The sequence below is a fragment of the Rissa tridactyla genome, chromosome 4 (genome assembly GCF_028500815.1).
Source record: "Rissa tridactyla isolate bRisTri1 chromosome 4, bRisTri1.patW.cur.20221130, whole genome shotgun sequence".
Taxonomy (NCBI): domain Eukaryota; kingdom Metazoa; phylum Chordata; class Aves; order Charadriiformes; family Laridae; genus Rissa; species Rissa tridactyla.
Genome location: NC_071469.1, coordinates 6788479 through 7076836, shown reverse-complemented (window position 1 = coordinate 7076836; position 288358 = coordinate 6788479). Strand labels below are relative to the sequence as shown.

At 39.9% G+C, this 288358-nt stretch overlaps 3 protein-coding genes across 5 annotated transcripts; 2 read left to right on the top strand and 1 right to left on the bottom strand.

The window, feature by feature from the left end:
• Positions 1-53792: 53792 nt before the first annotated feature.
• SLC5A12 (solute carrier family 5 member 12) lies at positions 53793-72054 on the top strand. Its single transcript, XM_054201365.1, has 15 exons — positions 53793-54414; positions 57255-57320; positions 58372-58423; positions 59717-59784; positions 60850-61004; positions 62102-62242; positions 63664-63793; positions 64558-64646; positions 65861-65973; positions 67185-67252; positions 67799-67885; positions 68449-68627; positions 68830-68933; positions 69631-69752; positions 71194-72054. The coding sequence occupies exons 1-15, from the start codon at positions 54058-54060 to the stop codon at positions 71350-71352; spliced, it is 1890 nt and encodes a 629-aa protein (XP_054057340.1). The 5' UTR covers positions 53793-54057; the 3' UTR covers positions 71353-72054.
• A 3499-nt stretch (positions 72055-75553) lies between these two features.
• Positions 75554-286431, bottom strand: ANO3 (anoctamin 3). 3 transcript variants are annotated; one of them, XM_054200150.1, is made up of 26 exons: positions 285930-286431; positions 166181-166393; positions 165112-165183; positions 152555-152691; positions 140614-140766; positions 138775-138875; positions 128833-128964; positions 127338-127444; positions 125861-125916; positions 123683-123804; positions 123110-123244; positions 117306-117402; positions 112533-112593; positions 96973-97055; positions 95911-96051; positions 95391-95555; positions 93930-93966; positions 91614-91725; positions 90320-90377; positions 89407-89504; positions 87428-87573; positions 87168-87320; positions 86335-86482; positions 83896-83976; positions 82925-83030; positions 75554-82143 (listed from the first exon to the last, which is right to left on the bottom strand). In XM_054200150.1, the coding sequence occupies exons 1-26, from the start codon at positions 286081-286083 to the stop codon at positions 81961-81963; spliced, it is 3051 nt and encodes a 1016-aa protein (XP_054056125.1). In that variant the 5' UTR covers positions 286084-286431; the 3' UTR covers positions 75554-81960. The 3 variants fall into 3 exon arrangements, with proteins under 3 accessions (XP_054056125.1, XP_054056127.1, XP_054056126.1); XM_054200152.1 differs by lacking the exon at positions 285930-286431 and adding an exon at positions 259273-259312; XM_054200151.1 differs by lacking the exon at positions 285930-286431 and adding an exon at positions 216779-216855.
• Positions 106623-109799, top strand: MUC15 (mucin 15, cell surface associated). The gene is made up of 3 exons (XM_054200153.1): positions 106623-107313; positions 108581-108736; positions 109639-109799. Exons 1-3 carry the CDS (start codon positions 106623-106625, stop codon positions 109797-109799), a joined length of 1008 nt encoding a protein of 335 aa, XP_054056128.1.
• Positions 286432-288358: the final 1927 nt, after the last annotated feature.

Here is a 288358-nt window from a genome sequence, read left to right as displayed (position 1 = left end):
CAAATAAGTGCTAGAAAAAGCCTAGAGAACTTAATAGAAAATGTCTCCTTCTGATATCCTCTTCAAGGGATTTCCACGCTCTAAAGTTTTGCTGTATAAATGGTTAAAAACACCTACAGAAAAGATCCCATTGTCTCACAAAACTCAAAGTTTTGGGAATAACTATGTAAATATACACACACGCAATACATACTATATATATATAACATGATATATATTAGAATAGTTTTTATACTAGATATACTATATTCTTTTATATATATATGTACACACACACACACATATATATATAAGAAAAAAATCTATGTTTCATCCTGTTAAACACGTTAACATTTTACCAGATCGGTGAAAGGAGAGAAATTATGCTTTAAGAAAGTATGTTTTTTATTGTAGCATTTAGTGGAAGAGATGTCAAGAAATTATGCACTGTGAGTTCCAGTAATGTGTAGCGTATCATAATCAATAAGAATTAAAGAAATTTCAAAATAAGTTCTAGTATTTAGCAAAGAATGACATCCCTATAAAGTTCTACTATCTATGGGCTTGATCTTAAATAATCTAAAATTGATCTTAAATAATCTTAAATGCGCTCCCATTTATTTCTCTGAGTGTAATCAAGGACTATTTTTAGTTTAAGTTTTATTACATTAAGCATCTATTTGACTTATTTGTAGAAAAAAAGAAACTAAAGTATATAACAGTATACCATAACACCCATAATTTTTAGGCAATGCAGCAGTTAGGATGATCTGTAGCTGCTGTTAAGGTTTATTAAAGACAGCACCCAAAAACCTCAACGGAAGGTGCGTATCATGTGATGTAGCCGTTGCCAAAGTGCATACGTGTTTCGGTGAACAGATGAGTGTTTGTGAACATAAAACCTACAAAATCTGTTGGCAAATTACAGCAAAATTCTCCAAAGCCTGTATAAAAAAACCTTGTGCACCCCCTTTTCTCCATTTTTGGATGTCTGTGCTTTATGAAGTGATAGAACTGGAACATGTCTCCTTTTTTTTTTTTTTTTTGTCTGGCTGACTTTACTGCCTTCTGCTGCTCTCTTTTATTTATTTATATTGTGCGGATGAATGAAGGAGATTGTCCTTAGCTGGGCAAGCAAGCTAATGCATTTCAGAGAATCGCTATTAGTAAAACACGTGGTTGGCAGCTTCTGGTCAAAGGCGTTGGAGCAACGTGCTCGCGGAAAGGCATCAAACCATTTTTACAAAGTCACATCTTTGGTCTGGAGGCAGTGATTTACCGTCAACTTTTGGAGGTGAGATCGCAACTGCATCGTATAGTGGTTCATACCAGGCACCCTGAGATAGCACTTTGCTGCGACGAGATGAATTTCTACACCTATATTAATGAATATAAGAAAATGAAAAAGCAAGACTTTACCCAGAGGTAAGGATCTGATCCGTTTCTCCCCCCGCCTTGAGGATGAAGAAAGATATTTTGCAGACACTGGCTTGTACAAATGAAGGATGTATAAAACAAAGCTTGAGCTCCTTGGATCAAATCCAAACCATCGCGCACATCACCACTGAGCATACAGACAGGAAAGTACAGATCCATCAGTATATATATAAAAAAAAAAGCCTCAGAAAGGTGATTTAGTATGTATAGGGAAAACAGATTAGGGAAAATAAGTTTAGATTAAAAAGATGGTAGATTAACAACCGTATAATGGGCAACCCTCTTGCGTAGCCCAGCTGAGGAAGCGTTTGGGGCTACGAGGACATGTATTTCTCGTGAGCAGCCCAAGTGAGCGTGCAAGGGAGCGATGCCTCCCTGTTAGGACTGCGTTTCCAGGGAAAGAGAAGATGACGCACCTCAAAAGTGCCCTCTGAACTCACACTTCGTACTGACAACGTTTTGATATAAAGCCTGGTGACAGCTTCCCCCCCCGCTCGCCTCTCAAGAGTACTTATAAGCAAGGGACGCGGCGGATCCTTCTAGATCTCATCTACCTCTAGATTTCGCCTGTTACTGCTGTGCCTTCGCTGCAGGCACGCTCCAAAACCGCTAACTTCATTTGCACTCAAAAAGGCATGGGAGCCACCGAGATCTGAATCATCTCAGTCCAGAGCAAACATAAATTTGGAAGGCGTCAGCAAAAAAAAAAAAAATCCCAACCCAAAAAACCCAACCAAAAAAAAAAAAAAAAAACCAACCCCAAATTTTATATTCTTTCAAGTGGAATTCTTTTTTTCTTCCCAAACTTGAACTATTTTTAAATCCTATTTTCCCAGTGTTAAATATACTTTGCCTAAAGCAGGGGAAAAAAAAAAAAACAAACCCAAACCTCCTTCATGCCTAACAAATTCAAGTTGCTTCCTCTGTATTTGCACAGGCCACTGAACCATTCCTATGTTCTGTATGCTGCAAAAGGTACAGCTCGCACAAGGAACTGTTGTATCTGGATTACATCAAGTAATATTCACTCCGGTTTGCAGACGGGAGTTTCCTTGCCAAGTTGTACATTATTAATCCCTTGGTAAACTGAAAGGAAAAATATCTGCTTCTAAACTCTTCATAAAACGAAGAAGGGAAATCCATGCTTGGGGGAGGGGGGGGGGATTAAAAATCTAATCCATGGAATTTTAACCATATTTATGAACACTGACGTTTAAAGTAAAGGGACAGGAAAAGCTGGAGTAAATTTCAGCTACTTATAAACACAATTAATGACAATATTTGATATAAGATGGATGTTTATGACACTAAGATAACTCCAGATTCACACCAGTGTGTCTTAAAAAAAATAATTTGCTCCAGATATTTTAGGTATTACCTTTCACCTACATATTGTAATATTCATTACCTAAACTTCTCTGGCTGAATGAACATAAAACTGACATCGATGTATGTGGAAACAATATGCCTTAGGGGAAGACATTCCTACACCGGCTTGGAAAAACTGCTGAATGCGCAGACTTACACTTTATGACAGGAGGTAACACTTGGCGTGTCCTTTAATTTGCATCTTTAATATAAGAGGTGTTCAGTTTTTTCCCTCCGAAAAACAAAACGCGAACTTTAAGTAGTCCATCCCATCAGGATAAATTGACTACTACCCAAAGGTCATTGCTCCTCGGCAATAGCGGCTGCAAGGCTTTTGGGCTGGTGGGAATCCCCAGTAAAAATTTCGTGGTAGGCTTAGGCGCAGACGTGGGTGTGCGCGCAGTGCGGCTGGAGGCGAGGAGAACGGCATCGTAGGATCACAGAGTGGTTCAGGTTGGAAGGGACCTTGAAGATCACCTAGTTCCAACCCCCTGCCACGGGCAGGGACACCTCCCACCAGACCAGGCTGCTCCAAGCCCCATCCAGCCTGGCCTTGGGCACTTGCATCAACACGGCAAGAACACTGTATTTCCTTATCAAGATAGCACTGAGAAGGTGAAACTAGTTATTACAGGTTAGAAAATAGTAAAAAGGAAAAAAACCCAAACTGCTATAATCTTTTAGGAAAGCAGGCAGCTGCCTCCCACGCGTTGTGTCGTACTCAGGCCAAGCAGCCACCTGCTTGTTTTGGTGGGTTTGGGAACAGCCGGAATAACCCCAGCTGCGGGTTGCTGCACGGGATGATGCACGCCTAGAAACTCTGCAACAAGTTGAAGTGTCACCAAAACCCTCAAATCCATGGACACCCGTTAATACTCCAACTGGACCCCCAGTCTTCCACCAGTAAGAGGACTGGGGAGGCTGGCAGCCCTGCAAGCGCTCCCCGCTGCCTTGGCCCCGCGCAGTGGGGCATCCCCTCCTCTCCTGCGGCCCAGCCCCACCGTGTGATGCTCATCCGTGGCAGCACTAACGCGTGATTAGTCCCTGGGGATCTTAATGAGACAATTATCTAGATGAGAAAATGATTAGTATGGCGAAGTCCATAGCGGAACTCAGAAGCCGAGCAGGGGAAATCCCCTGCCAAGCACACACCATTTGTGACATGGTGTCCTCAGCACCCATTGCCTCGCTCTGCAGACCTGCTCCTCTTCTACCTCAGTAGAAACGTAAATATTTTTAATACACACCGTTTTCAAGCTTGGGTGATCAAATTTGGGTGCCCAATTTGATTTGACATATCTAAATAACAGGCAAGGAAAAAGCATTCACAAAGCTTCCCTATGGACCAGTTGTTTTTCTAGCTTTTAAAATTTCGGAGGTATTGATGCAACTCAGACACTGTTATGCAAGCACATGAACAGGATGAATTATTAATGGTCTAACAACTAATTAAATGACTGCCATACAAGTCTCTGAGCAGTTCTCATGTCATGTATACAAGTAACAGATTCAACCGTAAGATGAACTTCTAGTCATGATAAATATTCTGAATAACGATGCAAGGAGTTGCAATAAAGTGAGTCCAAATGCTAAACTTCGATTAGTAGGAAAAAGGAATAGATGTAGATCTGCTATAGATGTTTTCTATATTATTTCCTGTTACATACTTGATGTGAGCTACACACACAAAAGTAGTAGAGAGCGCCAGTCCATTTTGAAGGGAAAAAGTGCAAAAAATAGGAGGGTTCAACTGATAATCAAATAGGAAGTTTCACTGCATTGTGTGGCTTTGCCTTAGACTCTTAGTACAGCAAATTAATAAGAAATTAATTTGGAAGCAGTGTACTTCTGAGAAAGCAAAGGAGCTACAAAACATGAGCACATCGACACGGAGCTCCACAATACCTGCATGGCCGTGGTAGAGCCTTACAGGACGAAGGAGAACACCTGGCAGTAGAAGACTTCTTGACATCGTAGTTACCAAGTGGACATGGGGGAAAAAAGCAGCGATCCCTCTTTATAAGCTATACAGGAAAGGAAATTTATAATAGAGATGGGAAAAGGGTTCGGGATACTCAGATAGGCCACAAAATGAATGCACCGTGTGTATTGCGCTGAATGAGACATTGAAAGAGACCTGAAGGGAGACTCCAGTAAATACATTAGGAACCAGTAAACTAATTCCTAAACTTTTATATTTTTTTTTATTATTATTTTTATTTTTTCTCCTCTCAGCACCAACTAATTCACTTACTGAGAAAGAAAACTGCTGTTGACTCTGGTCAGCTGATGCAAATGCCATACGAAATGGCTTGGCATCCTTGTGAAAAGGGGTACGTGAGAGCTTATTTTGCTCTGAGAGGCAACACTGGTGACTTATACTTGTATTATGGACTTTAAAGTCACCTTGGCATATGCTGGTACATACTTTGACAGTAATTTGAACCTCTGAAACCCATAGGCAGGCTCATGAAACCATAACAAAGCTTCCAGAAGAAATGACATTATAATGACACTCAGAGAAAGAATCACAATGGGAACAGAAAAAAAAGTGGCCAGAAATGTGAATTCTTAACTTCTGTGTTTCCAAGTAAAGGAGGGCATGCTGAGAAACAGTTTCATGCTTTCTTTTATTTTGTCATCAATATTTGAATCTATAAAAATATTTACACATCTGTATACTTTAAAAGAAAGTCCTGTCATACTTGGTGTGCACTGAACTGTGATGGTTGCATTTGGGTTTTTCAATGCCAGGGCAAGTAGCAGCCTGCAGTCCCCTCGCCGCTGGTCCCTGGGTACAGCATCCTTACAGGGAGGCACACAGGATGTGTGTATTTTCCTCCCTGCATTACTCAAAATGAGAATCTTGTGTAGGTTTTATGTAAATATATATATTTTTTTGAAGTTCTTTATGTGTTGCTTAAACCCTTTTAAAGACATTTGTAAGAATAGTTGGAGTCCACAGAACAAACATGTTCTTGATACTGACTTTAGGAGCATTTTTAGGTAGAAACTAGCAAACAAGTAACACTTCAGTAAAATCACGTTTCCTTACTGCTTACTTCACCAGAATCCAACTTAACCCAAGCTCCCGGAGGTCATTGCTACAGTGGCAAATTGTGCACCGTTGTCCCGGGGCGCCGGTGGGGGCAAATAGTACTTGGCAGAGTCAAAGGCAAAAACTATTTCCCTTGGCATTAACGAGCAGGCTGGCCGGGATGCTCGACCTGCACACCAGCCAAAAGACAAACCACCTATTCAGCTGTCTGGTTAGTTAACTCCAGCGGGCTAAGTGAAAACGCAGGTCTAAACACTGGAATACAGCACCCTGACGTATAGGAATTCAAGAAGAGTTGATTTTTTCCTGGCACTCAGTTTTCTTCCATATTATCCCGCTCCCTTAGGAAATCTCTCAAACGCCCTTTGGTGTGAACTATATGTCTACCAAGAAAACATCTTCGCATAAATGATATACCAGAACATTTAGGATCATCCCTGCAGGGTTTTCTTAGATCATGCTTAGTAGCAATAGTTATGCCAACAATATTGAATATCCCAGACACACAGGGTTGCATTTCATCTGTGTTTCCATTGCTACGATGGTCCTAGCCCCTTGTGTATTTGTATTACAGATCTCTTTTACCATGCTAAGTTGCTTGTATCACGTGCTGGGTTTTTGTTTGATGGTACACACCCAACAGAAAAACAAAAGCAAGCTCGGTCGTTGCCCAGCCAACAAAATCTCGAAGACTGAGCCACGTTATGAAACCTAACGTCACATCTCCCCGCGCACACACAGTATCTTATTTTCATTGTCACACTAGGCTGCTAATGCACACAGTTAAGTGGAGGATGAATTTTCCAGCTTTCAAAAATCTGTGTGAAGCACTCCAGAGACACATGCATATGGTAGCATCCCTACGGGACAGGTGATTAAACCTTCACGCCGAGATGAATGCTCTGCAAACTCAAAATAGCAGATGGGTGTGGTGTAACTTAAGGAGGCCCCCAAGTGCTCTGAATTCCACATTATATCTCCTAAAAATGAACTAAATACAATAAAGTACTGTGTGGATATTAGCAACAGGTTCCTCTTCTGGCAGCTCTTCCACAAAGCACCCATCTTTTCCTTCATTTGAATAGTCTTAATAGAACATGTCCATAACAGTTACTTTTTTAGGGCTTTATCAGATCACATTAATGGAAAAGCTATTTCAGAATCCTGAAGCAAGTAGGATATAACACTTCTAAAAATAAGGTGCAACAATTAGAAAAAAAAAGAGTAAAAGCTAACAAAATTAAATATATCTGTTATGTGGTCTGTTTGAGCTGATCATATATCGTTATTAAAGTAACTTTATTAAGACATATGAGTTAAGCCTATTTTACCCAGATATAAGTAAAAAGGTTTGCATAACTGAAGTAATATTTTGTGCTTGGGGTACTCCTCCTATATCTTCTACTTCTGATCTTCTTTATATTCTGCGTTGGGATGAATTACTCCATAGGAAATGCCTATTTTTCTCCATCGACTAGATCTAAAGCAGAGGTCTTCATGTAGATTTCATTTTATACAACTTTTATATGGCATTATCTTTACTTACGAACTCAAATGCAATATTCTAACGTAGCTCGTTCGTATTTATAGAGCAGGCTGTTACAGAAATGAGGGCAATAGCAACCACAAACACGCTGCACGGCCAAGACGAGAGGTTCTCATGCCTGGTGTCCTTCAGAAAACGCTATTTCTACATGAAAAAAACAAAACCAGAAGAACTTCCTCCAACCCTGAGTAGAAAGATGCTTTGCTTTGCTCACAGCATAAGTGTACCCCTTGGCACAAAGTTAAGAAACACAGTTCTTTACTTCTACCAGGGAGTCTCCCAATAACCGAACCAGCTATCACTTTGTTCGCCTTACAAGTTTAGGTTCCTTAATGAGCACACAACATATAAGATACAAAAAGAATGATGCTGATATGGGCAAATATTCGTGTATTTCAGTACCATCAATTTTTCAACAAAGGAAACTTTTATTTCCAGGCTTCCTTTTCCAGAAGGTAAGCCCTTCCCTGGCTTATCCATAAATAGGTCATTTAGGGTATAAATCAGCCCAAAATCTGAAGCTATGTAAAATGTACCTTTCTCAGTTCCTGATTCATTGGCATTTCTAAGACCGTGTTTATACTCAGATGTGAATTTAAAGCTGTCATTACTGGACCAAAAAAGAAGAAAGTATTAAAGGCGTGCAGAATCCACACACAGGTCTGTGTTAATGGAGCACAGATGCATCCTATACTTAATATATACATCCATACGTACACATGCACAAACAAGTGAGATTGCAGGATGCGTCTGAAAAAGCCACTCGCAGGAGTCCTGCTGTTGAATGACATGAAATCAATAGTGTTGATTACATATTTGCACATAAAGACTGTCATTGCATGGAACAGTATTTATTCAAGCTGGTTTTCAAAAATGTCATTAAATCACTACCTGCTTTACCTCTTTACAGGTATGGAAAGGTGACCTAAGATAAATGTCGCATTCCTCTGACTTCCCCTAAGCCCAAATTACTAAATTCCGCATGTTAGCATAAGTAACGCCTGAGCTTTAGGTCTGAGCACAGAGAAACTGTCTGGGAGCTCAGCCAACTGCTCCTACTCAGCAGCAAGAGTAGAAGCTCTCTGGCCTTTATTCAAGAGCGGTGGTCAGATTTAAATCGGGTGGAATTTATTGCATATCGTAATTTTTGAACTGAAATGAAATACTATCGGATAGGAGATTAACATGGTGATGCGGCAATAAATGGCTTTGTGTCATTTCAAATGTGAGGTATGTTATTTTCAGAAAGTGTCAATGTGCTTGGGTGGTTTCTATTACAAAAACAATCCCGAGCCCAGTAGCTATAACAGCAACATCTTTAATAACCAACTTCATAGAACTTATTGCTATAATAGGTCACTGCTTGTGTTTATGAACTTTGAAGAATTTAACTATACTTGTTTATGTTTGGTGCTGCTTTTTTATTAAATTAGATGTCCAGACAAATAGAAAATATTCCAGGAATATTTTCCTTTTTGTTTACACCACAGGAAAAGTCTAAAGCATCCAAAAGAAAGAAAGAAAAAATAAATGACTGTTGTCAGAAGTCCCCTACTGTGTTTGTGACGTCTTTGAAAAGCAGGATTTTATTACTTCTATTTCTCTTCAATTTTCTTCGCTGTTCTCTTTTACTTGATTTTTGGAAGTGTATAGGCTAAAACTGGCTATTTGAACCTTGACTTATACAAAGTTCTTTTTTTTAATTCCCCTTCTTCTACTTACAAGTAGCACACCTTCTTCCATAGGTGGGAAAATCATGTTTTGGTCAACACTGAAACCCTATCTTGAAAGTGTAAGATCCTTTAAACAAGATGCAAGTTAGGTGGAGAGGGAACACGCATCTCTCAGACAAAACTCAAGGCTGGTTGAGAGTTCCAGCTTCTTAAAAAATGCAAAAATATTCTATTATCTCCGTTATCTAAATGTATTCGCATATACAGTAGGGGTGCCAAAAAAAGCAGAGGTACGTTATCAGAATCATAGACTGTGTCTCACTAAACCACATCTAACTTCAGACGCTTTTCATATCACCTTTTCAGCCAAAAGGGGCTAGTTCAAATCCAAAAACTGTCTTATCAGAAGTAGAGTCTTGTATAAGCACTGTAAACTATTCAAACTTGAAGAAAAAAGTCTAACAACTGGAAAACACCGTAGCAAATATAAATGCTTAGTTTTCAGACTAACTTTGGTGGTTTCTCTTGGAAATGTATATTTGCGAGTATTGCGTACCAACTGCATGCAATGGAATTTCTGTTCTCTTAAAACTCGCTGTTAGGAGAAGTCGAGTCTAATTTCCCCGGCCGCGCTGTGCCCGCTGTGTTTGGATTGCGTACAAACTGTATGCGATAACCTGATGCTGCTGTTATGTGAATTGTGAAATTAATAGGGGAAAATGCTTGATGCTTCACCTTTATATTGCTTTATAGACCTAAGTGTAAATTTATTTTTTTTTTTTTACGTTAATTAAAAACCATTTGGGAAATTTATAAGCACGCCCATCATCAAAGCTAAAACAATGAGTTTTGCGCCCAAGTATTTAAAAAATTAAAATCGTAATGACTTATTGAATTTCTGTTAAGTTTAAAAGATTCTTTGAAAAAATTAAATATGTATAAAAAGCTTATTCTAACTTTATAGTTGGAGCTACAGGCATATAAAATGTAAGTCTGTATGGATTAACTTAAACATAGTTTTAATTTAGGAAGTTAAACTCAGGAAATAGGTTATTAAAAAAAGAAAATGCCAAGGATTTTAAAATTAAAACAATAAAGATAAAATACTGTTTTTTTCTCAACAACAGAGTGCAAATGGGCTGTATATACATTCAACCAACCCTTGAGCTATTTCCAAAACCAGTCTATTACGAAACCGCCCCAATGAACGGTTAACCAGGACAAAGTTAAGAGTCCAGGCAGAGACGAAAAAATGTTTCTCTTCCGTGCGGATGTAGAAATCTCCAACCCGAGTAACCCACGTCCTCCTGCTCCTACTGTTTCGCCAGGAACATCCTGTCCACTGCAGCCCCCAGCCGAGAAAACCAACAGAGAACAGAAGATGCAACCCCAGGCAAACCTCCGCATCCCCGACCGGCCGGTTGCCTCACCAAAATTCCCTTCAACATGTGTCCGTGAGAGGAGATTGCACAGCGCGGCCGGGGAAATTAGACTCGACTTCACCTAGGAGGGAGTTTTCGGAAAACAGAAATTCCAACTGCATAGAGAAACAACAGCAGTTCCTCTGGTGAAATATTGAAACACGTAGAGATTACTGCAGGAGATAAAGCTTGAGTTAACATTTGGTAAGCAGATAATTAATTTGACCATTGTGTCCCCCAGTGCAGCTTTTCTAATAGTTGACAAATACTGGTTTTTGCTCATATAGGAATAAATGAAAATTTCTTATATTTTTTCATTTGTATTCTTACAAAGGTTATTGTTATTACAAAATGCTAATTAGAAGAAAATAAATATCCCTTGTCCAACTTTGTTATGGATCTACACATGAAACGGGACCTGCAGATCACTTAGGGAATGAATACGTTAACATATTGCAGGCAGATCTGACCTCTCACGGGCATTCCCAAAGACAATGGATCGAGACAATCATCATTTATTGATTTTGTTCTGTCATGCTTTTAATTTTCCTGCTCTTTAGTATTTAAAATAGTCAAAATTAATTCTTGGGATATTCTGACTTGTCTTTGATCATCACTTTGCCTGAGGGATGGTAGAAAGAACTTACATAACTAAAATAGCCAGAATCACATACTTGGAACAGCTTCAAAGGGCGTCATTTACCAACATCCTCATTTCCTTCTCTGAGGATGCAATGTGATGCAATCAAGCAGTTACTTAACAGAAATAAAAAATGTTCAGCCCTAGGATCCAGTACAACCCCAAAGAAGCAGGAAAGGGTGGGGAAAGTTCTCATTTGTGGTTTGTTTGTTTTTTGGGGTTGTGTTTTCATTTTTTATTTTAGAGGGATGTTGGGGTTTTTTTAATAAGGTCAGGAATTTCTTCTTTTAGACATGATCTAACTTCACAAAAGAGAGCCTTTCTCTAATTTGAAAGGGAATAAGCCGAAGTTATAGACTGAAGCTGTAAAAAAGAAAGGAGGAGAAATAGTTAAAGACTTGAAAAAGGAAAGAAAATGTTGAATTCTTGTGACACCAGAAAGGCCTCCCTCACATAAAAGATTTCAAGATAAGTGATCCGGCCCAATAAGGATCTTCAGGAGAAGAAAAGTTGGGCAACAGAATATTGTCATCACAGGAACTTCACTGTGACCTGCCACTGCCAGGTCTGGGCAATATACTGCACAGTAGCTGAACTGGACACAAATTTGGAAGGGAAAACCAGTTTTATACCAGTGGCATGAAATCACTGTCAGAACCACATGGAGAACAGGCTGTACGGAAAGTTCACCAAGTAGGCGTTGTGCACTTAACCTCCTTGAGGAAGGACTTAGGAAAGAAAACCAAAAAGAATATTTCGTTTAATCTTGAGTTCTCCTGTAGCGTATTCATATTGAGTCTCTCTGTTGATTTTAGTTTCTGTTTCTTCAGCATGAATTTAGGATAACACGTAGACTTATCAGCACTTGTTAGTCTGTTTACTCTAAAAAAGGTTTTGCTTGTAAAATATTTGACACCGGACGTAGATGCCCTTGGAGGAGAGGCACTTGCATGTCCCACTCGCTCATCCCATTGAGTTCAGGCAACCGAGCTGAATTTGCAGTGAAGGGTACATTTCACACTTATCAGCTAAACAAATAGGAGACAAGAATAGCTTAGCAGAGGAATAGCCAGTAGGTACTTACATGAACCATCTAAGAAACAAATGATTTTTAGCACCCCGAGCCGAGGGCATACACTCCTCGTGATCTGATACATTCAGATTTTTCATAGCTCATCTGATCAGATAGTTAAGTCTAGGCACTTAAAATGATTAGCTCTTGCAAATTATTTGGCTTCCTACAAAAAATATATTTGACAAATAAAATACCAATTCTTATTTCCGTTTCTATCAAATTAATAAAAAAAAATGTCTTCACTTGAGTGCTTTCATCCTAATTCTGTAAGACTACACCCTCCATTAACCCTGCTCACAGCTCACTGGTAATTACTGAAAGCAGGTACTGAACTAAATTTGATCCTATTTCTTATAGGCTTATTCCCCACTTATTTCAAAAGACTTTTCCCCCGAGTTTCAGGGGAGCACGGCTTATCCCAGCTCTTCTGCTTTGCGGCACCCCCTGCTGCTGCACCCAGAGAGTTTCCACCTTCGGGGGGTGGATTCTGCTTCGCGTCACGCAGCGCAAACTTTCAGAGGTGAGGAAAAAGCTTGCGGCCTTTTGCTTTCGTTTTGGAACAGTTCATGCAGGCAGTTGCCAAGACTATTACGGGATTTGCAGATAAAAATCCGTATACAAGTAACTGCAGGCACAACAACAAAATCGCTTATTTACTGAACCCAAACCCACACCTGAGAGTTTTTAACACACAGCCAGCTACGTGTAGCACGCTGGTAGCTGTGTTATTTATAGTCGTCTGTCCAGATGGCTGAGAGAAATAGTTGTTTTCCCATTTGTTTACTTGCTCTTACTCAAATGGCAATTTCTGCAGGAATTTTCTCTTGCCAACTAATTGTCATGAGCATATATTCTTCATGAAGGAAATGTTTTCTATAGGTGCTGTCTCTAACAAGACCAATGACAAATGTAGTTTGATCAGAAAGTCTTCACCATCAGCACAGAAGTGGACATGAAAAGCACAGCTAAATTACAGCTCCAAGAAAACACTGCGAAGCTCAGTCAGGCCTTTGGAAAAACAAAATTTTCAGCTGTTCCTTTACAAAAAACCCAAGATGGTTTCAACTTTTCTTCCTGACTAGGGACAACACCAACATGTCTCAGGAAAGAAAAATGCTGCGCTCTGAACACGATTAACCCATGCTCATGAGAATAAAAAGTTAAAGAGATACTAAGCATTGTTTCCAGCCCAATGAATCTCCTTCGGAGCTGCAGCACAGCAGCAATTGCCAAGTAGATGCGCTTCTCAAAATACTTATCTGAGTATTTCATCTGGGATGGCGGCCATTTATTTTATTTATTAGTCTATGCGGAGCAATTTAAGTTTAATTTATTCCTTTTCAGCTAATCTGTGCTTGAGTGATTTCTGATCTCATGTTGTGAAGAAGGCTGAGGATAACTTCTAGTTTCCTTGCAGTTATAAAACTATCTTTTTTTTTTGGTCTCCTCTCCTCACAAGAAGATGGAGCGCAAAACACATCATACGCTTGAACAGGGCATTGAGCAGCAGACGACCTTCCAAAACAAGTACAAGGAAATTTCTTAGCACAAATGTTTTTATATTTAGAGCTACCCAAGTCTCATATAACTAAAGAGGCTTGGAGTTTCTTTTGTTTTGAGTTTTTTTTTTGGTTGGTTTTTTTTTGTTGTTGTTGTTGTTTCTTTTTTTTTTTTAAAGGAACAACCTACATGCTATTTTAGGGGCAGGAAAGTAGTCTTTTCCACAGATCCTTCAACATGCCCTGTGCTGCTCTTTCCCCAGTAATCCCACCTACACCATAGTTACGTCCCTCACTCTGTGGCAGAGAACATCATGCCAGGACTCGAGCCCGGGCCAGGGGCTGGTTCCCTTCCTGCACCCAGCTCCATGGGCTGGTGCTCCTGAGTGGGTTCCCCTTCGCAGGTCTAATTAAGCACTAATCTCCGTTTCTAAATCAGTAGTGTAATTTCAATCAAAAAAGCAGGGCTTGCTCATGCTACAGCTTGCCTAGTTTTCCTCGAAGTTTCCCCTCTTACTTTTGCCATGGTGCCTTTCTCTGCCATCTCTGCCTTACTTCTGCTTTGGCGTCTCCTTGTTCAATCAAGCCCATTTCATTCAGATTCTGTCTAAAAAATAAGTTTCTCTTGTCCACCAGCCTGCCTTCACCTGTTATTGTATGTGCGTTACTGTGTGCTCTTGTGCCTTCGCTCTCTTCTTAAAAGGGAGAGGAAAACACTGTAGAGAGGATGAATAAGCCACAGAGAAAACATACCAGATCTCTATCCAGGTCACAGCGGAAACCAAACAATATTTTTCATATGATGAGCTCATATCACTTTCCAAACCCTTCAAGACTCTTTAATCTTCCAAATGCGGGAAAGCAAACACACAAAAATTGATCACAAGTAAAACAGAAGTAAATCAAAGTTTTCTTTCACCTTTTTGCCCTGATGGCAGCTTAAATGTATTTATGTTATTTACATCTCTAGTCCTGTTAAGAAATCTATCTACTTCTAGCTTATCAGGCTCCTGCGTAAATAATGGTCCTGCTGGCTTTTCTGTAGCATCCCCCTTTTGACTGTTGGAAGCAATCTGGGAACAGCAGGAAAAGCTGTAAGCTGAGGAAAAAGTCTCAATTACAGGACATATTTTGGCAAGTGTCAATGCAATGAACATCTGGTAAACATTGACTTGGCCAACTGAACCGCTGATGTTGTTGTCAGATAATACTATGGGTAGGAATCACTTGCTGAGGGGGGCCCTTTCAAGACTCAGTAATTTGAAGTTTATCTGAAGCTGAATATGTAGAAAAATAAATGTGTTATACAAATTGCAAGAGTTTTTTAACAGAAACCTGTAATTTTTTCAAGATTGGAAACTCTGGCAAGTTTATATTTCCATTTTCAGTGGATATTACCTCCTTCTGAAGGAGAAAAGATTGATGATTTCCATTTAGGTTTATAATGTGTTTTTAAAAGGGTAATTACATATGCCAAATCTTAATCTTTGTCCTTCAGGGTTTATATAAACTCCCAGCAGGATTCAACGGGACTTGGCATCAAACAGCAAGTGGACAATCATTTGGGCCCTGAGCAATTACTGGAAAAGTGGCAAGGAAATGAACATCAATTGCTAATTTTGACTTTCTTCTGGAGAAAACAGATTCTTTCTTGAACTCTTTGGAAGAATTAGAACAATCAGTACAACAAATTATTACCACATGGAGAAACCCAAGCTAGCTGAACAAGCTTATGACTACAGTGCCATGTGGTGGGACGGACTCAAGTATCAGAAGCAGCAACAGCACCTGGGCTAGAAAGGTTCAAAAGTTGTAAACTCAATGGTTTGGGATATCTAAAAGTCAATAGACTCTTTTCAGAAAGCTTGACAGAGATCTTGTAGTTCCTTTCATTAAGGGAGCCTCCGGGAATTTGTCACAAGCCAGTAAGAAAATGACTGAAGATGCTAAATGCAAGATCACGGTTTTCTGCCAGTTTGAAATGAATCAGCCTGACGGAAACAATTGAGTTCATTAAGCATTATCTTTAAGTGAACTTTGAGTCATGCATTATAATATTTAGTGCCATAGGCTGAGCAAAGAGATTATTGGCATTTCATGAAAAAGATCAGAAATGAACTGAGCACCTTGATGCTACAATGAAGAGACAATGTACTGAAGGTAACGTGGGAGATAACGGAAAGATTGGATTTTTATCAAGCTTATTGTACTCTGTTTTTATTTATTGTAGCATTTGTGATTTCATTTCAGCCTAATACCTAACAGCATTCCATACTGTAATTTATCTTGTCTACAAGATCTTTTACGGTAGCACCCCAGAATCATATCTCTGTTCAGAAGAGAAGACATCGCTGTATTAAATATAAGCCTTGAAGAAATGAGTATTATAAAGATGAAACACAATTCATTCTGTACTTAGAGGTAAATATGCCCCACTCCTCCTTGTAATACTAGCCCCCAGGGCCCTCTGGCAAGCCAAAGGCTGTGGCCAGGTGCCACCGATCCCCAAGCCCTCCCATAGGCAAGGGGCATGCCTTCCACCAGGCTGGAACCTGGCCCCCAGGCAAGGACCCAGATATCCAGGGCTACTTCCCCAGTTTCACTGGAATAGGTAAGAGAAAAGACCTACCCCTGTCTCCATTCTTCTCAGACATTTAGGAGTTTATTAAACTGGGCATTTTAAACTTCAAACCAAACCAGTGTTGGCACCAACACACATTTATTACAAGGGCTGTGATACTCAGGTTGTGTTCTTAAACCCTGGAAACTGGAGCCATTGACGTATTTCCTACCCTCTCCACTGTGGGGAAGGCAACTTAAAGTTGAATTTATTTCTTTTAAACACTTAAATTTCTTAAAAAAAAATAATTTAAAAATGTTTATTTAAAAAAAAAAAATCTTAGGATTTAGGAGCCCAAACTCATGTGTTTAAAACACTAGTAATTCAAATCATAGGATGAGAAACAATAGAAATCATTGTTCATTAAAAAAACCCCACCTCCAGATGAACTTTTTCAAATTGATGTATTCAACAACTGAGATATTATTGCTAGCCCATATATTCACCATCCTAGCATGCAAAAACATATGGATGTAGTTACTAGTAACTTGAAGCTGCTTTTATATTATAGTAAATTAAATATTTTTTGACTGTTGAAATTCCAAGTCTTTCAGACATATAAAACTAGGAGATATTGTTTGAGTGTGTTTTAATAGCATGCACTACTTATGATTTTCAAGCTAGCTTGTAAACTAAAAAACTGCAGGAGTAAATCTGTTACAATAACAGGCAATTCAAAAGAAAAACAGTAATATTAAACATGAGGATTTAAAAACTGCTCCTTGCTCTTTCTTTACATGATTCTTAGAGACTTATTTTACAGCTATCAGTCTGCATTTGCTTGAGCAAAGACCTCTAATTTTATTTATTGATAAAACTAGAATCAAAGTGTAAACTAAAAAAAAATATATAAATATTCACTACTATTTAACTAAGAAAAAAGAAGTTACAACTTGTGTGGAGCACTCAGCTAGACCAAAGCAATTTGATTTAGGCAGAAATAGCAAATGGCCTAAGTCCTGTCCTGCTGTCAGTCAGAAAATCCCCAAAACTCACTCCATCTGAACCGCTGTTCCGGGGGAGAGGCGGAAAGCTCTGGCGAGGCTGAGACAGGCTATGTTCCTCTCTCCAAATTGTTAATCGTCTCCCGAGTCCTAAACTGTCCTTGCTTGGGTCAGCTGGGTAAGAGTTTGCACCAGGCGTCGTCATGAAGATTTGTCATCCCTCTGGGCCTGTGCCAAATCCCACATTAGCCCTGAACGCCAGGCTGCTCCGGGGTTAAATATGGTTTAAACTCAGCAGTGTTACTCCAGCGAGCATCCTAACACACCTGAAAGCCCCGTAGCGTAACTGGCAGCGGCTGGGCTGCCAAATTCGATCACTGTACCAAAAATGGGATTTACGTCCCCAGAAGGGATGTCTCCGCTGCCCCTCCCCAGGTGCAGACACCTTGGTCCACAGCAAGCAGCTATCACCCAGAGGCTGGCACATTCTGCTGGCATTACAACCTCACGCAGCAGCTTTCCCCTAGCTAAGGAATGAATAGCCTCTAGGACATGCTCTGGCACCACTGAAGTAGGCAGCTGTCAGGAACCAGAGAGGTACGGCAAAGGGCTGAGATGCAAAGCTGAGGGACACTCTACAAGCGGGTCCAGATCTGAATGGGGCAGGCATGGTGGCCACACACAGGTCGGGGTAGCTCATCTGCACTTTCCACATGAAGATCAGTAATTATAGACCTTCCCATGCAGAAATTCAGAGTTCAGAAAACCCCTCCTTGGAGGGCCCCATCCCGCCTGAGGTTGAACTGACTTGTCCCATTCTCTCCAACCTTCCCCGTCAGAAGCAGAGATGATGGAGTAAGAAGGGGCCATGTGGGAACCGCTGTCAGGGGCAGCATTTGGTCAAAGCCACTTTCCTGCCAACACCGTGACGGAAGAAGTTTTTTCCATAGGATACTCAAGGCTGTATGTTCCTTCTGAACACATTCCTACGGCTCATCCACGCCGACTGACCATGAACAAGAAACAGAGAACATCTTGGCCTGTGGTGGAGGGAGGGAGAGAGAAACATCTGCAGGTCTAATTTTTTTGCAAATATTTTTTCATGGATGTATTTTTTGAAACTTTTCCTAACAAGATGGCAGTAGCAAACCGAAAGGGTAAGAATTTAGACGTGAAGTAACATCTTATTCTAGCTATGTTTCACTTTCAAAGACTCGGTAGATAGTATGATGTGTAGAAATTCCCCTCCAGTCAGTGTTACCCCTAAACTAAAAACTTCATCTACTTTCTGTTAATGGTCTTCTGTTCAACCCATGCAAGTCTCCCAGCTATGCTAAACTTACAGTCAGCCAAAAATATTTATTTCTGCATTAATACTCTATTTTATTTTAACATAATTGACTTATTTCCTCTCTTTGGTATTAATGAATACTCAAGTCTGGAAAAGCTCAGACTGCTCTAAAATGCCAAGATAAACATGAGCAAAATCACATGCTTCCACTTGCCCCCTCCAGCTGTTTCTTGGCTGCTCTGAACCGGTGTCCAAGCAGCCCTGCTGGGTGAGAGGATGTGTACGTCGCATCGTACAAGCTGAGGAAAGAACGGCTTAACAGAACCTCCTGGATGGATCAGTAGGAAATAAAATTATTCAAGAAATTAGAACTAAAACCGACTACGTAGACCAAAGCATTTCTGAGTTTGCCAGAAAACTGCAAAGTGTGTGTGAGCTGTATGTTTACATACAACACATTTTAGAGGTTACGTACACACAGTTAAATTACAGAAGTTTGAAGATCACAAGAGAAAAATCCGCTGTTCTATACTGGAAACTGCCTAACAAATCTTTCAAAAGGGTTTATGGGCCTTTCACAGATGTGGAAATTAAATGTACACTCACGTTTCTGTGAGCGCAGGGTAGGTGTCACCAACAGTTCATTTCAAATGACTTCGCTGTTAAGGACCTAATATTCCACTCCTTTGCACTAAACCAAAACTAACTTGTGGCCTGATCAATCTGAAAATGGAAAGTCACCTCATAATTTAAACAGGTACATTGGAAAAATGTTAACCTCCACTCCATGGAAGCTGTACACGTGTGCACATGTAGGACCTGGCTTTGACTCAAGATCCAGTTCTGCAAGGTGTGCGCTTCTGCAAGAACTGTGTCATCCATCGAGTTTGGTGGTTTAATACCACCTGGACAAAAATTTAAGATCCTTCATATCAAGATCATAAAGTCTCTTCCTGACCTACTTGCAAACATATACCTGGAGGTACTCGATTTTCTCTCAGATTGGGTTTAATTAACAGGTTGTAGCTTAGGGTGACATAGTGATGAACGTAGCCATGACACAAGCAGAGATTAGCGACTGTCATCAGTCTCGCTAGATCTGGTAGAGTGCTATGTTGGGGCCTGCCTTTAGATACCGACACATAGAATATCAGTGGGGGGGTTCATTTGTTTAAACTTTTATTTACTTGTTTTTATTTAGGACTTATTTACTTGCTTGTCCTCTCTAATGTTGTGTCATATTTACTAATAAAACCATATGTTTGTTTCTAGATAACTGCTCAGAAGCTCCCTGGGGGTAAGGAATGAGATATCTACCGAAACCTAGGTATGGCTGAAACCACCCAGCCAACTGGGGCGTCTCCTGAAGGGCCAGAGACAAGCAAAATCTACTGGCAGACAGCAGGTATTGCAAGAGTGGAAAAATGCCAGAGCAAACAGCGTCCACAAAAACAGCCGCGGTACAGTCAGCCTTAAAACTATTTTGAATTTTTTATTCCAGAAAATTTTTTAATATTTTGACCTCACTGGGAAGAAATTCTGCTTTAAGATCAGCTCCAGTGAACTGTGGGTAATGCTGTTCCCTCCTTCAGAGGACTGCAGCCAGAAGGCTAAGTCTTGAATTCAACCATCAACTCAGTGGTTGCCATTACAGTGTTACAGGCAGGCGCTTAAATAAAAGTACATATTCTATAAAATCCTTTGTACAGCAGAAATGGAGTAAAAGAACACAGAGCATGCTGTCTTTACTTCCCAACGTAGCACTGCAACCAATTTTTGAACCCTAAGAAGCATTTGACAAACCCCTAATGATGTGCCGAACCCGCTGAGCTTCTTATCGTCTTGGGAAAAATCTGTGGCTTTGAAACTAGAAATGAAAAATATTTCTGCAGATCAAATTGTTTATTCCATTTCACAGATGAAAAATAGCGGAGCTGGCTGCTGGTTTGCTAGACTGCGAGAGGAGCATCAGGACAGGGTGCTCTGAGCCAGGAACATCAGACTGAGAGGTTATGAGATTAAAAGACAACAAAAACTCCCACAGTCCAGGACAAATGAGCATCTAAAATATCTACTGTGAGCTGAATAATGAGGGAGGTGGCACTACAAGCATTTCCCTATCACCCCTGCCTGTTCAGGTTCAATATTCGCATTACCCGTCGCTTCTGAAGTGAATAACTATACAAGCAAAACACGCCAGACCTTGGAGCAGCCGTTCCCTGGACTGAGAGCTGTTATACAGTTTATTGAGGCAGCTGGGGGTTTTTTTGGTTAGTTGGGGTTCGGTTTTTTCAAATTTATTTTATTTTTACATTTTTTTCCAAGGAAGTGGAACATACTACAGCACAAGAGACAGCTGCCTATGACAGTTTATCATAAATACATACGCCGACTTGACAGGTGATTAGAAGCCTAATTTATCTAAAGACCAGCACCAAGCAGAGAAATAGACGAGAAACATTCCTTATTTTCTCATGTGTGGGCCCAAATCCTGACTGAAATGACACATCTCCAGGGATGGGAAAGCCACAGAGATCTCTGGATAGGAGGGCATGGAGGCACCTCCTAAAGCAAGGAGCTGGGGCTCGGGGACAGTGCTAGGAAAGGGGGATGCTGCTGCTTTCTCCTCCATGGCCACCCACCGGCCCTCTCCCTCTTCCCCCCCCTCCTCTCCTCCCACGTGTGCTGTGCCCTTCGCATCCCCAGGGGAGCGGGAAGGGTCCAAGTCTAGGGCAGCAGCAACAGCCACAGGTTGTCCTGCTCGGAGGTGGACATCTCCCCGTCTGACAGCACCTGCTGCTCTGACAGCCCATCTGCATCCCTGCCACTGCAGGCATGTACACAGCGCTCCGGCACGGTACATACAGCACACGTGGCTGCTGTCACAGTCTCTTATTTAACTTGACCCGATAGCAAGAAATTCAGATGTCATCTCCAGCACCAAGAATCTTTGAGTCAGCTCTCATGCAGACCATCAGCGCAAAACTACTAAGGCAACCTGCCTCCGTGAACGAGACCCCTCCAGACAAAATCCATCACTAACTTGTGCTAGTTATGATCGTATTTCCAAAAAAATGCTTTAAGAGTGTTCTCAAGACTAATTGCAGAACTCCAGCAAAGTGCCAGAAATCTGTCCAACTGATACGGATTCTCTACCATTAGGCAATTTCTTCAACATTACGAGTATGTTCCTCACTATATTCCTTATTATAAACTCTCTGTATACTTCCAGATTACTTTAGTCATCAACGTCTCATTTGCCTGGAAACCAGACCCCCAGGTTTTTCATTGCCAAAGCAGCTGTCACTGCAGTGGGAAGTGGAAGGGCACAGGGGACATTCCCCCGCAACGCCCCAACTTAATTTTCAAACACCACCATCAATCTAAAAGGTTTCACATCCCAAAATTGGGTTTCTTTTGTTTACTTCGGGGAAATCACTGCTCAGACATGCTGGGAAGAGCTCCATCTGACAACGTTCAAAAGAAATGTCTTCCCATTAGCTCTGTCAAAGGCTGTATGAGTTTGCATCGGAGAAGAGAAAACTAATTGTAATTCCTACAATAAACGCTTAGCTGGGATAAATTGTGCCTCCTCCTTGCTGCCGGCTAACGCTTGCTGCTGTTTTGAGGAATCTGCCAGCTGCATTCAGTTTTAGTTAGTCACTGAAATGAATTCAGTTCTCGTGCTACGACCTGGCAACTGGTTAAGGTGCCCAGGATATAACCTTCAACGTGCTACATGTAAGTATATCTATAGATACAGAGATGAACATTTTGGTATTTGACTTTGCGTACTGTTTTTGACAGAATCACAAGTCAGGATCACCCGCTTTAGTGTTAGATTAAAAATATTTGCCCTTGCTCATTTTCCATTTAAAGCCAAGCGTTTAACGTCAACGATTAGATATTTGCAGTATCAAACCCCAACATTTTTATCGAATTCTTTCTTACACACAGTAAGGTCATTTTAGATCACTTTCTGTTTTTCTTTCTGACATACAGCTTAGCTGGGAGGGGTGGCTGACACAGCAGAAGGCTGTGCTGCCATACAGAGAGACCTGGACAGGCTGGAGAATTGGGCGGGGAGAAACCTTATGAAATTCAAGAAGGGTAAGTGCAGGGTGCTGCACCTGGGGAGGAATAACCCCATGCACCAGGACAGGTTGGGGGCTGACCTGCTGGAGAGCAGCTCAGCTGAGAGAGACCTGGAAGTCCTGGTGGACAACAGGATGACCATGAGCCAGCAATGTGCCCTTGTGGCCAAGAAGGCCAATGGCATCCTGGGCTGCATCAAGAAGAGTGTGGCCAGCAGGTGGAGGGAGGTCATCCTCCCCCTCTACTCTGCCTTGGTGAGGCCGCCCCTGGAGTACCGTGTCCAGTTCTGGACTCCCCGGTTCAAGAAGGACAGGGAACTGCTGGGGAGGGTGCAGCAAAGGGCTACCAAGATGATTAGGGGACTGGAACACCTCTCTGATGAAGAAAGGCTGAGGGATTTGGGTCTCTTCAGTCTGGAAAAAAGACGGCTGAGGGGGGACCTTATCAACACTTATAAATATTTAAGGAGTGGGTGTCAGGAGGATGGGGCCAGGCTCTTTTCAGTGGTGCCCGGGGACAGGACAAGAGGTAACGGGCACAAACTTGAGCATAGGAAGTTCACCTCAACATGAGGAGGAACTTCTTTCCTTTGAGGGTGGCAGAGCCCTGGCACAGGCTGCCCAGAGAGGTGGTGGAGTCTCCATCTCTGGAGACACTCCAAACCCGCCTGGACGCGTTCCTGTGCAACCTGCTCTGGGTGACCCTGCTCTGGCAGGGGCTTGGACTGGATGATCTCCAGAGGGCCCTTCCAACCCTACAATTCTGTGATTCTTTAACATACATAAACATATATATAATTTCTGTAGTTCTTCCCGCTCGATGGAGAACTCAACTCCTCCATTTTCATTATGTGTCTGAATAGATGTTGTATTCTCTTACTTTCAGTTCAGCCAAAGCAGATTACCATTATTATATCTTAACAAGCCCTACAGGCTCCAGCCTTATAATGCTGCACACTGAGCACATAAGTAACGAATAGTGTGTCCCATGTCACATTTCTTACTGTCTAGGAACAAGGCAAGAGGTTAATGCAAGGAATACATGGGAGAACACAAGGCAACAGCCAGAACATTCAGAGGCAACAGCCAGAAAATTCATGATCACAACACACCATCTGCCTGCCCACGGTTAATTTTTTTTTCTTCCTTTTTTTAACTGTCACAAGAGAGATGGCTGCTCATGGACTCTAATGGCCAAAGGTTGCCTTGCAAGTTCCTGTAAGACATTTCAGCCCTATGTAGGAAATAGCATCTTCCTATCCTTTTGGCAAAACAAAGCAGTCAACAACAGAGACACAGGCTGGGCCTGAAGCAGTAGAGACAGGTACTTGGCATAAAATAGCTGATGGCATCCTCTTGGTCTTACCAGCAATGTATCACATCAGTCAGGAAAACAGTCCCTCCAGTAATATTTTGGTAGAAGCATCATTTATCAACAATCCTGGTCTACAGGGCAGGTACCAGATGACTGGAGGGTGGCTAATGTGACGCCCATCTACAAGAAGGGTCGGAAGGAGGATCCGGGGAACTACAGGCCTGTCAGCCTGACCTCGGTACCAGGAAAGGTCATAGAGAAGATCATCTTGAGTGAGCTCTCACGGCAAGTGCAGGGCAGCCAAGGGATCAGGGCCAGCCAGCATGGGTTTAGGAAGGGGAGGTCCTGCTTAACCAACCTGATCTCTTTCTATGACCATGTGACCCACCTTCTGGATGCGGGGAAGGCTGTGGACGTTGTCTATCTGGACTTTGGTAAGGCCTTTGGCACCGTCTCCCATAGCATTCTCCTGGAGAAGCTGGCGAATCATGGCATAGACAAGTGTACTCCTCGCTGGGTTAAAAAGTGGCTGGATGGCCGTGCCCAGAGAGTTGTGATTAATGGGGTGAAATCCTCTTGGTGGCCGGTCACCAGTGGTGTCCCTCAGGGCTCAGTTTTGGGGCCAGTTTTGTTTAATATCTTTATCGATGATCTGGATGAGGGGATTGAGTGCACCCTCAGTAAGTTTGCAGATGACACCAAACTAGGTGGGAGTGTTGATCTGCTTGAGGGTAGGAAGGCTCTACAGAGGGACCTGGACAGGCTGGATCGATGGGCCAAGGCCAACTGTATGAGGTTTAATAAGGCCAAGTGCCAGGTCCTGCATTTCGGTCACAACAACCCCCAGCAACACTACAGGCTTGGGGAAGAGTGGCTGGAAAGCTGCCCAGCAGAAAAGGACCTGGGGGTGCTGGTGGACGGCCAGCTTCACATGAGCCAGCAGTGTGCCCAGGTGGCCAAGAAGGCCAACAGCATTCTGGCTTGTATCAGGAACAGCGTGGCCAGCAGGAGCAGGGAAGTGATGGTGCCTCTGTACTCGGCACTGGTGAGGCCTCACCTCGAGTGCTGTGTCCAGTTCTGGGCCCCTCTGTACAAGAGGGACATTGAGGTGCTGGAGCGTGTCCACAGGAGAGCTACCAGGCTGGTGAGGGGTCTGGAGACCAGGTCATATGAGGAGAGGCTGAGGGAGCTGGGCATGTTTAGCTTGGAGAAGAGGAGGCTGAGGGGAGACCTCATTGCCCTCTACAACTCCCTGAAAGGAGGCTGGAGAGAGGTGGGTGTTGGCCTCTTCTCCCAGGTGAATAATGACAGGACCAAAGGAAATGGTCTGAAGTTGCGGCAGGGGAGGTTTAGGTTAGATATTAGGAAGAATTACTTTACTGAAAGAGTGGTCAGGCACTGGAACAGCCTGCCCAGGGAGGGGGTTGAGTCACCATCCCTAGAGGTGTTTAAGAAACATCTGGATTTGGCACTTCAGGGCATGCTCTGAAGGGCAGAGATTGTAGGTTGTTTGGTTGGACTCGATGATCTCAAAGGTCCTTTCCAACCATGAAGATTCTGTGATTCTGTGATCAAAGACGACTAGACTGCATTTCTGAAGTCCTTAGAGTTCACAAGGAGAGAAGCATACAGGAGCACAGACTGTTTTGTGGATGAAAGATTTTAGAGCCCAAGCTTTGTCATAGTCAATTTAGACCCACTTCTAGGTCCAGGGAAATATCTGATACAAACTGAGATATCAGCCTGAACAGAAGTCAGCTCCAAAACAGAGACGAAGTCTGGTAATGATCAAGAAAGAAACACTGTCTAAAGTCATATTTGTGAATGGCTGTGGTCAGCAAGAAACAGTCAGTGAACAACAACAGCTGAAGGACAGAACAAATTTTAGAAAAAAAAAATCTTGGAAATTGAAAGTGAATCTCCATAAAAAGTTAACTAGAAATATCTTTCCATTTTGAACAAGTTCATCTCGTAGCCAGTGTATTCTGGGTTTTAGCCAGTTTACAATAAAATGAGCCAGTTTGCAATAAGAATACACTATTTCCATGATTCTACAATTTAGATACCTCATGCAACTGCCAGCATGGAATCTCCAAGCAGGGAGATACTCCAAGTAAGCATTTAAATACAGTTTGAATTATTTTCTAATTAGGACCAAATGTTGCCCAAGCCCCAACAGTATTCCCTTGCTCTAGATCCAAGGCACTATACATAGAACTGAAATCTGGACGGGCTGCGAACAAGCTTGTAGGAGTACTACACACATGTTTAGAGTATTGCGCCACGGAGGCTCTATCATCCACGTCTGCTAAGGCAAGAAAAGTGATTTATTAAAATCGTGTTTGGTAATAACTCTGAAAGACCTCGCAGGAGACAAAGGCCCTCTGTAGTTGAGGCCCCACAGAAGGATGGTGAAAACCAGATATCCATGCATCGGCAAAAATGGATAGGAGAGAGAAAAGGTGGACTGGGAAAGGAAAGCAACCACCTCCCCAGCTTCCTTCAGCAGGTCAGCGCTAGTGACACCTAGTGACACTGCTTTGGCCAACCCTCTTTTCTTGTTAGAGCAACAAACATTGCAGGTCCAGCTCTCCCTGCGATACACCAGAACTCTCACAAAAGACAGAGGGGTACAGTATTTCGCAGTCAGTCTCCACAAGTGTCGTGCATTTACTCAGAGGCTGTTTGCGGACCTTCAAGCTGTCATAATTTTCTAAGCCGTGCTGTACTTGTACTTCTGCTGCTGTGGTTTGGAGAGGGATTTGGATAAAGCCGGTGGCATGAGAATATTCACAGCAACTCACAGTTTCTTGATGTATGGCAGGGGCTGTGGGATGATGAAGCAGATGTGTTTCCCATTTAGTTCATGTAATTAGTTTTGATAGCACAAACCACAACTCTTACAATGCTAAACTAGCTACAAGCAAATGTTTGTGTCTACACTTATTCTGTTGTTTAAAAACAAGCTAAAACCAAGCAGAGTATAAGTGTAGAACTTGTTCATATTTAAAATTGAGAGTACAGAACGATCACAGCAGATTCTCATTACAATCTGCTTTCTCATCTGAACTAATACTCACAGCAATCTCGCCGTTAATGACTAAAGGACTAAGAGAGAATGGGGATGTCACCACCTAGGCTGGAACGAGAGACAGCTGTGGTTTAGTTCTATGTCACTCTCTCCCTAATCTGTTGTTCACACTGCAGAAAGTCTCTCATGCTGAAATCTTACTGGGCTCGTTTTGAAACACAATAATAATTACAACACTTTTATATCACAGTGCGCGTACCAATTAAAAAAAACCCAACCAAACAAAAAGAACATCACTAAACTTTTCTTTCTTAAGGAACATTTGTCTTCTGCTACACTATTACTACAACATATGTACTCTTTTGATTTGCCCTAAGTATTATTTCCATGCTTTTTATAAGATACAGATGTTAAATTGATGGTTTGAAGTGTTTCAAACTGGCCCTCCACTCCCCAGCAATTATTGAAATATTAGTACCACATTTTTAGCCATCTCAATGTCCTGAAACCTCATATGAACTGGGAAGGTTTGTTGGTTTTCATTACCTCCAAATTTTTCCTTCTCCATGTCCTTTCAAAGCCCATGATAATCATGCTTGCAAACTTGCTGATTAACCAAGATTTGTCCCTCCCCTGATTTTGTTTTGAGGCTATCCTGTTCTCCAGGCAGACACGGGAGCTGCTGCTAAACAGGAGCATTTCTCATTGGCACGAGATGTTTTTGCAGTGAATGCAACATCCCAAGTTTTAATTAAACTGCCACTGCTCAAATTTATTTACTTATTTAAAATGCTGTGAATTACCACATTCTTCTTTAGGAGACTTCAAACCAGTTTAACTGGTGAAAGTTATTAATTTGAGATTCTGCTGGCCCCGGTGAGCGGGGACAGTGCTTTGTGCTTCCGAGAAGCGTGTGGCTGTGGATGCCCCAGTGTTCCCCAGGGGAAGGCCAGCAAAAATCACTCCTGAAATGAGATCAGGGGCTTGGAAGCCATTAAAAGCACAAAGTCTTATTACGCCTCATAGGCTCTGTTATTATTACTTTGGAGGAGGACAAAAAAAATAAAATAATTCAGTTTATTGCTTCAGATTTAGTAAAACTTGGACCAGAAAGATAAACTAGTTGAGTGATATGGCTACAGGGTAAAATTATCTCCTGGCTGATCCATTTTGACAGCACCAATTTCATAAATATGTTATGAACCTTCTTTATAAACATATTGCTTTTAACCCAGGACAGCATTGCTTCTAAGCTGCAACAGTAATTTAGATTAAACAAATCTGCGTCGCAAAGCACCAGGTGACATTTCCAGCCCCTCTTGAGACAACAGAGCACGTTGGTCCATCTTCTCCTTTAAAAGGAAACAAAGGCTTTACCCAGGCTGCTTTAACGGGGCAGCGGTAAGAAGGGGCCGTTCAACAAGCTTTTGAACAAACAAGAATTCGGACTACTATAACAAAGTTTACGTTTTGTACACAAGGAAACTAAAATAATTCCCGTAGCCATCCTTGCACATGAAGTCCAAACTTCAACCCTTCTTTAAGACCCATATGACAAGTAGGAACCCAAATTTCCCTCCCAACAAGACATCAATAAATCTCCATCAACTTTAATAGGATTTACTTGTCTACTGCAGCAGGAGAATCAAAGCCCCGGTGTGCAGGAACAAACCGCGTTTCCAGCTCTCATCCGCTGGACTTGGACAGATTGAAAACACCAGTAACACAAATGGCTGGAGTGCTGAAAAAGTGAACTGCCTCTAAACCTACGGCACACACACGTATCTGCACCAGCACACACACACAAGGGTTTCACGTAATTGGAAAAACAGGTTATGCGATCCCTTATGCTAAGATCTCCCAGCTCTGTGGTAATATTTTTTACCCTTTTTTTGGTTGGTTTGTTTTTTTTTTTCTTTCCAGATGAGGAGTGGAAGGATGGGAGTTGAAAAAAGTCATTTAACAGACTGCAGAAAAAATTAATGGAGGAGGAAAAATAATTTCTGTAGTCTCCTCTCCTAACTAAATTAACATTAACTTCATTTTTTAAAGTCCCCACCGTTCCTGATTTACTGTTTTTCTTCCTACCTGATTTATTTTCCAGACAGGGGACTGTAAAAGGCAGACAATTTTTCAGCATGGTGTCTTATTTCCTGCTGGGTTATTTTGTCTGCCCCAGGAGTTGTTAGAACAGAGGACAGAAAAATGAATTTATGTTCCTGTACCTGCAGACGACACACGCAGCCAGGACCATCTGGGGCGCGAAGAATGACTCCTGCGCGTTACGGCGCAGCGCTGCAAGGGGCTGAGCATTTTCCTCACAGCACGAGGGAAAGCTCCCGTTTTCTGTGGCATGATTTGTGGGTGTGGGTCAAAGAGAAGGCTTCAGCCTGGTCCCGAGCTCCTCGAGACATTCCATGTATTTGCGAGACTCCTAGTTTCTGGGGCAGAAACTGGAAGGATTGAGGCATAGCTGCATTCAACGTTTGCTAAGATTCGCAAATTCCTTGCTACAGCCATAATAGAAACAGTTTAAATATTGTGAAGAAGAAGATAAATATATAAATAACAGACCATCACAAACAGCTATGACCACCCAGTCAGATTTCCTGTGTGTGAGTGCATCGTGTTTGAGCTGGATGGGATCTTAAGATGACAGCCATTCTCCATACAAAATTTAATGAAATAGATCTGCATGAGCACCTTGGCAGTTGAAGAGCAATGCATTCTTTCTTACGATTTTGAGCCTAACATTTGCAGTATGTTACCTTTCACATGAAATTAGGAAAAAAAAAAAAAATCAAAACAACAAACACGAAGATTAGGTTTGGACTTCTTTCAGTCAAGCAGTTCACATGCAAGAAGTGTTATAGCTAGGACTGCATTTGGAAAAAGCAAGAATTATGAACTGTTTAGACCAGCACGGGAAGACATCTTTTTATATTACGTGTGTCTACATGGAACTAGTAAAAGAGTCAGCTTCTATTTCTTTTAGCCCCATTTTCGTGTTAATAATTAAAATGATGAAACCATTTCAGTAAGCCGGCTGCAAGGGAGGATTCCAATTCTGACATCTAAACGATCAAACTCTAATGGTGAGTTTTAGGTACCTTGGCCAAAGACATTAAAAAATAGCAGATTTCATCATTCATATCTATCAGAGTTTGGCATCTTGCAACTTTTAAAGAGCATGAATCCCGGAGCGACAAATGTCCTGTGGCCTGCAGAATAAAGGATACTCTAGTAAAAGTATGGTATTTTCAAATTTTACATATCTGGCACACCAACAGCTGTCTGATCACTCAGGGAAGACATCAGCCCAGCAAAATTTCTCTTGAAGTGTTTTCTACATCTCATATTTTTCCAGAGCAATAAGACCACAGATCATACTGACGACCTTCAGCAGTAACGTGGGACGTGCCTGTGATTAACTGCTCTGTGTTTTCCGTGTCCCTGCCAGTTGTTAACGAGACAGACCTGTCACGTGGACACATGCTCTTCACTTGAAACTTGACCGACACAATCAGCTCATCCAGGTTGCTTCCCTGGGCAATGACTTTGTATCTGGAATCGGTTTGGAGAGATGCGTATTAACAGAGATCCTGAGGCTTGCTGTACCTCCACACGGACGTTTTTCAAAAGCTTTCCCTGAAGATTTCTCAGGAGACGACATGCTTTACAACTACATCAACACCAGGTATTGTCTGCAGTGGCGTATAACAAAGTATTTCCATTTTGTCCCTCTGCCCTCCCCCCCGCCCCTTTTTTTTTTAATTGTAAACCACCAAGTGCTCACCAAGCAACGTTTTGCAACCTGCCTGCGCATCTTACACATACACACTTTCCAGCTTTAGTTATTTATGATGACCCTGACCACACCGTCTGTAACACTCAGAGTTTGAAAGAAACAGCAGTGATTTAAAATAATGACAGTGAAAGGCACAGCAAGTAGTTTCATAAAGTACAGGTCACAACTGTTCCTTTTATAGTGACATTGCCCTAAAACTTATTAACCTCCCAAAAGAAAAAACACGACCAAGACCCTGTTAATCTTATAAGCACCCAAACAGTCTTTTTTTCCATACTCTACCCTGAATGGGATTTTAAGCACAGCCCCTCAGGGATCTGTTCTTGCCTTGGTCCACCTTCTGTTTTGCCTTACAAAGGGCTTCACGCAAGTGATACGTATTCACAAAAGTGACATATGCACGTTCACCATCGCAAGGGGGCCCGTATGGAAATAGTTTTGGGGGATCAAGGACACTACTGAGTTACTAGAGAAAGAATTTCAAGGGGTTTTGTGTGAAATCTGAGCAATGGACACTGGAGGCCCTAGTTTCCTTCTTCTGAAAATGGCCAATGACACATTCATTTCATTGCTGATATGAAAAGTATAGACTGAACAGTAACACTTGGATTAAATCAGACTTGCAGATTGCTTTAATAATTTAGGATACCGTTTCTTTCTGAGGCATGCTGAGATGGGACCACAGACCTTCTTGTGTCCACATAAAGACTACAATGGATTTCAGTGGGATTTACTGGTTTTTCTTAAAATGAACAGGCAAGAAACAACAATAAGACAGAAGTGATAGATGCAAAGTAGGTAGAACTAGGTGGAGCTCTAACGAATTCAGCATATTGACTCTGCCAGAGCTGGTCATGTTCATAAGCAGTTTTGAACTCATCGGCAGTTTTTAAAGTACTTTTCAGTCTTAAAAACCCTGAATTATACTCACTTCTGAGACCACCTTCACACTTACTCCCTCTCAATTTTGGGGAGGGGCTGTTTTCAAGGGCAGTGTAGACGTTGGGAAGAAGTTCTTTATGATAGGGTGGTGAGACACTAGCCCAGGTTGCCCAGAGAGGTGGTGGAGGCCCCACCCCTGGAGACATTCAAGGCCAGGTTGGATGAGGCTCTGAGCAACCTGACCTAGTTAAAGACGTCTTTGCTTACTGCAGGGGGGTTGGACTAGATGACCTTTAAAGGTCCCTTCCAACCCAACACATTCTATAATTCTACGAATTACTGCATGTCTTCCTTTGTTCTCTGCTGTAGGATCTCCTTACATTTCTACAGGTGCTGGTTTCCTTCCACCCGTTGGCTCTGTGCAGTTGCCAAGTGTTGCGGGAGATAAATGTGGCCATTCTTCTTTACTGGGCATATTTGTTTTCTGCTATTTTCACTAGTGATTGAATGCTTCCATTCCATGCATCAAACTGACCTTTAAGGGTGTTTTGATGGGGTGCGTATTTTGGCTTTTTTGTTGTTGGTTTTGCGGTGGAATTTTTTTTGTTGTTTTTTTTTTCTTCTGTTTAGACCCAGTACTTAAAACTAAGATTGTACTTGAATATAACTGTAAAATTATAGTCAGGACTGAAGCCCTGCCGCTGTGGGAAATAATATGAGTCCTTTTCCCTAGAGAATTTACAACTTTTGCAAAGGCAAAAAAAGATGAGCGGAGACAAGTAGGAGAAAGAGGAGACATGATGAAGCAGTAAGAGAATAAAGACAACATCATAAGTTGTAGGATATTCTTCATATTATGGTTTGATGCATGGATTTTCCTCATCAGAATGAGATTTTATACCAGGAGTTTCATCCACTGAAGGATTAAATCATACTGCAGTAGTCTATGAAAAATACCAAGAATTAATAAATAGCAGATGTGATATGTTTGAGCATGAGAGAAGTGTGCATTCGTATGACTTTATTTCAGCTGCAAAATCATCCCCAAAGCATGGTAACCACCACTGTCAGCTTGCTCCTGTGGTGAATGCCACTGGCTTTTTGGCAATTCATTCAGTAAAAATTGGGAGAAACACTAAATTTATAGTTTCTTATGTATCGAGGACTGTGCAATTAATTAAAATGCCATTGTGTATGAATCAAAATAATGTATCCTGACATTTATTGTGGCACCGAGTAGAATAGTGTGCGCACTAGTCTGTGGAATTAAAAAGCCATTGCATTGTTTTCAAAATGTTTCCTACTGATTTACACAGGACTTAAATGAAAGCAGAGTGTGAACTAGAACTGCGAAGAATTCAGAATTTATGAGATTGGGCAGCACTATCTCATTTTGAGGTATCTTGAGGATGATACGTTCCCAGTTTTCCCAAATTGAGATGTTATAGAAGATAAATATATGTAATTTTTTCCCCCTCAAAACATTTCTTAAGATCGTCTTAGGAAATATTTTTCCTTTTGTTTCACGTCATCACGTGGCAAATCCAGGCAGCTGATTCTCCACAAGGAGAGCAATCTCCTGACAGATTCCGATTTCAGTCCCACCAAGGCAATGAAGAGGTGCAGTGTGGGCCATCGGCTGCCCACTGTCAGGAAACTTCATACAGAACAGAAATAGCCACATAAAATCTTTCACTGAGCATCAAAAGTACGTTTTACCTTAAAGTTGTCTTCGGAATGCCTTTAATATTAGGGCAGCTTCCTACATTCCATTCTTGGACAAAATTCTGATTATTGCTTACCAAAACCTAAATTAATTTTGGCTTCTCTATGTTAAATGTTTTATATTCAAATAACTCCAGACAAAGTCTTGAAAAGTCTTTGACAACTTTATTTGCACGGAACTGATCCTACTGAGATAGTTGGCACACATGTAAAAGCTAGGGGTTAGGGCACTGAGATGCTGGAGAGCAAAAAATGCATTGGGTTGCTGGCGTGCCAGACACCAGTAGAATTATATTAAGTGTCAAGTAGATTGAGAACCTTTAAAAAATAAGAAAGGGCTATTTCCTTAATACTTAATATTAATTTGCTATGCGACATATCCCGGCCCTGAGTTATTCCAAACAACAGAAGAACCGATATCAAAACTTGATATGGTTTTGAGTTTAGTATTTTCTATTAAATTATCATTTTGGAGACCATTCTTGCCTCCTGAGCTATCAGTGAACTAATCTTATGCTGATACAGAGACAGATACCAGACTGGTATGTGTCTGTACAGATCCACTCACCTCTGCCCTTTTTATGGTGCCAGAAGCCCGGTACTCCTACCTACCTCTTATCTCCCTAACCCGGGAATGTCTCTGATATATCGGTGTTTAGGCTGTAATGTTCCTAATATCATAAGTACTAATAAACACGCTCAATGTCATTTACTACCTCATAGGTGGTAAATGTACTGCCCCATAGGTACTTAATTTTAGTGATTACTGTTGTATTTAATCTGTTCTGCTTTCAGAGTTCAGCTGCAGATTCCCAACTCTCTGTTGGTTGCATAAAAAAAAAACGGAATACGTCCCCAGACGACCCTTTTATTTATGAGATAATTGTTAGTACCTGTATATGAAATATGTGGCAATGAAATTATATTTTAACATTTAATGTTGTTCTAAACCTGAATTTATTTCTTTATTTACTTATTCATTAAACGAAGTAAGAAAAATTTAGTAACCCACTGATTAACTTCCAAGTAGAAGGAAATACCTGTTGAATTTTGATGGGTCTTTTCCAACCTAAATGATTCTATGATTCTATGAGCTGAACAACCCATCATCTGTGCCTCCTATGTTTTGCACAAGTTTAAAAAAAGAAATAAAATGCCAGACCTTGATGAACACAGCACCAGAGAATTACGAAACCAGACATGTCATTATCCTTGTGTGTGTGTGTATGCACACATAGGGCTGACCTAAATTTAAGGCTTTTGTGGTAGAAGGGACCCTCCGTCCACCCAAGTCCTCCTTAGCAGCTGAGCTGGGTACATTCAGTCTAACGTAAGTGCAACCCTCTCCTTACTTGCTGTCATTTTTTTTTCTCCATTTCCACTCATGTGGGAGTCGGATAAAACAAGAAATGAAGACTTTTGGAGGCTGAGTCCCTGCCAAAGCATCACTTATAAAATATTGTACCTTGAAGGTAATCTTACTGAAAATAAAGAGAGAGACTGAATGTGCCAGGCAACTATGGGAATGAGTTTTGAGTTTCATCAACAGAAGAAATGGAAGTGAAGACCTGTTATTTTAAGGCAATGATTTTAGTCCTCCATGTCACAGTCTTTGTCACCTTCCATAAAGGTTTATATTTCGCTCAGCTCAGATGAACTGACCCTTCATCTCCACTCCTTTATGTATAACATTCACCCTGTGACTCTGAATTTCTGGAAGGTCCTATCACAATAACACTTTTTGCAGCTAGTTGCACATTTTTCAAGGCTGTCTAAAGCCTGAAGTATTTAAAAGCATCAAGGACTGTACACACTCAGTTTGAAGGAGCAAGTGAGAGAGCCTCCTCTTCCCTAATCCTCCTGATGCAACTGAGTATTGATTCTTAAAAACAACTACTCCTCTTCCCACTCCCCAAAAACCAACCCAAACCCCCAAACCACAGGGTCACCCAGCCGTATGTCAATTAATAGTACAGAAAAATACTTGGGTTGTCCAAAAGAAGAGGAGTCACTTTAATCTATGAAACTAAAAAGTATATTTTTTCCTAGATTTAATGTTGCTATTTAAGTAACAGGCATCTTCAGTGTAGGAAGGGGAAGTCTTGTCTTACATTCAGAGCGAGTGTGGGCTCTGATTTAGGAGGAGGAAGAGAGTCTGACTGTACTGCTATGGAAGAGAAATAAAAGGGGAGCAGATACTAGACAGTAAAATATGAGCTGGAGCGGTTCTCTCATCTAATGAAAACTGGAAGGAATATGGGAATTCAGCCACCACAACCCGCTTACACAGTTTTAAAGAGGTGCACCACAAACCAAGGCTTCTGGTTTCTGGTCTATTCCCTCCACTTTGTCATGAGGCTGTAAGAGCCAAGAGCAAACATTCCTCTGCCCCCCGCCCCAGCTTTCTTCCCAAGATCATGGGTTGGTTCCTCCCAAACTTCACCTTGGAGCAATGACTCTGCAGTGTAATCCTTCAGGATGTCATGGCCTTGTAGCGAAACACTGTGGGATAATTACTAAAATGGCCAAAAATACAGCATTGTTCACACATTAAGGAAAGGTATAAAATCAAGAGGCTTCTGAGGTAGAATACAGCCGCAGCTGGCACGCAAAGAATGCAACATCTGCGGTTCCCTGCACAAGGTTGTTTGCGAAGCTACATGAGGTACGGGACGGAATGTGACCATTCCGTGGCCTTGCCTTATGACGTATAGCAGATACAGGAACGAGATGGTACTATGAAACAGATAAGCTGCCTACTCGCTACCCTGAGCCAATATTTCGTCAGATTTTGATGAAATGCTGTCCTTTGTGCGAACTTTGCTCATTATAATGTCATTATAATACCAAAACACACCTCCATCCCGAAGGCTACCCGCCTCCAAGGTGCAACCACTCCTCCTTCAGTCTGCGCCCTGAATTTTTCGTAAACTATACCTTTAAATATGAAGTGAGAGAATTTTACACCAATCATAATAAAGGTATTTATGACTAAAGTCACCTTGAAGATAAAAAATAGTATAAAAATAGCCCAAGAGAGGGGGGATATTAGGGAAGACACCATCGCGAACAAGTCGAGGAGAACTCCATCACTGACTTCCAGGATCAGTCGACGGGCTGAGCCTTTCTTCCCCCCCATAGGGACGCCTTTGGGTAAGACTTCAATTATACTGAGGTGCTTCCTCGGGAAACTTAGAAATTTCTCTAGAGAATCTCTCTCCTACATATATAGCCAGGCTGTATCGTTTATAACTTTGTTGCACGTTTTGTATACTTAACAATATCTTTATTTGCACGTGCTTTGCAAACAGTGTATTTATCACCTAAGAACCTGTATATCTGTTGTTTAAATAAACTGCACTGTTTAAGTAGCTAGTCATTTCGGTTTCTCACTGAACGCGACCAAAGACTCGAGAGTGGCCGTGCTAGTTCAGGAGCACGACTAGACTGAAGGTGCCGGCCACTATTGGTGTATCCAAATCATAATAATTTAATACATATTAAACGTGACTGGACTGATAGTGGTGAATTGGGCATCACTCAGAATTTAAACCTAGCTGCCCCTAGCCTCCCACCTCGGTGAGGAGTGTTAGAACGCAAGGGGGTTTATCTTCTGCCAAAACCGCTTTGCTCCTTTCACGCAACAAACACGAAGAAGAAAAAAAACCCTAAGCAAGACAAAAGAAATCTCGTGTGTACAACAGCAGCTACCGAGCACTACGGGTCCACTGCAGGCTATATACATAAGCTGACTTATGTGGCGTACCAACACAGTAAATATTACCAACACGTACCAGATAAATTTATGCAGGCTGCTCACCTAGCATGCAGGCACACACACACAGAGTAGCCCCTTCCTAAGGCTCTAATATTCCTTACACGCTTTGTTCCTGTACTGCAAAACTGCTGTTGTAGCCCATAAATGCTAAAGATGACAGATATTTTTCCTTAAGGTTTAACTGCAGCTGAGATTCCATGTAAGTCTTTGGATAAAGCAAAACAAAAATCAAGCCGTGTTTAGGAGAAAAGTGACCGGGAGAGGGAAAAACTCAAACCACAACGGTGCAAGTTGCAAGAGGTTAAGTATTTGGAATACATTTTCCAACGGCTACACATCTAAATGCCGTTAACATTCACATAAATTAAGCACAAATGAAGAACAAAAGATATGCATGCACTTGAGCGGGTACCAACTCATTCGTTACATCAAGACTGTTAAAATGGGCTTCTCATTTCCACGCAACTGGCAATTACTTGCCTCGATCTGGGAAACAGATTAATTAAAACTTCTAATTCATGCCACCAAATGATTGCTAACGTAGGACGTTCACCTTCAGAATCAAACCATGCCGTTACACCAAAAATGCAGCTCGACACATGAACCATGGCTCGCCTTTCACAGATGCTGCTCAGCGGCACGGTGTCTTTTCGTACTCTGGGTTGCTTTTGAGCTGCAGCCACGCAACGCCCAGAAGCAATCGTCACTGGAACACAAACAGCAAAATGGCGTCGATATAGATGTTTTAGCCCAATTATAAAGGTCTGTACGCAATAAATTATATACAGTCCTTATGTCCGTTCTTCTAAATTAGCCAACTGCTGAGAAAGTCGGGAGGTAAATATGAACGCAAAGTGCAAGAGTGATAGTCTTTCTTACTGCCACTCAGTTGTAAGCAAGATGCTTAATCGCACCGCCTAAGTCTCCATCGGGTCAATATAAAAGGAGATCAAACCCTGTCTTAGAAATTTCACTCATAGTCCCGAAGTGAAAACACTGATTCATTCCAGCCGCTTCTTTAAAACCAGTATTAGCCCAAGCCTTTCAATACAGCTATGTTCCAATTTCTGTATTATCATTTCCAGACTATTCCTATCTCGTTTCTCCCCCAGAGACGTCAGTTATCAGCTGTTTTCTGTCTTCTGGAGCTGTGCCTGGTCCCCAGGCCTTCTGGAGAAAAATGATAAGGAACTATGGACATTGCAAAATGAATTCAGAAATGTTTAACACGCGCTGCGGTCGTTGAGAGGAACAGCGCTTCCGCGAGTGCTCACTTGTATTAGCATAATTAAATTACCAGATTAGATAACACTTCGAGAACAAAGTGTCCTACAGCTTGTCCTACAGTTAAAAAAATCAAAGATTTACAGCCGGTAAAGAGTATTTAGGTTGTAACTCCAAACGCCTGTCGAAATCCACTGATGGAGCTGAGAAAAGGAGTAGGGATACGGCGACACAGGTATTTTTGCATTGAGAGTAAGATCTGGACCCATCGGAAAGTGTCTCCCCCTGCAGCACCACTAGATGCAGTAACCTTTGGCTACCTGCTAAAAGGCTGACTAGTCATGCCTTTTCCTACATCTCAAGTTTAGCATCTGGTCTTTTTTATTTTCCCGTGGAAAAGGAAGATAAAAGCCCGAATTAATAATCCAGAGCCACGCAGCCAGTCGGCAGGAGTGAGGCATCGGATCGGAAATCCTGTTTCCAAGACTTCGCCCGCAGACAAACCCGACTCGAAAAATAAAACCAAAAAAGACAGCTGCCTCTCTTCTGTTTTTCCCTTCACTCTTCCAAACAGAAAGCAATAGAGAGTTACTGTTCCACAGATGTTACAGGGCAAAACAGCACCAAAAATAAAACATGTTAATAAAAAAAACAAAGCAAAAAATCCCCAAACAACCAGACTATGAAACAAGCAGGGAAAAACCCAAACGACAGGATTAAACAGATTATCCAAAAAAATTCTGCGTACTGCTACTTTGTACTGGGTGCGATATGTACAAGAGGGAGAAGCCGCGAGATGAGCTGCAAAAACCAGAAGGCTGAAAAAACAATTCCTGTCATCCCTACATCCAAAATTCTTTGGCTGTGAAGTTATCAGACTCCTGACAGCAAGCCACTTACCCTGAATTTTTCAGCTACCCTGTCACAGATTGAAGAGGAACATAAAATAGAAGCAAAGCAATTGATCTGTTCTCAAGCCCGCAGTTGACAGGCAAGATTTATTTCACTTCTAATTTTTCAGTGGCTTGTCCATCAAAGCACCATAGAGCAAAGACGCAACAGAGAGATGTCCTGGTTTTGTTTACATAAAATAAAGGAGAAGTTTTTCTTCTTAATGGGTGTGTTTAAAATGCTCCGTGTGTCACGTGAAGAAAAAAAACTCATCTCTCCTGAACAATATATTCGGCATTTAAAACCGCAGCTTTTCCACTGTGGGCATTCTTATATAGCAAACATCTAGATCCTGAATTTATTGCTGAACTTAAGTTTATTTCCAATGTCCTTAATTTCAATGTCTAATTTACTACCATTCCTAAACCGCATTCTACTATCATAATATTTTTCTTTTCCCTGCTTAACTTCAGGGGTTAGCTTTCCAAAACCGTTCAACATGTGTACTCGGAGTCAAGTTTTCAAATGAACAAATGACTCCGACTGAATAAAAATAACATTCAACTCCCCGCAGCTTACACTGAGAACCACCCCAAGGTATTTCGCGATACGAGAGAAAAAAATAATATCCAAAATAAAACTAACATGATGAATGGGAGAAGAAACACCCACCAAAGCTCCGCGGCCCCTCTAATTCACAAACATACATATATAGTTTTTATACATATATATGTGCCCACAGGGAGGCACAAGACGGGAGGAGAACCAGGTAGCCAGTTACATTTTATATAATAAGACACAGACCCAGTCACACGCAATATGATATTTGGGATGTTTGCCAGCATACAAGAAATTTATTGCCAATAAATGGTGAAGCAAAACCTCTGTGATTTAAGCTGCCACCGAGGCATCAACACGATTTATCTCCTTTTTCCATTCCCCGTGAGAGAAAAGCTTCAGCAGGCATCAAGAAGGGAAGGGAGCAGCAGCTCAGCCAATCCAGAATGCAGCCCTAATTTTTGCTGTAACTGGCTCTAATTTAAATCAGGATTTTTCATGTAGCATGTGATCCCAGCCCAAACCCCCACTGCTGGGATTTGGGAATCCCAGCCCAAACCACGCACCGGTGCCCACAGGCTGGGCGAGCGCCGACCCTGCAAACGCTTCTCTTGAGCATCAGGAAGATGCTCACTTCTGTTATTATTCTGGAGCTGTTCTTTATATACTTTTAAAGGAAATAAAAAGGGACACTGATGTATGCCTCTAGCTGAGGTTTTGTTTCCTCCACTGTGGTTCATGATAGTTGGGGCAACCCCAAGATATTGCTCTGGCTCATCCTGCCCAGACTCTCTACTACTCTCTCTACAGCTACCTGAAAGGAGGCGGTAGCAAGGCGGGGGTCGGTCTCTTCTCCCAAGTAACAGGCGACAAGACAAGAGGAAACGGCCTCAAGTTGCACTAGGGGAGGTTTAGGCTGGATATTTGGAAAAATTTTTACACTGAAAGGGTTACTAAGCATTGGAACAGGCTGCCCAGGGAAGCGGTTGAGGCACCATCCCTGGAGGTATTTAAAAGACAGGCAGACACAGTGCTTAGAGATATGGTTTAGTGGTGGGTTGTGTCAGAGTTAGGATGATGACTAGACGATCTGAATGGTCCCTTCCAACCTGGGCGATTCTATGATTATATGACCACCCGGTCCTGCTGCGAGCTGGGCTCCTCGTGAGACCTGTCTAGAGACTCTCCCTTGAACTTGCTGCCAAAATGCAATCTGCTTCCCCCCTCTGCACCCTCTGCCCCCAGATAAGCAGGGCACGCGTTTCCTTAAGTTATCCCCGAGTTACAGCTCTCGTTTGCCAAACCAAGTAAAATAAAAGCGTCCCTGCTATACTAGAGTCAACAGCACACAAAAAGCAATTTATCAAAAAGAACAAACAGATGTAGGAGTAATTGTTCACATAAGCAAATTCCAGAGACTTTTTTACAGCTATTCATGCTGTTATGACGTCCCTTTGCCTGATTTCAAGCAATTACTGTGGCAGCACATCACACGTCCGGCTTCACATGAGGAGCGGAGCTCACCCTCGGCTCTTACAAAAACAGGCTAACGTGGCACCGCACATGAACTCCCCTACTATCCACTGTCGAGGGGCAAAGTCTGTTTTCCATTAAGCCAAATACATTTCCTCCAATTCCCAATGCTCGCTTTTTGTCATATTATTTCTTGGTACCCTCCGGAAGTTTTCCCCCCCTCTCTCTGCCTTCTGCCCCTTCAGGGAAGGTTACGAAGAGAAGCTTTCTACAGCCTTAAAGATAGCCCAAGTAAAGGTCTGTACAAAAGCTCATGCACCTGAATTTAAATTAAATAAGAGATTTCAGCAAAGCAGTAAGAGCTTTAGGTGCTCAAATGCAAGACAGGAAAGAAGGTCCATCAGGGCAAAGAACTACAAAAAAGCCACGGCCTGGATCCTTTCCTTCTTACCCCGTGCCCCACCACAAACATGAGAGGCAAGAGTAGGGCAGACCAGCTCTTCCACCCGATTCTTTCAAGAGAAATAAATGTATGGTATAGTCACAGAATCATAGAATGGTTCGGGTTGGAAGGGACCTTAAAGATCATCCAGTTCCAACCCCCCTGCCCTGGGCAGGGACACCTCCCACCAGACCAGGTCACTCAAGGCCCCATCCAGCCTGGCCTTGAACCCCTCCAGGGATGGGGCAGCCACAGCTTCTCTGGGCAACCTGGGCCAGGGGCTCACCACCCTCACAGGAAAGAATTTCTTCCTAATGTCTAATCTAGATCTCCCCTCTTTCAGTTTAAAACCGTTACCCCGTCGCAAGCAATTACGTTGCAACATCACAAGCAATTATATATGTATTTATTTATTTATTTAGCTGGATTATTTTAACTATGACCAGCTCTTAATATTTTATTATTTTAATTTTTTAAATTTATTTTAAGCTAAGAAACAAAAAAAAAGGAAGTAAAAAGAAGAATGACTTGTAATTTGGGGAGTACAATGACAATATGCAGTATTCGGGTAGTTACACCGTTCAAGAGAAGCTATTCCCTTTGCAGAAAAATACACAAAAGCTTTTTGCAGTGAGGTAATATTGCACTGTAATCTACATTGAGATAAGGATTTGAATACATAAGTGTGAAATTATACAAGCAAAATAGGATGGAGAGATCCCTTTGAAGTATATTAAGAAAGAAAAGTGAAAGTGATACACCAAATAAATAAAAAAGAATTTTTAAAGACGATTGACCCGCAAGTGCTACTAGAAAAAGGTCTTCCTTTTATTTGGGTTTTCTATGATGTGGGAAAAGGTACTTTTTATAAGACGAATTCATTGGAGTGCGTGAAAATCTGGGGAAAGACGCCAGGCCAAATTAGCGTTAAACAGCTTCGTTCCCCAGGGCGTGCCCGAGTTTCCCCTTCCCCTTTAGTAGGGTAACAAGCGGGTAAGCGAAGGGTTGCGATCCTCAGCTTTATTGTAAGCAGGGATGCTCATTAAAGCAGCCCAGGAACAGCGCAGGCCTCCCGCATGGACCATTAAGTTAACATCCCGTTAAGTACACATCATCTTTCTATCCCTGCGCTTGCTGGGAAACTGTTTTCAAATGCTTCGTGCAGGGTGGAGGCAGTATTTCTACTACTTATTAACAACTGAAGACCAACACGGATGACTTTGATTTCTGGAGCGTTTAATGGCACAGAAATATTGAAGCACACATTACTTCTCCATCCTTTGTAAAGTGCGCTCTGTGCTTCTTTATCCTTAAATCACCTGCAGGGAGATCTCAGCTCCCTCTTTCCTTCCCAGCTGCTACGTTCTTCCTGAAGTGCTTTTTGATCAGCATATAAGGTGCCTTACTTGTGCCGTACCTTATCCTCATTTTAAAGCAAGCTGGAACGTAACGCTGCTATTTCGTTCGGTCCTTGACTGCTGTCTGCTGATGAGATATTCTGGGATCACGGCTCATCCTTCTGTCAGCCTGCAAGTTTTACTAACTTGTTCAGTTAATGAAATGAAAACCCAACTTAACAGCCTTAGTTGGCAAAGCTAGTTCTACCTGTAAGCCAAATACGTTATGTTTCCTAATATTGTTAATACTCTGCTCTTCCCTGCAAGAATCTGAAATAGCCAATGCAGGAGGAATCTCCCCAGCACAGCCTTGCCCTGCTTTCCCTCGCTCCATCTCCTTCCCTTCTCTTGGCCATGCTCACCCTCCTGTATGCTCCCTTTCTCACACACAAACACTTCCATTGGCAAAACCAGGGGGGGCGGAGGGGAAGGGGGAAAAAAAGGGAGTCTGATTCTGGAAGTGTTCTCCAAAACACAGAGGCTTGCAGCAGCAGTCGGACATCAGAATGGAGCAAGTACGAGACGTGTCACAGGTAAAAGCATCCCAATGTGATAACTGGGGAGCGCTCTAAAACTGGATGGGAAGTTCCCCAGTCCCACCTTTCAAGGAGTATTTGCCACAGTGTCTAAGTGGAAAATAGAGATAATCTAAAGGACAGTCTTATCTCCTTGGTGACCACACCAAGAGTCCACACCAGCAGCCTTTCTGACTCATTCTCCTTTGCAACCAGGTCAGCACCAGCCGTCTCAACACCTCCACCCAGCTCCTACCGTGGACCTATTGCATGGGCCACCAAGCTTATGGTCTTGACGGCAATATCTGATCATTTATTTTCACTGATATTTGGATAAAACTTTCTACACGATATCCATGCCATTCCTGGAAAATGAATCATCGCCCTGCGTAGAGAATCATAGAATCATAGGGTTGGAAGGGACCTCTGGAGATCATCCAGTCCAACCCCCTGCCAGAGCAGGATCACCCAGAGCAGGTGGCACAGGAACGTGTCCAGGTGGGGTTTGAATGTCTCCAGAGACGGAGACTCCACCACCTCTCTGGGCAGCCTGTGCCAGGGCTCTGCCACCCTCAAAGGAAAGAAGTTCCTCCTCATGTTGAGGTGGAACTTCCTATGCTCAAGTTTTGCCCGTTACCTCTTGTCCTGTCCCCGGGCACCACTGAAAAGAGCCTGGCCCCATCCTCCTGACACCCACCCTTTAAGTATTTATAAGTATTGATAAGATCCCCCCTCAGCCGTCTTTTTTCCAGACTGAAGAGACCCAAATCCCTCAGCCTTTCTTCATCAGAGAGGTGTTCCAGTCCCCTAATCATCTTGGTAGCCCTTTGCTGCACCCTCCCCAGCAGTTCCCTGTCCCTCTTGAACCAGGGAGCCCAGAACTGGACACAGTACTCCAGGGGCGGCCTCACCAAGGCAGAGTAGAGGGGGAAGATGACCTCCCTCCACCTGCTGGCCACACTCTTCTTGATGCAGCCCAGGATGCCATTGGCCTTCTTGGACACAAGGGCACATTGCTGGCTCATGGTCATCCTGTTGTCCACCAGGACTTCCAGGTCTCTCTCAGCTGAGCTGCTCTCCAGCAGGTCAGTCCCCAACCTGTCCTGGTGCATGGGGTTACTCCTCCCCAGGTGCAGCACCCTACACTTGCCCTTCTTGAATTTCATAAGGTTTCTCCCTGCCCAATTCTCCAGCCTGTCCAGGTCAGAAGTAGCAAATGACTTTCCTATATGCTATTTTTCCCTCTACAAAATAAAACGGAGTTGAAGGAGCAAAGCCAGGCTGCTGCCCCGCATGCCGGGTGGCTGGCGTGGCCCTGTGGAGGAGCTGCGAGGATGACTTTGGTCCCTGGGAAACTGCAGCCACACAGTAGAGAGGGACCATCTTCCACTGCACTACAGGTTAGAAGGGGTAAATGATAACCGACATAGGATCACAGGATTTCAAGCTTTTTTTTTTTTTTTTTTTTTAGAATATGATTGTTCCAAATCCATTATTTTGGATCAGCACTTTCTGCTCATGCAGCTCCTCAGCTCACTCTCTTTGTAGAAGAGAATCCAATTCTCTGTGCTAACCAGGTATTTTTTTCCCTTGAGCAGGTAGGCAATAAAAATCCACCTCTGTACAGCCCAAACGGCCACGCTCACAAAGCATGCAACTGGGTACGCAACTAGTCGGCGAAGCGTGCAACAAGGTTTGTAAGTACTCTGCAAACTTTGCATCCCAAGCTGCGAAATAAAGTAGATGGGTGGGCCTGCAAGAAAGCTGGAAAGGGACTTTTTACAAGGGCTGGTAGTGATAGGATGAGGGGCAATGGCTTCAAACTAGAAGAGTGTAGACTTAGATTAGATATTAGGAAGAAATTCTTTCCTGTGAGGGTGGTGAGCCCCTGGCCCAGGTTGCCCAGAGAAGCTGTGGCTGCCCCATCCCTGGAGGTGTCCAAGGCCAGGCTGGATGGGGCTTGGAGCAGCCTGGTCTGGTGGGAGGTGTCCCTGCCCAGGGCAGGGGGGTTGGAACTAGATGATTTTCAAGGTCCCTTCCAACCCAAACCATTCTATGGTTCTATGATTCACCACCGGCCGCAGTCCCTGCCGGGTACCCTGATGTGACCTGGCGCTGCCGGGGAAGAGCAATCCTGCAGGAAGGACTCCGTGTCCCTGAGGAATGATCTATTTTGAAACTATAAGCAATACCTGCAGTTCCCCGCATTACCGGGTTATAATGATCTTTGTATAGACAACTGAGCACGTCTTTCTGAGGGAAGAGTAATCATTAAAGAGGAGTCTCTTAAGAAAAGACAAAGTCCACCGTCAAGGAAAGATAATGACCTGTAAGTTTAACAGAGCCTTCTGAATGGTACACCTTTGATTTTCAGTGTATTTTGTGCTCCAGAAATACACTTTTTGTAAATAGACTAGTTACTATTTTTTTTTTCAGCCACCTAGTTAAAGGTGTCTTAAATTTTCCAGTGCTTATTTCTGTGAATTTTTCACAACACAATATTGAAAAATATTGAGAAGAAAGCTGAAAAATAATTCAATATCACTGTAGAGTAAAACACATGGCTACTACATAGCAAAACAGTTTATTCTCAGGCTTGATTCTGTTATCTGCATTATCAGGAGAGAAAAATATTTTTCAAATACTTCAGTACTGCAAAGGTATTTACCTGACAGCTGTAGTTTTAACGCTTTTTAGTGGAAACCAATGTGTACTAAATACAGGAACTTTCTGATCTAGGTGTTAGAAAGGATTTCCTTAGAGAAATAGATGCAATATATATATATATATATATTTTATGATGCTATTAAGAGAGGCAGTTGCTCTTTACGGATACTATACAAAGTATGCACCCACAAGGAGACCTTAATTTTGTCGGTTAAATCAGGTGCATTTTATATATGTAGATCTGATCTAAGCATTTGGAGCAGCACCAACAAATCAATATCCCATTTTACATGTGATTTGATATTATCTTCCAGAATGACTCTTGTGTTTGTAATAATGGATAAATCTCAGACTCAAATGTTAAACTCAAGCACCAAAGTGAGCACAGAAGCCACAAAGTTTTTAAGCCATTTAGGAAATCAAAATCCATTTTTGCTTCTTGTCAGCACTAACGATCAGTCTGTGATCAAGGGTCAGGTCCTGGGTCTGTCACTCATGACAAAAATGTTTGAAAGATTAACTCAGCTGAAGCCAGTGAAAATATTCATGGTCTGATCATCACAGAATCACAGAATTTCAGAGTTGGAAGGGACCTCTAGAGATCGTCTAGTCCAACTCCCCTGCTAGAGCAGGATTGCCCAGAGCACATCACTCAGGGCTGCATCCAGGCGGGTCTTGAAAGTCTCCGGAGAAGGGGACTCCACAACCTCCCTGGGCAGCCTGTTCCAGTGCTCTGTCACCCTCACTGTAAAGAAGTTTTTCCGTGTATTTGAATGGAACTTCCTATGTTCCAGCTTGTGCCCGTTGCCCCTCGTCCTGTCACTGGGAACCACTGAAAAGGGGCTGGCACCATCCTCCTTCAACCCACCCTTTAGATACTTGTATGCCATAATAAGGTCTCCCCTCAGCCTTCTCTTCTCCAGGCTAGAGAGTCCCAGCTCCCTCAGCCTTTCCTCATAAGGGAGATGCTCCAGTCCCTCAGTCATCTTAGTTGCCCTTCGCTGGACCCACTTCAGCAGTTCCCTGTCCCTCTTGAACTGGGGAGCCCAAAACTGGACACAGTATTCCAGTTGTGGCCTCACCAGTGCAGAGTAGAGGGGGAGAATGACCTCCCTCGACCTACTGGCCACACTCTTCCCTATGCAGCACAGAATTCCATTGGCCTTCTTGGCAACAAGGGCACATTGTTGGCTCATGGATAATTTACTGTCTACCAGGACCCCTAGATCCTTCTCCTCAGAACTAATTCCCAGCAGGTCCACCCCTGACCTATACTGGTGCTTAGCATTCTTCCTCCCCAGGTGCAGGACCTTGCACTTGCTTTTGTTGAACCTCATTAGGTTCTTCTCTGCCCAGCTCTCCAGCCTGTCCAGGTCACGCTGGATGGCAGCACGGCCCTCTGGAGTGTCAGCCACCCCTCCCAGCTTGGTATCATCAGCAAACTTGCTGAGGACACACTCTGTCCCATCATCCAGGTCATTAATGAATATACTGAACAAAATTGGACCGAGTATTGACCCCTGGGGGACACCACTGGTTACGGGCCTCCAACTGGACTCTATGCCTCTGATCACAACCCTCTGAGTCCTGTCACACAGCCAGCTCTCCATCCACCTCACCATCACCTCATCTAGGCCATACTTCCTCAGCTTCCTAATGAGGATGTTATGGGAGACAGTGTCAAAAGCCTTGCTAAAGTCAAGGTAGATGACATCTACAGCTCTCCCCTCATCCAGCCAACCAGTTATAACATCATAGAAAGCTATCAGATTGGTCAGGCATGATTTACCCTTGGTAAATCCATGTTGACCACTTCCAATAACTTCCTGTTCCTCTATGTGTTTGGAGACGACATCCAGAATGAGTCACTCCATTACCTTCCCAGGGACAGAGGTGAGACTGACCGGTCTGTAGTTCCCTGGGTCCTCCTTCTTGCCTTTTTTGAAGATTGGAGTGATGTCAGCCTTCCTCCAGTCCTCAGGCACCTCTCCTGTTCCCCACGACCTTGCAAAGACAATGGAGAGTGGTCTAGCAATAACATCTGCCAGCTCTCTCAGCACTCGCGGGTGCATCCCGTCAGGGCCCATGGACTTATGAATGTCCAGCTTGGCCAAGTGGTCTCTGACCTGGTCCTCCTCAACCGAGGGAAAATCTTCCTCTCTCCAGACCTTGCCCCTTGCCTCCAGGGTATGGGATTCGTGAGAGGCAGCTTTAGCAGTGAAGACCAAAGAAAAGAAGGCATTCAGTAACTCTGCCTTCTCTGCGTCTTCCACCACTAGAGCACCCGTCTCATTCATCAGTGGGCCTACATTTTCCCTAGTCTTCCTTTTTCTATTGATATACTGAAATAATCTCTTCTTATTGTCTTTAACTGCAGTGGTCAAGCTGAGTTCTGATTGAGCCTTGGCCCTTCTAATTTTCCCCCTACATAGCTTCGTTATATCTTGACAATCCTCATAAGTTGCCAACCCCCTTTTCCAGAGAATGTAAGCTTTCCTTTTTTTCCTGAGGTCCAGCCAAAGCTCTCTATTTAGCCAGGCTGGCCTTCTTCCCCATCGGCTCGTTTTTCGGGACATGGGGATGGCCTCTGCTGTGCTTCTAAGAGCACCTGCTTGAAGTATGACCAGCCTTCCTGGGCACCTTTGCTCTTCAAAACTGCCTCCCAAGGGACACTCTTGACCACGCTCCTAAACAGGCTAAAGTCTGCCCTTCGGAAATCCAAGGTGGCAGTTCTGCTGGCTCCCCCCCCTTGCTTCACCAAGAATTGAAAATTCTACCATTTCATGGTCACTGTGCCCAAGACGACCTCCAACCTTTACATCCCCCACAAGACCTTCTCTGTTAACAAACAGTAGGTCCAGTAGGGCACTTCCCCTAGTTGGTTCCTTCACCAAGCATCAGGCTACACGGTGCTAGTCTGGTCTCAGGAAGGGATGACTCCTGTCATCTGAAATTGGAATTTACTCCAAAGGGAAAGCTCTCATATCACGAGAAAAAAAAAAAAGGTACAGTTAGAAGCAAATATTACTATTTCCAGAATAGTGCAATATGCAAGTACAGCTACCAGTATTTGTCTGTGAAAAGCAGAAATTTTGAAGCTGCTATAGAAATAAATAAGAATCATACCAAAGACTCATAACACTACCAAGAAATATGCTCAAAATACCGGTGTAGCAGATTGTGCATGTGCGCCAGGCCACTGTATATATCATTTAGCATAAAAAGACACAAAATATGTAAAAAGCATTTCTCAAATTCAATATTTTATATATGCATTTGAAAAACAGAACATTAAAAAGCTCCCGACGTGTTCTCTTCAGATACTTGGTTGCTTTCGTGAGCTTGCATTTCAGTTTCACAATTATTAATACTCTGATTCTCTGGGATATAAGCAAAGCATCTTCCCCAGCCCTGCCCATCGCTATTACTTTACACAAAAGATTTCCAGTCTTTCTGTTATCAGTAATAAATAGGCACAAGTTGACATGTCCAAATTTCCTAAATTAGTTTAGGGAATGGGATATGGAGGGAAATTGCATATTATAAAAAAAAAAAAAAAAAAGAAAAAGTCATGCGAAGTTTTGATTCAGGAGTTTATTTCAGCCGACATAATCTCCAAACACGGTTGTGTATACTGAATTCTACTAAGCACCTGTCCACCTTCCAAAGGGGCTCTACTTTTTAGTGGAAAAACCTTGTGCAAACTGAAATATGACTTTAACATTTGAAGAATCTATGTAAGCACTAATATGACCCGATTTGAAATATTGGCATTCCAGTAGAAATTCACGACAAAGTCATCATTTCCCTTTTCAGACTGAAAAGGGTCAGAGCTAGAATTTGGGTTAACGGAAGCAGAAAGGCCACCGCAGAAAAGCCTGAGAAATCACTGTCCTACACGATTACATTTATTGAACAAACAAGACTGTTAGATACAACCACTCATTTATCCCCCCCAAATGAGTATCAAAATACATAACTAAAGCACTTTAAAGATCTTGCTGAAATGCACAAAAGCAGATAATGCACATAGGTTATTCAAGATAGGAGATAATTCGAAACAAAGAACCGAATAACTGATGAAAATTGGTCTTCTTTCACATGCTCTCACCTGTGAAACTGTTACCACAACCTAGGGGTAAAGGATGCCACCAACTTAAAACACAATGGTGAAATATAATTCTTTGAAAATTCTTCACTTTAGAAATTTCCAATGATTTCACATATTATACATTTTCTTCTCTGGTCATCTTTTCTCTGCTCAAAAGCCTTGAAGTCCTATCATCAATAGGCCTCATCAGCAAGCAGTGTTGAGGTTTTATGAAGAACAGTTGCAAGTAAATACCCCTGGCTATTTAAAAATTTACCTATAAAGCATCACAGTGAGGAAGTTTAAGTGGCCACTTTTGAAAAGATCGCTCTAAGGTAGTCACTGAGGATGGTCAAATGGGGCCTTCAAGTGAGTGGTTTACACCCAACAAACGTCGTCAGCAGCTACGCAAAGTGACACCATCCCACGTGAGTACCAAAACCTGGCAGATTTTTCGGTTTGAACCTGTTCTTATCATTATATTAATATCTAACTGACATCCTAGGCTAATAGGGATTGAAAGTAAATGGATTTAGCAAATTAAAGCTCTGAAAGTTGTTCCTCTCACAGAAGATGAGGAAACCCCATAATCAAGGTTCTTCCTTTGGTTTCCCTCCAAAACTTTAATTTCACAGGAGTTTTCACAAATAAAATACAAAACTTTATTATTTCAGGGAAATAACAATTTCAGTAATTCCCAGCTAAGAAGTACCATCATGACAGAATAACAAGTGTTTTCATGCTATTTTGAATTAATATTTCTCCTTCAGTAGTTGCATTTCTAAGGTGTACTAATTTTTTTCCATGTAAGAGTTAGCTAAAATGGCAATCCTGAACAATACCATGAAGCTATGCTGAAAACCTCTGAGGGCTATAGCATAATATACTAATTGACATTTCTAACTTGAGTTCCAGTTTATTATCCCATTAGCGTTTCCCTACTTTCTATGTAAAATACTATCATCCAAAAAATACCATTCATAATTTCAAAAGAATAAAAAAAAGCCAAAAAACCAGCCTCTGTAGGCTTACATTTATGCCAACAGGAATTTTGCTGTTTGGAAAAGCTTGCTGGAATCCAACCCAAATAACCGTGCGCTGGGCCCATGTGAGCCGACAGGCAGCTTTATTCGTCACTGTGTGACGGCGCAGTCAGCCCAGCTGCTAATTAGCAGTGCTCGCTGATGGCAGACAGACCACTTTAAAAAAATCTGTCCAAGCCAGTAATAATATATTACACTACATTTCTGTTTCCTAGAGTGGAAGTTACAGGGATCTTCCACTTAGAATTTCTTGGATAACATGACTGGCACCGAAATCTTCTGACCCAGATGAACTTTTTCTTTTACTTTATTTATTTATTTTTAAATTTTTACCCCAGGCCCCACAAACAGTTCTCCACCCTCTCAGCGCTGTGAGTAGGACTGATGCGCTCTTATTTACGTGGTGCGGTTCAGCGGCGCAAGTTTAAGTGAAAAATACCTTCCAGTTTGTTTCTGTGCAGCTTTGTTTTGAATTCACTTGGCAGCATCGTGACTGAGCCAGCCACCAGCTGTGGTTTGTGGGAAGAAGCGCGCACGTGGTCTGCCTGGTTAGCCCTACCAGCTGCATTCATACCCCATTAAATAAGCCTTCTGCCAGCCTGGGTTGATGGTTGACTTCCAGAACCTCACCCTTGTAATGGCATGGATTTTACCATTGCCAGAGACATTTATTAATCAGACTCTGTATCTATGATTTAAAACCTGCAGAAAACATCCATGTTATCACATGGTTGAGGAGGAAAAAATAAAGGAAAAAAACCAAACACCCAAAAGCAGAGGAATGCCTGGCAAGTGAAAGTCTCTACTTTGTTGAGTGGACACACCTTAAGGTATTTGTTCTGTACAAAAGAGAAATATTAACCAGCAAATGGGGTGTACTGGGATAAATAAATTACTGTGAGGCAGCTGGATGAGAATTTACAGAGCATTTACTTAGAACAGCTTGCTTTCGCTGACCCAGAGCAATGCAAGATGGCTTATTGCTCTCTCCTCTGGTCCCTCCATCGCACTACTGCAGGTTACGGCGCACAAACAAGTGCCATGGCAACCGATGTGCCTTTAATTGATATCCCGGCTTTCACAGAGGGCTGGATCGTACCTCATAAATCTGCACTTCAAACTTTTTAAACTAAAAGTATCTCAGCTATAAATGAAGCAGTGCCTTTTAAGAAGCATCTTTGATTTTTTTTTTTTTAAATTCACATTCTGCAGCAGCAATAGACCTTTCAACTCCCCCTTTTACACTCAGTCTCACCAAAATCAGCCACAAAAATTTCAGTCTCTACTGCACACGTGGACAGAAGGATTTTCTTGGACTCCGTGCTAAGCAATGAAGGTTGCTGTACACGTACTCCTCGTTCTCCTGAGCAGATGGATGGGGGCAGGCAAGGCTTCAAGTCTGGACACTCACTAATTTGCTGGGTACAACTGACACAGCAAAAACATCTCCATTTGGTGTTGACTTAAGAAGGAGAAGCGGAGATGCATCCCCAGCCAAGACAAGGCTGAAGAAAAGGACTTTTGCTACTACTAAAGGCTACCCCAGGTTACTGCATCTCCTGATTGTCTCCAAAATGTACCTTCCACCCTTCCCTCAGGGCTGCAACTACACACACTCCCTCTTTGTACAAGTTAATCCTTCAGGATGACACGTCATTGCCTGCTTCTTTGGAAAATGCATTGTCATGACATAGATCGAGGTAAAATGAGTGCATGCTTATTTAAAAATAAAAATAAATAAAAAAAACCCCACCACACAAGGAAAACCTGATTAATTGGACAGCAGTGGTCAGTGAAGATCAGTTCCTAACTGAAAGTCATCCCCAGTGCAGCACAAACCACACTTCTGCTCATGTGGAGACCCGCTGGGTTCCCACACACGCCAAGGCCGGGCTACGGTGGGCGTGGGGGAAGCACCACAGCTTCTTCTAACCATTAAAGGCTCCGGTTCTTTAAGGAAGCCTGAACTTCCAGAGGGTCTCCCAAGGAGCACACTCAGAACGTCAAAGGACAATTCTGAACCCTATCCCTGGTGTTCAAGTTTAGTTTTTAACCATATGAAGGAATTGCTCCTCTGAAACCAAACTCACCAGGGGGTCATACGTCCGGATGCTGAGCTTTCCTTCATTCTGCTCTCTTTTATTTGTTTCTTTATTGCTCTCATTTTATTATTTAAAAATGCTGAGAGGTTAGAATGCTTAGAGTCAGATGGAGTCAATGTGGCAGGCTAATGTTTAACCTTAAATTAAAACCTCACAGATAAAAAGAGAGTGTACCACAGATTTCACAGCGAAGTCCCTCACTGAGGCCCGCCTGGCAGAAGCATCGGTAGCACTTGGGTCTAAGTGCATTCAGCACCTTCCTAACTCATCCTTTGCTTATTTTTATTTCCTCCTTAGAAGATAATTGGATTAAAAAAAAAAAAAGACTCTCGAAGCTGAATGATCTTTCTGTTCGTTGTCATTGATGAGCTACAGATAAGCTGCAACTTTGCCGTCAACTGAGTTAATCTGTTCAGAGCAACAGCCATAGAAAACCAGAACCCTCCATCAGAGAATCGTCCGACTGGTGCTATGTCAAACTTTGTAGCTCCAGAAGTTAAAAAATTTGTGGCTTGGGACTATGTTGTTTTTGCAGCGCTATTTTTAGTATGTGCTAGCATCGGAGTCTTTTTTGCAGTTAAAGAGAGGAAAAAGAAAACTTCAAAGGAGTTTTTGGTGGGTGGCAGGCAGATGACATGTGGACCAATAGCTTTCTCTCTCACAACAAGTTTCATGTCAGCAGTCACCGTTCTGGGGACACCCTCCGAAGTTTATCGCTATGGGGCATCCTTCGTGCTGTTCTTTCTTTCGTATGCGCTTGTCATCATTTTTACTGCCGAACTTTTTCTACCTGTATTTTACAGATCCGGCATTACAAGCACTTATGAGGTAAGTAAAAAATAATAAAAAGTGGCACTGCTCCAACGTAAGAGTCAGTATCGTGTATAGAGATATTTCTAGAGAAAAATCTGTCGGAAGAACTGGTTGCATTAATTCAAACTAGTTATTTATATTGCATAAGTTGAAAGCACAAATTAAGGGTCAGAACTCCTGTTAGGCGCAAAGACAGGACAAGGGTTGTGTAAACCCAGCACCAAATTAAGTTACACCTGGAAAATATTTTAAGTGTATCCAAATGCTTTTGATCTTATAAGTGACTATTCCGCTCTGGTTTAGAGAGCAGGTATTAAAGACGGACTTTCAGAACAAAATTCAATAGTGTCCAATTCAGACTTGGTCTAGATCTGGCAATTTGGTCCGATTTCCTATAAAAGCGGACTAGCTGATATCTAAAAAGGTGAGGGGGGGAGGAAGGGATGAAGAGAAATAAGATGGCAGGTCTCCAAAAAAAAAAAAAAAGAAAAAAAAGTCAGGGCTGCAGAATGAATTCAGGGATTCTCTAGGAAATTAAATGAACAATCTCTGAATTTTCTAGAGTTTTTGCTTGGCGTTCCTCCTGGAACACATCATTTTCTTCATATGACAGTTCAGCAGTAAAAAAAAAAAAAAAAATTAAAATAAATCAGTAGTCCTTGTGATGTTATTGCCAGGAGCACAGTGTGCAGCCCCTGTCATCTGCACACCCACAGGACAGCTTTTGAGCATTTGGGAATAGCCTTTTAGGCGCTTGAATCAACTGCCGCAAATTTGGTTGCTCCTGTTTGTGGGTAGTTATGTCTAAGCAAGAACTGGATGAAGAAAGCAGGCTTAGTTCACGAGGAGCTTCCCGATAACAGAAAGGCTGCCCAGGCTCTTTAAGGAGGGGTTTTGGTATTTGGAAATATTTCAGTTACAGGTCGGAAAAAGGGTAAAGTTTACCAGCTATACCCGTTGCCACAAGTAACTGCATTTTCTAGCTGGTTTTGATGCAAGGTCAAAGAATTAATTACTTCTCTCATCTGAACCACCAAAGGTGTCATTGTAGCCAGAGAGTCCCTTCAAGCATGCTGGAAAGGTGACTCTGCTGTCTTCATTAACTATTTTCAGAAAAAAAGTCAAATTATATAAATTGGCTATTTATTTGTATGGAAAACTGTGGGGTTTCTTATGCAAGAGACACAACTGTGTCCAGCTGTGTCTCTGGACATGCTGTGTCCAGCTCTGGAGCCCTCAGCACAAGAAGGACATGGATCTGTTGGAGCGGGTCACGAAGATGATCAGAGGGCTGGAGCACCTCTCCTGTGAAGACAGGCTGAGAGAGTTGGGGTTGTTCAGCCTGGAGAAGAGAAGGCTCCAGGGAGACCTTATAGCAGCCTTCCAGTACCTGAAGGGGGCCTATAAGAAAGCTGGGGAGGGGCTGTTTGCGAGGGCATGTAGCGATAGGATGAGGGGCAATGGTTATAAACTAGAGCAGGGCAGGCTTAGATTAGACATTAGGAAGAAGTTCTTTACAATGAGGGTGGTGAGACACTGGCCCAGGTTGCCCAGAGAGGTGGAGGAGGCCCCATCCCTGGAGACGTTCAAGGCCAGGCTGGATGAGGCTCTGAGCAACCTGATCTAGTTGAAGATGTCCCTGTGTTGGACTAGATGACCTTTAAAGGTCCCTTCCAACCCAAGAGATTCTATGATTCTAAGAAAGATGAACATGAACAAAATTAATAAGAATCACAGAAGGTGGTTGGCTGTTCACACAGAAGGTTGGAAGAGGCCTTTAAGATCATTGAGGCCAACTGTATACCTAACACTGCCAAGTCCACCACTAAACCACATCCCTAAGTGCCACACCTGCATGTCTTTTAAATACCTCCAGGGATGGTGACTCCACCACTTCCCTGGGCAGCCTGTTCCAAAGCTTGAGAACCCTTCTGGTGAAGAAATTTTTCCTAATATCCAATCTAAACCTCTCCTGGCACAAGTTGAGGCCATTTCCTCTCATCCTATGACTTGCTACTTGAGAGAAGAGCCTGACACCCACAGCTTTGGAAGTACTATGCCCAGAGACTTGGAAAAGAGAGACTTGTACAGCCTGTGCCTGGTGTCTGCTGGGGAGCACACGGGACTATGGCCCAAGGAGAGACCCAGCCCACCCGAGCCTGTGTGGAAGGCTGCTACAGGGTTAGCAACGCAGACTTAATTTTTTGGTCAACTCTAGAGAGACTCCAGGTGGTGACTCAGGTGTGAAATCTGGGCTTTTGGGGATCTACTCACCTCTGCAGTTGTGTCATAATCAGGAACGACTTCCACCTGGAAGTCCATAAGAACACCAATTGCCTCTCTCTGTTGAGGATGTGCAGATCTGCCTTTAGACTGAGACACAGCACATGAGAAAACCAGCTTTGCTCAAACACTGTGAAAGCCTCTATGTTGCTGCTTCTCCACCTGCGTCACCACTGCTTTTTGTCATGACAGGAGTCAAACTATGCTCTTTCTCTTAGGGACGACCTCAAGTTTCCTCTTCACGTAGTTGGAATATGTTTTCATTTAAAGTTGCAGTTTCTTTTCCTTGTAGCCCCTGGGCTCTTTCAGTTATTCCTGACACAAAGGAAATACCGAATACTGTAACCCAACGTATAATCTCTAGTACATTCTACTGATGAGAAAATTTCTTAAAATGTAATTATCGCTATATGCAATAACAATCATGCTCTCCTGTTCATTACTCATAGCAGTAGTGCCAGTTGCCACTAATTTTACTTGCATAGCAAGCTGTTACACAGGGCGAACAGAAGGTTAATAGTTGTGTCACAGATGGTACATGTGCAATTTACTAAGATTGCTCTTTTTCCTAGTATTTGGAGTTAAGATTTAACAAGATTGTCCGTCTTGCTGCAACATTGATCTACATCCTGCAGACGGTAAGACGACATTGAGTCTTTGATGATGTTAATGTCACTCAACATTTATTTTGATGGACTCACCTCAGACTGCAAGTTTTGTACAATGAGATGTTTTAATGAGTATTCTTTTTTCTTTTTTTTTTTTTCCACTTGGGCTGTGAATGTTAAAAAGAAAGAATGATTGCTTTCCTAACTTTCTAGCTTTCTCCTGTTGAGGATTAAAAACATAATTTCGGATGTCTTTGACACTTGGATGTCGTGCTGAACTCTCACAGCTTCTCAAATTCTTAGTTTCATTATGTTCCCTTGAAACCTTTCTCTTTCCAAATGAGTGGATCTCTCTCGCTTGCGAAGCTAGAAGAGCTGTACTGGGGATGTTTAGTTCACCAGTTACCCATTTACGGCACCGAGGTGAAGCTATCCCATTTGAAAGCTGTTGCATGTGGCATCTCCTGGGGATGCCAGGTAGCTCCAGCCCCGTGATGGTCCCAGCAGGGACCATCTCAAAAGATTACAGTAGTTACATATTTGATGGAAAGATGGGATTTGATGGGATATTGGAAGACACTGCATTCTACGTTTAGTCCATTTTATTAATTCCAAAGCCTTTAGCAATAGATATAAATCCTTAATGATTTTCAGACTTTGTTTCTTCCCCTGTTCTGTCAGAACAGACATCTGAAGGGCATCGAATCGGCTACTTTGAAAGAGATTGGATGGAAAAAGGGAAGTTTATTTGGAAGATCAGTCCAAGTTCTCTCTGAATCAATGTTTTTGTTTTCCTGAAAGCTCCTCTTTCCATTTGACTAGGATGTATTTGTCATCTAGTCATCTTAGCTATGGGTGAAATAAGTAATACCGAGAGAGATAATGGCCCTTTCATCAGAAAAGAATTAAATCAAAGTTTTTCATTTTGTAAAGGCTGAAATAGAGGCCATATACAATACAAGTTGATCTAAACAAATCTCCAGATCTGGTATTTTGCTCTGAGCACCACTCTAAATAGCAGCCTTATCACTGAGCATTCACATACATATGGGTTTTTTATCATGAACTTTTTCTCCTTCAGATCCTTTACACAGGAATAGTGGTTTACGCTCCATCCCTGGCACTCAATCAAGGTGAGTTCCCATGCCACACTACATGGCTACCCCAAATACCCACAACACGAGACAATCAGAATAACTAAACTGAGGAAAATAGATAAAGTTAAGTCCAAAACAAAATTCCTTGAAGGTTCTGTAAGAAGGTTTTGGCCTGCACCTCGTAGCTCTGTATTTCTGACCGCCCGGATCTCCCTCTCGCGCGGAGCCCCGCGTTTGCTCTTCTGCTCTCCTTTGCACTCAGTAACCACCCGAAGAGGTTAGCAATGAACAATTTCTCAACATCCTGACAAAGTTCACAGTACGAGCTGATGATCCAAGACTCTATTCTGTACTTTGATTTCCCCCCTTCCCTGTCTCCCAGGTCCAGGTTCCCACAGGCACAACTCCATTCCCTGTTGCTGGAGCTGGATGCTGTGCTGCTCTCCGCGCGCTTCTTTAATTAATCTTTGCAAACCAGGCGCAAAGCATCCATCATGACAGATGGGATCAATGATTTTATTGCCATAGGGCATACGGAATCGCCATGGCCCAACTCTTGATTTCACCAAAAAATTAGGATTAGGTAGAGGTTGGGAGGCTCTTTTCATTGTTCGTTATCTGAATGGCATCCAGTTTGTCCAATCCCACCTCTCACACAGTGCTGAGCTTCCTCCCTCTGGAGCTCAACTGAATTTTATGAGACAGTTCACGTCCATTATTAGGCCATACTAACTTTGCAATTAAGAGAACTTTTACAAATAGATTTGCCCTCACACACTATGCCCGGTGGGAGAAACTTCAATATAAACCAAATCAAAATTTTTATGGCTTGTATACAGTCATTTTATGAAGTAAAACGAACATGCAAAATTGTTTTATTGCAGCACATTTTAGCATTAAACTGTTCCTAGTTGCAGGGAATGGAATTTAGTTTGGGCTTGTTTTATTTTCCTTAGGAATTCTTTGGAAATCTCTGAAGAACTTGATTTCTCAAGAGAAAATTCTGGATTAAGAACAGAAGGAAAGCATTGCTTATAAAACTGTGTCCCATAGGAACGATGTTTTTCTTTGTGCAATTATTCTTCTTACATGTTACTTTTGCACGCTTGAAAGTTAGTTAAATCCAATTTGCAAGAAAGCAACAATGCAAAACAGTATCCAGTAGCGTTAAGAAACCTGAACAATTCCGCAAAGCTCTTAATAGACACAAAAGATTAAAATTAATAATTACTCCCATCCTTCTATGGCTAAAGAATCACAGCTTTTCTGTTGCCATCCCAATGACTTACCCCCATTTCGCTAACCGTTTGGTTTTCTTTGGTTTTACAGTCACTGGATTTGATCTCTGGGGCTCTGTAGTGGCAACTGGAATGGTCTGCACTTTCTATTGCACGCTGGTACGTAACAGGCAGAACCGAGCAGCTGGAACACAGATTGTTAATTCAACCATCCTTTATTCACGACAGGCTATCGCAGAGCGGCAGCTTCTAAATACAGTCCGAGTGACTGAAGTTTAAAGCAGTAGAATAGGAAGATAAATTTCTTTTAGACTCTGTGGTACAAGTAAGTCTATTTGGAGAAAAAATTATTTCCTCTCAAATCCTCTGCTGTACATCTCGAGGTTTAAACCAGACAGCTGGAGGCAGAGTCCAGATAAGGAAGCGATAACCTGCCCCCGCCATACTAAATCTTTTGAGAAGAAGATTCTTCTTATCTTCTACAAGTTATAGACTGGAAAACACTGTAATGAAAAAAGTGTCTCCCAGATCAAGAATAGGGTGATAAAGCCTAGGAAGGACGATCAACAGGTCACAGAAAGCTTTGCTTCTGAGTGGAAGCAACACAAGACTCTGGATTAGAAAAAAGATAAACATCGCAGTGGAAGCGATGGAGCCGTGGGGCTCAGGACACAACCTAAGTTCTGTTCTCATTACCACTGATGAATTTTTTTTTTTTTTTTTTTTTTTTCAGTCCACCCTTGTTGAAAACCCTTATTATGTTGCTCTAGCACAGATTTGATCAAATACGAAAGTAGCTATGGACGAAAGACGAATTGCGAACTTTCTGGAGCTATTTTCCTGCACTAGGCTAATTGCGGAGCCCTGAGCTCCGAGAATTGTCCAGAGCATTACGGGAAGTACAAACACAGGCCGGCTTGCGTTCCCTAAGCTTTTGTTCCACACAGTGACATATCCTTCAAATACATATAAAAAAACCACATTTAACTGGAGGTCGAACATTCTCATATGGCTGTAGACAAACAATTGAGTCTCCATGTCGTTTTCTGATCTGCAAAAATAAAACCTCCATGGAAGAATATAAAGAAAGTTTAAGAAAAGGCTTGATTTGCTAGATGCTATACACACAGCTCATGAGCTCCTGAAATAAGGGGTCTTTCTACCTTTTGTTGTACTTGTGCAACAAGAAAGAAGATGAGAGCATGCAGTTTCTGTTTGTTTTAGGGAGGACTAAAAGCTGTTGTCTGGACAGATGCATTTCAAATGATCGTCATGGTGGCTGGCTTTGTGACGGTTTTGATTCGAGGAACTACTCTGAACGGTGGACCAACCAAGGTCTGGGAAGATGCCTATGAAGGTTCACGACTAAACATATTTGAGTAAGAAACAAATGGTGCAAACCTTTTATTTTTCCTTATTTAAGGTTTAGAAACCCTATCCTCACTAAGGCAAAAATGCTCAAGACTTATTATGCTACTGGTGAACAACCTCGGTGACTCAGAGAAGCCCATTCCCTATTTCTTCAGTTCTTGTGAACGCCGTTGACCTTCAGGAGAGCTTAACTCCTCTTTCTGTTACCCTCTTTCAAGAAATCAAAGCCCTGCTGAACTGAAAGGGAGCTTTGCCAGTTTTCTTTGTGCAGCTACAAACGCAGCCCCAGTTATTCCTTCCAATTGCATATCCGATCTTTCATTTCCTATTCATAAAACTGAAGCTTCATTTTAAGAACACTCACCGTGGCAGCTAGCAGTGGTGCACCAATGCACTGGGGTAGCAAACTGACCTTCCTGTGGCTCTTTGTGGCCTTGACTGAAAAGCTCATTGGTCCAGGCAAGTCACTGACAGGATCCAGCAGCAAGGCCAAATGTTATCTGCCGGGCGCATCAAGATTAGCAGAATTGCAGAGACGACAGATGCAAGACAGAAAGATATACTTGTCCTGGTAAAAAATTACCAAGTAATGAAATTCTGTTGTTAAAAAAAAAAAAACAAAACAAAAAAACCCGCTGCAGCTGAAGTGCTTTCTTGTAAAGGAAATAACACATCGTGATGATGTAACTAAAAGGTTGGAAGATTTTGAGAGTTTATTAAGCAGCTTTGCTCCTTGCGGAGGACGGGGTCCCAGGCAGGACGGTTTGCAGGTCTGTTGCTGCAATATGACACGGATCTGAAATCTGAGCATAAAAAGCCTTATAAATATGATTTATCTCAACTAATTTGCCTTATGACTGAGTCTGTATGATATATGTTCATCCTGACTTGACTGTAATGTGTTCCAATATAGAAGTAAAAAACCTTCCAAATCTAAATCTAAACACAATAGATGTCGTCTCTCCTGGAAAACAGTATTACTGATGTGGTGCTTCTTATTCAGAGGGTAGGACATACCAGATATTTCTGAAATATCACCTACCTCTTGCTAAATAAATGTGTGTTTAAATAAGTGAACTGAATTGCTTCTCCTTCTCTTTTCTAGCTTTGACGTCGATCCTTTGAGGCGACATACCTTTTGGACAATTGTTATTGGGGGAACATTTACATGGCTAGGGATCTATGGAGTTAATCAGTCCACAATCCAGAGATGCATTTCTTGCAAATCGGAAAAGCACGCTAAACTGTGAGTTACCTGTCATTAACCCATCCTAGCAATCAAAGACACTGGTGTGGAGTTCTGCTGACAGTCTGTCAGTTATGTTAAATAAATATCAAGATCCCGTTGGGTGGTAGTAAGCTAATTTTGCCCCGACGGTCTCACTTCCTCTGGCCCTAAATGGCATAAGTAAACGCAGAAAGAAAAACGGGTAGTTATCTACCTCTTGCAGTTTATTTAATTTGGGGTCAGGCTGCCAAATGAATCCTTGGAAGCAGAGTACAGAAGAGACGCCCACACAGAAGTTGTCCTGCCTATAGCTTTATTGGGAAAATGTATTCGTTGGAACTGTATTTATGTTGTATTGCATTAAAAGTGGTTATTGGTTTAATGGGGCCCTATAGTACAAGTCACGAACTAAATAAAATGAAGTCACTAAGTTATTAAAATTCTAAAGTAGAAGAATAATGGTTGGAATCAATGACAAAGAACCACATGAAACTTCACTATTTAGACATGTAGGTCTCCAGCCTGCTTCCTTAAATTCAGCATTAGCACGTGCATAGACACACATTTTGCTAAACAATCAGATTTTTTCATACATCTAGTGCTAATTTGTTGCCCGTTTGGCTAAAGCATAAATTTAATTTTTTTTTTTTTTTAAATTTATGTGGTAATTTTTTTCCTTCTTCAATCAGTTAGCTTTTTTGCTAACTAATTATTCTTAAGGTCATGACGGATTATATGAATCTATCCTGTTGAAATTCAAGCTCTGAAAAATGTTTGGAAGTCACAACAGCGAGAACAGCACTAGTAACGAGCCCTGAAAGACCTTCTGGTCCCAGCAGCACAGCTCTGAACTGGCCTGGGCAAGAGACGTTGAGTAAGGTGATGCCCAAACACGACGTAGGCTCTATACAACCTGGCAGCTCTCGGGACCTACCTGACTACTGAACCGCAGCCGCACAACCTCCCCAGCGGCTGCTGCCACCCACATCCATTTCACTGAATAGTCAGAAAAACCCAACCGAGCGTGTCGCTTTGCAATAGCAGCGTGGCAACCGCGACAGGATCCACGCAGAACAAAACTCCGCCTGCCTTAAAGGGAGAACAGCAACAACAACTCCCGACAGACAAAAAGCTGCTCTCGCGGGGGATGGGAGGGACAGACCCAGCGCTCGGTGCGGCCCATCCTGCCTACAAGCTACTTGCCTCTTCCAGCTGTGGAGAGTTACCTAGAGCCTTTATTCTGGCATAAAGTGCCTGTATTTTTCCATAGTTTTTTGAAATCAGTAGCACATACAATTTCTTACCCTGATGATGCCTTTAAGAAATTATATAGCTAGCTTTGATTAAGGTGTGTCCCTGAAAAAGTTAGAAATAACTAACTTGTAACAGCTTTTCTATATTTATCTTCTATTAAACAGAGTTTCTCTCCTGTGTTCTAGGGCGCTTTACCTGAATTTGTTGGGACTTTGGACAGTCCTGGTGTGCGCAGTATTTTGCGGCTTGGTGATGTACTCTCATTACAAGAGCTGCGACCCTTGGACCGCCAGTTTCATCTCAGCACCTGACCAGGTACAGATACCCATTAGTATAATTAGGAGCTGCTCTGGGCCCAGACGTAGCGTGTATAGAGACAGCTGAAGCGTTGTGAGATGCTTTATGTCCTTTCAGTGCTCAGGCACTGAGGTGGTTACCGCATCAGGGCTAGAACATACCTATTCTGGCACTCCTGCAGTACTAACCTGGTTGATCGCTTCTGCCAAACGACATCCCCTTAGCTCAAAATCTGACACCTCTTGTTCATTGGAACAAAACCGGAATTTAGCAACATGCTCAGAAGCAGCTACCAAGATGATTAGGGGACTGGAACACCTCTCTGATGAAGAAAGGCTGAGGGACTTGGGTCGTTTCAGTCTGGAAAAAAGATGACTGAGGGGGATCTTATCAATGCTTATAAATACTTAAAGGGTGGGTGTCAGGAGGATGGGGCCAGGCTCTTTTCAGTGGTGCCCGGGGACAGGACAAGAGGTAATGGGCACAAACTCGAGCATAGGAAGTTCACCTCAATGTGAGGAGGAACTTCTTTCCTTTGAGGGTGGCAGAGCCCTGGCACAGGCTGCCCAGAGAGGTGGGGGAGTCTCCGTCTCTGGAGACACTCCAAACCCGCCTGGACGCGTTCCTGTGCCACCTGCTCTGGGTGACCCTGCTCTGGCAGGGGGTTGGACTGGATGATCTCCAGAGGTCCCTTCCAACCCTACCATTCTGTGATTCTCTTCCATTACCCAGGAAAATCTTAACTAATTGCTTGTGTTGCTCTTGTGCTCCTTCTACCCCAGCTCATGCCCTATTTTGTTATGGACATTTTTTCTTCGATGCCAGGAGTCCCGGGACTGTTTGTCGCCTGTGCATTCAGTGGAACGCTAAGGTCTGTGAATCTGAAATGACATTTTAGCTGCGTACCATTGACTTCTTGAGGACCCAGGAGGACATTAAAACATGAAACCCTAAGAAAAGCCCAGCTGTTTTTCTTAAAACGTTCTAGGAAGCAATAGTAGTGCTTTGCCGAATTATGTTATATTTATGCCAAAGTCTACCTCCACTTCTCCAGTATCTTTTTTTATCCCATATACATTTTAGAATAATATTGTCAGTACAGGCAATAGAGTAGAAAACCAGCTCAGCTTACTGAAATACCTTTGGAGCTACTCATGGCGAAATTGCCTTTCCTTAACCTGACTGCCACAATATCCTAGGTAAGGATAGAGAGCTTTTCAGGAAGCCTCTCTGCACATGAAACAGTTAGACCAGGAAAAGAGACGTCTGCACAGAGAAGTTTTAGAAACTGTGTGTTCTTTGGGGGAGTGCTGCACGCTTTTGTAGTTTCTACCTTCTACAGGCCAAACGCCATCACTTCATAGGGCACAAGAAAGAGAGAAGAATCAAGTTCACAGTGACGTTACCCAAAAGCCATACAGCCAATATCCAACAGGCTATTTATAAAGACTGCTATCTGTAGAAAAAGCAAGAGAGCGCTATTAAAACAGGAAGAAAAGTGAAAAAACCCTAAAACAAAAAAAAAACAACCCAAAACCCTGCACAAAGGCCACTGTCTGCTCCTGGCAGGAGACTAAGAGAACAGTTAGGGGCACCAAATACCAAATGCTGTGCTGTAGGTATCGCCACTGCCCTATTGCCACAAGTTCACAGAGATAGTATTCGCCAAATAGTCACCTAGCTAAAAGTCAGAGTATTCCTATTCCATATTTTTCAGTAAGGAGAGAAAATAGACCAGACATTTAGTGGAAGAACAGGGTATCGCTAGTGGTGACCGAACTTTGACCTGTAAGGCAGTAATATTTTTATTCCGGAACATTTCTGTATTCTGAAGGTCTTTGCAGCGTGGTAGACTGAAGGGTCAATCAGCATGAATTTTCATCTTGTTCTGTGCCAGCCTGAAGCAGGGCCCCTAGCAATCACAGAAGGGACAGACACCTCACCAGCATTATACATGAAAAACACTCTTCGGGAACTGTACATTTTATAGTATTAATGCTGAACAAGAGGCAGCATTACTCTATAAATACAACTTTATTTCAGATCATATTGCTTCCTACTTAGCATTCTTCTCCCTTTCTACAGCACAGTAGCTGCCAGCATCAACGCTTTAGCAACTGTTACCTTTGAAGACTTGGTCAAGAAAGGTTTCCCAAACCTCTCTGAGAAGATGAGCACATGGATCAGCAAAGGCTTATGTAGGTACCCCAGGTGGGATCCATTTGTTTAACAGCAAAGGTGTCCACCCCCCTCAGCTGCTATTATAATAGGAGAAAATAGGGCAGGAATTCATGTACTCGGAGCCTCGAGAGTCTCAGGCTCTCAGCTGGCTCTGAGAGCAGCTCTGTGAGTAGTGAAGGACACTGCCTGGTGACACTGCTTCAGAAATACACTTGTGCTTCAGAAATCACAGGATCACAGCCGTTTATAAACTCTCATCATGGATGTCAGCACGATGCATCAGGAAAATGAAGCACGCGCACTATACAGTGCGCTCCTCAAAGTCCTTTGAAAAGTTTTTTCTACAGAAAATACTGGGGAATACTGTGGGATTTTCCTTACAACGCTACAATCAAAGAATATTATTGTGGTTATTACCACAAAATTCTATAGCAGCATTACTAAATATTACTGTTTTTTAGTAGTACAATAAGACGTTTCTATTCAAACTCAGAGCATCGCCTACGTAGGTTGTTCAGTTCTCAGAGAAAAATAAAAATGTAAAAACACAAATGAGAAGCAGACCATCAAAAAAGATCAAGCATCCAAAGCAGTTTAAGATACTTGTTTACTAGTACTGCAGCAGTACATAACCCTTTTATAAGTATTGTAATAATACCATACCCTTTTCTGATCTGTGAAGATCACAGAAGAGCCAAACCAGTCCTTTCCTGGTCTCTGTAACAGTCTCCAACCTCCTCTGTTCCTGCTTTTCTACACACAGGATCTAGAAAGATAATTTTAACCTCCAAAAGCAAGGTGTGCCAGCACAGAAGATGAGGTTTGGTTGACGTTCCTCAAGACTGCTACATACAGAGTTTTGTCTACCACAAAGTTAAAACTCGTGCCAGAGGAAGAAAGCCACGCTGTTTATCATTGCTCGATTCATTCATTAGATTATTTTAAAAGTGTTATTTAAAGGCAACAGAAATGGAAACATTTCTACATGAGGCATGACTTCTGAATTAAATTTCGCTGCTAAGTTCTGTTTCATAAGCAAAACCAACCAACGAAAAACCCAGCAAGACTTCATGCAAGACGCTGCCAGGTGCTTAATGGTCTGTTTTAAACATCAAAGCCCAAAGCGCAAAATCCTCCAGGCTGCCTGGTCACTTCGGACGCTAGATGAATTAGAAATTGTCCACACTATTAACCAGCACTGACAACCTCCCTGCCTGATCTTTTCCAGGTATATTATACGGCATCCTGTGCACGTCAATGGCTGCAGCAGCGTCGCTGCTGGGAGGAGTCGTGCAGGTATCTCCTGCTTCAGAAACGCAGTGAACTGAACATGAATGAACAGAAACGCAATGACCTGAACACCACTGATGTCCCTGGGGACTGCTAGCTTACCTGAACAATCCCTGTGGACGCTCTGCTGAGAGGAATAACCAGGAAAATAATAATAATTAAAAAAAAATATCATAGAATGTGTTGGGTTGGAAGGGACCTTTAAAGGCCATCTAATCCAACCCCCCTGCAGTGAGCAGGGACATCTTCAACTAGATCAGGTTGCTCAGAGCCTCATCCAGCCTGGCCTTGAACGTCTCCAGGGATGGGGCCTCCACCACCTCTCTGGGCAACCTGGGCCAGTGTCTCACCATAAATCACTCAACTCCCTCACTATTTGCTCACTGCTGGGAACCAGTACTGAGGAGTGTGATTCTTTCTTCAATTGTGCACTGTTGGTCCCTTCTCCCCCACCTTTTCCCACTGAAAAATTACGGGCCAGAGGCAGAACCGTGCATGCTCCCTCCAGCTGCTGCGATCTCTAAGCTCCTGTCTCTTTCTCTGCATCCACAGGCTTCCCTCTCCATCCATGGGATGTGCGGGGGGCCCATGCTGGGATTATTTACCCTGGGAATTGTGTTTCCTTGTGCTAACTGGAAGGTAAGAAAAAAATAATTCTATCCTTATCTAAAAGGAAATCTCTGGGTGTTATTTGGTTAAAACTCCATCTTGAAAATTATTTGGGTTTTTTAGATTTATTCTCTAGGCTGCTTTTCAGATTTAGAGCCTGAGGAGTCCAGGTTTTTTAAGGAGTTATTGTTATTTCTGAGCTTTTTCTCTTTCATTAAAAAGAAAAAAATAAATATTCAATACTTGCCCCAGTTTATATTCACCTTGGGACGCACAGAATGATTTCGGTTGCTCTGCCTTTGCCAGCTCAGGCAAAACACAGTTTCATATTGCCCCATGAGCGGTCCCATTGTGTCTACCCAGAAGTAAAACTAAACTCTGCATTGCTGTTTTGATCATCATCAGTTTTGCTTCAACTTTTATTATTGGAAGGCAGTAAATCACCATGTTTTATACCTTGGTTGAGAGAGAACAGAACTGATTTACACAGACTCAGACCGTAACCCATCACCACCTCCTCCTGCCCAATTCACGTTCACCAAGAAGCGCTTCCCACCCATCATCTTTAACGTTGTCTTTCCATACCTGCCAAGGGTGCTACCGGAGGCCTCTTAGCTGGCATCACCTTAGCCTTTTGGGCTGGTACGGGCTCCTTCGTCTACCCTGCACCACCGATAAAGTCCATTCCTCTGCAACTGTCGACTCTCAACTGCACGCTGGCCAACAGCACCGAGGCGCTGGCGACAGCAGTTCCCACGGCGACCCCAGACAGGTTATTTTCCCCTATCCTTACCACAACAGCTTGCGTTTTGGCAGGGTGTGTGGGGTACAGCTGGTAACCGCTGAGCGGGCCAGGAGCACGGGTCATACGCTGACTGCGGCACGAGCTGAATTCTGCTGGCGCAGTCAGGAGAAGTGAACATACCCGTTCGTCATCACTAGCTGCTTCCTTCCCTTTTGTCACCTCTTCACAGACCTTTCCTGGCAGACACTTGGTACTCTCTGTCCTACCTGTACTTCAGTGCCATCGGCTGTCTCGGCTGTGCAATCACAGGGCTGCTGATAAGCTTTGTAACAGGTTGGTGCGCAATCTATCTTTCTATCTGTGAACGCTTTTGCACAAGAATCTGACTCAGCTTTTAAAAGAGCTTTAAAAAACTCCAGCGAGCGGCTCATGAGACACAGACCCAGGAGAGAAATCATAGAATGGTTTAGTTTGGAAGGAACCTTAAAGACCATCCAGTTCCACCCCCCTGCCATGGGCAGGGACACCTCCCACCGGACCAGGCTGCTCCAAGCCCCATCCAGCCTTGAACACCTCCAGGGATGGGGCATCCACAACTTCCCTGGGCAACCTGTCCCAGGACAGCGGGCTCCGATCCCGCTCGCCCCCCACCTCATGCTCTGAGGCTCCCAAGGCTCCCACCTAGCTTTCCATAGAACCACAGAATCACCCAGGTTGGAAGGGACCTTTCAGATCATCGAGTCCAACCATCAACCCAACTCTGACAAAAACCATCACTAAACCACATCTCTGAGCACTACGTCCACCCATCTTTTAAATACCTCCAGGGATGGTGACTCCTCCACTTCCCTGGGCAGACTGTTCCAATGCTTAATAACCCTTTCAGTGTGAAAATTTTTCCAAATATCCAGTCTAAATCTCCCCTGGTGCAACTTGAGGCCATTTCCTCTTGTCCTATCGCCTGTTACTTGGGAGAAGGTACCAGTCCCCACCTCTTCTAGACTTAGATATCATTATTTTCCCCTTTCAGGACCTACTAAAGGAGAAGACATCCCCCCAGTGTTAATTAAGCCAGTCTGCAACCTGTTTTGCTTTTGGTCCGAAAGTCTCAAAGCTTCCCTCTGGTGCGGTGTGCGGCACGACAGCCAGGAGGTGAGTACCCGAACCCATGGCTCAGCCCCGCCAGGGCCCGGGAGCGCTGGGTGTACGCGCTCGTGTGCACCTGAGGACACGTGCCGCGCAGAGAGCGGGCCAGCTTTCCACAATCACTCCTTAAAGTTACGCAAGGGATGCCGTACAGGCACCATGGACGGGAAATGAGATCAGCCAAACCCTCCTACTCAGCGTTAGTCAGGAATAAGTTACCGATTTCCCCTGTTTATCCAGCACAGGGGGACTCGGGGTCTCCGGAGACAAACAGCCCTGGGGATGGCCAGCAGCCCATGAAACGGGGACTGACCTCCCTCTCCCTGCTCCGGCAGCCGAGCGGGGACAAAACCGCCCTTTACACCCCAGAGAGCAGTTCACCCAGCTACAGCCTCCTCCCACCCAGCACAGAGAGAAAGACTTTAGCACTCACACCTCCACGAAGCTCTCCTGCTGCTGCCACCCCCACCTCCAGGCCTGGCAGGGCTCCTCCCTTCCAAGGTTCCTCCTCCCCAGGGCCACACACCAGCACCTGGGGGGCGGCTGCCGCCCACCTCCTCCTCCTCCACGGAAACAGGACCAGCTCTCCCCCAGGTGTCTCAGGGCTTCATAGCTCCTTAACAAGCCACAAGGAACGAGCACCTCATTTTCTTGCACTGCTGCAACAGTTTGCAGAAAAACAACATTGCTCCACCTTAGCCGAATCTGCTAGGTTTAGGACAGGGACGTGAAACAATATGTGTGTTTTCAGCTCCTTTAGAGTACACTACAGGTACCTTTAAATCGTGAAAGTAGTCTTTCAGCTGCAAGGCTCACAGCAAGGCAGAAGGTGTCCCTCCACCCAGCCTGCACTTTGTTTGACGTGGAAGGTGATGGTTTAACGTGGAGAGCAGCTGTGGCTCTGGATTTGCTTCAGCTGGTTCGCTTGGCTTTTAGGTGCTGGACATCAGAACTTTTCTGGAGAAAAATAAAATCACCTCAATAAAAGTAGAAAAAAAAAAATCACATATGCCTTTATCCCCTTTTAATTTGCTTAAAATGTAGAATAACAGCATTAATCAAGTAGCTGCAATGTGAGACCACTGAGGCAAGCATAGGCCAGACAAAATCCCAATCCATTAAAATGTAGATAAATAGGCAAATGAAAAATTCAAGTGATTGTGAGTGCACTGAGGGCACGTTTCAAGACTTACACAGGAACAGAGGAGTTGTGAGAAGTGGTTTTTGTTGCTTTTGGCAAAGACTTTCCATGGGGGAATGAGAAGATGGTTGCGTACGGAGGGGCCACGCACTAAGCAGTGCCTGTTTGTGGCTCTGACAGTCATTTCGTGTAGCGCAGTAAGGATGTCAAAATTTCAAAATGCAACAAGATGCCCTTCAAGCGAAGGAAAAAAAGCAGCGAATACAGGCTTCAAACTACTAGGGTTTTTTCTTTCCTTTTTTTCAGGTGGACTTCGAAAAAAATCTGCCTGAAGTTACTGCAAATGAAACTGGAACAGATGACACCTTCAAGAATAACATCAACAAAGAAAACAAATGCCAGTTCCCTGGTTACAATCCCGAGGAAAAATCCTATACTAACATGAACAGAGAATCTCGCCTCTAGAAACTGAGGGACGAGGGTCATTTAATCAAACTTTATTTCTCCAGCTTCAGAAATGAAGAGATCTTTTTACTGTAGATGACCAAGAGGGAACAATTGCTCTCTATAGCAATAAAGGCCAGATTTTTATTTATGAATTTCATGACAGATGTGTGAAATCATCGGCCAAAGGGGGTTTGGGAAGCAGGACTATTTCAGAAGAAATGTTTCATGAATCTTCTTGTGGAAGCTCCTGCTTGGAAGGAGCCGCAACACGTCTCTATCACACGCTTTGTTCAGTAACTACTCATTGAAGGGAAACGTGCAAGGGTGAACTTGAGATAAAGCAAGACTTTGGAGAAGTTCCTGAGGTCTCTCACTAGGGCGAGAGTGTGAACTGCCCTCTGATGGAGGGGAGAGGAGGGAGGTCAGGCTGAGCTACCTTCGGCCCGTTCCTAGGTATCGCAAAAAGCCTCCTCACAGGAACGTTGTATAGACCAGACTGGTCTTTGAGTGACTGAGTTAATGGTGTTTGCTTCCTCTGTGGAACTCAGATTTCTTTATAACATCTTATTGTAAAAGCTATAGGAGAGAGCAACAAATTTTACTTCGAATTCAGGATAGTTCTTTATCCGTGTTAGTCTTGGAAAAACACCCTTTCAGCTCAAAAAGATCCACCTACTACCTTTATGCAATAACGAAAATAAAATGACATTTGATGATGATGCCTCCTAACTGGTAATCCATGCTGAATTTTGAAAAAAGACACATAATTAGGCAAAATAATCTGTCGGGTAAAAGGACTCAGTCTTTAGCAGTGGAAGTAGCTGTTCCCTGCGCACCCAGCCTCGTGAGCTAGGAGACAGGGAGGGGAAGCTGAACGAGGTCATCACAATTAAAGAGGAAGTGATCAGTGACCTGCTACGCCGCTTGGAGGCGCACAAGTCTATGGGACCGGATGGGTTACATCCAAGAGTGCTGAAAGAGTTGGCAGACGTGCTCGCCAAGCCACTTTCCATGATCTACCTGAAGTCATGGCTAACTGGGGAGGTCCCAATGGACTGGAGGGTAGCAAATGTAGCGCCCATCTACAAGAAAGGCAGAAAGGAGGATCCGGGAAACTATAGGCCTGTCAGTCTGACCTCAGTAGCAGGGAAGGTCATGGAGCAGCTCATTTTGAGCGCCATTATGAGTCATATAATGGACAAGCAGGGGATCAGGCCTAGTCAGCATGGGTTTATGAAAGGCAGATCCTGCCTGACGAACCTGATCTCCTGCTATGACAAGATGATCCGATTATTGGATGAGGGAAAGGCTGTGGACATTGTCTACCTAGACTTTCGAAAAGCATTTGACACTGTCACCCATAGAATTCTCATGGAAAAACTGGCTGCAGAGGAGGGCAACGAAGCTGGTGAAGGGCCTGGAGACTAAATCTTATGAGGAGTGATTGAAGGAGCTGGGACCGTTTAGTTTGAGGAAGAGGAGGCTGAGGGGAGACCTCATCGCTCTCTACAACTACTTGAAAGGACATTGTGGAGAGGTTGGTGCTGGTCTCTTCTCACAGGTAATTAGTGATAGAACAAGAGGGAATGGCTTCAAGCTGCAACAGGGTAGGTTTAGGCTGGACATTAGGAAAAAATTCTTCACAGGAAGAGTGGTCAGACACTGGAATAGGCTGCCCAGGGAGGTGTTGGAGTCACCATCCCTGGATGTGTTTAAGAGGAGTCATTGAGATGTGGTGTTGGGGGATATGGTGTAGGGGAGAACTTTGTAGAGTGGGGTTGATGGTTGGACTCAATGATCCCAAGGGTCTTTTCCAACCTGAATGATTCTATGATTCTATTCTATGACTTGGAAGAAGGTACCTAGTCCACTAAGTACTCTATTTCAGTGAAAAGCATTTCCTCTAAAGCTTGCCTGTTGTAAATCAAACGCAACAGACCACCTCTCACCTAGATGAATTTCGTGATGTAGTTTTTTGGATGAGCGCATTTGTTTTTAAACAAAACTCACCGTTGAACGAAACAGATAGAATGAAAATATCAAAGACCGCTCAGTTATAGACCCTGCTGATATTTAGCTAGTAATTGCTTTGAAGAACCCAGCTATCGCTTTTGCTTTACCAGCAACCACCTTTGTGATGTAGATCTAGGTCAACTGGGTCCTTGCAGTTACTTGCCCCACCTGCGTTCATGCCCTGCCTCTGGGAACGGTCCCAGGATAGTGAATCAGAGAACAGAAACCGCAGTCTGTATATCAACACCGTCTCCCTTGCCCAGGACAGTTTGTCAACAAACTGAGAGTTAAGTCAGTATTTGCGTTAATCCCTTTTACACTGCTTTTATAATCTCATAAAAGCTTACAGCTGAGGTGGGCTGGCAGCCTGGTGTCTCACGTGGCACGCTCTCTGGTCACGCTTCCATACTTGATATGGATATCAAGGCAGGGACGGACACTCAGTAAGTAATACTATTGTATCCTTGATATCACCACCCACGTTATCGCTTAGGTTTTATGAAGAGAGCCTAACTATCCCGCTTAAGGATGTAGAATAATTCCAGAGTGAAAGTGGTTCAAAACACCAATGTGAAGCTACATAGTTTTGGGCCCCTCACTACAGGAAAGACATTGAATTGCTGGAGCGTGGCCAGAGGAGAGCCACCAAGCTGGTGAGGGGTCTGGAGAACAAGTCCTATGAGGAGAGGCTGAGGGAGCTGGGCATGTTTAGCCTGGAGAAGAGGAGGCTGAGGGGAGACCTCATTGCCCTCTACAACTCCCTGAAAGGAGGCTGGAGAGAGGTGGGTGTTGGCCTCTTCTCCCAGGTGAATAATGACAGGACCAGAGGAAATGGTATGAAGCTGTGGCAAGGGAGATTTAGATTAGATATTAGGAAGAATTACTTTACTGAAAGAGTGGTCAGGCACTGGAACAGCCTGCCCAGGGAGGGGGTTGAGTCACCATCCCTAGAGGTATTTAAGAAACATGTAGACATGGCTCTTCAGGGCATGCTCTAGTGCCCAAGATTATTGGTTTGTGGTGGGGTGTTGTGTGTGGAGTTGTGGGTGTGGAGTTTAGTTGGTGGGTGCTTTTTTTTTTTGTGTGTGGTTTTTTCTTTTTTTTTTTTATGTGGTTGGACTCGATGATCTCAAAGGTCCCTTCCAACCACTAAGATTCTGCGATTCTGTGATACATAGTTAGACGGTGGATCAAAAAGCCGTCTCTACTGGTAGTTGGAGGATATCTGATTCAGAGACACCTAACTGACAGTGACCAAGCCTGCTCTGAATATGTATTGCGACACTTACTCATTGCAGTATTGCTACGCTCAGCGTGCTGGAAGACGCACAGGTTGCACCTTTCAGTATTTTTTCCAAGTTTAGCGACACGTTAACATGGGGTTCACTGCAGGCTTAGGATCAAGTCCTTTGCCACATAAGAGAATCTTAATTGGTCCACTCAATGTCAAAAACGTGAGTTAGCTTGGCTAGAATTGCGTTCTCTCAAAATGTCTTTGAAGAAATATCCTGAAGAATTTAATTTCGTATTTCTGAACTAGTTTTCTTTCAACTAAAGCTGCTCATCAAGCCCAAGTGTTTTCTGTGTTTGTAAAGGAGTCGGGCATTCCACAAGGTTTTATTAAGCCCAACACGTGGACTTACGTATGACGGCTAAAATCATTAATTAGTAGCTCACTGGGTAGGATGTGGCCTAGCAAAAGTGTAATTCAGAAAAATTACCACTCCGATTAAATAGTCAGGTCAGTGTCAGTTAGAGTTATCTTCTTATCTTCTTTCACGTTTATCCGGAGCCACTGATCCTTCCAGAGAAGAGCCAGCCTGTGCACTTGAGTTGAAAAAAGAAAAAATGAGATTAAGAAACTAGGAATATGTAAATTCTAAAACAAGAGCTTAAATTTAAGAAATTGTTAGTCATTAGTGAAAGCAGTAGGCCATAAATGATTGAAAATTTGAAAAGTGAGTCTCTGTGTGCCTTAAGACCACAGTAAGTGAGTATTTAATTGTTAAAAGTTAAACAAGTGTCCGAGACAAGTTTAACCCTTAAATGACTTCCTATGGTTTGAAGGCACATGAGCACCCGCTTTTCCAGTGTATGATTTTTTTAAAGTTAACTCTGAATACGAGGAACAATGAAGCTCAAAGTCTCTTTCAAAGATATCCAAGTTTATTACTGAAAAAATGCAATATTCAAATGTGTATGATACAGTAAGTAGTTGCATTTGTACATGTAAACCTTGATAAAGTAAACAGCATCTCAAAGACAAATTTACGCCAAAAGTGTCTTACAATAGTTAATCAGATCAGCAACTTTTTCCTCAGTGTGGTTTTTTTTTTTTTTTTTTAGTTCTGGGGTACATATCGGCTTGTGAAAGTAATCTTAAAACACAAAAGAAACCTAAAGCTGACAGGCCAGAGGAACTTCTAGCTTGTAGTGCACAAAAGTCAATTTCTCTGATACGCTCCGTGGTACTGTAGTCTATAGTTTAAACATTACTTACAAAGTGTGGATTTATGAATAGAAAAAATAGTTGACATTTTATTTTCATTCCTTACTTAGAAACCAAGTTGTATTTAAATATTACATAAATCTCAAATATATACACATTTTAAGAAATCTCTTACGCTCGTGATATTGCAAGTTAGCCAGGACTATCAGAGTAAAAAATGACTGAACTATGTTACTCAGTTAGATTTTACATGAGATCATTTCCAAGAACTGACATTTCAGTGATACTACTCTAGGTAAAAATTAGAGCCAAGAGTTTGGAAGATTCTTCAATACAAAACTCTGAGTCATCTGAATAGAACACAAAATGAAAAGGCGATCTGAATTTCTTTTCATTATTAACAGAAAAATCGTCGTGTTCTCGGTGTTTAGAATCTCATTAGCTTTAGACTGCATTGGGTTCAATCCTAATTTCTCACCCAGTAGCATCCTAACAACTAGCTCACGGCAATAAGAATGCAAACGACAGAGAACATATAACGTTACAGAGGTTACGGCAAAAAAGTTAGAAGGAGCCAACAGAACTAACACCAGGTCATTTCCAGTGCAGTGAGGAGGGGATGAACCATTAACTTTTCAAGACTAAATCCCAGTCCCGGATGTCAAAAGTTCCTGTGTAACGTGGAATGACGACGTGATTTCTCTACAGTTCCTTGTTGTGCCGTCAGAACTTTGTGCCGTTGTGGTAACATTGTGCTATCGCGACTATGCCAAAATCACGCCCATACAAATTTCTGGTAAACGTGGTTGCAATGGCAATATTGGACAAAAATTGTCATCGTGAGGCCATTATATACATTTAAAAACGCTAGGATTGTACAGGGTATTTAGGATGCCTGTGTGGGCGTAGGGAGGGACAGAGGGAGTGCAAAATGTAGTGCTTGGGAAAGTGGCCCGAGGGACAGATGCAGAAACGGGTGGCCAAATGGCACCCGGGGATGCACCCTGCGCTTCCTCGCACCGCTCCGTCCAACGCATACCGACTTGTAAAAAGCACCAGACAAACCGGTATTTGTGCACTTTTTGCTTCGCATCTCAGCTAGGGACACCCAAAAATTCAGTTACAGAATTTGCCCTGGAAATTTGACCATCAGCAAGAAGGCATCGTTTAATAAAACGCTGAGGGTAAGTGAAGAATGAGCCAGAAGAGAAAAGGAAAAGGAGCAGCAGGTCTGCCACCACGTTCCGGCTTCAACACCTTCTTTTGCAGAATTTGGGATTCCGGAACGAAACTTGAAGTGACGAGGAGCCCTTGCCTTCCTCTGCTCATCCCCAGCCCCAAAATGCTGCCTTGCTGCGCTTTACCCCAGTGTAACACAGGCTTTGCGAACATGAGGTTGAGTACGAAACGATTTCGGGATTTTTTTAAAGCTGCTAAATTTTCCGCCACAGGAATTTAGTCAATTAAACACCTTCAACAAGTGTCCCTGCATGTATTTTAGTCAGACAAAATATGCATTGGAACTAACAAAATAGCAGGTCTGTCTAAAAGTGGAATTCTGTTTGAATTCTAGCGTCAGCCTTAACACCAAATAAACATTATTACGAAAGGCTGGCTGGATATTTGTTTCAACCTTTACCCCCAAATAAGCAACATTAGTAGTTTATGAGGATTATAAAAAATAAAATGCTTCTGGAAGTGCTACTCCGTTGTGAGTGATTGTTGATGCCGCTAGTTTTATCTCTGTCCCTTTTCTTCTGTGTAACACTTAATAGAAAATGTGTTTGTTTGATTTTCCATTGACTTTATTGCCTTCGTATTTAGCTGTTTGTATAAAATGAGTTTTATTGATATGGCCATTGCCCAGTGTATGTAAAAAATTCTAGTTTATAATCGTTTTAATGAAAATTTGTGACACTCCTAAGTTAACCATGTCCAAACCGTTCCTTTTCATTTTACGGACACGGATCATTTCCAGTCGATCCAAATGATAAGATGCTTCTAAATATGTATGTACTAATTTGCCCCTGAACAAACTGTGACGTGCATTAAGTCCCATGATGCCAGGTAGGACTTCGCAGGTAACGCCGCTGGACCCTGCGGCTCCAGAAATTCCCTCCGGCAGCTCTCCCGTCTGGAGTCTGCAGGGGAAGAAGGTGCAGCAAGGAAACTGCAGATGTGCACTGCTTACATTAGACCGATCACCTGAGCGGCACAATAAGAATAAAATATCACCGAAGTTCTTGCCTTTCCCCATATTAACGCTCACCCTAAAGCTGTGTTTCCCAAGATATTTTTCCTTACGCAGAAAGTTTTAGGAAGGAAACCTCAGGAGATTTATGACTTCATGCATTAAGGAATGGACCTATTAACCTATTTTCACTAGGCCCTCCAGACGTTTCTCTTTCGAGCTTTCCACAGGACACAACTGAGGCTAACTGATCCTCAGGACACAATTTAAGACAAGTTGCTGTTGGAAAAGGGCACAGCAATAGCTGGTGTGTGGTTTGTTGTAACGAAGATGTGTACTTCCAGAGAAACAACTAACAAAACCCCACCTATCATCCAGCATCACTACGGAAACTTTAGCCTTGTCATCACCAATATTAACTTCAACGTTCATCTAAATTTTCTCTATAAATCCTTTAACAAAAGGGGTAGGAAAGAAAAATAAAAAAGTGGTCACCATGTGGTTTTCCTTGTTTCCAAATATTAGTACTGTCTTAGGATGCTTGATCACTGTGCTGCGTTTCTGGCAAGGAAACTGAATTGCAGCCACCTTCGGCGCTCAAACTTCAGGCGACCCTGCTAGCACTCAGTTGTGAACACTGAGCCCTTCGTGCATCCCTCCGTGCGCAGACAGATGCTGAGCTCTAAGAAGAAACTTCTCATTAGGATGGCTAATGAAGCAGAATTCTCCCCCCCCCCCCCTTTTTTTTTAGTCACCAGAATTCACATCTCACACATTAGGCACAAATTTAGAATAAAAAGTCCTAAGAAATGAGATGGGTATAACGTATGTGGACTTTTTTCTGTTTCTGAAATGGAAATTTCTTTTGTCTGAATCAAAACACGGAATTTGGTTAGGAATAATTAAGACATTTTGGACTAATCCTTTGTATTTAAAAATACCTAGTTGCTCATGCGGTCTCTCTCTAAGGGCGCATGCATAGAGCAAAGTTGTCATAGGTCAGATCTGCGAGGATCTAAAGCATTTTTGCACAAATTGAAGTTCTAAAGCTTTGTCGGATTTCACAAACACAGCTTGCATGCACAGCCTATTCATACTGCTCGTGTGTTTGGAAAGACGATATTTAGAATATGAAAAGATCATTCACCATTCATAAAATACATTATTCCTGAGGACAGCGTGTGCCTTATACTTTAGTAAAATAACGTGCAGTCAATGCAAACAGCGTACTAAACGAAGTCTAGCAAAAAGTTTTCTCAGCTTAAGCAAACGGCTAGAGAGTGGCAAAAACCTTTAGACATTGTTCATGTCCTCCAAAAATAAGGGAACACACACAGTGTTTCTCCAAAACTTCTTGTGCTTCTCCAGTGCGTAAAATGCACAATGTCAGATCTACATACTTGCCTTTGATACACTCCTGTACACCAGTGTTGAAAATCATTAATAATATATATATATTTAAATTTCAAATACAAAAAGGTTTTATTTCCTACATATTTTTTAAGTCCAATTGGAATTTGCATAAGTATGTATTGACATGTGCCAATATCCACAGCAGAAACAGGAAAGTATAAAATAATCAATATTTCTGATTTTTGCCTAATTTTATCCTGTATCTTTATGCCTTGGGCCAGCCAAGGAATTCTGTTTTTAGAGAAAACATTAAAAAGAGAGCTCATCTGTGACCTTCTGAAGAACTGAAGGACTATCGCTACGCGGCACAGCAACAGACGCTGTGACACACCGTTAATGCTGTCAAACGGCGCTTGACAACCCGCAGAACGAGAGAGACGATAAATTAAAACAAACGGTGTGATTCCATAAGCACTGAGGAGAATCCTATAAGCACTAAGGAGAATTCTTTTGTCTGAATCAAGACACGGAATTTGGTTAGGAATAATTAAGACGTTTTGAACGTAACACAGAACCCAGAATAAGAAGGAACAGAACAGCCTTTCCAAACTACGGGAAGCTGAGTTCCACCAGCCCTTTATCACAGAGCTAAAGGGTAATAAATCTGATTAGACCATACCTTCCAATTTCTTTTCTCCTTTACGCGATACCATAGATACTCCTATAGTTGCCTTGTCTGGTCACAGAGAGCTGGAATTAACCAAGAAATTCCATGAATATGGTGAAAGGACTTAAGAACCTAAGGTCTGATGCTAGGCCAGGCCCTCTGGATACAATAGATCCTACTCATCCACTTTGATGGGCTCTTGACTCTTAAAATTAACTTCATATGGCAGGATAAATGAAAATGATTGTGCTAATACACGCAAGCGAATACTGGAATCGCACTTTTTGGTTCAATAGGGTATTGTAAGTAGTAAAAAAGTCAGGTCTTCTAATATCCGTCAGCAGTGATTTTGCTGCGGCTTTATCCCTAAAAATAATGCTAAAATTTGCAGCCTTTGTAGTTACTGTGCTTCTTTGACTCTTTGCTTTTTAAATTTTTCTCATCCAATATAGAGAAGCGTTATTTAAAATTGTAGAAGAGAAACAGAATGATCGTAACTGTTTCTCCACTCCCTTCTCTGCAAGTGAACCCTGCACACTCGTTTAAATTGTTTAAAGTAAGTGCTTATCGTTCCCACATTATGAAATGTTAGTAATAGACAATTTAATCACCAAAATGTGACTATACCCATAAGCAACACTGCTGTATGCACATATAACCTGAAATTTGATCCTTTACGTGAACACCTACCTTTTATAGTGATTTTATCCAAAAAGCCCCTGCCCAAACTGTAAGAAGGCATACAAATAATAATAAAAAAATCTAAAAGTAACCACTGTGTGTGTTTGTGCATTTATATACAACCTGTATACATATCTGCCCGTATCTAACTCCCATGCTTTGACTTAGTTAGGCCAATAAAAGAAGTGCACGTTACCGGAACATTTACTATTACAATAAGAAGAGCATTGTTATAAAGTGCTCTGCTTCTCCTTCCCTGAACAAGCAAGTCACAACGTTATACTGTATGTCTGATATATATCTGCATAAGCTTGCATACTATAAAGAGTTAATTGTATATTCTGGACGAAGTCATTTGCGCTGTACGAGAATATTTCAAGTTAGCATTCTGTGAAGTCATGGAACCATTGCCCAGAGAGGTCAAAGTAACACAGTTAGACATCCGCATGCTACATGGGAGCAGGAAAATGACGGTGCTTTCATCCTGGAAGCGTGCGGAGGTGGCCTTTCTGCACAGGGAAGTGGAAAGACAACTCAACAGCCATGTCATTTTCAAACGGAGCTGCAACGTGGGCAATGCGACGCGTTCTCTTAGTGCTGCTGTTTTCTCTTTGAATTTACAATTTTTGGTTTTCAACTAGAAGGATAAATTAATGACACTGATGTGCAAATCTGAAACTGCATAGTATATATTAAGCAGCCATAGACCCCTTTTTTAGGGTAGGACCACATCCACAATCTCAACAAGAGACTAGGACAAACCTGACAAAACAGTAAGCCTGCAAGATCGTTTATATCAAATTATGGCCACAAAGGCAACAATTGCTCTTTTCTTCAGAGGCATTACAGATGGAGCTGAGCAATCAGAAGCTGTAGAAGTAGTGGATATCACGTAAGTTGATTTTAGTCATGCCCTTACTGTATAAGTTCACAGGTAATTTTTTATTTTCATTATGCTGTTAGTATCTTCGTGAACAGCATGGAAATTCATTGCCTTTTTTTAAACCAGAGTGTCCGAATTTTTAATCTGTCTGCACATTCCTGAGTGCAAATTCTTCTTGGTGCTCACCACAGACCAGCTACAGGTAAGGCTCTTCATTTTCTTCATCGGAAGCATCAATTTTCCAGTTCCCATCAAAGTCTGCAATTGTACTGCCCAGCAAGAACATACACACACCGCCAATCTCACACACAGATGCCAGACCCTGACTTCATTTTTGTAACTGCACTCTTCAGTTCCCAAACAGTGTTTTTGCTGCAGCATGGTAGTGACTAAGGCCATTCATGGTGATACTGTTTCCCGTTCTTTTTCCTTTCTCTCTGCAAATGCTCCAGTTCAGCCTCATACATCATTTCCTGGACTAAGTACTTCTCTCTCCTCATTCTGTCACACAAGTCTTTGGGCATGTCTGGAATCAGGTAGGCAATGAAAGACTTTATTCCAAAAACAAGGTGCTGAAAAGAAGAACGAAAATAATTGCTTCAAAGATGCAGAAATATTCATTTCTAGGACCACATTTTAGGGCCTAAAAGTCTGTGGCAAAACTGGAATTGAGATTCAATTAATGACTGAAAAGCAGCTCCTTTGTTTTTTAAATACACACACACACAAACACGCGCGCACAGGAGTAAATGAGTGGTCTACCAGAAATACGAAAATGCTGAAGTCTCCCGAAAAGTAAAACTAAAAGTATAGCTAATGACCTAAATGAAGATGTGACTGCAGGAAAGGTTAGTTTGAATAACAATAGCAAACACTACCTACAAGCAGAATTTGTTAAGAGTTTGTAACCGAAGTAACCAACCAGATTCCTGGACAGTATGTAATACGTTCTTCAAAGCTAGTACACACATTTCTACTTTTATATTAGACTACAATCATGTATCATTTTCCTGACACACGTTTTAACCTGCAATAACTGCGCTTAACGTACACCTAAGTTGCATTTCTTCTTTTTCAATAAAACTTGAAGGATTTGGTTGGCAACCAACATGACTTATAGGACGACTATCGAGGAAATATAATTTCGGAGGGACTCTAAAGCCTGTTCATGCTCAATTGAGTTTGAAGCGGCTGACTGACAACCGTTTGGGGAGGGTGATTTACTTTTGTCTCTTTCTTGACTGTAACGAACAAGCAGTTGATGATACTGACAATTTTTTTAGGGGACTACTGTAAAAAAATCAACTGGGACTTTAAAGAGGTAGAAAGGAATTATTCCCTTCCGTGACTAACCTCAAACACTATGATGAAGGCCAGCCGCGCTGCCAGGACATGCCAGAACTGCAAAGTGAATTCATATGGAGTTGAACTCCATGGTGGGGCTCTGTAATCTCTGTACCTGTAACGCAAAAAACACCCAGTGAGTGAGACTGCGCTCAAAAACCTGAGCACGGTGAAGAGCTCTCTAGTGTATCCCAGATCTGGCGAAAAGGAGAGAAACTGAAGTGAAAGCATACTTCAAAAGGAATTAAACAGAAAAGGAGAAGAACAGTCCACAATACCGGCAATTAAATAGAGCTGCTTATAAGATGGCATTTTTTGCTTCCAAATTCTTTTGTTGTTACAAAGCTGACACCTTGGAGTGTTACGTTCAAGCTCATTGACTCTAAATTGCTTCCTGCCTTTGCTTATGAGCATTTGAGATTCTCCAGACAAAGTTTGCATAAATGTAACATGATCTGTAGCTTCTTAGTCAATTCGAGCTAACTCTCACTGTAAAACTAGACCTGAAACCAGAAGGAACGCACTCATGCCATGCGGTATTTAATTTCTATGCTGAATTTCTTGTATTTATCTCACATAACTGCTTGGGATCTCGACCCGCGTTAGAGCCACAACAAAAATTTTAATGGTGTATGTTAATTAATAGACCTCACCATACTTAACAAAACTGAAATGATAATTTTTATCCTTCTTTGCAGCTGGGGAAAGTTCAAAATGAAATAATTCATAGAGGCATGAAAGATACGGCTTGTAAGAATCCTGGAAACACTCAGAAGACAGGTTTCCAGCATGTTAGTATTGCATCCTACCACACAGTGTTTTGTTTGCACCTGAGACTTCCATGTTGAACAAACTTGAGCTCCAATGCTTTTACAGGCAAAAAATCCTATTCTGCCAGTAATTTAAGCACTGACTTTCAATTTACTGTCTGTATTAACGCCTACGCCTGTATTATAAGAAGGGAGAGCATCGAAACGTACCGGCAATATCCTGAGTATCCCATCCCAAGTTCACTCAAATCAAATACTGATAAACTGCTGTTGACATACCCTTTTAAGCATCTGAAAGGAAAACACACAGGGTCAAGACTTTCTTCATAAAGTAGTTACATAGCATAGATCCCGTACGTAAACACATTCCGCTGTCACATAGCGTGAGCTTACTATTTTATCTGCTTACAAGGACCAAAGCAATTCTAAAATTTCAAGCAGAGAAGCAGTGTTTTATTGGAAAGAAGCAAATAACATCTGTTTTGGGGATAACACTGTTTAAAAAATCTATTTTCAGTACTTTTCATGTTTTTGCTTCTCATCTACCAGCAGGTATAAAACAAAAAATGTTGCTACAGTGTTCTTCACTGTCTCCTAAAATAACCAAACTTTGAAAGACGGCTATAGAGGCAGAAAGGAGAGCAATTTAACATCCTTGCAGAATTTGCCACCAATCATGCAGCATATACCAAAAAATGACAGGTTTTATGAGTCGAATCAAAGAATTCTCACCAACGGTAAAATGAGCAGTGCGTATATACCAAACAGCCATCTTAAAGGCAACAATTTATTAGTATTAAAGACACAAATCCCATAAATACATTGAATTATCACCGTAGGAGTGAATTTTTTGTCTGTTCCTGGAAGACCATGGACATGTAAGACATCCCATCTTGGAAATCTGTCCTGTAATTTAACAAAGAGCCTTCTGAAAGGCAAAGAACATTTAAAAAGAGATGCATCAGGAATCCCATTATACCTACTGAACCTTCCGGTTTGCTGTGACACCTCAAATCATTACTGGCAAAGGAAGTAGCAGAATTGCATAGTTCTCTATTAAATGGATAGTGCACGTTAAGCACTGATGTTTTTCTGCTATTGTCTCTTTTCATCCTGTCCTGCCTCGGTCTTTTTGCCCTTAAATTCTCTCTTCCTGGAACACCACAAGAATGAATCTCTATTTTGAATGATTAGAGATGGAGCAGTGAGGGAAGGAAGGACAGACCCCCGCAGTCTGGGGTGAGGCACAGTCTGTGAATGCAGCGGCACTCGCTTGCTGGACAAGCCTTGATGCTTTCACTCTTCTCCTTTCTCCCACGCAATGAAGAAGATAAGTTGTGCTTGTGAGATGTGCTGTAGCATTAGCAAAGCAATGCTTCCTTTTCTGGAGGTAACCCTGATTCACATATTTAAAAAAAAAAAACAAAACCCACAACAAAAAACTCTCCAGAACCACCCCCCAAAACCACCCGTAGGGCACTGGTCTCCAAATGAAAGAGAGGATGCCCATGAATACCGTGATCTGTTTACATCATGTAAAAGGTCATGCTAGACAGTGTGAAAAGCAGACAGAGCACGGTGGACCCACAGTTCAGAGACCGGTAAGTGTCTGGAGAGAAGTGCAGGAAACTGGCCTGGTGGTACAAAGAGGCAGGATACCTTGCTTGAAGCTAAGACGCACTCCGTATGGAGTTAGGCTGAAGAGTGTCAAGGCCATTCTTGCTGGAGCTTGGCTGCAAGCTCTGGAGCCCTCAACACCAGAAGGACATGGACCTGTTGAAGCAAGTCCAGAGGAGGGCCACAAAGATGATCAGAGGGCTGGAGCACCCTTCCCATGAATTCAGGCTGAGAGAGTTGGGGTTGTTCAGCCTGGAGAAGAGAAGGCTCTGGAGAGACCTTAGAGTCTCTTCCAGTACCTAAAAGGGCTATGGGAGAGATGGGGAGGGACTCTGGATCAGGGAGTGTAGTGATGGGACATGGGGTAATGGTTTTAAACTGAAAGAGGGGAGATTTAGATTAGACATTAAAAAGAAATTCTTTCCTGTGAGGGTGGTGAGCCCCTGGCCCAGGTTGCCCAGAGAAGCTGTGGCTGCCCCATCCCTGGAGGCGTTCAGGGCCAGGCTGGACGGGGCTTTGAGCAGCCTGATCTGGTGGGAGGTGTCCCTGCCCATGGCAGGGGGGTTGGAACTGGATGATCTTTAAGGTCCCTTCCAACCCAAACCATTCTATGATTCTATGAATTCTGAAGAGAAACAGGCAGAGAGGGCTAAGGGTGAACAAAGCTTAGGATAAAAAAGGGTTCGGGAACATATATCTGTGTGTGGAAGCGTGGTGGGAGAAGACAGTCCAGAACTATTGCAGAAAAGAAGAAAAGCTTACCAAGAGAACGCTTGAAAACTGCTACGATGTATATTGAACTTAATTGTTTGCATTCAGAATAGAAGACATGATTTTCCACTTCTATAACTGTGGAGTTAATTTGCAAACTCTCTGGAATGGCTGAGTTACTTGCACTTCACATCTGTGAAGGTTTGCACAGTTGTAAAAGGTAAAATGTTACTGATGTATTAAGTATGTTAACACAGAAAGGCAGCAGCAAAAGTGTGCTTCCGCTGAAATATATATGTATATATAAAACATCTTAATTACTTTTCTTGTCTGTATCCTTGATCTGTACAGGGACCGTATTTGTATGCATAGACAAAACGTGGAATGTAATCGGAAGTAATGGCAATAACAAAGGCATTGGTGATGACCGCCAGAACACCAATTCCTTCCAGAATCCCATACCAGATACCTAGAAACAAGGGAAATGACAAAATCATTAGGTTTTAACAGTCATATTAAGTCATATAAAATCATACTAGTGATATTAAAGTCATTATTAGCCATACGGTTTTCCCTTCTTATTGAGAAAGAATTATTCAGTCAGAAAAACTAGTCGAGATTAAGCCACGGTCCCACATTCCTGCCACCGCTGGCTCCACCTGAATGAAGTCTTACAGAAGGGCACACCCTGCTGAGAAGAAATGGCTAAGCAACCAAGGTATAACCATGATCTTTTGTTAATAAAGGACAAATACAAGATTTTGGGGAGAGATTTCTTATTTTTCTTTAATTCAGTTTTAAGCCAAAAGTGAATTTAGTCCTTAGGCTTAATTTTTAAATTTATTGGATTTTGATAGCATTTTAGACCTAGAGTTCCACACATCAGAAGCCTCAAATAGTATTTCGTCTGTTTTCAAAATTCCTACTATTATGATCCCTTATAGGAAATGGGAAGCAAGGTTGAGGCGTCCTCTTAGCTCAGCAACTGAGTACGCTTTTGTTGCTTAACAAGAGAGTTGTCGTTGAGACCTGTAGGTTACATTACCGATTTCACTCTTGGTGCATGAAATATTTCATTTCGAGGGTTAAGCTACATTAAGGAAGGAAACACAAAGAGATGGTACCTGCCAGTGACAGTCATTAGGTTCTCTCACCTATATCTGTTGCTCTTGCAGGCATAGGTCTTCGCCACTGGGTGACAAACTTGTAGGCATCTAACCTTATTTCGATGATATTGTTAAGCAGCGCCAGGAGAGGTGCCAGTGGGAAGGCAGCAACGAAGATGGTGGTAAAGCCAAACTGTAAAACTAGACAGGTATTTCTATGGTTAGAAAGTGGAAATGCAAAAGATCTTTTAACGTGCAACACAGTTCCAGTTTCTTAAGAAAAATGACATCTCCCTAAATTCGCTCACCCATCTCTAAGTATTCGTCCATTAAACCATGGAGATTCATAGGCTGCAGATTCCAATCTTTCTCCCACTGAGGTAGAGAGATTTTATGCTCCATTAATTGCCCTCCTCTCTTCATTTTGCGTCGTGACCACCAATTCTGTAATAAACTTTATTAGAGAAACAAAGCATTATTAACTGCACTTGCTCAGTAATTTACCGTACTTCCTGGTATTGTTCTAAAGCAAGCGGGTCTATTTTGAATAGCACCTGAGTGTTTACTTTGCTACTTTCTGGAAATAGTCACAATATCATGTAAGATACAATTCAAAGAACTTCCAAAAGTTCTCAGCTCTGCATTATGATTTTGATTCTGTCTTTAAAGTAGCATGTTAGGCATTGTACGCGTAAGCTTTTCAGAATATGGAATTTGCTTGCATAGACTTTCTTGGTAGGATCTACCTGAACACCTAAATAAAAAAAGAGAACAGGAAAAAAAAAACAAACCCTGCATAGTGAGAACATTAAAAAAGTAAATAATGCTTTATTTTTAATCCTTAAAAGACAAAGCAAATAAGTAGAGCTCATTAAGAACTCTATAATACCAGAATAAATCGAACAGTAGACAATAGATCTACTACTCTTTGAACAAATCGAAAGATCTCGATGCTCTACAGAATATTTTTGTCTTCAAGCGGAAAAAAGTGTCCGAAGCTGCAAATATTTAAGACTATGTTTTATAAAAGGTGCGGGGAGGTCCTTTCACAAAGTAGTTACAAATATTAAGTAGGTAACAGTCTCACAGATGAAAAGTGTTATACAAGTGAAAAATATTATCCACTACTGACAAAGGTGGAAATTAAAGGCTAGTATTTGTTTCTAGGTACTACTGAAAAGAGACTGAAGATGGGAAATAATGTTCTTAAAAATACTGTTATTAACAGGCTGCTATTTTTTCTCAAGCTACTTTAGCGTTCAGCTCTTGGTCCCTCTTGTTACAGAAAGGCCTTAGTGGCAAACACTGGTTTTGTCAAAACAAAACACTGCGTTCTGTAAAGGACTACGAGCACGTTCCAAAATAAATTGTAGACAAGAGTGAAGATGCTGCTGGGCTGAGAAGACAGGAAGCCTGATACTTCAAGCGGGTTCCTTCTTCTCAGGAACTCCCGTCTCACAGCACTACGGTGCACCGCCCCTCGTTTGCAGAATGATCGCACGTTGTGAGCATAACCTTTTCTGACATATTTTCAAGGTTAAGACTTTGATTAAGTTAAGATTTGATGAGCAACCTTTTGCTTTTACGGAAAACACATTCTGCCAGTTTCAAGAGAGCTGTAAGACTCTTAGCCTATTACTCTCTTCAGTAGCTGAACAGCTCTGTTTGTATTGTGGAAAATGAAATCACAATAAACAATTTAGATGGTTAACATACCCTGAGAAGCTTTATCTTAGAGCAGCACTTAATGCTTCTCTTGGGAATAAATTTACAGTATGTGAGATGCAAAAAGTGGAAACATTCTGCAAACATGTGTTGTACTTGAAATAGTTATTCTGGCAAAAGTGGACGATTTATGCTTCTTTCAGCACGTAGGGGAAGAATGTAGACCCAGTTATGTATTTAACAACTGTATTTTTAGGTCTCAGAGCTAGTACTGAACACAAGCCTTGTGTAAGCACTAGTAGCAAGTCCTCCTCACCCTTCAGGGAAGGTTGAAAATCAATACTGATGATTAGGTTTTGAGTGATACCGTAAATTTGTATGTTAAGTACAAATGTAAATTTGAACCTGACGAAGAATCCCATTTTATCTGCTTATGAACATACAATCCCAGAGATCGGTATTTCAGCTGTTCATTCTCTTCATCAAGTAATGATGATAATGAATTTCAATTAACAATGAAACTTTGCCCTCCACTCAAATGAGAAAAATATTTTTCCCTATCCCCGATTCACACTAGTGTGTAATCACTGCTTGTAAAACAAGTTTTAATATCTGAACTTACGGATAGCCTAGCTCCATGAAGTTGTTCCACATTTGTTTCAAAACCATAATAACTCCCATTTGCAAACACAGATCTATCAAGCAGCCACTAGGATGACACTGAAATGAAATGGAAAAGGATCAGCAGCTAAAATCAGATAATTTTTAATTTACTATTGATTTCATTATTCCTTTCATTTTTATTTGTTCACAGAGTGAATGGAGAAATACTCAAATATGTTTGGTGAAAAACACTAACCTCCAGCTACAGAAATATTAAAATAAATATTAATAACATAAATATTAACACAGATTTTAGTTGAACAACCTTTAGATGTATTATTTCTTGGAGAACTGGATCATATTGTTTTAGACAATGGAGTACAAAGTTATGGTATTTTACTCTGTGGCTACCAAGGTTCATCAGAAGAAGCCTGCTTTTCGGAGATATGAGATAACCTCAGCATGCTAGTGATATCAAGGGAGGTGCAATTCTAACGTGCTTTCAAGCTGTGTTTCGAAAATACTATTTTTCTTCTTTTAAATCAGCATTTTTACACTAGCAGAAACTTAAGAAGCCGATAAAAAAAGCTGACGGCATTATACTTATGCCCTCCACCCAATAAATCCACGTGCCCAGGAGATGCCAGTCATGTAGGAGTCAGCAGTGCCTGAGAGGTAAGGGACTACCACTGCTTGCTCTTCCCCAAGAGAGAGGCAGAAAGAACTGCGCGTCTCATGCAGAGTCACTCAGCACAGTGGAAAATGCAGAAGGAAAAACACATCTCCTGTTTCCTATCCTCTGCTATAAATAAGAGTTTACTCTTCACTTAGATGGAATGATAAATCTTTCAGACTGGACATAATTCACGTCCTTCAGCCATTTCCTTTTTACTCATGGAAGTTGCCCAAGAGCACAAAATAGGATCGCTTACCTCTTCCAGTCTCCATCTGTTAAAAAGCTTGTTGTACTTTCCTGGGCGGCCTGCAAATCTGGAAAATAAGATTTCTGTTTCTTAATGGACATTCCAAGAACACCCTGTATCGGTAGCTGTTTCACAACATCCTCGGAGCACAGTCATGACATATAAACACATTAAATCACACAGGCTTAAAGCTGGTATCCATAGGATATGGTAGTTTCAGAATGCAAACAAGGACCATCATTTTGCAAGCCACCTTAAGCTTTTATTATGTCCAGGACAAATATCCTAGCTTCAGAGGTTTTAGATGTTAGATATTCAGGCTCTCTAATCTACTTCTAAGAAGATAAGCCATTGCAATGCAGAGGAATTTACTGCAGCGCGGGGATTCTGCTTGCCCACATGAAGTATGCACCGGATTGCACTCTCAGACATACGAGCACAAAATCACTTCCAAACCCATCGTAACTAAATGCTTTTTACAGATCTAACAGACTCTTGTATAATGAACCGAATAAAAATTCTTAATGACCTCAGTGATAAGTTATATACGAGAGAGAAAAATCCCCATGCCTGGTCCAACTAGACACAGAAGTCAGCAAGATACAAAGAAGTTTAGAAACTGTACGGCAAACGCACCACCGGGTGTAACTAGCAAATATTACCAACAGTCTTCACTAGAGGTTTTATTTTTCTTTCAAACAAGCTTGAACTGAAATTATATTACAAAACTTTATAGCAGGTACTGTAGGTTCTGCAGGAATGAGAAGTCTGATCATAGTGAAGTTGAAGTGAAGATGAAGCGAGGTTGGACCTGTCCAGTATCTCATGCTCTGAGCTAAAGATACACACAGAAATTGAAGCCAAAATTTCTGCCTTGTGTAAGACCTACCAGACACTATTTACTATTTATAGGAATGGATCCTGGGAAATGTAACCAAAGGAGAATAAACAAGGAAAAATTAATAAAGCCTACTAGTGCAGGGCTAAATACAGGCCCGCATTTAGAAAGTGGCTGTATTTTCAAAGCTTCTGAATTCCCATTTAGTAGGAAAGTCACGTACATAGACCCACTTAAAAAGTAGACTTCTTACTGCCTAGTTTCGTGAGTAAAGATTTCAAGGGTCCAACCCTCACATACGGTTAAAACATTAATTTTGTGTTATTAATTATCCTCAGAAACTGACTTGCATCTAAATGTTGCAGTTCGAACTGTCACCGTATTGTCTTCAAACCTATAAAATCCGCCAGGATTATGAGTTCTGTGCAAGTTTTCCTTTAAAAGCAGTAAGCAACGGTAACTTACCTGCCGAGAAAAAAGGCAATGTAAAAGATGGAGCTGTTCAAGTTGACAAACTGGAAGAGGAACATTTTCAAGGCAAAGCTGTTTTCCCATTCAGATTCAGTTCTAGGGTGCTCTGCGGAAAGACACAACGTACATTATATAAACAAAAATGAAATCAAGTTATGCCTAACTCATACATCAGACAGCAATCAACGCTGACAAGACAAGCAACGGTTTCAAGTCGTGGTGCCCCATCAGGTTGTAATTGATTTTTTTTCCCCCTCAAAGTGTTCAGTCTGCAGGTCACAAAACCATCGGCCCAGTTTAGACTATGTTGGTTCTTATCATGTTAGTATTATTATATTGCTGTGATACTATCTCTATCATTGGTATAAATTTGCCCTAGTAAAAAGAGAATCTCTTTTTTGCAATATCCAGAATTTAGTTAAATTCTAAAATGCCAAGAAAATTCTATGTTATTATTTTCTTGGTGACTGAATGACTGAAAAGCAGACGTTTTCAGAATAAATATCGGAGGTAAAAGCCTGCTGGTACAGAACAGGTCACATCTCTATGGGAAGATACCTGTTCCACGTCCAGGAAAAGGTTCTGAAATCAGCGAGATTCTTTAATTTTAAGGTTACAGGTATCTCAATTTTAAAAATAATATTAACACACACCAAAACCCCCCCCAAACAAAAAGCAAAAGCACTTGGCATCAGCAGAGGAACAGACAGGGGCTGCCAAGGGCAGCAGAGGGAAAAGAGACAACCAACAGCCAGCTGGTATCTCACCCAGGCATCTCGCCTTCTAAATACTCCTGTGAGACCACTACTTCATCCTCAAGACTTCCCTATTACAATTCTTGTGAAGTGTTAAAGAGTTTGCGATTCAACGAGGAACGGATGGAGGTCCTTCTTTGGTATTTTTTGACATTGAAAGAATTGTAGAAATGTGTAGTAGGGCTACAAGTATTCTGTCTGGGTCTGCACCGCCTTGGATGTTTTTCCTTACAGTTTGTAGAACATTCTTTATGTCTGTATTAGAACTTGGTGATAATGATTAAAATTAATTGATTTTTGGTAAAAATTTCAAGTGTCTTTGATGGACGTATCAGACCTGGAATACTGTACATTGATGAAAGTTTTAAAGCACATATATGAGTTGGAAGTCTAAACTTCCTGGATTGTTCAGTTAAAATTTGTAGTACCTAATTGCTTTGGTCTGATGATGACTAAATTAGGATACGAATGTACAGGACAGTAGCTTTACATATGGACACTTGTTCCTCAGAAGTTAAGATGTCCTCCTTATCTTTGACGTAGAACGAAGTGGAGTGAACTTCCTAGCTCAAACACCTGATGCTCCATCACGCTTAATTCAAAAAGGCTTTTTTTTTTTTTTTGTAATTCTTATATATATATATTTTGGGAAAAATCTACTTGCATACTTAAATGAAATCATTATTTTCTTTCCCATTCCTTGGTCTGTAACAATAGAATATATTAAAAAAAGTTAAGTAGGAAAAAAAAAAAGGCAGCGTGATCTGAAAGACATATTTTAAAATCTTTTAAGAATTTGAATAATGTGCCTATAGCTTCTGAATCTTTCTAACCTGTTCAGCTGCCTGTTAACACTACAAAGTTTGGAGCACCCTGTTTCCTGCGTGCTCTTCAGCACTTTAACCAGAAGAGGGAGCTGTGAAATTTAAACTTCGACAAGCTCAACCGCGTATTGCGACGTGGGCTAAAAGCGAGCGCGGAAGAAGAAACACTAAAAGGTAACACATTCGCACAGCAGGAGATCTCCAGTGCTATCTTTGCCTCCTTGTTTTCTGTAAGCTGGAAAGCTCTACCGCTATGACTGAATCACGACTGGAGACTTCGGTATAAATTTTTAATGTGACAGAATTAGAGCGATTTTAAAATTTACGACGAGTTTATCTTAAGCCATTTTTTTTCCACACAAACGTTCAAATTAAAAAAAAAATTGTAATAAAAATAACAAAGCATTTGGGGAAAACTGAAAAAAAAAAATGTTTTAGCATTCTAAGAAAGAATATGTTTTGGCTTTTGTTCCATTATAAGATGACAGTTTTTTCAATTTCTACTACAAAACATTAAAAAAGCAGAAGTATAAGAATAAATTCCTTTCTTTTCTATTATTTCCTTAGTGAAATAACCATATCATTTCTTTCTCTGATATTTCTCACTTGCTTAGGGAAATGCCAGAGTCGTCCTGTGTACAGATGAAGTTTTCAAAACCCTGTTTTATGCAAATATAAAGGTATATGCCACGGCTAAGCAAGAACCATACCATTAGCAAAGGCCTACATACCTAAGTCTGTCAGCAGATAGGCAACCTTTTCATATACCTAAAACAGAAATAAGAGATGGTGTAAGTACAGCACCTCCTGCCTGTTGCGATGCCAAATCCAGAATGAAAACAAGCATCAAAAGCATAGGTGTTCTGCTGCCCTACAGCATCAAGGGACCTGGACAGAGAAGGGAGCCATATCCTGGCTACGTGTGGATGTAGTTCCCTATAAAGACTTCATTGAAGTACTATTGTCCTGTTGTCTTCATCTATGTAAAAGTATTTATGGATGTATACACATTAAATATACAGTAAAGATGGATCAAGAGCCAATAGACTGAGAGAAATGTTCAGACATCAAAGGTTCTTTTAATGAGCAATTAGATGCTTATCCTCTACCTTCGGGAACAAACCTAGGTGATCTAAAAGTAGGCGAAAGCGTTTACGCGGTACCATTTTCCTTTACATGAATGTGCACACTGGTAAGGATATCAGCCTCCTAATGAAAGCTTCCTTATCCGCCTATACATTCATTATCCCCGGTCTTTATTTTAAATGACACTTAGCCCAAGGTAGCTACCAACTCTGAAAAATATTTCCTTGAGTATTTACTATTAACAGCAAGTTATTTTCCATAGCTTTGGTGTGCTTGTTCACCTGAATGTACTTTTTATGACTTAGAACTATCATATATAATAACAGAAATAATGACAGTCTGTTTTGAAGAATGCTTTCTTGTTGCAGCGAGTGCACAATCTCCTTAACAGAATTAAAAGCCATTCTTTGCTGTGCTATTTTTCCTTTTTACCTCTTTGTGCCTGCACGGGAACAGAAAAACGATAAATTATATTGCAGGTGAAGGAATAAAGTTTATATCAATGTACATTGCGCTACCACAGCAAATGATTAAACCCGTCCTGTTACATGTCAGGAAAAGCTTAAACTGAAATTGTGTAGCACAGCCGTTAGAATCATAGAATGTGTTGGGTTGGAAGGGACCTCTAAAGGCCACCTAGTCCAACCCCCCTGCAGTAAGCAGGGACATCTTCAACTAGATCAGGTTCTAGGACTGTGCAACACTGATGTCACAGCTACATTTTAAGGAAGAAAAGGAAGAATTCAAAGTTACTAATTAAAAAATCAAAACAAGCAGAAATATTATCAGCCAAGAAAATAACGTAGACCCGTTCAGATGAGAAATCTATCGTAAAAGGTAATGTAAAAAACAAAAACGCAAATGTAGAAAGCAATAGTCTGCACCACTGTGACTTGGTAACATAAGGAAAGAGGTGCAGTGAGACATTAAATAGGCAGTAGAGAAAATAATAGACTAGAAGAGGAAAAACCCCTGAAATTCTAGCTTCAGGCACTGCTATATGAATAAACAAGAGCACGTATGTATCTGATATACAGTAAACTCAGTAGCCTTGTAAAAATTACCCTTTTAAATTAATCCCTCCTTGAAAGGAACAGAAGACTTACAACATTGAGTGACATGATGATCATAAAATTGATACAGACTCCAGTGCCAGACGTTGCAAACTGCCAATACTTCTTGATGAAATACCACTTGAAAGAAGCAAACTGTTCCATGGCTACCAGGCGATACACCACAACCGCAAACACCGCAGTGAGGACCAGCGAAATCTATGGGTAAGTGTTTATGAAGAGAGATTTTAGAACAAAATAAACCACATCCGGAATGATTTCCATTGCATGAATAAATTAACAGGTTTTTTAAAGATTGCCATTTGTTTTGGTGAGCAGAATTCAAGAGAATGAAAATACTAGATTGATGAATTAAAACATTTCTTTACTGTTCTTTTACAATATATTACATCTTTTAAAAGAGATCCATAAGCAAGCAGTAAGACCGAGACAATCCGTTTTGCCTGTATTATGTAAATCCACTGACCACAATGAACGCGCTCAAGCCTTGCGTTACCGTTTACATCAGAATAAGACTAAAGGCTACGACAATTCCAATATTATTAAACATTACCATGAAGAATATTCCTGAGACAGACACCATCAGTCGACTGAGCTTGTCCGGGAAAGGCTGAAATGGTTCGGGTTTTCCTGTGATGGGATTTACTCTTTCCACTTGGGAATATTTAGCTTCAAACTGGGGGCGCAGCTCTTCCTGGAACGACAGGGTAGATTCCATTTGTTGTAATACTTATTTCACTGAAGTATATGTGATATAAAGCAGGAAATTTATATTTTTCATAATGCTTCAACTCATATATCCAAATAATTTGGTCTCTTGAAAATCCTTGGAAACAGTGCCAGACACCGACAAAGAAAATAAACCATCACAGCATTCCCTACTGTGTGAGGGTATTAAAAGGATCATGGGTCATAATACTGACTTAAATGCTAGTTTCTCTGCAAAAATTGATAAGTAAACTATAAATTAATGCCAGTTATGATGGTGCTTTTTGTGATACGAAACCATTTATTAAAAGCCACCAGCTTGTACCTACGCACCTAGGGAAAGCTATAAAACAAGGAATGATAAAGTCTTTATTGACTCAGACTGCGGCTGAGTCACCAATATAGTTAAATTACACCTGCGTTCACTGGTGATTTATGACCTAAAGTAATAAAAGAATTTGATTATTGCTGATGTTGATAGTAGAATGGTAAAGGATAAGTTATGCCTCTCAGAAGGATATAAAATCTAGTTTCTGTTCCTCTGCTTGTCCTGGTCCTGTTTTTAAGCAGGATTAGGAACTTCCAGTATAAGAAACCATAGAACTGAAAGGCATCTGTGCTGACGTCAGTACTAGCTCCTGTCCTCTCTACGTGCAGCATTTCCACCCAATTTTTCAAAGGATACTTTTAATAAACGTAGAATTACATTTGAAATTATAACGCTAATTGCAGAAAGCAAGCATCCTTGTCTAGTCCCAAGTGTGCTTGTTTATTCTGCAACTAGTGTTATAAACGCAAACAGAATCTGAACGGCCAACTCAGAGTACTGACATACAACATGTATTGATATTTACACTTAAACCACGCTGGTAGCAAGATTTAGAGGTTTACTTCTGTTTAGTCTTACCTCTTCATCTTCCCAGTCTATGAGGTCCCAGTCATAGGTTAATACAGCTCTCCGTCTTTTCCAAAACTCTAGAAAGACTGTAGCTGTGGAAATCATCAACTGCATTTTAATTATGGAAAAGAAAGAAAAAAGGCCATGCAGATCTCAAGAAAATCATCAATATGTAACATGCTAACTGTCATTAGCCACTTTCAGGCCGTTTTCCCCATAGAATCTGAAAACTGTGAGTAACTTCAGGATAACCGCTGTTAAAATCGGAACAGTATTTTGCCGTGTCCATCTAAGAATAGTTTTTTTTGCTGTCTGCTGTATCTGCACAGAGATAGGTACCTCTCAACATGAGACACTGCCATCCCTTTTAGATCATCATTTTGCTTTTAATTTTATTCAAAATATATATGGTTTAAAAATCTTTCTGTGAAGAAACAAGTATACATATATACACAATAGCACCTATTAATAAAGACTTAATTTTTATTCAGTTCAAATCAAGACAACCTCACTTCTTTCCCAGCTATACCAGCTTTATCCTGGAGTAGGTTTACTACTAAAATATTTCTTTAAACAATTATTTCTAATCCATCTGTGAGATCATAATCAGATTCTCCATGTACTTGGTGCTTTTGGTGCGTCCTATAAAACTAATTACAAGGAATAAATAACTCCAAGTTTCCCAAACACTGTAGTTTGCCACGGAGGGTAAGACACCGTGTTTTGGTGGGATTCCTGACAAAACGTGGGGTTGTCCAATTGTTCCCTGGAAAACAGTGATTTCAAATAGGGAGAGAGAAAATTTGCTTCCTTCTGGCAAGCCAGCTGCTCAGAAGAAGGATTTCTAACTCAAAATGAACAGGGCGGTCTCACATACCTACCTTTTCCTATATTTCCGTATTATGTTTAACACCTTATTGGGTTTATATATATATATCATCACTTTATACATTTATATATATGATTTAACCATATACGCTATTAAAGCCCAATGACTAGAAGTTAGCAGAAGTTTACCACACTGCTACCCATAAAAAAAGGATGGCTGAATGAAAGGAACTAGAGTCTGAATATGATTCCTTGGTGGTATCTTCTTCTATTCTTCCAAGCATGGATCTTCAAGCACGATTCACCACAGATTTCATTTAAGGTTCAGATGCTCCTAAGCAGAACAGCACACAGCTCTCCTATTTAAGCAAAAGTGGGGTTTGCACTTGAGCAATCCGAGGGTGAAACAACCTTTTCTCACTGTCACTGGAAGCGCTATCACAACCAGCGCAGCGCGAGACTCCGAAATGTTACAGAAGACACCACCTTGCAAGAGAAATCCCTTTCCGACGTGTGAGGACTCAGGAGCAACGTAAACCCCTGCTATACACAAAACAAACAATACTTTTCTTGTGTGATGGAACAGGTAGGAGAAACACAACACATCCTGCGAAACACAGCGTTGGGGCTTCCTCTGCATGTCAGGCTGCTCTAGGAAGCCCACCCAAGATACCCACTAGCCCTGTGCCAAAGGTAGTGTGTCTGTAATCGCACAAATGAAATAATTCACTTAGTTACACTCAAAGGTAATACAAATTCTGGAAGTGCCCCAGTTATCGGGTATAAAATAATGAATTTTAAATCCCACTGACTTCAAATACCTGAGTCAGAGAAACTGAAAGCGAGCAATTGAATTAGTGGCTTTACTTTCCCCAGTGCTGCAACTGAAGAAAATAAGGGTGGGCTTCTGAAGTACGTGCAACATTTTTGGACTGGGAAGTGTAAATGTCCATGGAAATTTTGGAAATAAAATGAGGCAGTTGTGGTCTAGAAGTAATACTAGACTGCGGACAAATTGCACCCTCCGTTGAATAGACACGAATCTTATAATGCTATTTATTTCATTCTGTCTGTCCTCTAAGATCTGAGATAACCATCTAGATGAAGCAGGTGAGGCCCAATCCCTAACTATAGCTGTCAACTAAAGCACCTCTTCCAGAGTCACCTGAGCTCTTAAAAAACGCTGCAATACTCTCTTTCATACGGTAGAATAGAACTCATGGTAATTTTGCTGTGCTACAAGGCTACTGAGAAAAAAGTGTCAAAAGATAGAGGTATTAAAAAAAAAAAAAAAGGATGTTGGGAAAAAAAATAATTCACAAAACTTATCTTGTGGTGTAACCTTCTCCTTTAAACGAGTGTGAAAAAACATCAGAATTTTGAAAGTATGTGTCCAGTTCTACTGGACTGGATCCTTCCTGGCTTGCCTTTATTTTTACTCTATCACCCTGTTAACGCCCCCCGCCCCCCACTGCTCTCCCTGCAATCAGGCCCCCCCACTCCCAGTTGCTAGGCACTTCTTACTGACTCAGCTCTTACCCTCATCTCCCAGCTCTGAAAATGCTAAACCTTGACTTTTGTCAATTACCTCTGTAGAAAAACAAGACATACAATAGATGACTAATCCAACCATTTGAACATCAAGGCGAGAACATTCATGTTCTAACATCGCTTTGACCTGGCGGTTTCTTTCTGACTAATCCTGCTGCTCAAGAGTTCTGGATAATTTACAGTGTAGAGGGTCACACTACAAGCCTCCTACAGAAAACATTACCTGGTGCCTCCTCCCCTGCTTTTTCCAGGGCACATCGCTTCCTGTTTTACAGCTCCGATTGCCGTTCCGAATTTTAAATCCCATAATATATGGTGTACTTCCTTTTTTATCGGTCCAGCATTTTGGTATAGACCCACTGATTTAGGGATTTTTTACTCAGTGCTCTGCAATACAGTCTGCAGTTCTGCCCGTTGTACGCTTCCAAAAGTTTAATTCTTATTTATTTTATGTTTACTGCCCTTACACTGCCAGTGCACGCACTGATGAAGAACTAAAATCTCTTGGCATGTGCTCCACACAGTTCTTAACCTTTCAGAAGACAAGCAGGGTGATGTTTGATGGTTAAGACGGACAGGAAAGATTGGCTGTGTGTTGCTACAAAAGTTTGATGTTGTCAAGAAGAAATGATCAATGGCTGCTGTTAAATGCTATGGAAGGAAACAAAAGAGCAGAGAAAGAAAGAAACCCAAACAAAACCGAGACCCCGAGACTATTACGTGACCACATCTCTTCCAAATGTTTTGCAAGATCCACTGTGTCAAAATGAACAGTGTGTTTATTTCCCTAAAAGTGTTTGGCAAAGAGTATTTTCAGTAAGGAGCTGGGGGACTGTCTCCTCTGCCTCTCCTCAGAGTTTGGCCATGGCCAGCCAGGCTCCTCCTGAATGCTCTGCTCTATTACCTCTCCAGTTTTATTCAGTCGGACTCCTTTACAGCAATAAAACCCGTCCTACAGAGTTGGTACCACACCTACTACTGAGAACTGAAACCGCCTCCTAATAAATACAGGCTGAATGACAGCTTCGTCTCATCTCCCACCCCTGGGGCACTCTGCACCACCTTCTCTCCATATGGCCGCAGCTCCCCGTCGGTTGGGCTCACCGCTGGAGGTTTTGCCTTCCAGGAGCAGCGGGCCAGGACTCAGCGCCGGCATCCTGCCGTCACGCTGCAGGGGTGCCGTGCTCAGCCAAGAACGGAGTCACAAACACAGCATCTTCCCTTAGGCATTAAGTCACTCGGGTAAACAGCTTTCACTTTTCCTAACAGATGAATGGAACTGATAAGAAGTAAGAGAGAGCGAGTGCGCCTTCCCTAGCCCCACGCTGAGGCTGAGGGCAGCGCTGGAGGGCTGCGACTTTCACACCAGTGTAATACATAAACTTTAACAGAATTGCAGCCTAAATATTTAAGGTCTTGCTATTTTCAAATATTATATATCTATTCATAGATATATCTATGGCTTCTCAGCGCCATAACGTGTGCATGCTGGTGCGCAGTATACTGCCGACCCTAGGATATCGCTTGCCATTTGGTTAATGCTGCGTGAGATCCAGATTTGGACAGGAGAGTGTGTTGCTTGTTGTCAGATCTTGCGGTCAATCTGTGAGATGCGTGTCCACCCAGACACAGCAATGAATACGAGCTGGAAGCTTTGTTGATACACGCTGCAGAAAATCTCCTCTAGCGGAATGCTAGGTTCCAAAGAAAACCAATCCCGCAGTATCAGACTCCGTCCTCCCTCCTCACAGACCACCCCACCTCACGCCACACAAATAATTTACTTCCCCAAAAGGGATATTAGAAAGGCTAGAACTTGATCCCTGTCACAGAAAACCTTCTACTTGTCCTCTGCAGTATTTTCATGAAAACAGCACTAGTTGCTCCCATACAAACACCTCCTGTATATGCCATACCCTCAACACTTATCTCGAGGATAAGTTACGAAATCGTATTTGCACTTGATTCCTTAAAAATTTAAAGTGGAAACAGATAACAACATCGTGGCATTCCACTCAGTCACAAAATACGGAAACATTTCTCAGTCGCTCTTCACCACATACCAGCCTAGAATAAATATACCTAAAGAATTAAAGGATAAAAAAAAAAATAAATCACAGGTTTACTAGATTGGCGTATTAAAAGTTATATATGACATGCCTGACTTCCTCATTCTTACTTCAATCCAGTATTGTTTATATAAAACCTAAAGTGAGGATTAGGAGTTGTCACATTCGGGTCCCTGCCAGGTTATGTATTCCAAAGTAAGAAATAGTGACATCTGATAAATTCAGAAAATTAGAATTTAGATTGTTATCCTAAATTACTGTAACTGTGAAAATATTTGGAGATAGGATCAGACCCTATCTCCGGTCCCTATTTCTAGCAGCACGTTTTTCTTATTAGAACTCGTTTTGCTGCTTTCTTTTGTAGAAGACACGCCTTTTCCAGTTTTCATCTCCCAAAGTATACCGATGCAAACTCTGCGATGATAAAAACCTATCTTTTGTTAAATTAATAGTTGTACATGGAACAATAGCTTCTATAGTTTACAGAAAACAGTCGCCCTTCTGAAATACCGGTTCAAAGACTTTCCAAGGATTAGGCAATAAGCGCTGCCTACCCACTTGACCATAAATACTGCAATTTTTGTGGACTCTGTGACGACACAGCTGGGTGGTGGGAGCAGCGAGGTCGCTCGGGCTGGTTCCCAGCCAAGGGCTGCCCCACCTCGCCTGGCCTGGCCCGCACCGCGCGTTCCCGACCGGTGACACGCTGCCACCTCGCTCGTACCTGCCCTCCCCTCTTCCCGCCAGACTCAGCACACCCGGGGCCACAGCAGCATTTCAACAGGTTCTTGCGTATTTTGTGGAGCTCAAAGGTAAGTCTGAGGTGGTTTTTCTGCTTATTAAATAATCTTTTATATAGTGTTTGGAAAGCCAATCAGTGCTGTTGTAGCCAAATTCTACTTCTGAGTGTATTTCTGAGACAAGAATTAAAAATTATTTTCGATGTTGAAAATTAATTTTGCAATTCAAACATTAAAGCAGAGAAGTAGGAACCATATACAATGACAGTTTTTCACTCCAATTCGTACTTTTCATTATTGGTTATTTCTGCCCTTTATCAAGCAAATACAGATTTTTCTCAGAGTCAGTTCAGAGCCCATTTGAAATGCTGGGGGGGTTGGTGGTGGTGAAGGGAAGTATTCTGTATATGCTAATTTATACCAAATTTCTGTAAGGAAATTGTTCTTGCTTTTAGTGAGTTTAGTTACACCAAAAATAATCAGGAAATACACACTTGGGAAGCTCAGTCAGTGCACTTGTCAGGTTGTTAGCTAGCAACAGAGGGGGAAAATTAATTATAGAATACAATTCATATTTATATTCCTCTATAATTTGCTAAAAACTTACAAATTATTTTCTTTGTACAAAAATTAAAATACTTTTAAGCTTGAAATTTAATATTCATTGCTCATTAAATTTAGAAGCATCTCATCCTTGGAGGGCAATCCGAATTTTAGAGCAAAGAGCCACAGGAGCAAAAATCCAATACATTTCTGGGACCATCATTTGCTATTATTTCTTTCTGAATTTTAGAATATAAATTCTCTCTATCTTGCTATGTATTCGTTCCATCTATTTTTGGATCACTGACGTAAAGGTAAAAATAATCTGCTTTATGAGGCTTAAAATGCACAGGTAGGTGTGAGAGCTCTGCAAATACGAACATGTTACTCCAGACCACAAGAAACAAAGAAGTGCCGTTAGTAATTTGCTCATCATGTCACCGTTGACTACATAAAGTACTTTCTAATCACTTTGCTCCAGGAGGGAATTGGGCAATGTTCAATTTATTGACATGCAAAAGAATGCCCTTCAAATAGTTCTGAAGATTGACGTGATTATTTTCTTGACAGTTGCAGAAGTTTCGCAGACGTTACACCTACTGGTGCCAGGTGCTGGGTTGTGTTCAGGAAATCCATGTTGCAATTACTTTAACATGCCCCAAATCTACTTTTAAATACGGAATATGCCACTAGATATATACATTTATACGAAAGTCACCATATAAAAATTTATTAGGACACTTTTTTTCTGTGTAGCAGATATTTTCCGCACAACCCTGTGCAGTTTAAGGAGAACACAAAGCCAGATGCAATCTCAACGCAACCTTCATAGACTCAGAGGAGGTGGATCTGAACGGGACAAGGGCTTCACCCCGAGTCTCGGTGTCCAGAAGTCCATGTATGTACACCAGCAGCTTCATATTGCATACTTTCTGCTGTAAAGCAAGTTTAATCTTTATTAATAGCAGAATAACAAGGATTTTTGTAGCCTTTTTTCAATTCATTTCAATTAAAATAGAGGAGTGGGTGTGATATAGAACCACAGCCTCCTCAACGTGGCTGTACCTACATCAGCGTTTTAATCCACATCACTCCAACCCTTAAAGGGTGCTCAGTCAAAGGGGAGGAGAGATTGTGGCAAGTTCAGAGCAACCCCCTCCAGAAACGCGTGAGGAGTGGGTATCAAGTCCTCAGCACCTCTACACATCTCTTCCAACCGGGCTACACATTTTCCAGCACGGACACAATCGGTGCATCCTCAGTCAGGTTCACGCTGGAGGGCCACTTTTATGGGAAACCACATTCACATCTTGCTGAATTCCTCCAACAGGGGCCACCACACCTCTTCATAAAGTCATACACCGAAGGGGAAACTTTAACCTTCCCTTTTTATTGGACTTGGCTTTTTTTTTCCCTACCCAGCTGTCGTAGGTCTCAGATGAAATCGTACTCTAGCACCACAGAAACAAACGCGGAGTGCAAAATCCACTGCAGATGCGTGGTGGTGACCATCCTATGTAAAAAACTCATTTTTCATGCTAAAACAAGGCAGAGCTAATTTAGGTAACTGAACTGCAGCCTAATCCCGTGCCGATGTCATTTCTACACACTTCAGGTTACGCCAACTGCACTGACTTCCACCAAGCTGGTGCTAAGTAACATGAATACCAGTGAATCAAACAGCGAGACTTACTTTTTTCACTAATAATCTGTTCATAGCTTCCTTAAATGCTTGCTTGACCAGCTAATTTAAAGTTTGGGCCCTTCTGCAAGTTTTGCTTAATCCATAGCATGGCTGTTGAACTGCAATAGCGCTATTTGCGCAGTAAGCTCGAAAGGCAATAAGTATCTTTGAAGAACTTCAGTGTTTTTCTGAACGGTATGAATATTAATGTTGCACTAGAAAAAGAAGAGTTAATCATTACACACAAAAGGATTTCCAGGCAGCAGTTCATCGCAGCCTGAGAACTAAGAGTACACAACCTTCAAAGCAAGGAGGTTTCTTCTCTATGATCCCCCATGAAGAAAGTTACAAAAATAAGCCAATCGGGGAAAAAAAGACAAAGAATTCGTTCAGCAAGGATAGTGACTCCTTTGTACACTGCTCTGCAAATGAAAATGGCAGTTAAAGGGAATTGAGTGTAATTTCCCTACCTAATTTAGTTACATTGAATAAGCGATATGGCCAAATCCTCTTTGTTCGCCAATCGGACTATACAAGGAAGGAAAGACCATGCCCGTGAATTAAAGCAATAATTCTGTTAAAATGAAAGCATGTGTTTGAAAACTTTGTAATACACTAAGTTTTTTTCCTTCACTGTTTTGCAGCTATTATTGGCACTACCAAATCAAAATCTAATATTCAGGTTGCGCAGCATTTCATAGTCATCTGAAGGCCTATAATTCGTATTGTAAACATAACTGGAGCTGATAAATGAACTCCAAAGGGGTTTTCTTCAGCTTGCTTTTTTGGCGTCAGAGTAGTTGGTTTGACTGATCCTCAAGTAGAAATTTTCTCTTTTATTTTTTGCTAATTAAGTTACAAATGTTTTCCAAGCACAGGTCCTTCCTGCCATATAAGTGACCTTAACTTGGGAAATAAGCACTGCGGAGAAGTGGAACATACGTTAATACGCAGATTAAATGGCATTTTATCAATACACATGCATTTCAGGTAATGGAACCACCTTCTAACCACTAAACACAGAAAACATGTAAGAACAGACTGCAAAAGAAATAAGAAGAAAGCCAAAATGAGATACAACGACGTGATCTTTAATTATCATCTACTCATTGGTATGGCATTACCAATAGCTGACTGCTATCTACTGTGCCTCTACGTGCACTTTCCATTGCTCTGACAGTGTCACATACACAGAAACCTGGGGAAAATGCACAATTAAATGAAAAAAAAAAAAAAACAACCCCAAAACCAAACACAACAGTCCTCACCTCCTCCCCTCCAAAAAACCACACAGAAAACACCTATAGGAAAAAGGATGACAGTAGGAGGGGAGGCTGAATATGCAAGAAATAGCTACTTTTTCCAGGTATCTCCTTTCTTCAGCTGGCAAAGTACGCGCATACACAGACACCTAATTAACGATGCTGAAGATATAACTTATACTTTTTATTGTGCTGTCACATAAAAGGTTATGTGTGGGAGTTAAAACCTGCATGATCTCAACCTGTTTCATACATAGAAAAAACACAACCTCCCCCCACCAAAACCCCACGGATATACCGAACGGCATACCTGCTACCACCAAGTGACTTCAGGATGAGTTTTTCCTCACCCTTCTTAATCTAACATTTGAAAAATTAATGCATAACATAAAGCTTCCATATTCTATAGGAAAAGAAGTTTCCATACAAATTCAGCATCATCCATAATCCCTGGACTGATGTAGTTTTCAATTTGCTCCTGGCGGCATTCATATGACACTCATTGCTCAGGGTCACAAAACATTATCCATCAACTTTCAGGGCTAATTGTAACAATTATATTTCTTCGCAACGGAGCATAACTCTTTAGTCTGCTCTTGGAGTTGCTCCCTGCCCAGAAAACGTTGCCTCAAGCACGCCAGCCAAGTATGTATCGTTACCTCATTCTATAGCAAAGTGGGTTTGAATTATTCCCCTCTGAGTAGGAGGCCTGTTTGGAGAAACATGGAATTTTCTTGTGCAAAACGCTTTTGTTGATCATCGGTATTGTGTTAGGTCATTGTTTAAGTCATTAACACTCAGGAATGTAAAGTTTTCAGCATCATCATGGGGTAAACTACCGAGACTTCTATAGTATAACTCCAAGTTGTTTACTAGCTCATTTGGGTCTTAACCAAGTAGCTTTGTTTTGCAAATGAAATAATAGAAAAGTGAATTTCTTGCAGGTTCTCTATACAAGGAAAGAAACTTTGAAGTCAACACCATGCAGCCCTCCTGTGGAATGATTTTCATTTTTCTGCTTGTAAGGCTGCCGTGGAACAAATGCAATGCCAAGGCCCCAAAAGCAAATGACACAAATAACAGAAATACCTCAATTACAGATAACAATCAGTCTACAGTGCAACCAGCTCCACACGGACTCCTTCTGACATTAACTACTGCCATAAATCCTTCTACCATCAGCCACACTGCACCAGCAGCCGCCAGTGCCGAAGAAAATGTAACGAAGAAACCAGAGATGAGCACTCGGCCAAAGAGCACACCCCTGAGGTCCACTGATGGCACCACTTTCTCTTCAACTGTCATTATGGTATCAAATGGTGGAATAAATAACTCGGCCACAAACTTCAGCAGAATCCCAATGTCTCTAGCAACATTAACATCAACGGGCAACTCTTCTGGAGTGACCGAAAGCGCTGCAGCTGCTTCCACCTCCACAGTGACACCGAGTAACTCCACGGTCACCTACGGCACCCTTTCGGCTGCGGCGCTCCCCAGTGATAACCCTCCAGTCAACCCCACCTCGCTGTTCCCCACCAGCGTCACTCTGACGTCACCCCCGATGAAGGACAGTCCTACACCAAACCTCAACCCCATTCATCAGACAACAGAGCTGAATCGTAACTTTAGCAACAGTCCTACTACATCACCTAATTCAAAAGATGCCACTGAAGGTAAGTGTCTAACTAAAGTCCAACTGGTTTAATGAAAACATCATGCTGAAATCAAACCTTTTATTCATTGAACAGGAGACTTCATAAAACGTGTGAACTAGCCACTAATGTGACCTAGCACAGACTAAAACAAACACCCAAAATAAAAAAAAAATTTAAAAAGTTATTTGCTGTTTATTTGCTTTTTTAACACTTCCAAGAGTGGAGGAACCTAATGACAGGTGCTGCCCGTTCACACTGGAGTGGACCCGCAAAGCAGATGTGTAGAAATAACGATTTAAATGTGGAACACGTCAACTTATTTAAGTTCCGAAACTTCTGTGACCAAAGATGACTTCTTAGAAATACTTCCAAAGGAATTACTCATTATGCATTTAATTATCAAGTTGAGCATGTGTGGGAAAACAATGGAGCATAAAACCGTCATGGCACTTTTCTATCCCGCTGCTCTGAATCAGGTCTTCAGTAAAAGAAAGGGGAAGATTAGAAGACACAGTAATTTTTTGCCATTAATTAGCTTTCAAGCTTTCAACACAGGACTGAAAGGCTTATCCATCATATCCAGTAGAGTACGGTTTGTACTAAGAACTGAAGGAGCATCAGACTTTCACGTCTCCCATCATAGTTCTAATAATTACAATGTACCCGATTTTTAGATGACACGACTGAAAAGGAAGGGGGGTGGCAGAGCAAGTTCAGTTCCAAGAAAATCAGAAAACTTTAAAGAAAAGTTTTATGAAATGGGAGGAAAATCTTGGAAGAATGTAGTTATTCTGCTCACTGAACAGGTGCAGAAAGCGTTACTGGATTTCTTACTTTGCATACTGAAGAACTGGTACGCTAAAACTTAATCGCTTGACATTCAGAGGCTGCAATTTTAACTGCTGGCTTAAATGCTTACAAATAATTGCATTCAAAGAGCAATTACTGCTTATTTCTTTAAATAAAAGGACGGCAACTGATTCTGTAATTAAACCTGGAACTTTTTATTTTTTTTTAACTAAAAACTCCTTTAGCCTTCTGTGTTTTTTTTTAAACCTCAGTTATTCCCTTTGAAGTCAAGGATGGAGATGCCTATTTTCCTTTACAAAGGCAGGGTTTCTGCGGAGAGGCTGGTTGAGTCACAGTCTGCCAAGTATTTCAGAGCCGTGGCGGAAAGTCTCATTCCACAAAGCCCTCACCCGCTATAAAGCGAGAGTGAAGTATCTGAGCTTACAGATTTATTATTCTCGTTCGACTGTCTCTTCTCTCTTTCCTTTTCTCCTAGAGAAAATCCACAGAGGAGGAGTAATAGTTGGTGTCACTGTGGGAGCCATTTTGGGATCTATATTAATTGGTCTGATTGGATATTTTATATGTGGTAAGAAAAGGTCTGAGTCATTTTCCCACAGACGGCTTTACGATGATACAAGGAATGACCCAGGTAAGGAAAAGCACAAGTGTCTTGCACAAGAACATTTTATTTTTTCGTATTTCTGCACAGAGCTGTTTAAACAGTCTGGTCTTACTGAATTATTGGGAATTATATCACTGACTCCAGTCAAACTAGGTTTCAACTGACAGTACTTCATTATTTTTAAATTTTAGCTTAACCAATTCTCCCCTGAACGCTGCGTCTCCCCCTTACAAGTTATTTTTTTTACCTCCAAAATATCAGGAAATATCACCTCTAGTATCACTGAACCTCTCTCTCTTCAAAGAATTACAGGAGAGTTCAAAACTATAGCTCAAAAGCTCTCACAAACTTTGATTAGCTGAAAACAGCTGAATTCCTTGCTCATCCAACTTCAATTACAGAATGAGGGATGAAGCTCTATCTGTTTTTAGGAGTAAAAACATTTTTAAGAGGTTTAAAAAGATTACTTTTGTCTTCGCCATGAATATGTATAAACTCGTATTAAAGTGTAATCACACGGTGTCCAAACATTTGTATCCTGTTCCTGGACTTTATTTTCAAATGTTTAAACAAATGCTGAGAGGCTAAACACACTTTTTTTCTCATATAAAATCAAAGCAAAATAAAACTCTGGCAGTACGCCTCTTCTGGCTCAAATGCAAGAGCTGAAAGCTGCCAGAACGTCAGATTAGGAACTGGCTTTGAAAGTCGACCACCCATGTAGTCCTGAACGGGTGTTACTGGGAGGACACGTGTTATCCTCAGACGATTGTGAATCAGGGCCTTCACCCTTGGTTCATCTACATGCAAGAAAGATGTTAACTAGATTTATCTGCGACGGACGGCTGAACTAAACTGTGTGGTAGCCAGCATACGGGGATAAGAATCTTTCAGGGAATACGTAAAAAATAATCACATTATCCTTTCAGTTCTCCACTTAGACAACTCAGTTGGCCCATACGATACGAGTTTTGGATGTGCATCAGATGAGAAAACCAGCATGGCAGACAAGGCAGAGGAAGACAACGCAGGGAGCCCACCCGATGGCATCCCTATGGCTGACATGACACCACCCCACCTTTCTCCGTAATGTTTGCTTCAGATGATACTCTCGCTTGTTATCTAGACGCTTTCAATTTTCCCAAAACGATCTGATAGCTGTTATCTTACAGCCACTACCGCGCAAACAGAAAAAGCAAGGGAAAAATCACCCGATAGGCTGATACGCACCAAGCAGGGCCCAGTAACAGAGCATCACTCTTCTACTTTGTAATTAAATCATCAACTTATGGTTTTCCTGGAAGGTTATTACACTTGCTTTCTTAGGAATAACGCAGACAAATAGCACCCAGGTCAAATTCTGCCTTATGCAACTTTGGTCTAGAATGCAGACATTGTAACAGCAAAATTTGAGCAGGGCTGCAATGACATTTTCACATCAATATAAAAAAATCCCACGTTTAACTACCTTGAGGTGAAACTACTCTGTCCAAATAGAATTCCTCTCTGATAAATGACATAGGGCATAATTTTCCCCACTTTACATTAGTACTTTCCTCAGTGAATACGACAAAAAGAATTAGGTTTACTTGGATTACTCAGAGGTTGAAGTTTGCTGGGGAGAATGGAACTACTGAGTAACACAAACTACATTTAACCTTTGACTATGATGACACGGAGTTAAAATTGAAGGGAACAAAAGAAGAGGAGCTTCTATTTATCCATCAAACTGATCTGTTGTTTGCATTGCAGGCTAGATCTGCAGAAATGATGTAAAAGGTTTTGGTACAGGTTAGAGAGAAGAAATACTTAACACGAAAGGAAAGGAATTACCTCTGCCATGTATATAGATACCCTAAAAAGCATGGTCTGGTTTTGTCCAGCTAAAGTGTAAAACTATAGCAGTATAATGCAAATAATTGCACGGTTTATCTGTTTGCAATAACCAGACATGTCTAAATAGAAAGAAAAAAAAAAACATGAGAAAGACATACTTGTAAAGGCATAGAATAAACAAAATAAAGTGCAGAGAAAATAACTACTCACATGGGACACGTACTTGTTCCTATGACTCTGTTAAAATGCTTTACTTAGTGTGGAGGCTGTGGATCATGTCGATGGATTTATCTCACTAACTGACTGTGAATGTTGTAACGAGGGTTCATTCCATATGTAAATTACATATGCACGCACACACCAGAGAGAAACAACGGCAGTCACACCGCAGACGAGTAAAACAGGTATTTATTTCAAAGCATTTAAAAGGTTTAAGAACTGAGCGGACACGTGCAGTGTTGCCATTCCCGCAGGGGTCAGTCGCGAAATCAGCACACTTCTCCTCAAAACCAGAACCTGATTTCTAACACTGTATCCAGAGCGTTGGGTAGCAGACTGAGAATCTGAGACAAGTTCACCTGTATTAGGTGCTCCTTGAAATTAAGAAAAATGTAATATTCAGCTTTCACCTTCCTGAGCACATATATATGCCATCTTTCCTGGCAATGGTAAAGCAGAATCATGTAAGCAAAAACTGCTCCTTACGCTTGAACCTTGGCCTCAGCTGAGAATGGAAAGAGCTCTCTCTAAGGAGAACGTGAAAACAGAGATGAAGTGATGCTAAGAAGCTATCAGAGCTGTCTACACTGGTAACCGTATAACCAAGTGACATGTATTTGAGGAATTCATGAAACTAATTATTACTAATTGCAAGGCTGTCAACAGCAAGATTATGAATGAAGAAATGTCACTGAGGCAAGCAATCAGTGTGCCCTTCAGTTATACTTTTATCATGTTAATTTTTAACAATCTAATTATGATTTTTGTATGTATATGCATGTGCTTACATTGTCTATGTACCTCTTTGATGTTCTGCTTTGTATGGGGTTTTTTTGTTTTTTGTTTTTACCAGGCCAGCCTCCAAAATTTGTGACATTTGTTCATCCTTCACTTTAAGTTAGAACCGTTAACAGTTACCCATACATATTATGTAAATAAAGCTGTTGGGCGCCATTTGACTCAAAATTGTAAAACTCTGGCTTGAATTCAGACAGTTGTCCGTACGTGAACTGGTGTTATTTTCTCAGGGTTTACATAGACAAACATTTACATTGGTAAAATGAATTATCTCTTGTTCTAATACCAGTCTTTTCTACTTTCCGGCAGCAAAATTCTATTAGCTTCAGTGAAAGCTAATTCCATCAAGCATTTCGTGCCGGAGCCGTTACATCTGTCTTGCATGTCACTATTACACTGACCTTCTAAGAGAGGCAAGACTGCTCCTGGTAACTCCTGTTCAAGAGCGGCCTCTGCAGGTATCGCCCTGCTTGGCTTCATGCCCCATGACACGATGTGTGCGATGTCAGAGGGAACGTAATGAGATATTCAGACTGAGAATTTGAATATAAATGGTTAAGTTGCCGTAAGCACTTAACATCAACTCTTTCCTATACTTCCCTCTAATTAGATCCCATGTCCTCTTTTATTCTGTAAGAATTCTCTACAAGACATGATTTTTATATTGACTCCAGATCAGTAAATTAACCTACATGTTTGCCTTTAAAAAGACTTCTGCCTGCATGATATAAAATTCAGGATGCAAGATATTTAAGACGCTAAAGACAGTCATTACATTAACAATAAAAAGTATTATTTTCACCCACTACTATCATAGAAATTGAAGTTGATGAAAACAGGAAAAAAGTTTGTGAGACAAAATCATAATCCTTCTTTAAAGTTTATCAAGAGCTATAATCTCCCTTTACCCAGTAATCATAAAAAAGGGTCAGATGAACTAAAAGTACAAAACAAATAAAAATGTACTTACCCCAAATAGCCATGAAAATAGCAAAGAAGACAGTCCCTCCATTATCAAACAAATGTGTAACCTGAATAGAAAATAAATACATCAGGAACAAATAATATTGCCACCTTATCTTTCGGCCCCAAGAATCCCAGAGTCTGTAACTGGTGGCAGAAACTTAGAGCTAAGCATTCTAATAAGAAGCCCTACTTGCATGTTTCTTCTACTGCGGTTTGTCCCCCTCTGTCTTTCAGTACAGCTTGAGTTCTGGTTTTCCAGACTGTCACTTCGTGCATTTCCAGTCTATTTCTTTCACAGACTCTAAGAGCTGCTCTGTCCATGCCCAGACAGGCTAAAAATTCCTCCAGAGTTCTACTCACGTGCTGGGTCAAATTTAACCTCAGCATGTTACATTTTAAGGTTTTTACAAGCTTAAGTAACTTCTGTCTTTTCACTTTTCCTCCTCTGTTTATTACTTAGTTAATGTCTCTTTGGATTCCATTTTCTTCTCCTAAGCTGTCTTGCAATTTCTTTGCAGGTAAAAATAGTATATATGCCTTTTCATCCAGACATCTCAGCCTCTCTAATTGCTGACATTTTATCCTTCTTAAAAGGCTAATGCCACTAAACTCTCACAAACATTAAATAAATTCTAAATACCACTCCCCCAAAACATAAATTCTAAAGCACGTAATTTCACCTCCTGAATGCTCTCCTTTGAGCTGGATTTATCCCTTATCTTACTGCTTGTTGTAAGATCTTTTGGGCAGAATAGATATTCTGCTGTAAAGTCCAAGGCTTACCGATAGAAAACAAGCAGTAATTAGTTTTTGCATGCCTATAGATCACTCTAAGCATCTGAGGGGGTGAATCTGATGTCTCACCTACTATGAATCCAAAAATCCAGAACTACTTCTATTCAAGCCATAGTATGAAACAGTATTTAGGAAGCTGAAATTAAGATCAATGTACTTTGACTAGGTTTAAAGTTGCCAATTTACAGCACTGTAATTTATCCAGGGATAACGGGCCTACATTTCTTCTAGTGAAAGGTAGTTTATGATGGTTCTGAGCATTAGTAAGCAAAGTACAGACTTCAAATTCCTATTTGAAAAAAAAGGCACAAATCATTATACAATAATAGAGCAAACTAACTTCTCATCAACGGGCATATGTTAGAAAAAGGATCTGAAAGGAGAGGAAATAAGAATAGAATGTCTTGAAACAGAATATTCTTGAAAAGACTTTACTTCCCTTGGTGTTGACTCTCTTGATGACTTAAGCACTAATTTTTAAGCTTTTAGCATGTAAAGAAACCCATCCTTATGCCAAAGGAAGGGCACAGGTAACCAGATGTAGTTTTTCCGTACTGTGACCTTTGCTTATATCTGAAGTTACTCTGGCCAGCAGGAATGTTCTGTACAGGAGGTGTGCCGGGATGCCGGGGCTGACGGCCCGCCTGGGGCAGGTGACCTAACCTGCTCCTGCGAGAGCTGCCTGCTGCAAGGAGAACCCGTCCTGCTGACAGACTTTCATTCTTCCTGAGAAGGCTGGCATTGTTCCTTCTGCCTCCCAAATTAAGAAAACTAACTCAGGAAAGCTGAAAAAGTTGATAGAAACAGTGCTGCTTGCCTCTACTTTATTTCTTATTGAGTAAAATTATTATAATATTGTGAGAATTTAAATGAAAACCACATATTTTTTATCTGTATAGCCGTTCTTTTCTTCTTTTCTATTTTTACGGTTCTGAAATGGGAATTGATTATTTGGCATTGGGTATCAATAAATCCAGTATGTTCGCTGCATGAATCATACAGTGGGATCAATTATCCATATAGATAGGTCTTTTGCTTTGTTTTTCTTTTGCTTCCATAAAGGAACACGCAAACATAATGGGTATGAGACCGAAAACCTAAGAGGTGAACAAAAGCAGTGCAATAAACCTGATGAACATTTGCAGTTTTGAACACAGATGTGTGTGAGGATGTGATTTTGGATATTCTGCTCGGTAAAAAGTGCATCTTTCCAAGCAAATACAAAATGAACCGAATAAATAAACAAACCCAACCCAGCAATATCATCATTTCTACAAGTAGAAAATGCGCCTCTGGCTTGTCTTTATAAAAAGCGCCTGGGCTACAGTCATTCAGCACCACACTCAGAATTAAGATTTGACTGTCTTAAAGGCTAAACGCATAGTCTGAGGCTCCGCGCTTGAGCAGAGACCTCTAAGCAGAAGTGAAATAGTGCAGGACTCGGTGCTGGTCCGTTGGCATACCTGACTGTACCTGACTGATGCTGTCATCGTCACACAAGACTTCAGGCACTTCAAATCCACCCTGAAGCAACACCCAGCCCCGGGGCCGGAGGACAAGGTGTGCCGGGCGCAGGACCAGCCCCGGGAGCCCGAGCACACCACAATAATCACTCACCCATCAGAGAGTCCACGTCATGCGGATGAGAATGACAGCTTGGGCATTCGGCAATTCAGAACCCAACCCAGATAATACATGCCTTTCCCTTAAATTATAAACTTCGCTTCAGTGTGGCATTTTTAAATGGAAACAGAATAAAGAGGGAGGGGATGAAATAAATGGGCAGCAAGAAGAAGGAAAAGGGCATCTTTTGTGTTTTGTCTCTAGCTTTACAAAAAACTTAGCAGAAAAACCATTTGAAGTATATGAGTATATGATTTGTCCGGCATTAGTTTGTTCTGTCTGACGCGCTCCTCTAAAGGGAAACTTGGCAGATGCTTAGTGAAAGAAACCCTGACAGCAGTTTTAATACTGTGAAATATGAGCACAAAGGCCTTATATAAATGTGGCAGGTCCCATGACTGAGGCAGGTTTGGGGAGATAAACTTCACTTACAGGAACTCACTCTAATGAATTAACTCAATGCTTATGTACTTGGATACAATGAGCTATTTGAATAGAAAAGGATTGAAACACTTATTCCAGAATGAGGGTGCCAGTGCCCGGAATGGGTGAGGAATAGCTTCCCTTGCCCATCAGCTCTTCGATTGCGCGCGGCAGCTTCCCTTCCCTTGGTTGTGTGCAAGGAAGACAGAGAAATAAGTTATGTTCCCACAACAACGAAAACAAGAGGGAAACGCTGACAAGCTCCACCTCAGAAGCAAGAAAACAAGCAGGAAATGCCGTTTTCTTTTCCCAGAGCGCAGATCTGATGCCTTATTTTTAAATATGCTAGTTCCGTTTACTTATAATACTAACAGTGCTTCAGAAAGTACAAAGGAACGTTGGATTTGAAATCAGATTGTAGTTTTCTAACATTACAGGTTGTTTTCCTTCACTAATTGGGGTGCAGACACAGCGGCAGCGCTGAGACGTGTTTGGGTACGCGCTGCTCACCTTGAGCAACACGGCGGCACCCAGCAGGATCAGGAGCCCCGCTGGCAACCAAGAGGGGAAGGAGCGAAGCTGCCGCGAACTGTTCTTTAAAGACAACACGGTGAGTGAAGGCATTACAGTTATAACCTCAGAGTTATAAAAAGCCTCACTGAGCCTTTTTTATTTTTTTCCCTCCTTTTTCTTCGCAATTCCAGTACCCAGATGGTAATCCTATTTCTTCCCCGGGAGAAGTCTCTCTCTCTCCCCCACCTGGGGGAGATCCAGAACAGACAAAGCCTGAAAGGAGACAACTCTTAGTTGTTTTCTGTAAGTTCTAATGTAAAGTTGATCAGTTTTTCAGAGCAAAAGCCTTGGCAGGAAAAGCTGTGAGCTTACACGAATTTCCACAATGTTTGCAGACGCCAGAAATGGGTGTCTGCGAAGATGGAAAATGAGTGGTTTCTGCTTGTCTTCCCTGGTTGTCATCTCAGTTGCTTTCAAGCGGACTGGTTTGAAAATACATGGAAGTATGGACGGATGGGCTGCCACATTTTTCGACTGCAATTACTTTTTCACAACTATTACAATGTGAAATTTGCATGGTTTAAGCACAGGATGTTAGTGTAAATATAAATGAGACAAAGCCTGCTTCTTATTAACTGGGGATGTTAAAATAACAGGACCTAAAGTTAAGGTGACGCCACAACGCCAAATGTTTTACTCAACATTGGTCCTATCTATACCAAATTTTAAAATCTAACACGAAAATTGATTTTCTCTTTCACATCGCCGCAGTGTTGTAATGCCGTGGCCCAGAGACATTTTGTAAATACAAGCTTCTGAGCAAGATTTACCTTACGGGCTAAAGTATTCCAAGAAAAATGCCAAGGCTCCTTTTGCAGCATTATGAACATACCACACATGGAAATATATTGCTCCCTTGAAAACACTGCATGCATACAGAAGTACTTGTGATTATTTAAGTTTGAATGATAGGCTTCTTGTAGCAAAATATTTAGTTTTGTAAAATCTTTGCAGACAGAGCAAAGCACATTACAAGCATATTAAGCTAGAGAATTCCTTCAGGAGAAGCAGAAATTCAATTACAAAGTAAGCAAGGGAAACAGACTAAGAAGTTAATTATAGGGAAAGTAGAAACAACCTTCCAAGAAAAGTTTTGTTACTCGGGGGACTTCATAAATTGATGAAAATAGTAAGGATTTAGGAAGGAAATGCTCACAGAAAGTAAAAAAAAAAGTTTCAGAAAAATCTCTGATCCTTTCAGAGCATTCCCTTATTAGAAACATGAATTACAAATGCTGAAAAAAACCTCTGTAGAGAAACAACGTGTTTTGCAGGAATTTTTCCTGAAACAAGGGCGGCCGTTACACAATAAAAGTGGATCGTTAAACAAAACTTAGCTTGATAGCAATAAGACAATAATTACCTTGGCGTATATGCAGCTTTCATTGAGTTTTTGTAGCGTGCAATTGCGTTCACACATAGGGCACATGATGGTTTCATTTGCCTCGCAGATCTCTTTGCTTTAGTGGGAGACAGGGAAATAAAGGTTATAAAAAGGCTTTTAGCATTCTTCAGATTTTCTGAGGTTATGCCGTTTGTTATTAATGGCATGCCTACACCACAAAACTGGTTCAATAAAATAAATTAAAAGTGAATGTTTGGCTTGAAAAGCCTAATCCCAATTCAGTAACCTGAAAACTATGGGCCCTGGAGCAGTATGCAATATTTTTAGGCACCATGCGACACTCGTCACACTTGTGAATATCCTGTTCTCTCCCACATATCACAAAGGAAGAACAAAACATTGTTCACTACCTTCCAACCCACTTACTGCGTATTTTTCTAAGCGATGTAGAAGATACCAAATGTTAAGAGAAGGGACATCACTGATATAATTACACTGATTTCAATCAGCTTATCCCAGTTTACATCAGCTGTTTTACAGGATGATCGCACGCATACTTAGATCACTCATTCCCATGTAAAAATCCATTGACAGGGATTTGTGGCCATAGTATTTCAAGTCTTTGCATTTTGATTTCCTATAGAAGACCTTACGTAAAGGGCTAATGGAAAAACACTTTGTTATCCTGATTTTGGGAAAAACATCTTCAAAAGACGTTCTACTGCATAAAGATCCTAAGATTCAGGACGATGAAGTCACCGCCTTCATTGGGACCATTCACATGCAAAATGTGGTACATAATTGTCTTGACAAAGGCAAAACAGAATTAACAGAAGTGCAAAAATGAATTTTAAGGCAAATTTTAACTGCAGTGAGTAAGCTTCCCAAAGAACCTCAGCAATCGCATTTCCCTATCCTTTAGCAATGTTGACATGCCTGAAATGATCCTATGACACACTAGGAAAGCCGCAGTATAAACAAATGCCAGGAAATCTCTACTGATTCGTTTTAATAAACATCGCGCTTTTACTCGCCTCCTCATAAAAGCTGAATTTACAGTTCTAATACTGTATGGAAGATTACGCTTATTTCCAAATGACTGCATCTATTAAATCCTACCCGACATAACAGTAAATAGAAATAAGATTCTAGTTGCCCAGATGTCACTTTTGTAATCTGTGGTGATATTTCACATCAGATCAGAATTGCTAATTTACTGAAACCCTACAACTTAATGTGGACCCGACAAAGAAGCTGTCCTAAGAAACCCTGAAGCCAGGACGAGCGCAGCCAGTCATGCCAGAGTTGCAGAGTAACACAAATCTTACGGTGCGTCACATCAGAGAATGTTCTTGCTTGCGTTTTCATTCAAATGATTAAGCACAGAAAATCGTATTTCAACAATACGTTATAATGGTTTGGCAATAATACAAACTGCCAAATATAAGGCCGAGTTGTACTGTATTTGAATTTAAATTCAACATTGTAAATGTTAGATTTTCTGTATTATATACCTGGAGTTAAAAATCTTGGTTTGTTTTTAATAACACATGAAGTGACGGCGACAGGTCGCATGCTGTAGCACTACTCTGCAGAGGCAGTAACATCTGTTACCCAGGCGTTCGTGACAGGTGCTATGTTAACTGTTACTGCAGCTCAAATCTGCAGTATAACAGAGCAAAATAAGCTTCTTTGTATTGTCCTCACTCATCTATCTGAAATGTGAGTACAGCACAAGGTGCAGAGACACCTCAAGCTATGCTGTGTTCGTGCCCGGCCTTTCTGTTTGACTGACAACAAAGGGACAGCTTATGATGGTGATAATTAATTATACGTATGAGCCCGTCAAAACCAGACTCTTTTAAAATATCAGATTTATTTTTATACAGACTAATTAACATGCAATAGCTTGACACCTAACGTGAAAATAAAGATAGGTGATAGATATGGCACATAATTTGTTGAAAGAAAGGAACCCAAACGAAGAGACTGCTATAGGACTATTTAAGCCCTTCCATTTAACCACCACCTCACATTTCCCCCAGTTTAGCTTGGGGAGGGCAAATGGATCACGAGATATTTAAAAGTGTATGAAACCAGAAAAACAAACTCACGTTCTGCATTTTTGTTTCTGCATGTCTGAGCCCTATGAATATAATCCAAATACTCTGGAAGCTACTATGGAGTTTCTTCAGCAGAGATTCTCCGGGTTTTTCTCTTGGTTACCTTCATCTCACAACTAAATCCTGCAGGGAGATGCTGCCACTACAGCCTCAGTACCCCGGGGGACCTAAGTGCCGGCTCCTGGCAGCCACACTTTATTCCAAACGCATGCACAGAAGAGAGCATCCTCCATTCCAACGTGCTTTCAGTAACACTGCCCAGCTTACGCACTTTGGGGTAGGAAAGAAAAATGTCCCTCGCCGTGTAGAATGGGGCAACTTCTGTTTCTAAACACGGGACATACGTGCAGATTTACTTATATAGTGTCTAGTCCCTGAAACGACAGCGCGCATGCAGGGCTTTTGTCTTCCATTCTTATTTCACCTTCCTCCTCCCTGTGCAATACATTTGAACCATCCAATGATTCAATCAGGCCTGAAAGTTTATTATTTCCCAAAAACAGTAACCGAGGAAAGGAGAGACAGACCACGACGAGGGGCAAAATGCAGCGTGAGAGGGGCGCTTGCCCTGGGAAAGAAGGAAGGCTACCACCAAAAGGGAGCAAATATGCACCATTTCCAACATGCCTGTGGCAGATGAACTACACAGAGCATCTTTCCTTTACACAGGGGGCAGGGACTGATGTTCCTGTGCAGGGCACAGGCTGAGATATAGATATATATCTATATATATATATCTATTTATACAATATTTTTATATGTAAATAAAAAGAGCCACCTGGTATCATGACAGACCCCAAAAAGGGAGCAGAGGCAGGCGCTCGTACAAGTCGTAAACAAGACACACTAGCTCTTAGGTGCGACATCGTTCTGCATAAACCTCGAATTATTGCACAAAACCTACGTCTGGCATCGCAAGCAACGTTTGGTTCTACAGCAACGTATGCTCGTGTATTTGCTTATTCCTTCTCTGCTGAAACTGCACTGGACCTCAGTGGGAAAAGAATAAAACGATCGTTTTCCGCCTGCAGCCGCCAGAGGGGGGCTCACGGCACCTCCCTGAGTTTGAGAGGTGAAGGGACATCACCGAGGAAAGCACGCTTCTGCAAAAATAATTTGATCCATCAGTAAGTTCAAATTCTGAGGTACAGAAGACAGACGAAAAACGTTTTTTTCCTGACATAATTTATCATACTGTACACCAGCATTTCCTAACATCCACCGATTCCTACTAACAGGCATGAACAGGATGAAACTTGTTTCACGTGAAGTATTATATTGAATAATACTGTATCCAGGGCAATGTGGCAGTTATGACGTTGCCATAACGCCCTGGCACTAGGTTTAAAATCCTAATTCCCACTGGGTTTCCTGTGTCTAGATTTTGTCAGAATAACGTACCCGACTGTTTCTTCCTGACGGCTGCCGAACATCGCATTTGCGTACCGCGGGAGCTGCAGTGCTCGAAAGCAAAGCATACATTTTAACACTGTCATGGATGTTTATCTAGCAGTTTTCTTTAAATGACTGCAGAAACACGAGATAAATAATCTCACAGTCCCAGAATATGGCCAGCATAAGAACATTTAGGTGGTGCAGTCTGTCTGTCTGCTAATGGATGACTCCTGTCTGCTCTAGATAGGAGGTTTCTGTCTAACCCTCACTGACCAGGCTAAGTAAGCAAATCTGACAAGGAACAGCGTCTGTTATCACTGGCCCTCAGAATTAGTTAAGTACACAAGGTGATGCAGAAAACATCTACGTACGTTTTATCAGGCCAGTCACAATCAGCTCGAGTTAGTTAAGCTCTGTTCTTGAATCCACGTCTCACGGCAGGTCTCGGTCATAGCAAGACACTGATACGAAATGTTACGACTGAGCAGAGGGACCGCACAGACTCACACCATCAAAGGCAGAGAGGACCTTCTGCCCAGAACTAACATGTCCAGATTACAGATGCAGGGTACTGCATTAACCTACCTTCTGTCAGTATTTTGAAATGAACGCTGGCTAATATTAGCTATAATAAATACATAAGAACTCCCCTCCCCTTATAGGCATCTACATTATACAGTGCATCCCCCGACTTCCAGGCTCTTGCTTCTGGGACAGATTTCAGACACTGAGGGACCTTGGGATGGGACCCAACACAACCAGCCTCCACAGGGAGCGACATAAAGTCTGTGTCTTCTGTCCGCAGCTACTCAACAGCAGCCAAGGGGAGAAACTTAGGACACGAAAACATGAAAGCCAGCCTACCTCTACGCTCCTACCTCAAACCAGGACAACACCCTGCAACCTTCTGCAAGCAAGATAACTCTTGTCTCTCTGTTGAAAGAGCTAAGCAGGAGTCGTATCTCCAGGTCTTCTCGGGAGAAACGTATGACATACACAACACATAATAGCTTACAGTTTGAAAACATTAAATTCTTAGAAATTCTGTTCTGATTGTTGATGCCAAATCTTTCTCTTCCACAAGGAGTGCCTAAAATATTAAACTATATGCTGATAATAGTAGATTATGGCCTGTCATCCCCGCCTTGTTGAAACTGTGCCATTGTACAAGTGAAGAATACAAGATCTCCAGTTCAACAGTCCTAGTCCCTGCGCTCCAGGAACAGGCTGATCCTCTACATCACATCCATTTCATTTCACAGGACGCTTATCATGCAAAACAATCCTAATATGGAGGATAATATCTTAAAGATAGCACAGTTTCCTGGCTGATACATTTATTCCATTTAATGCAGTCTGAAGTTGTAAAGTCTCTCAGGAGCTTGCTGTACAAAAGCAAGCCTAAAAACCCCTTAATTACAGCGCTGCAGAGTACAATACCTCACTGCGAAGCAGAAGATAAAGACAATTCCAGAAAGAAAATGTAAAATAGTCCTGCTCAATGCCCAAGAAACAACGCTTCCTATGAAATCTGACTCCAAGTACCCCTACAGCCTAAGCACCCGAACTGCTTGGAGGAACAGCTGCAACGGTAAGAGCACTGATATTGTTGTGTCTGATGACATCTAATGGAAAACTTTGTAATAAGGGTGCGTCCTGTGAAACAGTTCCTAAAAACACAGCCTTCGAGCACCCTCATCACTATTTCTAAATTGACATAAATCCCTCTCTGAGCAAAATCACAACAGTGGGAAACTTGAAAACTAAGTTAATTTCACGTGGTTGTAACCTCCCTGAAGCCGGGTCTCCTGGCTGCAGTTTACACTCACACAGTTAAGAATTTTATTAGACTCAAAGTTCGCCACTATTAACACTGAGAAAAAATAAAGGCATAGACAAAAGTAAGTTAAAGTTTAGCAACTGTACTGCACTCTGGGAGCTACAGCCAAGACGGAGGTAAAGAGGGAGTACGTCTGACTGTTTTTTCGCCGGTTGGCCTTGGCTAGAATGACACCCATTGCAGTACCCGTGACATTGGAATTGGTACTTGCTGTTTTTCCTCGGAGACAGAATGGGAAGCGCTGCAGATGCAGCGGTAAGAGCACTCGCTGGGAATGGTACGCATCCAGCTTGATGCAAAACAGATATACAAAGCGGATATACTCGACTGAATTACCCAGTGTTTTATTTGGTTATTTTCAAATGATTGCCATATCTATAAAAGCATTTATAAGTATAACAATGATCTCGGTTGTACCATACTGTTCTTAATTTTCAACAGGGTATTTTTAAATGGGTTTTTACCTCACTTGGCTGGAATCCATCGTAAATAATCCATAAAGGAAAACAAAGAGCCCAACCAGGGCAGCAGGAATCAGCATTCCAGTATACCATCCCAACCAGGCAAAATACAGTCCAATTTTTTCACCAAAATATCGCCTACATGAAAAGGAAACACATACATTGTTTAAAGTTAAAACTTATGGTGACCTGTATCTATCTTCACAGCAGTAGAATTATTCTAACTGGAAACTACCACTACAAGTTTATGGTAAAATTCTTGTCAGTTTACCAAAACTTTTTATTTCAGGCTAGCATAACATTCTAGTGGCACTAATTGCAGCCTTACTAGAACATATATTTTACAAGGATATAACTGAAGTGTTCTGTAATGTTCATGTCCTTGCAACGGCTAAGTAGATGTACTAGCTTTAGCATTACTACATGTAGCACATTTTATTCGCACACACACACATATATATACACACAGGCACACAGAGACACCCCCAAAATTTCAGGAATTTAGCAGTATGGTTAATGCACTGTTACCAGGTAATTTGTATCACAGAAATGAGCTACGCTTTAAAGTACTAATACCTGATTAAATCGAGAGGTTGGTATTTGTACCACATTCCCCACCGTGCCCAACGCTCATACAAGAGGTGTCTGTGATTCTGAGCTCCGTGGGTTTTGATGGGATGTCTGCTTTTGTGGCTTCCCTGAAAAACACAAAGAAATAAAAATATACTACTAGGCACTGTGGAAAAGATGTAAATTTCTTAGGTATTTGTTTACAACTTGAAATGAGGAGCTCACTATTGTTAATAAATAGGTCTCGTATTACGCACATCTCTAGGACGTGCCATCTGGAGCAAACACATAAGAGATATGGTTACGTATGCTTCTGAAATGGCCGGTTTCTCTAAGAATTAATTGTAGAACCATACAAGTACAAGACTATACTTAACTCTTTATATGGCTTGAAGTACAGTGTTTCTATTTCACTAATATATGCCTATTTGTATGCTTCCACCTATTGCAATTTTTCAAATATTTTTGAGCTGTGTTTGTGTTATCATTTTTTTCTCTCCAATTCTGAAGCTGGACATCTCCTTCAGTTGAACTTTTTCCCCCCAAAAAACCCACTACTCTGTTACGGCAAAGAAATTCTTTCATCAAATAACTCCAAGTGAGCTAAATAATTTTTTGGGAAGAGCACAGAGCTCCCCAGAGCAGCACTTCAAAGTTAGCAACCAGATTCTTGATCCCAGTAGATCCACGTAATTTAGCCATTTAGATTTTTATCATTTATTGGAAATCTTGAGCATAGAACACTATTTACTTGTTGCAATCTGCTGACCCTCTGGTTTAAGAATTAGTTAGAAACAAAGCTAAACATAGCAGAGCGTCCCATTCTACTCATTTCTCATTACAGTCAGCAAAGAAGCATACGAAAAATGTCAACACAGAGTGTGACCTTTGCAACGTCTAGGAACACCTAGGAACAGAACGTCAACTTATCCTCACAGTCACCTGGATGAATGACTGCAATGCAGAAAGCATTACCCAGTATTACATATTTTTTAATCTCCCCCCCCCCCCCCCCCCCCCGGCTTCTTTCTGCAGTGTTTATCCATAGCAGAGTCCAAGTCTCAGCATTCCCACTGGGACTGAATTTTCACTCCCATTTGCTCGCATGAGAAATTAAAAAAACAAAAGAAAAAAAAAAAAACAACAAAAAAGGAGGGTGTTCAGCCACCAGCCCTTAGCACCAGTCAAGCAGCAATTAAGGTAAGAGTGGCTTAAAAATATGACTTACATTAACCTTAACTGAAACAGTGGCTTATACCATAACAAAGGAATATACACATAAAATGGGTATGATAGCTTGGTTTTGACAGCCAGAGAAAGCTTCACAGGTTTTTCTGGTAGTAAGGCCAGTTTTTCCCTGAAGGCAGTAATGCACAGCTGAAGCATTAACAATGATGTTCAATTATTTATCTAAAATACTCCTTCTCTATAGTCTCACTATTTAATTATTAATACCATATAAAAAAAAAAAATTACTCTCAGCAATTTGTAAAGCACAGGTCAGTCCTTTGAAACACGAGACCAAGCCACAATATTCAGCCCGAGCAATCACAGAGCTCACAGCTGCAATTACCGTGCTACTGACAGATTTAAAATGACTTAAGATTTGTGGCTTCCTGCTTTCTTTTCAATACACAAAGATTATCTGCAAACCCTCTGAAGTCAAACACAAGTTCTTCATTTACTTCAAAGGTTTACAGTCTTCAGTAGACTTTAACCTACTGAAGAAGATTTCGTCACGTAGAAGTTATCCAGAACTAGTCAGAAAAGACTAAATGGGAAATAATTAACCAGGCTCCGTAACTGTGATCAAGTACACAAGCTATCAGAAAAACAGAACATTTCATAGGTGGCAGACAAAAATAATTTAATACAATTAATGTGGAACAAGTGATAATCTCATTAAGAACTCCACGGCAATGTCAGGTTCATAAAAATAAAGAAAAGAATTGTAATATTCTAGTTCAGCAAGAAAATGCTCCAGGAAGTTATTATAATACACTATGTAAGAAAAAATTTAAAAGCCAATATTAAAGTAAGAGCTATAAATAAAAAAGAGTCTCAACAGATTATACAGTGAAAGTCAAAGTTTGCAGGACAAAATTAAAAATAAAGTAGGATCTCAAAACATCAGTGCAAGGTTTACGCTAAATATAAATACAAATAGGGAATTAACCAGGTTACCTCATGTGGTGGAAATGCTGCTTCATATGTTCCATTATTTAGTAGTCTATTAATTCCTAAAAAGAAAAAAACCACATTTTTTTCTGATATCTGATAAAAATTCTGATATCAGTTTTTTATACACATTTAATTTCAAGCAGTACAAATTTGCAAGTTGCATATTGAGGATGTAACAATATTAGATGCTCAGGATGCTGCTAAACATGACAGTAATCAAAAATCCCACCGACTGCTTGTGCAGCCTTGGGATCCCTCAAGATTTCTGGCTCTGTCAAACTACAGCAACTTTCTACGGACCAACGCCTGCAACTTTTCTCTCAGGGTCAGGCGCTCGTGCCAGATCAAGCGTGAGAAGATCGTTACATTCACGTCGCGTTCATCAGAGCATATGATACAGATTTTACGGGTGACCAGACGATGCGACGTGCACGGAGAGTGGGGTGGACAGAGAATCCTCCAGGCAGCAAAACCCCCGCAGGGTTAAAAGCTAACCTGGTGTTATTTTTAAACGCAAGGCAGCTGAAGGAGTTTGTATCAGAGCAGTGCTCTGCATCATACCGACTACAGCATTTTGGATGGGTTCCTAGAGTCTTCCTACAAACAGATTTGTTGTACTATCAGAGCATGTTCTAAAAAATAAATGATAAATACGCATTAATAATTATAATAAAAAGATTCAGTAGCCTGCAAGAGCACACCCATAGCCAACGGCTTCCCCAAGAAATAAGTACTTATGACAGATTTCAGATTTGTCCGTTCAAATATACAAATTACGCTAAACTAATCTCATAATGAAATTTGCCACCATCAACTTGAAAGGCATTAGGTTTGAACCCTTGTTTTCTATGATTTTTTTACTGCTGCTTTTCTTCAGAAACTCAAGCAGCAACTTTCTGTCGTTTCTATCATCTTATTTCATTCTTAGTTTAATTCCTGCAAAGAAAATAGGAAATCACAGATACATGCCCTGCTTACTGCAAATGGAAATGAATAGTTAAGACATCCTAAAAAGTAATACTGTAATAAGAGAGTTGATACAAATTGAACTTAGTCTTCAGGTCAACTGTCTCTGAGCTGCAGGAAGACCTTAAATAAGTCACATGTAGCTCACATGGATTCTGCTGGGCTGGAACTGCTGGGTAATCGCAGAACTACTAGGACCAGTCCTAGAAAACACTCGAAGAGTTTTCTGAGGTATATGGTACCTTTACTGTCACTCTTGATCACATAAAGTTATCATAATCGCTCAAATTTACTTTAAAGAATGAGTCATTAGGTGAAAAATATTGCCAATTTTCACTGAATTATTTGAGAAAATAATTCATGTAATATTCCTTCAACTCTGGCACTGAGCGAATAAAAAGATTGAGAGGAATGGCAAAATTAATTGAGTTTACTCAAATGATACTTTTTCAGCCAAGTAAAGATATAAATCGTTTAATAGCTTCAGGTTAGCAAAAAACTACAGCATTCTCACCCATTTTGGATTTTCCATCTTCATACTTAGTTCTCTGTAGCATGTGATGCACAATTCTACTTCTTGTGGAATTGCTGAAGAAGCTGTCTTTGTTGTTTATCGTAAAACTATTAAAATAATGAATGTATTTTAATATTCAAAACAATGCACAGGTGTTCAAACATAGCTGCTCAAGTGTTTTCTTCTTACAGTGATTTATTGGATCTTTACCCTCCTTGGTTACAGCACAAGGTATAAGATTTTACATCCCTAGTGCATCTTCTCAGGTGCAATAAATCTAGCATCACCACAAATTATTGTTAGGAAAATGAAACAACTACAACTAAATTCTAAAATTTCCTAATATCTAGGTAATTTCTGTTCTGGATACAGTTATTAAAAAAAAAAAAAAGATCTTCAGAAGCAGTGGTTGTTCTCAAACTCAAGTTACTTATGAGCTGGCAGATGTCTGCGTCCTGGAACTACCAGAACCACTATTTAGAAAAAAAAAATAAAAACATCTCCATGCACTGGACACTTGAGTAGCAGCTCCACAACCGCTTTTCCTTAGAGAATCCTAGGATGGAGCCAAATAAAGCATCCTTTCCCAGATGGCTCTGGATTCCGGATGCCAGAAATCTGACATGCGGGAGCTTTTGCCTACTCAGCTCTGCCAAAAGTGACACTATTAGAGTTGGTAACGTCAGCTGAGCTGGTTGAGAAATAACACCAAAACCAGGTGATTGTTCCAATGCAATATAGTCAATTACTGGAAAAAAAAAGAGATTATAATGCAATTACTCTGTCTTTCCACGGTAAAGTCAGCGCACTAGCATATAACTTCTTTGCTAAGAAGAAGAAAATCCCGTTTAGCCTAATTTATACTTCTACTTTAAATGAACTTTTCTCTCCTAAAAGAATTACCACAAAACACTTTAAAATTGAAGAAACAGACAGAATTTTAAAATCTAACTTTTTGGGTCCTGAAAAAAATCGTGGCACAGTTTAACTACATCACCATCAACACGCTGATCTGAACACATCCAGTTTTCGTTTGGTGTATATATGTTTATACTTTCAGACACAAAAGCATTTTTAAAATGCAGGTCTGATAAGAAAGAAAAAAGTCATCAGTGGTTTTAGCTTGCTTCCAGGTGTTCCCAATTTCCACAGCTGTCTCAGGTTTCGTGAAGTAAAATATGTAATTAAGCAAAGCAAACTTGAGCAAGTATTTGCATTTTGTAATGTGAAGAAAAGAAAAACTTCTAAACCAAAAGGCAGCGTTCATTATTTCAGTCATTTCTGCCTGAGAATTTCTGAGTGACCATCAAACAGCAAGTAACAGAGAGCAGATTTTGGCTTTAAGAGAAAACCCATAGAAAATACCAAATATGATACTGGGTATTTGCCAGTGACCATCTGTTAACGGCTGCCTCTATGGCACTTGCTTAGAAGAAGTGTGAAAATAAAAAATCCTTGTGGTCTCTGGCGCTGCCTCTCCAGTTCCAGCACTTACTGGTGGATGCGTGCGCGGCTGAAGGGTGCTGTGTAGCAATCTGTTTCTTCCAGATCAGGCAGGGCCTCCTTATCCAGCTTCATTGGATTTCTGGGCAACCAACTTTTCAGCTCTCTCATATTCCTCTGCAAACTGAGACAATAAGAAATCAGATTTACACGCTCTCACCCGCCTGTTATTTCTATCATCAATATTGAGTATTTTGCGGTATCATAATAGAAACGAAACGAAACGAAATGAAATGAAAGCAGGAAACTTCCACAGTAGGTAACTAAAGGAAAATAAGGAGTAACAGCATTTATTTGTGATCTATCTTGCACGCTTTACTCGAGCACAACTCATGCTAAAATTCTTGGGATTACCGTTTGAGATGGGACTGCACTATTGAGTCTGGGGAAAATAATTTTTCCAGGTAGTTCATCTGGCAGAACTACGGATGCTTATGCCGTACTCAAGAAGATACCTAATTACTTTCTCTAGCCCCACTGGACAAGGCAAGGGTCACTCCTCCTCCTTCCCTTGCCTGGCAACTAAGACACTAAAATTCATAAAATTTGAAAGTAAATACAAGGCGGCTCAGGATCAAATTTTTATAGTTTTCTGATTTCAATAAAGCCTCCCCCTGCAAAATTTTCCTTAAAATCCAAGGGCTGATATTGCCTTACAAAACAGTATACTTAAACATCAAATAAAGTAAAGCATATGGTTTATAAAGTAAAGGATATAGATTATACAGGTTTTAGACAAAAAAAACCCCTAGGTATGGCTTCCTGCTGTTTCCTAAAAACTGACATTATAAAACACAAACAGATCATAATTTTTGTATCCCCGATTAGATTACATACTGGTAACATAAAGGGCTTTCTTCTACTGGCAACTTGCCTAAATATTGTCTCAGGACCTGTTTTACACAGGGGTAAATCTAGTGAAGTGCAGTTCAAATGCTGTAAGTTACCTCCTTATCGCGTCAGTTTTGCACTCCTTGCCGACCTGTAATTTTTTCATACTCAACTGCAATGAAATATGGGTATTTAAGGAGCAGGTCTCGTATTAAATGAGCGATATATTAAGACACTGTAAGTATATCAGAGATCCAGAAAACATCTAAATTTTAGAAAAATACTCCCTAAATAATATTTTTTTTTTTAGCGACATTTGGGCCTTACTCAATGAATATGTATGCATACTATATAAAGCATATATATCTCATAAGCACAAGAAGCGTAAAGCTTATTTTTATCTGAGGTGAATACTTAATTGCCTGTGCTAAGCAGAAGCACAGCTACCCACTTCCTAATTAAGAGTAATAAGGGATGACACGGTAAGTTGCTCTCAGGGAGCAAAGCGACCCTTTGTGAAAACGCACCTCTTACCATCAGCAGAAAAAGTTCTACCCCTATTTGACACAGTGTCAGGCAGAAATCTAAGCCTAATGCAGGATCAGAATTTTACGTTTTACGTTTAAAATTCTCAAAATTTTCTTCTTGCTCCGTATTGCCCAGGCATTGATCGGTGCACACTCTGCGCCACTGGTACTGTGCTTGGGGGACGCCACTGGATTTGGCACGAAGCAGTATGAGCCAAAGAACATCGCCACGTTCATGAAGTTGAAACACAGAATATGGTTCCCACCAGGTGCATCCCACAAGCGTTTCCTTTACTCAAACAAGACCTTACTGTGCGGGTTGACGATTGTTATCGGTTCCGGTGGAAGTTCTCTCAGTACAAAGTTATACAAAGTACATATAAGTACAGTTTTCTCTTTATTTTCTTCATATTTTTTTCTGTTGTACACATGGTGGGTTTTTTGTTTAGTTTTGTTTTTTGAGTTAAAATCCAGGCTTTTCTTTAAGGAGGAAAACATGCAGATGCATCAGGAAGAGGAAAAGAAAAACAATGCATCTGATTTCAGATTTTTTGTTATGAAATTCTTTTAAAATTGGCTTTGTGAAAAGTCTTGGTTATTAATTTTTCCCCTCCAAAAATCTAAAAAGCTAGTAGATGATTATTATCTTAAAGAAATTACCTCTTGTTTAAAATTAATGTCTGGTCCTTTTAACAAGCAAAGTAATAAAGACCAGCACTGGAATAAGTTAAAAATTACGTCCACATTACACTTGCAATTTCAATTTTGAGGCAAAAAGGCTTTTTATCTAAGGTGTGATTGCTTTTTCCTTAAATCACTTACGGCTGATCACTCCAAAACATAGTGCCTTCAGTTAGCATAGAATATTTCAGCTGAAAAGTACATCCCCTTCCAGGCACAAAAATAATCCAGCAAGAGAGACCTCTTTTCTTGGCTTACATTATTTTACAGTTGAAGAAGAAACTGATGTTTCACGGAGCTTTCATTCAAAGCGATAACAAATTTAAATTTTTGCGTAAATCACAGGACTAAGTATTAGCATTTTTACTCAAAGTGGCTTTCTAGGTCAAAAGTAGCAGCTTAAACGGATTCCTGACTTAATCTATTCAATGCGGTCTGTTTAATAAGAGTAAAGGGCAGACAGAGGTGGCCTGGTGAAGTCACTCGGGAAGTCAGGAGTTCCCGCAATGAGATCGGAAACGTCCCAGTGGAACAGTGCTGCAAAGATACGGGCTGCTACTGCAGGTACGCTCTCACCGAAACCGCTCCAGCTGGCGCCACTGCAGCTTTACGCGCCTTGGCCTACGGGATATTACTCTGAAACACATATATATTTTATTCTTAGCTATGAAATTTAATATTTTATGAAGATGCCAGTGATTTCGCTTTTGCTCAACTTCCACGCTCAACTGTACTGTTCCGTTTTACACGGCTGGTCTTTTTTGCAGTTGAAAAATCCTTGCAGGTTACATTTACTCAGCAGACTGCAATGCAAAGAAACACAGTATAGGTGAGTTTGGAATTATCTGATCAGATTCATGGAACAATATACCAGAATTAAGCAACTGGTCTATGCTACTGGCCATGTCAGGTATTTTTGACAGCAGTCAGCAGCCCTGAGTTTGCTCAGTGTTTGTGCCTCTCAAGACTGGCCAGAATTGTCAACCATATGCCATCGAATTACACAGGCATGGTATGTTCCCATGTTTTCTAATGGGAAACATGGTATGGTTGACAGATTCAACATATGGACACAATCATCACCAAAAAAGGAAAAAAATGATACTATATTTGTTCAATGCAATGATATTAACAATTTCCCTTCAGTGTGCAGACTGAAATCCAAAAGGTTCTAGAAGTCCTTTTGCAAAGAAAATTTATTGCAGCTCAGTTGCTAAACAAAGTCATTTTTGGTTCTCTATCCTTAGAAGTATACATTTATTTAAATATTTTAGTGGGCAGAGTGAAGCTGCATACTAAAGTAACTATCTTTGAATTTTCTTTTCCTCAATGTCACACTTAACCAGCATGAAATCAGCGTCTCTGATATGGCAGATGCAAGACTGATTCATTGGATTATTCAGTCTGAAATCTCAGAGTTCGGACAATTTTTGACACCTACATTATTTGCTTCTATATGCCCCTTCTACAGCTTCCTTTCCTTTGAAAAGATTTGTTGAAGGCTTTCCAAATACTGCTCTGAAGGAGTATGACAAAATTATTTCTATAGTATGGCCCTATGAATAGAATTCAAGCGTAAGGATTAAGTACAATGTTAAGGGTTTTTTTTAAGGTATGTAAATAAAGAAATAGAGAGATACCACATAGATATCACATATAAGAAAGACAGTATACCAGTAAGCGTTACATTTATCTTATGTCCTTTCATTCATGCTCTTAATAATCTTATGCAGACGTTTTAAAGGACACTTAATACATCTACCATATAACCATGTCAATAAATTCAGAGAAGTGTACACATCACAGCAGGGTCTAATATACTCGTGTTCCCTCGTATTCTTGAATTACACAAACTCTATAGCCTTAAAATTTTACCTTTGATACACACGGGTTTCAATATAGCTCTTCATTGTAGCTCTCGTAAACTCTACTTAATAACTTGGAAATATGAATGAGACATTTGATAAATTACAGAGAAGCAGTTAAGTTTGAAAAGTTGTAAGATGCAAAGGAACAATGACAGGAGGAGAAGTTAAAGTGATGAGATGTGTATGTCAGCAATTTTAGTCAGTTTTCATTTTTAGATGTAGCTTCTTTTTTTCTGGTTTTTTTTTTTTCCCACACTATTCCTTTGTGCACTGCTTTATATAAAGCGCCAGAAAAAAATATTCAGAAAAATATTCATCCCCAAATTCTCACAAAGGAAATCACGGGTAAAAATATTTGTTTCAAATGAAAAAATCAATCCGGCACAAAAAGTGTTTGTTACTTGGTTCACAGGTACCGTGCAACTTCCGTTGCATGTTTCAGACATCTGCCCTTCTAAATAAGGAAAATAAATTTATTTAATATCTAGGACTCGCCAGATGGATTACAGATGAAATGAGACAATTTTGCAGTGAAGCTTGTTGATTTTGCCTTTGCATTACAAAGCACATCACTTACATTTTTCATAACGCACGCTAAAATGGAGCAAGCATGTGAATGACTGGGAAGAGGAAAAAACGCAGTTGTAAATTTATGTTAGAGATTGTTTCATTTCAATATGTTTTATCTGCTTATGTGTTTAAAGTTTTCTCACTTTACCGTTCAACAGTGCGTTGTCTATTTTTGTTAGCTGATCATCTTGCAAACCGATACCATGAGACTGCTTAAATTGCTCCTGAGAAATAATGAGAGCTCTTCATCACCTAAAGTAACCTAAATCAAATGTAACCTCATCTCAAGATCCACCTTGAGAAAACCCATGATAGAAAACTCTTCCGGGAGATTTCCCTCGTGTAAAAATTTTCATATCTTTTCCGCAGGTAATTAGTATTTACAAGGCATCATTATGTCTGACTAGAGCGTCGGGGAGCGATTACAGCTCCCAGTGTGCCCCGTTCTCCCTCCCCAGCTCCCCCAGGCTCCTTTCGCCCGCTGCCGTGGCCTCTTGTACCCTCCTCCTGGCTGACAGAGGCAGCAGCGGCCGCCGCAGGTGAGGTGTGGATGCGTCTGCCTCACGGAGAGTTAAACGGCTTTCGCTGCCGCGTACAAGTTACTCCTGTCAGCTGTCACATCAAAATTCCAAAAAGCCTTCGGTGCGTGGCGTTGATTTAGCCCCGATCACTGTGACACACGTGAGAGAAGTTACGTTTGCGTGTCTAAGGAGACAGATGACTGCCAGAACCTGAGACAAACACTCAAAAGTGTATTTCACGCTAAAGAAATATGCCTTGGTAACAGCCAGCATAACCGTAGAAATAACTCCAGTATTAAATCTTTGCTGCCAGGATAAGGCCATTTTTTTCCTTCCCCTGGCATAAACATTTTTGCATTACTAAAATGAGAACTGGCAAAGCTCGAAAGTACTGCATCTTGGTACAGATGAATATTTTAACACTTTGAGCTAGCATAATATGAGTTTTCAGGAAAATAATCTAATTTTCCAAGTTTCCTGGATAAATTTACAACTGCGAATGGATTTTCTTTAGCAGGGTGGCTATCTGACAAAATTAGAAGCTACACATCACCCACCAACCTGCCCATGGTTTTGCTCCTCCAGTCAGTGTAATAACATTTTTTCCTGAAAGAACAGCAAAAATCAGCTGAGAATAATCAAGTAGAAGACAGCTGAAAAGGACATATACGTTATAAAAGAACACTGGACACTTTAAAACATGCATTCTCATAGGCAGAAAGGTGAAAAACACTTAAAAAAGGCAACTGAAATAGAAACTGAATAGAAAAGTCATTAAAACACTTTAATTTCATGCATTTTCAAGTTTGAAATTTTTTCCTGAGTCAAAAATCAAGTTTCAGATTTGTAGCTAATAATAATAGCGAATCAACAATTCATTCATAAGACACCCATCAGACAGGGTTCAATGGTGTCATGCTAGTATTCATTTCATATGATCTTTCTTAGCTTTTATTTCATAAAACTCACTTTAGAAGAATCACCCGGGGCTTCCATGCTATTAAATGCTTTATGCGCTTAAGGCCACTAGATGCTGTTTGCATTCTCTGAAGTGGTACACCACCACCTTCCCTTGACATTTTGCATCCAACTGAAGAACAATAAACAGCCTGAAAAATCCGATAGTACTAACTGCAACGAACAACTTTTATGGTGACAGTTCTTTTCTCTCCCCTCTTCACTGCTCATAGACACTTAGAGAAACAAGACCAGAAATTCCCAGTAAAGCCTTCCAAGAACCATTACTTTGAAACCAGAGAGAGACATATTTGCTGCAATGCAATATTTTGCACATCTAGTTTCAGGTTTTCGTGTTTTTTTATGGCCTCCTCCTATTACTTCATGTCATATTTCAACCACACAAAGGCCTCGACGTTGCAGATTCCTTGAGGTATCTGTATCTTTACCGTGGCACTCGTGGGGACAGTGACGTTCGGCACCAGGGGCTTTGCTCCTCACTAGTTCATCTTCTACTTGAAATTTGCCTAAATCCTTTCTACTTCTGCAAGGTTTATTTTTTAGGAGGAATTAAAACAAGCTTATTTGGATACATTATTATAAAAGTTTAACATTATTTTCAGTTGATATTTTATACCCTCCTCCCTCCGTTCTAACATGCACAAAAATAGTACTTTCACTGTGGATACTTTTCCATCACTTCTTAGCCTGGATTCAAACAAGGTGAAAAAGAGCTGCCTTTGCCCATCTGGGCAGTATTTGAGATTGCTTAAAGTACATTACTTACATTAAAGAAGCGACATGAAAGGAGAAAGGAGCAAGAAGGAAATATTGGCTGAGAAATGCACGGCCATTGGAAGACTATGTGTCTACCAGTCCCTAGGCTGTTGGCCACTTGACACTCCGTACTACTAGACAGAATTACAAATGAAGCAATGAAGATTCATTAAAGGATTTTCAGACATTCCGTTTTTTAACCAAACCTTTCCTTCATTCCCTTCAATCGCCCTTACCTGTTTTACACAGATGGAGTCCAGCTAAGCTACAGATACAACTAATTTATTCATTGCACACAACAGTAATTATGTGTCACAAGAGAAACTTGTAGACACAAATAAAATTAAACGTTTGTCCGTTCCAGAAATATATAATAGAGTTTAATTTCTGCTGACAGACCATATACTTAACAAAAGTATCTACAAATTGTCAAAAAAAAGTCTAATTCAGTCATGATCTAATTTTGGTGCTGACATAAATCCTGTTTGAAACCACATACAGGACAACAATGATTACCACCTTTTAAAATGTTAGAAAAATTTCCTTTTGTAATTGAAATACTGAGACTCCATCTATCTTACATATATGATGTATACTATAAATCTGCCAACACATCTAGGTACAATGCCATGCTAAAACAGTTCTAGGATGCTGGGTGGTCCCTCTGGTCATTAAAAAGCATTTTTAATTTTCAGCAACAAGGCAAAATACTTCTTAACCTGTGCAATAATTCTATTGATTTTGTTTAGATGCCTGGATTGAGCAAAATGAACCTAAAAAGCATGAGTTTAACTCTTCATGTATTGTTCATATATGATACCAACATATGGTATGTTTTAGTGACCATAACTGAAAGCTAAAATTTTGCAACACTGTGCAAGAAAACAAGGGTGTAACTGCATTAAAGTACGGCAGGGAAGGTTAGTTCTCGTCTTTGGTTATGTATTAAAAATGGACCGTCAGACACCACTGATAAATCAGATCAAGGCTAAGAGAAATAATCTGTTCGTAGAATCACGGAATATCTCAAGTTGGAAGGGACCCATACGAATCAAGTCCAACTCCCTGCGCCTCACAGGACTACCTAAACCTACCTAAGGACTACCTAAAACTTCTTGGGAGGGAACTGCCCTAGTTCACTGTAATAGTGGCAGAAATGTATGATTGCAGCTTCCTCTGTCCATTGAATGGAGAAAATCATTACCTCAGGAAAACAATACATGCCACCCAGTTAAGAAAGGCTTGATTTAAATAAGATAGCTCAAGACTTAAACCAAACAGAAGCGCTTTTGACAGAACGTGTCATTAAATTATAAAATGCGTGGTCTCAGGATGTTGTTACGGACGCGTAGATGCCTATTTTTGCATCCATCAAAAGCCACCGGGGGCTAATATAAACAAAGATGAAGACATGAACTCTGCCGCAGGAAGTCTCTAAAGCACAGCTTTTTGGAAAGAGAGACGGTATCATGGAACGCTGCTCTAGATTTGCTTGGTTTCTGTATTGGACACTTTAGACAGGCTGCTGGCAGAGCAAGACAGACCTTGGTTCTATTCTGCTACGGCCACTTTGTGTTCGCAATAACACTGTTCACTTTAATTTTTTAAAAGGTGCAAAAATTGAAGAAATAGCCTGTTCGAAATATTCACACTAAGCTTAGACAGCAATTTCATTTAAATTCCTATTAAAATCTTTTTAAAGTGAGAAGAAATGGTGATCAATTTACTATTTTTCACGGTTCTATTATGGAGGTGGAAGTGGACAGTGGCCTTTTTTTCTTACCAAATACACGTGTTTCATTCTGCAGCAAAACCGCCAACAAGGTGAACCAGCAAAATTTAGCATTTTATCTCCTTTTGGTGTCCTGAACTGAGTGGGATAAAAGGACTCTAAGGCAACAGCCCAGAAACAAAGAAACATGGATCAAATACTTTGGAGAAAAAAAAAAAAAGAGAATATATTTACATGGCAGTTAATAATATAATAAATAAAAATGACTTTGAATGCCTTCCAAATAAAGTAGCATTGCGAAAGTCAGCCCTTTTTTTTTTCCTCAAGAGCACTACTGATCCGTGAAGTTACTAAAAATGATGAAGAATTAAAACCATTGCTAAATCCTAAATTAATTTGTGACTTCAAGTATCAAAAGCAAGAACTGTTCTTGAATTGGCATTTAGATTGTTTATGCGTGCGTACACACATACGCGAACACTTTATCTCTAAAATGCTGACAAGTATTATTCAAACTAGAGAAGCTCAAATGGCACTATAATAATATTCTCAAACATATGGAAGATGACTGTTACAGAAAACATTTTATTTTATGAAAAGGTCTTTGAAGGCTTAATGGGATGATGTGGCAACTCAGTATAGATCTGGGTATGGGAAGCAAGTTTTCAGCAAAGATTGCTTCACGATGACTGTTTCTGGATCAGGACCAACGCAAGGGAGCCACGCTGAGATCGCTGAAATCAGCAGGGACATGAAAGATACAGCCATTGGCAATTCAAGCGAGAAAGGAGTGCTGTAAGGGTATTTTCCGTGAGTCACACAGCTTTGGCATCTAGTTACCACTTTAACTCCTGAGGAGGTTTACAGCACACTTAAATGCTCTTCTCTCTCTGCAAGAACATTATTAATCAATTTGAAAAGGGTTTTTTTCTCCTTTAAAAACTTCTGTATTACTGCAGGAGATATTAACTTGTCCTACAAATAAATAACAAATATTTATTGCAAAAAAAATATGATCGAATCTGTTTAGCACATAGAAAAGGAACTCAGTTCAGTTCATTATTCTGCCAAAGGAAAGCTAGAGGACGAAGAAATAAAGGTATCTCATTTTATTTGAAGTACGCCAAAATATTCAGAAATACCCTAAAATCATGGACAATACTTGAGCTCAGACGGAGAATATCTGAAACTGTGCCGAAGACATCCAAAACAATGTGTGAACAGTATTTTCTAAAGACGTATTCTCAGTTTGACTTGGAAGGTAAGTCTGAAAACAAGTACCACAGGTAAATGTGAAAAGAACGGTGCCTATTGTTTGTTTCTCCTCTCTCTCTATCGCCTCACTAAATTAAATACAAGCACGCCTGGCCACAGTGCAGGAAAGACTTCATTCCAGCCTTAAGATAAGTAATGAACTTTTAATATTAAGCACTAAATTACAAGTTTCTTAAAAGAGTTTGCACACAATACCTGAAAGGCATCCTGATGTTCATCCTCTCTGCGTATTTGCACAATGTCTCCCATGGACAGTGAATTTTAACAAACATGATATCACTGTTTGTAACAGCTGGCTGTAAAGAGCAGTAACAAACAAATACATATTAATAATTCAAACCTCTATGGCACTCACCTTTGCAAAAGCATTCTTCGGGTCAAATTCTGCTTTTAGGCCTGAAGTGGCCACGCGAGTCTGAAAACACTGTAAGTGCTCTCAGCTAGTCAAAGGAAAATCAGTAATATTTTTTTTTCTCCCAAACACTGTAATATGAGTAAACTAGTAACTATCAAAAGCAACCCGTTGGACAGATCTTTGCTTCTAAACACAGCAGAAGTACAGAAAGGCTTTATGCAGCACTTTTTCACCTGGAATAAATGAATTAATTTTAAATCCCCCAAAAGCATCTTAGATGAGCAGTTTGAAGACCATTCTGTGCGTCTCCCATTTACGGAGCAGAGCGCTCAGCTGCTAGAGCACAGGAACAGCTCGAGAAGGCTGCAGGTCCCGCTCTGCCAACACGGTAACTCCAGGGAATAGTTAAGTAATTGCAATATCTGCTAAGAACTTATACATGTGATCTCTGTATGAATTGAGATTTTTTGCAAATTTACAAGGAATACTCTACACAAATGTTTTTCATCACTCATTTATTTGCACATAAACCAGGAGTTTCAGTATTACAGGTTCCTATATTTATCTTTTTTTATGGAAACACCAGTTCTGCACCCTTCTCCCAGAAGTTTTTGCTTAAGCTGAGTCAGATTAAAGCCTCCTAAAAACCTGAGTAATGCAATATTTGGTAAATAAAGGTAAAAGAAAATGTAGTTAAAGGGTTAACGGAATTCAAAATATTCACAATTCTACCTACCAGTTCCATAAAGTCATATCACAGCTCAGTAACACTACTTCTACAATTTTATTTTTCTCAAAAGATGTGGATAAAAATATACTACTGGAAGACAATTTAAAACAGTTGATATCTAGAATTATGATCTTATAAAAACATTTTTTTCTTCCTGAAGTGTCAATACTTCTGAATTGACAGCAGCTGAGATAGCGGTATTTATTGAAATCAGAATAAAACCAGGTATTTTTGCCACTAGAACGTAATGACTTTTAAAAGCCTTAAACCCAAATTTTAATCCACTGTCAGGTTAGTTAGTTGTGAATACTCAACATGCTACATCGTCAGCTAGAACTTGCACGGACTTTAAAACACTTAAAAGCTCATTGCTTTAACACAGAGCATGTTAGGTAATTCTATTGAGGTGAAGAGGGAAGTATGGGAGTTTACTTAAGGACAGACTAAATATATGCCTGTTTTATAAGTAATTCATGAAACAGCAAAGTCCAAGACTGTTTTCCTGGCTCTGTTTTCCTTCATTTTTATATTAATACTGTCATTAATAGGATGGATTAACTTGACACTGACAATCGTAACCTCTTGAAAAAAGAGAGAGATATTTATAGTATCGCGCATTCTGCTGGAAGACACAGAGGTTATATATTAAAGCAACATGAGGTACTGAAGCTTCTTCTGTTCTGGAAACATAAGGAGCTGTAATTTTTCCCTCTGTGCTGCACTGCACGTGTGCAGAGGGTACATGTGTGTGTGTACAAGCATGCATCCCCAAAACATGTTAAACACACGCTATCGAAGAATTGTTATTATTAATTTAATAGCATTAAACAAATGGTGAGAACAGCCTGGCTGGAAAGGCTTATAGGATTGTCAGGAATCTTTTACAAATCCAGTAAAGCATGGTAGTATTATAAAGGGTTGTTTACGCCACATAAGCTACAAGACTCACCTCTCGTTCTAACATCAACCCTTCTGCTCTCAAATTCTTCTCAAAGGTGCTTCTTTTTTCTACCTGTGGACTTGACTTTTTGTAGACCAAGATGTAATCAATGCGCTTTTTGCCGTCTTTGAAGAAGAGTCCTGATGATGCCATGGCGTCAGTCTGGAGAAGATAAAATAAAAAAAACTGATGATGACCCCTGTCATGAACTGCATGTAACACAGCATTTCCTAAAGCATGGAGGTGTCCACATATCTGCAGGATGAATATGTAAAGAAGTCACAAGTATAGGCAGTTCATAAGCATCAGTTGCTCAGGATCTCAAACTAATTAGAACAAAACAAAATAAAATAGCTCCACAAAACCCATACGCTAGCTATTTCTTTCAGCTTTGCAAAAAACTTAAAATCTTAAACTTATAGATCGACATGAACTTCTGTTAAACCTTACCTTCCATTAGGAATTAAAAAAACATATAAGGGCAAGTAAATTAACCCAAGTTTTCCAGCTTTGTACCTGGGCAAATTTTATAGTTGTATTTTCTCCACGATAGAAATAAATCTAAAATCTAAAAAATTAAAAAAGGAAGGCTATTGTTTGGAATGTTTTCCTGGATATTCTAGCTGAACTGCTTTTTCAATGCTACGTTAGCAATGTTTAAATCTTGTCTAGTTCCTTCCCACCGTGCTTGCAAACGCCAGGGATTCTCTGACCCTGATACGGAAAACCCTGCTTTACATCCTGCGGCTGCAAGCTGTTTTTGCATTCTGTGTTTTGCGTGATTCAGAACAGACAGTGACTGTATCAACTGGTGTCAGACTATGACACTGAAATCTGAAAAGGTAAACTGAGAAACTATCATCATCTTCTGGAGAATGCAGCACTCATTTTCATAGATCATAGAATCACAGGGTGGGAAGGGACCTCTGGAAATCATCCAGTCCAACCCCCTGCCAGAGCAGGGTCACCCAGAGCAGGCGGCACAGGAACGCGTCCAGGCGGGGTTGGAATGTCTCCAGAGACGGAGACTCCACCACCTCTCTGGGCAGCCTGTGCCAGGGTTCTGCCACCCTCAAAGGAAAAAGTTTTTCCTCATGTTGAGATGGAATTTTCTGTGTTCCAGTATATGTGCCTGTTGCCCCTTGGCCTGTCACTGGGCACCACTGAGAAGAGTCTCACCCCATCCTCCTGACATCCACCCGTTAGATACTAATAAGCATTGATGAGATCCCTTTTCAGTCTTCTCTTCTCCAGGCTAAACTGACCCAGGTCTCTCAGCCTTTCCTCATAAAAGAGGTGCTCCAGTCCCATGATGGCTGGGTCAAGAAACAGGCCAAATCACAGAAAATGTAACATGAACTAAAGCAACGAACACATTAGAGAATGTGATTAACATGAATTTAAGAATCTATCTAGAGTCAATTATACAGACTACCTACACGCAAAAAAATTCTAAAAACTAAAAATCTCCCAACAAATTCAAACAACCAAATCTAGAGAAAAAAGGAACAAAGGCGGAGAAGACAAGATGTCCAATATAACCAAGCGAAATAATATGGAAACTGGAAAATAATTAGGAGAAATGGACAGACCCAGGAAGACTAATTTCCAATCCTAAATCATTTTGCAAGTTTGTTGAGAACAGGAAATATCCTTTCCTTTTGCCTGGCTTTTGACTGCAGGTTTTCGGTTTTTATTCCCATTAGAAATTAAGTTAAATATAACAGAAAAAATAAGGAAAATAATTTATCAGTATATTGATCAAAAAATTGTTGAAGAATAGCATACCCTACATTCTTCTATTTCTGTTTATCTCTAGATATTCAGATAAATAGTATCTGAAGTCTAAATGAAGGTAAAGATTGTTAACCAAGATTATTAGTGCACTGAATATAGGGTCTGCAACCTCTTCTAAGAATTCTGAATGGGAATAGCAGTAAAAACATTGATTTTTATTCTTCTGTTAAATGTCATAGATGTAATGATCTGAAGATACAAGATGCACAGGTTTGAAGGTGAGGTAGTAGACAAAAGGTTTGAAAGTGCAAGTTTGAATACGCAAGTTTTTGAATACCCAACCTTTTTTCATGTTTAAGACACAAGCAACAGTGAAGACAAGCACAAGGATTTCACAAAAGCCTGGAGCTCCTTTTGTGGTCCATGAAGCAGGCAAAATCAGATATAAAAAGCCTGTCCAAAATTCCCCCAAAGGGGAGACCCAGAACTTACACAATTTCTGCTCATGCAATTTCTGTACAGATATTCTGCAAATTAAATCTACCTTTTTGTAATACATTTCTACACTTCTATAATTCTTCGGATTGTTATTTATAACCTTTCTTTCCTCATTTCTCAAACATCTGATTTTCTTCAGTCTTGGAAAGACAGGTTTTCTTTCTCAGATTAACAACAACATGCAAATATGCCCTCAGGTTCATCTGCACCAAACAGAATCATTTGGGGGCAATGCTCAATAAATTATGAGCTGCGCCGACAGTAGAGGGAAATTTTCCATCTGCTCGTCTCAGGCCACTTTCAGAGTCCTACCACCACGGGCCGAGATGAGCAATAGTGAAGCCACTTACCACAGTCGCGCAGTGAACCCAGCCCATGTTCTATCGATTTCAGGACTGATTCACTTCAATGGCACTGGCACCCCTAGTCTCCCTTTAGGGCGATTCTCAAGCAATGGTGTCCACCTACATTAGCTGGAACACCTGTGCCAGCAGAAGAATTTATCTGGTGATTTATGTGTTTTTTCAGTTGATCGGAAGGAGCTCTCCCTGTACAGAGAACAGGGAGCAGTAATTTCAATTAAAGGTATGAGTCAAGGCATATTGACCACTATCTACGCCCAGCCCAGTGAATCAGTCTGTGAATACCTCGGGCATTCAGGCAAAGCACATTTATTATTTATCTGTTGTTTTGGACCAATAAATCTCTGAGTCATTCTTTCACCTTTTTCTCAAGACAGCAGAGGAGAAAAGCACCAGAAGAAATATTTGTGCAAAGCCTTTACTCTCTTTTACTCTTTTTAAGATCTCCCGTTTCACCAGAAAAAATGTCTATAAAGAGGACTGATCAATGTTTGGTTTTCTCTCTAATCCTCTTAGTTTCTCAGATTTTGTGATACAGTATCCACCTGTCAGCTTTACACACACAAAAAACCACTTACTTAAGTTGGATTTGAGAAATTCCGAAATTCCTTTTAGAGTATTGCTATATATAGTTCAGCTTGCAAACTCAAGTTTTAAGTTCACCTTGCTCTTCCCAAGTGTTTAAATACGAGAACTTTCAGTCTTATCGATTTGTGTAGTGAAGCTGTGAAGCGCTTCCTCACTCAACAGTAAACTTGTTCATAATGCAAAATCAAAATACACTGGTTTGCATTGCTTTGCCACTACAGATCCGTTGCAGTTCCTTGGTTTTCTTTATTATTTGCCATCATTTTTTTGGTTAATTCATAGATTGTGATTATTATAACAAATCACATGCTTAATAACACCCTGCTTTGAAGCCTGAAACTGTAAAATTCAAAATACTGACATTTTCATTCAACTGAAGTTTTCAGTTTACACAAGACAAAACAAGTTGATTAGTTTAACCTAAATAAGAAGCTTCGCTCAAGCAAAACAGTGAAACAAAAGTATAATGCAAATACTTAGCAAAATTATAAAATAAAAAGAGTTTACGTTTCTATTCAAATCTGGTACAGGAAGAATTTCCTTGGATTTAGCCAACATGGAAGGATTTTTCAAGGAACTCTTTTTCAGATTCTAATTAATAAGCAATGCCCACTTCACAAAGTGGGGGCAGCTGTTTTACACACTCTTTCTCTCCCCAATTAATTTATATAGCACAGTTCACAGAAATTGTAACTATTTCAACGCCACTGATTTCAGTCTACTGTTCCGCTCTGTAGATGAAACTTTTGCCAATTTTTCACCCCATACATAGAAACAAATATTCTAGAAGAGTGAGTTGAACCATTCCCAAAACCGTTACCAAATTTTAGGTCCATGTAAGAGTAAATGACACGGTACAGAAGGCTTCAGTTTTACGGTATTACTTTATTAATAGCTAAACCGCTAGAAAAATTTGAAACGTACTGAAAATCAGTGAAAAATACACTGTAACATAATATATCAGCATACTTTCTCCCCCCCCCCCCCTTATACCAGTGAAAAGTTCAAGTTAATGAATAATATGTACTACTATTCAGAAGTTAACTGGAACGAAATGCAGATACGACTTATCTGTTGTAACCATCCATTTGACATCCACTCAGCCACTGACAAGCCTCAACAAGGCGAACATAACAGCAAGTGCTTAAAGGCTGACAAAATCTCTGTAGTATTCATTTTTATAAATTTTAAATGATTATTTATGTTCTTGCGGATGAGTGATTTACAGACCAAATTGATCTCGGACACAGGTGTGACCATGAAGTACCTAAGTGCAGAGAGAGCGCCTGGTGGGGCTGTGGATACTCCCTCTACCTACTCCTGACTACCAACGTCCACTAACTCAAGTCTGACATGAAAGAAATCGTCTAACTTGTTTATTGCATGTATAAGATTTTCATTACCGTTATCTAACATATAAATGCTAAATGAAGAGCAGGGAAGAAGATCTTTAATAATTATTTTATATGATTACAGTTTTCTGAATTTTGCCAGTAACGGCAATGAAAATAAGCATGATTTCTACCAATTTCATACATATGTACACGTAAACACAGAGGCTGACAACTATGTATTTTAACATCATCTGTTAGCGGTTTGCTGCTTATGCACTTTGCAAGTTGCTTTAGAATGTATCTAAAGAATAGTTTCATCTACCACCCTCACAATCAACAGTTATAAATAAAACAGCAATAAAAGCACAAGGCGAGTGCAGGGAGCGCGCTGGACTCAGCCCGGCGAAGGTTATTCTGACCCAAGGGACCCACACAGGGAGGAACAACTTTTACACCAGGGTGCAGCTCAGGCAGCGAAGAGTCTGTGTTTCAATTTAAGGACTGTCGTTTACTTAATAAAAAGAACATAAGGAAGTTTCATATTTATATGAACATACAAAGAACATCAATTCTCAGCCATAATCAACAACAGGAGCATTCACTTACGTAAGTGCCAACTGATACAGCACACAAGAATTAAGCCCCCACAGCACGATATCTTTATTTTGTCTCTACAGTAGACAGGATGAAGGTCATCTTTCCTCCGTGTGGGTGGTGTAATTTGGATTTAGATTTGTAAAATTATGTAAAGGAAAGTAAATATACCAACAGCCTAGTGTCTGGGATCCAAACGATAGATGGAGGTGCACAGCTGGGCCTCAGGACTCTTCTTTTACAATTTGCACCCCAAAATTGCTAAATTTCTCTTCCCAAAATCATTTTATTTCAAGGTGATGATGTTTAGAACGTTCATTTCCTCCCTAAGACAGATTGTGAATTCTGACAGCTAAATGTGCTAGAGAAAAATCGTTTTGATAAACTCTTAGCAATAATGAAGCAACATATTAAAGAGAGACTTACTCAAATGTCTTGGGTTTTTTTCCCAGGGAAACTATAAGAAGAGAAGGGAAGGGAAGAATCTACAAGTAGAAAAAGTGATGCTGCTACTGGAAATGGAAGTACTGAGTCCCAGCATCCATAATAGCACCATCTCCCCAGTAGCATTTTTTACAGACAAAGACGTAGGGAAAATTTGTAGGACCAGAAAACACTGGAGGAAGAATGAAAGATGAGGAAAAAGACTTTGAAATGTATTTCCTTCCTCAAGGAAACAACAACGTGTTCACTGACCTACTCTGACAAATAAAACTTTTGTAAACACCACCATAGAGTTTATTGGTATGGGGCCTTACAGCCCAAACGGGACTGTAGGGAACATACACACACGCATACACAAATATAAAATCACTTTGTACACTCACTAGGAAAATCAGCCTGGAATGGAGGAGTAAGAAGGGGAGAACAAAGCTTACAGTGACAAAGGCACTGGTTATCAGAGGTGGGGCAAGGAAAAATGGTTTTCTCTATCTCTTCATGGCTTGGTTTTTAAGAGCTGTTTCAGAGATCATAATGGATGAGTTCGGGGCTGTTAAATCATGTATAAGACAGAAGTAGCCATGGAAACAATTCGAGGAACTAGGGCAGGAATTTTGACAGAGGTAAAGTCTGATGTGTGAAATTCTTGGGCACGGTAACTACCTAAAACTGCAAAATGTACATAAACAGCTTCCCTGCTCTAGCTCTGAGTAGAATGGTCATTTCTCGTAAAAGAAGACTTTCTTCCAATATAATTTATTATTGTTCTTACAACTTCAGAAGATGCTATTAAGTAGAGTGATTGCTGGCTGATTCACGAAAACCACCTCTTATTTTGATTACTAATGCTCCCTAATACTGTTACCATGAGCTTTGCATTAACATCTTCAGTACGATTCCCACTGAAGGATGCCGCCATCTCAGTGGTTAGTGGCTACAGCCAGAGCTTACGACTCAACTCTTACCTTTAAGTATTTTCTGGAAATAAATGCATTTCTGATGCTAACTACAATGGCCTTATTTCCATGAACAAAAATGAGTTTCCTAATTAATGCTTGCTTTGTTTCAGGTTGTTTAAAAAAAATCAAACCTGGGACCCCAACAAGGTTACAGACTTAAGTTACACGGAATTAGGGGTGAAAATATTTTAAGAGATTTTAAAATACTACTAGAATCGTTTTTTACATTTTAAAAATCATACTCCGATTAAGAATACTCTAAGGTGTGCTTTATGAGAAATTTTCTAAGCACACGACTAAGATGACAATCAGCTTTTTGTGTATAAAGGGGTTTGGAATGGATAAGCCCGAAACTAATTTATTATACTAATCCTTTCAATTACTTAATTCCAAAAGTACAGATTGATTGATTTTAAGTGTATATTGTTTTGGGTTTTTTTTTTCTTTTGCAAATAACCATGAGCATAATAACCTAGGAAAGAAAACTGGGCATATATTTGCGTATGCAAAGATATACAAATTGTCTTGGGCACCAAAGACAACGCGGCCTGGTTAACGACGACGGGCTGCCGTAATTAGCCACGCTAATGTACTTGTGTGTGTATTATACGGTACTGTGCAGAACCTGGCTGTCTTCTGAACAGAGAGGAAGACTTCCAGAAATACCTGACCTTCCGAATACGACTGCACTTTAACTTTTTAGGAGTGAACTAAAGAATTAGCAATTATTTTAGCTTCTTCACAGAGGACATTTTTTTTTCCTTTTTTCTTCTAGTCAGACTTACAGAGCAAGCATGAAAAATAAATTTGCATATAGTATGAAAAATGCATTTTGCTGCAGGAAAGGAGGGGGTTTAGGTAATCTTATGCAAAATGTTGAAAGGAAGCATGTTCAGTGTTACTGTATAAGGAAGCAGCAATGTTTGGAGACAGGAGGAAGCTTCCCATTCTTAATATTTTACCACTTCTATTTGCTCTTTAAGTCTAATAGGGAGGCCTTAATAAGAAGCATACTGACATGATCACTGAAAGGTTTTCTTTCTGCGTTTATTTTTTAAAACTTTCATCTTTATGATAAAATCACTTACTGCTTTTCTTGCATGTCCTGAAATATTTTCTGATTTATTTTCTTCTCTTTTTAAACAAAACCTCACAGCAGATGAAAGCCGTGCACTAGAAGCATAAACATGAAGTTAACTTTTGTTGCACTTTACCATCTCATTCTATTCTGGGATAATGATTTTATCTGTTAACATTCCTTTTAAACTTTATTTACTTTTCGTATTATTAGACTGCGTTTGCAGACTACTCTTTATCTATCTAGGCTCCCTTTGCTATTCTCCTTTCCAGTACACTGTTCTCAGCTGACATCTTGTTCTTATTTATACACTAAAACATTTTTATGGCCAACCCTTCTCTTTCAGTACATGTGCCTGACTTCCACTGAACACAGGAGCAAGATTATGAGGGAAAAAATGTATGTGAAACTAGTGATAAATTGACAGGATTAGAACACGTAGCACAGATCTCTGCAACTGTGAAAGTCATGGAATTAAACAGGAAAAAATTAAAACAGAAAATAATTCCTACAAAAGTGTGGAAAGTGAAATATTAAGAGTGAAGAACACTTTTATCCTGCAGATATGACTTTTAACTTATTCCATTTTTCAAAACCACCATGAAATTCTGTAAGCGAAATACTTGTTATGCATGAGAGAAAGGAAAATATATGTTCAAAATCACAAAGTATCCAATAAAATGTGTAAATAATGCATTTCAGGTTTTCATGGGTGGATTTATCCTTTAATAATCACAGTAATAACCTACACTGATCATACTGACTTTTGCTCATATTATAATGAATTTTCAGCAGTATGCCCAGCTGATCAGATACAATCCACCATATGTTTTGGCCAATTGCTTATTTAAGATCTTATTTAAAATTCCCTAGAAGTTCTGTAACGTTTTTGGAGACTGACAGAGAAATCGTTGCAGATCCTACCCAACACAAAACTAGCCTGGGCATGCAGTATTATTAGTAGATATTGGTGGACACCAGAAAAAGGCAGGAGACTAAGCTAATGTATAGGCAGCATTTTTTACAGTTTCTGAACACATATGATAATATGTGAACTTTGTTCTACAAACCCTTTCTTTACCTTGCCAGATAGCAACATACACTATCTAGAAAAAGAAAAAAAAATCTGATAAAAAATTCATCAGATCAAAATGAGTAACAGTAAAGTAGTGAATGAAAGGCCATGGAAGTGTAATTTCTCTAATATTCCTATCTTGCCACTATACATGTGATAGTAATTGGTACAGAAAGGAAGTCGCTGCTACCAACTTTGCTGTTTCTCTGGACAAATGTTGCCTGTCATTCAAGTGATAAAGTCTCTTTAGCCAGCTTTCCCTTCTTAGAGGAACTAGAACGTTTCAAACATCGCATTTTCCCATCAGGGACCTTCTCATTTCCTACATTTCCCTTGCAATAGCAGATACTACTCACTCCATCCTTCGCCCAGCAGCCACTTGTTGGCCTCATTCCTCTGCATGAGATCCCTTGGCAGAATCGCATACGCGAGGTCATCCTTTCTACGCAATCTCAACAGCAGTTGGTGATGAAAAGATGGCAGAAAGGGATAATGAAGACAGCTTTTTAATGGGTCTGAACGACTCACAATTTTTCAATATTAAATCTGTGGATTCTGAAATGATACCAACCCACACTAAAGGAGATTATGAATTATAAATCATAATCAAGGAAATGAGAAAAGCAGATGACTATCAAGATGAATGTTGGCACCCAGATGCTATGTCAAAATTACCTGATGTTTCTAAAGCTTTAAAACTGCAGCAATACAAACCAGATTTATGGAAAATGCCGCATCATGTGTGTGACCTGAACCACTAAACAATTCTTGAAAAAAAAAATGTGTATCGGCTTCCATCATGCCAGTAAGACAATTTCATTACTGCTGAAGTATTCAAGTAGCTCATCACTGAGACAGGTAATAGTACCAAGCATTAATTGCAAATAACTTTTTCAGCAATTTTCTCCTGAGTCTCTCAGGTGTAAAACAACTCTCCCAAAACAAGCCTAAATTAGAATCATTAACAAGCAGAGAATAAGAATAAGCTTTTATCCTTGTACACTTTGCCAATGCGGTGTTTCTCATTTTCATTCTCTGGCCAGACTGAGGAGACATCTTAAATCATGATAGATCAGTTTATTTTCCAAATATATGAGAGTACTTACCAGCTGTAGAGCTGCCTTCCGTGCTTTCAACAGTCTCAAAAAGAATTAGAAGCCTCCTTTTGCTAGTTTTATATCCGTTTTGGGAAGAAGTTTCCCTTAGACATCTCCCACTAATTGCCACAAAGACTTGTACAATAATCGAAAGGCAAAATAGTAACCTGTTTTTCTAATAGCAGACTTATCTAAATCCCCTTTGCCTTATTCCCATGGAGGCAGGCAAATAGGCAACAGGAGGAGAATCCTGCTTGGGTGCCTCATTTGCAAAACCAGTCTGAAAGCAGAAGGCAGTTTCCGAAGCGATTGCTGTGATAAAAGGACTTGTCAAGGCTAAAAGCCAGAAGTGGCTTCAGAAGACTGTTTTTAAACTCCGAAGCACTTTGTTCAGTAGGTCAGGACGTACGAAGACTGAGACATAAGAAGTGCGTTTTTGTTTAAACTTAACACAAGGCTCCTCTTTAAACTTTGAAAGAAAGTTAGCTTACGGGCTGCCTATGAGCTTTGTATCAGTTGTGGATACAGGCTTGGAGAAAACACAGCTAGCGATCATCTTATATTTTACTTGAAAATACAAAAAATATTTTGCTTTGTCACAATGAAATGCCTGTTTTTAGATAGATATTATCCGTAACTAGATTTTTTTTGGTAGCGGCTTTACCTGTTATTAAAAACACTTAGTGCTCAATAACATACTCTAAATTCTGCAGATTCTGCGTTATTTTTCCTGTCTTTTAGACCACATTTAACATAAAAGGCTTTGTCTAACCTAGTCAACAAAATCACAAACGAACATCCATTGTTATTTCTGTCTTAATTCAGCTAGCCTTGCAGAAACAGACAAAAAAAAAATAATCTGTGAACACAAAAAATTTTCATTGCAATAGTTTAGATTAAAATATAACCCTTCTCTGCCATTACCAGAGTTTCGTTTTCACGTCCCAGATTTCCGATGTGTAAATAGGATTGCCTCTAAAACTATCTGAAAGTTATTAGATAGCTGTTATTCTAAGAGGGTTTTTTTTTGAAGCATGCCAGGAAATGAAGCCTGAGGGATCACATCAACCTGCTCCCTGTGTTCCAGAATCCTGCAGTAATGATGACGAGTGTGACGGAGAAAACGAGCTCTACAACAGTTACACGACTCTTGTGAAAAATGCACACAATACTAAAACCACAAAGTGCCACAGGCCTAACAGACGAGAGAAGTGTATAACGGCCTACTGAAGAATATACTGAATTTAAAGCACAGAACCTTAAAGCAATTTAAGCTTTTCTAGATTTGTAGCATGGGATTATTCATGCCTTTATATAGCAAAAATCAGAGAATCGTTGGTTAAAAAAAAAATTGTGCTACAGAATACGCAACTTCCAGTGCTTGAAGAAGAAAACTACTCAGAACTTCTTGAGGTTAGGTCATTTGTCATACATTTACAAGCAATTATGCTTAATGGAAAGGAGAATTAAAGGGCCTCCCTGTCCAGAGCAAGAAGAAAAAGAATACGCGTTTTGAACTGAAAATCAGTCATAATTCTTTAGCATTGTAGTGGATGAACTGCTGTAGAAAATGCATTGTGATGAATACTGTGACTCGGTAATTACTAAGCAAGATAACATGTCAGATTCATCTGGTGAGACGGCTCTCCCAGTGCTTTAGTTGAGCCTCCTGAAAATACTCCTACGCTCTCCTATACATTCAGCGAATTTTATCTTTCATTCAACGTGTCTAGCAATCATTTGGATTTTCCTTAGAAGGACATTCCTACACTTTAGATCACTCTCGACTACTACATTTGCTATATGAATTTACTTCTTCTAAACTCTCCTAGCTTCTTGAGGCCGCCCAGCTGACATGAATTTCACTCCATGCTGGGAATCCTATGTCCCAAATTCTGTGCAATATATATTTTTTGAAAGAAGACTACTGCCTCTTAGATGAGTCAATAGGAATCGTTACAGTTATTGATTCTATATCATTTCGGTGACTTTTGGTACAGAGAATCTCATTCATTGATTCTGTAGGTCAAACTAGTGTAATGGAGCCACCTAAATTTCTTACTATGAGAAATTTCTTACCTATTTATTTAAGCTGCAACTTAGCCAATCCCCTAAAAATTCTATTTTAAAAATATTTAAGCACATTTTAACAATTGATATAATTTTTAAAAGTTTTGTGTCCATTACCTTTAAAGATGATTTAGTCCGAGGTTCTGTCTTCTGTCTCGTAAGCTTGTTTTGAATAAGCAATGACTGATCTGTACGAGCATCATAATTTCCATGTTCTGAATCATCTGTGTATGTGTCTTTGTCCTTTCCTGGGTCTGAAGGAAAAACAGAAGAAAACAGTGCGCTCATTTTAGCTTATAGTGGAGCCACAACTGAACATTCCTTTTAAGTACCCACTTTTCAACGACATATTCTATCCTTTCCTGCAAAAGTTTTTTACTTGAAATGTTATCATGTTTGTCTTAAACTAGATGTGACTTCTATTTTTAGTAGAAGCCCTATAGAAACTTTTTTCTATTAATATTCAAATCAAAAAAGCCCACAACATTCTTCACAGTAGTTAAAAAAAAAAAAACCCACAAAGCGATATAAGACAAATATTCAAACGCTTTTGTGCTTGATTCACAATTGTCAAGATCCAAAATGTGTTATCAAATAGACAGGTGCATCCTGGAGACAGGATGAGTAACACCTCATGTTTGAAATTTAAATAAGCGCTCTAAATGCCCATCTCCCCTATACATGTGCTGCTCATCATTAGATATAGTGTTTGAAAATGTGCATATTAAGGCATTGCAGTGACCACTTCAGAACACATTTGAAGACGTGTACCTGATGGTGGTAGAAGATAGTTGACAACATGAAGAAAGCGTTTTCCTTTTTCATTGGATTTGTTTTTAATTGCTCAACAAAAGTTTTTATACAAACGTAGTTGAGTATCCTAAGACAGCTGCAGGTGACTGAGGAACTTCCTCAAAGCTCACTGAGACCCACTCTCACAGATTAAATGTCCTCCTGCATCATCGCTGCAGGCAAGTTAGAAGGACTTAAGTCACTGAATCACTCTACATCCTCTATCAGAAGGGAGACTTTTTTCCAGACGTTTCATTTCCTTTCACATTCTCCATCAAAAAATCATGACAATACTTACCATTTATAGCCAGCAGGAGTAAAATGAGGGGTAAAGCCCGTAAAACGTTGAACCATGTAAGTTTTAATGAATTTTGGAAAATGGTTAGTCTCAAAAAAAAAATTTTAAAGACAAAAAAGATGGAATAATTATTCCCACACAATTGTATATTGGACTAATTGGAAATAGAAACATATTCGGACAAAAAAGTTACCCACAAATCCTGAGCCAAGTTCTCATCTCAGCTTTCACATCAACATGGGAAAAGTCAAGGGAACTGGGAAGAGCATTTAGCCCAGTAATTCTAAACCCTAAACAGAAGCCAAGAAACAAGCCACGGTTGCTGTGGGAACAACAATCTTGACTTTCCTGAATTTTGTATTCATAAAAGCTCATCTGCAACAACAAAGAATTTCTCATTAAGCCATTCAGTTAAATTCTCCACAGTAAGTAGTACAGAAAAAAAATAACCACAATTATCTGATGGAGCCTAGACATTCCTGAGATGGAATATTAAACTGGAACATTTACCAAGAGCTGTTTCTTTCTGCAGTTTAGCTGCTTACATAATGATTACACAAAATGAGCCCTCAGTAATTTCTGACACTGATAGTAACCTCAGTAAACCTGTGAAAGGATCTCTTAAAGTATGAAATAGCCCATTTTAATTGTCAGGGCACCAAACTCAGAGATTTTATTTATTTTAAACAATGCTTTAACCTAATAGACAGGTTACTCTGTGTAATGTAGGAAATGTAGGAAAAAGACTGTGAAGAAGGTTTCAAGTAGTAGATATCCAAAGTAGGAAACAAGATACTTAAAGCAACTTTACAGATTCGACTCCCGTCCGGATGTGATGAGCTCTTAGCTTTCCTAAAGATCAAGGTCTTGTAACAGAAGCCAGTAAAATGAAAAGCAGAGACAGGCCTATGAAACCTGAACTTTTGCATCTAGATAGGCCATTTAAACGGAAAGACTCTACTTAAATTAAAAAGTCTATTTTTATGAGGGAAGCTTTAGAGGATTAGACATTATGAGTACACCTACTACTCCAAAAAACACCTTTGCAAAAGTATATAATGTTTTAAACAATTGAAAGTTATTAAATGAGTCTTCCCTTAGAGCTCAACATACTTTTACCTGCTAAACATTTTTATGTTTTCAAGAACACAATTTTTATATTGTAGCATGCATTTTCTGTAAAAAAAAAAATAAAAAAATTACCTTCCATTTAAAGATACTTACTATCTTGTCTGAAATGTAGTCAAAAAAGGTTTTAGCTATGAAAAGCCCCATAAAAATAATGAAACTTGGAATTAAAAACTTATATTTGTTGTATAAAATGTAATGATACTTGCTATTGTGCCTTTCAGCAGCTGATGACTTAGTTTATGCACGTAAAGCACTGTCCTACACAGTAATGGTATCAATTATGGTATCAAATAGTATCAAAAATCGGGCGGAATGAAGACGAAAACATGGCATTTAACCATTGCACTCGAATAAGCATTTGTTACACCTGTCTGAAAAAATGTCAGACTGGGAGACATAGCTTACAATCCGTATTCTAAAAGTATATTAAAGTGTGTGTTTTTCTTAACATTCACGTAGTTTTAGACATTCGTGACAACAAAACACCTGAAGTATGCTTTGCAGATACCTTGCATAGACCACTAGTTCCATTTACCTCTTCTGCAGCACATTTTAAAACATATCTTAATTATAATTAATTATACACAAAGAAAAAAGTTCAATGGATTGCATCATATTTCTATACCAGAACAGGTTAGAAAGAATAATTACAATGTGTGTGCGCTTTGGGGGCCTCATTTTGTTTCTTCAGTTGAACTTTTTGTAAATTTATTTTCATTAGTTTCAAAACGTTTAAAGAACAGAGATGAAATATTTTGGTTTTAGAAAAAGATCGTGAGAGAAGCTCACAGAAATGAAACTTTGCCACTAGTAGCACTGACCGTGCTTTTGTATTCTTCTATGACCAGGCGCTTTTTCTGTAATAAGGTACCTACCACTTTCATAAAAGTAGAAAGTCTCTCTTCTGTAACTCTCCCACCCACCAAGCCATAATTACATTCCCTTAAAGATAAACTTAACGTGACCTAAATTAACTCGAGCTTGATCATTCCTAGTGTCACCAACGCGTACTGCAAAGCACAGTGTTTTAACTCCTTAAGTCTTTCTTCAATAACTGCAGTTTCTAAACTTCTATGACGTTTTTTATATAATGATTGGCTATAAAGGAACACTATTTTCTGCCATCCTTTCCTCCACAATCTCTATTATGCAGGTTTGCATTTTAACTGCCATTTGGGATTGCCGCAAGCCAAACCAAGACAGCATCCCTGAATGTCGTGGCTGGAGTTGTACTGCCCAAGAACATTTTTAATGTAACATACCCTAAAAGCAATGATAGGGACTAATAGTCTGTTTAACTTGCATTATAAGTATCCATGTTGAAATTCAAACGCAGAGTCTTTGTTTGGCTGCCGCTCCACAAAACGTCATGAGAAAAGCTTGGCCGCCTCAAGCTCTTTCCCTCTGCACTGTGGGAAAGCTACTGTTTACTTCATTTTTTATTTCCCGTCATGCCTTCCCTGGCCTACAACAACTCATTTGGTTGTTACTGTCAAGAACAACTGCCAGCTCTCCCTGCTCTTGTAGTTCTTGGATGGGCTCTAATGCCAACCACCACAACGAGCCTGCTTGACTTTGGGAGGGGGAGGGTGTAGGCAAGAAGCCACAGGAGATTAAAAAAACCCAACAAATCCAGTTCGTATTGCTCCAGAAGTTCAGGCTTCAGCAAGATGGCTCCTTAACCATCAGATGGCGTCAGCCATGAGAAAGATGGCGCCTCAGATCACTGCTCACCACTCAAATGCATGTTCTCTTCTCCACTGTTAAAAAGTGCTGTCCCACCTCTGCCTTACTGGGACATCCCAAAGACATGAGCCAGGAGCCCCATTCCTATGTGTCTGGGGACTTCCAAGCGCTCATGACTTTTTACTTAAATGTGGGCTTTGGGGTGTTTTTTTTTTGGTTTTTTTTTTTAATTATTATTATTTTCTCCTCTTTTCAGAGCTAAAAAAGATTGAGCAGATTCTCTGCTGTGTAGATCTAATCACTAAAATACTGCTCTACAATGGGCAGAGATCAATGCTTCTATGTTGAAATGTATCAGCTGAGCAGATAGAGTGCATTTAGCTTTCAGTTAATCTGCACTGCAGGTATTAATTCAGTAAGGTAGTAGAGTGAACAGTAATTTCCAGAAATGTCTAAAGAACCTTTACTCAATGTAAAAATATGGCAAAGAGTGTAATAAGTGTTTATGAAACACTTTTCCATTTCTCCTTTACTGCAGGATCAAATTAAAAAAACAAACAAACAAAAAACCCAACCAAACAAAAACCAACCCAAAACTTAAATAATTTCTGTCCCGTTGGGGAGACTCTTGGCTAAAAGCAGCCCCCCTACATTAACATTAAAGTAAATGGCAGATCTAGAGTTACGTGAAAAACTTTGAAACTCCGCTAAAACTTGAGATGTACAGAAAAGAGAAAAAAAGAGAGGAAAAATAGCATGATTTGCGTAAAAATGAAAAAAATCTTTTGCAGCGGGAGGATGGGACTGTTGTACGCTCACATCCATGTCCTCAAAGTGACAAGGATGTCTAAAGGACAACTGCCTTCATACTTAACCCCTCTCTTTTTTTCACTTTTGAGCTCCTGGTAGGATTAGTATTTTTTTTCCAGGGCTGTTCAGGCAAAATATTATTGCCAATGCAAACAGAATGTGCACGACCCTTTACATGACCTCTTTATATGAGTTTTCAGAGTACCGACTAAAGGAGGAGAAAGATTTAAATATTAATCCTACAAAATCTTATATTAAGAAGACTATGTGCTTGCAGAATTGAGTAAACAAACATACAATGGAACTATAATGCATTTTTAAGCAATTAATATAGCAAATAACAATATCTTGCTGCTGTATTTCACTTATTCAATTACATTAATTAAAACTTGTGTGGTGGTTGAAAGCTTTTTGAACTGTTGTCACATAAAAAATTTTTATTTAAAAAAAAAATCATTGAAGTGATATATATAGAATTTGCAAGCCGCAAGTGACCTGTTACAGAAAGGAAAACTAATATGCTATGATGACTTCAAGTCAGGAAAAGGAGGGTTTCTGTATCAAACTGTTTAGCTTTGCCTAACACTGCAAAAATAAGATAGAAAAGAAAGGCTGAATTTTAAAAAAAAGATGAGGCTATTAAATCAGAGAAAAGGGTGACAGCTTGTAAATCTAGAGGCAGAGACCAAATCATATTTCAATGACGTCAATGGGAATTTCACTATTTGATTCAATAACTCAAGGACTTCTCTTTAATTAGGTAGGTACTTAAATTTAATTAGGTATATACCTATAATTGTTAGCATACCTAAACATATAACTAAGTAATGTGTACTGCCAGCTTGGATCCACACTCAAGTATCAAGCAATTTAAAAAAGATTCAAGCATTAATCAAGCAGATTACAGGTCTCTCCATCCTAGTGGTTGCTTTGTTTGCTATCTTGTAATACAGAGGGACGATGAGTAGCTTCAGTCTTCATACACCACAAAAACCCGTCTATACTCCCCGACATATCATTTTGTTACGTTTGATGCATGACAGTAAGATTTGCCCTCAGGGCACTTATAGGATAAAATGTTAGAGAGACTTTCATTTCTGGGACTCTTTTACCTAACAACGCAGAAGCATGTTGTTTAGATATTGATTTCTAGGTCCACACTTTGCATCTTCATTTTTGGGTCTTCTTAACTGCTTGGCTTACCTTTCTTTCTGTCCTATATTTCTGAAGGGACAAGAGTGCATTTTAATTTTATGACAGTTAAGAGGATAAAAAGCACTTGGCCCCATTTCTCTGTAGCATTTAATCCACCAATATATTTTAGATTACTGCAGTGTAGGACAGCAAATGTTTTTCAATTGAAATGTGGCATAATTATGGGAAAAAAAATAATATAAAAATTATTCCTAAACAGTTTCACAAACTTTGATAGGATGACTCTTGACTCAATCCTTTGAGCTTTTATACATTTAGGGATAGGCCTTGCAAAGCTTTAGTAAGAATGAGATTATTGGTCAAGAAATTAATCCCCTTTTGCCCTAATTTTAGTCCTAGAAATAACAAATAACCTGGTGAAGAATATCAGTAAAAACCTATATAAACACATTGTGATGGATTTAGGTCTTCTTACTTAATTCTGCTGTGTACTTGGAATACTATATTGCATACATAACATCGCAGGTTTTTCAGCTACCAGTGTATGTGTGTTTACGTATCAGGCTTTTCTCAATATACAATTTCTCACGAGCTTTCAGACAGTGGTAACCATTATACAGAGTGTTCCTCATTTTTAAAAAGGCTTGCAGTCTTGCTGTTTGCAGGAGTTAAGATTTTGTACAGAGTTGGCGATTAAATGCCTAAAGCACTTCGATACTTTGAACCTCAATATTAAATCCGAAGACTAATTCTTACTAGTTTCAGTGAGCACTATGCTCATAACGGATCACACGCCTTCTTCATCCATGCTGCCAGCTCTCCAGGAATGAACCGGCTCATAGAGGAGCTGAACAATTCCCTCACACAGCAGGTGCAGGAGAAACTGTCCTAACGCAGTTTTTCAGCCATCTCACACCACAGTCAGAATAGATGTGACATCCTTACCTATGGCAGGCATTGCCTAAGGGCCACGAGCTTCCGAAAAAATTATTCTGAAAGTCACAATGGAAACATGATGTTTCTCTTGAAGCAGAAACTGAACCTGGTTTTCCTCCGTGACCTTTCGGTCCATCCTTTCATGTAAATACTGGATGTATTGCACAGGTTATTCTGTCCCTTTCAGTTTATCATTGCATCACTTAATCAAAATTCACTTACAAACACTTCTGTAAATGAACACCGAAAAAAGTTTTTATCGTGCAGTTATTATGGTACTTTGTTGGATTGTTAGTTTTGGTTCAGGTCGTCATTCCTCAGTTCATTATATTGCAGCATGGCACGCAAATGAGGGAGTTTCTTACGTACAACCTTTGTAGTCACTGGAATCAGGATTCGTTCAGAAAACAAGGTGACTGTTACAGCAAAATTATAAACTACATCATTCATGATCAAGTTCCTATCTAGGAAGGATTTCATGTCACGCTAAGGAAGAAGAGTTACGATGCATAAATCCCTCATAATTAACCTAATTCATAAAAAAAAAAAAACCAGAATAAATTAATTAGTGTTTGATTTGCTACTGAGTGCTGGTTTTATTTGCCCAATAACTTAAAATTAGATACTCATTATATCAAAATCCTGAATGCCAATTTCTATTCATTATCCATTCCTCATTTTTTACATCTTATTTGAAATGAACTATGTCAGTCTAACAGTGGAGTGCAGATACTCTGATGATCCTCTGTCATTTCTGATGGCAGGATCTGCAGAAAGCTACTTAAATGCTTATTTGCATTAGAACGAGAAAATTGGATTTTTAAGTTAACAAGCAGACTATCAGATTCACAAGTCCTTCTTTTAGTCTAATTGGATTTCCAATATTGCCTAACTCCTGAAAATCTTGATGCCTTAGCTATGTATGCGATAAACTGGATTTTTAAAGGCATTAACCTGCATTGTAATAAGAAATCCCTTTTGTAAATCTGGCTCACAGTGTTTGAAAGTGAACGTGAAAAAAGAAAGTCAAACCCGGCAATTTTAACAACGGAAAGGGACCCAGCAAATGGAAAAAACATGTCACACATCAGTGCAAATACGGCCACTGTCCCATTCCTTTTGCTAGACAAAAAGACAATTTGAGAAAAGATTAGATCATCCAGTGGAATATTATTTACTATTTGTGTGAGCCTTTGCACCTTACACAGTTCTTTTTCACCTGTACCGTGCATTAGAAGAGAGCGTTTATCTTAGTTATGGCAAGAAAAAAGTGATTCTTCTTAGAAAAAGGGAGTTATTACTCAAATAAAGTAAAGCAAATTCTCCTGCAAATAATGTAAATTACCTTCAGCTTGAGTACTTCCTTTTCAGTTCAACAATAAAGAACTGCTCACTTCTCTTAAACTCAGTCAATTGATTTCTAAAAAGCACACTCAAAACCCCTAAAATTTTAACAGAGATGACTGAAAAGGATTTTTCAACTGTTCATGGAGAAAAAAATTCTAGCGCAAATAACCTTCATCAAAATTGTTTACATTCAGATTTCTTTTAGAAAAGATGGCCAGCCAAATTTGTGATCGTTCAAAGACTTGTTCCCTTTATGCATGTGACAGCCTTTAAGGAAAAAGAAAAGTATTATTTTAAAAATTTACCAATTACTGTTTCTTTACACATGCATGTGCACACAGATATACCCCACACCAGCGGAGCAGCTCCTGAATTAACTAACCCACTCGTTAACCTTAATGTGTCTGCAATTCTGTTATGTTTCTAGAACTTAAAAAAAAAAACAGCTCTAGAGGAAACCAAATTTGTATTAATGTGACTTTCTGCATGTAGTTACTATGTAGCTACTAGGAATTATTCCCCATTTATTTTTTCCAGCTCCAACCGAAGCCATGAGCTATTATTGGTAGCTGCAGTAAAGCCAGAAATTCAGTAATTGAAGTTAAAGCTACGTCATTTAAATCCAGCTGGCACAATCAAAGTAATTACTGAGCATGTCTTTCAGAAGAAAAAAAAAAAATCACAGTAAAACCAGAACAGAATATAAATATACACTAGATTTTTAAGCAAGTATCCACAGACAGAAGACTCAGGGGAAAAAAACTATAATGTTGAATTCCTTTTGAGAGAACGAATGTCAAGTGTCCCACTGTCATTGGTGTGACTTTCAAATGTATTAAAAAATGGGTAACACTGGAATTATATTGTGACAGCAATGAGTTCAGACTTCAACGTCCAGGTTCTTGTGCAACACCTATTTACATGTGTCTACAAATACAACGCAAGTATTTTCATTTTTTTTTCTTGTATTTACCTCTTGTAAGATCCTGAAACTCAATTCTAAAAAAAGTATGAAAAAGATTTTTCCTGTTTTGCTATATCTGTGCCTTTTAGGTATTTGTAAGTTTTTTATCAACATGAGAGAGTAGTCCAGGTAAGTCCTGTAACACAGGTATACTGTTCTTCTTCCCTAAAACAGGAATGAGACCTAGCCTAACTGTCTTGGTCATCTCCCGTAGGCATCTCTCCTGTGCCTGCCATCAAAGATTATACAGCTAGGCAGTGAATACTTCTACCGCCTCTGTAAGGGTTGCTCTGAAGTCTTCACATTTCATACTAGAACAAAAACTTTAGGCATCTTTCAGGAAAAATTTCAAGCACTACCTCAAGACAATGTGTAACTTAACGTTACAGAGTTGGTCTTTCCTGTACAATTCAGTAACTGGAACCTCAGCCTTCCACTTCCCTGACCCCCAGCCTCAGCAGCAGGGTAGTGGTTACTTTGCGGTGGTCTCCCCTGTGGCGAGAAATCCTACCCTCTTCCAACCTTGCGTAAATATTTCTGAAGAAGTCTTGACAAATCAGGAATGTTCTCATCCAAAAGCTTATTTGGAAAATTCCCCCATGTGTGTGGTTACAGGATTTGACGAGCTACTTGCAGCTAAATGAGTTGACAAAAATGAACGTCGTCTTATTAAGAATAAATTCACTGCAGTTAGTTTTTTACTAACTACATAATATCGGTTATCAAGCCTATTGGTCTCTGGGAGAAGTTCTTAGGTAACAAGGCATTTTCTGAACAGTCAAAAAGCAGGAATCTTTCACTCATTTGATGAGTAAAAAAATCTTAGAAGAGGCTGCAGTGGAGCTGGAGGGATTAACGTTCTTCGGTCAACTGGGAACTCGGATCTTCTGCGAACTCAAGTCACAAGAAGTGACAAAGATCACTTAAACCAGAACTTTACACTCTTCTATAACACGAAAACACAGGAAAAGAAAATGCTTCTTCAAGGAAGTAGAAGCAATAACATGATTTTGCTCTGGACTGAACACCAAATTCTACAACCACGCTTTGAGAAACACAAGGTGTAATGATTTAATGTCCAGATCCAAGCAATAGGTGATTTCCACCTAGGCAAGATCTGAAAGCCCTGATCATAACCTTTACTGGGTGAGAATTTCCATGAAGCTTTGGCTAAGCCCTGAGCATCCCAGCGCGTCTGAAACCTCATAGTTCATGTTACAGAAGCTCAAAGCCTATAACTTTGCTTGTGTTTACTGATTCCTCAAACTAAAAACACTACTTACCACCTAAAACTGACAGGAAAAAGAACATAAATACGTGATGTCCTTCATCCCATTTGTCTGTGTTAGCAGAAACAAAGGTGTAATACGTTATCTTCCTACTTTATAAATCCATCAGCGTCACTAACTAAACAAGTCCAACAGATTTATGGCCTCATCTAGAGTCAACTGCAATAAATGAAAACCTTCCCTCTAAAGTCCTTTATCTGACGTCTGTTAATCCCCTTCTCACAAAAAGATAGTTCATCTATGGACACAATTCTGGAAGAGGAGAAAGCCATTTGCCCTATTTTAAGTACAGTTCCGTGATGCTGCCTAATTAAAAATTCACCACATTCACTTAATTCAGCATTCTTTCACGTTCTCAGGAGAGCAGTTTGAAAAGGTTCACTAAGAAGATGATACCCATTAATCAGCCTATTTTACAAACTCCATCAAAGTGCCAGAGTACCGATTAACGCATGCAGCAGCGCTGCATTGTTTTCACCTATTTGGTGAAACAATATTCGTTTTTTCTTTTTTTCCTTTTTTTTTCTCCTTTTTTCCCCCCAGATTGAGGATAAAATCGACAATTTTAGTTTGGAGACAAATTCTTACCCACATAAATACGATCTTCAAGTGCAAACAAACTGTATTTTGAAGGCTTATAGAAAGGCCATTTTTTAAAATGTACCTTTAACTATCGCTGATTTCTCTTCCTGAACCTAACTGGTAATGCTGATTTTTATCTAAGGCAATTCTTATTACTGGCTTCTGAGATGTATTTATAAATAGTGTTTCCTTTCTTGCTCATAGCTGAACATCCTAACCAATTAAACTTCTGTAAATACAGAATAACTTAACAGATTTCAGTGATGTAATTTGGGATTAACTCAAGAAACACGAAAGTTAGCAAAGGGCTACCATTTAAATATTTTTCTGTCCTTTCAAAGAGCATAGCTGTAGTCAAAAGAGGAGAAACATCCACACCAAAGTTTGAGCTGTTGAGAATTAATCTATCTTTTCCTCGATCGCTGAGCCCTCCATGTTTCTTTTCAGGTTAAAACTAGGTGATGTGATTGAAAAACAGTGCATCACTTACTATAAGAAAGAATTCCTGCTGCCGTACATAAATATGCAATAATATCAGCACCTGTATGTGTAAGCAATAGTAGTAAAAAATAAAACAGGATATAAAAAAAAAAACGAAGCAACTTATAACAGTGAAATCTTGTAGTGCCTGTGCTTGCCTAACCAATGAAACCAATTACACTACAAGAATGAAATAGCTTCAACTGGAACTTTACTGAGACACGTGATTTTCTTATATAAACTACACGCCACATTTTTGGTCTGTGTCATGATTTTGGAACATTTTGATTTCCTTTTGGAGGAAGTATCAATTTCACTCATATGTCCAGTAGCTACCACTTCAGGAGACCTTGAAGAGCCTCTTACTTATCATATATTTTGGGCATCAAGAAACATCAATGCTAAAACATGCGAGAGGAGAGCAGAAATAGCTTTCTGAAAGCAGATCCCTCTCGTTCAGCACGAAGATACAATTTCTAGTTTGATGCTACATTGACTGTGAGCAAAAAGATCTTTCACAGTAGTTTTGCAAAGTGCAGCAATATCTGCGCATACCTTAGATGGGTAATACATGGCCAGGGAATTTAAAAATTAATTAATTTTGGAACTTGCAAATTACTACCCGTGTGTATATACAAGCTCATTTTGCAGTTGCAAGGATAGGATTATTCTAATAACTCTTTTCCTACTTTCTCGGACTTAATTAAATTATCAAAGTGGCATGAATGCAGGTACAAATATGCTCTGATTTTTCCACATTACTACTTTTTTTTTTTTTTTTCCAGATTGGAACACTTTTTATACTGGAATGTCTAAAGCAAATATACGTGAATATCTAAAGCAAAAACAACAACAAAACAACTGCAGCCGTGACAATACGGAATAACATGACTATACGGGAATAATAACTATTTCAAAGGAATTTCAAACACGTGCTTCCATGTGATCGTATTACAAAGGATTGTTATGGGAAAAGGTTACACTGAATGTATGCAAAAATACTTCTCTGTCTTTAGTTCCTATTTACTGTTAGTCTAAGGGGTGAGAAAGTATCAGGAAATTTACGATAGGACATACTTCTTCAGTCCCCTCTTTCAAAAAACCTGGCAGTTCAGGGTAAATATGGCCTTTCCACACTGAAATACTGCAAGTGTAATTGAACAAACATTAATTTATTATTATTTCATTTCAGACATAAACTTACCTAAAAACGCATCACTGTATTCTGTATTAGACAGCTTAAGCAAGTTGTTTTCCAAAGTCTCCATCACTTTAGCTGGAATAAATGCAATATCCATGTTAGCATTCACATATATTTTGTAAGCAAAAGACACATTTTTTTTTAAGAACTGTCAGTGATTCAAATTAAAAAAATTTAGGCTGAAATTTTAAAGAGCCCTTTCCAACGATGGAAAAAAGAACACGATCACTTTAGTGAAGACTTTCACTCTATTCCTGAGAGAAGTTTAACTCGGTGAAATAGCATAGCAGAGTAATAATTAGTGCCTATTGACATTAAGGAAGGACTTATCAAAATTTAGTAGCAGAAGCGAGCTGAGTTAATTTATTCTATAAAGGATCACACACAGTTGTCAACAGCGTATGGCAACGGCTGGCAACAGGTGACACACGCTGTGATTGGGATCTCCAACTAGACTAGTCTCTCTGTCAAGGCATGTTTTTCTGTTAAAACAGAAATCCTAAGAGAAAAGTAGTTCCTTTTCCCAACACAATCTAAAATTCGTTGGGATTTTTTCCCTTTTCCTCCCTTTTCTCTCCTTCTCTCCATACCGCTTTGCCCCGATTCTGCTGTTCATGAATGAACACATTACTCCTACATGTTCATGCTTAAAGACATTTCTTTCTGAAAGCTTAATATTTATTTTTTCTCCCTCTCTTAGGACAAACTACAGAAACCTTCATGCTCTTCCCCAGCGTAAAGGAGCACCTTCTTGTCTTGTTTTCAGTGAGAAGGAAATAATCTTGTAATTCAGAAAAATAAAAGAATAATTAGTTTAAGCCTCACTTCAAACATTATAGAGATTCACTCAAGAACTCAGTACCATGGTTCTTCTAGCTGTTTTGTGCAAAAACGTCTCTCCGATAAATCGTAGATATCTAAACAAATCAAAGCTTATTGGATGTCCCTATAATTTAATGAAAGATGCTAAAAAAATTATATCTAAGACACCACAGGACTTCAAATGATGTTCCCATAGATCCCTTCCGTTCCCAGCATTGGAGCAAATTCCTGGAAAAGAAAATCCTCCTACCTCGCTCTGACACCACATCCACCGTAGCTGTAGATGTGCCAGCGCTCAGAGGCTGGGGCCGGGGCTGTGGCTGCATGCGGTTTGGCTGCAGAAAAGACGAATGCTTGGTCAGGCTCTGAGGATGCGTTTGGCTCTGGGCTAGGCATGGCATAGATCTTCTAGAAGGTTTCAATGGATGCTCCTTCACTGTCTCACTCTTGCTTGTATTCATACCTGAAAAAGCCAAGAGAAAAAGAACATAAACTCTGCAATATTAAGCAATGACAAAGACAGCTAATCCACTTAATAAGCAACTCTCCAACTACAGAAAAATGTTTAAGATATTTGAAGTTCAAAGAGGAATAGACAGTTGGGAACAAAATCCAGCAATTCTTCACCTACCCTTCCATCAACACCCCACAATTCAAATTCGCAATATTCTAAATCTGGTGATTACCAAAAAGTTAGATTTTTTCTGAGAAAAAAAAGATGGTTTATTCTTCTGTTTAGCTGTTGCTGACCTTCAGGCTCTGTTCACTATTCCTTATTACTACACTAACACACAATATGACCTCTCCATTAACATATTGAAAAGAAACCAAAAAAATCATAAAACTGGAATTAAAAAATGACTTAGCAGTTATAATACTGAATCTATTTTATGGCATACTTGCTAAAAAGTAGTTTGAGATTTTTAACAATTAAATCAGCTGACATTGCACTACACTGGTTAACAATAATTCAGTTTTCTAAGTAGCATGTACTAATTCAGCACATTTTGTTTGTGTGACTGGCTGTCTCTGTTCTGAGTGTGATAATTATTTACAAAGATATGCAACTACCCTTTCAAGATGATACTTTTACCAGTGTTCATCCCATTTAACTCCCATTTTGTATTTCTTCCCAAAATCTCAGGAATTTGTCAGGCAACTGAAATCTGAACTCGTCAATATATGCAAAACCAGGGCCATAGACATATATGCTCATTATTCTTCTTTAGTAATTACAATTAGATATATTTCTAAATGTTCAGGTTTGGCAGATAGTAAATAAGTATTTAATAATCATTATAGAACGACAACATGAATTTACGACAGTGACTCAGCAGTAATGATGCCTCGCATTATACTACAGTATTTGGCAGAAAGGATGGCTTATAGACACTATGAAAACTTAAAATAAATCTATTCCTGAAAGGCTCTGCTACATTATAAAATATTTACACTTTCCTTTCAAAGCTACAAAATTAATTTCCCCTTCACCATTATGGAATTATATTAATGCTCTTAATCCTTTTACCTGTTGGGTAACCTTTGTGAAAAAACATTGTAGAAGCACATGGTGGCAAAACCCCCCACACTCCAAAGTTGGTTAGAACAAAAGAGTTGGGCCAATGGTTTGGAAAAAGCCGAACTCTTAACAGTTCTTTCTGAGATACAAGGAAATTAAGTAACTTTCCTAAGTTTAAATGGAAGAGAAACTCATTATTATACACCTTCTGACTCAATTTAGGGCCTTGATGTACACCATCCTTGTAAAAATTGAGTAATTCAACACTGAGCAAAATCCAAGTCCATAAAAGAGCCAATATACTGTCTTCAGCTCCATGATGGACAGGGTTTGCTTCTCCTGCTTTTGCTTACGGTCACGCTGTACCCCAGGAACCGGCAGGTCAGGCAGGCAGAAGATGCTGGAGCGCAGGGGCATCCCAGGAGCTGGGTAACTGATGGCGCGTGGCTGGAAGCTGGGGAGCAAGAGAGCCCCTCGCGAAGGACCAGAGGCAGCTGGGCAAATCAATCTTTGCCATTGGGCTACTGGTTGTTGCAACTTAAAAATATTTTTTTTTTTTTTTAAAAAGCCAAGGTCTCACTAATTCAGTAGCTAGTTGCATGATTCATAGGAGTTCTTAATTTTTCATGAAGCTTTAAATTGTTTACAAAGTTAGAAACACATTTTCAAAGACAAATGCATTGCATATCGGGTGGGTTGAGCCTGGCCACCAGCTAAGCATGACGCAGCCACTTGCTGACCCCCCCACAGCAGGATGGGGAGAGAGAACGGGAAGAGCAAGAGTGAGAAAACTCACCAGCTGAGGTAAAGATCATTTAATAAGTAAAGGAAAGAAGGAAAACCAAACCAAAACGATGATGCAGTGGCAATCACTCACTCACAGGATGCTATGAAGAAAACTAACTCCATCCCAGCCAGACCCAGTAGATACATTCAGAAGTTAATGCCAGAAATTTTGGCTACTTTCTTGTTCAAATGCCTCAAGTTGTTCCACCAAGAACAATATGTGACCTCCTAGAGCCTGCTGTCCTGCCTGTCCAAGTGAACTAGATGGAAATGCACCACAGAAGAAAAAAATATATATATAGTCCCCCAAATATGTGGGAAGTCTCTATCAACTAGTATATTCACATAAACAAAGATTACAGATACACATCAATATTCACCTCTACCAAAAATATAAGGCAGAGGAAAAAAACCACAAAATAGCTACGGTTCCAATGCCAAGGAAAATTAACTACACGGGGTTTGCTATGAAGAGTGCTAAAGCCTCCTGTCTGTACAGCATCAGCAGATCTTCTGTGATTGCTGCACACAGTGTCAAAGATCCTCAGAAGATTCGCGCAGAGACTCTGTTTTACTACGCTATTGCTCTGCTTGACAGCACAATTTACTCTGCAGCGTGTTCTTATAAATCTTAGTCTCTTAGTGATGTATATTACCTCTCTCTGTGCTAGAAAGAAAGAAGTAATCTAAACATTTCTGCTGCTTGGAGTGCCATGAACTTCCAAGGAATCTTCCCCATTAAATCTGTGCCACTCGAGGAAGGATGTCACACTCAGCAATTCTCTCTTCTCTAAATCTCAACATACGAGTCCACAAAGAAGGTCCTTTGATTAGCAGGATACCCTCCATACTTAAGTATAATAGCTAAGGTTTAAAAGGACCTTTCATTGAAAAGCTTCCCCGCGCTCATAGAACACACTTTGCTTCACTGTAAGTGTTGCTCTATCAAGGAATGCAGAACTTCATTAGGCCACCGAGGACAGTTATTCCGGATCTGCAGCACAGCGTAACTGCCCTTGGTCCGACAGACCAAGTATTCATTTAATAGGAGGTGGAGGCAGATAGAGGTAAGCTTCTGCTGCCTCAGAAGGTGCCACAGTTGTTAAAAGAGGTATGAGCAGAAAGGACTCTGCTTCTTAATAATTTCGAAATGGCTGCTCTGAGCCAGCGGAGCAGGCAGTGGCACTGGGCTATAGCACCAAGGATGCTGTGCTCGGAACAGCGAAATGCTGCGTAACACGTCTGCTACGCTATTTGCAAGGTTTCGTAGAATCATAGAATGGTTTGGGTTGGACGGAACCTTAAAGATCATCTCGCTCCAACCCCCTGCCATGGGCAGGGACACCTCCCACTACACCAGGCTGCCCAAGGCCCATCCAGCCGGGTCTTTCTGAGAAGTATTCTTCACAGCTCTTCCTAAATGGAACCTGTTTATTAGACCAAAGTCTACAGTCGTTAGGCAGAGCAATGGGTAATATAGAATAATATATACAAAGATGTATTTCCTAATTGTTCTGGATGGCTTTAACAATCAGTTTCTTAAGCTGTGATACGCTGTCAGTAATCACGGACCCTACCGCATAATTATTACTGTTGCCAAAAAAGAGTGTTTCTTGCATCTGTATCGGAGTCACTGCGTGCAGCAAGATGAATCATTTTATTACCAGAGAAATTTACAGTAATGCAAATAACACACACTGTCATTCAATTTTAACAACAATTTAAGTGATACATATAAAAAAAGAGTATAATTCTTTTATGAAGCACTGCCTCAATTTAAAAGAAAATTACTCCCTTTTGCTCTCTCTCACTGTAAACTCCTTGGTGTAATTTCAAACAGATTCCTTAATAGCACGCTGCTTCTACTCGGAGGGAGAGATTCATAGCAAAGTAACCTCAGAGCACATTTTTTTTGTTACCCCAGCAGTACGACCTACCTTCAAAACCGAAATTTAACATGTTAATTCATTCTCTGCTCATGTGCCAGAGTCCAGTTCTGTGCCGTGCCAGTTGCGCTGGCTTTTGCTGCTGCATGCCAACGCTCACCCAGCTCTGGCACACAAACAGCTTGTGGCTGACTTCATCAAACGGGTCACTAAATGGATTTACTGACATTATTTTTATTCCTTCCTCTCTTCTCTGTAGGGGTGTTTTCTAGAATCTGTACCTTTCCAACTAGAGTTTTGCTACACAGACCTCGCTTGTTCAGGGATATTTGGATCTGCACTAAGAGACATGTACACACTTAGCAAAAAAAAAAAAGCATACACCTGTTTTCCTGTTCAAACCGCATTCATTGGTTCTTTCCCTATGAAATATTCCTCTGGCACTTAGCAGGAGTATGGAAATAAGTACAGCATGACTATAAAAATTTCTCACGGCGGAGAAAAAGGTGGTTAAAGTTTATGGTTTAATCAGATCCTGCCTTTTATTTTAGCACTTCTGCCTTGGAAAGTGCTCTTTCCGAGGGGAAGCTGGGGATTCCTGTCATGTAGGCAAATCCCTACATGGCTCAAAGCCAGAATAGCCAGCTGTACTACGGCTTCTCATAGCTTCCTGGCAGAGCAGGCAGGAAAGATGGAGCTAGAGTATGATGAGCTTTTCTGATCGTTAAATCAGTATGCACAATTTAAGGCACGCTCAACGTTATGCCAATCTAGAAAGACTCCAAATGAAGCCAGCTCCCGGATGCCTCCAGGTTTTGGCGATTAGAAGCATAAAGGAAAAATTCTCCTATGCCTCATTCTGTGAGATACAGATACAGTCGATCATTTCTTTATACTGCTAAGAGAAAAAAAAAATAATTGCGTTTCAGTCACTCCTAATTTTAGATGAGGAAAGTTTTACAGCTAGTCCATATGCATTGTTGACCCAATGGTGGAAGCATCCTTAGCAAGGCTGGACCAGTGCTAATTTCACAAAGAACAGCCCGGTAAGTATTGCCCATCTAATCCAGCACAAACCTTAGCACAAAACAAGAGTAGTTACTATACCAGTCAAATCAATATCATCAGCTTTATAGAGATATGCTGTATAATAACGTCCACAATCAACATCAATATCATGCAGGTCTTATCAATGACTCTTATCATCACAGGTTTGCTTGAGAAAAACACTTTCTTAATTGTAAAAAAGCTTCTGTAAAGCCTTTGGCTTCACGTACCGTACATCACTAATTAAATTGAAATGCCATTCATGAAACACATGAAACGGACTGAGAAGCTGATAAATCTCAAATGTTTCTGTCAACTGCATCATCAGAACTAGAATCTTTAATCACATAAAATATGAAGAAAAGCTTGCAACACATTTCGTGACATTTCAGTTTAATGTGAAAAATTATTTCTACAGTATCAAGTAGAAAACAGCTCAATTTTGAAGAGCATTTTGTTTTCAATACTCCACGGATGGAACAGGTACTTACTGCTAAAGAATAACCTTACTCTGATTGGCAGCTGCAATCCACAAAAGAAAACTTAATGTAGGATAACTACTCTCTTCAATTCTGAGAAACCTTAATCAAAAGACACTTAATAATGAAGAAATAATAAATTATTTCAGTAACAGCAGAAGTTTTCTTATCTATTTGTAATACCTCAACAAATACAAAGGGTATTCAGTTTCACACATTAGACCTGTATTTGAGAAAGTCAGGAATGAACCCATACGTTCCTTTTTTTATATAAAAGGTGGAATCAAACTGGATAACCTCTGAATTCATTTTATATTCTTACAGAAAAAAAGAACCAACCAACCAACCAACCCACCCACATCAAGTATTCATATTATATTAACAAACACACTTAAAAAGCCTCATCAAAACTGGAGAAAATTAACCAATCCTTTTCTTAAGAAGAAAAAAACCCAACAACCAAGACACACACCAAACATGGGAGAAAAAAGCCTTCAAGGATGGACACTATTTCTCTTCAATACTATCCGTATATCATGAAAGCTTAGGAACCCAAATTTTCTAAAGGTATTTTTTCAGATCACCTTATATGCCTATTCCATTATGAAGCGAACAGGTCAACACAGAATCATTGAATCATTTAAGTCGGAAAAGACCTTTAAGATCATCGAGTCCAACCGTAGACCATCGAGTCCAACATTATTCCTATTAAATGTTTTAAATGTAGCCACTTTGGCGAGTATAACTGCTAGGCTAGCCAATAAATACAGCCTGACCGACAGCAAGTCATTGTGATGGTATTTTTCAATTTCATCCCACTACACAAATAACATTGATTTATGAAGGTGTTTATGAAATAATATGCTGTTTAATGATACCATCAATCACTTCTTTGAAGACTGCTTCCATTAAATACCACGATTTTACTTCAACCTTTTGCAGTTGCAAGTATTGTGACAAGAGGAACATAAACAAGTGAACTGTAAATGCCTATAGTTTTGCTTGCTTTTTTCCCTTCTCAAGTTAGACATGTGAGAAATGACCTTCAATACAAAAGCATGGTTAATGAAAAGGGACAAGAATTGGTGGGATTATCTGAAAGTTCTCCAAGAAAACACACACTCAAAAAAATATATGGTTAGTTCAATTAATGAATATTTAAAAAAAACCCACACTGAATCCTGCTATAACAGTTTTCAGAGATGGTGAATTTTTCCCAAGATCTTGTAAACAGCATTAACGTTTTGTGCAAGCTTCCATGTCTTTTTTTGTTTTTGTTTTTTTTTTTTTTTATAGTATTTATCCATTAGATTAAGAAATAGAAAGCTATTACTTTACTTATTTAGATAGCCGTAGATTTTGATATGAGATCACTTTTTTTTTTTAATTTATTTTCCTGATGAACTATTTAGAGAGAACTACTTCAGTGTATATATATATTATAGCACTATAAGGAAGGTTTAATGGAGCCCTCTCAATATTTCAGCTTTTTCTCTTGACTTGACAACAGAGCAGCACTCAACTTTCCAATAGCACAGTAAGTACAGCAAACACAAAGGCTCAGAAGTCCCATTAGCCCTTTTGGCTATAGGCCTTCTCTCTGGACAGTGATTTTCTTTTATAAATAGCTGCCCCTTGCAAATATAAAAATCCCTTTCTGGGACACTGTTTCCCAGGAAAAGTCTCCAGCTCCTGCACCAAATTGCCAATTGTTGGCCAGCACTCAGTTTAATGAGAGAGTCCATCCTCATGAGCTCTGCACGCTCGCGCAGTGATGATTTTACATATACTTCCAGGTCACTCCTAAAATACCCACTAGGGTTAAAAGTGAGGACTCCAATGGAAAAGAAAACTCGTGAATAACTGTTTTACTATTTTTAAGTTTTATATTTGTGTTTGCTTCAGCATTTGATTTCCCCATTACTATGGAACTCTCCTTACTCCCCGGTGACATCATCTTCACCTCGGCATTTTCCCTTTGTGCCAGGGGAAGCAAACCAACAGCACAACAAAACTAAAGGATATAAAGAACTTCAAAGACATTCCTCCCATTTCAGTAATGTTTGCAAACAGGATTCTCTGATTCTGCAACTTTGATTGCAAACTCTTTTCAAATAGTCATGGCCTTATTTTTCTCATAACTATACCAAAAGCAGAGTAATTAAGAAAAAAAAAGAAACACAAAAACCCCAAAAAAACCCAAAAAACAAACACAGACCTACTACAGTGCTTTCATGGAGAACAAGAAATGACATTTCTTCCATTATACACCTCCTGCACTCAGGCCAGTGAAGCAAAGACCTATTTCCTTGTGGAAGCAGCAGGAAATTCAACTGCCGGAATTAAAGAATTGCTTGCAAGCTGCACAAACCTCTCCTTCTAAATATAGGAGGAGGTTTGGCCTTGCTCCCACACGGCGCCTACCAGGATAATTCCTGTAATGATCAGCTGAAAAATTAAAATGAGGTCTATTCCTTTCAACAGCTTTACCTTGATAAAAACTACCTAATTAGCTCACAGGATGAGAGAAGTAAAATTAAAAAAAGGAAGTATAAACATGTTTTCATTTGTGATTTGAAAGCATCTATCTATAAAATATAGAAAAGTTATCCCAAATGGCAAGATTTAATCGAAGAAGCCAATAAGATGCAAATACTTAAGGGTCACTGTATTGAAACATGATTAGAAATCAATTTCGGAGGTTTTGGGGGAAATAAAAGACATTTCTCTCACGAAATCTCCAAGCAGTCCTGTTATACCTTATGCTCACAGAACCAGGCAAAAATGAAGGCTTCTACTAGACAACGATGTGCCGTCCCCCAAGAGCTCTTGAAGTCTTTTAGGCCTCTGTATGGTATGGATTGCCACGTAAACACATAAAAACGGTTAGAATTCCCACCTAAGTACAACCGAATTACCTACTTGGGAAATAATACGATTCAGCTAACTTGTGAAAATAGCAGGTTTTTTCACATCCTCACCTTTTACTGCTTCACTCTATTTTCTTGATTATCTGATACAGGCCCCAGATCTAGTCTTTCTACCTGATTGAGAACTGCTTTAAGACTTCATTTTCTCATCTTGTCCACATGGAAATTACTTCTAATGTAACAGATTTTAGTTTATGGATTTTGAAGAGCATCAAAATGGAAAGGAAAAATTGATTATTATTTTTGTCTACAAAAAATTAATTGAAGTTAAATACAAAATGTATGTTTTAGTACAACATCAGTAAGGCAGGACTCATAACAAATTTAACACGTTACAGAATACTGTTCATTTTGTACAAAATTTTGAGATGGTCTCACAATCACTATTACAAACAAGATTATACAATTTCCTGATGTTACCCGTGTTAGTAAGACGTACTTTAAGCATTTTTGGGTGTCTGATTTGCAGACAACAGTAAATACATTTGATCTCCCCCACCTGGAGTACTGCGTCCATCTCTGGAGTGCTCAGCACAAGAAGAACATGGACCTGTTGGAGCGGGTCCAGAGGAGGCCACAAAGATGATCAGAGGGCTGGAGCACCTCTGCTGTGAGGACAGGCTGAGAGAGTTGGGGTTGTTCAGCCTGGAGAAGAGAAGGCTCGGAGGAGACCTTATAGCGGCCTTCCAGTACCTAAAGGGGCAATGTTCCCGCTCCTCTCCATACAGCTGTCTGCACGACAGCTGGGGAAACAGCCCATGTTCTGAAATGTCATGTTACACTTGGCATGAAAACCAGAGCATCCTTGAAGTATTGCTGACAGGGTCTCTGGAGAGAGAGAAGGTACTGCCTTCCAGTCCCTAAAGGGGCTACAGGAGAGATGGGGAGGGACTCTTGATCAGGGAGTGCAGTGATAGGACAAAGGGTAATGGTTTTAAACCGAAAGAGGGGAGATTTAGATTGGATATTAGGAAGAAATCCTCTCCTGTGAGGGTGGTGAGCCCCTGGCCCAGGTTGCCCAGAGAAGCTGTGGCTGCCCCATCCCTGGAGGGGTTCAAGGCCAGGCTGGATGGGGCTTGGAGCAGCCTGGTCTGGTGGGAGGTGTCCCTGCCCAGGGCAGGGGGGTTGGAACTGGATGATCTTTAAGGTCCCTTCCGACCCAAACCATTCTATGATTGTATGATCTTTCCTGACAAAGGTAGAAGAAACACAGTTTTAAACTAAGGAAAAGTTCAGATGAGTAGAAAGGATTTTTTTTTTTTTTTGCCAAGGGGGTCTACTTGCCATTAAAAGCACAGTTAAGAAAAGTAAATAGCTTTAAATAGTGTTTTCATTCTAAAGCTTTATGCAATACCCTTTATAAAGTCTATCTCCACGATTATCTGGTCTTGCCTAATTTAAACTTTAATTTTAACAGAATGAAATTGGTGCCTGACTCATCAATAATACTCGCACGCAAATAAAACAAAATATTTTTGTGCTTAATGGAACATGGGATTTAAAAATCTTCAGAAGGCTGCTGACTAGTCTGGAACATCTCCAACGTTGTTATAAACATGTCTGCCAGAAAACATTAGAAATCCAACAAAATATTGTATTTTCTCCCCCCAAACCAATAACATAGTAAATCCCCTGGAAGGCTGTATGTCCTCCTCAAAGTAGCCTATTCCCCAGGCCTCGTTCTTGGAATTCTTCAGAAAAATGCTTTCTCACAGCAGCCCCCGGAGACCGGCACTGGTACAATTGAGTTGATTTAGCAACACCATAATGAGGTTACAGAAAAGGAAGAAAGTGCATTATTGCCTTTTAATAGAGCAAGATAGGGCTTAAATGCACCAAGCATGAAATGAAGAGGTATCAAGGGTTTTGCGCCAGGTTGTAATATTTATGTGCTAGCCAAACAGAAGAGCAAACAACTGGAGTGAACAGCCCAGGAAGGCATAAAACTCAAGATGTTGGTGCTTTCTCTCACTCGCATATCCAACTGGCTCCATTCCCTTTTCGCCTTAGGAGATGTAAGGTCTGATAGCAAGCAGCTCCTTTATGAGCAAGATGAATTGTGAAATGTCTTTATTCACCTTCAGTATTCTGTCTCGGTTGATCAGATCAGAAATCAACAAGTTAGAAGGGTCCTATCACCTAAGTCAGGTTAGAACGGCTACACCAATAAAGGTGTCCAGGTTAAGATAAAAGGCATGGTATATATATTACCAAGCCATGTTATTTTCTGTACTTAACTAAAAAGTCAATAGGAATACGATCATCAAGTTTTGGGTTTGCTCAGTTTTCTGCATATATCTTTGCAGAACAATACAGAAAACCTGTATGAAATTTGCCTTTGGTAAAAAGGATAACACGTTGTGCAGAGCAAAATCAGAGTTAGAGAGAGCTTCTCAGTCAGTAGAACATTAATAACCCAATATTCCTCAGACTTTGGCACAAATCTAGCCGGCATTTAGTTCTGTAAGAGGCTTGGACAACAACAAAAAAAATAAATCAACCTGCAGATTACCTCAATTTTTATTTCAATTCCAGAAATTGATCCAAAATTAGGAAAGTTTGATCAACTACATCTACATCAGGTGCATGGTGCTGCTTCAGGTCTTGCCCTGAACACTGCTCAGACATTTGCCAACTTAGGAAAAAAGTCGTGGCTTTTGTTGGTCATTGTATTTTCAGTCATAAGCAATGTTGCTCTGTATATTTTCAGACAGATCTGGAAAAACCGTCCCCTGCCCCGGAGATTTCATTTACAGAACCAGACCTAGCTGCAGTTTGTAACAAATACCAAGCTCCCAGTCCTATCACGCCAATTCAAAGGAAATCTGCAAGTGGGTTGAATATATTCAGTTGAAAAACCGATGCCTGCAAAACTGTAGTTGAGAACTGCAGCTAGAGAAAAGGTACTCAGGGCAAGGACTTGACCGAGGCTTACAGTATTTCCATGGGAAAAGAGGTGCAATGAAACTGATTAAAAAATAGAATTCATGCCACAAGAGATTTGTTTTGGGGTAATATTCGAATATGGATTATACCCGAGTGTACAGAGAATAACCATAAAACTAGTATTCTCAGAGAAAAACCCAAATATTTTTTGAGGAGGATTAGCACGTACTTGGCAGACGGACTGGTGCAATGAAAGAGATGGTGGAAAAATACAAATATGATAAACTTTGAAAATAAATGAGTACAAAAAAAATAAATCAAGTTTAACATTTTTTTGGTGCCAAATCAAAAAAAAAAAAAACAAAAAACAACAAACTCTGCGAAGATTTTCACATTTTTCAAAAATGGAAAGATGATGAGAGCTCAAAGCAGACAGTTAACTGACAGTTTTGCATGGATGGACGATAGAGCAGAAGTTAAAAGCATTGTACTTTGCTAAACATAGACTTTTGTGCACTGTGCAGAATGGATGGTCCTTTCGCAGACAGCGGAGTCCTGGAACAGGCTGAGCACGGCAGTGTTCCTTGGGGCCAGGCAGGTTACAGAACACACAAGACACAGAGGATAAAGCACAGCAGCGTAAAACAATCTATTTTTAAATGCAAGTACTGACACAACCTGAATGGCTGCAAATAATAAAATATAAACATTTACTAAAGAAAAAAGGAAATTAGGTATAAGACAGTACTATATCATAATATTTGTACTTAATGTGAAAAAAAGCATTCTCACTTTTCTGGATATAGGTCTCATTAAAGAGGCATGAAATGGTCCAAAATAAACATACAGCCTAAAGAGCAGTATCAAAGTAAACAACCTGAGATAGTCAGAAGAAAACATCTAATAGCATTAATACACTGTTTAGAGATTGAGATAGATTAAAAAAAAAAAACCAAACAAAACTATTAGCAAAATAAGGAAAGAACAAATCCACGTGACACAGAAAAATCTCCAAGCCGGTGTGGCAATGTCTTACTGAAAAAGTATAACAAAGAGTATAAATATGAGGTAAAAGAGAATATAAATAATCAATTCCAAAGTTCATAGCTTTGATAGAACCTGTACCATACAATTGTGTAATTAGTCATTTTTTCCTGTCAAATCTTTGAAGCCTCACCCTTTTAATTATTTCTTCATCCCGTTTTTTTTTTAATTCTGTTTCTAACTCCAGAAATAATTCTAAACCTAACCTATAGCTATTACCCATTATAAACTAGTTATTACCATTTCAACTTCTCTTTCCACTGACTCTATTCTTCTATCAGCAAATGGGAGAAAGGCTAAATTATTTCTTATTATAAGAAAAAAAATCATGGTAATTTTAATTTTTGCAAGGGATAATGAAAGAACATACGCACTCTATTTTCTAGATTGTGTACTGCAGTATAGGTGTCTGTCAACAGAACTGTATAAATATATACAACATATAATAGGTACTTGTTGCAGTTAAAAAAAAGAACAAACCATACGCATTTACTGCTTCTAATTTCATCCCTATGATCGTACTATAGCAATAGAACCACTAAGATATAGTTAAATCTAATTACAAGTTAAATAAAGTTCCTATTAAACACACTACTTAAATAGGTATTTCTAAGACACAGTAACGCGTGTAGGTATTCTTGAACAAAAGGTTAACCTAGCAAGCATGAAGAAGGACATAAGAAGTTATTTTTAAAGATATTACAACTGAAATCTGTTATTTGAGCACTGTACTAACACAATAAAGAGGGTTCATGCTTTTCCACTCTTGTATATTAATTACCCTGCTGCTTTTCTAAACCACTTTTTTTTTTTTATAACTTGTATATTTTCTGGCCATTTGTCTGGTAAGAGGAAAAAGATCAGGAACTCCTCTTCCACTTTGACACGGACTTATGATTTATACTAGGTAGGCAAATGAAAAGACCTATGCACTTTCTGTAGGGTGCACCGACCTAATAACTGGTTACCAGGGAGAAGCTGCTGTACGTAATCCATCTCTCCTCACATGGCCGCGGGGACCTGGCCACCATGGCAGGAACACTGCTCACAGAACACGACCCTGCAAAGAGCTCAGCCCTGTGATGAGATTTAAGCACACCACGACTCAGTTATAAACATTTTGAAACTGTAGGAACTAAATAAGCGTGTGCTTTTGCTGCACAACCATGTGTGTAGTTACAGTGCACGCGCTTCGCTTGGTCAAGACTTTAGGGTCAGAACCTAGTTACATAAACCAAAAGATGCTCGCCAACATCAGCAGCAGGCAACCAAACGCAACCAGGTTTTAAATGCATTACTCGTATACTGAAAATAAGGTGGAAATTCTTTGCTAAGCAGGACCTTACAGGTCCCTCCAAGAAACCTAAGCTTCACTGTAACAGCGAGTGGAACTTGAAGGTCACAAAATTATTACTGACAGGCTGAGAGAGCTGCAGTTGTTCAGCCTGGAGAAGAGAAGGCTCCAGGAAGACCTTATAGTGCCCTTCCAGTACCTGAAGGGGGCCTATAGGAAAGCTGGGGAGGGGCTGTTTGCGAGGGCATGTAGCGATAGGACGAGGGGCAATGGTTTTAAACTAGAGCAGGGCAGGTTTAGATTAGACATTAGGATGAAGTTCTTTACAATGAGGGTGGTGAGACACTGGAACAGGTTGCCCAGAGAGGTGGTGGAGGCCCCATCCCTGGAGACATTCAAGGCCAGGCTTGATGAGGCTCTGAGCAACCTGATCTAGTTGAAGATGCCCCTGCTTACTGTAGGGGGGTTGGACTAGATGACCTTTAGAGGTCCCTTCCAACCTAACACATTCTATGATTCTTTGAAAATGTCTTCTGAGACAGTGCTTGATCATCCCACACCACTTGCATCTGTGCCCTGTCTTGCAGGAGGCACCGACAGCTCCAGCTGAGAGCTGAGCTACTGAATACCGCAGGAGGGAGAACGTTACTTCTAATATAGACCTTCTCATCCTCCTTGCATTCTTATGTACTGTTGCCTCTCATAGCCTGCAGTAAATAGCAGTAACGGTACATATATTTTTCCAAAATATTCCAACACCCAAGACAAATTACAAAATACACCGATACAAAATAATCCTATAGTTTAACAGCCAATAACTTCCATTTTTAGGTTTCATAAAATTTTGACTAACTCCATCCATTTTGACCGAAGGCATGTGCCCCAGGCTTTTTTTTTTTGCCAGTTTCAATTAAAAAAAAAGTGCTTTAGCTGTTTCAAAAACATAGGAAAAAACCACATTTGCTAATGCTAAAAGGAATTCTGACATTTTCACTGAATAGCTATCTTGCCCACATGTTTTAGAATGGGATATATGAATTCGCAAAAAGCCTTGCTTTCAAATGTGCAGAAAAATACACCCACGTTTGGTCAAAGTATAAACTCCAAAAAATCTCTAGTATATGTTAGACAATTTGTTCCAAAGCCATGTGCTTCACCCGCCCCACCCTCTACGTTTTTAAACTTGCCCACCACTAATTCAGGCATGCTGCTGCCCTTTTGCCCAGCTTTATTGATACATGCGCTGGGGAAATCTGCGATAAGATGCTGAAAGCTGCCGGCACCCAGGAATAATGCAGGGGCGGGGGAGGCAGGGGGAAGGAAAAAAAAAAAAAAAAAAAAGAAAAAGAAAAGGGTACGAGTGCAGTCACATGAAAATAGACTGAAAAAGAAATCCTGGTTAAAATACCCTGAAAATATCATGGACACTGTGAATGCAAACAGCGGTCACAAAGAGAATATAATTCTCCGAGAGAAGGCTTGCTTACGTTAATTAGTTTTCATAAGCTCTTCAGATGGCAGGATCTGTAGATGGCTGGCTGTGTACTGCTGATGAGGAGGAACACAGAAAGACAAGTAGACACCAGGATGTATTTCCCAGGGACGAATCTGATCATCCTATCCCTATTTCTTTCTAAAACAGAATAACACGGATGGAGAGAAGCATATCGTATATCCTCTACTTTGATTTAGTAAGGCTTTAGATTGTAAGTTATATGGAATTCTGATTTCAGAGACTATGCAAAATTGTCATAGCATGGATTCAAAAGGAGTTGGCCCCTTCTCTGAACAAAGGTTTAAAACCCAGCCTTTTTCCATTAAAAAAGTATGACCCAATAAACATACTGAAATACTTGGCATTTCATTTTAGAAAGGAAAAATGGCTCACTTGGTGATGGAATTCAGAGCTAGCACACATCCAATAAAGAGGCATTGAACAAACTGGGGCTGTTTAGTCAAGAGAAGAATGAAGACAGACATGGTAATAGTCTTCAAATACATAAGCAATTATATGTCTGAGAGGGAAGTCAATCGTTCCCCCTCTCCAGAGCAGTCAGGGAAAACAGCAGTGAGCTCCAGTCGCATGAAAACCGACTAAGTTTCGTTGGAAAAACCAACTTAAAAAAACATCTAAGATAAGGTTAACATCTAACAGATAAGGTTAGCTAGCCCTAAAACAGAGTGTATAATAACAGGTTTTTTAAACTCCATTTTTTCTTGTTTAAAAAGGTTAAAAAAAATATCTGTCAGAAACAAGACAGTAATCCTAACTTGTGGATGAAGGACAGCCCAAAGCTCTCAAGAGGAGCCTTTCAGCCCGATGCTGTGACAGCCACTGCAGCTCGGGAGATGCTGCAGTTCCGTTAAGAGGCTGGAGGCTCGTCTGCTTGGATGTGCTGGCAGTGGCTCAGACTTCAGCATCCTTCAGGAGAGTTTCCATTCTGCTCCTCTTGAGTTTGCAGGTTCTTCTGCAGCCAACCACGAGAGAGCTGATTAAACGCAATAGGATGCGCGATATGATATCTGCAAGTAAAGCTGCAGAAGCTGTTTATGTTCGGGCTCTTCTGAACTGATTAGCACTGTACAGTCTACAAAAATTACAGCAATGGCATATGAAAGGAATTCCACTAATAACTGAATAAATAAGAGCTAGCACAGCCTTATATTAAATACAATATGAAAAATACCAGCTATTTACGACTTATGTTCACAGCAATTTCCCTATCAACTTTTCTAATCCTTTAAGAGCTGTTTCTGAGTTAAAGTTGCAAACTCCTTGGTTTCAATTCAACACACAGAGATGACATCTTCTAGTTTCCCTTTACCTTACATGTTAAGCTAAAATCATTACATTATTTTTAAGTTGCCTTCAACAGATGACTCGCAAAAGTTCTTCTCCAGCCTCTAGTACTCAAAAATACATTAGTCAATGAATTTTGAAGAAATACAAAAGACTGGAGAAAGCAGAGGAACCCATCCCTGCGGACGTGCTCACATGGTGCTTTTAAGGGTTTGATACAAGCAAAGCCGTTCCTGCAGATGGCCTAGTTTTTACAATAGTTCCATTAGGATTTGCAGCCTCGCAAGCTTTATCTCAGCAACCAAAACTGTGCTAGAGGCTTTAACTCTTTCAGAAGGAAGCTGTGGACCAACCTCTCAGAAGAACTTTAAGACACGGCAGAAATTAAGCATCTGGAGGAGTTTGCTCATTCTTCAGTTTCTTGTGTGCTTCCACAGCTGAGGATCAGCCAGTCTTCCTGTTTGCTTAACCTACTACTTCTCTTCTACTTTCAAAGAAGATAACTGAGTTTGCTGCTAAACTCTGTGATAAGATAATCCATAATCACTCAACATTTCATACTACGTTTCACATGAGGATTTAACGGCTCAACATGTGAAGAAGTCAAATAATCCCTGGATTTAAGAATCCCTAAGTACTTATCTACAAAAGTGACACTAATGGCTTCAAAGCTCTTTGTGCAGACTTTTAATATGCGTTTATATGGTCATATGCATTTCAGAATGCCTCTAAATACTGCTATGATAATGAAGACATAATAAAAGTACACAAAACGTACATAGGGCTGAGAGGAGGAATCACCGTGATTTATTTGGTGATGCAAGAAAAACTTCTCAAGTGTATGAAGAGTAAACTCAATTAAAGGAAATCAATTCAAATCTGTTAAAGGAGAACAAAAGCAGTGAATCATATTGAAATCACTCTTAATATTTTAAATGAACACATAAACTGACATTATATTACCCATTACTTATGTGCAGATAGGTGAAGATAAGGGTTCAGGATCAGAAAAAATAGGTTTCTTGGCATGTCACAGGCTTGACAGAAAATCTCCGTTGAATGGAGAAATATTACAGACCTCCTGTACGAAAAATCGATTCAAAGTCTACACACACTGAGAAGTATTTACAAGGGAAAAATAAAGGTCACCGTGAATTTAACTGCATGCTCAATGAAGTAAGGATTAAACCTTCACTCATCCTATACTGTTTTTCTCCATGTATAGGAGGGCTTAGCTCATTGTTTGAAAACCAGCCATGATCCAAGTAGATAACACTAGTGAAATAATAAAATCCTACTCCCACGTTCATATAATATGCCTTTTTTTGTTGTTTAAGGCACACAGACCTAAAGCTGACAATTTTGCCTTCAGAAATTATGATTAAGGTTATCTTAACAGATGATGTTTGAATTTAGTTCTGATTGGAATTAGTGATCTTCATGCTTAGATACACAATAAGTGATTTATCATAATTTAGAATCTAAGTGCCGTGCGGGAGTAAGGCAATCTGCAATGTCCTTTATAAAATATTTAGAGGTAAAACCTGTTAAGGATGACTAGAACATACACTTAGCAACATGGTTCACATTTGGGGAAGGAAAAAAAAAAAAAAAAAAAAAAAAGAGAAAACTGCTGGGTTTTCTCGTTCTTCCTTCTGCCGACAATTGTTACTGCTTGTGCTGTCCTTTTTAATTGCATTAAAAGCTAAACCAGCAATTTTAGAAATGGATGATTACTGGTACGTGTAAAAGCTTAATTCACGCTGCACTGAGAAGATCAAATAGTTTAACAAGTCTGCCTTTCCAAACTGCAGCAAAACCAGCTGAATCGCTTTCCAGCCACCTTTCTGCCCTGCCCCTCTGCTGGGGGCTCCTCACCCCACTGCCAACACTGACCACGGCAAAACCCGATTTTGCTGCTCCATTCGTTGCATGGCCATGCACAGCAATGCGAATACACTCCTGGTTTTGCCTCTCCTGAGATTTTAACCTCCGGCAGTCACTTTTCCCCTCCCAAAGCAAGGCTGTCCATCAGGCATCACCCCGAGACACATTCCTGCTCCCTTTGACCGTGAATCAGTCGATGGCACAGACCAAGGCAATAAATGTCTTCTGGAAAATACTTAACGTGTGTGCAAAATTTATGTGTCCATTTAAGCATGACTTCTACAGTATCAGAGCTTTCAATACAGCGAAAGGAGGGAAATACTGAGGCCTATAGTACTAAAGATTATGTTGGAATGTAGCATTACAAAAGAAAAAAAATGTGTATGTCACAGAGGCATACTATTCCAGCAAAATCTGAGCAGACAGAAAGCCAAGATCTCTTATTAGAAATTCGCTGTGCTTTTCTGGACCACTTAGACTACTCAGTCAACACTGTGGACCTTTGAGACAGATCTCAAATAATTTTTTACACACCAAATAAATAAATAAATAAAATCTTTAGATGCTCCAGGAAGCCATGAGCTTTGACCAGTTTGAGTTCTGCTCTTTTTCTGAAAATGTCTGCAAATCACAAGTGAAGTCATACTGGTTATATTTGCAGTGCAGTACCACTGTGGCTCTGCTCAGTCAAAAGCATGCTGAAGGCACGAGAGTGTTAATACACAAGTGTGCAGCTAGGAAAGGGCCGGGAAAAGGAATTCAAAATCCGAGGAAGCCTCAGCATACAGCTGTCCTCAGATATTAGCACAGAGGGTGAAGATGACATTATAACAGGGTGATCATCAGGAGAAAACACAATCACAAGTGAAACCAGCGCAGAGTTGTTTAAGCAAACATTTCTTATTGTTCATGAATTTTCGGGTTCAGTGAGTTGCGGTATCATTATTTCCGTTTTATCACTGCTGAGGTGATAGGAGGGGGAAGACTATGCCCAGAGGAATACTAGGAAAGGAGAAATGCCCAGGTTAAATTTGAAAGGCTGGATACATCCTTTTATCCCATTTACTCTTGGACATCTCCATTTCCATGTGGAAAGGAAATACATTTTGGATGGCTTTTAAAATCAATTATGAATGCATTTCTCAAGTTCCCTTGTTTGGAAGGCAGGTCAGTGCCCATGCTTTTGAGAAAGACAATGGGAGCTGGTGCTTGGAGCTCCGCCAGACTATCTTTAAAGTCTGTTCTTACTCTTGTAAACGCTAATATCACCCCTGAGGAGATTTTTCCTTTACTCTGACTTATAGCTGCTGTTACGCAACTCATTCTCCTCTTGCATTTTCCTGTCACTTAGAGTGAAGCAGTTCTGTTGAGATTCCTTAGCACCTGTACAAATGAGTACACTTGCCTTCCTAGATAACTCTTCTGTGTGCTGAGATTTAAAGTAGCGACAGAGTGCTGCCTTATGTCGGGGAAGGAATACTTTGAATGCTAAGCACAATTCTGAGTAAAGTAAGATACGTCTGTTTCAGATGTGGTATTAGGCGGTGCTCAGAACTAAATCCTTGACACTTCCTACTTTGCTGGTACATTGTTTTTGCAAGAAATTGGATGAAACATGTCATGGATGGGATGTGTAATGAGGTATTATAAATGATTCCTATTAATCTTATCTGGTTAGGGGATACAAGACTTCTTCCACATTTCCTTAAACATCATTTACATTCGCATGCGAATTTTAAAAGAAATGTATTTTCATGACTGCAACTTGCACTGGTGTCTTATACACCACATACACATTGCTCTCCTAGTGTTTTGTATCTAAGATAAGTCTTAGTAACCTTTTTAGTTTGTTTTAAAAAGGTTCCCTTAAACCAGTCAAAAGCCCTTGTATTGTATTGGGCAGTGGGAGGGGAAACCAATAAAAAAAACTTATTGGCACTATCCATCTTTTGAAAGCCATTTATGACAGTGAGTAGGTAACATAAACTGGGTTTCCATTCACAGGTCCGGAGACCAGAGCACCAGCCAGACACTGCTGAGCTCTGCATCGGGCACCGTGGTGAGTTTGCTGGGCACATCACAAGGAACACAGACAGGCAGACGGCTTCGGCGTCCGGACAAGGCCCCAACACTTATAAAAAACCTACTGCAAGCAAGAACTTACCACTTCTGCCCGTGGTTTTGAATTCTACAGATTTTCTCTTATCATTTCAAATGTTCCACGTAAGGTAGCACTCTGATAATGGCCCACAGGAAGATCCCTGTCTGGTTATACTCGCCGAGAACGAAGGAAAAGCCGCAGAACTGCAGTGGTGACTTCAAAATACCGTGAGGCACTGGAGAAATATAGAAGCTTGCTCATATGTTCGCAACGGCCATGCTCTGTCACATCCAGCACACAGAAAATAGCCGTGATCCCTGCAGCATTATCATAGCATCTTGAAATTCATTCTCTGCATGCAGGGAGCTGTGATAATCATCCATACCATAAAATAATAAACCAAGAGACAAACAGAGCACCACACAGCACCATTCTCTCAGCCAGTGACTTAACACTCACAACAGAGCCCCTCTGCAGGACAGGATCGTTACTGTTCAATTCTGCAAACATTAAAACCAGAGGGATATTGAACTACTAACGCCATTTTCTAATAGAATATTATGCTCGGACACTGGATTGCTGATATTTACATAGCATTGACATTCCTGAACACTCAAAATCATTAATAGTTTTACAGATTCTGGAAAAAAGTTATAATCTTTTTCCAGAATTGCAGGAAGATAATTAAGTTTCTAACTCCGATTCCCATTCCTTAAGTGCAATACTTATCTTGATTCCTGCAGTCAGAAGAAAAATTTCTTCTAGGTACATGTTCCCTAATCAATTTTATTTAAGACTTTACTGTGGTCTTTATTAATACCAGTTATATATTTGAAAAAGTTTTCACTGAAAAATGAAAAATAATCCAAAACAAAATGAAGAAATATAGAAATAGAAATATATGGGAAAATACGTGCTATTGCATTACTTTTTGCTTTAAAGTCCTATGAAGTTGCCATTAAGATGGCACAAACTATATATGAGTGATAAGTAAAAATAGCTGTCTACACATTTAAAATATCCATCTTCTTTTCTGTAAAATTACCATAGAAAAGAAGACAATGTTACTTCAAAAGGTGGAATGCAAAGGAGATGTGTACAAAGGGTATTGGGAAAGCCAGCGGCACTAGGAATGTGAGAAGACTCAGGCATCTCTGTGCAGACCAACCCAGAAAAGCTATTAGGCAGGGAGGTAATTAGTATGTCTGGCCTTTCTAACTATGAAGGTACAATTTCAAAATATCGAAATCACACAGTCTAAGTCACTATTCTGTGTAAGTTCCTGAATTTTACTCCATTAGCTTAAGTCAAGCCCCAAAGTATGGTACAACCAAAGGCGCCCATTCTCAAAACACTTCCTAAACATGCCACCAAGCCAGAGCAGACCGTGTTCCAACCGGCACCTCTGGCACCACCCATCACGAGTCCTTCCTTAAGTAGGGTGTTGCCAAGTATCCAGTCAGAAAATCCATTTTCCTTAATACGGGGAGGGGAAGAAAAAGAGAAAAAGAAAAATGAGAGCATAAGAGATGTCCCCTTATTTCAGGCAACCACTTACTTACTACTACATACTCGAAACGTACCCTCCCAGCTCCCTAATCTACAGAAGCAAAAATCATTCCAGTATTTATTTAGTTGTATATTTAAATCCATCCTTCGGCCGTGCTAATATTTTCTTCTTCCCACCAAACACACATCTCAAGCTGAGACAGTTATTTTCACAAAGTTTTTCACCAAAGAGCGTTTCCCATGACTGGATCCATGCCCATATTGCCAAACACAAGTGCCGTACCTCCAACGTGCTAACCCGGGGGCATCGCCCTGCCCAGCCTTACCAGCCCAGGACCCCACGCAGCCTGGGTTGCCCACTGCAAATCAAGACTACGGTACACCACCGGGCGCAGATAGACCTCTACTGCAAAAACTAATACCTTCTTTCGGTAGCATAATGCGTATCCCAAACCATTAAGCACTGAAAAAGGCAAAGCACAGGCTCACTACAGCCATAACATATCTGTCTCGCTTTCAGACTGGAGCCAGTTTGCATCCCACTGGTTTAGACCATAGACAAAGCCAATGGGCAACTATCTGCACCCACTGCCTGGCCGCATGGCAAGATTCTTGAGTCTAAGTTATCCAAGCTGGCTGATTTAAAAATATTTGAAGAGCTCTCTAACATCATCCTTTGTTACAAAAGTTAAACTTTCTTATTCCTTGCACGTGATTTCTGCTTCATACAGAAATATTTACTGTTTTGACTTTTGTTGTACAGCTTTTCTTGATCTCTCTAACAAATAAGGGTTATTTCCCTTATTTTTGTTCACTTTATTTCCTTTGTAATAGATTTTTTTAATGCTGCCTTGCTGCCTTTAAACCCTACCCACCATTGGTATTACATTACCTGCCTTATTAGCCATTTGCATTTTACACCGGTATCTTATTTTCATTGCTCTTCATTTCCCTTTTTAACGCAGTCCGTGTGTTTCAGTGCTGCTCCCACGGTTCCCTTTATACTCTGATGGAGTTTTCGTCCAGAGTAATTTGCTTTGCGTTACTGGAATTGTGACTTTATGCGCAACCAGCAGGATGACCTCAAATAATTCCAATTTTTATTAATACTTCCCAATATGAATTTAATGGTTCAGTTGAGTAGGTCAGCAGATACTTCAGGCTTTCAATGGCTCATTTTACAAGGTTTTAATAGCTTGTTGATGCTATCTTCTGTTCGCACAAAATCACTGTCTTTAACATCTAGGTGAATGATAACCTTACGGACATTTTTCAGCTCTCAAGAGGAGGTCCAAAACTGTATTTAGCTGTTACTGGTTAAGCAATAAAAAAATATTTTAAAGTCTTATTTCTACTGTAAGATATGACCAGGAATGGACTGGCAGATTGTATATATTCCAGTAACTTGTCATATATTTCTTCCCAATATTAAGAGGAATAATTTTTTGGTCCTTTCCTACCTGCTTCTAGCGTGTCTCCTGCCTGCATCTAGCAGATAGGATAAAAGCAAAACTGGTTTTTAATGATTTCTTGAGCTGTGCCATCAGTGATCTGTTTACTTTAAGTATTTAGAAGTTTAATTTCTAAACATTTCAGATCCTCTGGTTCTGAATCATCTATCTCTTGAGATTGTGTATGGCTTCAAAGCTACCATTCATTCATTAGGTTTATTATACAAGTAACAATTTTGCTTTAGTAACTTGATGAGTTATTTCTATTAGCATCCAATTTTTCTGACTAAAACAAAAAAGACGGAGCAAACAGACTGAGTTGCAACACCTGGTCACATGCATCATTAGTACTGATTCCCCAGAAGGACGCCCATCAGATCACAGCGTGTATGTGCTGGTAGGTGGCTGGAACCACTACCACATATGCAGCACCTACACTGTAGATAAATAACCAAGTTTAGTCTTGAAGGAGTGCAATCCAACCTATTCATTTTTTTTTTTTATTTAAGATCTTTGTATATTGGCAGATTGTTTTTCAGCTGCTATGGTGATTTTTTTTTCCTCGGTCACAGTGTTATCTGGTTACATTTCTGAGTCTTAAAAAGTTTTTGAGGAAAAAGTACACATATGTCACTGCTTCTTTAAATATGCTGCCTGTAAGGTCAATATCAAGGATCCGAAGCCCTAAACGGACCTTAACATCTGGCATTACTAATGGCTAGACCAACTAACTATCTCATGAAATCATTTATTTCTCCTAATTAATAATGTCTGTAATTGAAAAAGACATCTTTTTCATAGTCACCTCGTTACTAAAAAGCACAGTACACAAGAATAATGTTAGAAAAGCTTATTGTGCGGACAAGTTCTCCTGAGGAGCCTCAGCCAGACACGACTTCCATTCTCCTAAACCAAAGATGTCGATATCCTCCATTCAGTAGGGGTAACGCTACTCTTGCTCTGTATGAACTGCTCTGAAAAAACAAGAAACAGAAATTCCTGCTAAATACAACTAAATGCAATATAGCCACGTTTCCTGGGAGAGACTGTAGCTCCATCTGGACCAAGACCAAGATCTAGAGTGCTCTAAATCTTTACAGGATGAAGCAAGCTCAGAAGGCCTTCTAAGACCAAGATTTTGTAATTTGCTTATTAATTCGGTTTACTTTTCACTGTGAAAATCTAGTGTAAGTTCTGAGTTTTTTAAAATGGAAGCTTTGTAGCTGACAATTTGTTGCATAAAGTCAACATTGGTGACAGAACCAAAACCGAGTATCACATAACGCTACTTGGAAGCGGAGCTACACACGTTTCTCTCCTAAATGCTTTTGGGTAAGACACAGAAATGGATGACTTCATCTCTGAGGTCACAGAAAGACAAAGACAGAAAGGCTGACCAAGAGGCACACAGTAAGTTGACAAGAGACCCAGACACATCCATGAGTTGTGACACCCAGAAGAAGAGTCTCCTCAACCCCAGCTGCCAGCGTGCCCCTACAATACTGAAATTCGTTTTATGTTCTCAGGCATTTGTTTGCACACAGTGAAACAAACTGAGATGTGATATTATTTCTCATAGGCCATATATGAACCGCCAACACATGATGAATACGGATTTCATCACTGAGCAATTGTTGTTTGCCTAACAATTTGTTTGCAGATCACTACAGTTGGTGATGCTGAAGAGCCGAGTGATTTTTTTTCTCTAAGGCATAGCTCCCTGTTAGCTTTCAGCAACTGATGAGATTTAGTGCGTGAGAAAGGCTGCTTAGAGCAAGATACAATGGAAAGCCTGTTAATTAGATGGCTTTCTTTAGCCTCCTTCAGCAACCTTTGTACCAAACTCCAGTCAGCTACCTGAACATTAGGCCCACGTAGGCAGCTCAATGTGCCCTGAGACATGCTGTGGAGGTGTACAGAGCTATTTTAGAAATCTGTAATTTTATAATTTTCCTAAATTACAGGGGAAAAGTTGAGATCATTATTAAAGCACTTAAAAACTCTAAAGGTTAAATATCTGAAAAAAACCCTTGCCAGTGCTCTTTCAAAGCCTATGATTTAAAGAGAAAATGACATCCTTTCAACAAATACAATTAAGCAAAATGTACAGAACTATGCAACTCTTCTATATTCATCTTTGCACCTGATTTAGATTTCAATATTACTATAAGATATTTTTTCTTTTCATGAATAAGGTCTTTTAACAGATCAAGATTAGTGTCTTTTATTAATGTTTAACTTTATGAAATTACAGAATTGCTCATATAATTTTTATTTCTCTATTTCAAACCCAAATGCAAATACATCTTAACCATTAATTTGTCACTTCTCGTAATATCCACTGCATCTCCTCTCATAAAAAGCCGGAACACCCTTCCAACCAATATTATACCCTTGGTGCCTAGGGCGGAAAAAGATGGAATTTGCAACAAGGAGAGTCGGCAGAACTGTGCATCCTGCAGGACACGTGTCTTGGACCACATACATACACACACGCATGTAAGAAATCAGAGAGACAAAAGGTCTTCCCTGATAATGCCTGTCCCTTGAACAACGTAACAGGATCCAGCTCCAAAGACTGATCTAATCTGTGTACTATATTGTAAACACGAATGAAGCATCCTGCTGAACCTATCATGCGTATTACTATACCTTTTAAGAGTAAAATACAGATTTCAGGGATTTTCTTTGAAAAAAAAATAATAATCTGACCTCCCACCTAGCACAGGCCAGATAAGCTTTCACATAACTTAATTCTACCCTTCCTGGGTAGGAAGGAAGCTGTACAGCGAGAAGCTCCGGGACCCTCTGGAGAGCTAGAGGTGGTAGTCACGCTGGTCTACAGGGAGGTCAGTCTGGTTTTACACTGCCACAAGCTCAGCTATTCCAGGTAGGAAGACCAAAAATGTCTCATAAAACATGTTTTCCACAATTGCTACAGGCAGAAGAGTATTAGCTTCACTGATTTTGCATTATGTAAAATAAAATTATGGCCACTACAAAGTATAAATTTAAAATAAGTGTGCGGTTTCTCTTGGTAAACATCATGTTTAAATAAGGAATCGTCTCACTGTCTAATTTGAAATACCTGAAGAACTTGCAATTATGTTTTTTTAACTTGGAGATACAAATACCATCAAGTAAATCACAGACATATTTTTTAAGTCGACTGCAGGATCTCACGAGAATCAGTATCACAGATTGTGTTTAATCATTTTATTAATCCAAAATCATACACCAACTGGGGACCAGGAAAGCACTTCAAATTTTGTCTCAAAATATTTTCACAGTTCTGTGGTTGTAGCATCCCGCAAAAAAATAATTTAACAGTGCAGAATCAGGGTAATTTCATGGTCTGAAGCCTGTGGATGGTGAAGACATTAGAAAGCTCAAGAAAATACATTTGACTCCAGAAAGAATCTGGAGTACAGTCTGAAAATAAAAGTTTATGTTCTTCTCTTTGCTTGGAAATTTTTTTAAATTCAACACATTTTTATACAGTATATTGCCATCACATCAAACAGAGTTAGTTGATGACAAGATGAGAGCACAGCAAAATGACTAGAATGTAACACCATGTCAAATGCCTGAGGAAATACACTTCCCCCCCCCCCCATGGCTATACAGTTGTCTAATATTAAAAGAAGAGAAAAAAAATCATCACAGTTGATGCTACTATACTGTTTATTTATCAGTTAGCATATTCAATAACAGAGAAGAGATTCATTTACAAAAGGTGAAGAAGATTATAGGGCAGAGTGGGGAAAAATGTCTCATTTAACACAAGAAAGAGAAGTTGCCTGTGGGGAACCTGCTGGAGTACAGGACAGGAAGAACAATTCACAGATATTAAATTCAAATATGCATCAAAAAGTAGGCTGTTCCTCAAACAGTACCCAGGAACATCAGCAGACACTACAGTTAGAGTTACATAAAATTCAATGGAAAGCATTCTGAAAGCAAAATGTACTTTGAAAACATTCAAATCAGAAGCCAATACTTCTCTTAACGCACAATGGCTTGATTTCATAGCTAGAAATGGAGACAAGCAACCTGAAAAAGTTTCAACCTAACTTTTCTTTAGCATTTTCCACAGTAACTACTACAGTGCAACGTACATAGCACCAATTTAACACCATAGAACCATAGAGTGGTTTGGGTTACAAGGGACCTTAAAGATCATGTAGTTCCAACTCCCCATGCCCTGGGCAGGGACACCTCCCACCAGACCAGGCTGCTCCAAGCCCCATCCAGCCTGGCCTTGAACACCTCCAGGGATGGGGCAGCCACAGCTCCTCTGGGCAACCTGGGCCAGGGGCTCACCACCCTCACAGGAAAGAATTTCTTCCTAATGTCTGATCTAAATCTCCTCTCTTTCAGTTTGAAACATGTAGTCCAATGCATTATTTGAGAAGACTCAAATGTACTCAGGGTTAAGAGACATTCAAGAGGTATTCAATAGTGTGTAAAGTATATTAATTAACATCAATCTTTCCTATAATAAAAGAAGCATGCGTGCATAGCTTTCTAATATCACAGCACAAAATTGTAGCTATTTCCAACCACAGGGGAATAAGAGTTACCAAATACCAGAAAGCCCCTGGATTAATCTAAAGATCTGTTAAATCAATTAGACCCTGTTTAGCAGAGGTTATTAATCTCACAACAGGTTATGAGGTTATAATCTCACAAGAATTTCTTAATTTACATTTGACGTTTGCAGCTTTTATTTCAGATTTACGAAAAGTTCTTACATCCTTAGAAGTTTGTCTAACTTTTCTAATTATGCTAGCTAATAAAAGACATTATCTCTACCACTGCAAAGCTTGCCTCACTTCTGCTCTTAGAGCATGGCCTTTAGAATTATTAATATTTTCATGTATTCTGTGTAGTTAAATGTATAAGAGTTACATCCAACCCAGAATCAGAGTCGAAGTTAAATCCATGGAAAGCTTTTCTATAGGTAATTATTGGCCTTTTTAAAATTACTACTACTGTTTTAGGATTTGGAAAGTATTTCAGAAAATCAAAATATGAATCAAAATATGAAGAGGCGAGAAAATGATGCTGACTTGGGAAAATATTGATTGAACAGGAGAATATCACCTAATGAACACACATATCAAGGTTTTAATACAGAACAGATGGATCAACCATATTGGGACTTCAGCAATCAGGATGCTTCAATCCTTGGGATTTGCTAGCCTAAAGTCTGTTTGGTTTTGTTCGGTTTGTTGGGTTTTTTTCTGAATTCTGGTCCAGCCATAATGCCCAGTAAAGAACCCTACTTCAAATCTATGTACTTCTAGCCATCGCAGATGCCACGCTCTCATCCTGACAGCTCTCCCTAATAAGGGGTCACGCTGAAGAAGACACGATGAGACCAGTTGCTAACAGGACTCCAAACCATTTCTCATAGTCCACTCTTTTTTCCCTCCCAGCATATAGCCAAATCATTACCAAACTGATTACCAAAACCTGCCTTTCTATCGTAACTTGCTAAGACAACAAAAAAGGGTCCAAACTTTTATCCAGTGCTATGACAAAACTTTATAGCTCTCTTCTGGATTTATATTGCTTAGGTCACCAGCTAGGGGCAATACCAATAACTTTTGCTGACATCAACCATAGAAGTTACTACCTTAATTGAAGATAATGGGGCTGAACAACTCTAAAAGTTACGTACCTTTTGTCAGAAGTATTTTCATAAAAACTTATGTAAAACTTTAATTATTTTATATAGAGATATATATACGCACACACACAAAATGTACTTAGTATTTGAGGTTCACTTAAAAAAACCTCTTATTTTTCTAGAGGTTATAACATGCTGTTTATAGGTAGATATGTAAAGAACAGTAACGAATATGAAATTAGCTGAAGTGGAAAGACCATGTCCCAGTGCCTCCTCTTCCTGTGCAATCTCATTTCCAGTCACAAATAATAGGTTAGCGTAAAATAAAGAAAACAGGAGAAACAGAAACAGAACTTCTAACTAAATTGCCAGGGCTGATTTCTTTTGAAAGAAACATATCCCTAAACAGAGAAAAAGACTGAAAATGTACAAAGGCTCTTTTCAAGTACACCTCAACAAAAAGCCTAATGAGACATTAATTCCAAAGACAGCAATTTTCAGCTGACAACCATTTCCAAGCATCAGGATACAATGCAATGACAAACCAAGATTTTCAAAACCTGAGAATTATTTCCTAATAATTTATATTTATAGATGTCTCCTTTCATTTCATGAGCTATGCAGAACACCTCAAACACGAGAAAATAAGTGTCTTCCAAATAAAACGGCAAAGTTGACTTCAATTTTTTTTTCATAGCTGGAAGGCTTTTTAATTATTTGTAATGACCCAGTCCTGGCTAGGCTGCCAAGAACATAGCTACGGACCTCCCTGCTTTTTCTGTCCTCCCACCCACAGGAGCAGCAGGCTGCCTTTTCAACAGACTTAAATGTCCCATCCTGCCCAGTGACAGGTTGTCCCAGTCAGGTCACTACAGAAGACATCAAGCCCATGTCCTTCCAAGGCCATTCACAAGGGACAGAGGCATTTTCGGGCAGAGGAAGGCAAAAGGAAGACTAATGAAAAGGTGGCTGCAGAGCTGGGTCTTTTCACGAGCAAGCACATTTCCAAGGCTGTCTGAAGTACCACCTGGGAACCTCCAGCCACCTGGGGCTGCCCAGGACTCCAGGGAATTAACAGCAGTTTAAAGATGACGGCTAATTCGCACGCTGTGCTTATGTAGTAAGAGAAAGCAAAATGCCTTGGGTATTATGAAAGAGCATAAAACTGCTTGATTTGTACTATAAGCTTTAACACCTAGAAAACTGACAATCAGAGACACAGACAGGGAAGAGTGTCCTAGTCGGAGGAAGAGAAGAATTTCAGTTGGAAGGGACCTACAATGACCATCGAGTCCAACTGCCTGACCACTTAAGGCTGACCAAAAGTTAAAAAAAACAGGTAATTAAGGGCATTGTCCAAATGCCTTTTAAACACTGAAAGGCCTGGGGCATCGACCACCTCTCCAGGAAGCCTGTTCCAGTGTTTGACCAACCTCTCGGTAAAGAAATCTGTCATCCTCCTGTTTTAATCTGAAAAATTTAAGATGGACATCCCTGATGATCCCACTTCTTTGAGGTATCAAATGAAACATTTAACATTACACTTGGAAAATTCTGTAATCACCAAAAACCTGAATGTTTCTCTTAGATAAAAAACCTTGGAGGAAGGTATAGAGGAGTCATGCTGCCTAGTGTGGTTTAGGCATGGCATAAAGATTTCAGTACCGGGGCAAGGCACAGCTTCACTTTTAAGAAAATTAAACCTTTCCCTCTAGGCAGGGCATCTTTATGCTATTTCAATACAAGGAAGTTAATGTGGAAGCAAAAAAGTACATGTGGGGACAGGGTAGTTAGGATAGCACGTTAAGCTAAGGCATGCTTTTTTCTTTCATATGCGTAAGTATGAAAATGGAATTCCTTGGGTGAGGAATGGGGATTTTTATATTCTAGAAGTAACACATAAAGAGGATTTCACTAGGAAAGAGTATGTGTGAGTTTAGGCAACTTTAAGAAATTGTTTAGCGTTTCTGATTATCAAAGTGTCAGAGAAGAAAACAGCTCCCTCATAAACAAATTACAAATCTTAATTTGCTTACAGTTTTCTTTCATTTTGGCACATATTTTCCAGAATTAATACGTTGAACTATATTCACAAAATTTGGCAAGAGTGTGAGGAAATGTGAGGCAACAAATCCTTTTTTCTATTTATTTGCTCTAGCAAAAACAGGCTGTAAATGAGGGAAAACAAAATCCTCTCACACTTAAGATGGTATTAATGACTTGCTAAACACAAATGGAATAAAACTTCTCCAGACATAGGAAAGATTTGACTCTACTTCCAAATGGGGAAAAGGGAGACACAGATACATCATGATGATTGCAGGGTTTGAATTGTAAGAGATAGTTTCAATTAATTTCTACTGCTTGAATAGAAGGATGCAAAGGATGCAAGGGAAATCCTTATCATAAAGGATAAGGAGAGCTACACACCAATAAGCCAAAAATCAAATGGCAACCAATTAAAAGTCAATCAGCGATTGGTTTTAAGGAATGATTTTTTTTTTTATGCCGAAGACATCTGGGTAAGTTTTCCTTGCCTGTAAGACAACAGCAAAAAGAGAGGGGGAAACAAAAGAAAAAAGATGCTATTATATGAGGGAGAGACAAAAGGCAGACAGGAGTTTGGGGAATAATTTTTATGTATTCACTGGTTTAAAAAGTGTTTTAGAGTTCGACTGCCAGAAGCAAGGGGAAAAGCAACTTCTTATAAAAAGTTTTTTTGTGAAGTAATTCAATAGAATCATTCCATTGATACAGTAAAATTTCTGTATTCTTCCTTGGCTTCAATTGAAAGCACTGCAGCTGTATCCACTATTCTGCTTTTCCATTCCTTCAGGTAAAATAGCAAAAGAAATAAGAATACATTCTAGAAAAGATGAAGGGGAATCTCAACACTATTCTTTCTCTCTTTTTTTTTGCTTTTACATAAGAGCAATTACGTAAAATTGCTTTTTTATATAAAGTTTGGCCAGGACTTACAAAAGTAAAACTGGTTTCCAATGAGAACTACATTTCTACTTCCACCGTAAAAAGAAATCCAAAACTTCCCAAATGAACCAAATTCACCAAATGGATTTTTCAGCCCTACTGCTGAATTAATACCACGATGCTATATCCGACCAACAGCTTAGATTCAATTTCAGATGAAATAAAAAAATATTCTTATTTGGTATTTGCAAGGAAGCCAAAAGAGTAAACATTTTCTGCTGCAGCGATTCCAGATGTCAGTCTCCACAATCTTTCAGCCTTTGATTTCAAATGTTTTTTCCAGATACTGAGGGAAATGCATTTTGCTGATAGAAGACCTTCCCACATTATCATTAGAAACGTTTTATCACTATAGCTGTTCATTTTGATTACATTCTTGCTGGACTAGTTACTGAAGCATAAAGAAATATTGATGACAGTGAAAATAAATATTACCTATTTTATCAGAAAAATAAAACTTAAAGGAATACCCTTCTAAAACAACTAAAAGCACCATACTTTCTTATAATATTCACACAAAATTTTAGCGAGGTAGATGCAAAAGAATGGCTTTCTGTTCTAAAGCTCCGACAATGCCATCTAGAACTTGCTCCTGCATAATGGTAGAGATGTTACATATGGGGCAAGTGAGCAACCCTTCAATTCAGTTAAGTCTGCTTTTTCTGATACACCTGAATGATAAAAATCATTAATTTTTGTCTCACAAAAAAATTTAAGTAGAAAAAATCCTTTGTTTATATTTTAATTTTCAGAAAAAGGACTTCTAAACTGAAAACTTCAGGGAAAAAGTCTTCAGTCTTCTGCTACTCTGAAATTTAAACATCTTCAAAGCTTCTCTTTTTTGCTAGAAGAAAAATGGTTGAATGAAAAATTGCTTGCAATTTCTTATCTTTTAAAATTCTCAAACAAGATTGGAAGAAGCAGTGCCAAGGCGCTTCACATTTAAAGAATTGAAATTTTCTTGGAGATCTCCAATCAGGACAGAATGGTCTCTGAACTGAGATTAGAAAATTAATTTTTGAATGCTTACTAAATGGGACCTCAAACTAAATGTAAAATGTTCCTTGCCTTCACGGAATTAGTATTATAACAATGGATGTTACTTATGTGATTTGAAAGTCATTCCATACATTAAATGTTGGATTTATTAAAAAAAAAATTGTGTCAAATGAAAATGTCTTAAAAATTCTGAGCTGACTGAAAAAGAATTATTCTCTCACATAAATCTTTATAATTAAAATTCTTGTAAAAGTCCAGTAAAGCTACATCTATTCAATAGAGTCATTGCTAACATTAATCAACAAAACCAATTTGGGTGCAAAGTTCCCCTTTCCTTTCAAACACTGTTAATAAAAGGATAATTATAACTTCAGATTTAACCAGTAAGTATTTTCGTAAGTGATTTAAATCCTAGATATGATCAGTAAACACTAACAGAATGGGAAAAAAACAAAACAAATTCCAATTTCTTGCTGGAAAGTTGTAGCAAGTAATGTAGTCTTGCCTCCGAAGATACCTCTATCCTGGTTTGCACACCAAGATAAATGACAATGGTTACAGACACGTATCTGGCATCTCTTGAGGCTCCTCAGCTGCTTCTGCTAGATGTGACTACTTCTCTTTAGGGCACAGAACTGCCTTTTTGCAAAGCTCTATCTGTAAACTCTGTGCACATCTATATTTCACTCCAGGAGGGTGGACCACTTTCCCTAAGAACACAGTTTTCTTAAGTACTCAAATCGCTGTTAGAGTCTTATTTCTGATTAGCAAATTGACAAACTGTTGGGAAGTCTCCCATTAGTGGTTTGTTTTTTTTTTTCACCCCTCACAAAAAAAACCCTGAAGGGTTGGTTTAGGGAGCATGAGGGGGACTTTATTATAGTTATTTTTTTAAATGGCAACTTTTGAGAACCAATTCATTTGGCGTGTTGGGTTAAAAATAAACAAAAATAGCAGGGCTTATCTACAGTTGGTGACTTGCCCTTCCATGAGTCATCTATGCCTATGAGAACTTCTGACTATAGCCAGGACTTCAAATTAGAAGACATTCAGTATTTTGAGTTTCATATATGACCTGTTACCTATTCAAATACTTTACAAGCTTCTGCTTCTCAAGAAAACAGTAACTACTCCAACAGCCAAATCACTCATCAATCACATCAAACGATAGAGCCATGTATACTTCTTTTGAATAGTTCCCTGTTCACTTTGCTGGCGAAAGCCTTAATACTACTTGAAACCAACAAAACAACTTAATTACTAAATTCATGGTGATGACTATTAGCTGTAACAATTGACAGCGCGCCTCTTAAAACGTTGACTCCCAGTGGAGCCAGCAGTGAGCCCTTGCAGAAATGAACGATGATTCCTTGTTGAACTGCTTTGACAAGTGTGAAGCCAGGAGGTGAAGGGAAGAGGACTATTTCCCTCTAGTTGACCCTCCTGTGGTCACATCTTCAACAGTCCCCAGTTTCAGGGCCTCCCTGTACAGGAGAGCCCAACACGCTGGATACAGTCCAATGGAGGGCTACGAAGATGGTTAAGAAGCTGAAGCACGTGGCACAGGAGGAGCAGCTGGTGAAACAACGCTTCACCAGAGAAGTCTAAGGGACAACTTAACTGCACATCTAGGCCACTATTTGCAGATAGCTCTACTACCCAAAAAGGGGAGTTAGCGAGAGAAAAGACACATAGGTGCCCTGCAAAAAGACAAGCGTGAACAGTCACAAGATGCAACATGGAAATTTTCAATTGGTGATAAGGAAACAATTCGTATCATTGAGAGCAGTGAAGCACTGGGTCAGCGAGGGCTATGGAACAGGAGATTTTCCAAACCTGAGAGGATAGAGGCTCTGAGCAACCTGACCTAGCTTTGAAGTTGGGCTGCTTGGAGCAGAGTTTTAGACTAGATGCCTCCAGAGACACCTTCTGACCTAATTTCTTATCTAGTTCTGGAAGCTTTTCCTCATAGCAAGGAGCAAAAAAAAAGAAAAAAAAAAAAGCAGCCTGCAGAAAGAGTTAAGCTAATAGAGCAACTACAGCAGAATGAAGACAAAAGATTTTTTTTTAAGTGGAATTGATGAAGGTTCAAAATATGGCAACAGAAGGGGCAATGGGAAGTCAAAAACTGCCGATTAAGGAGAACCTCTCAAGTTCTGCAAACTAACAGAGAAAGGAAATAAGGAAATAAGAACACGCAGAGGAGTAGAGATGTCTTTTGAAACAATCATACCCACTTTTAAAGAGTGACCTGAAAGGAACTCACCTTTGCTAGTCAGACAACCAGAAAAATCAAAGCGGCTATTATTGGAAGTTACACCTATCAAAACACAAAGCTTTACTTCCTGTATCTGTAATATTAATACTGCAAATTGATATGGCATATGATCCCACTGACCTACATTTCTTTTTATATTCACAACGTTTGTAAGGGTTATTTTACTGTTTAAGTATCTCAAACTTGAGTTTTGTAGTATTTATGCAAGTTTATTTTAAAGATAAGTATGTGGTTTTTACTGTGTGGTAGTTTATGGATACTTTCTTATTTCAGAGCACTGCCAAAAATATTAAGGTTTTGTAAAACTGAAGAAATGGAAATTAGAGAAAAATCTTTCTCTACAATCTTAGGTAAACCTAAGTGATCTATTGAGAAGTGCTCTTTTGCCTGCACTTTTTTATTAAAAATAGGGATGTCCATTTTGGAGAACTTGGCCATAGATAAAGTTGCCTAAACTCTGCAGTTACATGAGCACGCAATCTTCCAGCTGCACGTATCCTCGGTGAAACATCGGCTTCCAAACAGAGCAAGGTGACAACTCTCTGCAAAACCCATCTGCTTACCAAGAAAGAGAGACTACGCTGTATTCGGGACCGTCAGTTTCCCACTATTACAGACTGAGTTTTTGTATGACTTCCTGCATTGGAGAAAATACTATTTGTGGAAAGCTGACTTCACATCATATATTCATTCAGCACCTACAATTGTGAGACTGTGAAACAGCTCTATTCCCTAAGCAGTTGTCACACATTTCCTGGTACCATCCTCAATAGCCCCTTTTTCATGAACTGAAATTCACGTAAAACTTATAACCCGGCACAATTCTATAAAAATTTTACAAAGCAGATTTGCATTAAATGGAGAGAAATTAATGGAAGAAATATAGGAAGAGAAGAAGATCATGAATCAATAATTTCTTGATTAGAATAATTTGTCATAAGGCATTTATTTAAAAGTGTCCTTTCCTATCCCGACAAGTAGTATTTCTTCCTCCATTGGGAAAAATTATTCCCGTAGATACAACTAGCAGGGTTAGGACCGTCTTCCTTTCTCAGTCTCCCACCATCTCTGCTTCGCTGTCTCTCAGTGCAGGCTCTTGGATGGGAACCATCAGTATGTCAATCTCCCTCTGCTTCCATAATGCCGCATGATAGAATATTTACCTATTGGATGCCCAGATTACTGGATTATAAACAAAAAACAGATTAATCAGTACCTTCAGATTTTTTTGGGCTACTCTCAATGAATGATATGTAATTTTTGGTCAGGTTCTTAGCTATCTATGTTTTCTTGTGGAAAAAAAAAAGAAAAAGAAAAGCATATTTTGCAAATCTGAAGAGAACAGGGCCATCAGTGCTGTGTCATTTTAAAACTCAAGAAAATCTGCAGGCAAAACAACAGGCAATCTGGTATCAGTACCCTAGAGCTATACTCTGATGTTGATAGACGCTGAAGTAGTTCTCATGAAAGGTTATTACTTTCGCTCACTTCTTAGCCTACGAGGACCTCCTAAGACATTATATCCATATTAGCATCCATGATGACAGATCTTAGGTTAAAAAGAAAAAAAGTGAAGTCTTATTCATGACAGATAATGAACTGCTTGCTTGCATCTAGAAGCTCACGTGTCCAGCAACATCCAGAATTACTTGTGAGGAAGTTTGCAATATTAATGCAGGTTTGCACTTGCTCCCTGACTAGTTTTAGTAAGCGTTTTAAGAAAAAGAAAATCACTAAATTGGGAACTCAACAATTATTGTGTAGCATAGCGTATCTTCATCCAACAGCTACAGTCAATTTTTAGGCTATAGGTTCTTTATAATGACTCCAGCACTCAAGTATTTAGCAAGTATAAAATGAAATTTCAAAAGCTTTGTGTTTACAAAAGATAGATCATTCAAGAAAAACTAACAAATGAAATTAAAAGCAAAACAGCATGGGAAAGAATGCACATACCAAAATCATATTAATACGCACTTTCTAGGGGAAACTGTATTAAATAATTGTCCAATAAACAAAAGGAGTAAAAATGAACAAGAAAAGTAGCAACAACAACAAGTGCTAAAGAGTGTTGCCCCTTTCCCCCTCTAGCCCTGCACCTCCTGAAAACCCTGAATTACGAATGAAGAGAGGAAAAAAGGAGAGGAAAATACCCTAATGAAGCTAAAAGAGGCTAAAGTAAACCAAAAGGCTAAAAATCTCTAAACTAAAATATATTTTTCATGAGAGTATACATTTTGAGGATTTTCTTGATGAAATCTACGAAACGCTCTGGACAAAGCTGCTGCTGGTTTGAATTTGGCTGTCATCATTTGCTTCCTCATAGTGTACTAATGCTCACATAATTAATGTAAGAGTGATGGTTTAAGAGGCTAGCATCTTTTCACTGATAGCTACTGCCTTTCTCTGAGGTATGGACATATATAGCGGATATATAAAATATAAATGTACATTTGGCAGCTTAACAAGAGTGCTGGAAATGAACTGGAACCTCATAACCATGTAGAAATGGGCTCTTTCAAGGCCCCAGTGTCAGTCAAGGATCCCCAAATGAGTGCACAGGAAGAAATGGCTTCACATATTCAACAGCAAGAGACAGCTACCAAAGCTTCCATCTCCTTTCCAGCTGCTTATTCTCTCCCTGTCTCTCCAGAAGTCATGAAAGGGCTCTGGTAAGCACAAGTGACAGATACCTCTCATCCGCTCTTCCTAATAGCATAGTCTTCTACACAAAGTACTGGGAACTGGAAAGCCTTTTGTCTTCTACTATCTGAAAGCTGGGATGGGAAGGGAGAAAGGGCATAGGCTTGATCTCTTACAAAAGAATAAATTATATAAATACGTTGGTCACAAAGAATGACCTAATTACAAAAAATACAAAACCAGGTATTTGTACAGTAGGGAAATCTAGCAATGAAGTCCTGTCCTTGGTGGAATGGTGGAGCACACTCTGTCACTTCAAATATCTACCATTTCAGGCATCAGTAGAGATAACAGAGTAAACCCACTAATTTTCTCTTGGTTCTTCTCTATATATCCTATCCGGTCTTCTCTGGTATTTTTCTCACCACATCCAGGGTTACACAATCAGATTATCTGAGCATTCAGAGCGCAAAACAGAGGATCTATCTTAAGCCTTCCATTTATAAGATACTTTCTTCACAGCCATTTCCCAGTTGACCAGACACCAAGCGAGGTATCTTTGCAATCCTTCTAGAACTTTACTCTTTTTAGCTAACTAGTCATGAATTAGTAACACCAACAACAGAACCAGTCAGAAATACTCAACACAGCAACTCTAAAGCAGTAAGTCCAAATTTTCACAGGCCCAGAATTTTCTTGAAATTTGATCAGCTCTTCCAAGCAGTCACACTAATGTGGCTTTCAAAATAGCCTATTAAAATTCCAGTAGAAAGAAAGTGACTGGCAGAAGAAACAAGTGAATAATTATCAAAACCAGAAAGAAAATTAAAATCATGATACCCTAATTATTCCACCTCTGCATAGCACTTTGAGTTGATATCTTAAAACTCATTTCTCCTGGGAGCCTCTGTGTGAACAAGAAAAGTGTTCACACTGAAAAGTTGGAAAATAAAAAGAACGTTATTTCTTCTTAATTTTTTCTACAGTAAATTTTAAAAAAGCCACAGCTTCAGAGTTTGGGGAGGTGGGGGGAGTTTTTCCCATTGATGTACTCTAAACTGTAAAACCCAGCTTCTCTTTTTTTTTTTTTTTTCTTAATTCATGGACAAGTATCACATTACTATTTCTTCTATTACCTTTTTTACCTAATGATTTTGGTATTTTTGAACTAATTGTTCTACATGCTAAGAAAAGAAAGACTCTGAAGAACATCCCCAGTGCTCTTTTTTTATGGTTGAATTTTGAAACTTATGTGGCATACAGGAACGCCTGCCTAGAAGATAATAAAGAACTGAACAAAAAACAACAGCCATGTAAAGAATAATCATTGTTTTGAAAAAAACAAAACACTTTCTATACTGTTTGGGATATTATAAAGACTGACAACTTGAATGAGACAGTCTTCATACTTTCGTAATGTGAAATCTAAGCACAGAGCACAAACTTGTTTTAATATTCATCTTAAAAAACATTCAGTTTCCAGGTGCTTAGCTGTCTTTTCCCAGATCTCTCTCTTTTTCCTGGAACTTTACATAGTATTTAGTCAAGAAGTTGTGCCTAATACTTTTACTGATTGTAGTTTTCATTAATCATCCATACCAAAGACACTTGTTCCTTTTCCTTATATTACAAGGCTTTCTTAGCAGGCCAAGGTTATTCCCAAAAAACCATAAAACAACCGCAGGATTGGACTGGCGATTGTTAACCTCAGACAGAATTTAGCACTAGTAAAAATGCTTTTCTAAGTTAAAGGAAGGCTTGTTTTGAAGGCATTTATCTCTTTCTCTTTTTCCCTTGTTAAAGGGAAAAAATTGCTGAATAGCCAGTTTCATCAATTTCTTGATTCCTTGCCTTGCCTTGTTTTCATTCCAGCCTGTCAAGAAACTTGGATTCCTTCTGCCTAGGTAAAAAGTTTGACAGCAAATACCTATGGATGGCCAGAGGTATGAAATGAATTATTTCTAAGAGGTTATATATTAACTAGATGATAGCGCTGGTAGTTAACAAGCACAGCTTCCTTCTTCATGTTCATTGTGACCGTGAGAACATCTGACCTGTTCCCAGGTTCTCCAAGAGCTAGCAGTTCACTCCTAGTAGTAACACAGACACGATGCAAGATGTGGAGGAGGCTCCTCACGTGACCAACTAATACACTTGTGAGAAACCTAACAGCACCAGAAAGCTCTAGGGAGGTTCCGTGTGATCTGAAGAAAAGCTTTGATTTCCAAGTCTTACCAAACTGAATCATTAAGTCTAACAAAAGGCAAAACAGTGGAAGATTGTTTATATCACTAAATAATCACGATGACTACAGTACTACTACTGTTGGATGCTAGGCACCAGACTTCAGCACAAACAAATCGGACAACTCGCTCCCAAACCAATGCACCAGAATTGGACATAAGGTTACAAGATAGAAAGGCCATAAAGGCCAAGATGGATAACAGCCCAGTCAGACTGACAGCAGACAGATAGTCATAGAATACAAATCTAGTCATAGAATATGAATCTAGAAAATAACAATTGGACATGAATCTAGTCATAGGACATGAATCAGTCTAGTCATTAGAATATGAAGCATCGTTTTACCTTCTGAAGAAAATCTTTCCACTAAAGTACAAGCACTTATGAATGCACATTTCAAAACACTGTGTCTATCACTCACACTGAATACAAGTCAATCTCACGTTTATTTCAAAGTTTCCTACAATATAAAACAATAGAAAGTTCAGACTGAACCCCAACAACACATTATATTTTACTTTAGAGTAATATTCTAAAGAGTAGTTGTTTCATGCCTCAGCCATGGAAAAACCTCTGAGAGTCCAGGAGATAAAGATTGTGGAACTTCTCTTTCCATGAGGCCAAAATGTGAAGTATTGCTCTCGCCTCATTAGCCTGTTCTCCTTACTGTTTTGGAGCGTGACTAATATAATCTTTTTAATTCCTTTTCATCCACTACGTACGTTTGATAATGAGATACTGGATGCATCATTTCTTATTCATAGCTATACCCCATAAAAGCAAATGCAATCAAAATCTCAGGTACATCCATTGAAATTCTGCCGTTATCACTGAGAGTATGTGGGGCTTCTGTGTGGACTACATCCATAAAATCTTTATGACAAAGTTTTATTTATGTTCAAGTATGCTCAAGATAATTACCAAATCAATCACCATGAAATACCTTTGAGTCCAGCCACGTTTCAGGAAGGACAGCAATAATGATAAGTGCTTTCTTATGACAGGCTGTTTTTTCCACTCTGTTTTTCCATTTTATTTAGATGCTGGATTTCTAAAACAGCAACTTCAAAGCCCTGCCTTTCTTAAAAGCGTGAATTATTAATAGCAACATGGTTAAGCTCCTGTGCATTATTCATTTATTCCTACCGACTACTTGTGCTTCTAAAAATCCTTCCCCTCCTTTTTTACTGAGCCCTATACACCGAGGTACTTCACAATAGCCAGAGCAATGCATTGAAGGTTCTTGAATAGACAGCAGCACCTGCTTATGATACCTTAATATAAGCAAACTGCAGCGCAAAACATTTTATCTGAAAAATCCTTGCTTTTGCATATTAGAAAAAGGTTTCATAGTGATTGTAAAATGTCAGTCCTAATGCACGTTGATTCCTCTTTCCCTGGTTTGGTTCCTCCCCTAGCAAGTCTGGTACAGTCCTCAAATGCTCTCCCCCTGCATCCCGTGATGTTCCCATGCCCCCCAGCAGGGACTGCTCTGGCTGTGATGTGCTGCGGAGAGCTGATGCCAGGGACCCACAGCTTTTAGATCTTTAGTTTGCAGTTGCTTCAGTGATACACACACACTATCTACCAACTGCACTCAGGAGGCCGGACAACTTACAATGAAGGCTGCAGCTTGCCTAAGCTGGAATTCTGGGCTAACTCTGGGTGTAGCCATTAACTACACTATAACGAGCATATATACCTCTATAGAAGTGGTAACCAGGAACAGTTACTCAGGTCTAACTTCATATTTTTAGAAAAAAAATAAGTTTTCTGGTGAATACAGACTCGTTCAAAAAAAGTTTTAGATATTTAGGGTCAGCTTTTTAAAGTATTGGAGCACATCGAATTCCAACACCTTGCAAATAGCATTAGGTGCATAACTGCTAACAACTACTGCATTGTTAGATATCCAAACGCTATTAAAAACAGCAAGTCAGCAAGTACCCTAACAGAGTATTTGCCTACATCTTTGAAAATCTTAAAAAAATCTGATTGCAAGTGATTGCAAGTGATTCAAAGCCCCTCAGGTGTGAGAGTGTCCAGTGGAATTTCACCTAAAGAGCTTTGAAATTAAAACCTTCCTCTGCGAAGGATCAGCATTCAGAGATGTACAAGTGTTTATTGAATGCTTAATATATATCAGAAGTAAATGTTTAAAATACATAAAAATAAAAATTTGTACATCTCATATCTAACTTTTAAACGTGTCAACAAAATGGAAGTTCTCCCCACAAGAGGAATTCAGGCGCCCAGGCCTCTCCGCTGAGACTATTCAAAATCCAGCAATACATTTTGCCACGTTTCAATTTTAGGTATGATGCCAATACAGATCAGAAGCATTTTATGTGAGATTAAATGGTAACGCAAAGGTCTTGCGTTTTTCTCTCAGCTGAAAGATCCAACCTCTGCAGATTCAAACATGCAGATTTTGCATTCAGGTGGTACCTGTTTCTCTCTGAAGTGTTTGGCTCTACACACACTCGCTTTCATTATTTTTCACACGCTCACAATATCACCTTCTTTGAAATCTGAATACCATCTGTCTATAACTTATTTTGTCCTCTTTCTTTTAGCAAGTGCCTTTGAAATCAATACTCAGTGCTGAAGCTGGTGCTGCTGACATGGCTTGATGTGAAGAGGGTTCTGCTGTGATATCTGCAAGTCCCCGGCGTACAGTCCTACTTCAGCAGAGCCAGCGAAGGAGCACCGCTTGCTTACACATGGAAGATCGTTCAATACGCTCAGTCTGCTTTCGCTACCTGCTATCGTTTTATTTATCTGCTCACCCACCTACCTATGATTCCTGTGTCTCCACATCAATACTCACCTTTCTATATTTGTTTTTATTTAGTTTTAAATAGTCCTTTAAAAAGTCCTCCCTGTAATCTCTCAACTCATTCAGAAATTTCTTAGGATTGCCTGCTGCTCCTACCATTTTCACTGTTTAATCCCCTTTGCTCTTTCGTTGCTATTTTCTCATACTATTAAGTTACTTCTAGAATAACCACACAGAAAAGGAAGCTAATGGACTGCTACAAAATAGCCTGAAGATAAAAGGGACTTCCCCCCACAAAAAAAATAATTCATTAATGGTTCAGGAAAATTAATTCATTAAAAGTACTAACACCACCGGTTTAATGAAGCAGAAAGATAACAGAATGTAAGTATTATATACATCAGACCTTCTGGTTTAGAAAGGCATACTATTGGTGTAGGTACTAAACAAACAGAAAGGAGTAAGGAATTTTTTGGGCAAGAGTAATCCTATTGAATCAGACAAGCAGTGAATAGAATATGACATTTCAGACGTTTTTCTAACTCCAAAGCGTGCCATCGTCACAGGAGTTATCTGCAGCATACGTGACAAGCTACAGCTCTTCAGTAACTGTGATGTACTTATGAATTTTTCAACGCAGATTTGAGAGAGCTCTTGTTTCCTTTGTTTGTGTATCCTTCTTGAGCTACCAGCACTACACAGCAATCCAGTAAGAATCACAGCCAAGAAGGAAGAAAACCCATGCATCTTCTTGTCCTATGTTGTTACTAAAGAAACAAACACAAACAGTGTGAACAGTGGCAATCTGTTGTTCAAAAGGGATTTCTGCAGATACTCTTCATAAGGCTTGCTCTTCAGAGTACGGTTCCTTTTCCTGAGTTGCAGAGATGGAATCTATGAGGGTGGTGAGACACCGGCCCAGGTTGCCCAGAGAAGCTGTGGCTGCCCCATCCCTGGAGGTGTTCAGGGCCAGGTTGGATGGGGCTTGGAGCAGCCTGGTCTGGTGGGAGGTGTCCCTGCCCGTGGCAGGGAGGTTGAAACTAGATGATCTTCAAGGTCCCTTAAAACCCAAACCATGCTATGATTCTATGAATTTAATTCAGCACAATTTTGTGATTTCTTTTTTCCCCCCTCAAGAGACCTCTACTTTTATTTAAGCAGATCAAACGGTTACAACATAAATGCTGCTACTTGCCTGATGTTTGCACGTTAGAGATGACCCAAAAGGATAACTAAAATACCAGCTTCCTCAAAACCCCATTTAAAATAGTCAGATGGATGGTGAATTAAACTGTGACCTCACCAGTCAGACAAATGAACAATTCCTCACTTAAGTAATCGCACTGGCTTCAGGCCCTCACAAGCCAGATGATAACCCAAATTGAGGCAGACTCAGAATCTCATTCTGGGAAAACAGTGATGAATTTGCATTCATTGAGGCTCAGAGTTGTTAAAACATATTGCTGTACGCTGTAGCTTAGTTTTGAGATACACTTGTCTCCGATAAATAATCTACTGTAACATATGCTTTAGGATATACAGAACTGAATTAATTCTAGAATGAGCTTGGTAAAGGGAATTTAAGATTTGTAACCCCATGAATGATGCTTTCTGAAAACATCACTGCGTGTCCGACTCAAGAAAACACAAACACACTCTTCAGTTTAGACAGGCCCAAGCAGAAAACAAGAGATCTTCCATGTTGCTCAGCAAGCTTGTGAATTTAGCATAATTAATTTCTGCTATCACAGTATGTCTACAATATGAATGGCTATATTTTTTTTGCTCACTTTTCAGTGGAAGTAAAAACCCAAACATCATTACTTTTCCAGTTGCTACCTAGCTGGCTGCATTGCTTGGAAGGCAGGGCTCTTGGTACCATTAGTTAAAATTATCCTTCAATTTCTTATGGTTGTTGGAGCTGTAAAACACCCTTAATCATAAAATATGTTGACTACTCCTAATTTTGTTGCAAAACTCTTTAATGAAATCTGGTATATTGAAACTACTATTACAAATATTCAACAGAATTTACACTGGCAGAGTTGTTTCATTTATCGTCCTCATTTAGCAGATTTCAAAAATGACAAAAAGCAGAATAAACCTACCAAAATATGAAGGCAGAACTGGAACTTGCAATTTTCTGGTCATACTCAATGAAATATAAATGGTAAAATGAGAGTTCTAAAGAAAACTAGCGTTGGTGGGGGTTGCCTATTTTAACGGGTCCTTACTGAGGAAGTTTTGAAATGCTTTGGAATAGATACAAGGTTTTTCCACAGATAATACTATATCAAGTTATACTTAAATCAGAATGTAGGAAGCTAATGCCCAGACATCCTACCACAGCATCATCGTCTGTAGACAGACAGCAGAGTTATGCGACAAAATTTCTGATTTCCTTAGCTTTCTCATTTAAAATATTCATTCAGTGGAAAAAAAAAATAAATTAGAAACAATATTTAACTTATTTCTACAGCACTCATGCACCTGCATAATATAAGGTTTAACATGTCATATTTAGTGATTATTTTCAATGAAGCTCTGTATTTTATTGAAATTACAACCTACAACAGTATAATCCAGAATAAAAAGACATTTTATGGGCACTTCTAAGGTGTCTGAAAAAGGTGAAGTGCATCTTAAGTGGTGCAGCTGTACCAGGCAACAAAAATAAGAGCAAATACAGCCAGGTAAGTCGCATTAAAAATTGGGCCTTGCTTTTCAGTGCCTGAAAGAGGGCATTATAAATGGCACTACTCGAATATAGTATCATTTTAAGGGAGTGTATTAATAGCTGCATTGGTCTCAGCTTTTAGAGTCAAGATGAGGATCGCTTTGAAATTTTCTGTACATGTTAGTGCTCCTTGGAATGCAAATGAAAGAGCTGAGCCCGAAAAATTCCTTTACTTACGCTGACATGGAAACCTGGCCCTTCTGCTCTGGAGAACAGCAGCAAAGAGTCACAATCTCTCATAAATTTTTGTATGACAGAATTGCACTTTCTAGTAATTTCAGCAGTCTCTTTGGATTATTAAGCTTACTAGGTTCACTGGTGCCACTGAATTATCAAACATCCTTAGAGAATTCTCCATGAGAATCTTAATTACAAGTCCAAGTTTCTGAATACTGAAAACTCTGGAGCAATATAAAAAATGATATCTTTACAAACTCTCATTTAAATTCACAAGTTAAATGCAAATTAAATTCACAAGTTGTTTTATAAAGAATGCAGGTCATTAAGATCTTAAAATTAGAGTAAAAGAATAACAACAGAAAAACTGTATTCTACAACAGCAGTAGTCCTCTAAGTAGCTCAAAGCGATTTAGAAAGATCGTTTAATGAAGTAACAAGTACCTCCATGAAGGGAGAACAACTGCAGCTTCTTAGAGATTCTCAACCCAACCCTCGATCCATCTGAACCACACTACAGCTTCAGATGGCTAATATATAAAATGAAACAAAATATTTGGCATGCAGATCTAGGAATACATCTTTTACGGAGGTAACCTGATTTGTCCAGGAGTCACACAATTTCAAGATAAATCCCTGGAGATGATAAATCAGAGCTCTCAACAAAGACATAACACATATGGAAGCTGCTGAACCCCTTCCTGTCTCATTGCACACCTCGAATAGGAAGCACGAGAAGCACCCCAAATTACCCACTGGATTTTAATCTGCAGTCCACATTCCTAAAACTCATGTACCATGCTAAAAGCAGCTCAATTTTAAGGCTCGAACATATTTTCTTTTTCTCCAGCCATGAACTCTTTCATTAAAAAGCTTCGACAGGGGTATTAGAAAGAATGACAATAGTCAATAAAAGCACCCAGCAGAGCACACAGGAAATTGCAGTTTGTGTATCAGGACTGAAGTCCTAGATATTTAAAATTTTAAGCATTGGCATTGCCTTGACCTGTACCCTAAATGCAGGTTTTACCTTCTGTCAGGCCAGAAACATTCAAAACCATTCACCATCAAGTATCTTTTAAAAGAAGAGCCTCTTGGAAATTAGGTTGCCTTCCCTTCTGAAGGATGTAATTTCTCAATAGAGCTCTCTAATAAAAAAAGCAATTGCTTTGCACCAGTCTTGTACCCATTACGGAAAACACCAAATCTACCATAAGACTACCATATCCTTTTATGTCCTACATTTAAAAGATTCAATTGTGATTGGGATCAAACATCAAATCCTAATGAGCTGTCTTTCCCTGGAATTATTAAGCTACAAATTATGTATGGAGATGATCTCTGTTCTCATCAACATTATCTTATTCTTACTTCTCCTTCCTGAATAATTATTTGTTACTTAGCAGTTTTAAGCAAAAATGTGTATTCATGTCTGAGGATGGAGATTTTTCTTTTCTGAAGCATGGCTATGGAAAAAACTAGTAAACAAGAAACATTTCTTCCTTTTCTCTCTGACACAATTCTTCAGAGGCCATAGGTTCATCACCTTTTGAAGGGGTAAAAAAGTGTAACAGCATACATTTAATAACAAAATTTTTATCTCCGAGAATATTACTGAGGAAAGTAATTTCAGTAAAAGCAGTTTCTGCCACAGTAGAGATTAAAAATAGCCACAAAATACTATACAGATGGCTCAACAAATCTAACACATTACTGTGCAGAGATACAGATTACTCTACCTCTAGGACACTGCTCTTTTTGATAGGCGTACCTTTGGATACAAGTAGAAGAAGAAAAAATTGGGGGGGTGACGAAGAATGAGATTTGTTTCTTCAAAATGCTCCGTGTCTTTTTATAACACTACGTTAAGCTCTGCTGCAGCTTTTGAAAACCGAGGGTTTCACTCTGCTACACAATCTGAACAAAGAGCAAGACAAAACCATGGTGGCACATGGTGGCAGCCTCCTACTGCAACCACCTCCTCACTCTGTCAAGAAGGAAAAAAGAAAGAAAAAAAAAAAAAATAACCCACCAAACTCTAACCAGAGACAAATCCTTGGGTTATAAATGCCTTGGGTTATAAATGCCTTTTTATTTTTTTTTTCCCCTCTTTTCTCCTTCTTATTGAAGATTCATAGAAACCCAAGAGACTGAAGAACTTGGTTCTATTCTTCAAAGCCTTGTAAAGACAGCTTTGGTCCTGAACGCACTACTTATCTTCTCAGCTAGAACAAAGCGCTCAGAGTAGCTAAGGAAATAAAATGCGGTCTGGCCCATTCGATCTCGCATCTTAAAAGTTAACTCTCTTCAGCAAGTGAATCTGAATATTATGTTACCTGGCAATAGGTACAGGCTCTGTTTCTAAAAAGGTTAAAATCGATTTCCATTTATTTTCAGGAACTATTACCTTCATTGATTTATATCCTTCCTATATGATTCAGACTCCACACAGAAGTAATGCCCGTTCAATCCCCCCAAAGAAATGAAGCTTGGTCTTAATGCAAGTGAAGCATACAAGGCACAGCTGTGATGGGCAGCTGGCCATTTCATGAGGATTACCACTGATTCTATAAAAAAAGGGAATTTAGGGCACTGGGTTTTGAGCAGCTAGAAAACAACCAGTGTATTTAGTCAAAACCTTAGCTACAGTAAGTTAGAAATGACAGTAAGCGAAATTTTAAATTTAAAGTAGGAGAATGATATAAAAATAACAAATTCAAGAAAACTACACAAAATGATATGATGCTCTCTGCTGCTGGGAGATCAGTGCCTATGGACTTCAGAGTATCAGATTCTCAGCTTCTTTTAAATACCTCATGATTAGATGATGAGTTCTTGATTATGATTAACATTTGCTTAGTTTTCCTGTAGCCTTTTACCCAAGATTTCATGCTGTCCTCCCCCATCCCTAGAAGCTGTAGGTTGAGAAAAACAGAGACCAAGATCCTTCAGGTGGATTTAGCACAAATCACACTGCGTATGAGATATTCAGGAAAGGGATATACATACTAGTCAATGCTGTGCAGGCTCCATAGCTCCATAAAAGCATCCTCTCTTTTGCAAAGCCTTATGACGGGCAAGGCGCCTTAATCAGGATTTCTTCAGGAATACGGAGGAGAGAACAACAATCTACTTATTGAGATGTAACTAGCAAAACCCACTAGGTTATTTTGAAGTTTTACAACTACCACAAACATACAATTTCATAAATCGCATGGCATAGCTTGGTTTCAAGCAACTAAATTTCATCCCTGAACTTGAACATAATGAAGTTAGTTTTGGGGTGGGTTTTTTTTAAAAGATTACGACAGAACAGCTGAATAGCTCCTGAAGGGTCTTGACAGGACTCTGGAAGTCGTTAATCATTACTGTAATTAAAGAAACATTTCCTTATGAAAACTAAGGATTAACACTGTGGCTCCAAGTCACCTGATACTTTTATAAACACATCTACATCAGTTGGGGGGGGGGGGGGGGTTATATTAATTAACTTTGAACCTGACTAAACGAGACATTTTACAATTTGAGACAACACCACTTATTACTGCGCACAAGATAAGATTAAATGGAAAACCTCTACAGCAAGGAACTAGATTTATTGTGGAATTACCAGAATGGAATAAGTGCTTTGAATTATTTATTTCCCACTAACCATTCAAAGAGAAGAACTTGAATGTGGCAAAATCCAATAAGTGAATCCACGATTTATGTATGAAGCAGACCACATTAAATCATAATTTATGGTATACTATAAGAAAAAAAAAAGTTTGTTAACAACTAAAACAACAGAAAGAATGCAAAGGGATGCTCATAAAGAAAGAAATCTTGGTTCCATCTTATCTGTCAAAGTAGAATAACAGAGAAAAAAAAATATAGTAAAAACGTCAGTTTCAGGATCAAGAAAAAAAACCCAAACAAACAAGGTTTGTTGTGGGAATTCTAGTGGGAGGTGTCCCTGCCCACAGCAGGGGGTTGGAACTAGATGATCTTTAAGGTCCCTTCCAACTCTAACCGTTCTACAGTGGTTCTATGAACTATCTTTTGTCTATCAGGAACACAATAGAGATTTTATAGCGACGGTAATCACAACTGAAAATTTACCTTTGCATCTGTTGACCAGGAAAAGCTTTTATTTTGCCTTGAAAAACCCCAAAACAACCAACCAACCAGATAAAAGGACTGACCCAAAGTAGCACTTGTAACGCCAGAGCCCCCCTCGCAATGACAGATATTACTACTTCTTAAGATTTACGCTTGGGCAACGGCACGATGCGAAGACAAACCCGAAACAACCCTAGAAACAACAGCCGAGGGTGACCGACCCGTCCGCATCACTCAGATCACCTGTACAGCAACTGAAAGCCACAAAGCAGCACCTTTTCTCAGGGAGAAAAACTTTCCCACCGAGGGAACGGCTGGCGGCGGCGGGGCCGGGACCGGGACCTGGGGTGGGTCGGTCGGGCCGGGGCCCCTTGGCCCCCGCAGCCGCCGGGGCGCGGGATGGCGGCTCGGCTCGTCCCTCTGAGCGTCCTTCCATGCGCTGCCACCTCGCGTCTTGAAAACCGGTAAAATACCCGAAAACATCAACACGCCTCCGGAGAGGGACCCGCATGCGGGCACCCACAGAGGATGCACCTGGCACCCGCCGGGGCGTTCCTGCGCGGAAACCGTAGCGGGGACCCGCAGCCGCTGGGAGCGGCGTGTGTGTCCCCCTCCCCGGGCGATGAGGACAGAGAGATTTCTACTGACCTTTCTGCTGCCGAAAGGACTGGATGGAGCCCGAGTGGTGAACCATCTTGGCGGACGGCAGCCTGCCAGCTGCCAGCCCGCCGGCTGCGGGGCGGCGGCAGCGGCGGGGGCGGGAACCCGGCGGCGCGGCCTCGCCCGCCCCGGCCCAGCTCGGCCCGCCCCGGCCCGGCCCGCAGTCCCCGGCGCCGCCGTTGCTTTGGTAACGGGAAGACCGGCCCGACCCGCCGCGCAGCGGAGGCCGAGGGAATGGCGCCGGCAGCAGCCCGGCGGGGAGAGGCGCTAATGCGGGGCTGCGAGGGGCGGGGTCGGAGCCGGCGGCTTCCCCCAACCGCCGGGGAATGGGAATTCGGTCAGCCCCGGCCGCCCTCAGTGCTGCCGCAGAGCGGGGACCGGCGGGGTCTGCGACCGCCCCTCGGGCGGGAAAGTCTCTGAGGCGGAGAGCGGGCCCGAGCCCAGCCTCGCCCAAAAACCCGTCATCGGGCTGGTTTTGTTGTTCCTGTGGCCTTCCTGTAACCCTTGTCTCTCTTTAGAAGACATCAGGTGTTACTGGTGAGCTACTGGTGAGACCTGCTCAAAGGAGCTCTGCAGAGAGGGACCTGCTGGACGTCAAGTTGACCATGAGGCAGCAGCGTGTCCTTGTGGCCAAGGAGGCCAATGGTCTCCTGGGGTGCATTGAAAAGAGTGTGGCCAGCTGGTCAAAGGAGGTCATACTCCCCCTCTGCTCTGCCCTGGTGAGTCCACATCTGGAGTATTGTATCCAGTTCTGGGCTCTCCAGTTCAAGAAAGACAAGGAACTGATGGAGAGAGTGCAGCGGAGGGCTACCAAGGTGATTAGGGGACTGGAACATCTCTCTTACAAAGAAAGGCTGAGGAACTTGGGTCTTTTCAGTCTACATAAAAAGACAACTGAGGGGGGATCTTATCAATGTTTATCAATACCTAACGGGTGGGTGTCAAGAGGATGGCGCCAGACTCTTTTCAATGGTGCCCAGCAACAGAACAATCATAGAATCATAGAATTTTCATGGTTGGAAAGGACCTTTGAGATCATCGAGTCCAACCATACACACACCAAAAAAAAAAAAAAAAAACCCAAAAAAACCCGACAACAAACAACCTACAATCTCTGCCACTAGAGCATGCCCTGAAGTGCCACATCTAGACGTTTCTTAAACACCTCTAGGGACGGTGACTCAACCCCCTCCTTGGGCAGGCTGTCCCAGTGCCTGACCACTCTTTCAGTAAAGTAATTCTTCCTAATATCTAACCTAAACCTCCCCTGCCGCAACTTCAGGCCAAGGGGCAACAAGCACAAACTGGAACACTGGAAATTCCATCTCAACATGAGTAAAAACTTCTTTCCTTTGAGGGTGGCAGAGCCCTGGGACAGGCTGCCCAGGGAGATGGTGGTGTCTCCAACTCTGGAGACATTCCAAACCCACCTGGACGCGTTCCTGTGCCACCTGCTCTAAGTGAACTTGCATTGGCAGGGGAGTTGGACTAGGTGATCTCCGAAGGTCTCTTCCAACTCCTGACATTCTGTGATTGTTAAGGGAAGCTAAGTATAAATTGCACCTCCTCTAATGTAGTAACAGACGCGTTTACACTGAGGCACTGTGAGTTTGGTTTGTATGTCAGCCCCTCCATCCCCGTCATCGCACCATAAACCTGTGTTGCATCACCAGCCTTTTTTTCATATATGTTATAAAATTTACTGTCTTAATCTTACTGGAGATGGCTTTTTACAAAAAGACACTGAATTGCACATTCAAGGCCTGATGTGGCCCATTTCTATGCTATTTGTGTTATAATTTCCCCTTTGTCCACAGTGTATGCCAAGAGGCTCATTCCAGATGATACAAGAGTCAAATTTATGAGGCTTTAATATCTTTCCCTGTCTCCCTCTGCTGGCGTTATTCTCTCTGGATTCTGAGTAAATTTCACAATAGTATCATTCAACTCCTGTAAAATGTTTGGGGTTTAATTTTTCTACCACGATTACCTCTTTTTCTGATCCTCCTAAATTCAGTCAGTCCATTATTCCAGCTTGCATCTAGAGTATCTACCTCCTCTTCTCCATTTAGGGATACACACATTATTTACTTGACAGGAGTTAATTAAATCACTTATTTCAACATCTGCAGCTCCTTCAAAGTGTGGGGCTCCATTTGTGTGCTAAAAGATATACTAGAGATTTCCTCCGATATTAAAGCAAAGCTAGAACTTTCCCATAGTTGACTGGGGCTTGTAGTATACCATCTGCTTAAAAAATGACATGATTGCCACCCCTTACTACAGGCCTGTCTGTACTATAAAGTTGTACTACTCTGTCGATACCAGTTTAGTTAAACCACCATGATAGGTAAATATCTGGTTTTTTTAGTATAAGGATGTTTTTCCACTATGAAAAAAATACTGAAAAGCCATATATAAAACCAATACATCCGCACAAGGGCTCTTATAGTTAGATAGATAAAATAAAAACTGCATCCTAACCAGGGAGGTTTTCTCCAGCACTTCTTTCTAGAGTATACCAGACATTGCTTTTATGTAACGCATAGCTGACACATCCAACTGTTACCATAAGGGAAAAAAATAACCTTACCTCCTCAGGATAGCTGACCAAATTTTGTTTTTGTTGGGAACACTTGCAGAAGGTTTGTTGTCAGTTAGTTTAGGAAAAGATGCAGAAGCTATGGTGGTGCAAAGACATTATCCTACTCATTTGTCAGTCTCTGGGAGCTTTCTGCACACTGAAGGTAATAATGAGGCATTCCTCTGCACTCCAGCAATTTCAGGAAAACTGCTGGGAACAGCTCTTTCCCGCTGAGAGACAGCACTATAGATGTTCCATGGCAGAATAAGGCAAGTGGAGACCAGCCAGGCTGGCTCTTGTTGATCAACAAATGCTGGAAAACAAGGAGCAAGCCAAAAGAAGAGGTAGCATCAAGTCCTTATTTACCTTCAAGCTTTAATGTAGATGTTAGAATGGACAAGTAGCAATTAAAACCAAAATCTATACCCAGCAACTGGGAGTCACCAGAGGAAAAAAAAAAAGTATAATTCAAACTATAAACTTAGTAGTTAATAATCATATGTAGTCCGCAAACAGCAAGTGTAGTTCTTTCTGTAATGGTCTAAACCTTTGTAAGGTTCTAGGCCCCAGCTATTTCTCCGAGTGACCTTGACTGACACCTTTGACTTGCAGGTGAAGTAGAAGAGCAGCATACGTTATGTTCCCTTCCTTACCAGAGGAAAACAAGAGGGCCGTTATCTGTTCTCTTATGATAATAATCTACAAAATGCAGAGGGGAAGAAAAGGTGCCGGTAAGTAAAATTACAGCCTAAAGAGGTTATCTCACAAACTCTTGGAAAAGAGGCTGTCAGCTGGCTGGGACTCAGCGCCATCCATCTAATTTGTCATCCACAGTCCTCCGTGGAGAGTTAACAGGACTGAATTCAAATAGATTTATCCAACTGTGTTAGTGCACAGAACGATGGGGAGAGAAAGCCAGGCTAAGGCAGTGCTCAGAAACACAGCAGAAGAATTAAATTCTGAGGAAATAAATTACTTATTTTTCTACTAGTTTCTTAATAATAGAGCTCTATTTTTAGCAGTAGATAGCACATACACACGAAACTACAGATATGACAGCTGGGAGTAAGGTCTGCAAAGAGAAGAAAAATATCTCTACAAAGGTGTTTTAAAATTAAATCCTTCACACTGTTGCCTGACTAAGCTTGATAATTGCAAAATATGATAATATGAGAAGCTGGAAAGATAATTATTTGGTAAATAAGGAGAGATTGGTCCAGTTTAATGGTATTTTTAGAGTGCAGACAACAGAACAATTACTAATCGATGGCTAAGATATGTAGGAAATGCGTACATTCTTAAGCTTCATATGCACAAACTACCTTGGCCCTGAAGCTCATTAAAATAAAAATCTACCCTCGCATTCACTGGCTAGCGAATACTCCAGCTTTTGAAATCATTAGTTATATTAAGCCAAGTCTCACATTATATCTCAGTAATATTTTGTAAACAGATCAAAATTCTGGATTTAGTGAAGAGATCAGGATCAAACAGAACTACACTTAAACCTTGTAACTCTACAAGGCAACAGAACCAAAATCATGACTCAAAAGGTTAAGGTTGATGTGCTCGCACATCTGACTGAGTTTTTCCTCAGGTTTGAGGTATTCAGTTTTGACATTAAGATTAACTCTGTTTTACAGACAGACAGGCCTTTTTCATGAAATAGAGTCTTTGTCAGGAGAGATTAGAAAGTAACATTTGTTATTTTGGTCTCGCTTCATCATAATATGTGTAGTTCTATGCATATCTGTATTACTTGGGATCTGTAAAAATTTTGCCTGATAAGAGCAGGAAGACCGAGTCTCCAGATTTACTTTCTATCAGGAAGCTGTTTTGCTAGTAAAACAGGCTATGAGAGAGATATGCTTTAAATTAAATTTTATAATTCCATAGTGCTTTTCAGAAAGTCACAGGAAATAGAACCTTAAATTAAAACCTAATTATCCTGTGATAAGTGGCGTATGACAATTATTTCCTTAAGAAATACAGCCATCGCAAAAGTTAATTATAGCCAGCTGTTAACTATCGCCCAGAAAGAAAGCTAAACTTAGTCCAAAAGAAACTCATGAGGTTCAGTGAGTGCAAAATTGCGCACCTGGAAAAACCCCATACATCAATTCAGGCTGAGCAGCACCTCTGATGGGAAGGACCTGAAGGTTATGGGAAACACCAGCTTGAATACCAGCCAGCTGCGCCCTTGCATCACAAATAAGGCAAACCTTAGAAGAAATGTAGCCAGCAGATCAAAGGGTTATTAATCCTCTTGACTTGGCATGACTGTAGCTGCACTTGCAATATAGTGTCTTGCTTTCCTGCTTCACATCCTTTCAATTCAGGAAAGGCATTAAAGGACTGCAGAAAGTCTGTAAAAAGGGCTACCCTGGATGGTAAGGGGTCTACAATATATAAACTGTGAGAAGTTGAAAAAACTGGGTTTATTTAATGTGAAAAATAAACCACAGAGTTCTATCAGCCTACAATAACTTGGAAGTCACTTGCAAAGATGACAGTACAAAGATGACCTGGATTAGTGACAACAGCCACACATTATGGCATGTGAGATTCAGACTGAACACTAGGAATAAATTTTTACAGCGTTGGTAATGCACCGTCAGAACAGGTTACCCACAAAGTAGTGAAATATCTATCCTTGAAGGTTTTCAAAATTTACTTCAACCAAGCTATGTCTGACGCCGTTTGGTGACGGCAGCGGTGACGGCAGCTTCAGAATAGGAGGTTGGATTAGATGAACTTCAATGTTTATTATAGAGGATGCAATAAAAAGCAAATGCAAGGGAGCTGGAACCAGACTAATTCAAACCAGGAGGCAGACACACAATTTTGAATTGTTATTAAAACAAACTATAAAGTTATGTTATTTTTTTCATATCTGTAATGAAGGATTTTATTGAATATATGCTTATGCAGCTCATCAAAGTGCAGAATAGCAAGATAATATTAAATGGCCTATACTATAAATTCAAAATAAAATGTCCCTTCTCAAACATACGAATTTCTAAAATTCTTGCAAAGTACAATTTCTAAACAATTTGCAAGAAGATTTTGGGGATCAGGGTGATTCTTTAGTGTAAAATGTTGTTTGAGCAGGGGCATTAAATGTTTACAGCAGCACCCAAAATCATTGATTTTTTAATCAATTTTTATGTAATACATTTAAATAGTATGAAAAATTAATGTTCACAGAATTGTTGAGCCCATCTCTTTCAAGGAGGGCAGCTCTGCAATGCAAAATGATCTTGTTCAATATTTGCAGTAAAATTGTTTGCGAATGTTCTGATCTTACTGAAAACAATGGGAATTTTGCCATAGACCCTGGGATGATGGGGAGGCCCTTCATTAGCTCTGATAAGGCTGTCGGGCACTATGGAGAAGGTCTAGAAAGCTGATTACGGAGCATGCTAAATTGTGTAGTAGATGAATTTAAAAATTGAACATTTCTATAAAGTTTTTACTTTGTATTGCTAAGACACTAACCCTTGAAATCTCACTGATTTCCATATTTTAATATTTCATTTCTATGGTAATTTAAGAGAAGTCTTCTCTCTGTCTAGATAGAATTTTCTTATATCCATGGAATTGACTGTATTTTCTGACTAATGTAAAGTGTTTGGGCCTTGATTCTGTAGCTCACTGTAATTGCATTGCTTTTAAGCTTATGTTTTATAGATTCATGTTTATATCCTAATAATTTCCCTGAATACAGTTACTTTTCCAGTTCTGGCCTTAATTTATCCAGCTAACATGAGGAACAGAAAGAAACTTACAGTTGGTATGTTAAAGAAAATTTAATTTCCCTCAGCAAAGCAGCTCCATTTTGTTCTAGAATATTTGGGTCAAAATGCCAAGCCAGAATTCTAAGGAGTTCGGCATTCTTGTGGCTGGTGTACACTGGAACAGACCTATACAGAAGTGAAAAGATGGTGAAATGTCGGTTTGCTAAAAAATCCTTCTATAATATTGCAAAGAGATTATAAAGAAAGCACTAGTGTCAAGAAGCAGGTGAAGAGGGAAAAACAGAATTATAATAGCAGCATGCAATATTCATGTCTATCCAAATTTCCCAGGTAGGCAACCTTCTATAAAGTCATATTTTTCTTTTCTATTGTAAGTCGCAGTTTTCTTATTTCGCATTTATCTGAAGCAAAAAGCAAGAAAGATTATTGTTAACCAACTCGGCAGTACCAGCTACCAAACTGCTGCAAAATAATTCTATTTCTGATTAGCAGCCTAATATGCCAAGTAAAGAAGAAAATAATCAGATAGACAGAAAAAAAGATCACTATCAATAATGAAGTTATCTGTCATATAATTTCTGTTTCCACTGTATAAACCTATTCTGCAAACCTGTGCCTCTTTTCTTTAGTGCCACGTGCCCAACACAGGAGCCTCAAGAGCGACAGCAGTAGAAACTCTTAGAAACGACATTAATATAGTCCTTAGCTGTATAGTCTAAATTTCCAGTAAAAAAAAACAAACAAACAACCCCCAAACTCTACAGTTATCCTTTTGGCATTTCTTCCTAGATTTACTATTGTTCCCTGGGTCTCCAGCTCCTCGGTTTAGAGATTAACCCTCTATTATTGCTTAGGGCATTTCTGACAGCCAAGTCTTTCACCACCTCCAAGCTAGTTCTGTTTAGAACTTCTTAATTCTTACTATTTGGGTTTCTTTGGCCGCATAACCTGCTCTTTTTCCCAACTACACTTTTTTGCCCTCTCTCCCCCAAAAAGCCAAGAAAAGGTACCTTATGAACTATTAAAAGGCGGAACAGGGGACAAACGAACGCAGTTTATGAGCATGGCCAGCCACTCGGCATGTAAAACCTCTACCTGCAAGTCATTTGGCTATTCCCACTCACGTCAAGATGGAAAGAGTAAGACAACGGTACATGAGCTTGACTTGTTACCTGCACACAAGGGAGAAGTGACATTGATTGATATCATTCATTCAGGAAAGACAGTCTTTCCTGATATACGTTCCAGAACTCAGAACAGCAAAGTCCAAGTCCACAGCTGAAAGTTCAAGGATTTCAGTAATACAAACGAAATGGTTCAACTAAAACAGGATAGCCTCTTGACAGCAGCTGGCACCGTAATGTAATGTCACTGCATAGCAATATCAGACTTTTTCCTTTCCAACTTGTGTAAAACACTGACATTCAGGTGTGGTAATCTTACCCTTAAATTTATCTCACAGCATGCCTGCATTCCTTGTCAGCCAAACTGCCATCATCCAAAGCAAAAGGAACTACTGAGAATTTCTTCAAAGATGGCTATTTCTTCACTGCAGCATCATCAATGAAATCGTAACAGGGTGTTTCAATTAGCATCTTCTCAGAAATTTCTCACTTCAGCATCATGCTCGCATGCAGCTTTGGCCTTTTTTCCTGTTGCATGACTAGACTCCTCCATGGCTGCATAACCCCATGTCGGGTACTGTGTCCTCATTCCAGCTCGCCACTAGAACTTCGGCATGTATTTTCTCTGACAGCGACATCTGAGAGTGGATCGATGCCAAACGTGTGAGCTGCAAGCCCACACGCGTATTTACCATGCATCAATCACCTCCCCATCATTTTGGAAGAAACATACTGAGGTGGGCTGTCCTATCCCATCCCACAGACTTCTGCATTCCATCACCACAGCTCTTGCCTGCTCGGCTATACCAGGTGAACTCCCACAAGACTCATAGGCAACGTTTTGCAGGGGAATTAGCACGGTGCCATCTGGCCTAGCAATCCTATATTCTGACCCGGGGAGAACGATACTATTAAACAAGAAGAAGATACGCAATAATAACATTGCAGATGCTTTTTTATAAAATTGATCTCTCTGAGCGTCCTTAACTTCACATCCAAATGCAATGATATGGGCTTTTTTATTATAGGGCAGAAGTTGAGTGATTTCTTCAATTACTGAGTATTTTATGTAGATTTTCAAAGGACCTAAGATTGACGGAAAAGTGGGGTGAGATTTTCAAACGTAATACATTTGTGATCACATGTTGCTTTTAATTTGATCACAGTTCATCAACACCTCTGAAAATTTCAAATAATAAAAAAGGCTTATGTATTTCTGTTTTAAAGAGTCATAATGAAAAAATGTTCCAGAATTTAAATACTGTGTTGTTGAATTTGCAAGCCAGAAAATCACAGTAATGCCGAATTGCATGATACCTGAGGAAAAATTAGACGTCAGGAAGTGGGTGATGGCAGAGGAACACTTTCCTTGTCTACAAACGCCACACTAATTGCATGGCACCGACATGGGCCCCATAAGAGCTACAAGGAATCAAATCAAATCCGCTGTGAATGTTCTCAACGATTTATTTCAAGAGATACCTAGATTACACTTTGTTCCTATACACACACAGGTAGTCTATTAGTGTGTTAAAACATGGTTTACCCTCAGAAGATATATTAATTTCTATGCCTCTTACATGAGCCAAGTGAACTCGCTACAGACGGGATATTTGTACACTACTCGTATCCTGGACAAACAGTAATTACATGCCAAATGCTGTAAAAAGAGTAATCTCTTGGAACGTGCAGTATGTACTGTTAAAGAAAAATAAACAAGAGTATGAATGCTGAGGCTTGTGGACTACTCACCAGACACACCTGCAAAACCAGAACGTAAAACAGAATTAACCAAATAAACAGATTTCTTTTGATTTTTTCCTCCTCCTCCCCCTTTCCCAATTTAAATTCTTCTTTTCAGTTTCAGGCAGTGTTGTATTTGCCTAGCCTTCTGATCCTGAATCTTTTGCATTTAAAAGATGTCATACTTTGAAAAAATGAGTTGTATGTGGCCACAGGAACAATAGAAAAATGCAGTCAGTTTCATATACCTTTAGGTATAATTTTCTAAGATATTACAGGGAAATGAAGGTTTTCTTCACTGAAGAGGGCATTTCTAGCTTAACTTTCTCTTTTTTCCTCTTCCTTTAAATGGAAATTGGAGAAGTTGAGAAAGCGTGCAAGTATCAGTGCAAAGGATAATCTTTTTTTTTCCTGAGAGAGAAATGACATTTTTCTTTTAGCTTTTGGAGTAGATGGAAGGTCATAGAGCATTTTTAACAGTATTTTCTTTAGACAAAGCAAATAGTAAGCAAATAGTTTGTTCTGCCTCCCTTCCTCTCACTTTTTCCCTATGAGGCATCCATGCAAGATGCGTGACGTACTTTCATTCCACTGTGGGGTGAGAACATGAAGGATTACGTGCAGGTACCATCTATATGTCCCTCTATATATGCAGGCTTTATACAGGATGTAAAGTAGGAAAGGCATTCCTGCAGGCTCCTGGGGGGTGGGTAAGGGGACCAGCTTGCAGCCAGGGGAAAAGGGACTTTCCAATTCCGACTGGCTTCAACAGAGAAGTAGGGATAACGGATGCTTTTTCCCAAACCCGCTTTCTACAGTTTGGATTGCTAAACCTATTGGGAAATTTGTTACTATATTGTTTTATAGTTACAAGGTTTTGGGGTGGGATTGGGCTGACGGAGAAGCGTAAGAGTGCCTAAGAGGTTTGGAGCTCAAGATTAGGTTGAAAGTTCATAAAGCTTTTGTCTTCACTTCATTAGGAACGGTTAAGTCTCTTCATTCCATTTAACAAAAATGACAGTATTAGAATTATAAATAGAGCTACTGAATAGCTGAGTCTATCATCTGTTTAAATTCAGGCCGAGTTTTCCATCTTGCTTTATCCTACTAGCTAATTCGTTTAGCCCTGCAGGCCTGAATTAACAGAAAGCTGGAAGCACTATATATAGTTATCTTAGATTTAAGTATAACAGGTTATTTACCTTTAAATTGGTAGGACAATTTGAGACTGTATTTCCAAATCCATTTTTAAAAGGCTTTCATGTGAAATAAATTTAACAGCTATTCTATACCTGATTCTAAACAACCTGGAAAAGGGCTGATTATTTTCAGTCAAAGTGGAATCGCACACTATGGAATTGCATTTCTTTTACTTAATAAGTTGGTTGTAAATTAAGGTAATAATGGTGTATGCACAGACACAGCTTTGCATGTCTGCTTTTTCTGTTTGTATTAAGTAGGATTCTAGCCATTCAAAATCTGTAGAAATAGAAATGTTTTTGTAATGCAAGTATTCCTGATTATTGTGTTAATGTAGAACTATACTGATTAATTACACAATGCTTCATTGTTTTTAGGAAGTTATCCGTCCTAGTTACTCTGAAAATGTATTCTCGTAAATGAAAAGCTTTTTTTTTAAATGCTCATCCGTAAAGCAGTAGCAGTTTTGATCTCTCAGTTTATTTGCATGCATTTGATTTACTCAAAAACATATACTTGGTACTGCACGAAGAGACACTGTAATCACTTCTATTTTCAGGATCGTCACCAAAAGGAAACAGAAAAAAAAATAAATCAGTACATACCTAATTCTTGCTTGTATATAGCGTTTTGATTTCACATGCTCTAAAGTGCTACGTCCCAACAGCCTGCTCAGCGGTGTTCAGCTGCTTGTAGTGCTCGCTGGGGGAGTGTCGCTCCTGACTATTACTGCTGCAGAAGTAACTGCCTGACTGTACTGTATCTTATTCCAGCATCATTTAGAACTACACAGATGAAGTAGGCTGTCAAGAGCAGAAAAATCTTTCTCAGTCTCCATGCACCCGAGGCAAAATCCGCAAGTTGTTTTCACATACCCACTTTAACCGCTTGTTTTTAAAATGTATACAAAAGCTTTGCACTTGAAATCAGATAGATACCATTTCCCTCTGCGAACTGAAAACAAGAGCTACGGAGTACTTTTGTGTGTTGTTGTCCAAATGCGAGGACTGCAGTTTCTCAAGATGAAAATGCCCGTTCACCTCAAGCCTGTCACATGCTTCTTGTTTCACTGTTTATCTCAAAAGCATGTACTGTCAGTGCTGCAGAACTTGGCGCCTTTATGATGTGCGCTCAGAGCTTTAAGAACAGTGGCAAAACATTTGTTTCAAATGATTATTAAAGCATTCTTCTCGCCTTTATTCCTTTAGAAGTGTAAAGAAATCCTGTTCCAGTAAGATTGTGTAAGTTGCAAACAGACGCTGTGTCACTTGAACCGGATCCTTTGGTTCCCCAAAGCACTGTAGAAGGATACTCAAGGATAAGTCCCCAATACAGCGTGTGGAGAGGAGAAGAGGATAACCTGGGAAATGTACCACGTCCCCCCAGCCCGCATGGGAAAAGCCACTATCAGCCATTCTACCATCTATTTTAAGCTTCAGAGAAGCAGCATCAAATTTTTAATTACTTCAAGGAAAATATTTTGCCAGATCACTGGCAAAACCTGATTTTCTAGCTCACTTAAGGCGTGTAAACTGGCATGACTGAAGCAAGGCGTGCTGGAACCTAAAAAGACTAATGGTGAGATGCTTATGGAGAGGAAGCATGATCACTACTTATCGAGTATTTTAAGAGAGGTAAGGCTCATTATTAGCAGTTTTAGCTTTAAACAAATAGTCAGACCAGCTACCCCCAGGGTGTTCAGCTTCTTGGGCTGGAAGATAAGAATGGAGAACAGGACAACCCCCCTGTAATCCAGGAGGAAGTAGTTAATGATTTGCTTATGCACCTGGACACGCATAAGTCTATGGGGCCGGACGGGATTCACCCAAAGGTTCTCAGGGAGCTGGCAGGAGAGCTCACCAAGCCTCTCTCCATTATCTATCAACAATCCTGGTCAACAGGAGAGGTGCCGGATGACTGGAGGGTGGCCAGTGTGATGCCCATCTACAAGAAGGGCCGGAAGGAGGATCCCGGAAACTACAGGCCTGTCAGCCTGACCTCTGTACCGGGAAAGATCATGGAGAGGATCATCCTGAGTGAGCTCTCAAGGCAAGTGCAGGGCAGCCAAGGGATCAGGGCCAGCCAGCATGGATTTATGAAAGGGAGGTCCTGCCTGACCAACTTGATCTCCTTCTATGACCGTGTGACCTGCTTTCTCGATGAGGGGAAGGCTGTGGATGTTGTCTACCTGGACTTTGGTAAGGCCTTCGACACCGTCCCCCACGGCATTCTCCTGGAGAAACTGGAGAATCATGGCATAGACAAGTGTACCCTCCGCTGGATAAAAAACTGGCTGGATGGCCGTGCCCAGCGAGTTGTGATTAATGGAGCAAAATCTGGTTGGCGGCCGGCCATCAGTGGTGTCCCTCGGGGCTCAGTTTTGGGGCCAGTCTTGTTCAATATCTTTATTGATGATCTAGACAAGGGGATTGAATGCACCCTCAGTAAGTTTGCAGATGACACCAAACTAGGTGGGAGTGTTGATCTGCTTGAGGGTAGGAAGGCTCTGCAGAGGGATCTAGACAGGTTGGATCGATGGGCCAAGGCCAATGGGATGAGGTTTAATAAGGCCAAGTGCCGGGTCCTGCATTTCGGTCACAACAACCCCAAGCAACACTACAGGCTTGGGGCTGAGTGGCTCAAAAGCTGCCCAGCAGAAAAGGACCTGGGAGTGTTAGTGGACAGCCAGCTTAACATGAGCCAGCAGTGTGCCCAGGTGGCCAAGAAGACCAATAGCATCCTGGCTTGTATCAGGAATAGCATGGCCAGCAGGAGTAGGGAAGTCATCGTGCCTCTGTACTTGGCAGTGGTGAGGCCTCACCTTGAGTACTGTGTTCAGTTTTGGGCCCCTCACTACAGGGAAGACATTGAAGTGCTGGAGCATGTCCAGAGGAGAGCCACCAAGCTGGTGAGGGGTCTGGAGAACAAGTCCTATGAGGAGAGGCTGAGGGAGCTGGGCATGTTTAGTTTGGAGAAGAGGAGGCTGAGGGGAGACCTCACTGCCCTCTACAACTACCTGAAAGGAAACTGTAGAGAGGCAGGGGTTGGCCTCTTCTCCCAAGGGAATAACGACAGGACCAGAGGAAATGGTATGAAGCTGCGGCAAGGGAGATTTAGATTAGATATTAGGAAGAATTACTTTACTGAAAGAGTGGTCAGGCACTGGAACAGCCTGCCCAGGGAGGTGGTGGAGTCACCATCCCTGGAGGTATTTAAGAAACGTGTAGACATGGCTCTTCAGGGCATGCTCTAGTGCCCAAGATTATTGGTTTGCGGTGGGGTGTTGTGTGTGAGGTTGTGGAGTTTAGTAGGTGGGTGGTTTTTTTTTTTTTTTTTTTTTTTAATGTGGTTGGACTCAATGATCTCAGAGGTCCCTTCCAACCACTAAGATTCTGTGATCCCAAATGAAAAGCCCCATGTTTTTCCATGTTTCGGCTGTTAACTGTCTTACGAGTCAAACAGAGCTCAATTCAACATCAGGCGAGAATTTTACCTGAGAAACTTTATGGCTGCAAAAGCAGCAAATAACAGCTTAGCGGAATCCATGGGGTTCTGAAAACCATCAGCTTGGCTTGGCAAGGGTGGCTCAGGCTGCCTCTGCAAACTGTCAGCAAATCGAGCTCTGCTTGTCTGTATCCATATGTATACACCTATTTACACAAATATATACATACAAATATCCATATGCATATTTCTCACTACTTTTTTCAGGAAAGGAATCATGCTAACATAGCAGGCTTTAGCATCCTGTGCTAGGGAGTGCAGCGGGGGAGTGTGTAGGGGGTGAAGGTTCTTCTCAAAAGGCAGGTGGAGGTGAGGGAAGGAGAAAGGTGAAAAATCATCTTCAGAGCCCCCTGAAAGTCATAATTTTTTTTTTCCTGACCACTCTTTGCCAGTCTCCTCCAAGCATAACACTTTTTGAGTCATGCCATGGTAGTTGTGACAAAAACGTACTTTTTAAAATATGTATGCATATGTATCATTTATCTATATATATGTGTGTGTGTGTGTGCGCGTGCACGCGCATGAGATATTTGTCATCACTCCAAGTAATCATTCTGTTTATACTCCCTGGTGTTGTAACAGTAATGAGGAATGAAAGCCATGAATTTTGTGATCAGTAGTTGATTGGCAAAAGGCAGCAAAAAAGATGTCAAGAAAATATGTGAGCCTGGTACGCCACGTTGTTTCTGCTTTTTAGTGCACTGCGTCCTACCCAACAAATTTGTTGCCCTGTATTTATGGAACAGAGTTTATAACAGCATCCAGTGCCGTATTTTTCAAAGGTAAATGTAGCTTCTGAATAAAAAGATGGTTCCCATTGCGTGACTGGGTGTATTCGACAGAGATGCTTCCGAGTCACATACCGGTGCTGGAGCTATAAGGAGAAGGTTGCCAGGGCTGCTCCCTCAACCGCAGCCCCCACCTTACGTCTAAGGGCCCCCAGCAGCAGGGTGCGGGTGATTCGGCGCTGTGCGCCACAGGTCTGCACGCCAGGGTAAATAACCCCATCCCAACCAACAGTTGGAATAGGTTAATTGCCTATATTTTTTACTCATCTGCATATTCAATGAGTCACAGTAATAAAGGCTGAGAGCTTTATTTTTTTTTTTTTTTAATTCATTGATATTACCATTCAAAGTTATCCATAGCTATTTTTAGTTGTATTTGCATTGTAACAGTGACATCCACTGGCCAATGTAAATAGCACCCGGTTATCTTCTGCTGAATAGGACTTAGTTATTAAACTAATAGGGACTTTAAATACCTAAACAAATTTATTTCGGATTAAATTAAATAAAACTGACTGTTCATCATCCAGGGAAACGTGGAATATATTAGGGATTATGGTACTGTAGTACCACATATTTTACATTTAGGCCTAGTCTCCTCAGGTAAGGAGATAAAATGAAAATAAATCAAATGAAAATAAAAAAATAAAACTAAATTAAACATAGCAACAAAAGAAAACCAGTGTGAAAAGAAATACCCATTACAAAAAAAAGTAATGGTGAGAGGATATTTATTCTGAAAACGTCTGCTTTTCAGTCATTCAGTCACCAAGAAAATAATAACGTAGAATTTTTTTGGCATTTTAGAATTTAACTAAATTCTGGATATTGCAAAAAAGAGATTCTCTTTTTACTAGGGCAAATTTATACGAGTGATAAAGATAGTGTCACAACAATATAATAGTCCCTGCAGTAGGGAGGGCGAGGAGCGGAGGAAATACATCCCCCATTAAAGATCAGCTGATGCTTTAAGCTTAGGAGTTGCAAGATAACCACGCTTCAAGAAAGTCAGAAGTAAACACTATGAGAAATCAGGTAAAAGTAAAATTTAGAGAACAGAAAGATTATAAATCCATTTCCTGTTTACTGATGGCTCATGGAAGAACGGAAAAGGAGCACAAAAAGAAAACGTGCATAAAACCAATACATAGATGTATTCGTGTTCTGAACAAAATGTTGCAAAATCTGAATAAGCCTAAGAGAACTAATCTAACTTCACAACTAGCGTTGTCAATAATGGTTAAACAGAGCTAAAGTTCTTCACCGTTCCTTTAAAAATTATGGCTCTGGCATCTTTTTTTTCTTTCATTTTTTTTTTTTCCCCTCCCCAAAGGAAAATCACAGCTATTCTCTGTTAACTATCTATCCTGTTAGGAATGTACACAAATAAAGACGATCCCTATTGCTACAAACATTGTGTATCTGGACTTCTTCCCTGGACTTAAAAGGGAGGACCACCCTGCTGACGTGTGGCAGGAAAAATGGTAATAACATAAATCAGTTAATCTTGGTGTTGATGGATTGTTCTGCAGGAGAGGGGTCGCAATGGGGAAACTGTTTATGCTGTGAAAAGGAGCCTGTGCGCAGAGAAAAAAGGAGCAGAGGAGAACGGGAGGTAAAGAAGGAATGTGGGCTTGGATGGTTGAACTTTTTTCTGACTTTCAGTTCTGTCCTTGTGTCAGTACTGGAGAAATAAAACGTGCAAAACGCTCAAGTACTGTAGGAGGAAAATGCTCGCTGATACCTCCCTGCGACAGCTGCTTGTTTGAATAGGGGGCACTTGTCATTTTTATGCCACTGCTCTTGTCTGGGATGCAGATTTCGGGAGAGGCATCAGGAAGAGGAAGCGTGCTGGAACTTCCTGGAGAGCCTTAATTTCAGATAAATCAGGTAATTATTTATCTGAGTTACTTGTGCCCCAGGGTCCCCCCGTCAGTGTGTGTGATAAAAACATTAGAAGAGCTGACAGCTACCGCTCTTCCTCCTTTGCCGGGACAGCTCAGGCTGTCCCCGCGCTCGCGCAGCTTTATCTACCTAGCGCCTACGGCATTTTACACACAGAAATGGGTTTATTCTCAAAATCAGGTAAGAGGCAGTTCCTGAAGCAGCCCATGAAGTACATTGACGTAGCCTCCCTTACAAGCCAGGAAGGAGAGGACTACACGGGTGCCACAGAGGTACCATGACAATAAGACGGACACAGATTTTCCATTGCTCGGTGGGCTGGAAGCAGACTGTGGCTTGCAGAAGGCAGGGCTGGTAGGCGCTACTCCGGCCTCCACAAAGGAGCCCTGCTTCTGTTCCCTTATCTGGCCTCATTTTAAATATACGGAGCCATTCACTGTTACTTATGTATTTAAAGAGATACCAGTAGGTGAAAATCTCAGGTTTTTTTTTTTTTTTTTTGAAACAGAAGCTGCTGAAACCAGAAATCACAACCAAGAGTCATGAAAAACACATGATCCATGAGTTTTTTCCACTAGGGATGAACAGTGCTAAGGTTATCCCTATTTTAACAAGGAGTGAAGTGGAGACAAGATATTAAGGATATTGTAATTTTCAAAGAAACTCAAAGGTTTCATTTCTATGCCTTCATTGCCTCGTACCTGTTGTCTGTGCCCTACCCACACCTGGGCATTCAGTCCTAGGTTTTCCTTCCCCTTTCCCTGGTTATTAAAGGAGCTGTATCTACCAGCACCGAACTGCCATGAGTTCTCATGATAAATGTTCTTCTAGAAAGTATAAGAAATAACTCAAATCTCTGCTCTTCCCAAGCCCATTTCACACCAATTAAATATTTATGTGAACCACAGGAGAAGGTATTTGACGACATGTGATTTCAGCTGGGTGAAAATCGCTCCTATGATAAATACTTTATATTTATATGAACCAGCGCCTCTTAAAACAGCTTTGGCAAAAGAAAAAGGAACCATCTGGCAGATAGGAGACACCTGGAATTTGGGAGGCTTACACTCCGCTGTATGCTCTGAGACGCAGCACTCAATGAATCTTGTAAGATCATGGTGTTGTCCCCCTGCTATCACAGACAGCTTCTACATTTTGATTTTCCCAGCCCGTGTCCCTACCAAGCTGCTTTGCTGACGCGGAAGCACTGGTGCTTACATGCCAAAAGCATTTTAAAAGTTTCCTGAGGAGCTGTGCTACGTTCAGCTGAGGGGCTGTGGAAACACGCCGGCAGCACCAGGCTCCAGCAGTAACCCAGGCGGGGGGTTGCCCACCTGCAGGGCTGGGCGTGCTCTGGGTACGTCTGCCTGGGGCAGGAACTGGGCCGGATTCAGGCCATCAGTGATGCTGAGCAGATCAGCAAAGTCTGAGAGGAGGGTAACTTCCATTTTCAATCGAGTTATCCGCAATATCTTTGCAAAAATCTCCCTTGTATCTCTCCAATACCATTTTTCCTGAAAGCATCTACCGAAAGAAAGACACCTTTGGAGATCAAAATAAAGGTAAACTACCTGAATATCATTTGTAATTACTAGCAAAAGTTGATTACACACTCAGTGACGCGCAAACACGTGGAAGCCCCTTATAGCTTGTAAATCTAAGGAGCTGAGGCAGATTCCAAATACATGGGTTACAGTTTACAAAGGTGAAAGAAAAAAAGACAGAACATGGAAAACTATAAGAGATTAAATATAAAAAAGTGTGAAGAATAAAACAAATACTTAGGAAAATAGAATTAAAAGAAAAAAAAATTATATATATATATAAATGACAGGCAGGTAGGATGTTTTTATAGACTTTATTGCCCCCTATATGCTTTTTAACATTTTGAATAACTGGAAAACATAGTGTAATCTGACTCTCGAAACAAAGCCATTGGCAAACAGCCTCTTCCTTTGTGAGGACTGCATTAAGTTTAAAGTCTTTAGAGCAATGAAAAAAGAAAAAGGCATTTTAATAAATCATGGTTTCATAAACCCAAACCTAACTTATAAGGAGGACAATAAGGAAAAAATGAGAGTAGGGGCAAATGTTTACGTTGAGGTTATGTGTAACTACTTGAGCATCTACAATGCCATTATCTAGCGAAAAAAAAATGTCAGACCCTACAGAAAGACCATTTTTGGCAGACAAGTGAAAGTCCAGAATTTCTTTTCAGGCTCCTTAGCAGAGGCACCTACGGAATTCGGCTGTGTCCTGTGAGTCAGTCTGGCGTCCCCGCAGACACACCAAGCGCAACGTCGCACTGGAGTGTGAGAAGAGAAATAATTCTATCACAGCACGAGCGAAAACACAAAACAAAATGGAAAACCGATGAGTTTTCCCCTGCTAGCCTGGTTGGTATGACTCCTTTTAATACCTGTGGCAGAGCTAAAGGCTTCGTATTTCTTTGCAGCACCAACAGGAGAAAATGCTGCAAGTGCAGGTTGACCGTGTGGCATCAAAGAGTCTCAACGGCTCAGTCCCGAGGTCTCGATCGCTTTGGCAGCCCCTCCCCAGGTAACAGTAAGTGCATCCTGAGTGGAGCCAGTGATACCTCCTTCAAACTCATATTCCTACTGTTTATATGACACTTCCTTCAATGTCTATTTAGATAAGCATTTTAGAAAAGGATCATCTCACAGGTACAGCTGGCACCCGCAATTATTAACTGGTCACTTTTAGCAGTGAGCATTCATAATTTGAAGAAGAGCAGATCTGAATAAAATCAGGATTCTCAAAGAACTTCTATTAAATAAGCAAATCAAAATCATAGGCCAGAAAATCAGCAAACCTGGGGCTTTTGGAGAAAATTGTAAAAGCTCAGGTGGACTACCAGTGGAAGCAGTCAGTTTTATTAAAAGCACGTGCTACTTTACCTGCTTTGAGATTTATGAAACATTATCATCCTAGGATGATAAAGGCTAGAATCAAAGATACTACCTTAGCGTACTTTGTTAGAGCAAATAATAAATCTCCAGTGGATGAAGTTTTGGTTCCTTTGGAAATGGCATGTTCCTCTTAGGTAGTTCTGTAAATAATATAATTTCTGCAGTGTTAGTGTAACGATCACCACGTTTAAATAATTCTGTCTGGGGGAGGGCAACAGCAACGGGGCTGCTGGCGTCCTGGCATGTGACATGAAGTAGAATAAGAAATTATGATATGCTAAACCCCATGAAATTCTTTTAAGCCATACAAGTTTAAATTCTCTGTGTGAATCTGCGGAGTTTTGAGGGTGTGCCCAGGTGATACGGTCAAAAGTGATGCTGTCGAAGAACAGAAACTTAAAGGATGTTTTTTACTGTCATATATATCATTCTTGAGCTGGATAAGTTACACTTTAGCTTTCAGTAAATCTTCCCATACGTTCATTTGGATATTTTTTGGAAGTGTTGAAACTAATTGAAGAGATTGATAATATCCATTATCACAATTACAACTTAAATCTAAAAGCAGACACCCAAAAGGATAATTGAATCTATTCTCCACATGTAGACTAATGGTATGAAAATGCAGAAATGTGAAACACTGTTCTATTAAAAGAAAAATGATTTAAGTAAAATGGGAATATAATGGTTATTTCAGAATAAATTTCCAGGGAACGGTGTAAGTTTTAAAACTGGCTCAACTCAAGGCAGTAACTGTTAGAAATGAACAAGACTGGCTTGAACAGCTGAATTATTACTATTTCAGAGGTGTCTTGCCTCAAGGCCAAGTGATTTCTGCGGCTCTCCCTATCAGCCAGATGGAAAATTGGGAGGCTCTAACTTCAGGGGGAATGAATGGCTTTCTCATGTCTACTGTCACTTCGACAGTATCAACTTAAATGGTCCCCTTACTTTATCAATTGGAAATAGAAACACATTTGTATTGTACTTTATGTACAAGTTCAGTTGCACTTAAAGACAAAAGTTGATCTTCTGAACTCTGTATATCTTCCTTTTTGAGCACACAATTATCTGATCAGAATTTTACTCGCCTCTGATTGATTTAGCCAATAAGCACATCAGGAAAAGTTTTAGAGCAACTTTCTGGCACAAAATTTACAGCAGCCGATCAAAACATCAAATGAAACAGAGTGTTCTACCCTCACTGGGGCTAACAGAAAGCATCAGGTCCTCTTCATGATTTTGAGTTACCATGGGGAAAATTGCTGCCTCTGGTTAGCAGGATGTTTGGCTCAGTAACAGCAATATTTTTCCTCATCGTACCATATGCGGAAGGAAAAAAAGTCTTAATTTCAATCATTTTAATTTGGATCCTCAGGACTCAAAATATTAACTCCATCATCATAAAATGTACGAAAGCTTCATTCTAGATGGAAGCAACATCACCACCTTTGTGTATTTTCTAATTCTTATTTCAACATCAGGTAAACTGACCTATTTTACCTAAAATAGTCCAGAGGCCATTCTCTTGGAAAACCTGCCAGAAAGTTGTTTTTGTGCAAAAGTTTTTTGAAAGACTTTGTATTATTTTAGATATATTAAAATAGCTTTCAAGCACGCATTTAAACCTTTCTGTCACGTTTTTACCTCCCTAAATAACACACTATTGTTCCATTATCCAAGAGACAGCATTATAGCATGCAAGACAACTGCTGAGAATCTCTCTCCCAAGATGCCTCTATAGTTTTCTATTTCAATAGCACAGGCTTTATTTATTCCATATTGAATAAATTAAAGGGATAGCTTGCAGCAGCACAATTCCTAGACATTCTATAGATACGACACTGAAATAATAGTCAGAAATACAAACATTTAGAGGTCATGACCTTATAAGAAATGATCCTCAGAGGGACCTTTGGAAAGAAGCCCATAGGATGAGGCCCTAACAACTGTTCCAATGCAACTGTTTATTTCCCCAGTCTGCACCAGTTTTTCATAGAGTTCTTTACAAACAGCATTTGGGAAATGCCCACTAAAAAAGATTTCATCTCAAACTCAAGCAAGAAACAACCTCAAAAATGAACTTAAGACAAAGAATGTAAGTCAAAGGCCAAGTTTCCTTACGAGTGCTATATGCTTCCTAAGGAAAACATATCATAAAACCATAACCTTCACCGATGTCCTTCCAACAGCGCATGCAGACTAAGAAAGAAAAAAAAAAAAAGCCTATAAAGCATCACATACTGAAGCCTAAATAACGTTGATTCAGTCAGATATATCTCCTGATCACGTAGGGAACAAAGGAGCGCCAAAGTCCTCCGGCAGATATCCTAACAAAAATTCCCTGAAAGAAAGAATCTGGCACTGCAACGTATTGAGCAGAAACAGCTACTGGAAACTGTATTTCCCTTTCTCTGACATAAAGATACACCGGGGTCAAAGATCAGTGGGGCTGAGCTGCACTGCTCTGCTTATCCTGCAGAGATGCCATATGATTAGGGAGTCACATAAATCAGCTCAAGCTGAAATGACTCTTTGAAAGCATCAGTTAATAACAGAGTCAACGCAGACCAGCTTCGTGAGGCTAACGAGGGGTAGATAGCTTAAGAGAGAACATCCTGCGGAGAAGAAATTAACACACTACTTTTTTTTTAAAAAATCTTACAGAAAAAACCCAGAACCTCTTCATGATACCTCCTGCCCCCTTAAATAGTTAATTTGGCACAGGCACTCAGTCAATCCAAACTTTTGCAGTATTTCATTTTAGAAGTGAACTCTAGAAGGTGTTTGCTTATGCGGCTTCAGTGATGAATGGCATTTACTAGTTGCAGTTGTATTCTGAACTTTCCTAACAAAGTCTGAACTGCGGTTTTTGAGTAGGAGAAGCGTGCTTAATGAACACCAGCATGATCAAAGCCTACAGTCAGGACAGCTAGAAATAAACTGGTCTAGATTTAGCCTTAAGCTAGGGCTACAAATTGTTGGCAGCATAAAAACTGAGGCATGGCTATTAGCAGAGGGGGGCATCCAAGTCAGATGCAGTCAATAAACACCTTGATTCATCTGTTTCTGAGGCAGCAAAACAAGAATCTGCTGTGGTCGAGTAGACTTTTAAATGCACTGACAGAGGACCGTACCCAAATGGAGATATCCTTCCTCCCAGTAGGTTTTACTATTTCAGGCAAAGAAGCTCCGGACTAGGTAGGGCGATCCCATATGTACCTCTACCCAACAGTGAGGGCAAACCCTTGATTCCATTATGGAAGTAGTACCAACTTTTTGCCCTATCAAATGGGATAATAACACTTTCCTTTCCCCTAGGTCTTATCTATGTTATATTTAGCTCATGAGGACTTTGGAGCACTGGTTATTTCTCATACAAACTGTACGAGCCTTTCTTATTATAGTGACTGTCTGATTCTGTTTAGGCTCTCTGGGCATTGAGAGTGAAAAAAAAAAAAAAAGAGTAGATGTAGGCAGACCGGATACTGCTCCCCCCTAAGTGACTTGGGACAGATCTGATTTGGGCCTAAAATAGAGTTTATTTATATCAACTGATGATCTGAGCAATCTCTTCCCCCCCATTTCTCAAAACAAAACCCAAAATTAACCTAATTGAAGGACTCCTTGACAATTCTTCATCTTCACAGTTGTCAATGTCGCTTCGTATTCCTTGAAGAGGAATCAGGCCTTGAAGCACCAAAATATCACAGGAAAGGCATTTTGCACGCTAATGACCGGGAGCAGGAAATAATGGAAAACTCATGAGAAAACACATCTGGCGAGTGTACAGGCTCAAATCATTGAGATACTGGACTTCAGAAGAGTAAAAAAAAAATTGCTTATGATTCCCAAGCTGAACCGGAACTATGGAACTCATTTATAAATAGTCCATGAAAGCAAAGAGAAAAGCAACAGCGAGACACACTGACTGGAAATCAGTTACAACATTTTGGGGAGTGAGAAACAGGCAATTGCAGAAGACATGTTCCCACATTTTTACAACTCCTAAAGGATTTAAATTAGTCATGCATATTTGTTTAATTATTTTTGCTTGATGGACTAATGGAATGTTTGATTTTACTTTACAACTTACTAACTCAAAAGAAAAAAACATATTATGGTAGTTCGAAATCTCACTAGAGGGAGCTCTGAGTTTATTTTTAACTAGGAAAGCAAACACGTATGGGATCTCATCATCTGTTTTGATACAGTTTTACCAGCTCGAATGAATATTTTTCCTCTTTAGCCAATTACTTTACTAAGCAAATCAAATAAAACAAACAAACAAACCAAAACCGCAAAAAAACCCCAACCCACAGATTCACTCCAGTATTCATGGGATGCTGTGAAAGGTTACAAGAATCTTGCTATTTCTCTAGATAGGTTGGTGGGTTTTTTCCCCCAGAAGTCAAAGACAAGGTCCCTTGTTTCATTTTTACACTGCCTCAGCCAGAGGACGTGGTATTTTATGGCCACCATCACACAGAACTTTGCTGTGGGACAGTATCCCAGATTTGCCAAAGAAATCTCATAGCGACTTACAGAAATACAATATGTTATAGAATCACGTATTTAGTGATTCCTGATGTTTTTGTAGTTTTTTTTTTTGTTTAGTTTTTTAAAGGTGCCCTATTATGTTTAAATATTCACAAAAAGCTAAGTAATCAAATAATCTTAAGTCTAATGAATTCCTATTTCAACTATTACACAGATTTTCTAACGTCATCTGCAAAATATCCTAGGAAGTTACATAAGAGCAGTACTTGTTCCCCACTTCTACCAGACACATCTTTGTCATGATTTTTGCACGCTTTTTTTCTGGCTTACACCTTGGGTAACAAGCATTATAGAAGATGCGATTTAGGGGAAAAGAGGGACCAATGTAACTTTAAGCTTATCCTTGATGTGTTCAGAGCAGCCCCAGGGCTTCCCTGGGGAGAGATATTCAGACTCCCTCAAATTCCCCTAAACTAAAACAGCTTTGCCCAACCTCTTGCACTGCAAAAGCTGCTGCTTCTTTCCAAATGCCGTCTTCCCATCAGAGCCAAGAAAAAAAAAAAGAAAAAAAAGAAAATTAATTTATCTCAGTGGTACATTGCTCTGTAACTACTGTGTTTCAGCACAGCCTGTCCCTGCATCCCTGCCTATGGTCCCGAGATCCCAAGCAATGCTCTGGCCGAGCAGCTCTGCTCCAGCCAGGGAATGTTGTTGGGGCAATGCAACACCGGCTTAGAGAAAAACCTCCATGCACGGGCTCACTGGAGCAGGAGTTTGCAATAAGAGCAGACAGCTGATTAAAGAGAGCACAAGGCACAGCTGCCTGAACCGCAGCTCCTGGACTGAGGACCGTCTTTCCAGAAGGCACACCAGGAAAATCTCTGCCTTCTCATTTTCAGGTTATAGTATGAGGCTCCTGACCAGCCTGCGCTGCTGACAGGCAACAGGGGATCCCTGCAGAGCACTTGGGCAGAGGATGCTAGGGATGAAAGGCTCTAGTATCTCTGTACAAATCCCACTGATTAAAATAATAATTAAAAAAAAACCAAACGCAAACAAACAAAATCAAGCCAAACAAAAAACCCCCAACAACACAAAAGAAGAAATTGCTGCTTCTTATATCAGCCAGAGCAGGTGCTTCAGAGACATAGGAGTCTACGTGGGAAGATTCAGAGGCAAGGAAGTAGTGCAATTCTAACTATAGAAATCTATATATTTTTGATAAACTAGATTAATCGGAATGAAGTTTAATGTTGAGGCTTTAAAATGTTGTATTAAGGATTGGTGATGGACACATTTGTAGAAGAGTTGTCTGTCAGTCAATAAAAAACTGCCCATTGCTATCCATCTTCACCCTAATTTCTGGAAAAAGCAGATTTTCACTCAATCCTCTGAGAAACAGAGCCCAAAAGAAGCGACGATGTGGTCTAATATTGGCTGAAGGTACAAAGATCACTGCACTTACCACCTAATCAGAGCTCGTGCTCCCCATCACGTGATACTGAATTAACAGAAATTTCTAGTCTTTGAAATCTCTTAGGAGAGCCTTGTTGGCATAGACTGAGTACCTTTCTGAAATAAAGTCCTTTGTCCAGGTTGGTTAGCTTCAAGAGAAATGTCACTGTGTTATTTTCAGGAGGTGAACCCACGTGATCACAGACCTTTGTGATTACAGTTTTCATACTTCCATATCTATGTAATTTTTAGGGTTTGGTTTTTTTTTTCATTATGCATATATATGAGAAAGACTGAAGCCAGAAAACCAAATACACACAGAGGATGTACGTGCTAACCAGGAATCCTCGCTGAATAGGAGCATTTTTTCCCCCCAGGGAAGGGTGAGGCACGGTGGCTCAGTGCTACCATCGGAGCGCCGTTCTTTGAAGACTCAGAAACATGGCATTCTGACTATCAAAGGATCAATTTTATTTTATTTTTTTAAGCATCTCAGTCTCTTATTCTCATGTATTAATAAATAGCTACAGGATCATGCCTAGACTGCAAAATCATCACCCTAGGGTACTTGGGAAAAAAAAAACAAAACAAGATCAAACTGATTTTGAAATAAGGTTATGACAACCAATTTTCCTTTGACCTCACATACGAATTTCATCATAGACAGTAATATACTGTCGCATAGAATCAGTTTTTAACATCTCAAACTGAATACCTTTAAGTGCATTATACAAAACCATTCTCCCTATTGACTAACTAAATCCAGCTTTAAAAAAATCCTACTTCTGCTTTCCCCTGTAGCGCAAAAGTTCTAAGTCCTTCAACACTTGTAAACTGAAGATCGGAGAACGTCAGAATGACCCACCAGGTGCATTTGCCATAATCTTCTTCCTTTTTCTAGCCGTAAGCTCGGCTAATATTCAATTTTTCAGTTCTGTACTCCAGCAGACCTGTAGATTAAGTTAAAAATTGAACTTCTACATGTCTTTCAACTGTTTTTTGGGTTTTTTTTCTACTGATAAGTCCTACAGTTATTTTTATGTCCTGTAGTTACAATACCATCTGACCACCTAAAAGTGAAGCAAATCAACAGGAAACTCAATGGCCCTCTGAACACTAAAGGTAAAAATATAGGAGAAAAAAAAGTAAAAGCCATAAATGCTGAATTTCCCCGCAGCTCATTTTCTCATCATTTTCTTCCCTTCTGTTTCTTAGTGGTAGATTCTGCCAGCATGATCCTGCTTCACCGCACAGCTCCAACAGTTCCCGTTATATTTGTCACATCAACTTAAAAACTGAAAAGTGAGAATCTTTCAACACAATAGTGCTAAAGGCTTACAGTCCTTTTAGGAATTTGGGAGGCTGAAAAAATAAGGAAAAAATAATTTCAGATGTGACAGATATATAGATAAATAGATAGAACAACCCAAATTCAGCTCTAGAGTGGTCCTTGACCATATTTCAGACTAATAAAATCGAAAGCGCGGGAGTTCCTGCATTATTTTCCCATCCCGAATGAATGAAAGCGTTGAAATGAAGTACCAGAAGAAGCAGGAGATTCTCCAGTACTTCTGAACCCTTGGTGCATTTATAGGAATGTACCCGTGTTAGTCTTTTTGATTACTTTTACAGTCTGTCTGTGCAGTCTGCCTTCATTTAAAGTCTCACAAAATTTAGAGCTGCACATCCTTATCATACAGCCTACATTTCTCACAGTAAGTCTGAGATCCTGAAGTACCGTACAGAGAGCTGATAAAAATTAGTATTAGTACTGCATTTGACACATCCCTTCAATTTAAAAAAAAATGTTCAAAAAACTTGATGGAACAACTTTATTGTACTTGGCAAATCAAGGATCTGAAAGTTTAGGAATTACAACTTTAGAGCTACTTGTAGAATCTGAATTAGCATCTCCTGCATCTGTTATGGTGCCACCTGCTATTACATAGCACGTACGTTTTCACTCATGTAGGGCAAAACGTTGCCTTGTATGCAATTAAGGTTCATCTCACAGAGGAGAAATATTTTTTTTCATAATCAGCTTTAGAAGCACAATTTCTTAAATTTTGGACATTTTGATTTTGCAAAATTAGTTCAACACAGGCTTTTAAATTTATATTTTCAATTTGAGCACGTGAAAACGTATTGACTCTCTGCCTTGGTGGTTGCAATGCCGTAGCCACTTGTTTCACAACAAAAGCCCTCTTCATTGAAACTAAGTTTGTCTTCACTACACAACTGCAAATTTAGGATAAGCAGGATGTATATTTTCACCCTCAACAACTCATAATAGGAATTCTTCAGAGTAAAATCTTCTATCATGGGAGAATTACTAGGAATGGATCATGAAAATATTTTGACCCTACAGTTCCAAAGCAACAAACGTAATCTTTCCAGCACTGTCTTTTTTTTTTGGAAACAGGTTTAACACACCTAAGTCTATAGTTACATAAAAAAGATTTGTTAATCAATATGGTTTTATTTCTGCATTACATTTTTGGTACATAGGTTTGACAGTAAGCTGTTCTCACAACATTTTGGAGAAAACAGCATTAAATATAAAAAACAAACCTAATAGTTATTCTGATTTTATAGAAGCTCAACAGTACCAAACACAACGCTAGGTTTGCTGCTGCCATGAAGAACCGCTATAATAATAATTGACCTAAATCTGGACAAGATGGTAATTTCTACGTATAAAGTATGCTTAAGTACCACAAAATTAATCAGAACAAAAGAGAGTCTAGATACGATCAAACTTTTCAGCAGGAAAAAAGTCAACATTTGAGCATTCAGAGAAGTGCATCTCTAAACTCCCTTTTGCAAATCTGAAGTCATATTTATAGTCATATCTTAGCTATTTTCATACAGAAATGAAGAAACTGTACTGGAGACTGTTCCTTCTGTTTTTCTGTCCAAGCAATGAAAAGATACGAGATGAGATGTCTTCGTTATTAGTAAAACTCTGATGACCGCTATGACTTTTTTATATTGGTTTATAGGTCAAACAAAATTTATTCAGTCTGTTGGAAAGACTGAAAATTTATCCCACCGCAGTGAACTGTGGTGATATTAACTACTTAAATTCTCAGGTGATTAAAAAAATGAATGCAGACTGACATTTATTCATAAAGATGAGTTCTTCTCTTGTTTATTCATTCAACACACACAAAATGAAATTTCATGTGGCCATGGTATCTTAAACAGCATCAGCAATGTGAAAAATGAAGGTCTGTGAACGTATTTAATGTTACAACCTCTGTCAGCTGATGCAGCAAAAACCAGACGTGCAAGCTGGTGCTTTAACAAATAAGGAGCCTTTCAGTTCCTCTAAAGGTCAATTATGGCATTTGTGGGGCTAGAAAAGAATGCAGAAATATGATTTACAGTAAACACAGAGAAGTTGCTTCATTCTAACAACGAAAACTCATGTGGCAGAAGATTAAACTGATAGATGTGCTTGACATTACATTTTAGTTTCTCATAAAGAATTTTTTATAATCCTTATTTGAATTCTAAGGCAGGGACTAGTTCTACGGTGACTCTGGAAGATGGGCGGTCTGAGCTCCTCTCCCAGTTCTGCAAGGATCATGCTGCACAATAAAACAAGTCGTTTAACCTCTTCCAGTCCCGTTATTTGTAAACAGGAATCATGACTCATTTCATAAGAAAGGGAACAGGCATGTAACAAACATTTATGCAAAGTGTCCTGAGTATTGATATAGCCAAGGTAAATCAGTTGATTACCAATTGCTTATTTTGATTATCAATCAAGATTTGCCATATCTGGTTAAAGGTCTGTGCTTGGTGTTTACAGGAGTCAAACATGAACACATGCCTTATAATAAAGCCTAGCGTGATAAGAACTATACACCGCTATTTAAGTGAGTAGCCTCTTTTTTCTTCATATCATGTGTAAAAGACAGAAAACAAAGAGAAACAGTGTAGGAGGACTTCCTGTGGTTCTGTAAGAAAAGTAGAAACATCAGAAGATTGGGTAAGCAGCAACATAAGTCAGAAAGCTCACATGGGCCAAGCCCACTTATCTTCTCCAAAGGAAGATTTTTCCCATGGGAAATGCGGATTTTCTTAGTCCTTCAAATTGCAGACGTCAGTGATGTCAATTGAAATTAACTTATGGCTCCAGAGATGTCTCCATCTCATTTCTACAGTCACACACAGAACAGGGGGATTTATTAGTTGTACTCTCAGATGATTTTAAGTGGCATGGTATAAGCTCATTTCTTCTAAAAAGATTAATATCAAATAAAAGCATAAAAACCTCTGAAATATGACAGATTAATTTTTATATGCATTGTTAAGTGTATCAATATGCCTTTGAAAAAGATTCATCCCTTATATATGGAAGATGTCTGGGGGCTTCTCTTGACTCGCAATTGCTGGTATGACACACAAATTTAGGATGCAGCGGTGTTGACTCTAGCTAAAGCTTATTTAAATTTGTGTCATTATGGTTCTATGATTTTTTGCATTGCTTTCAAGAAAGCTTTGGCCAAGACCTTTAAGTCCTTTAATCTGTCATACTTGTAAGCAGAAAACTCGTGTTCTGTTACTCTGAATCTGTCTTTTCCTTTGTCCTGCTAGTGAGAAGAAAACCCAGAAGAAAACCCAGAAGAAAACCCAGAAACGGTTGCTGGAGCTGCTGCGGGTCAGCCCTGAAGAACACTGTCCTAGGGAAGATGCTGTAGAGAAGGGCCTGCGGCTTAAGGTGTACAAGCTCCCCCCTTTTCCAGGCGTGTTTGCTCACTCACTCTGAATCCCCTGAGACGCTAAGGTAGAGCTCCATCGCACCATTTTTCTCACAGATACCGCTTAGTGAGGAACAGCTGACCGAGCTTCCCAGTCCTCTGCAGCAGAGCGCGGGGCATCCTGGCTATTGCTGCAGCTGAACAACGAAACTCCCACAAACAGAGCAGACCTCACTGTGAGGGAGCGTCTTTGCTAACGTTGTACCGTAACCTACCCTAGATGGGATTTAAGATACGTATTCCTTGTTTAAGCATGGTATGTCTCCAAACTAAGCACCCAGGATGCCTTAATAAATGCTGTCACCATCTGCCCTGCATTGTGTGGAGAAGATTATGGCATCGACCCCCATTTTGTCTAGATCAACGTGTGGGGAACACAGAAGCAATGGGGCAGTCAAATGTCTTCCAATGACCAGCAGCGACACTGAAGGCTTTCAGACAGGCAGGAAGATACTGAGAAACACGAGACTTGGAGAAACAGCCATTGCCAGGTTGACCTAACAGCATAAATCCTCACCTGGTTCGCTAGGGCATACTGGCTCTTGAAAATGCCTGGCTAGCTTATACCACGTTTCCGAGGGAAATCAGTATAGGGTTACCGCAAAAAGAGAATGAAGGAAAAGGTTAGATGGAGACTGATTATTCCGCTAGCAAGGCCTGCCCCGGGGTCTTGCTCTCCTGCGGTGTGTGGCCTGGAGAACTCCGACATCACAGCCAGGTTTTAGAATCATAGAATGGTTTGGGTTGGAAGGGACCTTAAAGATCACATAGTTCCAACCCCCTGCCCTGGGCAGGGACACCTCCCACCAGACCAGGTTGCTCCAAGCCCCATCCAGCCTGGCCTTGAACACCTCCAGGGATGGGGCAGCCACAGCTTCTCTGGGCAACCTGGGCCAGGGGCTCACCACCCTCACAGGAGAGGATTTCTTCCTGATATCTAATCTAAATCCACCCTCTTTCAGTTTGAGGCCATTACCCCGTGTCCTATCATTACACTCCCTGATAAAGAGTCCCTCCCCATCCTTCATGTAGGCCCCCTTTAGGTACTGAAAGGCCACAATAAAGTCTCCCCGGAGCCTTCTCTTCTCCAGGCTGAACAACCCCAACTCTCTCAGCCTGTCCTCATAGCAGAGGTGCTCCAGCCCTCTGATCATCTTCTGTTTTCTGTTGCCCCTGACACATCCTCCATGTTTCTCTAGCCCCCTTTCAAATCTCTTGAACTCTACAACACATAGTAGGAAGGCAAAGCACGTCCTCCTCTGTTTCATTTTGCCTTCTTTCTGCTTCTCTGATCCTCTCATGGAGTATCTTCCAATCCCTGGGAGTAAATAGTGGATCCCTGCTTGCCATCTTCTTTTTAGTCTTAGTTTGATGGATCCTTTCCTGGTCTGACCGCTTTTAGCCATTTGCTTTCTCCCTGGGACAGAGGCCGTTCTCTGGGTCTGGCCTTTCCCAAGCACTTGTAGCTCTGCTGTCTTGTATTTCGGGTGAGGTGCCCCGGGCCACGCAGCACAGAGGATGCTGTACACAGTGCTTTACCTTGCGGCTTAGTTATACTTTCTGTATTCCCCTGCAATAATTCTCAATTTATTTTCTGGGCGTGTCTTTGGTTTGAGAAATAAGATTTCAGATACTAATAGAAAATATGAAGTTCCTCACTGTATTTCCCCCTCCCTGGGCACTGCGTTACTTTTTATCGAGCGATGGATTCGTAGGTGACTGTTAAGCAGACAGATGGCTAGCACCACGCCGAGCAAACTAATCTGTACGTTGCTCCAGAAAGATTGCGTTATCATTTTTGTCCCATGGTATTCATCAACATTTTAAAAGATGTTCCGTTACAGATAAGCTTCAAATCATAATGCCAATAAAATCAGTAGCTACAAACAAATTAATTCAAACATGCAGAACTTAATAAACACAAATTGGTTTTGCAATAGTCATGCGTCAGCTCAGTTTTTAGTCTTAACTCTCACTGACGAGATCAACATCAGAAAAGATAGCTAGTTAAAGTAGAATATTTCTTTTAGTCTAGTCCTTGATATTTTTTTTTCCATATCTTAAATAAGTTTAGCCCATTTTTTAGCTTATTAGCTTTAGGTGTTTTCACCTTCCATATATATATATAAACTTTTGTATACCACCAAACATTATTTTAATAATCTCTTTTCATTTCAGTCTTTTGTTTCTTGGATCACCTTTCCTAGGAGTAGTCAGAGATGTCCCACACTCTAAGTAGTACTCTAGATTTCACTGCGCTTGATAAATATGGGAAGACAATGAATAATGGAATTTTAGGATATGGAGCCAAAGATACAGCTTCAGGGATTTATCTGACTAATCTGAAGGATACAACAAATGCTTTTTCTCCTGTTGAATCATATGTTTAAAAATTTAGCCTGTTGTTCTCCAGAGCCTGTGAATTCTAAACTACAACAGAAAGAAACACTGAACGAGAGAAAGCGACCAGGGTAATCCTCAGCTGATGTAAAAATTGGCGTAGTTCCACTGGCACAGTAACAACAGCATAAGATTGGTTCTGTCATTTTTCATGTCATTCACAAATTTATCTATAATAGCGAGACTCTGCCAGCTAGCTGTGAATAAATAACTCTAACTTGGTAGGTCTAACCCATGTAAGTACCAGCCATTAGATCTATCTGTTGCTCCAGCTCTGTCAGAGGTGCTCACATACATATTGTACGTTATGAAAAAAAAAAAAACCAAACAAAAATCTTGATTGTTGCAGGGATTTTCCAAAATATCCCCATTTTAGATTTGTGACTAGGGTTTTAGTTATCCCCACCAAAAATTTAGTATCTAATTTAGAAATTACTGGGCAGAGGCCATTATGTTTTAATTTTAGCATGAAATTGCCCCATATGGACAATACATGTTCTGGGTGGCTTGTGTGTTTTATTACCTGTTTAATACCTTCATCAAAGACACAGACAGTGGGACCGAGTGCACCCTCAGCAGGTTTGCAGAGGACACCAAGCACATAAACTTCCATTAACTTAATGAGAGCTCACAAAAGGACAAAGCAGACACGTGGGGCTACAGTATCGTACCCACCTCATTCATGAGGGGTCTTCACTCTTTGTTCCTCTTGAGTAAGCTGTTTTTAAAGCGTAATAGCATTTTTTTATGACCATCCTTTCTTATCTTACAGTGATTTGAACCTGAATGAAGATTTTTTTGACCCACAAGTAAAACACCAGGTTAGCCGAGACTGAAATCTCTTTTAACATTATGTTTCACTGTCCTCGGTGAACTGAAGTGACATTTGATCCGCGCTTTGAAAGGAACATTGTGCCAGGGCAACAGCAGAATACAGAGCACACAGCCATTCGCTTGCGCTGCCCGCCTGCTGCTTACAAAATCAACTCCCCTACAGCTCTAATTGTTCTGAGGTACACAGAGTTTTCTGTAGAATTGGGAAGATTCAAAGATTTATGTGGTTTAAAAGGGAGAAATCACCCTCTACTAAAGAGAAAAACACAATCTGTTTTTTTTTTTTGTTGTTGTGGGTTATGTGACCATTCTCTATAAATACAATTGAGGAAAAAGCAGAACTCTCCCCCTGCATGCCAGAATTGTTTAGAAATCTGATTCTCTGAAAGTTGTCTGGTTTTTGAAACACTACTCATTTGATGAAATACCTTTCCAATCGGTAGCAGGAGTCTACACAGGAAAAAATTTGGAGCAACATAAGGGATAGCCTTTAACAAAATCCCAAACTGAAGTTCCCAGCTAAGTCAGGACATGAAGGAGATTTTGGTCTCAGAGTACTTCAAGTCCTGTACAGCTCTTCAGTAGATATTTTGAGGAGATGGTAACCCATGATGCACAGTTTATGCCATAAAACCGCTGGAAGGTTGGAGACGGTGCCGATCTTATTTGTCAAAATTCGTATACGAAGAGTGCACAAACTTATCTCTAAGGACACTCATTATTCCACTGAATTTTAATTATTTGCATGCTTCAAATGAAGTAGTGCCTTACAGTCTTATCTTTTATTGGACTAATAACACAAGATATAACTAATAAAAATTAATAGTAAAAGTAAGCCCGTATTTCTAGGGCTTTGATATATTCAATGAAACAGAGCTAAGAGTAGCGTTCAGGAACAGAACCATTTGAAGCATCAAAATAATTGCAACGTTAAAAGCCCCAAAGATATATTTTGATGATAATTTGTTTTGTAAAAAAACCCCACAACACCCGCATATTCTGTGGGTTTGATTTTATAGAAAGGCAAATAAGAAATTGTAGGATTATTTGCAGTGGTTTATCCTACCACAGGAAGTGACCAATGTGCAGCAAGTATGACGAGACCAAAGGTGACCGCTATTTAAACACACCTGCCTGGTACACCCTGGAAATATGAAGCAACAGGTATGAATTCCTAGCTAGATATATTGCCAATCATAAGACAAAACCTAGACTTCATAGAGGCACAGATAATAAAAAACCCCGAACAACAAACCAACAACAAAACCCATAGCTCTTAAGCATAGAAATCACGTCTGATAAAGCTGCTAGAAGCAGTCAAGTATATGACCAAGAATGAAGCACCCAGTATAGTGTATGGTTGTTACCAAAAAAATCTTTCAATAATTTTTCTCACCAAAGTTTCTTAAAAATTCCCAGCAACTAAGGTGCTATAACAAACAGCAATTGGCTTTTTAAAATAGATTAGTATCTATTTAAAAGAAAGGAAGAAAAGAGATGAATAAATGGATAGATTCCATAATGGCAGAAAAATTGTTAGTGGATAATGTATTGGGACCTAAGCTGCTCAAAATATTTGTATATGAGGAGGAAAAAAAGAGTGAACAGTGAAGTGGTAGCATTTGTTGTTGGTAATAAATTATTCGCAAAATTTAAAGTCAAAGAAGGAAGAACTGCAGAGTGATCTCGTGGTAGAGAGAGAAAAAAAGTGAGATGGAATTCAGCATTGAATTTCCACTTTTATATGAACAATGCATTATGACACAGAAAAGATTTTCCTCCACCTAGTTCTCAAAAATAGCTTAAAACAAACAAAACCATTTTCATACAAAGCCTAATTAAACAGTGAAAGTGGTTGCCACAACAGTGTTATCATTATGAAGTGAACTTCGCTCGTGTATTTTGCTCAAGGGAGGTTTTGGGAAGGAGTTCAGTAGCTACAGATTTTGGGGCCCTTCTAACGCGTGGATTAAAGTCTGTAGGACTTGTCACATGAGGCAATTGCTGTGCTCCTGGCAGGATCTAAAGAGTGCAGAAAAGTTACCAAAATATTTTTTGGAGAACAGAAAATAAAGACAGGGGTGAACAAAAGAATAATACAGTTAATTTGGCAGGCAGATGGCGATTCCTTTTTTCTTAAGAAAATGAAAAATATCAAGCAATGCAAAACGATGATAGCTGGAGTTATACAAGGTACAGATAACTCGACCATCCTTTATAATTAGATTACTGAATTCTTATTTTTAAGGTGTTCACCGTGTCAGACAAGCAATTCAGTATCCCCGTAAGAAACTTAGCTTTCCTTTATCCCAACGACTACAATCTTCTTTACAGTTGAAATAATTAGCTAAAATCCTCAAGTACTAGTAACGCTGCAAAGCTAATAACAGAACAAAACGGCAACGAGCGATTCTACCCAAGGAAGCTGCATCTGGCGTAGTGGATGGTGTCACAGGCGCAAGGCTGCTAAGCTGTACTAAACGCCATTAAACCCAACGGAAGTTTCCTTTATATAGTAAACTCTTAAATACTGGTCAACAGGAAGCCCTTTATTCACCAGGTAAATCAGTCATTTCACAAAATGCAAGCAACTTCATCTTATATTGAACAAAACAATGAAAAAAATACTGTTCGGCACATGCCCGGCTAAATATAGGAGATGTACGTGAAATAGGAAAACAGCAAAGCTTGCACCCGCTGTTCGGTACCATCAATTGTGTGATATTTCTGGAAATACTCAAGTCCACTTCACTTGCCTTTATTTCCAACCCACTTCAGCCCCTATATGTATTGTACCATAAAGCTGCAGGATTCCATTGATTTCTTTTCTGGTAGATTTCAGCTTTTTTATCTGCAGTCCTGCATTTCATGCGGACGGTACAAAGCAAGACGTATTATTCCACAGAATATTCATTGGCTTTAAAAGGACATGAAAAGCTCTGGTAAGCTATATAAATTAAAAAAAAATAATAAAAAAATGGGCATTTCAGCAACCAAAATTCTTACTTCTTTTTCTTTCCAGTAGAAGCATATTCTAGCTGTAGAATAAAGATATTTTTAGATCTCAGCATCTAAAGCATACAGATTAACTCTCTTACAGGATTTAGATGTATACAATAAAACCTCATGTAGCTTCAAACTACTAGCTATTTTTTGATAGGGATAAAAGCACTTTTTCGTTATAAATGTGCATTTGATATTATATTTATGCTGACCTTCAATTTTTCATCAAAGAGCATGAATTTGAAACACTGGTCAAATTTAGCTGTTTTGCATTGCCTTTCACTTCAATATGTACATGATTATTACTTCAGTTTTCTGTTCTGTTCTTGGCAATAAATTCCAAATAAAAGAGACTGAAAAAGATACGCCGGTTAATACAAATGCGTGTACACGTCAAATTATGTGAACGGTTGGAGTCCCTCCAGTACAAAATCCAAGCTATCCACGTGTTTGACCACTAGCCACACATGGAGCTGGTCAAGCAATACTGGTACAATTGGCTTAAGACTAAGTTTAAGTAACCAAATAATCTGATTTGTTCACAATAACTTTTTGGTTGAATCAACAGTTATGTTAGGGTGAATGCAGCCAGACTGACACTCACTTTCTTTAATATACTTTTAATGAAGACCTAAATATTGTCCGTAATCCGTTCAGGTGGCAAAGCAAAATACAACATCGCTGCTATTACTTTTCAGATTTCATGTAAAATGAAGAAAAAATGCCCTGTAAAATATTCATGCAGACTTTACGCTGTGAAAATTCATAAACTTAACCGCCCAAAGGGACAGTCCTCCTTGGGGGAACTCAGGACACGCCAGGTCTGTCCCTGAGGGCAACCCCACTGATGGCGTCAGCTTGGGCCAGAGACCTCCCGCATTACTCAGACTCCAGGGGTGCATAATAATGTCCTTAATTAACATATTCAAAATTGATGGATGACAGTCCAATGTACTTTGTGTGAAAATAGCCTAAACGCAAGGATTTAAGACTAATGTCAGCACACGTTTAAAACAGCACGTTCAACTGGCACCATCTCTTCCCAGGGAGCAGACCAACAGCACGGAGTTCGCCAGTGTGAGCTGGACTAAGAGCTCAAGAGATTTTTATGGACATTGCTATTACTTGGGTTAGGAGAACTTGCTTTAAACATCCTGTGAGAAAAGTGAGGGTTCAACAAATAGTACAACCTCTCACCATGCCTTCGAGTTTCAGTCTTTACAATAAATGGCTGCGAACTAGTAAATCACAGGGATGAAGGAAAATAGTAATGCTCTACAAATGGGTAGCTTAACATATGGAAAGATAGTCATACAGAAAGCACCCATCTCCTGTAGAACGAAGGACAGAGAACAATATTAGCAATATCTTTTCATAAAGACGTGCATGTCTAATCCTTACATGTTTTAAAGCTGCAGGCTGGAAGTAGAATGTATTTTGAGTGGTGACTGGGCTGGCCATTTCACTCGCTTTGCTGCATTACGAAACATTTGAGAAGTCTGAAAAAGCTAAAGGTTGAAGGAGCGAGTATCATTCTGTATTGCCTGTCCAAAATTCTGCAAGGACAGTGGAGGTCCCCCTAGATTAAACTGTTCAAGGTTTCCTAATTCAGTAGGAATAGAACAAAATCTCCGCTTTTCCATTTGTACGGAGCAAGAGTGGTAGTTTATAAGGAAGAGAAGCACAAAGCGAATAGATGTCCCCAGGACTTTTCCTTCATCCTAGGTTGAGCCACAAACAGCGCGGATCCAACAGCGCAGTATAAATTACTGAAATCCTCAGTCTCTGTGCTTGGGTGTGTTGACAATAAAAGTTCTCAATGACGGTGAGCATTTTGTTAATGGTCAAGGCGCAGGAGGATCACGGCTCCTTCTGCTTCTTTCACACTGTCAGGGAGAAAATACTTTTAACACGACCCGAGATATGAAGAAACATCAAGTAAGGAAATTTTCACGTAGTACTGGATTCAGATTACAACAAACTGGATTTATGTGGTACTGGACTCAGTCCTGGCTTGTACAAGGGTAACAAGAAAACATGTTTTGAAGTGCCACTAAAGTCTAAAAGAGTTAAAAGTGTAACAGAAAAATGTGGCCAACTGCTCTGTTACAGTTTGGCCCATAAATCAGTGTATTGTAATAATTATTTTAAGTGCGGTTCTAATAAAAACAATTACTTTGTCATATGAGCTCACACGTTTCTATGGGGAAACTTCCATCCCTGCTGTTGTGGCTTTCGGATTCTGCAACTCCCCACCAGTCACACCTGATTAACCCACGTTTATGGAAAGAAACAGCAAAAGGGAACAAATATAGCCCAGTGCTCAAGCGATTCTCCAGCCTGCCATTTATGTAGAAAACTCTTAAGTGAAAATAGCTCTGAATCCAATGCAGTAGGAAAAGACAAGAAATGTTTAATGGTCGGGAATATTTTTAATACTGTGTCATGCAGTCGTCCACAAGTCTTTAAAAAGCGGAGAGAACAATAGAGCCCACACTGCAGACATTCCAGCTTCCACAGGCAAAGCTGGGAGCGCTCAAATATGCACAGGCTGACCACCCACTTGAAATGATGTACCACAGGGGTCCCTCTGGAGATTACGGATGGTATGAAGAAAGTGGGAGGAGAACAGTGCCCTTGTGTATAGACAAGGGATTATTAAATAAACTCTGTTATACCTGCATCATCGTTTTACTTAATGGCCACAAGTAGGAAGACACAAGAAAAAGCACATAGTGAAGACAGAATGAATGAAAGAAGAAAAAACATTCGTTGCAAACTTAAGGAGAGAGACTCCAAAATCTGTCAACGCTGACATCTGCCACAAAATGAGAAACTGCTGATTGGAAGAGAACAAGCTATATACGGTTCTGGCAGCAGTAAGTCTCATTCCAGCTGGTCACCAAAGCATTTTGCTTCTGCATCCCACCAAATTTGCTCCCCCATCCTCCAGCCACACGTTCCCTCCCGCCTGTTCCCGTGCTATCGCTCTGGCATCCATCAAATCCCTCCCCGGTCTGTTTAAGTTAGCTAACGTAACAGGAAATTATAAAGGCAGGGGAAAAATACAACCAAGCCAAACAGGGTTGTCTGCAGGGATTGCAAGTTGAAGCAGCTCACCAAAGAGCTCAACGCGCGTGAGAGCTGGTGTGTGCTGCGGGAGCGAGTTCAGGGAACGGGAGGGGAAGGTGAACGAGAACACCGCTCTGCTGCTCGCTCCACTGGCACCCGCCGCAACCACTAAGTCACGGGGACGTGTCATCTCATAACCCTGGTGTCGCTGCAAAATCCATACTCCTGATGTATTAAGTCAGAGAACACCAGAAAAAAAAAACCAACCCCATGCAATGCCAGAAAAATACCGACAGAAAATATATTTGCAAAACTATTTCGTATGGCTTGCTAGGCTTTTCAGATGCTCTTTAACTTTTGCTGAGTGGCTCTAAATAATGTCAATAGCTTTTCATTTCAACAATAAAAGCTGTATTTCATGACAGCCGTACATACGCCTTGAAATGGACTAACATATACTTATATAGAATGACAATAAACTTCCCAAAAGTGCAAGGTCAACACCAGTTTTACTGGTACAAAGGAACGTATAATATATAGCTATTTTTTTTAGATAGCCCTATATTCCTCTTGATTTGGACTTTCAGTTCTTTACCACCAGCAGTTAGTACCATACCTCATTCATTGGCTAAATTATCTGCTATTGCAGTTACAGTTTGTGTTATTTTCTGATACCGATTGTCCATTTTTATAATCCGGCTCCCTCTCCTTTTTTTGAGCACACTGATAATTAGCAATTATAGCAATATACAAGTATACAGTAATTACATTTTTAGCTTCAATAACAGGAGGCACACAGCAACCTTAGACCCCAGGTATTAACACGGTTTTATGAATGAGTAAACGGCTTCAAAAAGCTCAACTGATTTACTTAAAGCCACCCAAGCCAGACCGTATAGTTGAAAAGAGAATCAAGAAATCCTGATGCCCTGGTCTAATCACTAGACCACATGCCTGCCTTTTGATAATTTACCACTATATAATTTACCAGATTATATATTACCATGATACAATTTACCAAAATGCCATTATGCTCAAAGCCATCAGCGCTGCCATAGTTCAAGCTTGCGCAAACTTCTCGCATCAGTGTTTACCAATTTTCATAAAATAATTCTGCTGCCACAAACTCTCGCTACATTTGCTTCTGGAAACTTAGCTATAGCAGAAACAGCATATGAGTTACTCAAATAAGCAAAAAGACCCAACAACCACTGAAAAATGGAGTCATTTCCATTTTTCCAGTCAAATCCTCTGCCTTCTTTAATGACTTAAATTAGTATCGTACATAAAGCTGATATAGCTAAGTAGATCAGAGAGAGGACACTAACATTCTTTTAAACATCAGCATTTAACCCCCAGAAAAGGCATGGTTCTCTTTAAGAAACATTGGAGAACTTAATGTAAAGTAAGTAGCAGCCTAGGAAAACACGAACATTCATCATGGAAATGGGGCTTGCAGCCATCTCTCATCTACCCGAAGAGTTGCGTTGGGAACAGCGCTGCCCTTCCATGGCAGTGAGCCTGGGTCACCTTGAACAAGACAATTGGAATTTGTTAAGCAAAAAGAAAATCAAGTCATTTGAAACAGTACCTTATGGTGACAGATTAGGACATGAATAGGACAGGAAATTCAAACTAGCGCAAGTATAAAAAAAAAAAACAAATCCCTGAGGCGTCAAAGTCAGAATTTAATAAGTGCAAAAGAAGAGACCTGGGTGCTCCCCCCTTGCCCCAGCCCTACGTCTTTCTCATTTTCAGGAAGCAGAATGTGACAAGCCAGCAAGTGTCTGAGATGACCTAACAGAGGGAGCTGGCATCTACCCTACCAGCTGTTTCTGAAGCTACGGAAAAATACCAAAGTAGGTGTATGCCCTCACGTGTTCAAAGACAGAGATGAGTATTTATGACTATCAAGAGAGTAAAGGTCCTGAAGGTTTTAATTCCCTTCAAATACCAAGAGATGGGAGATATTTTCAAGATAGCATACCTTTTGGGTACCATTTGTGGTTTGGTTTTGTTTAAGTACATCTTTAGTTTTAAAAAGCTATCAGGCAGCATATAGCCCACCATAGCATACAGCGTGAAATGAGACTGGAACTTAGGAACAGACCATTTGCCATGGAAATACCTAGTCTGCATCAATTACGGTTTTGCTAATAGAGCGTTTCTTTACATTAATGTTTTGTGCGAGTCAATGGGAAAGGCTGCTTTGAAATCCATGCTCCAGTTGAACAGTGGGAAGACCTTCACAAAGAAAACAGGTAGATTTTTTTCTACCTGGTAGCTTTGCAACGTCTTAGAAGTATTCCAAATACTTTCTACAGTATTTCTGTGGGCATTAAAGAGTTTTCGAGATAATTCTCTCTCTGACTCAAACTACGTGGTTTCCCACTATCTTCATCGAGGCACCTGAAATGGAGCAGCAGTGCGGTTGGACTCAGCAACCTAAAAAGCCCCGAAGAACAGGACACTGCAAAGCATTACACGAGGTTATAAAGAGAGGGGAAGTATAATTGAGCTGCGTGTACTATTCTAGCAATGTTATTTTAAGATGATAAAAGTAAACCTAAACCCTTCGTGTTGGAAAATCAGGCCCAGAATGTTTAAAAAGATCCAGCACAATTGTAAAGGCATTGGCATCTTGCCAGAGGAATGAATACTGCGCTTTCATTAATTTCACTTTTTTTTTTTTAATATTGCTACTATTAAACCTGAATGAATTGAGCAAAAGGGTAGAGTTGTCCTTATCGTCGTCATCTTATTCTGTGACGTTATGCGAAATCCTAGCTCTGTATTCAGTTAACCACTATTACCCAGCCGCAGCGGAAGGCTCAATTTGACTAACATTTCTAATATTCTTTGAGACGCTTCAGGCACTTTATGCTTGAATGAAGGATCCAGAGTGTTACTAACCCTTATCTGAGGAAATCTTTCTGATTTATCAGTGTCTTCATTCCAAAACAGTTGCTTAAACAGCTATCGTATTTTCACACATCACCTAAAAAATAATAATAAAACAAATCCTACTATGCAGGATTTTACTGTGTTGTTTCTACTCTTTTTCACAGCAAATGTACCTGAAATATCCAAGTTGCTAAATTAGAGAGTAACACAAAGCAGGCAGAACACTAGTGTAGCTGATAACAGGAAAAAAAACCCAAACCTCATTTTTATCATTGCTTATAACATTTTCAGACATTGCTTCGATGGTTTTAAAATATACTACGCAGCTTTCACTTCTAATTCTCACTGAGCAGATGAAAGGAATGCTTTGCTGTATTGAAAAGCGTTTGGAATGAATTTTAATCTGGATAGTTTACGTAATACTACTGGTCTTAGTTTTCCTTTGTTTCCCTTATACGGGATTGAAAAGAAATGGGAATAGTTCTAGTGGCATTATCCTGAGATCATAATATTCTTAGAGGAAATACCAAGTTTAGAGGCTTCATTGCTTCCAAGTGCAATTAAAATCACTATTTGCAATAGCCATCTTTAAGCTCCCATAAAGTTTGTTTCGTTTCCAATAAATCTGTGGAATCACAAATACCAGCAAGTTATTATGGGAGGACACGTTGTACCGTTTTCCCCACATATCTCTGGATCATCTGAGTTGATGTTTCAAAGCACTTGACTTTCTCTCCAAGATACAAGAGTTCACCTAAAAATACTAATAGAGAGATAGGACAGCTGTGTGAACACAGTGGCCGTAAAAGAGTTGAACATACCAAGAGCTTGGTTAAGGGATTTGGGGCTTGGGGGGTTTTTGTTTGTGGTTTGTTGGTGGTTTTTTTGCTGTAGTTGGTTTTGTCTTTTTTAAGTGAACCCTTATCTCTGTTCCATAAAGTCAGTTCAGAGGAGTGAGCAGAAATTTTGACGATCCAAACTCTAAAAATTGAAGCAAATATTGCTGTACAGTCGCACTCCAGTCACCTTGCGTAGTAAAGTTGGCGACAGACATCACTGGACACGGATTAACCCAAAGGCTTCACAAAACGTTTCAAGGAGCGCAAATCACCACTAATAACTGCTGCATGAGCAATTTGAGCGCATGAATAGAATAAGTTCTATTCATGTGCTAAGAATAAGCTATAGTTCATCTGTTACTAAAAGAAATACCACGCAGAATGAATTACTTAATTCTGTAGAAAACTTGTGCAGAACTGATTTTGAAAGTGAAAGTAGACTATGACAGTCATGAAAATATTAACTATACATTTCTGCAAAAAGAAAAAAAACCCAACACCCTATTTTTCTTGACCTCTACATTCATAAAGCAACCCACAGTCCTTTGAATTTTTTTTTTATTTTTTTTTTTCAGAAAGAAAAACTCTATTCTACCCAGCTTGACAATCCCAGTGGCCGTGTTGAAGTTACAGCTGTGGCATAGAGCAATGAAGGGGACTACTTCCACCCCCCCACCCCCCCCAATTCATAACTGACAGCATAACCAGCTGTAAACAGGTACACGAACATGTGTATATGAACACCATTCCTATCGAATAACGAAAAATGCCATGTTCAAAATAAACGCAAAATAAACAGACCCCCAGCATTTCATTGCCTACTTTGTTGTAATTGTTTCTAGATTTTTTTTTCCTGGGAAACTTGCTTTCCTGAACAGCATGTTTGATCTGTTTTGGTACACTGGATAGATGTTTTCACAGAAGTGAATTGGTGTCCTTTAAAAGTATTTCGCTGCCATCTACACCATCTGAACTCAACAGCTGCTCTTCATGCGTGACAGAGACACCATTCATCAGGTGGTTTTGGTAAAGGCATAATTTAAACCTCTAGTTTAGCCTATCCATACCACACATTTTACCTCTCCTCAAAAATGGTTCACTGAGGAAAATACATCTGCAGCATAAATTAGGTGTACTTTCAAAGCACACGGCATGGTGAAATGATTAAAAGTTGTCTGCTACTGACTGGGCACTGGGTATTTGTCAGGTAGGTTTGGTACAAATTGTATTAGTCACTTTAACCGTTCCACATCATACATGTGTACTACAATAATGAGCATTTTAAGCCTGCTGTCAGTAGTAATGAAATCACTCAATTTATGAAGGAATTCTGAATTTAGAAACTGTCATGTTATTCCGAGTTTGAAATTCTTCTGTACGCATGAGTCTTTTGCTATAAAAGCTGAGACGGAAGGCTAGGCATGAAGCAGCAATTGATCTTCATAAAATCAGAGTTTGGAAACACGTTTTCCATCTGATTCGGAGATCTTTCTGTTAATTTTACGTTTTGATTAATTAGTGAAATCATAATAAAGGCTCACACACACAAAACCAAAAGACCTGCACCCTGGCCTATAAAACTCAATCTCCTACCCACGGTTGCTCCACACTGTAAACAGTTATGCTTGGATTAGCCAGAGAGATTACAGATTTTTTGTTCTTAACTCAGAATGGCATTTGCTTAAAGTGTAGTAATATAAATTGAAGTTCGTGTAATCTCATTTGGAAAATAATGGTAACCAGTACTGCATACCAAGTATTATCAACAGTTAAATGTTGAAGCTGTAATTGTTTATAGATAACAGGTTACTTCAACGTAGAGCTTGCTTTCTTTTTCTCTGCACATAACTGATCTTGGCCAGATGATCATAACACCTTTCCTCCCAAAGATAATGGCAGAGACCAATATTTACACCTATTCTCAAAGGCAGCATGTACAGGAATCTGCAAGACATTGCACCAGCAAACTATCAACAATACCAGATGGCAGGGGATTTCCTTAATGTTTTCCATGCCATCATCAATCGTTTCTGGCTGCATTATAGATGGATGTTGAATCTCATCCAAAATCCATTGAATCCACTTGGGCATTGTTTGTAGCAGGCCCCACTTTCACCCCAATGCTACCAAGAGGGCGCAGAAGGGAAGCTCCAGCCCAGTAGAGGACACTGTTCTTGTGACACGGTGCCGGGACAGCGGCGTCGACGCGCAGGTCCTGCGTGTTTGCAACTGCAGAAGAGCTCAGCTCGGTGAGCTCGGGCTTCAAGCGCGCAAGAAAAGAACAGTGCCCTTCAGAAAATTATCTCTCTGCATTCTACGTACGGTGAAGGAAAGCAGATAATTTTATTGAGGAATTTTCTGAACTGTTTAAAGTCTGCAAAACTTAGGTTTAAAAGGTTAACATGTGGTTTACATAATGCATAAACTGTTAATTGTATTCAATTCTTCCCTTCAAGACCTAAACACAGAAGACTTTCTGTTTATTTTAAAGGCAGAGACAGCATTTTATCAACTGTTGACAGGCCTGGACTTTTGAAATATGACATCTATCAAGCCAAGTTCAGTTACACCCTAGCAAGAAATTCTTCCTTATTTCATTCTGGCATCTGGGTCAGGAAGAACTTGAGGAGGACGCTTTATTAACCAGTTCCACCATTTGTTCCTTCAGGCTACTGTCACATCGACTCCAAGGACCTGAAAATAGCCAAAGGCCAGTGGTACCCCAGGAGAGGCCTTGACCGGTCAAGGACTAAGAGCAGGGACAGTGAGAAACTTCATGTCAGCCCTGCAGTAGCTGAGGTGACATCCAGCCAGCCTTGTGAACTCTTTCCATCCTTTCTTAGACGGCTGTCATGTTTCCAAAGCAACACAAGAGAGAAAGCCACATCAGCAGTCTCAAGGAAGTCAAGGTTGAAGACTGTTACTTTAAGTCCCTTAGTCATAAACTCCTCTTTCAAAAAGACAACACTACTATTAAAAAAAAAAAAAAAGAAAAAAGAATCAACTAGAAATAAATCATGATAATTCATATTATGTGCACAAAATACAGAATTTAAAGGCACAGGTTCAAAAGAATACTCATCAACTGCCTTGTACCTCACTGGAATAAAAATAAACTTAAATTTGTGCTGTTAATAATAGTGAAAAATGCTTTCTGAACCCCAAGGTACTTCCAAAGAAAATCTAGCTTTCAATCAAGAAAACCAGTCCTGCACCTCAAAAAGTTTTCAAATTCCTTTCAAAATTTTTAAAATATACTTTGTATTACTTCACGAGACCTACTTGTATCAAATATAATTTTGTTGCAGAGATATTAGTAAAATTATAGCTTTGAAATCCCTTTTATCACAGAAGGTTGCTGCTACAGAAACAATGAATGAAATTTACTTCCATAAAGCAGATGGAATATTAAAAGTTACAAAACTGTACACTGCGGAAAAATCACATGAAAACGCCCTAAACAATGTAACAAAGGCCAGGGTTTGAAATTGAAACTCGTTCTGAACGATAAAACTGAGTCAGCTTGATGTACAAGCATCCTAAAATATCATTCTTGGTATCACTAAGATAGCATTTGAAAAACAAAAGATAGCATAAAAGATAGCATTTTAAAATCGATTTACATGAACCAGGAAACCAATTACCGCAATAGAGAAATGGCCTGATAAAGCACGCCTTTGTCCTTTTTAGAAACCCGACTACTTGATCCCAGACAAGCTTGAGCCAAGCAGAGCGCTAGAGGTGAGACCCGATCTTCCGCGGAAGTGCCATGTGCTACTCAACCGCAGCTGAGTTTAACACTGGCTTAAATTGCGGCTTAGCCAAGGAACGCCAGAACTGCCTTTTAGCACCCAGACAAAGGGCAGGCTATACGGAAGAAAGACAATCACTTAGAAAAAAAAAAAAACCGCCACAATGGGTGAAAGTCTAGAACTATGTGATTTTTGGCTTTAAGAAAGAAAGAAAAAAAAAAAAAAATCCTATTTGTGTTGTGAAGAAACGTCCATTTAGATTAGACTCAAATATATCAGCATATTCTGCCTTTCCCCAAAAGTCTTATTGGAAAAAAAACCAAAACAACCCAAAAAACCAACATGGAACATGTTAATAAATAAGGCCAAAACCTATCATCATTCTAGTTTTGTTCTGTTTCACCTTCACAGGAAAACCTAACCAAAAAAATCTCATCTGAGAAAGAGCCGGGGAGTTTTGAGGAGTTCGGTATTTTTCCTTCCCCCCCTCCCTGCCCCCCAACTCCAGACAAATGGCTTACGTATTTTATCCCAAGTTGCCATAGGCGTAATATTCAAGTTTTCAAATCTAGTATGGGTTTATCACCACAGAATCAAAGACTGCTCCCCTCTTCAGTTCTCATTTGTGCATATCAAAGACACCATTTAGGACCATTAGATACAAAGTTGTTAAAACTTGACTAAAATCAAGTTTTAGTCAACACAATATCTAATACTATAAATTAAATAGTCAAGGCTAATGGAGGTCTTGCAGCGCAAAACATTTCTCTCTGGTGTCAAGCGGGAGCCAGAAAAATTCTCTATGAGAAAGACATCCCCGTGACTTAAAGAACTGCAGGCCAGATCAAAGTTGATGAAAGTGTTAAATGAATGACATGATCAAATATATATGATCAAATATACCCAAATTTGAGCCTGCACTTCTTGAACCAGTGTCCCTCCAAGCATCTTAATTCTTGGCACCACTTCATCTGTCTTTGCCAGTAATGGTTTTATGTGCCACCATAAGGGACTCCAGGGACAAATGATCAAGATCCACTGATAGCGAGCTAGACAAAACACATTATAGAAGGTATTTTCCATACTACAGGGACTGTCACTAGCCACTCACAGCCTGTACTCGTACATATCTGTAGGCAGTAGCGCAGTCAAGAACAGACACACATGCTTCAAATAAACGTGTTAGCCTGGGAACAGGACTAATGTATGATAAAAGTAATAAAATGAAGTACCATCATAGTGGTTGTATTTTTTCAGACTCATTAAGTTCAGTTGGGAATACAAATATGTAACAGAGAAGAACTGAGGGGTTTTGCTCACAGGCTCCCCATCTCCCTTTTTTATTATTTAGAAACGTATAGACAAATTTTGCTTCTTAGAAAAAAAAAAAAATTAAAAAATTTTCATGGTAAGTACTTTGAATTTTTAGAGCATTTAAAAAAAAAAAAATAAAGAAAATGTAACCAGTCTCTTTTTTCTTTTTTTACCAAACATTGGCAATCCTAAGCGTGAGGCTTCTCCATTACTCTCCTGAAAGTTACTTAAGTTCAATGGAAAGTATGCCATAATATACACCTATAATATATACCTACAACAGCACACACTATTTTGGCAACATTCGTGCTTTCTAAGCACATCTTAGCATTTACAATTCTTCTACTAAATGAGGTTGCCCATCTCATTTAAGTACTAATTTGCCAGGTCGGTTCACGTTGTGTTTCACTTAAATTGAAGAAATTTGTTTTAAACTGTAGAAGTTAAGAGATCTGCCCTGATGCAATCTTCCTCTCTGGAACCATACTTTGCATTTAATGCTTATGTGAAGCTTCATGTATCTCTAAGCTTTCAGTTTTCCTTTTATCAATACTTATTCCAAAATTTTGCATAATATTTTTAACAGACAATTCATTTGCATTTTGCAGTATTTGGAATTGGATCCTATTTGGAAGTCTTCCTCAAACTTGTACATATTTTAATACCTAAGTGAAGAATTAATTAACAACGTCTTGTTCCTATACCTTCGTATCATATGTGTGTTTCATATTGTCGTGACAGAAATAATCTGTTTCCTCCACAGGTTACTTTTTATTGTCTGTTCTTCTAGATCATGCTTTTTACGTACCCTAGTACTCATTTTGTTGTGCCAGTCAGCGGTGGGAAAAATTTATTTGATGTGATGTTTACAATTAATTAATCCTCACATAATTAGGGCTATTTATCCCCCTATTCTATATCCAAGCAGTTAAAATTTCCATAATAACAGTTCCCACCTGTATTGAATTTTCTAACAAATTTTCAGACATTTCTTCCTACATTCAAGTGCTAAGAAAGTTTTCTTATAGGATTTACTCGTCTGTTTTGTTTCGTAAGGGCAGAGTACAATACCCTATTGTCTTGTCAGGATTCATTTGTATCAACTCAATCAAGGAAAATGTATTGAATATTGCTGTGAAGCTAAGAAAAATATGAGATTATATATATAGTCTGTTTGGTAAAATAAGTGCATAAGTTTTGTCCAAACTTCCTTGTGGTGTGTGATGAAAATATATTAACACCAAAGATGAGTGAAGATGGGCAGAACTAATGAAAAAATTACCTCAATATAATGAGCATAATAATTTATAAGAGCCATTTGATTTCTTTTGATAAATTGTAAACTTTGAAATGTATCAGTATCTATAAATGAGGAGTACTTCAGAAAAGATTAAGGGTTATGAAATCTGTTTAGACAGTTATTTTTTTTTGAGGGAGGGATTTGGGGATTTACCAATCCCCAAACTGGGGACTCGCTTCAAGTAGATGTGAGAAACTTCATAGGTTTTTGTGTTTTCGTCTTTGTAAGTGATTTTACCAGAGGGCTCAAACTTGCATGAAAGGAGTGTGTGATCATTGTAAATCAAACCAGAAGTTGGGTTTTGAAGGAGGAAATAAGCCAAGATTAACACTGTAAAACCAAATAATTTCTGTGCAGCAGATACCTGAGACTACTTAGGCTAATATTTATACTATCGGATAATTACATAGTTTCAAAATCAAACAAAAAACCCTCCACAGAAATCAAAGAAACAATAAAAATCCTTCTGCGGCCTGTTCAAATGTTAAAAATAAATCTTTCTCAGAAACATTTATCTCCAAGTTTTTGAAGAGAAGTTTTTCCAATTTACTGCTCAAATCAAAAGATAGATGCAGAAAGCAGGGATGGGTTTTTTGAAACTTTTTGGTGTTAAGAAAAAAAAAAATCAACAGGAGAAACGTTGAGAAAACAGTGTAGTGTAGAGCAGTGGTAACTGCTCATGTCCACGTTCAGATCCCAGAGAAGATGATTAATTTCCAGCTATAGGGCAGTGGGAGAACGCGCAGATAAGCAGCTACCAGAGCGGGTCATACAATATATACCTGCCCTGTGCTTTCCCCTGAAACATTTAATAGTGCAGATACATCTTTAATCACAAGAGTGAGATTAACTCAAGTTACTCAGGTCCCTAAAAATAACCACACGTGGAATAATCAAAACCTCTAAATCTTCAATTCCCATTGAACCAGCGTGTTTACATTTTTACCCTTCAACAGATTCTACCTTCAGATTAAACAAGCAAGCCCTTCAGTTTATGGAGTGGGAAATGCCAGATCCCTTTAAACAAAGACTGGGACAGTGGTGAGAAAACAAGCAAATCCACTTTAATCTGAAAAAAATGATTTGAACAAGAGTTCTAACTCAATCCCTCTGGTATCTGACCCATTGTGAGGCAGGAATGTATTAACACAAACATTAGATTCAAAGTTCTGGACACAAAAAGGCTAACCTTACCCAGATGCTACGGAACCATCCCTAAGCAAGATTTTAGTATAAGACAAACAACATTACTCACTAAGAAGTGGGGTTTAGCAGTCAAACTGCCGAGACCGTTTAAGCACTTGGCTTAAGAAAAGAGAATGGCGAAGAGGAAGAAGCAGTTAATCCTCCAGGAAGAAATCCCATCTGGCAATTTCTGGGAGAACAGATCTGGCATGAAAAGTAGTTTCAAGATCTGCTTCTCCAAGGTCTTCTTGTTTAGTCATAAATGGCTGCAGATAAACAATAAATATGTGTATCTTATGAAAAGCAGCTATTACTGCAAAAAAAACCCCAAACAACAAAGCCTCCTTCCCCCCCTCAACTATTAGGTGGTACGAAAAGGGTGCTGAGCACATGAGAATAAGCATGCAGAGTCCCATTAGCAAAACCCAGTTGCTTTAATTGCTTTCTCTATACTTTCAAGACTTGGAACTCAACAAGAACGGATACTCGTCAATGTCATTTTGGCTGAACGAGCATGCTTTCTGCATAGCTTGTCATGCCAAGGTTCTGAGGCCACATCTCTACCAGAAAATCAAACAATTGTGGGCACAAGCATGTGGTGGTCTTTGCTGTGATGTTGTTAGCAATGTGGGAAACAGTAAGTTATTAGAACAGGCTCTGGCGTGCTGAATGGCCGACATGGCACTCCCAAGCAAATTCTTTGTGTGATTCAGAAAATAACGTGGGTCAGCAATTACTAGCCATGAATTTCCATGGTACCATGCCACCAGCATACTCCTAGGTTGGTTCTTTAGCACTATTCCGGAGACGCCTCTCTTCCATGAGCACCTACACACTCTCAGGTCATGACCAAACGTTCTTGGTATGATCCTATAAAATCTCCATTCCTGAAAGCTCTGAAGAAGCCTTATCATTTTTCTCTGGCTGCAGATTGTGGAGGAAGAACACAGAAAAGCCGTGTGGGAACAGAGAAAAGGCACATTGGACGAGGTGTGTCTCACCTCTCAAAACAGCAGGTCAGTTACATTTTGAATCATTTATACATTTCAAGCCATTATAATCTAGGCTGAAAATTAAAATCAGCCTAATGGATGATTGTTGCGGGTCACGGAGATTAAATAAACTCAAAACAAAGTAGTAAACCGACCATATTTGTATAGAGAACTTGTCTCTTATTGACAATGCTATGCAAAGATTATATGCAACTGCAGCAGAAATTTAGAATTGATCTGAAAAGATTTTTTGCTAGAAAATAAATTTACCCTTGGAAGGATGTGTTTCTTTTCATTCTTCATGTTAAAGAGGGTGTGTTGAACTATCAATCACATCATTTCTCTATTGCAAATTCTCTCTAAGGAGGGTGAGAATGACAACACAGTAGTTGGAATATGAACATTGAGGGTGGGAATAATATTAAAAGGAGAAAACATTAAAAAAAGCGCTTTAAGTTACTGCAACCGTTTGGTGGAGGCAGCTTCCTCAGAGGCTTTCCTCTAGGCTAAGTTTAAGGCAGGAAAAAAAATAATTAAAAAAAACCCCAAAACACCCACCCAAACTAGAAGTAGCCCTTTGCTCTTCAAGAAAGGTAAGAAAAACCGAAGTCCTCAAAGAATGATACAGAATGGTTCGGGTTGGAAGGGACCTTAAAGATCACCTAGTTCAAGAGGCCACTGAACAGCAAGGACCACTAATGCACCACTTCATACAAAAATCTATAGTCTCTGAGTGAGGATTCATTTCTCCCTCTTAGACTCTGCTTGGCCTGGACATTGCACAGCTAGCTAGTCCAAACTTGGCTTCTGGAAAATGCCGCGTTTGTACTGCAGATAAGCTGAGTATGAAACTCTCCGTTCCAAGATTTCAAGCAAGCGAAGGCCGAGCTTTTGTTTCTTGTAACAACACTCTCTTCATACAAAGAAATGAATCAACGATACTGCAAACACAGAAATAAAAACAGGCAAAGCACATTTTACCCAGTACTTTCTGATCTGTATTGTCATATTTCAAGGTACAAATCTTCCATCGTGTTAATTAAGCAGAAAGGGAGTCAGAAAGGTTATTGATGGAGGAATACACAAGATGAAAAGAAATTAGCCATGAAGCTATGCCTATGTCGATCATTTTTATGTTCTGCACAAAGATTACATGATAAGAACAGAGGCTGAATGTCTCAGAGCCACCATATTAGCACAGTCATTTCTGGTAAAGTAAATCAAAGAGGGCTTCCAGCACCTAAAAAATAAAAAGAATTTATGACAATACATTTAATTAACCAAGTGACATAATGCTGCTTTATTTTTAATGATTGACTCCAGAGTCTATGAGTCAGTGACGCACACACGACAGGCTTATTTCTTTATGGAGCCTGTGGAATCATGTTTTCAGTGTAGGAGATGTGCTTCCTCACCATCAATGACCAGTAGCTTTCTCACCACTCTCTGGCTTTTGTTCTAAAAAGTCGACATTGAGCAACCAAATTCAGCCAGGGGACAATTCTGCATTCTGCCTGAGTAAATTTGCCACAGTTTGATAAGGAAAAAGAAAAGAAATGGGAGGAAAAAAAAAAAAAAAAAAGAAAAAAGTTAACTTTTGATGTGTCTTATTTTAAAAAAAATACAGAGAACAGCTCTATAACTTCATTTATAGTGCAACTGTGAGACCACTATTTCCATGTTAAGAAAATACTGGGAACCGTAGTCTCAATACCAGTCACTTCTGACAATTTGATTAGTAGAAATTCTGCAATCAATACTTGTTTTGTACAGCATCCCGAACACTACCAATTACTCTGCCTGTCTGATTTTAGGAAGTAGAATCATGCCAAAGGACGCGCAGTGAGAGACCAACTTGTGATACCTCGGTGCCTACAGGTACAAGAAGCAAATCTTGAAGACATCAACATAAAATAAAAGGAATTTCAGCATTTCAAGCGTTGACAGAGGACCGCAAATTGAATGCGGTCTCTTCACAATCATGTTCTTCCTGTTATATATGTGAAAATAGTAACAAACGTAGAGCTTATCAGTAGCCCAGAAACAGTGTGAAAGATGCCAGAAGGCAAAGGTTGAACAGTAAACAAGGAAGTCAAAACTTAAGGTCCAGTTGTTTCCTAGCCTAAGTCACCACAAAGCCTCCCAGCTTCTGTGGCAGCTCTCCTATTTGAATGCTGGGTCAAATTTAATTAATCATCATGAAAAAAAGCTGCGGTCAAATCTACTAATGGTTTCTAAGTAATATGAGAATAGAGAAACAACAGTACGATCGCAGCAACCTGGACGCAGTGCACTATGTAAAAGGAAAGCTGTGCTCACCCAGAGCCCTAATCATTTCAGGGTAGGGTTGCAGAAGTAATAAATCCTCCAGCTTTCACCTATTTTTTAGCTAAGCCAACTCCAGACCACGTTGTCAGCTTTGACATGTTACACCTGGTTCTCCAGCGTTCTTCAAAAGCGAAGTTAGTTATAGAAGGGCATAACCTTTTAATAGTTTTTAACCTACATCATGTACATAACTGTGCTACATGTCAAACCAGATACTATGAAAAATAGCTTTCACAAATGAATACGATTAAAAGATTACCTTTTAACCTTTAATTAGTTGACCCTCTTGCATCAACAGTGAAGTGTGAAGATATTCCTTCTAAAGTACTGACTTGTGGCCAAGCTAAACAAATGTATTAATCCAGAAGCAATAAAGATGAAGAAATACCACATCACATCTTAGTCACTAATTCTGTTCTTTGTATGCGGTGTCCAGTTTCTGCAGTAAATGCCATCTGAGTGAATTCTGTGGAGCAGAAAGACTTTTGTTTTGCTGTACTATTGAATTTCTAGATTATTTTTTTTCCCCCCAAAGATTTGCTAACACACACGGCAGCATTATCACAGAGTTCCTGTATGTTCAGCATCCTGATACTGTGATACTAGGAAACATTCCTCATTAACACAGATGCAAAGACCAAAAGAAATCCAAAGCCCACATTACTTGCTGTAAAAGTGTCACTGAATCTGATAAAATTCAAGATAGTTCTAAAATGCAACATGTACAACACAGAAGTGATTTATATCAAGGTTTCTTATTTAAGTAAAAATTACGGTTGTATGTTCAGCCTGCAAAAGGCTGGTAAAGTAATTTAAAAATGCCATTGTCTTAAAAGGTTTTTTGCAAATCCTCATCCTTTTTCTAGGCTGGAATTGCAAAGGCATTTATAATGAAAAAAGGGTCAGGAACCACAGCGATTCAACTAACATCCTGCTGGTGAAAGTCCTTGTTAACGGTAAGCGTTAACCAGTTCTCTTCCCTGGAAACCTATTAACTACTGGTTTTCTAACAGAGGAGGTTTTTTATATTTTTGTTAAAAAAACCTCAAAACGCTTTAATCGGGAAATGTCCATATACTGTCATTAAAGAATGTAATTTTCACTGTTTCCATACAACAAAACCCTCGCAAAAGAAGTGTTCAAACTTCTTGAGACGACTCAGCTTACAATTATTCCCACTACACCTTGCGATGTTTCGTTTTAGCTGTCCCCATTGAAACCCTGATATCAGATTTTAGCCTAAGCATATGCTGCAAGAGCATGGCCAAGTCAAAATTCACCTTCAGAACTTCTCGATCATTCAATCTTTTTGACATCTTGTGCAACTGCCCATACTTAAAGACTAAGTTCTGATAATTACTTATTGTGTGACTCCACGTAGGATTTGACTGTCATTTTTTTGTCAGAATTGAAGTTTCAGGAAGGAATAATCAACAAAGGAACTCCAAATTCAAGGTGTAGCATATTTGTAGTATACTGATGCGTGCAACAACTATCTGCTGGACAATGTTTTAAGTATTAACTGATATTCCAGTCAATAGGACCACAGTTTCTACTGTTACAGTTACTACTATCCTCATGTTGTGCTGCAACTACCCGAGGCTGACACTGAGGAACGCAGACCCAGACCCAGGGTTTCTTCAACAAGCAGCCTCCGAGCCACTGCAGAGGGAAACAAAGAACTTTGTGAAGTCAGGCGGCTCAGTATCCCTTTCATCAGAAAATTTAGATACACGACACGGTGCCAAAGAGAAGTGCAAGAGCTTTAGGCAGCACTGGGCACCATGCTGTGGCGTTAGCAACGTGCTGCCCAAGACGACTACTCGCACAGCAGCAATTTCAGGAGCCAAGTCTTCTCCCCTGGCACGGAAGCATCAATAGGAGTTATTTGTCCTCCTGCTCGGAGGCTCAGTCCTTCAGAGAACTTTTTTTTACAGCTATAAAAAGTGTCAAAACATATAACGGCAAGAGGGAAATATGAGACAATAGTAGGATTCCACTTTTGGGAACAAAATTATCAGCATGACTCCAAACACTCAAACTTTTGATTTGCTATAAAGACTTCTTCCGAAATCTGTTTGCATGTCTCAAGAGAGCTCTGCATAGCAGCTTTTGTTCACATTTGATCATCATCTTCAGCGTGAGGAAGAAAAGCACACTTGGAGCCGATTTGGACACTGGGAGCTTTGTTAGAAAATAGAGGAAAGGAGTTGGCTTGTTGGTAGGTTGCTTTGTATGGAAAATACATTATTGCATGGGAAGTTCTTGCAAACTTTGCAGCCTCTTATCAGGTTCATAACAGTTATTTCAAGTTTTTAAACATTATTGGGATCGCGTTTCCTAATATTAATTGTACCTGTAATGAAGGGAACCTTCTGGTGAGGGCTCCACTCAGGTGCTCTGACAGCAAGCAGCTGCTCTAACTTGCTATAAAAAAAATCCCAACACTTTACTAATAAAAGCTGGTGCTGCAGAACGAGCCTGCATAAGCTTTGCCTATTAACTAATGAGACGGTGCAGTCTTTCATGTGTTTGAAGAGCGTATTTAGGGCTTTTTCTCCTACTTTAGGAAAAAAGATGAATAAGTGAAAACTTTTGCCCTGCTGCCCTGTGCAGGCGGCAGAGGGGAAGAAGTCCCACGGCGACATTAAACTCCTGGCATTATCATCAGAACTATTTTTGGAGGACAGTTTGAACAAAGCCAACAAGGCAACTCGGAATGTGCGGTAGCTTCCTATTTTGTAGCATTCATCTGGGTTTTTATATCCCTTATTTTTAAACATCTTCTCAAAAGCTGAGAGGGAACATTGGGGCGTATGATTATGTCTTTCCCGCCGTTACAAATGCAAAGCCTGGATCGCACCCACACCTTTGTCTCACTCGCACATGGCGCACGCGGCAGCAAACAAAGGAGCGCTGACAGCGCCAAGTGGTCGCCGTCCCAATCTGTTCTCGAACAAGTCGGCATATGTACATATGCGCTGCTGTGAGTTGTTCCAGGTTTTAACAAGATCTCAAATCACCACATAAAACGCTTCGAAAAGCACATTGCTGCAAGCTTGGCACATCCAAGACATTCCTTGGTTCTCTCCCTCATTTTTTTTCAGGCGAAACAGCTAAACCGTTTTTTCCCTCTGAGCCGTTAGCTACAAATTCGTTTCTGCAGCGCTATCTGCAAGCATTACTCCAAACAAATCCATTGGCATTTCTATTAAAAAAACCAACCATAAAGTAAAAATCTTTCTTTGAAGCTCACTTCGACTGTTCCTTCGCAATAGCTAAAGTTGCTTTATGTTTCTTTTTAAGAGAAAGAGCAATGCTTAAGTATAGCATATGAGTAAATGACCACTTTATTGCACCAAAAGCTTTCTCTGATGAAAGAGAAACAGTGAAATCGTCTTTGTAACGCGTCCTCACTTCCTCCAAATGACTTCTCAGAGGAGTTTCACTTCATTCAGACAAGACAATTTTTATGCTCGCAGCTGAACTTCCCTGTGGCGATATTCCACAGGATTAAAAATTATGTATATTTGCGTTAGGAGTTTGAGGTAAATCCCCCATCTGAAGCAAACAGGTGTAATTCTGTGAAGGAACGGCTGTTCTCAGCTTTACAGCAGAAAACCTTGCCCTTATTCTGCCTACTTTTAAAGTTGGAGAGATAAAGGATAACGCGCTTGTCACTTGGAAATCAAAATGGCACTCAAACTCCAACACTGGCCTTTCCTTTGGATTTAACAGAGCATATCCTAATTCGGTGTATATTTTTGCCATTTTATGAAAAGAGATTACCAATACCTTAAAAATATCTTTCCTGTCTAGAAGCAGAAAGTGTTATATTTTACTCTTGCTGAACTACATCCAGTAAAGCTTTATAAGGCATGCCAAATTAGTAATATAATTGGGACAACTCACTATTTATTTTTCTATAAAACCCACAAGCAGCTCTATGGAGTTTATGGCTCACCAGCTCCTTCATGGTTTTTGGGCGCATCAGTCAGGACCTGTTTTTCCAGAAATGCTAAGTGGACCCACAGCTGAACAAAATGAGAAGGAACTTTAGTGTTTGGTTCTTTTTAATTGAGGATCCTCAAGTTCTTCACATCTCATTTTTCAAAAAATTGCCTAAATAACAACAGAGAAAATTCCTTATTACTGGAGATGTTCGAATTTACATAAATGGCATACATCATATCGTATCTTGTGTAGTTTTGTCAACTGCACTCATAAAAAAATGCCTAGAAGTATCCACTTCAAACTCCTCTCCTTATTTTAGTTTTCTTCACAGAAAGTATATATTTAAAATACAATTTTGCAGTTTCTTTTTTTTTTCTTTTTTTTTTTTTAAGAACATTAAGGTAGAAAAGGAAAACATGAAAGAAATGGAATAAATTAACGTCAGTAGGATCATGCCATTGGCACAAGCAAAGAAAATCACTAAGTGTCTGATTAATGAGAGATAAGCCAGAGTATTAAAAGAGTGAGTTAAAAAAAGTTCAAGTACTGAAAGTACCTGAAAGTCAAACAATTGGTTTTAAGAGAGGAACTGAAGAAGGATGTTTAAAGTATGTGATATACTTGAAAAAGTTGTCATTCCAAAAGTGAGAAGTGTAAAGGAATGAGCGAGAAAACAGATCCTAAAAATAAAAAATAGGCATGCAATGTGAAGTGAAAAGTCATAAGTGAGATGAAACTAAATCAAAATTTTGATGGACAGATGAGAAAAGTTACCTTTGTGCAAAGATCAGGAAAAAAGTTAGGAATTTGAGCAGAGAGAAAGACTGTTTCAAATACTCTAAATTGAGTAAAACAAAAGGGAGAGGACAATATGTTCTGGTCATGAAGAAGAATGAAAGTAACAGATCTTGTGAAACTCTGAAAAATACGAGCTTCATAGAATGAAAGGAATCAACATAGGTGCCAAAATGTGAATGCAAGATTACAAGTCAAATTCCCAATGTTAGTTATGAGGGTTTTCAGGGAAAATCACAAGACGATCAGCTCTAGGAGCTTATTTTTTGTCTTTTCAGACTCATTTAAGCGCACTTTACCCCAGTTTTGAACTAACTAAGCAAGTGGTTTAGGAACTTCTGTCTCAAGTAACTAAACTCCGTATTTGTGAAATTGAAGATTAGTTTTTCTCAAGCTGAGTGCCGAACCTCCTGCAGGACTTCAGTGCTGCTTAGTCAGATCAAGTGGTAGGATATCCTTGAGGAGGTACTGGAAACATGGCCAACAAGATGCTTTCCTGTTCTCCTTTCCTCTGAAGTAGCAGATACTGATTGCTGCCAGAAACAGGATACCAAACAAGGTAGATTTTGACCTAAGTCAGTATGGGAATTCCCGTAAGTCTTATGAAGGACAGCAAAGCGTAACAGTTCCCTCCTAGAGTTCACAAATCTTCCGTGCTTTGCTTTCCCAGCAAAGCAAAGATCAGAAGGAAAGCATGCGGCGATCAAAATTATGACATTAGGAAACAAGGTTTTCTACAAATAAGAGTAATATTTGTCACATATAAGTCCGTACTATTAAGAGAAAAAGTAGAACATGCCAAAAATGCATTGTATTAAACTTTGTGAATTTTGAAGGTGGCAAATGTCTATAAATGGGACACCTATTTGTAGTTCTTTGAATGACCCTTGCCTGTTTCCTTCCTGAGGTAAGTGAACAAGCCAGTAGCATATCCTGTGTGAAAAGCGTGTACAAAACCACGTTCTTCCAGAGATGAAGGAAAAAAGATATAAAAAACCCCCTCATTTGTTACATCATTTGGTTAAATTAGTCAAAGAACAAGGCCAAGTCACTCTCAAGAAGAATAAGATGTCAACGTTCAGAATTAACTTCGTTCAACTTCGTTTTGGTCATCCTTGAATTGTGAAGATTTATGTTCTCCTTGGGTTGTCACAAACAAAAATTAAAAGGGCACATAAACATACAGAAACACAGAGTTCCTAAATCCTGAATGACTCAATCTTTTGTCTTTTTTTTGACAAGAAAGAAAGAAAATATATCAGTGCTACCCAGAATACACTCGCTATTTTTACTACTGTTTTATTTCTAAAATAACAGTTTAGTCAATAGAAGTGAGGATCAACAGTCGGCACCTCATACCAGGCGTTCCACAGAGCCACAATGAGTGGCCAACTTAAACACCATAGCAAAACTAGGCTTCTCTTTCCACTGTCCTTTGTTTTCTCAGAGACAGCGTCCAGAGTCCATGCATTTTTCAAGACCGTCATTTTAGAAAACCCACAGATGAACATCGTTATACTCTTGATTGATGTACATCAGAAACTGCTTTTCCAAATGACTGGCCGTAATCCAGTCTTTAGTCTGTCAAAGTGCCATTGAGTCAAAAAAGCCGTTTTGGCTTGGCAAGGCCCACAGGGCAAGATCCTCTATTCATTAATTTTTGTCTCTTTAAAACTGCACTAACAGAGCTTGCCTTAGTGAGGATCCTGGAAGAGAAAGCGTGCAGACCTTGTACGTCTCATCCTTTGGCAAAACAGAAGATGACAGCAGGAATCTGAGCATAAATCCATGACACAGCAACATGAGATTTTGATGGTAGTTCACTTAAATAATTCATTAGTTTCCTTGTTCAGGTTCAGCAGAATGTTGCTAAGGTGAAGGAAAGATTGAGTAAACGAATACCCCTACAAAGGCGCTTTCCTTGAATATTTTATAATCTTTTCTTGCAGAATTGAAACCTTTGGAATGGAAAGAGATGTGGGAGCAGCTTTGGAGTGTCAAAATCAAAATGTTTAGAATATAAAAGGCAAAGATATACCAAGATGAGATGAGAGAAAGCTTACAGTGTGGACTGACTCAAGTTATTTTTGTGACTTCATGGAATTCTGGTATTTAGTCCTTTTTCTCAGTGCCTAGATAGGGAAAGCCCAAATCAGTTTAACCTCTCATTAACAGGCCCAGTGCCATACACAGTGTGATTGACCTGTTATTCCTTATCATAGAAGGAAAAGAATGGGAGAAACCAAAGAAATTAAGGAAAAGCATATTTAAAGCAACTACCAGAAGAAAACCTTGCAGATAAATGTGAGTAAGAAGAGAATTTCCTTTCTAAAAGGAAGTACAAGAAAATTCTTTGCTTCAAAACATGCAAGAAAAAGGCACTGTAGGAATTAGCTTATTCTGTCGGATTCAGGTAAGGCTGATGCAGTTCATCTTCAATAGACATCATTCTGTTCCTTCAAATGAAATTCACTAAATGTATTTTACTACCTTTCTTGTTAGCAACATTCTGAAATAATTAGCATTAGTAGCTGACTACAATGTGAGTTTTCATAAAGCACACTGCATTACAGAGCAAAACAGAAGTATAGCAGCAAAATTAGGAAGGCTGTTGCTTACTTGAAGGATTTAGGATGCTGTTTGGAAGTGCTATCTATTTCATATTGATACAGAAAAGAACACATATATTTTAGAAATGTTCAATCAAAGCCTTAAAACAGAAACCTGAGGCTAATTCTCTTTACAAAAAGTATACAGCCAGAGAGGTTGTACTGGCTCGAGAGATTGATGTATTTGGATCTAAGTGACTTCCCCATGCCTCCACAAAGGCGGGAGCCAAATATGATAAAGATCTAAATAATTACTAATACTTTTGCGTATATAAATACATAATTCCTAAAGATACCATCTCACTTCATTATTTTACCAGCAAACCAGCACATTTTAGGATTGAGACTAATAGGCAGCCAAATTCTTTCTCACCATGTGCCTTTGGAAAAACACACTTGTCTTTCCAGCACCACTCAAAGCTCTTTCTATTTATATCATTCATCTGCCTGCACAGATAACTCAGTATAATTCTCTCTCCCATGATGCCCCTTCTAAATATTACTTAACTTCTGTTTTCAGGAAGTTTTGCCTTTTTTTTTTTTTAAGTAAGTTTAACCTAGGTCATATCACAGTACTATATACATATCACAAAGGTCTAGAAAATATGCTGGAGTTTCTATATGTTTATGGTGGTGCAAGAGAAACCAAATATAGGTTGTTTTATTCATCCAAAAAAAGAAACCAATTGTAAGCCATAGCTTATAGACCATGTACTAAATGACATCATTTGTTTCCTCATTGCATACTGTCTAGACAGAGCTATCAGATCTTATAGTAAAGTCTGTGTTCAAACACAGAATACAAATGTATTCTGCATCACCAGAGGAGCATCCTTTACTTACCATCAAAGTTATGGACGTGTGGCCATCAGTCTGCTCTACTTATAACACTCATGACTTTCGGACGTGTTCTTTTAAAACATGTTATAACAGCACATAGAGACATAACCCCAGACTTAAATGATTGAGAAACTGTAAATACCTCGGTGACCTCCTCATCCACACTTAGTCATCTGGCTTCCTATATCATACTGGAGACCTGCTTGTCGATTTACGCTCATTATTCAAGGAGAAAAGACTTAAGCGTACAGACTCACTTGTCACAACTAAAATACGAGCGTTTCACTGCTGTATTCAGGCTTTGCAGGTGTAAGACATACCGTGTTAGAGGAAATCTTTTCAAACCTGACTCTCGCTCTCATTTTTTGACCTTTGTTACCAAGGTCTGCACTGATGTGTTTTGCAAGTATTGACTTCACCTTTCAAACTAGGGAAAGTTTTTGTAATATCTGCAAGGGCAGCATATTCTTTGTGTAGACAAACTTCATCTACTGCAACTGAGGGAATTTGGGAAATAAAATCCACGATTATAAATCATTAGAGTGTCTTTACTCAGAGTTAGTTGACCTACCCCACTCTTGAATTCAAAGTAAATAGCTCATTAGGGGAAGGAAGAGAACAGAAGAGAAATGATGCCTCTGGGAAAAATTAGATTTCTATATCCAGCTTTGTTTCCATTTATTGTTGCCATGTGAGGATAGAAGTCACGACCCCCGGGGGCAGGGGTGAACGCCTCAGTACATTCGGCCTCTCTGCGATCTCTGAATTATTCATTATCTACAGGCTGATTCTGTATATTATTCATTAAATTTTTGGTACAGAAGGTAGCACCAGAGAGAGAAAGATCTTCCAGTTGTAGCTCGTAGTGCATCTTTAGTCTGAATAGCAAAAAGACTCACTCTCACTAGTACTAAAGTCTCAGCTCGGCTGAAGACATACTACACAATTTCGAGTCCCAGCCTCCATGCACGTATGAACAAATACGCTTTCTCCCTCCTTTCCCTCCACCTGCAACCACCACACAAGATGCCCACTTCATTTTCAAAATTGGCAGCATTTTGCTAATGGTTTGGACATAGCAAAGTCTGCCTCCAAGGTAAAGTTAGAATTAAAAACAATGGTATCCTTCAGAAATAATGAAATACATTCTACTGCGTGGAGGTTAGGAGACTGCTAACAACTTATATTTCTGCTCTACTGCTAAATTAATTACATTCCTTGATGGCTTTCAACTAAATGTTGGCTTGACGCAGTAGTGGCATAACTAGTAGAAGGTTTATTTCTGAATATTGATCTTCCTGACAAGAGTCTCTCAATTGCTTCTTGAAATGATGGAAAAACGCACTTCTTGACCTTTTTGTTTTATAAGAGAAAATGGAAGAGACAAGTAGAAAAACAGCACCTAAACTTTGTGGAAAGATTACTTGGTTACGTTTGTACGCTTCAAGTAAGCCTATAGTTTCAAAAATTAGGTTAGTGTAGGTGTTTGGAAGTCCTGATTCTGCACCGCACTGCAGACAGGGACTTCAGTTGGATTGTAACCATTAGACAATTTCCTGTGTGTTGTGTTTGCTCCCTTCTTGTTTTTACTATATAATCCTAGTGCGAGTAATTAAGGGAAATCAGTGGTGTGGTACAGATTTGTGCACAAAGCTACAACTTATTTCTTCAGTTCCCTGGCCATTGTGACGCAACCGTGATTGAAGCACTTCAAAATTTACAGAAAGAGAAAATTTCAGCCACCAATTAAACTACCTTCTAAAGTTTATAAATAAGAAACACTGGTTTTGCAGATTTTCAGTAAGCAGAAGTATTTTGATGTTTCAGAAATGATAGAGATATATATTTAGTTAAGGGATGTTCATATAGGGCTTTGCTAGCAAAAGTAAAAGCTGCAGATTATTTTCAATTTCCTCCCCAGTAAAATTCCTGTTAAATATTTCCATTACAATAGAGGAAATGCTCTTTATTGAAGACAACCCTACACTGCTTTGCATTCTAGTTTTGTCTGATATCACAAAGTACATAATTTTATTCCTCCGCGATGCGACATTCCCATAAAGCTGTGATATGCGCATCGTGAAAAGTTTTGATGTAGCAAAAGGTCTAGACAGGTCGGTGAGGGGGATGACAGCAAGCACCCAGAGCTCAGTCTGCTGCTGCCTCTCTCATAACCATCTTGCAAAGGAAAAGAGGGGCAGATACCTGTAGAGAGATTTGCTAAACTATTGTCCTTTTCATCATATTTGTTTTCTGGTGGCAAAAAGAGGAAAAGCTTTGGTCATCCTGTCTTCTGAGTCCCCACACGTTCTGATGTCTATAAAGGGACTTTGTTTTATGTTGGTGAAACTCAAAGCACGCGCACTGCTCTTCTGCCTCCCAAAAGCTCTTTTACCCCTCAAGCTCTGCTAAAACAGAAAATACAGTTGTTACCCCTCTATACACCTACTCCATTGATGGTCTTGAATACAAAAAAGCAAACCCTTGAAAGTATTTACTCAGTTACATCATCTTTACCCACTGACTCCCATTTTCCTCTCCCTGGGCACGCTGTTAGCTGAGCCGTGTTGCTTGTGCCATGGGAATTAAAGCATTTTGCAGGAATGCGTCCTTAATTTTTTTAACCCTTTTTAGTTCCTTCAAGTTCAGTACTTCACTTCGTTCCTTTTATAGCTTCATACAGCATATGGGTGATTTCAAATACATAAATAGACCGACAGTAAAAATAACTTCTGAAACATAGCAACTATTATCTCGAAAATAACTTCCACATCCCTTCCCCCAAAAATTTATCAGTAAACGAACCACAAAAAAGGCAGAAAAAAATATGTTTATCTAGCCTTGTACCACTCTACCAAAGGTCAGAGTCAAAACTGTGGGATTTAGTGCGTGTCTCATTTCAGGAGTTTGAGTGCTCTGACCCCACCACTACCAGTTACTCTACTAAGACTTTACTTATGGCTCACGTTTATTTGTTTTTAATATATATATTTTGAAAATGTTGCTTTATTCTAGACCAAGAGTTATATGGACAAAACCATCTCTAGCAACATATTACAGAACTTACGTAGAGAAATGTTTTGAGCGTTATTTGCCTTATAGTTGTAAAACAAAGATTGAGAGATAAAGGCCATTATTGCGGGTTGAATGTTTTCAGTCATTTCCAGGCTAATAAGAGAAGAAGCAGAAAAGCAGCTATCAGGGATAATAAGGTTTAAATCTCCACAAATATTTACAAACTGGAATATTCAGATTAGCCTTGCTTCCCACGAGAAGCCTGAACAGCAAATACACCAGGACCTGGAGGAAATTCTACCCTGGCAAATACAGAGATCTGGTCCTGTATTTCTGTGTCACAAACAGCCTTCTGTTGTCCATTGGCAAATGGACAGCTGTGACACTGGCATTCGTGTTATCATATTGTATTAAAAATTCTTTGCAGGAGAAGTAGAATATAACTCCAAATAAGCTCTATTTTCCTAAAGATAGCTCGGCATCTCTAAAAACCCACCAACCCCACTTTACCCTCTCTGTCTTCAAGTATCACTGCTCCATTCAAGCTTTGTCATCCACCTGCTCGTGGAGCATTCATCAGCCGGGCTTGGTCACGCATTTCAGAATTTCATCTTTTGAAACAATGTCCCGGAATTACACTGCAAGTGGTAAACTCCCAAAGACTTCAGCGACACTCTGCATGGAAAAAGTCTGTGTTCTATACACAAAATGTTAATTTAACAATACTCTTGTTCTTATTCTAGCGTTAGTACTCTCTGCAATGTGTACTGACATATCTGCAGATCCCAAATAAATATGCCACAGGATTGGTACTTGTGTCAGAATTGAAAACAGAGCGATATGCAGAAAGTTAAGCTTATTTATAACAAGATTATTTCTTATTTAACAAGAAAGATGTAGGAAAGCAATTTAACATTTATATCCCATTGCAATGAGTTTGCTTAAAGCAGGTACAAAAAACGTAGTCAATATTTTCCTGTCCTAGGGACTCTGAATAGACATCAGGTCTTCTAATAACATCTCCATTTCCCATTCCAAGAACATCAGACTGAATTTCAGGATACCGCTTTACTTTGTCAGAGTACTCATTTTTCTGTATTTGCACTGTTAGGTGTTATGTTTAAAATTAACACATCAGTATACTATAAGAAGAAAAGTTTTTCTTAAGCGATAATCTCTCTATGTTGAATTATCTGCTTTATATACAAAATATCGTAGTGCAAGCACAGCACAATAATTTTTGAAAAGCAAGCCTCTCATAATCCAACTGAATACGTGGACAGCAGATTGAACAAAAGAAAGAGGACATCTACTACTTTGTTGATGCTTTTTTGTAGGTTCACACTGAGTATTTATATTTTCATAGCTTACGTACCCTATACTACCATTTGTTGGTGATTTGAGTGATTTTATAGAGGGAAGTTCTTCAAAAAAAAAAAAAAAAAGACACATTGAAAATCTAAAAAAGCATTGATCCTTAATGTAAGATTCCCAAGGCTGCAACTGGAGTGGAGTCCTGTGGGGCAGAGGAGCCACCACTAGCAAACCCCAGTGCAGCACCCTGATATAGGATGTTGATTTCATTGGACGTTTTTATACTATTATTGCTATCTGGAAAAAACCCAACCCTAAATTCTAAGAACAAGTTGCTTCCCACAGCTCAACGTTTTCCTTTTGCCCATGAAACATCATTGTTGGGAAACACTCTACTCACGAAGAAATGAGGTCCATCATTTTGTATACACAAAAGCTGTTTATTTTTATCAATAGCCATGGCTGACCAAGCAAAAGTTCCTTTTAGGAAATGACATGTGGAATGCAAGTAAGAGTTGTTTACACTGTTCCATTTAGACTTCAGCCAACCCAACGCAACACTGGAAACTACAAAGGGCTTGCTTGCTTTAAACACTTGTAAAATAAATATCTCACGTAAAATTTTAGAAGGCAGAAGATGAGATTGCATTTGCTTTAAGTCATCATTCATAAAACCCCAAATACTAAGATGATATATCAGCATTTCTTCGATTCTTCCCATGGTGCAAAAAACACAAAGAAAAACAAAAAATTCTTCAAACCCTGACAACACATTTGTCAGAGATGCTGGCTAGCACTGCTTTAGGAATAGTAAACAGTCTTTGCAACAAATACGTGCAAGATGTAATTCTTTGAAAAAAATAAAATAATTACTTTTCCAAATGGAAGAATTCCAACAAGGAGATTTGATTTTTTTTTTTTTTTTAATATCTCTTTCCTGCAGAACTCTGGATGGTATAGTTCCACAAACAATACCCTGCTCATGCTGAAAGTTCGTGTTACTTTTGATCAACTTTGTAGGCTAGAACAGATTACTTGGATATTTAGGGAACATAGCAAAGTATATCAGCTAGCACAGGCATAAATTCTTCAGCGGCACTTCTTTAGGGTAAGAGAGGTAATTTGGAAGTTATGTGAAAGGATCCCAGGGAAACAGACAGACACTTGATTCCTGAGCTTGCAAAAACCTGCTAACATACAGGATAAACTTTCAAAAGTGCATCTACTCAGAAAATTCTGTTTAACAAAATTTAATGAAGGCTTTACAGGGAATAAAATTTGAAAATTTCTATTAGGGAAAGCAGAAGTTATCTGTTTTCTTGCAAACGAACAGATAGCATGACATTCCCAACCATTTGACCATTTTAATGTACAAGAACTGAATTTATAACCAAAAAATTATCCAAAAGTTTGTTACAGAGTTAAAAATATCAAAGCCGTATTTACATATTTACCTACTTTAGCCAAGTGAAAGTTGGGGTCTTCTACTGCAGGTTGCTTGTCCTGTCACAGGATAAATTGTCACTTACGTTCAGATATTCTCCATTTTTCTTGTCTGTACTTTGTTCCGGGGGTCATAAGCGAGTGAAAACATTATCAAAATGAAGTTATCCCTTGGGAGTTGTGGAGTCAAAATACATATGTAGTTGACAAGAGATTAGGCTAGTCATTCTTAAAAGGTGTTTCCTAGATGAATGACCACCCAATACTTTAGAAAGCTTTAAGGACATAACTGATTGATTCCATTGATTAACTGCAGATGTATCTTCTTGGTTATATTAGACAATCCAAGGCAGCTACAGTCTGTATTCTTCATGACTATGAATTTTCAGATAAATTAAAGTCTCATGATGTTTATTTAATTGACATTTTTGGAGACCTATTCTAGCTATAGGTAACACCTGCCACAAAATAAAACCAATAAATGAACCACAGTGGTCATTTAAAAAAAAAAAAAAAAAGTAACCTTACAGCAGATGCAGTTCCCTCTTTACAAGCCCTGATGTGATAAAAAATACCAGAGGAGAGCAGAAGAGGAGCCACAGCGCTAAACACTAGAGAGCTCAGCTTATCTACACACCTTGCAAAGTCTAATACCGGAGCAGCTGCTGGACCTGCTCTAACTTACACAAAATATATGTCACTTCCGATAGAAAGCTCATCGTCCAGGTAATGCAAAGGTAACGATCTCCGGGGCTCTTCTTCCAGCAGTACACTATGTGCTAGAGTCTTCAGGAATTTTTTTTTTTTTTTTTAACAGACATATGTTAAACCCTTTATTTAAAGTAAAAATGACTTCATATATTGCACACACGTGACAGCATCGAATCCTGTGTTTTCCTTATTGGGTCTTACAGTTTACTTGCAACATGTTACACGAGTAAATAGACACAGATTTGAGGAAATAGTTTATATAAATGCATGCTTACCAGCTGGCGCAGAATGCGAGCAGTGAAGTTGAAAACCGTGATAATCGGCACACGATTCACTGAATTTTCCTTCCTTAAAATCTGACTTGGACTCCTTTTTGCTCTCAATCGCATCTGAGGAAAGCTTATCCAGTTCAATTATCACAGCTGACATTGTAAGATAGTCTCAGTATAAAAACAAAGCTGAACAAAAGAAGAAGCCACTTTAAGTTCAGCTTCCCCAAACTCACAGTCTGCAGAAAAATAACTTCCTATTACAGAAGAAAATAATAGAAATCCCCAAATTGTAATAGTGCAAAATGTTTTTAAGTCAATGGCTGAGAAACTGTATTTCCAGGAAGCTGTTCTTCCAGCTCTGCAGCATTTGCTAAATATTGCAGCTTTTCTCCAAGGTAAAAAACTACTACTAAAAAAAGTTCTGTTCTCGTAGTGACAACAATATTACGGCATTATCTGTATAGCTGCTACAAAAATAGCAAGGACACGTGGAGACATCTGTATGTCGGCTAAGTTGTGGACTCACTAACTTTGTTTTAAGAGTCTAAATCACATTTTGTTACCCACTGGCCCAGCTGGGAGGGGCTAAGCAATACCAATGGGAACAAGTGCACCCCGCGGGCCAGCCCAGCGGCGAGCCTGGCGGTGGCTTGTGCCACAACTCTGTGCCCCTGGCGAACACTCCGGGCTTTGTCTGGGATGCCTGAGGCAGATAAATGACCCACAGGCTACATCACTCCTTGAAAACAAGGGCAATAAGGGAACCGTTTCTCAGAGCCTTAAGTCTAAAAAGTTTCTTTCTAGGGAAAGCGGCGCTAGTAATATTAAGGAAAGTTGTATAATCTTTTAAGCTTTTTTTTTTTTAATTTTTCTTTTTCTTAGACGCAAGTAAAACTCAAAGAGGACCGAAGACGAGGAAGCGATGCGCTTCTCCCCAGGCTGTGTCCCGGCGGGGGAGGCTGAGCAGCGCCAAGGGAGCCACCCACCGGCCACGGCGGGGAACTGCAGGGCCAGGAACGGGCCGGAGCCGGGCGGGCGGGGGGTGCTCGGGGGGGACCCCCCGGGTTGGGAGGCCTGCGAGGCCACGGCCAGCTCTCAGTTTCCCTCGAGAACGGCAGAGATGAAAAAGCACGAATTTTCATTTGTGAAAAGTTTATCACAGGAGAGTTGTTCGGTTTTGGTTTGGTGTTGTTTTTTTTTTTTTTATTATTTTTTTTTTTTTAGTGGGAAAATTGCCAAGCCTCAGCCAGAGAAAATGCGATGGGGTGATTCGTCACTATTAGCTCCCTATCACTTTCTTAGATTCTCTTTGCTCAGTGGGAAAAGGCGATTAAATAAGGCAAGGAAAAAAAAAAAAAACCAAAACAAACCTATGCAACCACCCAGCTTTTACTAAACAGTCCCTTTTCCTGCAACAACAGGAAAAATCCAAAATCCCTAAATTCAGCTTGATAGAAGTGCGTTCTCGGAACTAGTCCCTGCTAACATGAGTCAAGTTTATACCCCCCAGCTGCTGCTGGTACCCTCAATAATCTCGAAGCAAGCAAGGAGCAGGTGGAGATCCCGTGTGCTGGCACAGGAAAGATATCCTCAACCAGGACCCAGCTTTAAAAAAAAAAAAACTAAATAAAAATAATTCAAAGTACCAGTGGGACACTTCCTTCAGTTAAGGGAGTTGGTAAGAGGTAATTTCTAGACGGGTTGCGATCACAGCAAGGAACCCAAGTGAAGTAACGAGGTTAATACTCATAAGCACAGCGACACGGAAATGGGACTGAAAAAAAAAAAATAAAAAATCAACCACAGGGGAAGCTTTTCAAGGAGGCCAGAAATAACGTGGCAGTTGTCTGTTTCGCATTTCACTACCATTAATGCACATGAGGGGCAGGAAAGAGGCAGCTTGGTGAAAATGTCACGACGCTTAACAAAACTTTAGAAATGGTTATATAAGAGGGAAAACAAACCAATGTTTTACCATTTGGAAGGCAAACCCAGCACAGCTCACACCAAGAAAGGGAATAGAAATATCAGCAAAACAGACTTGCATTGCATCCTCTTTTGAATAGCCTCTATTTCAGTTCCTCTTAGAAGTCTGCTTTGTTGGCTGAAGTAATCTGATTTTGTCTTCTGAAAGAAGCTGCCCCCGAATGAAAATGCTGGCTGCTGAAATTGTTGGAAATTTTACAGGAGGTAACTGTCCTATTGATATATCCAAACAAAATCAGGGAGGGGGTTGAGTCACCATCCCTAGAGGTATTTAAGAAACGTCTGGATTTGGCACTTCAGGGCATGCTCTAGTGGCAGAGATTGTAGGTTGTCTGTTTGTGGGGTTTTTTTGGTGGGGTTTTTTTTTTTTTTTTTGGTGTGTGCATGGTTGGACTCGATGATCTTAAAGGTCCTTTCCAACCGTGAAGATTCTATGATTCTATGAA

What these genes read in the sequence shown, in the direction of transcription:
- SLC5A12 (XM_054201365.1), top strand. Translation starts at nt 54,058, where the DNA reads ATGTCAAACTTTGTAGCTCCAGAAGTTAAAAAATTTGTGGCTTGGGAC. An exon ending in GCATTACAAGCACTTATGAG is followed by an intron (nt 54,415 to 57,254) that starts GTAAGTAAAAAA and finishes TCTTTTTCCTAG; the next exon opens with TATTTGGAGTTAAGATTTAA. An exon ending in GCTGATAAGCTTTGTAACAG is followed by an intron (nt 68,934 to 69,630) that starts GTTGGTGCGCAA and finishes TTCCCCTTTCAG; the next exon opens with GACCTACTAAAGGAGAAGAC.
- MUC15 (XM_054200153.1), top strand. Translation starts at nt 106,623, where the DNA reads ATGCAGCCCTCCTGTGGAATGATTTTCATTTTTCTGCTTGTAAGGCTG. An exon ending in TTCAAAAGATGCCACTGAAG is followed by an intron (nt 107,314 to 108,580) that starts GTAAGTGTCTAA and finishes CTTTTCTCCTAG; the next exon opens with AGAAAATCCACAGAGGAGGA. An exon ending in TGATACAAGGAATGACCCAG is followed by an intron (nt 108,737 to 109,638) that starts GTAAGGAAAAGC and finishes TTATCCTTTCAG; the next exon opens with TTCTCCACTTAGACAACTCA.
- ANO3 (XM_054200150.1), bottom strand. Translation starts at nt 286,083, where the DNA reads ATGTCAGCTGTGATAATTGAACTGGATAAGCTTTCCTCAGATGCGATT. An exon ending in GGACTAAATCATCTTTAAAG is followed by an intron (nt 140,767 to 152,554) that starts GTAATGGACACA and finishes TATCTTCTCCAG; the next exon opens with ACTGACGCCATGGCATCATC. An exon ending in CCTTCATCATAGTGTTTGAG is followed by an intron (nt 82,144 to 82,924) that starts GTTAGTCACGGA and finishes TCTTCTTTTCAG; the next exon opens with CACCTTGTTTTTGGAATAAA.